The 279,033-nt window shown below is 39.3% G+C and overlaps 6 protein-coding genes across 9 annotated transcripts; 3 read left to right on the forward strand and 3 right to left on the reverse strand.

The window, feature by feature from the left end:
* Window positions 1-1,456: 1,456 nt before the first annotated feature.
* On the reverse strand, window positions 1,457-69,989 carry LOC117315731. Its single transcript, XM_033870081.1, has 10 exons — window positions 69,856-69,989; window positions 21,226-21,449; window positions 15,082-15,186; window positions 11,739-11,994; window positions 9,921-11,510; window positions 7,061-7,369; window positions 6,244-6,756; window positions 5,640-5,725; window positions 5,086-5,291; window positions 1,457-4,899 (listed from the first exon to the last, which is right to left on the reverse strand). Exons 2-10 carry the CDS (start codon window positions 21,397-21,399, stop codon window positions 4,698-4,700), a joined length of 3,441 nt encoding a protein of 1,146 aa, XP_033725972.1. The 5' UTR covers window positions 21,400-21,449; window positions 69,856-69,989; the 3' UTR covers window positions 1,457-4,697.
* Window positions 69,990-81,037: 11,048 nt separating this feature from the next.
* LOC117315996 (nucleoprotein TPR-like) lies at window positions 81,038-155,155 on the forward strand. 2 transcript variants are annotated; one of them, XM_033870480.1, is made up of 27 exons: window positions 81,038-81,082; window positions 89,028-89,193; window positions 102,928-103,055; window positions 104,149-105,320; window positions 106,730-106,891; window positions 107,748-107,887; window positions 110,815-111,015; window positions 111,477-111,624; window positions 113,929-114,020; window positions 114,984-115,159; window positions 116,326-116,533; window positions 116,698-116,823; window positions 117,441-117,571; window positions 130,908-131,036; window positions 132,515-132,650; window positions 133,295-133,432; window positions 138,002-138,149; window positions 138,491-139,110; window positions 139,530-139,826; window positions 140,231-140,338; window positions 140,557-140,793; window positions 141,115-141,210; window positions 144,422-145,761; window positions 150,069-150,276; window positions 150,662-150,737; window positions 151,384-151,534; window positions 151,827-155,155. In XM_033870480.1, the coding sequence occupies exons 2-27, from the start codon at window positions 89,077-89,079 to the stop codon at window positions 152,599-152,601; spliced, it is 7,260 nt and encodes a 2,419-aa protein (XP_033726371.1). In that variant the 5' UTR covers window positions 81,038-81,082; window positions 89,028-89,076; the 3' UTR covers window positions 152,602-155,155. The 2 variants fall into 2 exon arrangements, with proteins under 2 accessions (XP_033726371.1, XP_033726372.1); XM_033870481.1 differs by lacking the exon at window positions 81,038-81,082 and adding an exon at window positions 81,292-81,467.
* LOC117315997 lies at window positions 141,290-143,707 on the forward strand. The gene is made up of 2 exons (XM_033870482.1): window positions 141,290-141,552; window positions 142,656-143,707. The coding sequence occupies exon 2, from the start codon at window positions 142,823-142,825 to the stop codon at window positions 143,396-143,398; it is 576 nt and encodes a 191-aa protein (XP_033726373.1). The 5' UTR covers window positions 141,290-141,552; window positions 142,656-142,822; the 3' UTR covers window positions 143,399-143,707.
* LOC117315892 lies at window positions 152,603-155,556 on the forward strand (the record flags this gene model as incomplete). The annotated part of the gene is made up of 1 exon (XM_033870307.1): window positions 152,603-155,556. A coding segment is annotated over one exon (492 nt), but the record flags the coding sequence as incomplete, so codon positions are not given.
* Window positions 155,557-165,285: 9,729 nt separating this feature from the next.
* LOC117315760 (hydroxysteroid 11-beta-dehydrogenase 1-like protein) lies at window positions 165,286-258,575 on the reverse strand. 3 transcript variants are annotated; one of them, XM_033870113.1, is made up of 10 exons: window positions 258,447-258,575; window positions 231,773-231,849; window positions 221,540-221,658; window positions 181,748-181,854; window positions 171,756-171,849; window positions 170,871-171,001; window positions 169,061-169,159; window positions 168,361-168,574; window positions 167,732-167,869; window positions 165,286-165,886 (listed from the first exon to the last, which is right to left on the reverse strand). In XM_033870113.1, the coding sequence occupies exons 4-10, from the start codon at window positions 181,826-181,828 to the stop codon at window positions 165,654-165,656; spliced, it is 990 nt and encodes a 329-aa protein (XP_033726004.1). In that variant the 5' UTR covers window positions 181,829-181,854; window positions 221,540-221,658; window positions 231,773-231,849; window positions 258,447-258,575; the 3' UTR covers window positions 165,286-165,653. The 3 variants fall into 3 exon arrangements, with proteins under 3 accessions (XP_033726004.1, XP_033726006.1, XP_033726007.1); XM_033870115.1 differs by lacking the exon at window positions 231,773-231,849; XM_033870116.1 differs by lacking the exons at window positions 221,540-221,658; window positions 231,773-231,849.
* On the reverse strand, window positions 203,315-203,950 carry LOC117315893 (RNA-binding protein 25-like). The gene has a single exon (XM_033870308.1). The coding sequence runs from the start codon at window positions 203,948-203,950 to the stop codon at window positions 203,315-203,317; it is 636 nt and encodes a 211-aa protein (XP_033726199.1).
* Window positions 258,576-279,033: the final 20,458 nt, after the last annotated feature.

The raw sequence follows: 279,033 nt of genomic DNA on the forward strand, positions 1-279,033 counted from the left end.
GGTACCACACACCACCAGGTACCACACATTACCAGGTACCACACGTCACCAGGTACCACACATCACCAGGTACATGTACCACACATCACCAGGTACCACACACCACCAGGTACCACACATTACCAGGTACCACACGTCACCAGGTACCACACATTACCAGGTACCACACATTACCAGGTACCACACGTCACCAGGTACGATACATCACCAGGTACCATACATCACCAGGTACCACACGTCACCAGGTACCATACATCACCAGGTACCATACATCACCAGGTACCATACATCACCAGGTACATGTACCACACATCACCGGGTACCACACGTCACCAGGTACCACACATCACCAGGTACCATACATCACCAGGTACCACACATCACCAGGTACCACACAAGGTACCACACATCACCAGGTACCACACATCACCAGGTACCACACGTCACCAGGTACCACACGTTACCAGGTACCACACATCACCAGGTACCACACATCACCAGGTACCACACATTACCAGGTACCACACATCACCAGGTACCACACATCACCAGGTACCACACATTACCAGGTACCATACATCACCAGGTACCACACATCACCAGGTACCACACGTCACTAGGTACCACACATCACCAGGTACCATACATCACCAGGTACATGTACCACACATCACAAGGTACCACACGTCACCAGGTACCACACATCACCAGGTACCACACATTACCAGGTACCATACATCACCAGGTACCATACATCACCAGGTACCACACATCACCAGGTACCACACATTACCAGGTACCACACGTCACTAGGTACCACACATCACCAGGTACCATAAATTATCACAAATTAGCGATAGCACAATAATACAATTTACATGTTTATAATTATTTTCCTCATCTCGACAGAAAACATTTCCTATTCATAATAATTTTTTTTAAACTTGAACAAAATGTCGTTACGTATCAATGAAACCAAACCATCAAATCTTTGCACCCTACATCAACATTTTTTTGATATATTTAATACCGTCTAGCGATGCAGCTTTTAAATAAACTCGCATGTCTGTACATTAAGACTATGACGTCATTCTGTGTATATATATATATTAACATTGTAACGTAACATTCATGGGGTTATGAACACATTTTTGGGCGAATATTGCAAATACGCAGCACACATTCATATAAAACAACCCTTGGGGATTATGAACACATCTTGTGGCGAATTTTGTAAATGCTAAAAATAATTTAATGTTTAACAATTTTTGAGACCATTGAGCACATATAACGTGGTGATTGTTGTAAATACCGTGTATACGTAATTGTATATGAACATCTTTTTTAGGGTGATGAGCACATTATGTGGTGATTGTTGTAAATACCGATTATGATAAAAAAAAAAAAAAAAAAAAAACTTTGGGTGCTGATGAACACATTGCATTGAACAATACAGAAAATAAACGTACTCGTATTAATGATATTTTGAACACTGTAGGTGGTCTCTTGGCAAGTGTAAAATAAATGGAGATGAGTAAGTTTATTCTTTAGGTCTTAATAAGAAAAATAATTTTCATTAACTGATTACTTTTCGAATCAATCACCCAGAGAAAGTTTAAAATGTCTGATGATGCCAGGGAAATATTCGTATGGGTGAAGTTATCAAATATGACGTCAGAGAAAATGGCTACTGGCTCTACAGTAAAATTGAGACAAGTCGGGTAGGTACATAAATAAAATAATAAAATAAATAAAAAATAAAAGATAGAAAACAATGAAAATACATCAAACAATGGTAACTTATTGCTTAAGATCTATGACTTCCAGTGACATGATACGTCACGCGCCGTTGCCATAGTTACTGTAGATCTGCGATAGATGCCAATCATTTGTCGAGATGAACATTACGTGCTACTAATTGCTACACAAACTCTACATTGACATTATAATAGGTGAAATCGTCCACTTTAATAGGACGGGGACGTACTATCTCCTGGATTTGGGGTCTAAGAGTTACACACTGTGTCGGTCTATAATACATTCTGGGGGTGCTAACTCTAGCTTGAAATCATTTGTATAACAATACGATATTGGTAGTTACTGTGTACAAAATACTAGTCATTCAGTCACGGCTTTAAATCTTACTAAATCTAATGGACGTATTGTACTTGAGATATCTCTCGAATCACATTTGTTTATTTAATAACAAAGACATTATTTATATTTACTAAGTAAGAAAATATTTTCATTTATTAACAAATACATTATGTTTATTTAACAACAAGGAGATTTTGTTTATTTACTAAGTAAGACATTATGTTTATTTAATAACAAGGACATTTTGTTTATTTGATAACTAAGTAAGACATTATTGTTATTTACTACATAAGTAAGACATTATTGTTATTTACTACATAAGTAAGAAATTATTGTTATTTACTACCTTAGTAAGACGGATAGTGTGTTGGACGGCGAGAGCTAAGGGCGCCCCGTGAAAAGGACCCGGATGATGCTACAGGACACGGGACGAGGACGGCTATCTCTGGAGGCTGTGGGCGACACCACGGAATAATGTCTGTCAATCATAACATAATATATAATGGATAGTCTTAGAACATAATAATAGTTTTGTGGGGTGATTTGTATACTAAAACAGCATTAGGAATAATATATTCACCCAACGAAGACAGGGTACATATATAAAGGGTTGGTGCTTAGCTGTACATACAGAACTGGGGTATTGTTAAACGGTTTCCACTGCTCAAATTTGTTCTATCATAAAAAGTACGATATTTGGTGTCAATCTTCAATAACAACATTTTATAGTTATAGCCAATATCTGACGTTTGAGAACGTTTCCCGATTATAATTGTCGTCAGAATTAACATTAAATTGTCATTAAATGTCATTACAGGTTTACAAAACATACTTATCTCTCATCTTACAATAATTGTAATTTAAACAAGGACGCTTTCATCTTAAGTTTGAATTAATGATCAGCTCTAAACAAACAATTTCGAGTAAGACATCTTTGACGGCAAAGTGTAATGTGTTAAAAACAAATTTTCCGTCTATAGAACCTTCTCTTGGATGTGTGTGCTTATTTAGCATGTACAGTGTACAACCCCACACAATCATTGAAAAGTAGCAGGTTGGTTGCGTTCGGTTTAAATTATCAATAAATTATATATACAACTTGCTCTGTGTTTTATAACGATATTTCATAAATGTCGCATTAATACTAAATATATTACACACTTCGTTCTTCACAATGATAATGACCGTTTGATAACTTCCTGTAAATGCCTCTCGGCCAATCTAAAATCTAGTATTGAAGTAACTTACATTTTTATTTGAACATTTTAAATGTATTAATTTAGTCTTATGAAGAAGTTATTACAATATTGTTACTAACATCAAACCCTAAACTTCAACGTTAAATTACACTGGTTTAAGCTTTAAGCTTGTTTCCAGATCCTTTTGCGAATCATGAACTGATATTTTGTATTTTTGGATGCAAGTCTATGAATTAAATAAAATACTGTTTAAAGTAAATTTCAACGTTAATTTACACTGGTTAGGTTTTACACTGACAGTGATAAGTGTATCTGCTGTTTCTCTACATTGCATAACGCTAACTTTCCAAAACCTGTATTTTCTTCTTATATAGAAATATATTACTGATTGCTCAATCATTTTCATATCTTAAAAAGGTAAATAAAACATGATTTGGTCCCGATAAAATCAAGAGCTTTATGATTGATTATACCCCAGCCGAAAAAAAAATCTTTGTAGTATATCATACTTGAAAGTACATCGGCCGAGAATGAATGAAAGACCGATTGCAGTTAATAGTTTAGTTTCCAAGAGTTTAAAAACGTTTCTTAATAATGTAGGCCCCGTATTCAAAAGCAATATGTAAGTGGCACGTCCCTTAATCAATTACGATAGAGGATGAGCGAGCAGATGACTTTCTAAAATTGAAAAAATGAAATATGAAAAACTAGTTTAGTGATGTATTGACCTCAAATAATCATGTGTATATAATGAACGTAAAAACTCTAAATTGAATTTTAAACTCCAAAATCCTCCAGGAAAGTTTTCTTAAGATTAAGAGCAGGTAGAAGGATATTTTAGACTTACTTTTCAAAATAATAAGTTTTATACATGATTGGAGCATCGTGACGTCATAATCATTTCACCCAAAACACATGTAGCTTAAATGTCATAGACATTTCAACCCAAACACATCTGTTTCAAAGTTATGTTAAAATTAAGATAATATACAGGTAACATTGTGTTCCTGTACCCGAATCTCAGGTAAAAACTAAACACAATCACTCCAGCTACACATTTGAAGTAGAAAATATACACTGTATGACGCCATTCTCGGTAAAAAAACAAATTATTGTTCACACGTATCTGAGCGTTGTCAATTAGCCAAGGAATGCACATGTATGTTGCTGCCAACAAAAATAATATAAAAAAAAACAACCCAAAAAGTCCGATATGTCAAATATGACTGAAGTGCAAGAATCAGCCCGAAAATAGCCAGTAGAAAACAACGGATCAGATTGCTACAACTAATAATACCCTGATTGACACACAGAGTTCAGAAATTACCAACCCCGATATATTTCATCATATATTTCAAACAGTACACGCACATATGACTTGACATCCGGGCACTACAAATGTCACGTTTCTACATCGTTACTCTTGTCCTTGAAAGGGAAACTTGTTCCATTATTTTTCCGCTTTGGTGAATGTACTTCTGGGTGGACGTTTTCTCGAGGAAATCCTTCCGCGAATGTCTTCCTTTTTGGAGAAGTCTTTGGGGAGAGACTCAATTCGAAATCAAATAACTTCTTCATGGTCGGGGAACAGGATCCCTTGTTTCTGAAAATAAACAGACCAACCATTACTGTACAAGGTGAAGAGATACCTATTCCTCCTGAAATTTCGTAGTCTCTGACGATGTCACTTTAAACCGCAAGAGAATGCTGGTAAAACTTGTCACAATACAAACGTCCAAATGTACGGTCTACTATCAAAACTGTTTAATCAGCAACATAATGTACTTACCGTTCTTGAAATATACGTCGCGATGAAGGTTCGCCGGGAAATGTAAACTTCCGGTCGCCCCCTAGCGGTGACATGGGGGACTTGGGAAGCCATGAAGGACTAGATGCTGGCGATGGTGAATGTGTAACTGGGGCAGACTGACAGCGACTGTGGATAATGCCGAGACGGGAGGCAGACGACAGTACCTTAGCACAGCCAACGTTCTCCTGCAACATAACGTAAAATTGAAACAGACGCCAAAGTTTAGACCTCAATCTCCCTGTTTTTCTGCCGGGGATAAGTCCTACATAAACCGTCCCGTATATACCCAAAGTTCTTCTGTTTCGGTTATCAAATTATGTTTGAATAAGAATTGTGTTCAATCTAGATAATTCAAATATTATGGATCCATGTAACCTTATGTTTATCCGCCCTTTATAAAAATGGTCTTGACAAATCAGACCTAGCTTGAATTATTACCAGATGATTTAACCTAGAGCTAACGTAATTAGAACTGGCTTACAAAAATGTAGGTAGAAATGCTATTATTCAAAACCTATATCTGTATGTGTTACCTTGACAGAATCTCCTGTGATACTTGCTATTTCGGTGTCACTCTTTGATAGGGAACTGTCTAATCTTCCAGGCGACAGTATGGTATCTGTAAACAGAAAAGTAGAATACTTACACTGGACCTTTCTCTACTACAATAGGGATTGATTCAGGTCGCTTTCCACCTGTTCACTTTGAGGTGCACTTTTTGTCAGTTGCTAGTTGCGTTTTGCAACTTGCATTTTGCAACTCACAACTCGCATTTTGCATCTCGGAACTCGCATTTTGTAACTCGCATTTTGTAACTCGCAAATCGCACTTTGCAACTCGCAACTCGCACTTTGCATCTCGCAATTCGCATTTTGTAACTCGCAACTCGCACATTGTAACTCGCAACTCGAAGAAAAGAAACCCTCGTTCACTTTTTATGATAAGTCTATCATCAGATTTGATTTATGCAGAGTCAGGCTAGTAGTCTACATAAAGATGTCTGTGGTAACAGATGTCTAAATTTTTTTTTTTTTTTTTTTTGGCATTTTGAAGTCTTCGAAATTGACGAATTTAACATGCATGTCCACTCAGAACAGTGGATACTTGTATGCCAACGTATAGAGTATGGGTACAAACCTAACTCTCTCCTAGCTCGCCGATACTGCTCCTCAGTAATGGTCACCACCAGACCTATATCCATGTCCGAATACTTCGCCCTGAGGCCATCCGATATAAAATGTCTGTTTATAGTTGAGGTTAATTCGCCAGACTGATAAGAGTTCCAGAGGTCGTCAAGTGCCAATACAGTGGGGCACCGTACCCTAAATATCACACTCCCACTGAACATGTCCACAATGGTTCGTTCATGTTTGCATATCGCTTTAACACCGTTCAGTATGTCAAATGCCTGACTTATCCGAGCTCGAGTTTCCTGGACTTCCTTGCCAAACTGCTCAAACGCTTCACTGGAATCATCTTTCCGGCGAATTTTCCGGAACGCGTCGTGAGCCATTTCAAGAATCTCTTTCTCAACGTTAGCACACTTACAGTTCTGGGAAGCCTCGTCAGCAAACCGGAAGTTGTCCTGAAACTGTTTGGTTTGGTCGGATAGTCGGAAGTCTTCGCACACCATACGAATATCCACCTCACCTAGGGTAATTACATGTATTGGTTTGTTAAACGAAATTAGAATAAGTTGGATTTTTCGTATTCTTTCGTAAAGTGATACTAATCAGCCATACGCATGCAATACAGGTACATTTTGTATTAACAAATGGGACACCGGAATGCCACATCTTAATTTAAATAATGCATAATATTGAGACAGAGTAAATAACCAATTAAACACACAACATTTTAAGTAATAAATATGTCAGTGACAGGGCAGTACTGCCGCCGAAGTCAATCAGAAGCAGCAAAAACAAAAGTTTAAAATGAAAGTTTCGTATTTTACCTCGATTGCGCTTCCGTTGTGGCGGTGAAGGAGCCTGATAGGCCACTTGCTGCGGAGGTACCTGTAGTCTTGAGACATATTCCTCCACAGGCCGGATATTATACTCCTCCTGGGGTCGATAACTTCCGGCCACGTGTCTGGCCATCATCCAATCCCTTGTACGTCTGTAGTCTTGGGCCTCTTGCGGACATGGATTCTCCTTTTCATTGAAACTAAGAATGGCCTCGGGCGTACAGAAGTTAGTCTTAATGAGGTAGGCAGCTATGTCGTCTGGTATTCTGTCTCTAGTTGACTCTCTCGTGACTCGGTCTACAATATACAATAGTCTTTATTACATCTTCATGTGTAGAACTCTCTCCGTTTGTTAATAAACAGAGTTGTTAAACCTAATTGTTTTGAAATGTCATCAGTTGATAAAAGATTAGTCCTAAGAGCAAAGTTTGGATACATTTATGTTTGTTGAAAAATAATAAAATGATGACCATGAAAATATTCCATCCAACTAAAAGTACAATTTTACAGTAAGTGAATAGATTGAATGGTTTATATATGCCGTATGACAGAATGATAGGGTTCTTCTTTATCTAGAGCGCCGACTACAACACCTCACATAAGTTTAACTAGAGCGCCAACCACAACACCTCACATAAGTTTAACTAGAGCGCCAACCACAACACCTCACGTTAGTTTAACTAGAGTGCCAACCACAACACCTCACGTTAGTTTAACTAGAGCGCCGACCACATAACTTTACGTAAGTTTAACTACAGCGCCGGCCACATGACCTGACGTTAGTTTAACTAGAGCGCCGGCTACATAACCTCACGTTAGTTTAAGTAGAGCGCCGGCTACATAACCTCACGTTAGTTTAACTACAGCGCCGGTCACATAACCTCACGTTAGTTTAACTAGAGCGCCGGCCACATAACCTCACGTTAGTTTAACTACAGCGCCGGCTACATAACCTCACGTAAGTTTAACTAGAGCGCCGACTACAACACCTCACATAAGTTTAACTAGAGCGCCAACCACAACACCTCGCATAAGTTTAACTAGAGCGCCAACCACAACACCTCACGTTAGTTTAACTAGAGTGCCAACCACAACACCTCACGTTAGTTTAACTAGAGCGCCGACCACATAACTTTACGTAAGTTTAACTAGAGCGCCGACCACATAACTTTACGTAAGTTTAACTAGAGCGCCGGCTACATAACCTCGCGTAAGTTTAACTAGAGCGTCGGCCACATAACCTGACGTCAGTTTAACTAGAGCGCCGGGTACATCACCTCACATAAGTTTAACTAGAGCGCCGGTCACATAACCTGACGTAAGTTTAACTAGAGCGCCGACTACATAACCTCACGTAAGTTTAACTAGAGCGCCGGTCACATCACCTCACGTAAGTTTAACTAGAGCGCCGGCTACATAACCTCACGTAAGTTTAACTAGAGCGCCGGCCACATAACCTCACGTAAGTTGAACTAGAGCGCCGACTACAACACCTCACGTTAGTTTAACTACAGCGCCGACCACATCACCTCACGTAAGTTTAACTAGAGCGCCGGTCACATAACCTCACGTAAGTTTAACTAGAGCGCCGACTACAACACCTCACGTTAGTTTAACTACAGCGCCAACCACATCACCTCACGTAAGTTTAACTAGAGCGCCGGTCACATGACCTCACGTAAGTTTAAATAGAGCGCCGGCCACATAACCTCACGTAAGTTTTACTAGAGCGCCGGCTACATAACTTCACGTAAGTTTAACTACAGCGCCGACCACATCACCTCACGTAAGTTTAACTAGAGCGCCGACTACAACACCTCACGTTAGTTTAACTAGAGCGCCGGCTACATAACCTCACGTTAGTTTAACTACAGCGCCGGCCACATAACCTGACGTTAGTTTAACTAGAGCGCCGGCTACATAACCTCACGTTAGTTTAACTAGAGCGCCGGCTACATAACCTCACGTTAGTTTAACTACAGCGCCGGTCACATAACCTCACGTTAGTTTAACTAGAGCGCCGCCCACATAACCTCACGTTAGTTTAACTACAGCGCCGGCTACATAACCTCACGTAAATTTAACTACAGCGCCGGCTACATAACCTCACGTTAGTTTAACTACAGCGCCGGCCACATAACGTCACGTTAGTTTAACTAGAGCGCCGGCCACATAACCTCACGTTAGTTTAACTAGAGCGCCGGCTACATAACCTCACGTAAATTTAACTACAGCGCCGGCTACATAACCTCACGTTAGTTTAACTACAGCGCCGGCTACATAACCTCACGTAAGTTTAACTAGAGCGCCGACCACATCACCTCACGTACGTTTAACTAGAGCGCCGGTCACATAACCTCACGTAAGTTTAACTAGAGCGCCGGCTACATAACCTCACGTTAGTTTAACTAGAGCGCCGGCTACATAACCTCACGTTAGTTTAACTAGAGGGCTGGCTACATAACCTCACGTTAGTTTAACTAGAGGGCCGGCTACAACACCTCACGTTAGTTTAACTAGAGCGCCGGTCACATAACCTCACGTAAGTTTAACTAGAGCGCCGGCCACATAACCTCACGTGCGATCAGAGGTTCGTGGTTCGTCGCTTCCTATCCGTGTCGGCTTGTGTTTCTCAGGAAGCTTAGAAACGGAACAGTCTTTGCTGTGGTGGTTGTGTCCATGGAAAAAGACACTTTACACTTATTTTTCCGGATGTCATGGAACAGGCCTCTGGTGTCTTGTACAATAAAGGTAGTCACCAACTACTACAAAGGAGACCCCGCCCTAAATGAACCTGGCTTTTCACAGGGCGATAAACCCATCAAACTTTAACGAAAAAGATACTTACGTTTGTATTGAGGTGGATTAGCGCTGGCCTCCGAGAACAGCTGTCGTCTTGCAGAATCCGTTCCGTGGTACACAGATCCCCCGGGTACTCGATCGCTAGGATGGTACTTGCTCGCTGATTCTGAACCGTGGTACCCGGATGTACCCGGTACTCTGTCACCAGGGTGTAACTGGGGCGAAGGATACTGTCTGTCTTCGTCACTGAAGGGGCGGGACATGTCATCATCGTCATACTGATTTCCTGAAATCAGATACTTGGGTTCCATACGGATAATATCCTCCGTTAACATGTTCTTTTTGGAAGGCGAGAAACAAGACGGATCTGAGATTGTTCTATTGAGGGACTTAAGCTGCTCTATCTCTTGTTTGGATGGAGAATGATCAGTGTCGCTCATACTGTGGAAGAAGCGACGTCGCTGGCTGCTTGTAATCTCTCTTTGGTAATTAGACATATCCCTAGCAAACATTGGCTGTTCTTTTGATGTGGGCGACGGCATTATCTGCCTGCTCAATGACGCACGTGATGATGTCATAGATGGAGGTCGTTGTGACGTCATGGAGACGTTTCTTTGTGTAGAGACAGTGCGGGAAGAAGAATCGCTGGCCGCGGAGAATGGTGGGCGAGTTGAAGTACATACTACTCTCGGACTCATTGGTATGGGGTCTTTGATATTAGCTTCCGGTGGGAAGACGAATCCCTTCGGTGTCACGTGCGACATCTCCGTTGTGGCCGTACCAGTCGTGCGTCCGTCACGGTTCCGTAGACTCGACATCATCATGTGTAGATCTTCACCGAGCTTCTGTTTGCTGTAGTCTACAAGTCTTACTGTATCGGACGAGTTCATGTCCGACGAGTATCCGCCATTAATGTCATTACTTCTTATACTCATACTTGGATCATAGACTCGACTCGTGCTCACCTCGGACGACTTCCTTGGACTTGCTGAAATGCTGAGGCGTTCCTGTTCATTACTTAACTCTTTCGATGTTCTAACCGTACCGCCCTCCGCCCGATACTTGGTATAGTCATTGCTAACCTTATCCACTTCATTGTTACGAGTAAATCCACTGTCGTCTGCTCTGCGGAGACAAGCTGTGGTCGGGACGCGACCTACAGTATCTCCTATAATAGTCTGACGTACAGTGTCATGGCTACTCTGACCAATACTTTGATCTGGACGCTCGACACCTTCCCCGTCACATTTAGAGATTTCATCAGCCACCGATATCTCGGTGAAATCTTCTTCTTTTTTAGGCGACGGGTCTGTCTCGCTGTATATCCATTTGACATTCATTGCGTATGGATGCTGGTTAGCCGACTCCTCCTTCCTACGATCACTGGTTTCGGCCGTCTGGCCTCCTTGAGAGGATGCGTTGGGCTTGTTCCTGGACTGAATGCCAGTCATACCCGTGTAGTCGGGCTCGTCGTAAGCTGACGCCTGGAGCCGTTTTATTGGACTCTTCATCCCAACCTTGATGTCGCTAGGGTCGTTAGACTCTGTAGAGATTTGACGCTTGAATTTAGACTTTGGTTTGGGAGGATCTTTCAGTGGAAAAGGTTTCAGGCTAGCGTCACCGTAGCCCGTGGATACTGGAAAATAACAATAGTCTTATTAACAGTCATTAAGACACTATGGAAACATTGGTTAACAGGAAAGGTGGACGTGTAGTGGTGTGGAGGAGGTGGGGTGGGGTTGTTAGGGTTAAGTGCGCGGAGGAGGTGTGGGAATGGGATAGGTTGGACGGGCGGGTATACAACTAAAAGAATAAAGCATACTTATACTAAGATTAGTTAGAACTAGGTCGCAACAAGGTTTACCCGAGTTAAGGATTCTGTGGCGCTCCATTGTCTCGTACAAGAACCGCTCCATGGCGTGCTTAGTTTGCAGTAAGCTGTTCATGTCGTCATGGAACTTGGTGTGTCGCGGCGACGTCAGAGAACAGGGGTCAGAGTGCACACAGGACGTTGTTGGGGTCGCAGGCTGACCATCAGGTGCCTGCAAGTCAGTCTTAACTGTCAACGGAGAAAACCGCATAGGGGTATCCTCAAGGGCGTTCGGTAGAGGGCGTTGGAGCTGTAAAACAAAGTGTCTAAAATTAGTCTGATCTTCGATAAATCATTTCCTACTGCTGAATGGAAGTGCCATGTCGTCAAGTGATATATATTTCTATCGCAACATTATTGGCTGAGTAGCAAGATTATTGACATCTGACTATTACACTTTACAGACAATACCTGCTGGTAGAGGACAGTGAGAGTTTTGACATCTGACTATTACACTATACAGACAATACCTGCTGGTAGAGGAGAGTAAGAGTTTTGACATTTGACTATTACACTATATAGACAATACCTGCTGGTAGAGGAGAGTGAGAGTTTTGACATCTGACTATTACACTATACAGACAATACCTGCTGGTAGAGGAGAGTAAGAGTTTTGACATTTGACTATTACACTATACAGACAATACCTGTTGGTAGAGGAGAGTGAGAGTTTTGACATCTGACTATTACACTATACAGACAATACCTGTTGGTAGAGGACAGTGAGGGTTTTGACATTTGACTATTACACTATATAGACAATACCTGTTGGTAGAGGAGAGTGAGAGTTTTGACATTTGACTATTACACTATATAGACAATACCTGCTGGTAGAGGAGAGTAAGAGTTTTGACATCTGACTATTACACTATATAGACAATACCTGCCGGTAGAGGAGAGTAAGAGTTTTGTCATCTGACTATTACACTATATAGACAATACCTGCTGGTAGAGGAGAGTAAGAGTTTTGTCATCTGACTATTACACTAAAGACATTACCTGCTGGTAGATGAGAGTAAGAGTTTTGTCATCTGACTATTACACTATATAGACAATACCTGCTGGTAGAGGACAGTAAGAGTTTTGACATCTGACTATTACACTATAGACAATACCTACTGGTAGAGGAGAGTAAGAGTTTTGACATCTGACTATTACACTATAGACAATACCTGCTGGTAGAGGAGAGTGAGAGTTTTGACATCTGACTATTACACTATACAGACAATACCTGCTGGTAGAGGAGAGTAAGAGTTTTGACATCTGACTATTACACTATATAGACAATACCTGTTGGTAGAGGAGAGTAAGAGTTTTGACATCTGACTATTACACTATACAGACAATACCTGTTGGTAGAGGACAGTGAGAGTTTTGACATCTGACTATTACACTATATAGACAATACCTGTTGGTAGAGGAGAGTAAGAGTTTTGACATCTGACTATTACACTATATAGACAATACCTACTGGTAGAGGACAGTGAGAGTTTTGACATTTGACTATTACACTATATAGACAATACCTGTTGGTAGAGGAGAGTAAGAGTTTTGACATCTGACTATTACACTATACAGACAATACCTGCTGGTAGAGGAGAGTAAGAGTTTTGTCATCTGACTATTATATTATACAGACAATACCTGCTGGTAGAGGAGAGTAAGAGTTTTGACATCTGACTATTACACTATAGACAATACCTGCTGGTAGAGGACAGTGAGAGTTTTGACATCTGACTATTACACTATACAGACAATACCTGTTGGTAGAGGAGAGTAAGAGTTTTGACATCTGACTATTACACTATATAGACAATACCTGTTGGTAGAGGAGAGTAAGAGTTTTGACATCTGACTATTACACTATACAGACAATACCTGTTGGTAGAGGAGAGTAAGAGTTTTGACATTTGACTATTACACTATGAAGACAATACCTGTTGGTAGAGGAGAGTAAGAGTTTTGACCTTTGACTATTACACTATATAGACAATACCTGCTGGTAGAGGAGAGTAAGAGTTTTGACATCTGACTATTACACTATATAGACAATACCTGTTGGTAGAGGGCAGTGAGAGTTTTGACATCTGACTATTACACTATATAGACAATACCTGTTGGTAGAGGAGAGTAAGAGTTTTGACATCTGACTATTACACTATACAGACAATACCTGTTGGTATAGAGGACAGTGAGAGTTTTGACATTTGACTATTACAATATATAGACAATACCTGTTGGTAGAGGAGAGTAAGAGTTTTGACATCTGACTATTACACTATAGACAATACCTACTGGTAGAGGACAGTAAGAGTTTTGTCATCTGACTATTACACTATACAGACAATACCTACTGGTAGAGGAGAGTAAGAGTTTTGACATCTGACTATTACACTATATAGACAATACCTACTGGTAGAGGAGAGTAAGAGTTTTGTCATCTGACTATTACACTATATAGACAATACCTGCTGGTAGAGGAGAGTAAGAGTTTTGACATCTGACTATTACACTATAGACAATACCTGCTGGTAGAGGAGAGTAAGAGTTTTGTCATCTGACTATTACACTATAGACAATACCTGCTGGTAGAGGAGAGTAAGAGTTTTGTCATCTGACTATTACACTATAGACAATACCTGTTGGTAGAGGACAGTGAGAGTTTTGTCATCTGACTATTACACTATAGACAATACCTGCTGGTAGAGGAGAGAAAGAGTTTTGTCATCTGACTATTACACTATAGACAATACCTGCTGGTAGAGGAGAGTAAGAGTTTTGTCATCTGACTATTACACTATAGACAATACCTGCTGGTAGAGGAGAGTAAGAGTTTTGTCATCTGACTATTACACTATAGACAATACCTACTGGTAGAGGAGAGGAAGAGTTTTGTCATCTGACTATTACACTATATAGACAATACCTACTGGTAGAGGAGAGTAAGATTATTGACATCTGACTATTACACTATACAGACAATACCTGCTGGTAGAGGAGAGTAAGAGTTTTGTCATCTGACTATTACACTATACAGACAATACCTACTGGTAGAGGAGAGTAAGAGTTTTGTCATCTGACTATTACACTATACAGACAATACCTACTGGTAGAGGAGAGTAAGAGTTTTGTCATCTGACTATTACACTATAGACAATACCTGTTGGTAGAGGAGAGTAAGAGTTTTGACATCTGACTATTACACTATACAGACAATACCTACTGGTAGAGGACAGTGAGAGTTTTGACATTTGACTATTACACTATATAGACAATACCTACTGGTAGAGGACAGTGAGAGTTTTGACATTTGACTATTACACTATACAGACAATACCTGTTGGTATATAGCTGACGATGAATGGTTGGGCGTTCGTGGTGGAGTCGGGGGTGAGTAATCCTCCTCTCTGATTGTCGATACCGGTGTGTGATTTCCTTGATTCTGTATAACGGAGTAAGAGTTATCAAATCACGTGACGAGAATAATAGTCTTTGTTATAATATAGAGCTTTATTATTATTATTAAACCAAAATAGAAAATTACAGCTTTGAGAGAGTTCCTCAAGAGTATTCATGTTCAAGTTGAAATACATACATGTACATAAGTTTTGTTTAATTATAAAATTGTTTGAGTTGAAGACACAACACCACGTGGGTTCTCACGTTGTCTGATATAGCATCATAGCAGGGTAAGTAAAGTTGGTATCGTTCTCGGTACGCCAGGGTGGTCATGAACCGTCTACGGTCCAGTGTAGGGAGCTGATACAATGTTAACACATTCTGAGGTGTACTTCGAGTGCCGTCCGCGATAATGATGTAAATATTCATGTTGAATCTCATTAACATAATGCCATTATACGGGATATACTAACTACACATAACATCATAATTTGAGAAAATTAAATATTTATCAAATGACGATAAAAAGTCAATTTCGGCTTGTATCAACAATATAAGATAATTTAGAGTAACACGCTTCTTGATGAAATTTTCACGAACCATAAAAGAATTAATAAAAATATGTAAATGAAGTGATCATTTGCATATGATTTGAATAGGAGATATGACCCGCGTGATGACCTCTGATATCGAGTAACATATTGAGTTTTAGGTTAGATATCGCGCCATACAGCGCCCTCGTTAACTGCCGTGATAAGCGGTTACATTCTGTCGTAAAGTAAATGGAAACATGTTCTATAAATGGTTGACAATACTGAAATAATTTTGTGTCTACATCGGACAGAAAAACCGGTCGATGGCAGGGTTTTACCGACAGTAAAACTGGTCGTAAGAGGATTTCATGTGGCAGTAAATCTGCTTAGTGGTGGTTGGTGGGTGGGGATGATGATTTAGTGGTGGTGGTGGTGGTGGTGATGGTGGTGTGATGGTGGGTGGTGGTGGTGGTGGTGGTGGGTGGGGATGATGATTTAGTGGTGGTGGTGGTGGTGGTGTGATGGTGGGTGGTGGTGGTGGTGGTGGTAGTGATGGTGGTGGTGTGGTGGCGGTGTGGTGGTGGTGATGGGGGTGGGTGGTCGTGGTTGGTTGGTTGGTTGGTTGGTGGTGCGGTGGTGTGGTGGTGGTGGGTGGTGGTGGTGTGGTGGTGGTGGTGCTGGGGGTGATGGGGGTGGGTGGTCGTGGGTGGGTTGGTTGGTTGGTGGGTGTGGTGGGTGGTGATGGTGGGTGGTGGTGGTGATGGTGATGGTGATGGTGATGGTTGGGTGGGTGGTTGGTTGGTGGTGGTGGTGGTGGGTGGTCGTGGGTGGTTGGTTGGTTGGTGGTGTGGTGGTGGTGATGGTGGGTGGTGGTGGTGATGGTGATGGTGATGGTTGGGTGGGTGGTTGGTTGGTGGTGGTGGTGGTGATGGTGATGGTTGGGTGGGTGGTTGGTTGGTGGTGGTGGTGGTGGTGGTGGTGATGGTGATGGTGATGGTTGGGTGGGTGGGTGGTTGGTTGGTGGTGGTGGTGGTGGTGGTATAGATGTCACGTACCAAAGCCATAATACACATCACAAATGCATAAAATAAGCGGAACAATAGATAAAATGTCCATTGTTTCTTTGTCAACCGACTCTGAACATTGGCTAGAGGAGGGGGGATAGTAATATCCATAAAGACAGAATTGAAGGAATATGGTGATTCCCTTACCGATATAACTAAGTGTATGGAAAGAAATTTAATGTGACCATCGTTTACGAACCCTAATTTGTAGTATATCCTAATGTAGCAACATTTATCTTACTCTAAAATCTCTAGATTTTTCTTTCTTCCTGTCATCCTTCTTTGCTTTTCTTTCTTTATAATCATTATAAGTGTACGCTATCACAATCTTTGTAATATATATTTGTGGAGAGGGCTTTAATAATTTGTTAAAAACTTATGTCGAATCTAATTGGGCCTAAACAATAAAATACGTTCAAATCAACGATAGTAATTTTATTTTTTATGTTATTTCCCGTCAGCGAATAGCAAATATTCACACTAATCATGATATGGATTTATTCGCATGTCAGGCAGACCCAATAAGGCAATTTAGAGACAATGATTATGTAATCTTGTTATAGGAGATTTTAACAGTAGAACTGCCAATCAAGATGATTTTTTTGTATAATGAGTCCTAACGAGGAATCTGCGGATTTGATATCAAGTGTGTGACAATATTACCCAGATACTGTGATCCACAAGCGGTGCAATATGGACGTTTGCCTTCATCAGTTTGGCTGGCTATTATTATAATTATGTAAAACCACCTCGGCGGTGTTCAGATGGCAATATAACTTTTAACAACAGCTGAGGGCCAATCCTGATTATCTACGAAATAAAGAGACAATGTTTTGAAAGATTACGGTTTTAAAACTGTGGAGATTTCAATACTTTCTCGGATTAATGTTTTGAAATAAAAAGAAGTGAAGTCGAACAGCTACCCAATGTTCAAACCCACGAAGAAACCGTTAAAATAGTGAAGTCGAATGGGGATTTATGAAAAACACTGTTAATGATGATATGTTGAAGCTGTTAACCTTGTGCCTCGCTAATGATCTTACTCTTAATAGTATTTATTAATATGTTTTGTCGAAAATTTCACAATTTCCTTGAATGACCGTTTTAAGTACTATAACGCAACTAGCAAAGTAAAGAAGACTAACATTTGTTTAAAGATTTTTTTCTTTTTGTAAAAGACTGTGAAATGCAATTGCTAAATGACAACTTTCGATCTATATGGCAATACAAGTAGTAAATATTTTTGTTAATATATGCTGAGTCGCTGATGATATGGTGATTATTACAAAGACTCCGGACGGCCTATACACACGTTAGATTCTTTGCTGTGGTATACATTATTTGTAGTACCAAATGGGATTCAACAGTTAACACTGAAAAGCCTTAAGTTACAATTTTCATTATGGCAGGGTAGTTAGGGATACTGAACGTTGGGCATACAATGGATGTTGATTAGATATTGTAGATAAGTTAACTACCCCGGAGTGCTGTTAAATACAATGGTAAGATAAGAAAAAACACAGAAAATGGGTTGCTGATGCTGAACAAGGCCGAAAAACATATTTTGCCATCATGAAAGTATGAAGAAAACATTTCTATACTCCGTTGTCAGTAATTGATACATATGCTAACATTATCCTAAATTAAGGATGCGAAATTTGGGGCCACCATAAGGCTCTGGATGTTGAAAAAGTATAGCGGAGCTTTCTGAAATATACCTATGTAGCAAAACCTCAATTGGGCAGATTTCCACTAGTGAGTACAGGATTAAATTGAAAAATACGGATAATAATATATCAAAATTATGCTTTAATGATATAAAAGTTTACGGAGACAGTTGATTGATCAATATAAAACAATAGTTGAATATATAAACCCAAAAATTGAGCACGCAAAAGGCCCACGTGTCTAGAATAGTAAGATATAAAGGGCTCGTGTTTTCAAAGTAGTGAATCTACGGTGATTTGAACCATTTTACCATCACAAACATCTGGATATTTTTTTTCTCTCATCAATCACAATTTGTCATCCGTTTTAACGGTTCAAGATTTCTCTGTCGCCTCCTAAGAATCTATGGCACGTGCTTCCATAAATACAATGTCTTTACGTCGACAATTCAATAACATCACATCAACATTGTGTTGTGCTGCAATATTTGTTTTCAAAATTGGAACAACTGGAATATGCGTTATTAAAACAGTGTGCTGAGAAAAAATAACAATTCCCTACCTTGAGGACGTCATGGAGAAATCTCCCACCCTTGAGTGATTTCATACCCTAGCCAGAGCCTCGGTATGGACAACCATGAATTTCACCAATGGGGTTGTAGATTTCTCGGTCACATCCTCCAGGTAGGAGATGATTCAATTAATTATCTGTTTTCGATTCGGCAATTTATCTAACTGTCCCAGTTATCAAAGTCATCAAACATGTACTTTATAAGATCTCTGATCAATTCCTAGTCTCATACTTGTGTTTCGTTTTTTCGGGGTTTTATGGGTTCTTTTTGGTTCGTTAATTGAATATAACGCGTCTGATCGTTTTGATCATTGCCTGTGTAAATTAAGTTTTTTTTATCTGGATATATCTTCAATATAGAGCATTAAATATTTAACTGTGATTACTGGAGCAGAATAGAATTCAAACCGGATATCGTTTCCAGTAAGCAACATTAACTTGCTATTTTTCAAATCTATTTGTGATGAATTGGTGATAGCAGTGACGATGATTTACTAACGATGTGCAGCGCCATCTATAAATTATCCCGATATGATTTACATGTAATAAAACATAGATATAGCAGATAATAGCCAAAGTTCACGGATCAATGAACATTATGACATGCGTGTGACAATATTTGAACAAAGCGACGCAACGTGCGGGAACAGTTTCGCCTCCCAAGACACAGACATGTATTAATATAAGATTAACAGTGGGCGATTTATACAGCAGAGATTTTTAATGCAGCGCATGATTATTTAAACTTATATAACTAGCTATGCTAGGGATCGAAACGGGACCCTGGCTTACTTACGTCAGTATAATGTGACCAGGATGGGGTGTCCTGCTGGGTGCCTTTGGCAGTATGCTTCAGTGAGGTAGCACTATAAATCGGGAAAAAGGTCAGGCCTATCACAAGGAGACTTAACACGTACATACCGCAGCCTCCCAACCCAAAACACATATCGCAAACACAAGAGGCCGTCCTTAAATGACCTTAGCTGTTAATAGGACGTTAAATAAATAAAACCAAACCAAACCAAATCCCTGGCTTACTAGTCCTATGCTCAACCGATCGCGCTAAAGAGAAGATCTGTTTAACCAAAAGTACCAGGATTACAATAGGAAGCATGTAATTTATTGTGACAAAGCACAAATGACAAATAACACACTTCTGACGTCACCACGCACACAAATGTCTCGAGTTCTGATCGATTCTTCTTCGTCATAAAGGATTTGTTTTTGTTTTTGTTTGTTTGCAATTTTAATTTCACAAACGTTATCGATGCTTTGTTTTCAATACTATCCTGTATCAGAAGAAGTCACGTGACGCATTTGCAGTTGGGGAAGAAATACAAGATGTCTGTTAACTTGGCGTTAACCCGGTTAAAAAATAAATTGTTAGTCGAACTTTGACTTTACTTTTTGTCCGTGTGACGGTGACCTTTGGTCTGTGTGACGATGACCTTTGGTCTGTGTGACGATGACACTGATTCTGTGACGGTGACCTTTGGTCTGTGTGACGGTGACACTGGTTTGTGTGACGGTGACCTTTGGTCTGTGTGACGGTGACCTTTGGTCTGTGTGACGGTGACACTGGTTTGTGTGACGGTGACCTTTGGTCTGTGTGATGATGACCTTTGGTCTGTGTGACGATGACACTGATTCCGTGACGGTGACCTTTGGTCTGTGTGACGATGACCTTTGGTCTGTGTGACGATGACCTTTGGTCTGTGTGACGATGACCTTTGGTCTGTGTGACGTTGACCTTTGGTCTGTGTGACGATGACCTTTGGTCTGTGTGACGATGACCTTTGGTCTGTGTGACGATGACCTTTGGTCTGTGTGACGGTGACTTTGATCTCCTGCTCCTTTTTATTTTTTCGAACCTTTCCTTCATTATCATAAAAAAAAAACAATTACACGGACAATTTTGGATTGCCACAAGAACGCTGCTTTATAAAACAGGAAATCTTGATTCTACGCGTCAGAGTGGTCTTCCTCAACCACAGGGTTTCCATCTGTCATTTCTTTGTCTATCTAAAAGGTTGCCATGACAAATACGTAATATCCGAATACATAATTATGCATACCTATTTCTGACATTGCTTAAGATGTGATTATACTTAGAGAATCAGATTTAGATTACCCCGAATCACCATTTCCAGATTCAATGCTGTGTACTTCAAAAGCGTTCAGACACTTAATAACGAGTACCGCAATTAAAATTCTTAACATTCCGGAAAACGTCTGTTTTGTACTTACAGTGTAGCTGTGGGACGTTCCCGCCAAAACAATAGAGCTGTCCTCGCGACGATCTGTGTTGTTTATATAACTTCTGATGTCATTTCCGGCGAAAGTAAGTAGTTGTTGGTGCGGATACGGAAGTCTGGTTGGGATGACATCTGGCGGTGATCCTCTCATATTGACAGGCTGCATGTTGTTATCACTGTTTAATATATATGAGTTGTGTTGATGAAATCATCGTTCTGGAATGAAATAAGAAATACATTAATATACTAAAATATAGGTCATTCGGTTATGGTATGTGTCGGTAACATGTTGATGGCAACGCCATGGTTTGGTTTGGTTTTGTTTAACGTCCTATTAACAGCCAGGATCATTTAAGGACGTGCCAGGTTTTGGAGGCGGAGGAAAGCCTGAGTACCCGGAGAAAAACCACCGGCCTACAGTCAGTACCTGGCAACTGCTCCACGTAGGTTTCGAACTCCCAACCCAGAGGTGGAGGGCTAGTGATAAAGTGTCAGGACACCTTAACCACTCGGCCACCAACGCCATGGAGTAACAACTGCACGATATGTCGGTCCTCTGTATATCCTTACACGTAAAACGTATATAGTCTAAACATATAAGTAGCAATTAGCTGCTCGACCGTGAGCACGGCGAGGACCGATATTTCGTTTTGCATTTCATTTCACGCCCAAATTCCTCCCGATTGTGTCCTAATATAGACAATCACCGTTCATTTATCTTAAAACAATGCGCGCTGCCCAACCTTAAGACCTTAAAAGCCGAACAGGAGGTGTACCAGTCCGACAATGTTAAAAGTTTTCATCAAAATTTATTACGGGATTTCTTACCAAGAATTAAGCATGCAGATATTTGTAAAAAAAAATACCGTACGTCCGAAGCTAATTGACATTCACGTACACGCTTTAAACCAGCAGCATGTGTTTCAATATGATTGGCCAAAAATCCTTGCACGATACAGACAACTGTCAAAGTATACTACGTATACTCCGAAACGCGGAAAAAAATATATATCCACACCCCCAATCAGGACAGTGTAAGTATATATCAAATCTCGAGATCAGGATAGTATACAATCATTAACTGTCACTTTAACATAGACTTTATTTCATGTTAAATATTCCCCAGTTCCTGGTACAGTTGTACAACAACAGCTCGACTTCTGTTATGCATGTACGATAATGATAATTTTATCTATTGCTTACTCCGTACTCAGCGCGATCTATACAGATCTGTGTCACCTCCTAACTCGGCACCGACTATCGTCTACAATTATCGGGACAACGTTTGTCATCTAGGGCAGAATCCATTACCTTTCACGGATGAAAATTCAAAAATGTTGATTTTCTATTACAGCCATCTTTCTTTTCAGATCAGGGCAGATTACATTGGTTTTTTTTGCAACATTGTTGCATATTTAAATTTAAAAGATATACAATTTCGAACTCGTGAAAAAAAAGCTAGTTGTTATTATGAAATATATCCAATACTCTTTTGAAAAAAATACTGTGCGTCACATATATCCAATATCCTATATATATATATGTTTGAGTGACAATGTATGTGTCCCAGTCACGTTTGTCGGTGTAAACAAAACCTTGCACCTGTAAATCTACCTGTTCGTGCGTTTAATCATGTGAGGTAATCTCGTGGATATGCAAAACAAAATCTGGATATTTATATCGTGATTCGTAAATACTACAATGGGCAATATTAAAATGTTGACGTTATTGCAGTAATTCGGGGCGATTATTAAGACTCATCTAAATAGTCTACCGGTGATAATTACAAGCCAATACATCACTACAGTGGTGAGATGAAACTTTTGTTAGTATGGAGCATGGTTGACCATGCGTCCCGCTGTTAATTCGTTATTTGTGAAGTAGCTTGTTAATTTTGGCAAAACGTGCGTAAAATGCAAGTTTCAGAAAACACAATGAACTCATGCGGATCGCGTATATTTCACAACATAGTGATGCCGTTGTGCTCTCGTGTTTCAGGGGCATTTGTTTGGCTAGATTTGACTTTACAACGGTATAAACATTTATTCTGTTGTGATATTGAAATGCAAATGGCGGTTGTGAATAATACCATACAAATATGGCATACAAGGAAGCATTTTCAAACATCAAAAAACACTCTTATTAGACACTATATAGAACTCTGAAATACAACAAGACTGTTTTAGGAAATATAGTTCATCCGCAGAGCTTGAGGTAAAATATGCAGGTTTATGAAAATAGTCCCAAACCCCACTGTTTAACTAGTTGTCTCGAAAACAATCTTCTTATTGTGCTCAATGTCTCCATAGTATCTAATAGAGGCATTCTGTAACTTATTTTCAATCGAGGAAAATACGCTTGTAGGCATTAAACGGAGCTTATATATGTTTGTCAATAGGTAACAATGAATTTTCGAGGCAATCCGCCCCTTACCAAGACACAGAGAATACCAATACAATCACGTGGTATATAAACAGTACTAGAAGATACAATTAGATACAGTAAGACTAGTATGTTTGGTAGTAGGTGAAATAACAACCATGAACCCTTCGGCTGGCGTGGGCCCAAGGCGGAGGCCAGCGTGACATGTACAAAGCCATGTTCTATGATGGAACGCTATGTGACCAACGGCCAAGACATTTGAAAATATCTCGCGCAAATGCCGAAGCAACGTCTATTAAGGTAACATCAGTGAAACGTCTTCACAGTGAAGATTTACGAGAAGACACGGTCTACGGAATACAGTGACCAATGTCCGAGGTAAACTGGACACTACTGCCATGAGCATTAGTAGTCCTAAACCCAGTGATATCCGGGACAGAGATGTGTCTAATGGGACGGAGTATAAGTCGGTGATTAATTCAAATGACATTATATTAAACAAGCTCAGAAAAGGAACCCGACACAGGGCTGACAATTCCAGCCGTTTAATAATCACAAATGTGTTGGAATTAAAGCAGAACTTGCAAGAAAACAGTGACAGCATTATAAGCAGACTAAATAGTGTGGAAAAAAACCAGTGAATTCCTATCTAAAATGTATGAAACGGGCCCTTGAAGAGAAAAATATTGAAATCGGTTATTTTAAATTTCATTTGGAAGGAAATGAGAAGGAAAAGTGATTTCTGAACGGGTAGGAGCATTCATAATAGCGAAAAGAGCGACACTGGTGTTAAGACTATTGCTCCCAGTAAAGGAGAACAAATCACATATGGATTGCCAAAATGGAAAAAAAGCAACTACCTTACAACTTGGCTTATATTCAAAGGAATTTGAAGAATCGCTAAAAAGTCTAAATTTAGATTCGCATTCATTTAAATGTAGTCCGTCATCTTAAGACAACCATCTTGAAAAGTAATAAAGATTATGAAGAGAGCATCTGAAGAGGGCATTCCTATAACGGAACAATCAGAATGTATTTAAACCGTTAAGACAATTTTCCGTATTGCCAAACAAGTTCTATCAACTTAAAAATTACCCCTATCGGCCTGGATTGAAGCGCGTGAGGAATCTCATCGCAATGTGGGAGGAAACCGGAGTACCCGCGGGGGAAACCCACGTGACCGAGCAGGTGGCCAAAAATACCTTTTCGAGGAATCGAAACCCGGCCAACTCGGTGAAAGTGTGTTACCATTGTGCCACCCGACCACCCCTAAAACTGATATACATATTATAACGAAATAATGACATTTTTATCAATGTATGTATGACTATAATATTCATATAATGTTCAATCAATCTCCATCTGTTGGAGGAAATAAAGATATTTAACCATGTCCGTCTGATATATCCGATCTCCTATATACATGTAACCAACGCTCAAGATAAAAAGGAGGAGAATGACATTCAATATAAAGACATTCGATATAAAGACATTCCATAAAAGGACATTCCATATAAGGACATTCCATATAAGGACTTTCCATATAAGGACATTCCATATAAGGACTTTCCATATCAGGACATTCCATATCAGGAAATTCCATATAAGGACATTCCATATAAGGACATTCCACATATGGGCACATTCACCAGTACATGAAATAATCTCGATAATACGAATTTCACCAGTACGTGAAATAATCTCGATAATACGAATTATGTGAGATGTGTTTTCAACTTGACGATTAACTTGTAGCGTGGCCCCCACATGTCTCGTAAACTACTTACATGAAATGATTTTATGATGATATGATCTTCAGTTTTTGTTGTCGGTTACATCCCCATCCATCAATGACTGTCATATACTATAGTACTACACACTTAATACAGATATACCACGAACCACCGTTACAACAACAAATCGCTGTTAATATTGCCTCTATTGAGTGATGGACCTCGCGTCTAACAAACCGTGAAAGTCTGTTTGTCACTGAAGTGGAACGGATTCAAATTTATACCAGGATATGGCTTACTTTACTTCCTAATCTCTTTAACAAGTGCCACAGTGAGCTTCAAGTCGAAATGCACACGTCTGTGCAGGAAAATAGCTCTGATGGTGCGTGACACCCTTCAGTTTTGGTTCCGTTTCACCTCCTGTATTTCTTGTTGTCAGTGGAAATAAACAGTTAGCGCAAAGCGTTCTAAAGATTAATGTTTTATAAATGGTCGATCATATTGGTAAGGTAAATGTAAACTTCATTTATAACTTGTCTACGTCACTCTTGTTGGCCGGATGGAAGCACTGTGGGAGGAAACCGGAGTTCCCGGAATCAGCCAAGGCGGAAGGCAAGTCTATGTTACCAATGTGCCAGCCGACCACCCTTGGTAAGGTATTGTTTCCATAAGCTGGTTGTCCCATTGTTACTTAACACAACTTAGTAACAGATCAGAAGACCGGATTTACGTCATTAAAACTCTCTAGAATTTCTCTCTGGGAAAGCCGAGTTTTTCTATCACTTCCTTATCGTCCATAATCACACAATTCCATATCTGAGTATACGTCATCCTTGGAGTCCTGTTAGAATGTGCAGTTTTTGAAATGAAAAAAACATTTGTTTCAGAGCTGGTCCCTGAACTCTGATAAAATCTCGAATTACCACGCTAAAGCATAGGACTTAATCCCGGAAGTCTTAGATCCACATAACACACATATTTACATGTTCAAATTTTAATTGGAGATCATGTCTTAAAAATCGCGTACCGTATCATTTAGACAAACTTTATACGTACAAATTGACCTCTGTCTTTTTTGTGAACATGCGTAAAGTATAACATTACAATCACAGCCTCTCACATCCTCCATGTAGACGCACTAGCTGCGTGACCGACCCACCTCTCAAACACCCGAAATAAAACAAGTTAGACTGAAATGTGGACTCAAATTACGGCGTTCTCGTTCCAGATACGCCATCTGTTGCTTCATTCATTTACTTCCCTAATTCGGCGCCTGAATTCGAATTATTAAGACTATATTTCTGTGTTTACTCAGCCTTCGGCTTGATGCAGGCATAACCGGTGATAAACAAAGCCGGTGGTCTTACCTGGGCAAAGCTCCACGCTAGATATGGGTATTTTGGACCAATCCCTAACATTTCTGCGGAATGAGCGACACATTTTGAAAGAAAAACCCGTAAATGTAAACAAAACCGTTTCCTTTTTTTTTCTTTTCAAAATATTGTAGGGCTGTGGGCACAAACATCACATTGTTTAAAAACGGGTGTCATTGGGGGTGGGGGGTATTACTGACAATGAAGATAAATATTAGGATATTTTGATCATTCAATATGAACACGCCTCAATGCAGGGTTCAACAAGTTAAAAAGAAACAGAAAGTTGTTGCAATATAATTTTAACTTTTTCTGAGTTAGAATTTGCACTTGTCTCGGTCAGAGTTTACTTATAAATGAGTGATTTTGCAGCTTAAAGCGCACAGTCAGTTTTTGCATTAGTGTTGGTCCGCCATCTTGAAAAGGCCATTCCCTCACAGAAACACGACAGCTCAAACATGATGTTAACTAGTTCCTCCTTGAGGCTAAATTCATCTGAAGATAACTTATGTCCAGGACACCAGACTTTGGTTTATTTGGTTTATTTTGTTTAACGTCCTATTAAAACCAGGATCATTTAAGGACGTGCTGGTTTTGGATATGGAGGAAAGCCGGAGTACCCGGAGAAAAACCACCGGCCTACGGTCAGTACCTGGCAACTGCCCCACGTAGGTTTCGAACTCGCAACCCAGAGGTGGAGGGTTAGTGATAAAGTGTCGGAACACCTTGACCACTCGGCCACCGCGGCCCCCTATCTCAAATACTGCTATAACAAAGTTTATACACGAATATGATAATATTTTTAGTTTTTTTTTAAAGGTAAAACGCGAAAAGTGTTTATATTTAAAATAAATTATACTTATAAAAGAGATAAAGCAAAAACCAAAACCAAAAAATAAACCGAAACTTAAATAAAAAAGAACGCAATATATCAATAAAAATGTCAAGAAAAATAAAACCAGGCGCTTCATAAGAGAAGGCGTCATCAAATATACACATTTTTGTCAGGCAAAGTGGCGTTACAATATGAATTTAAGTGTTTTTTACGTGGAAGGACAAAAACCTATGGCCTTCCTATCACGGACATAAGTGAAAAACCAAGGTCAAAATGAGTCATTTCATCAGGAATAAGATAGTATCCAAAATGTGAAAAATGAGACATGTCACTGGAGATTTGAACAATTATCTTCGGACACTATAAATTTATTAAGATACAGTCAAACCTCGATGATTCGAACTTCGTTGATTCGAATTTCTCGCTGTATCGAACTTTTTGCTTGGTCCCGAATTTCCTTACTACATAACGCTACTAACGAACCTATGCATGATTCGAATTTTTACAAATCGAAGTTTTCGATGTATCGAACTTTTTTTATTGCCCGTTAGCTATGATATTATAGGTAATTGACATCTCATGATTCGAACAAAAAAAATTACCTGTACTGACCACTGGACAGGTGTTTGTCGTGACCCCGCGGCAAGATTTCACACCTCTCCCCCAAATGCCCTGACTGACAATAGGGATAACGATAGCGTGTGTTGTCACTCTCGATCATGGGGTTAATTAATAATCGGACCGAATTGATAGATACATGGTGTATTACGAAATGACATTAAATCACTCTGGTGAAACATTTCGGTACTCGTCTCTGATGTATTAGGATTCAACTGTAGAACTACATGTAGGCGGATACTATACGGGCTTCTCACCCTGTTTAGGGTTCAGCTGTGTGAGTGACCAGTGACGTATCACAGCCTCCAATGTCAGACTCACTAGTGACGTATCACAGCCTCCAATGTCAGACTCACTAGTGACGTATCACAGCCTCCAATGTCAGACTCACTAGTGACGTATCACAGCCTCCAATGTCAGACTCACTAGTGACGTATCACAGCCTCCAATGTCAGACTCACTAGTGACGTATCACAGCCTCCAATGTCAGACTCACTAGTGACGTATCACAGCCTCCAATGTCAGACTCACTATCTTCTGACCACACTTCGTGAAATGAAACTTTTCAATAGAAATTAATAATAATTATCTTTAAAAAAGATAAACGGCAAATTTTAATGCTGGTAGGTATAATGTAAAACTGCTGGTGAAATAAATCAACGAACTAATGCGTTTCAGCACGGATAACAAAATTATATCAGTTTGAATAATTTTTGGTGTAATAAGACTGCATTTCAATCAGGAATATAATTTTATCAGTTTGTCATTTGAAAAGATACATCCACTTATTCAGCTTGCATTCAATCTTAACTTTGTTTCGTTTTTAACTGCATATCTGCATTTTGCATCTACCGCTACATTGACCAATCACATACTTCATCTTGACCAGTAACGCCACCTGTCGCGTCATATCCGGGGCCAAAAGAATATAATACGGCTATGCCGAAAAACTTACAAACTTAATGAAGCTCTATAGAGTTAATGGACCAAACGAGAGACAGATTGTTGATGGGGCAATGGAAAGACGCCAACATCCGGGCAGTCATGTGGGTTAACATCAATCCTAAACAACTAGCAAAGTTTCACAAAAGGGAAAACATTAAAATGTGTTTGCAAAATTAGAGTTCATGTGGTTATTCCAATATCCAAAACCAGCCAAAGGAGAAGTCGCCATCCTGTCACGGGTCATTCTCGGTGGTCAAGGGAAAAAATGCGTGAATTCGAAGTTATGAGGCCTTGGCTAGCGAAGATGGACAAAGGTATACTTCAGTGAACTCGGAACAAAAGACAGTGCTCTATTCACTTCATTGGGCCTATTAATGGTCTTTTGCAATATATACTCTCTAATTTAATTTGGGGAAAAACATTGCTGAAGTAAAAATGAAAGACATTTCCATTACTGATCAACGAGCGGCCATCTTTCAAATTCCCCGCGCACCAGTCACCGTCAATACGGGCATTTCTTCGTTAAAAAAATGTCGACGGCTATAGTAATGCTTTGTGCCAGACGAGAACTTATTGACGCTATGTTCTCGTGAGTTAATTGTTTATAGAGAGTAAAAAAGCACGATGATTGAGATAAATTGCTAACGATTTTATCTAAAGAACCGAGAACAAATGTAAGGTCTACGGAGAAAACGCTCACAAGAACCAATCTGACTATATCTTATTTGTTCAAAACATAACTGACGTGTTTCTACATTTTTCGACATTGCAGCAATACGCAATTTCAGCGAAGACGACTCGTTAAATAACTATAAACAACTAGTAGGGGTACATCATAAATCAGTCACAATTTACTATGATGGTGGATTTGCAGGGAAGTCAACTAAACGATTTTGGATAATAAAGTCATTGAGCCAGTCGGCCAGACACGGTGAGACAGAGGAATGAGTTTTCTTTGTTAGATGTTATAACCCAGACTACAACCGAGACCATGTTGGGGTTTTCTGGTACAATGGCTATGAATATCCCTGATGTATTCCCCTCGATCACTGAAGGATAAAATGAGGAATTATCACAAGACACGGTTGATGGAGTAGCTACATAAACGCATATTTTATTGTGTATCCAAGGATTTAACGGACCGTACTCACTGTGCACAATTCCATGGAAACTAGGCAGGTGCAAAAACACCAGACATTATTCAGAACATTGCTGATACTGATTTGGCTTGATTTACATTACATATATCTACTTATACGGTAACATTATGTAAACAGATATAACAAGAGGCCTAACGGGCCTGAATCGCTCACCTGCTTCTAGAGCCACTGTGAAGGCGATCTACCACTTTATAAGATTGTCAGAGTATGCTAGCTAGGTTTATTCATGATTGTGGATTTTGTAAGCCTTCATTCCAACATACTTTTGTAAGCCTTCATTCCAACACACTTTTGTAAGCCTTCATTCCGACACACTTTTGTAAGCCTTCATTCCAACATACTTTTGTAAGCCTTCATTCCAACATACTTTTGTAAGCCTTCATTCCAACATACTTTTGTAAGCCTTCACTCCAACATACTTTTGTAAGCCTTCACTCCAACATACTTTTGTAAGCCTTCATTCCAACATACTTTTGTAAGCCTTCATTCCAACATACTTTTGTAAGCCTTCATTCCAACATACTTTTGGCCAAACATCTGGTCTCAGGACTCTTTTGGATATCGCAAAATCATTGTTTAAAGATTTTAGCCAATTTAACCCCTGTGACCTTGAATATTAGTCAATGATATTCACTTGAACACATTTGTAGCCCTTCATCCTAATATGCAATATGCGATAAGCGCAATATCACCTCCATGGAACTCTTGGTTATTGAGAAGAAGCCGTTAAAATATTGTTTGAACATATTTTACCTCTGTGACCTTGAATGGGAGTCAACGTCATGCATTTGAACAAATTTAGTAGCTCTTCACACAAACATCCTGCAGGCCCAATATCAAGTCTATGAGCTTCTTGGTTATTAAGAAGAAGTCTTTCTTAAATTGCCTATTTGACCCCTGTGACCTTGACTGAATGTACCTTGACTGAATGTCAAGGTCATTTATTTGAACAAAGTTGGTAGCCCACCAACCATTTCGTGCTTCAGGCACAATAACATCTCCCTGGATATCTTGGTTATTGAGAAGTCCTTTAAAGGTTTAGCCTATTTGACTCCTGTGACATTGAATGTAGGTCAAGGTCATGCATTTGAACAAACTTGCCATAGCATGCTACATACCAAATCAAAACTCCCTGAGACTATTAAGAGGAAGTCATTTAAAGATTTTAGCCCATTTGACCCCTGTGACCTTGACTTTCAGACAATGTCATTTATTTGAACAAGAAAGAGAATGTCTACATGTTACTGAGTCACTCTAGACAGGGAATATAAACATGTTACTTAGACATTGTAATTAGCATTAAAAGAGTCTAAATTCGTCGGGGTGTTTTAAACTATTCTTTGCCCTGTATTTCATAATTTCTATTAGTCTGCTCAACATTGTTACATACTGTAATGTGTAATGATTAAGTTTAACTTACCAATCAACAGGGAGAATTCCTACACTGCAAAACACTACGGTGAACACCAACCTCACACACAGCCGACAGAACACGTGGGTCATACCCAGCCGACAGAACAAGTGGGTCGTACAGTCACAGAACACGTGGGTCGTACACAGCTGACAGAACACGTGGATCATACCCAGCCGACAGAACACGTGGGTCGTACACAGCCGACAGAACAAGTGGGTCGTACAGTCACAGAACACGTGGGTCGTACACAGCTGACAGAACACGTGGATCATACCCAGCCGACAGAACACGTGGGTCGTACACAGCCGACAGAACACGTGGGTCGTACAGTCACTGATCACGTGGGTCGTACACAGCCGACAGATCACGTGGGTTGTACACAGCCGACAAAACACATGGGTCATACCCAGACGACAGAACACGTGAGCCGTACACAACCGACAGAACACGTGGGACGAACACAGCCGACAGAACACGTGGGACGAACAGAGCCGACAGAACACGTGGGACGAACACAGCCGACAGATCACGTGGGTCGTACACAGCCGACAGAAAACGTTAGTCGTACACAGTCGACAGAACACGTGGGTCGTACACAGCCACAGATCACGTGGGTCGTACACAGCCGACAGAACACGTGAGTCGTACACAGCCGACAGAACACGTGGGTCGTTCACAACCGACAGAACACGTGGGTCGTACACAACCGACAGAACACGTGGGTCGTATACAGCCGACAGAACCCTTGGGTCGTACACAGCCGACAAATCACGTGGGTTGTACACAGCCGACAGAACACGTAGGACGTACACAGCCACAGAACACATAGGCCGTACACAGCCAACAGAACAGGTAGGTCGTTCCCAACCGACAGAACACGTGGGTCGTACACAACCGACAGAACACGTGGGACGAACACAGCCGACAGAACACGTGGGACGAACACAGCCGACAAAAAACGTTAGTCGTACACAGTCGACAGAACACGTCGGTCGTACACAGCCGACAGAACACGTGGGACGAACACAGCCGACAGATCACATGGGTCGTACACAGCCGACAGAAAACGTTAGTCGTACACAGTCGACAGAACACGTGGGTCGTACACAGCCACAGATCACGTGGGTCGTACACAGCCCAGGAGAACGCATGTAACGTGCTCACTGCCAAGGAGAACGCATGTATCGTGTTCACAGTCCAGGAGAACACATGTATCGTGCTCAAAGTCCAGGAGAACACATGTACCGTGCACGCAGCCCAGGAAAACACATGTACCGTGCACGCAGCCCAGGAGAACACGTGCTGGGAGCAAAACACATAATTGATTGTTATACTTACATCATACTTATCTCGATCCTGTCTGATGTTACATTTTCAAAAGACAGGTCAAGGACGAACTGCGAAGCTGAATTGAGGAATAGCGACATTGGCGGTAATGTGTGATTGAAGTTACCTTTAATCGTTTATAATGGAGTTGACATATTCATCACGGGTAATAATGGGTTGTCGTACCGACTGGGGCGAGGCAAATCTATTATGTTTCCTTTTTAAAGGCCCAACATGCCCCACACATAAGCCTGGCAGCACACGCCACGGACGGGGTAGGATACTTATGCTAATAACGACAACTTTGAAATTATAAAAAAAACATGCATTACACATGTGTATGTTGTCTGGAACAAGATATGAATAATAATAAAATACTAACGCTATTCTACAACCGCATATTCAATTAGGTCAATCTATGACGATTAAAAATCTCGAGGTACGTGGGAAAAGTGATAATCAGTCAAAAAGGCAATTTTTAAAAGGTGCAAAATTTTGGGAGGTTTGAGTCAATAGCTACATCTTACGAATTTTAATTTGTCTCGCAACATTTCCCGGTAGCAGCAAATACTGGCCAAGTAGATGCTTCCAACAAACACGAAATAGCAACACCCTTGGATTAGGTGTTGATTAACACCATTGGATATAGCACTACGTATGTGAATCAGGGAGATAGTAATTATAGAATATTTGTAGAATTATTAAAACACAGCTGTGATGTCATATATTGTAATTTGCGTACTATATCCAGCAGAAATCCTACCAACACCTTAGTAGTCCAATAAGTTACCTGTAGCTGCACAATAAGTTACCTGTAGCCGTCCAATAAGTTTCCTGTAACCGTCCAATAAGTTACCTGTAGCTGTCCAATAAGTTACCTGTAGCTGCACAATAAGTTACCTGTAGCCGTCCAATAAGTTTCCTGTAACCGTCCAATAAGTTACCTGTCGCCGTCCAATAAGTTACCTGTATCCGTCCAATAAGTTACCTGTGGTTGTCCAATAAGTTACATGTAGTCGTCCAATAAGTTACCTGTATCCGTCCAATAAGTTACCTGTAGCCGTCCAATAAGTTACCTGTGGTTGTCCAATAAGTTACCTGTAGTCGTCTGATAAGTTACCTGTATCCGTCCAATAAGTTACCTGTAGTCGTCCAATAAGTTACCTGTTGTTGTCCAATAAGTTACATGTAGTCGTCTGATAAGTTACCTGTATCCGTCCAATAAGTTACCTGTATCCGTCCAATAAGTTACCTGTAGTCGTCCAATAAGTTACCTGTGGTTGTCCAATAAGTTACATGTAGTCGTCTGATAAGTTACCTGTGGTTGTCCTCCAATAAGTTACCTGTAGTTGTCCAATAAATTACCTGTAGTCGTCTGATAAGTTACCTGTAGTCGTCTGATAAGTTACCTGTGGTTGTCCTCCAATAAGTTACCTGTAGTTGTCCAATAAGTTACCTGTAGTCGTCTGATAAGTTACCTGTGGTTGTCAAATAAGTTACCTGTAGTCGTCTGATAAGTTACCTGTGATTGTCCAATAAGTTACCTGTGGTTGTCCAATAAGTTACCTGTCGCCGTCCAATAAGTTACCTGTCGTCGTCCAATAAGTTACCTGTGGTTGTCCAATAAGTTACCTGTAGCCGTCCAATAAGTTTCCTGTAGTCATCCAATAAGTTATCTGTAGTTGTCCAATAAGTTACCTGTGGTTGTCCAATAAGTTACCTGTAGCTGTCCAATAAGTTTCCTGTAGTCATCCAATAAATTACCTGAAGCTGTCCAATAGGTTTTTTGGACAGCTAAAAGTAAGATTTTGAATTATCACATAATTATGATAGACAATAGAAAACACAGCTCTATCCACGATGTGATGACATTTAAACAAAAGAATGAATATGAATATAGATATCTGTTAAATATCAATATTCTTGAAAGTATTTTTACTGTATACTCCCATAGCCGTCCATGTTTCTTTAATAGGAGATTTGAATCACGAATCATCTATTTACAGGAAGTACATGATGAAAATGTATCTATATATGTATACATAGCAAAAAAAAAAAAATGAACGAGACAAATTTCCAGCATTTATTATATTTCCTTTGAACTCGTAATTTTGGCAATTACATTTTGTAGCTGCAGTTGTAATCTTGCTTTTTTCCACAATTTATGTGCACACATTTTTGTTTGCATCATCCCCAATCTGATTAAAATCATATCTTGATCTGAGCTCCCGTTCTGTAAACTTCCCTCCGCTACTTTTAATAAGATTACTTCATCATGTAAAAAATTCCTGTATAATCCCAGGAAAATAGATTTGATATATCTCTTATGAAAACATTTTAGATGTGGTGTTGAAATCTTGTTTTTTCATACTCTAATGATGTGATTTTCATTTACAGATATATATGCGCATGTATGTACACCAGGAAATATAATGTAATCACTTTCTTTAATAATCATAACCATTTCAATGCTGAATACTGTGGCTTGGCCTGCATCAGGTAATACACCGCACTGTCGGACGGCGTTATTCAAATGAGACAAAATTCTCCTCTGCATATCTCCGCTGTGTACTCATTAGAGAATGGTCTTTTCAAGATGGCGGACCAAGATAACCTCTAAATGTGACTATGCACTTTAAGCTGCAGATCATTTATTTATAGATACACTCTCAGTTTAAATCCCTACTTTGGTGAAATTTAACAGAAGCAACTTGGTCAATTTTTTGTATGTGTCATAGCAAACCACGGGACTTGCTGTTAACATGTAAATTGCTAAGCTGTTTATAATTTTCAACAAAACATGCGAAAAATGGTGGTTATGAATAATATCACACAGATATGGTATATAGGAAGGGATTTCAAACATCAAACATGCTCTTATTAGACACTATCATTAAGAACTCTGGACATGGCAAGAAGACTGTTTTTAGGAAAAAATGTTCAACTGTGAATTTGGGGTAAAAGGATGAATACTTCTGAAAAATCCCCCAAACTCACCTGTTAAAAACGTCCTTCTTACTATGATCAGATGCATTTAAAGTAAGATTGTAGGGGTATTTGTATTGATTGAAATGCCTGCTTTATGTCGTATTGGTGTTATGGTAGCAGTGTACAGTAAAAATGCCAAATTCTGAAAAATATGGCACATGCTTTAGATATGTAAACATTGCCAGTTAACCTTACATATAACCTCTAATAAAGTATATATATTTGAAATCTGTACAACATTTGCAATTTTAATAGAGCTCTGAAGGATAAGTAAACTGATATTTTCTGTGATTTTTAGAGCTGTGAATACCATGGTAACAGCTTAAAAAATTCTCAAAAATTGCAAAATATTATGATATTTGACCCAAAAATTGCCCATGGCCAGGCTGTCTTACTGTGGTGTGCTACCTATACAGTATGTGTCTTTATTTTGCATTAGGCAATAATGCCTTTGAGCAGATACAAAACAATTACAATTTATGATTCACAGCCGCCATTTGCATTTCAAGGTCAAAACAAAAAAGTGTGTATACGTACATGAAGTCGAATCCGGTCAAACATCGTGTGTTATAGACACTTGTGAGCATAACAGCTTGGCTATTTTTCGGGTTTGATTATTTGCGTGACTAAGAATTATTCGATGCTACATCTTACCACTAAGTAACTCTACAGAAGAAACTGTTAGGATCTACAGAAAAATTATTGGTGACAATCCCGAGAAACCACATGTCCAAAAACGCATTTTTGTATATTACACTACTAGTTTTGTGCAATTTTGTAAATATTTATTCGTGTTTAAAATTCAACATTATTCTCCTATAAAGATGACACAAAGCTATAAAAGACTGAATGTGTCTTATGCTGCTTTAAAATCACCCTAATGTTTTTTGAGGGAGAACGTGCGATAATCCACGCGACTTGTGTCATTAGCATATTTAACGGTTAGTCTGTGTTAAGATGCTCGTGTCCGTTACCTGCTTGTGTATCATGACTGAGCATCGTATTCCCTGGCAGATAGCCAGGTACATCGGAACATCGGAGGCGGGAGAACCGAGTACACCAGCCGTGTCAAATCAGACATCATCGCAACAATTATGTATTTAATGTGTCGATGGAGAATTTTTCTGGCGATGATATGTTGACAGGAGATCTGTCCTGGGACCTGGGACCTGTACAGGTAGTAAGGGGACAACAGCTCTGTCCTGGGACCTGTACAGGTAGTAAGGGACAACAGGTCTGTCCTGGGACCAGTACAGGTAGTAAGGGACAACAGGTCTGTCCTGGGACCTGGGACCTGTACAGGTAGTAAGGGACAACAAATCTGACCTGGGACCTGTACAGGTAGTAAGGGACAACAGGTCTGTCCTGGGATCTGTACAGGTAGTAAGGGACAACAGGTCTGTTCTGGGACCTGTACAGGTAGTAAGGGACAATATGTCTGTCCTGGGACCTGTACGGGTAGTAAGGGGACAACAGATCTGTCCTTGGACCTGTACAGGTGGTAAGGGGACAACAGATCTGTCCTGGGACCTGTACAGGTAGTAAGGGACAATATGTCTGTCCTGGGACCTGTACAGGTGGTAAGGGGACAACAGATCTGTCCTGGGACCTGTACAGGTAGTAAGGGACAATATGTCTGTCCTGGGACCTGTACAGGTAGTAAGGGACAACAGGTCTGACCTGGGACCTGTACAGGTAGTAAGGGACAACAGGTCTGTCCTGGGACCTGTACAGGTAGTAAGGGACAACAGGTCTGTCCTGGGACCTGGGACCTGTACAGGTAGTAAGGGACAACATGTCTGTCCTGGGACCTGGGACCTGTACAGGTAGTAAGGGACAACAGGTCTGACCTGGGACCTGTACAGGTAGTAAGGGGACAACAGGTCTGTCCTGGGACCTGTACAGGTAGTAAGGGACAACAGGTCTGTTCTGGGCCCTGGGCCCTGTACAGGTAGTAAGGGACAACAGGTCTGACCTGGGACCTGTACAGGTAGTAAGGGACAACAGGTCTGTCCTGGGACCTGGGACCTGCACAGGTAGTAAGGGGACAACATATCTGTCCTGGGACCTGGGACCTGTACAGGTAGTAAGGGACAACATATCTGTCCTGGGACCTGGGACCTGTACAGGTAGTAAGGGACAACATATCTGTCCTGGGACCTGTACAGGTAGTAAGGGGACAATAGATCTGTCCTGGGACCTGGGACCTGCACAGGTAGTAAGGGACAACAGGTCTGTCCTGGGACCTGTACAGGTAGTAAGGGGACAACAGGTCTGTCCTGGGACATGTACAGGTAGTAAGGGGACAACAGATCTGTCCTGGGACCTGGGACCTGCACAGGTAGTAAGGGACAACAGGTCTGTCCTGGGACCTTTACAGGTAGTAAGGGACAACAGGTCTGCCCTGGGACCTGTACAGGTAGTAAGGGGACAACAGCTCTGTCCTGGGACCTGTACAGGTAGTAAGGGGACAACAGATCTGTCCTGGGACCTGTACAGGTAGTAAGGGGACAACAGCTCTGTCCTGGGACCTGTACAGGTGGTAAGGGGACAACAGATCTGTCCTGGGACCTGGGACCTGTAACAGGTAGTAAGGGGGACAACAGCTCTGTCCTGGGACCTGTACAGGTAGTAAGGGACAACAGCTCTGTCCTGGGACCTGTACAGGTAGTAAGGGACAACGGGTCTGTGCTGGGACCTGGGACCTGTACAGGTAGTAAGGGACAACAGGTCTGTCCTGGGACCTGGGACCTGCACAGGTAGTAAGGGGACAACATGTCTGTCCTGGGACCTGGGACCTGTACAGGTAGTAAGGGACAACAGATCTGTCCTGGGACATGTACAGGTAGTAAGGGACAACATATCTGTCCTGGGACCTGTACAGGTAGTAAGGGGACAACAGATCTGTCCTGGGACCTGGGACCTGTACAGGTAGTAAGGGACAAACAGGTCTGTCCTGGGACCTGTACAGGTAGTAAGGGGACAACAGGTCTGTCCTGGACATGTACAGGTAGTAAGGGGACAACAGATCTGTCCTGGGACCTGGGACCTGCACAGGTAGTAATGGACAACAGGTCTGTCCTGGGACCTTTACAGGTAGTAAGGGACAACAGGGTCTGCCCTGGGACCTGTACAGGTAGTAAGGGGACAACAGCTCTGTCCTGGGACCTGTACAGGTAGTAAGGGGACAACAGATCTGTCCTGGGACCTGTACAGGTAGTAAGGGGACAACAGCTCTGTCCTGGGACCTGTACAGGTGGTAAGGGGACAACAGCTCTGTCCTGGGACCTTGGACCTGTACAGGTAGTAAGGGGACAACAGATCTGTCCTGGGACCTGTACAGGTAGTAAGGGGACAACAGCTCTGTCCTGGGACCTGTACAGGTGGTAAGGGGACAACAGCTCTGTCCTGGGACCTGTACAGGTGGTAAGGGGACAACAGGTCTGTCCTGGGACCTGGGACCTGTACAGGTAGTAAGGGGACAACAGGTCTGACCTGGGACCTGGGACATGTACAGGTAGTAAGGGGACAACAGATCTGTCCTGGGACCTGGGACCTGTACAGGTAGTAAGGGGACAACAGCTCTGTCCTGGGACCTGTACAGGTAGTAAGGGACAACAGCTCTGTCCTGGGACCTGTACAGGTAGTAAGGGACAACAGGTCTGTTCTGGGACCTGGGACCTGTACAGGTAGTAAGGGACAACAGGTCTGTCCTGGGACCTGGGACCTGCACAGGTAGTAAGGGGACAACATATCTGTCCTGGGACCTGGGACCTGTACAGGTAGTAAGGGACAACATATCTGTCCTGGGACCTGGGACCTGTACAGGTAGTAAGGGACAACATATCTGTCCTGGGACCTGTACAGGTAGTAAGGGGACAATATATCTGTCCTGGGACCTGGGACCTGCACAGGTAGTAAGGGACAACAGGTCTGTCCTGGGACCTGTACAGGTAGTAAGGGGACAACAGGTCTGTCCTGGGACATGTACAGGTAGTAAGGGGACAACAGATCTGTCCTGGGACCTGGGACCTGCACAGGTAGTAAGGGACAACAGGTCTGTCCTGGGACCTTTACAGGTAGTAAGGGACAACAGGTCTGCCCTGGGACCTGTACAGGTAGTAAGGGGACAACAGCTCTGTCCTGGGACCTGTACAGGTAGTAAGGGGACAACAGATCTGTCCTGGGACCTGTACAGGTAGTAAGGGGACAACAGCTCTGTCCTGGGACCTGTACAGGTGGTAAGGGGACAACAGCTCTGTCCTGGGACCTTGGACCTGTACAGGTAGTAAGGGGACAACAGATCTGTCCTGGGACCTGTACAGGTAGTAAGGGGACAACAGCTCTGTCCTGGGACCTGTACAGGTGGTAAGGGGACAACAGGTCTGTCCTGGGACCTGGGACCTGTACAGGTAGTAAGGGGACAACAGGTCTGACCTTGGACCTGGGACATGTACAGGTAGTAAGGGGACAACATATCTGTCCTGGGACCTGGGACCTGTACAGGTAGTAAGGGGACAACAGCTCTGTCCTGGGACCTGTACAGGTAGTAAGGGACAACAGCTCTGTCCTGGGACCTGTACAGGTAGTAAGGGACAACAGGTCTGTTCTGGGACCTGGGCCCTGTACAGGTAGTAAGGGGACAACAGATCTGTCCTTGGACCTGAACAGGCAACATGTCTAGATTTTATTTCCAATAAACTGTCTACTACCCATCAGTAAACATAGAAGATGCTGATGCTGAACGTAAGAAACGCCACATAAATACTACTATTCTGACTTTTACGATCCCTCGGAGGAAAATGATCACAGCAGTACGTAATATCACCGTTAAGAGTCGAGTTTCCAAACAGATGTCAGAAGAAATCACAGCCGAAATGAAATATTTTATTTCAATGCGAAGTCACAAACAGGTACCTTGTATAACACACCACGTCCCATCCCCACACATCAGATATATATGGCCACAGGTTTATCTGCATATTTTAATTAAACCTTCGATACTGGACACCATTTTTATTAGGTAAGAATAGCGGGTTGTAATTCTACGTTACGGGATGATTAAGTGTTATTTGTACGGGTAAAGTAGATCTAACGGCACTATATTAGTACTGTTATAAAACGCCGAACATGATCCCGCGGAATGTGAGTGATGCGGCTGCTAGTCACGTGACACGGGTACAGCCGGATGTTCTGAAACAGTTAGCAATGTCATTGTTACATTTTATGCAGTGTGATATTGCGCGCCAAGACTGTCTGTATTGATACTGAAGGTGTGCATAATCGTACACTAGTCTGTAATTATACGTGTGGTTTAGCGGTATTAAACGTGTCTGGTGTTACAAAAGTTAACGATATGAGGTGCTCATTTCACGCCGTGACTTAATTGAAGGTAGAAGTAAGATACAATTTCTACCGTTAACCTATCAAGTTAGGGCTTATCATATACATCTTATCTTATTGCAAATTTGTATCGTAATTTGGCTTTTCTTATTACAAAAACTGACCGTTTCTATTAAAAACATTTACGTTTATCATTGAAAACATTGACATTTCTCTTAAAACATCGGTGTGTTTCATTGAATCTTTTACGTTTATCGTTGAAAACATTGACGTTTATCATCGAAAATATTTACTTTTTCAGGAGAACACTGACTTTTTTCTTAAAAATATTCTCATTGAAAACAGTAACATATATCATTAAAAAGCATTGGTTTCCCTTTGAAAACATTGATGTTTTTCATTAAAACATTGATTTTTCTAAACGAAAACAGTAATGACTATAACTGAAAACGTTGACGTTTTTCATTAAAACATTAAAACATCTTTTTTACGTCATTTGGGTCAGACAAACGTTTGTTTTACACGATAGTACAAGAATAATCTATCTTTTTACATCGTTTGGGTCAGATAAACGTTTGTTTTACACGATAGTACTGGAATAATCTATCTTTTTACGTCATTTGGGTCAGACAAACGTTTGTTTTACACGATAGTACAAGAATAATCTATCTTTTTACGTCATTTGGGTCAGACAAACGTTTGTTTTACACGATAGTACAAGAATAATCTATCTTTTTACGTCATTTGGGTCAGACAAACGTTTGTTTTACACGATAGTACAAGAATAATCTATCTTTTTACATCATTTGGGCCAGACAAACGTTTGTTTTACACGATAGTACAAACTTTACTCTAATCTTTAATCAGTCCAGTAGTCGGACAGGTTGTCCAGACTCTTGTCATATTCAGAGTGTCAAAAACATCAATTCGCCTCGCATCAGAGGTGACACTTTGTTTCCTATAACACATAAGGAGGTTTTTAAGCAAATAAAGTGTATTCCTATAGTGTGAGGTAAATGGAGGCTGGTATTTATAGAAGTATGACATAAAAGTCTGATGGATCCGCGTCAACTTACAGTCGTTGTCATAGTTATTTAAATCTTTCGCTGGCTGAAGGTAATGTGTCCTTTTCAAGTTCATATCCCGTTAACGGTTTTGTGTATTGTGTCAATTACAGATTTAGGATAACATTTTAAAAATGAATTAACAAAACTGTTAAAACTCCAATTTTTCATCTTGAAGGGTGAAGCTCGTATTACTGGGAGACGCTGACAAAATGTTACAATAACGGCTACCACGACGACAGGTAGAGTGTCACGTACTCGGCAAAGTATGGCGGCTGTTACGGGCCAATTAGGAGTCGTGTTTTAACGAGCCAATCAGCATTGGGATTACAAATGTGCCACACGGGTTTAACATCAGCAATTACCATAGCCAGGATTACCTTTCGGAAGCTACCAAATACAGATTGTACGTGCGATTGGCCGGACAACCTGGTGTCAGACTAATTGAAATCTGACCATTTCCCGATATTTCCTAAACTTCTCAATTGAAACCATTTCCATTGTCACTGAGATTTCCGCTGATCTTGAAAGGGTTATCGACAATCACAATCTTCCAGAAATTGGGTCGCTTATCTAGGGCAATGACATGAGTTGCGAATCTTGATTATAAGTTAGAATTTTCAGACAAGGCAAGTACCCGTGGTTATTGCTTATAAGAAGTTTCATTATAAGCTGATATGAAATAACGTATCCTCATCTGATAACGACACGAGGTCGGCTCCCTAATTATGATGTCATGTCTTTATCTAACAACGACATGAGGTCGGCTCCCTAATTATGACGTCATGTCTTTATCTAACAACGACACGAGGTCGGCTCCCTAATTATGACGTCATGTCTTTATCTAAAAACGACATGAGGTCGGCTTCTTAATTATGACGTCACATCCTTATTAAGCAACGACATAAGGTCGGCTTCTTAATTATGACGTCACATCCTTATTAAACAACGACACGAGGTTAGTTCCTTAATTTTGACGTCGTATCCTCGTCTTACAAGGACAAGAGGTCGGCTCTTTAATTATGACGGCATGTCCTTATCTAACAATGACAGGAGATCGGCTCCCAAACTATGACTTCGTGTCGTGTCTTCCTTTAATTAAGTGTTGACTTAGACTTGATTTTTGAGACGGTATGAAATGACTGTCGTCACCCCAACTGCGCGTGTGTACCACACGAGGACTTTATCACAAAGCCCAGTCGTCATCAATACCATAAAACCGGGTACGGAAGACCCCGCGGCATCACCTATGTCCTCGCGCGGTCATTCGATACAGTCTACACGCTCCAAACACGTGCCGAGAACGTGAAAAAAACACCCTATAAACCACAAAAGGTATCCTTAAGACGTAAGCCCTAATTACACAGGGTAACCCTGTGATCTATTGTCATAACTTCAAGTGTCCGGTTATATTGCCAACCTTTGTCATATGATCGCCTTCACAGATATACAGTAAAACGATAGTCAATCCTAATTTAAAATAACAGATACTTGTCGGTATTGTTTACAATAGTTTTGTTATTCTATCTCAATTCGACTCCATATTTCCCCGACCTTATGTTACATCTGGATATGTACAAATCCTTAGTTCTAATGAACGTTTCATACCTACATATTATTTTTTTTATTATTCTAGAAGATACTGCAGATGAAATCCGGATCATTGAACGTGTACGTTTCCAATTTAGACAGTAATGGAAATGTCTAGACGCCATAACAGTTGACCAATGATGGCGCTGGCTACACCAGCTGTCTTGCGTCTATAAGTAATTCACCTTTAAGTTTTTTCCTCCGTATCGAATGTCAAGTATTTCATTTCAATTTAGATTTTGTTCAACAAACCTTACGGATTGACAATTGGGTTGTAAATCCAAGGTTACGACTCGCATCTTTTAAAACGTCATTCATTTCATTTGATGTTTTTTTCTGTTTTAAACAGACAGCGATTGTGAAATTTGTTGGAAAAATCTAGAATCTTCACGTAGATATAACATAACAACTCAGCTTTATTAATTCATATTTTTGAAAAAAACATTTAATTTGTTTCCCTTTGGAAAAAAAAATTATTTCTATTTTTCTTGAAAATGGTCCTGTAATCTGGTACAGTAAGATTGGTCAATGACGTCATTAATCAACCAATGACAAAGAGTCTTATATGAGCTTTCGGTTGCGTCCCCTTAGTATTTAATACCCAATTCAGCGCTTGATTTGAAATACGTAAAATTTTACAAACACTATCGGTAGACTATCTTAATGGGCACCGGTAATAAAAAAAAGTTGATAATCCTCTGGAGGTTGCATTGAAAGGAAAACAGAAAATGATTACACAATATCTCGTTGACAGGACGAATTGTGTTGCCAACTGGATTTCGTGATGATAAAAGCCCATACTAAGTATCCCGGAAGTCATTTAATTCCTACAGATAGTTGGCAACTGGCAAAATCAGTCCTGCTGAATTAGGATACATGATTCAAACATATTTTATTGTCAAATCGTACAAAGGGGTTTTTGCAACTTATCAACGCCCTTTGCCAAAACAAATACAAAATTACAATATTTGACAAAATTAGGAAACTCAAATATCAAGCGGACTAACAATCAACGTGACAAAAATAACGAAGGCAGCTCTGAGGTGGGAGCAAGTCTGGCAAATGGTTTGTTAGCGACATGCAGGATTTGACAAAGAACGACTGAAAATAGTATCTTTGGTATCGATCGTGAGAACAATGACATAGATTAAAGATTTATAGGAAGGACACACAAGGACGAACTGCAAGTCTCCTTTCAGGGGGCCGCGGTGGCAGAGTGGTTAAGGTGTCCCGACACTTTATCACTAGCCCTCCACCTCTGGGTTGCGAGCTCGAGTTCGCAACCTACGTGGGGCAGTTGCCAGGTACTGACCGTAGGCCGGTGGTTTTTCTCCGGGTACTCCGGCTTTCCTCCACCTCTAAACCTGGCACGTCCTTAAATGACCCTGGCTGTTAATAGGACGTTAAATAAAAACAAACCAAAAAAATAAACCTTTCTGGGCATTGTGCGAATATTGTTCAGCCCATGACAAGGGGTTGAAAAACATTTGTATTGAGCCAAAGACAAGGGGTTGAAGAACATTTTTATTCCGTCCATGGCAACGTCAAGGGGTTGAAGAACATTTGTATTCCGTCCATGACAACGTCAAGGGGTTGGAAAACATTTGTGTACAGCCCGTGACAAGGGATTGAAAATATTTGTGTCCAGCCCGTGACAAGGGATTGAAAACATTTGTGTTCAACCCATGAGGAGTTGCAAAACAGTTTTTGTTCAGCCCACAAGGGATTGAAAAACATTTGGATATCCGAATGGGGAAAGTGTTGAGGATGAAAATGGTTGAAAATGACAAAAAAGAGACGGTCATACACAGAGACAGGAAAGTTCAGATGTCCGGACCCATCCAAAGGATCCCGGCCACTCGATAAAGCGAAATACCTCCGGAATGGAAACTTCATACGGATAAAACATAATAACCGCGTCCCAGATCACCTTCGGGGGTTCGTCATGGACTCTTCATAACAGCAGCACAGATACAACCCTTATTATTGGTCGCGATAATATGCAGACTTTTGGTTTGTTAACGTCCTATTAACAGCCAAGGTCATTTAAGGACGTGCCAGGTTTCGGAGGTGGATGAAAGCCGGAGTACCCGGAGAAAAACCACGTAGGTTTCGAACTCGCAACCCAGAGGTACAGGGCTAGTGATAAAGTGTCGGGACACCTTAACCACTCGGCCACCGCGGCCCGGCAGACACTGATCCCGATAGAGCCCATGATATAACATACAACACATTGATGTATATAAAGTGATATCTCTATTTCCTGGAAATCATGGTTTTAATTTCAGGATTCCATGGAAGTCACGCAAGAGTAAACATCACTTTTGGATACGAGTTTAACAAAAGATGCTGTAAATACCGATGTCTGTCTGATACAACAACAGTTTTATCTAATTTTGAAAGTGATGGCAAAATGGCGTCTTTTTAACACAACATGGAGAAGAAGGTCCATTGGTCTCGGTGTTTATTCATCACATATCGCTTCTTCAATGTTCTAGGTACATTTACAGGGACCTACCAACCAATTGTTTTTCCATAGACTTAAGTGTTAACGTTTTGGAGTGTATCATTAAAATTCTTGAATTCAATATGATAATTATGGTTTATAACAAAAGTTTAGGTCTCTCAAATTACACGTAACCAAAAAAAAAATTCAATTTTTTTCCAGGGTAGCCATTTTGAAAATGGGTGAATTTCGCAGTAAAAATTCTCAACATTCAGAAACGTTTACCTATTAATTACTATTACCTGAACTGTTGGGAAAAATTAAATCGGACTTACGAAATTTATATCAACATTTCCTATGGAAGTTACCTATCAGGCTACATATTTATTTTCTCACTTCATAACATACTGGCCAATCGGTGGCTGCCAGATATTTTATCCCTGGCTCAACTTTCTATACACAGGGGATGTTTCAAAAGTCTATTTTTTCAATTGGTTTGTTGTTCCCAACATCATATTTATACAATTAATTGGGGTGTTGGAATACGACTGTAGTTAAGAGTTATGTAACCATAGTAATCTGTTCGTGCCAAAAAGTCAGGGAAAAACGAAAACAGCATTTAAAAGTTTCATGTACTTTTCAAATTACTTTTTAAAAAGTTAGCATTTAAAATTATTCCTTTGACAGGATTTGATGTACCTTAAAGTTTCAAGGTTTAAACTCTAAAATACGTTTTATCGTTGACGAAATTTTATGGAACAATGGCACCTGCCGTCTTTGTGCTGTTCATGTGAGAAGTAGAAATTCTTCATATGAGATATTCGTAATCGTAAAACCTTTTGTGCATATGCATTAAATTCAAATTAATTAGCATAAACAAACTGCAAACTAAGTCACCTTGGGCGCCCACGTTAGCCGTTATATACACCTCAATGAGTCGCCATAAAATAGGGTCATACGGAGTCCGCAATTACCCTACCATCAGACAGTATTATAGCCAGCTCCGGTATCATGTCACGAGGATAATTGGATGATTCGACAGTAACCTGGTTATATACCATAGACCGGTGTGTGTAGTAACCTGGGTTATACACCATAGACCAGTGTGTGTGTGTGTGTGTGTGTTAACCTGGGTTATATACCATAGACTGGTGTGTGTAGGTAGTAACCTGGGTTATATACCATAGACCGGTGTGTGTGGTAACCTGGGTTATATACCATAGACCGGTGTGTGTAGGTATTAACCTGGGTTATATACCATAGACTGGTGTGTGTGTAGTAACCTGGGTTATATACCATAGACCGGTGTGTGTGGTAACCTGGGTTATATACCATAGACCGGTGTGTGTAGGTATTAACCTGGGTTATATACCATAGACCGGTGTGTGTAGTAACCTGAGTTATACACCATATACCGGTGTGTGTAGTAACCTGGGTTATATACCATAGACCGGTGTGTGTGTGTGTAGTAACCTGGGTTATATACCATAGACCGGTGTGTGTGTGTAGTAACCTGGGTTATATACCATAGACCGGTGTGTGTAGTAACGTGGGTTATACACCATAGACCGGTGTGTGTAGTAACCTGGGTTATATACCATAGACCGGTGTGTGTAGTAACCTGGGTTATATAACATAGACCGGTGTGTGAAGTAACCTGGGTTATATACCATAGACCGGTGTGTGTAGTAACCTGGGTTATATACCATAGACCGGTGTGTGTAGTAACCTGGGTTATATACCATAGACCGGTGTGTGTAGTAACCTGGTTATATACCATAGACCGGTGTGTGTAGTAACCTGGGTTATACACCATAGACCGGTGTGTGTAGTAACCTGGGTTATATACCATAGACCGGTGTGTGTAGTAACCTGGTTATATACCATAGACCGGTGTGTGTAGTAACCTGGGTTATATACCATAGACCGGTGTGTGTAGTAACCTGGGTTATATACCATAGACCGGTGTGTGTAGTAACCTGGGTTATATACCATAGACCGGTGTGTGTAGTAACCTGGGTTATATACCATAGACCGGTGTGTGTAGTAACCTGGTTATATACCATAGACCGGTGTGTGTAGTAACCTGGGTGATATACCATAGACCGGTGTGTGTAGTAACCTGGGTTATACACCATAGACCGGTGTGTGTAGTAACCTGGGTTATATAACATAGACCGGTGTGTGTAGTAACCTGGGTTATATACCATAGACCGGTGTGTGTGTAGTAACCTGGGTTATATACCATAGACCGGTGTGTGTAGTAACCTGGGTTATATAACATAGACCGGTGTGTGTAGGTATTAACCTGGGTTATATACCATAGACCGGTGTGTGTAGTAACCTGGGTTATATACCATAGACCGGTGTGTGTAGTAACCTGGGTTATATACCATAGACTGGTGTGTGTGTAGTAACCTGGGTTATATACCATAGACCGGTGTGTGTAGTAACCTGGGTTATATACCATAGACCAGTGTGTGTAGTAACCTGGGTTATATACCATAGATCGGTGGGTAGGTAGTAACCTGGGTTATATAACATAGACCGGTGTGTGTAGTAACCTGGGTTATATACCATAGACCGGTGGGTAGGTAGTAACCTGGGTTATATACCATACATCTAGAGCATGCGCAGTGAACATATGGCGGGAACTGGGACGTGCCACAGCAATATGTCTTCCAGACATAGTCATGAGAATATAGTTGTCGGTTATTGATGCGGAGAATACAATTTGTTATTAAAAAACCCAACGATGCACGGCGTATTGTTATATTTGTTTTACATAGCATTCTTAAAAATTCATTTTCGTCATTATATCAAGTACCTCGAATATTGCAATGTTTCGATGATTGTGTATCATTTTTTCCTGATTTGACATTTCATGAATCAGGGCCTAGGCACTATACTTTCAATACATATTAACACTTGGCACGTTCTATGAATGATTTTTGAGGAATGTTAGAATCGTGGAAAGAACAAATGATATCTTATCCAAATATGTGACGGTATTTGACGCAAACCACGCCTCTCAGCACCATAGACATTGAACATAATCAAGAAAGATAGGATGCGATCATTGGAGAACGACTTTAATGAAATACACTGTACAAGAATCGGTGAGTTTTTGAGGCGGAAATACGATCGCTCATTTTGTAGAGTGTCGATGTGTTCCTCTATTGTGGTCAGTTATCAGAAAGTCGATATGACTGACCATCGTGTACTGTATATCTGAGGACTACACTCGATCTAATTTCATTGGGCAGACATCCAGTATGCTTTTCATTGAGGCAGCCACCAAATATCTCTTAAATGTTGATGAGAAATTAAGCAATTCAATTAAATTACAAGGTGATCCTGCTTCAAAATGACCCTATCGGAGCGATGAAATCAGGAAACATTGACCAGATATATCAGACTTTGAGGATAAACAACGAAAAACAACGTAGTCTAGATACAATGTGACCCAAACCACACAGTCTAGACACAATGTGACCCAAACCACACAGTCTAGATACAATGTGACACAAACGACACAGTCTAGATACAATGTGACACCAAACGACACAGTCTAGATACAATGTGACCCAAACGACACAGTCTAGATACAATGTGACACAAACCACACAGTCTAGATACAATGTGACCCAAACCACACAGTCTAGATACAATGTGACCCTAACCACACAGTCTAGATACAATGTGACCCAAACCACACAGTCTAGATACAATGTGACCCAAACGACAGTCTAGATACAATGTGACCCAAACCACACTGTCTAGATACAATGTGACACAAACCACACAGTCTAGATACAATGTGACCCAACCGACACAGTCTAGATACAATGTGACCCAAACCACACAGTCTAGATACAATGTGACACAAACAACACTGTCTAGATACAATGTGACCCAAACAACACAGTCTAGATACAATGTGACCCAAACGACACAGTCTAGATACAATGTGACCCAAACAACACAGTCTAGATACCATGTGACCCAAACCACACAGTCTAGATACAATGTGACACAAACAACACTGTCTAGATACAATGTGACCCAACCGACACAGTCTAGATACAATGTGACCCAAACCACACAGTTTAGATACAATGTGACACAAACAACACTGTCTAGATACAATGTGACCCAAACCACACAGTCTAGATACAATGTGACACAAACGACACAGTCTAGATACAATGTGACACAAACCACACAGTCTAGATACAATGTGACCCAACCGACACAGTCTAGATACAATGTGACCCAAACAACAGTCTAGATACAATGTGACCCAAACCACACAGTCTAGATACAATGTGACCCAAACGACACAGTCTAGATACAATGTGACACAAACAACACTGTCTAGATACAATGTGACACAAACCACACAGTCTAGATACAATGTGACCCAAACAACACTGTCTAGATACAATGTGACACAAACCACACAGTCTAGATACAATGTGACCCTAACCACACAGTCTAGATACAATGTGACCCTAACCACACAGTCTAGATACAATGTGACCCAAACAACACTGTCTAGATACAATGTGACCCTAACCACACAGTCTAGATACAATGTGACACAAACCACACAGTCTAGATACAATGTGACACAAACCACACAGTCTAGATACAATGTGACACAGACGACGGAGTCTAGATACAATGTGACCCAAACCACACAGTCTAGATACAATGTGACACAAACCACACAGTCTAGATACAATGTGACACAAAACACACAGTCTAGATACAATGTGACACAAACCACACAGTCTAGATACAATGTGACACAAACAACACAGTCTAGATACAATGTGACCCAAACGACACAGTCTAGATACAATGTGACACAAACGACACAGTCTAGATACAATGTGACACAAACCACACAGTCTAGATACAATGTGACACAGACGACGGAGTCTAGATACAATGTGACCCAAACCACACAGTCTAGATACAATGTGACCCAAACCACACAGTCTAGATACAATGTGACCCAAACGACACAGTCTAGATACAATGTGACCCAATCGACACTGTCTAGATACAATGTGACCCAAACGACGGAGTCTAGATACAATGTGACCTAAACCACACAGTCTAGATACAATGTGACCCAAACAACACAGTCTAGATACAATGTGACCCAAACGACACAGTCTAGATACAATGTGACCCAAACCACACAGTCTAGATACAATGTGACCCAAACGACGGAGTCTAGATACAATGTGACACAAACGACGGAGTCTAGTTACAATTTGACACCAAACGACGGAGTCTAGTTACAATTTGACGCCAAACGAAGGAGTCCAGATATGATATTAAGAGCGGAATAGCTTTAACGTTTTCGCCAAATCATTTATTTGACAACTTTGGTAGTGTTTCGTGTTAGATTGGGGCTGCAATTCTGTTGTTGTTCACACTGTGGTAGATCTTTTGTTCCCTGTTCACGTGACAATATAGACTAAAATATTATTCAGGAACTCACTAACAACATAACTATATATCTACCATCAACAGGTGTTCTCAGACCCGGAAGTACCCGATTTGACAGAGACTAAAGAGAGGCCTTGTGATGTAAATGACTGCCCTTTATATCTCCAGATTCGTTAACGATAACAGCAACAATTACTTACACACTGCACAATAAACAATTTATTTCCCGTGAAATTGATTCAAATAAGACATCTTTCGAGAAATGACACCAAGACATTGTAAAACCATACAATTTGTGGCTTTAAAAAGTGATAACTTCGAATTGAAAGTTAGGTACGGTGAATCCTTAAATCGGGTAAATTGATTTATATAGATGTTCGTCATTCCAAGACTCGTCAGGACTTAAGCTAAGGTGTTAAAGTGTAAAAACTTTATAGACATTTGATTAAAAATGCATATGTCAAAGACGGAAAGTAAATGAACAATGCCAATTTTTATATTTGTGGTGTTATACAGAACAATGCCGGGTGTTCATTGTTTTATATTTGAGGTGTTATACAGAACAACGCCGGGTGTTCATTGTTTTATATTTGTGGTGTTATACAGAACAACGCCGGGTGTTCATTGTTTTATATTTGTGGTGTTATACAGAACAACGCCGGGTGTTCATTGTTTTATATTTGAGGTGTTATACAGAACAACGCCGGGTGTTCATTGTTTTATATTTGTGGTGTTATACAGAACAACGCCGGGTGTTATTGTTTTATATTTGTGGTGTTATACAGAACAATGCCGGGTGTTCATTGTTTTATATTTGAGGTGTTATACAGAACAACGCCAGGTGTTCATTGTTTTATATTTGTGGTGTTATACAGAACAACGCCGGGTGTTATTGTTTTATATTTGTGGTGTTATACAGAACAACGCCGGGTGTTCATTGTTTTATATTTGTGGTGTTATACAGAACAACGCCGGGTGTTCATTGTTTTATATTTGTGGTGTTATACAGAACAACGCCGGGTGTTCATTGTTTTATATTTGTGGTGTTATACAGAACAATGCCGGGTGTTCATTGTTTTATATTTGTGGTGTTATACAGAACAACGCCGGGTGTTCATTGTTTTATATTTGTGGTGTTATACAGAACAATGCCGGGTGTTCATTGTTTTATATTTGAGGTGTTATACAGAACAACGCCAGGTGTTCATTGTTTTATATTTGAGGTGTTATACAGAACACGACGGCGAAGGAGCGAAGGAGCGAAGGACCGAAAATACGATGGCGAAAGAGCGAGAACACGATGGCGAAGAAGCGATGGAACTTCGCTCCCTCGCTCCTTCGCCATCGTGTTTTCGCTCCTTCGCCATCGTATTTTCGCTTCTTCGCCATCTTGTTTTCGCTTCTTCGCCATAGTGTTTTCGCTCCTTCGCGTTTAGGTCGAAGGAGCGAAAGAGCGATACTGGAAATTTGGCCCTAACGGAACACCACAGTTTTTTAGATTTGGTTCCTGAGATGTTGAGATGTTGCGTTTTTGATATTGTGTTGACAATGGGATATTTTGTATAGTTTTATATTTTGTGCAGGTGTGTAGAATACTGTATTCTTATTCCTATTATCCGACACATACACAAAATACAAATTGACTGAATGATCCACATATGTTGAGGTCTTTTTTTTTTTATTTTCTTCACTTCTTGAGTCAAAATTGTATTCCTTATCTTCTCTGACGAGGACCGAATAGATGTAGGACAGACTTCTATATTTTCTTCTTCGCATTCTCTTTTAAGAATGTTGCAACCTTTAATGTATTTGGTTTGTTTGGTTTGTTTTTGTTTAACGTCCTATTAACAGCCAGTGTCATTTAAGGACGTGCCAGGTTTTGGAGGTGGAGGAAAGCCGGAGTACCCGGAGAAAAACCACCTTTAATGTAATGACATCGCTTAATGTAATGACAACTCTTAATGTAAGGACAACTCTTAATGTAATGACACCGCTTAATGTAATGACATCGCTTAATGTAATGATAACGCTTAATGTAATGACAACTCTTAATGTAATGACATCGCTTAATGTAATGACACCGCTTAATGTAATGACAACTTTTAATGTAATGACAACTCTTAATGTAATGACAACTCTTAATGTAATGACATCGCTTAATGTAATGACAACTTTTAATGTAATGATAACGCTTAATGTAATGACAACTCTTAATGTGATGACAACTCTTAATGTAATGACAACGCTTAATGTAATGACAACTCTTAATGTGATGACAACTCTTAATGTAATGATAACTCTTAATGTAATGGCATCGCTTAATGTGATGACAACTCTTAATGTAATGATAACGCTTAATGTAATGACAACTCTTAATGTGATGACAACTCTTAATGTAATGACATCGCTTAATGTAATGACAACTCTTAATGTAATGACATCGCTTAATGTAATGACAACTCTTAATGTAATGACAACGCTTAATGTAATGACAACGCTTAATGTAATGACAACTCTTAATGTAATGACATCGCTTAATGTAATGACACCGCTTAATGTGATGACAACTCTTAATGTAATGATAACGCTTAATGTAATGACAACTCTTAATGTAATGACAACGCTTAATGTAATGACAACTCTTAATGTAATGACAACTCTTAATGTAATGACAACGCTTAATGTAATGACAACTCTTAATGTAATGACAACGCTTAATGTAATGACAACGCTTAATGTAATGACAACTCTTAATGTAATGACAACGCTTAATGTAATGATAACGCTTAATGTAATGACACCGCTTAATGTAATGATATAGCTTAATGTAATGACACCGCTTAATGTAATGACAACTCTTAATGTAATGACACCGCTTAATGTAATGACACCGCTTAATGTAATGATATAGCTTAATGTAATTTTATGAGCGTTGGTATTAAAATAAGAGTTGCAATAGAGAATCCTCACCGCTCGTCTTGACCACTTGACTGACTGTTTGGTCAAGTGTGGGATGACCAGGGGCGGTCACACTGTTTACACAGACCGATTAGCTTTTAAAGCGACAACAATGGCCACATACTTGTGGTTGACATCCCGGCCCCGATCATTAAAGGTCATCACCAGATAACTCGGTATTTCAGGGTAGGCTTTAACATTCTGTGTGAATATCGTACCTTTTTTATTCTCTATTGTGTTGACCAGGGCTTGCTATAGCGGTAGTGTCTGAAATATCTGAGTATTCAGAATCGCCTATATTTTTGGAATATATGACTTCTCAACAATTGCTGAATTTATTTGTATAAAATGTTATATTTTTTTCTTAAGTTTGATATATTTTTTATATTTTATTATTTTTATTTTCATTTTTTGTACGGCGGTGTATTAGGGCCACTGCAAAAAAAAATATCAAAAAAATCTACAGGTTAAGCGCCCGCTATGACGGCCTTGCAATGAACGAGTTTACAACTGATTGGTTGATTGACGGGGCTTAACGTCCTCGTTCTGGTTCGAGCCTAAGACACCTGAGTATACAAATGTTGGATTGTTACAAAATGTATAAACTCTCACACTCTTTCAATCACGATGGTGCATATAGATTAGCATAAAATTACAATTGCATATTTTCGACACTCCAGCAACATCACTGATAATACTGATCATACTCCCAATCAACATCACTGATAATACTGATCATACTCCCAATCAACATCACTGATAATACTGATCATACTCCCAATCAACATCACTGATAATACTGATCATACTCCCAATCAACATCACTGATAATACTGATCATACTCCCAATCAACATCACTGATAATACTGATCATACTCCCAATCAACATCACTGATAATACTGATAATACTCCCAATCAACATCACTGATAATACTGATCATACTCCCAATCAACATCACTGATAATACTGATCATACTCCCAATCAACATCACTGATAATACTGATCATACTCCCAATCAACATCACTGATAATACTGATCATACTCCCAATCAACATCACTGATAATACTGATCATACTCCCAATCAACATCACTGATAATACTCCCAATCAACATCACTGATAATACTGATCATACTCCCAATCAACATCACTGATAATACTGATCATACTCCCAATCAACATCACTGATAATACTGATCATACTCCCAATCAACATCACTGATAATACTGATCATACTCCAAATCAACATCACTGATAATTCCCAAACTACAAAGTTTACATGGTACATTAATCTTACATCATTGACACATAAAATGCAACTGAGCATCAACAGTTTCTTTTGAATTTCATAAAATATTTTCATAAATGAAAAAAAAAAAATCTACCGAAGGGATACAACTCTCAAAATCCAATACTGTTGCATGTAAATTGCATGTATTAACCTGTATGGCTTGAACCTCTTATTATAAAATTTAAGCGTTCACTTTAATATGTGAATATGCGATTTGGAAATAGGCAATATGAGTAAGTTGGTCGGATTGAACATGAAATTCCAATACCTGTATAGAACGTTTGGGCGAAATTCCTCTATGGGTCAACGATGGTCTACCATTGGTACCTCCACACTGGAGAGTTCCAGGCAATTGGTGTATAAATACTTTCTTAAAAGTACAAGACCATAATTTGTCTGTACAAAAAAACAAAGCGGTAAGTACAAGATAACTAGTTTTGCAGTGATTGATACGCCGCCTTACAAACAAGACAAAAGTGAAAAATAATTATTTGAATCCCATCGGAAATCCGTCGTACTCCGTATTTATATCTGGTGAGTAGTAAGTGACGTCTGGGATGTTATTATTTAGTGTTGTTTTATTCAATGGTGTCGATTAGAATGGCCATAGCGATTAATACTGAACAGGGAGTTGAGCTCTTGGTAAAGTTAGATTGTAACATTTGGACTGAGCAAATCGTCCGAGATACTGTACTAGTCAGAGTTGATGTTAACTGTATATTTCCAGGTCCGGGAGCCCACGCGATTTTACTGGTTGTTGTTGAGAACGTCATTGGGCGAGAGCTGGTGAACAGTGTTGACAGAGAGGATCAGTCAGCCAATTTACCGCAACACAATTATCAACAGCGGCCCATGCTTCTCGTGCCATCGCTACTTGACGGTTGGCCGTGGGTAGCTCATCCGCTAAATCGTTTTATTAAAGGGCACCTCCCCGTGCTACAAACATCGAGGGAAAATATAATCAACTTGTAAAACCCATAATTAGAATGATATAATCATCATTACAATATTACAGTAACCTGTCTACACTTGTTACCTAGTAACACTAGTCTGTCTACACTTGTTACCTAGTGACACTAATCTGTTTACACTTGTTACCTAGTAACACTAGTCTGTCTACACTTGTTACCTAGTGACACTAATCTGTCCACACTTGTTACCTAGTGACACTAGTCTGTCTACACTTGTTACCTAGTGACACTAGTCTGTCTACACTTGTTACCTAGTGACACTAATCTGTTTACACTTGTTACCTAGTGACACTAGTCTGTCTACACTTGTTACCTAGTAACACTAGTCTGTCTACACTTGTTACCTAGTGACACTAATCTGTTTACACTTGTTACCTAGTGACACTAGTCTGTCTACACTTGTTACCTAGTGACACTAATCTGTTTACACTTGTTACCTAGTGACACTAGTCTGTCTACACTTGTTACCTAGTAACACTAGTCTGTCTACACTTGTTACCTAGTAACACTAGTCTGTCTACACTTGTTACCTAGTAACACTAGTCTGTCTACACTTGTTACCTAGTGACACTAATCTGTCTACACTTGTTACCTAGTGACACTGGTCTGTCTACACTTGTTACCTAGTGACACTAATCTGTCTACACTTGTTACCTAGTGACACTAGTCTGTCTACACTTGTTACCTAGTAACACTAGTCTGTCTACACTTGTTACCTAGTGACACTTGTCTGTCTACACTTGTTACCTAGTGACACTAGTCTGTCTACACTTGTTACCTAGTGACATTAGTCTGTCTACACTTGTTACCTAGTGACACTAATCTGTCCACACTTGTTACCTAGTGACACTAGTCTGTCTACACTTGTTACCTAGTGACACTAATCTGTTTACACTTGTTACCTAGTGACACTAGTCTGTCTACACTTGTTACCTAGTAACACTAGTCTGTCTACACTTGTTACCTAGTGACACTAATCTGTTTACACTTGTTACCTAGTGACACTAGTCTGTCTACACTTGTTACCTAGTGACACTAATCTGTTTACACTTGTTACCTAGTGACACTAGTCTGTCTACACTTGTTACCTAGTAACACTAATCTGTCTACACTTGTTACCTAGTGACACTAGTCTGTTTACACTTGTTACCTAGTGACACTAGTCTGTTTACACTTGTTACCTAGTGACACTAGTCTGTCTACACTTGTTACCTAGTGACACTAGTCTGTCTCCACTTGTTACCTAGTGACACTAGTCTGTCTACACTTGTTACCTAGTGACACTAGTCTGTCTACACTTGTTACCTAGTGACACTAGTCTGTCTACACTTGTTACCTAGTGACACTAGTCTGTCTACACTTGTTACCTAGTGACACTAGTCTGTCTACACTCGTTACCTAGTGACACTAGTCTGTCTACACTTGTTACCTAGTAACACTAGTCTGTCTACACTTGTTACCTAGTGACACTAGTCTGTCTACACTTGTTACCTAGTAACACTAGTCTGTCTACACTTGTTACCTACATTGTAGAGACACAAGGCGGGTTACCCTTGTAACTTGTAATCTAGTCACAGTGACGTCGCGCAATTTTTTTCTTCTTCTTCTCCGTACAAGATTGTAAGGATAAAGAAAATCGCGTTATTATACAATAGCTGTGTATGTATTACATGATAATGGAATCCTCGTTACATTAAAATACAGCTGTCACCATCTAAAATACAAGTGAACAGTATCCCAAATAGTCAGCTTCCAAACTGTGATCAGCAAAACCCAAAATGTCAATGTCTGTAGTCTTAACACATTGGTACAGATTTCAAACTTCGGTCGCTTCTTCATCAAATATCTTAAATGATTTAGATAAATATGAAAACAATGTCTACTCCATTTGTGTAACAAAGTTCATTGTAATTTAAGCTGACTATACTTCATTCTCATCACTTGTACCTTTCCTCGCACTAACATGGGAATGTGATTTCAATTAACCCTCATGTTCACTTTTCAAAATATTTTGATGAATAATTTCGTTCTAAATGCGATAGTATTTGAATAGCGTCTTAAAGTAACAATTTTATCTTATCCGATAAAAACATGAGGCTACCGTTGGGGAAATTTGACCACACAAATCCCTTTCTCCGGTAAAACATCTGACACCGGGACATACATATATAAAAATTTATCAGAGATGATGGCCAACGTCATACGTTTGAGACTGTACATGGATACTGGCCGTCATACGTTTGAGACATGGATACTGACCGTCATACGTTTGAGACTGTACATGGATACTGGCCGCCATACGTTTGAGACTGTACATGGATACTGGCCGTCATACGTTTGAGACATGGATACTGACCGTCATACGTTTGAGACTGTACATGGATACTGGCCGCCATACGTTTGAGACTGTACATGGATACTGGCCGTCATACGTTTGAGACATGGATACTGGCCGTCATACGTTTGAGACTGTACATGGATACTGGCCGTCATACGTTTGAGACTGTACATGGATACTGGCCGCCATACGTTTGAGACTGTACATGGATACCGGCCGTCATACGTTTGAGACATGGATACTGGCCGTCATACGTTTGAGACATGGATACTGACCGTCATACGTTTGAGACTGTACATGGATACCGGCCGTCATACGTTTGAGACATGGATACTGACCGTCATACGTTTGAGACTGTACATGGATACTGGCCGTCATACGTTTGAGACTGTACATGGATACTGGCCGTCATACGTTTGAGACTGTACATGGATACTGGCCGTCATACGTTTGAGACATGGATACTGGCCGCCATACGTTTAAGATTGTATATTGATACTGGCCAACACTGAAAACTTGTACGGAAGCTCATAGAAAAATACATTTCTTTCGTAAAAGTACGTGTCCAATGTCCACAGTGTCATTTAATGTCCAATCCAGATCACTTCTCAATACGAGCACCATGTCTGACAGCGACAACGAAACTATCGGACATATGTACTTCAAACCAGTAATAGTAACACTGGCCAACTTCGCCCATTGTTTACATAAACCTGCATCTCATGAACTCTGATAAGTATTTGGACCCAGCTCTGGAAAGAAAGCAAGGTCCCTAGTATGAAAGAGCACATTTAACCAGGTACATGTACCGCGAACAGTTCAAAGGTAAATAAAAAAGAGGTTACGAGTATGGCAACAGATCATATCATTGCTGATCACGAAGAGCTAACGGTATCATATGTAAAACACCGAGAAGTAACGAGTATCAGATGAATACCGAGCTAACTGTCGGTGTTCCCGGGTGCTTGAAGAGCCTCTTGAGAACGGGTGTTTATGATGGTCGGCGATAAATAACGGATTTCCTTATCTCAACACGGGTGGGAGATTATGGGAAACTGTAAAACGATTAGGGCCAGTGGTTCAGTAATCTGTATACAGATAAGTCTGACAGGTTTATTGTCAGGATAACGGGATGATCACATGTACCTAGCACCTCCAGGGCGGGCTCCGTAGCGGAATTGTCTAAATACAATCATAAATTTTATTTCCTAAGTAATAGCAACTTATATCAATCACTCGCGTTTGTCCCGATGGAAGCGCGCGAGGAGACTTCCTGTGGGAGTAAACCGGAGTACCTGGGAACACACGGACAGATTTTGTTGTGGTTTGTCTAAATATATATTTTTTCAACAATCGCAAAATGAGTTAAGCCAACTAAGATACATGTTAAAATCACAATAGATGGCACACGTCTTACTTTGTATGGAAACTGATGTACCCGGAAAAAGTCCACGTTGTCGGACAAGTGACTCCATACCTATTCACGTTCGATCGGGGAATCGAAACCCGGTCGCATAGGTGAAAGACGTGTGTTTTCATTGCTCAAATCGATCAACCAAGTCTTGCTCGTATGTGGTGATCGTTGTTTTATTTCATTTCTAAAGGTCGTCAACTTTCGAAGACTAGTCATTATTGGGAAGAGAATACCAACACTTTAGTCGTACTAATATACCCACACTGTAGTCATACTAATATACCCACACTTTAGTCGTACTAATATACCCACACTTTAGTCGTACTAATATACCCACACTTTAGTCGTACTAATATACCAACACTATAGTCATACTAATATACCCACACTATAGTCATACTAATATACCCACACTTTAGTCGTACTAATATACCCACACTTTAGTCGTACACTAATATACCCACACTTTAGTCGTACTAATATACCCACACTTTAGTCGTACACTAATATACCCACACTTTAGTCGTACTAATATACCCACACTTTAGTCGTACTAATATACCCACACTTTAGTCGTACACTAATATACCCACACTTTAGTCGTACTAATATACCCACACTATAGTCGTACTAATATACCCACACTTTAGTCGTACTAATATACCCACACTTTAGTCATACTAATATACCCACACTATAGTCGTACACTAATATACCAACACTATAGTCATACTAATATACCCACACTTTAGTCGTACTAATATACCCACACTTTAGTCGTACTAATATACCCACACTTTAGTCGTACTAATATACCCACACTTTAGTCGTACTAATATACCCACACTTTAGTCGTACTAATATACCCACACTTTAGTCGTACTAATATACCCACACTTTAGTCGTACTAATATACCCACACTTTAGTCGTACTAATATACCCACACTTTAGTCGTACTAATATACCCACACTTTAGTCGTACTAATATACCCACACTTTAGTCGTACTAATATACCCACACTATAGTCATACTAATATACCCACACTTTAGTCGTACTAATATACCCACACTATAGTCATACTAATATACCCACACTTTAGTCGTACTAATATACCCACACTTAGTCGTACTAATATACCCACACTTTAGTCGTACTAATATACCCACACTATAGTCATACTAATATACCCACACTTTAGTCGTACTAATATACCAACACTATAGTCATACTAATATACCCACACTTTAGTCGTACTAATATACCCACACTTTAGTCGTACTAATATACCCACACTTTAGTCGTACTAATATACCCACACTATAGTCGTACTAATATACCCACACTTTAGTCTGACTAATATACCCACACTATAGTCGTACTAATATACCCACACTTTAGTCGTACTAATATACCCACACTTTAGTCGTACTAATATACCCACACTTTAGTCGTACTAATATACCCACACATTAGTCGTACTAATATACCCACACTTTAGTCGTACTAATATACCCACACTATAGTCGTACTAATATACCCACACTTTAGTCGTACTAATATACCCACACTATAGTCGTACTAATATACCCACACTTTAGTCGTACTAATATACCCACACTTTAGTCGTACTAATATACCCACACTTTAGTCGTACTAATATACCCACACTTAGTCGTACTAATATACCCACACTTTAGTCGTACTAATATACCCACACTTTAGTCGTACTAATATACCCACACTTTAGTCGTACTAATATACCCACACTTTAGTCGTACTAATACCCACACTTTAGTCGTACTAATATACCCACACTATAGTCGTACTAATATACCCACACTTTAGTCGTACTAATATACCCACACTTTAGTCTTACTAATATACCCACACTTAGTCGTACTAATATACCCACACTTTAGTCGTACTAATATACCCACACTTTAGTCGTCTAATATAACCCACACTTTAGTCGTACTAATATACCCACACTATAGTCATACTAATATACCCACACTTTAGTCGTACTAATATACCCACACTATAGTCATACTAATATACCCACACTTTAGTCGTACTAATATACCCACACTTTAGTCGTACTAATATACCCACACTTTAGTCGTACTAATATACCCACACTATAGTCATACTAATATACCCACACTATAGTCGTACTAATATACCCACACTTTAGTCGTACTAATATACCCACACTATAGTCGTACTAATATACCCACACTTTAGTCGTACTAATATACCCACACTTTAGTCGTACTAATATACCCACACTATAGTCGTACTAATATACCCACACTTTAGTCGTACTAATATACCCACACTTTAGTCTGACTAATATACCCACACTTTAGTCGTACTAATATACCCACATTTTAGTCGTACTAATATACCCACACTTTAGTCGTACTAATATACCCGCACTTTAGTCGTACTAATATACCCACACTTTAGTCGTACTGATATACCCACACTTTAGTCGTACTAATATACCCACACTTTAGTCGTACTAATATACCCACACTTTAGTCGTACTAATATACCCACACTTTAGTCGTACTAATATACCCGCACTTTAGTCGTACTAATATACCCACACTTTAGTCGTACTGATATACCCACACTATAGTCGTACTAATATACCCACACTTTAGTCGTACTAATATACCCACACTTTAGTCGTACTGATATACCCACACTATAGTCGTACTAATATACCCACACTTTAGTCGTACTAATATACCCACACTTTAGTCGTACTAATATACCCACACTTTAGTCGTACTAATATACCCACACTTAAGTCGTACTAATATACCCACATTTCAGTTGTCTCGGTATATATTGCTTTAACAATAATTGATAATTTCTCAATATTACACAACTGATTTGTTAGATAGTATTCATTGAGAAAATTCAGACAGTACCGTTTATTTAAACACTCCTTATCCTTTTAATTGCTTTTAATCACTTGTGCAATTTAAACCGGAAAAGAGCAATTATCAAATCTGAAGTGAAGGTTTATAATGAAGTCTGAACTAAGTAACCCTCCTCATGCAGGTAAAGGGTGTATTCAACATTCTGTCAATAATGTCACGAGTCTTGGCCGAGCGTGATCTATTTCTACTGCAGTCTAAGGATGAGGTCAAATGTCAGTGTTTACGAATAGAAATTAATTGGGTTACTTCCGGGTGTCACGTGACTTTCACTGGTAAAAGTATCATTACACGCGGGTAATGGGAAAACCGATAATCATTTTAAAATCACCACCCATGGGTCTGTTGTATAACTTTTAATGGAATCCCTTACAGATATAATGATTAAACGTCTAAATCGGCACTCTTATCAATGTCATGTGTATTGTACAGCTGTCAGCGGTGAACCTCCGACTAAAAACATGGTATAATGTCCCTTTATAGGGACATCATTTAGTAACCAAGGTCCAGTCTGTTATACTCGAAACAGTTGTCGTGTTCAATAAGTCAATGACGTGTCCCATCCTTCAGGGTGACGTGTAGTACAATTGAATTTCTTGTTTAAAACAATATTTTCATTTTGCGTTACGGTCTGCCTTTGTATCTGTAAGTGAAAAGTAGCGTCATTTTTGCGCCACAAATCTATGTCACGCAAACGCTTTGCAAGTTGTCACAAATACCATACGCGTGTATTTTAGCATCAATCATATAGACGATCATGATTTTAAGCTTATAAGTAAAATAAACATACAGGCTTGAATTCAAGTATAAATTGATTTCTTATTGAATTAACAGTGACCTTCACCTTTGACCTTCGAGTCTGTAAAGTGATTTCAACCACGTGTTTCTTTGAGGAATCATGATCACTGCATGGATAAAGTGATAAAGTTGGTCTGAGGGCATCCGACCTAGCAGTACTCCAGAGATTGTGTAGAAACCAAAATAGGGAAAGATGGTCCCCAGGGTGGGCGGAAACCCCGATTACCCTGGGCACCGCATATCACGCTGCACGCCCCAATGACACGATGTACATTTAAACATTGAATTTTTTTCACTTCGAAGTTATGGGCTGATGAATGCCAACTGGACAACGGCAAATTCAACATTAAGCGATAGTATTTTCATTTGACAACGACTTTTAAAGACTATATCCAGGATTTTTTCTCTTATGATGAATGAACAAATTATTATCGTCAAAGACGGAAAAGCCTCTTCAACAGCCATCTTTCGTTATCGCCGACAATTATGACGTCGATCACAATAATAATGACGCCATAATAAAGGTTTGGGAGTTATGGACTCATAACCTTCAAGTGGGGTTGCAGTGTAAATGCAAACATCAGAATAATGACAACGTACACCAGCATAATTATGACGTTACCAGAATACTGATTACGTAACCAGCTTTATAAGAACTCAACCATAATATTTATGACGTAATCAGTCTAATGATGACGTAACCAGGATACTTATTATGTAACCAGCACTTAATGATGACGTTACCAGAATACTGATTACGTAACTAGTTTTATGATGACTTAACCATAATATTGATGACGTAATCAGTCTAATGATGACGTTACCAGAATGTTAATGACGTTACCAGCATCATGATGACGTAATCAGCATATCCATGACGTAACCAGGAAAAGTATGATGTACACAAAGCGAGATGACTATGAAAGGAGTATATATCAAAAAACTCTACTGTCTATCTTGATAAAGTCTGAAGCTTGCCATGCGCGCTACACAAACGAATATACCATTTACTTTTCCGCTTTGTACTCAAGATTATCTACCCACATCAGCGTGGTAACTCATCTGTGAAATACGGCACACTTAAATTCAAAATTTGAAGGAATTAATTTGAATTGATGTGAGTTTAAGATAATCGTCGAGTAAGTTGCATACATTGTGTCAGGTAACATGGAAAATTACTCGAGCAGCAAACCGCTCAATATCATACATCCATATATCACACGTCCAAATAAGAGTTCACAAACCGCTCCATGTCATACATCACACACCACACGTCCAAATACGAGTTCACAAACCGCTCCATGTCATACAAGTTCACAAACCGCTCCATGTCATACGAGTTCACACATCACACGTCCAAATACGAGTTCCGAATACGTTCTCGGGTGTCTAGTTACAGCGAGGCAACGCCAAGAGGACAGACAGTGTTGTCGGGTGTCTAGTTACAGAGAGACATCGTCAAGAGGAAAGACAATGTTGTCGGATTTCTAGAAATAGAAAGACAATGCTAAGAGGAAAGACAATGTTGTCGGATGTCTAGTTACAGAGAGACATCGTCAAGAGGACAGACAAAGATGTCAGATGTCTAGTTACAGAGAGACATCGTCAAGAGGACAGACAGTGTTGCCGGGTGTCTAGTTACAGAGAGACATCGTCAAGAGGACAGACAGTGATGTCAGATGTCTAGTTACAGAGAGACATCGTCAAGAGGACAGACAGTGTTGCCGGGTGTCTAGTTACAGAGAGACATCGTCAAGAGGACAGACAGTGATGTCAGATGTCTAGTTACAGAGAAACATCGCCAAGAGGACAGACAGTGATGTCGGGTGTCTAGTTACAGAGAGACATCGTCAAGAGGACAGACAGTGATGTCAGATGTCTAGTTACAGAGAGACAACGCCAAGAGGACAGACAGTGATGTCGGGTGTCTAGTTACAGAGAGACATCGTCAACAGGACAGACAGTGATGTCAGATGTCTAGTTACAGAGAGACATCGTCAAGAGGACAGACAGTGATGTCAGATGTCTAGTTACAGAGAGACAACGCCAAGAGGACAGACAGTGATGTCGGGTGTCTAGTTACAGAGAGACATCGTCAACAGGACAGACAGTGATGTCAGATGTCTAGTTACAGAGAGACATCGTCAAGAGGAAAGACAGTGATGTCAGATGTCTAGTTACAGAGAGACAACGCCAAGAGGACAGACAGTGATGTCGGGTGTCTAGTTACAGAGAGACATCGTCAACAGGACAGACAGTGATGTTAGATGTCTAGTTACAGAGAGACATCGTCAAGAGGAAAGACAGTGATGTCAGATGTCTAGTTACAGAGAGACATCGTCAACAGGACAGACAGTGATGTCAGATGTCTAGTTACAGAGAGACATCGTCAAGAAGACAGACAGTGATGTCGGGTGTCTAGTTACAGAGAGACATCGTCAAGAGGACAGATAGTGATGTCAGATGTCTAGTTACAGAGAGACATCGTCAAGAAGACAGACAGTGATGTCAGATGTCTAGTTACAGAGAGACAACGCCAAGAGGACAGACAGTGATGTCAGATGTCTAGTCACGGAGAGACATCGCCAATGTCAGATGTCGGTTGTCTATAGTTAAATAGATACATCTCCAAAGGAAAGGCAAGACACGCGATGACATTTCTCGATTGGTACTAAAGAAACTCTTAGAGAATGTGCCGTCCCTGTAAACTTGGTATACATGTCAACTGGTGCTGAAGATAGCACTGCTATGACGATAAAATAAAAACAAAGATAAGTAGGTTTCTATTGTAAGATAAATAAATAAAAACAAAGATAAGTAGGTTTCTATTGTAAGATAAATAAATAAAAACAAAGATAAGTAGGTTTCTATTGTAAGATAAATAAATAAAAACAAAGATAAGTAGGTTTCTATTGTAAGATAAATAAATAAAAACAAAGATAAGTAGGTTTCTATTGTAAGATAAATAAATAAAAACAAAGATAAGTAGGTTTCTATTGTAAGATAAATAAATAAAAACAAAGATAAGTAGGTTTCTATTGTAAGATAAATGATTCTGGTGATGTTACCGTAATTTGAGGACCATCTGTTCCTATTCACTTTATCTTTGTTCCTGGAACATGTTCTAAGCACACAACAACAACAACAACAAAAAAAACAAAAAAAAAACAAAAAACAAAACAAAAACAAAAACAAACAAAAAACACACACACACACAAAATGCTGGATAACAGACGGCATACAAAAAATGACGTGTTTCAATTCACATTGAAAACAATTCTGAACATTTAATACAATACCACCGAGAGCTATGATTCACAGTTTTTGTTTCAAAATAAAGTTAAACCACTGGACATAGACAATCAGATCAGTATAATCACACAAACTGTAATTTAAAATGAGATCCAAAACACAATAAGAATTTGTAAAACAATCGAGGATGGGTATGACTTTTGAAAAGGAAGCTCGAAAATTTCACCTCTATTTTTTTTTTTTTTTTTTACACTTTGTTGAAAACTAACTCGCTTCATATCCAATGCCCTTTAATACACCACGAGTGTCCATAAGCGGCGAAGTTCATCATTCAACGACAGAGAGCTAACAGCTTTACTTAAAGTCCATTAGTCATTATAACTTAGGACAGTCCTTTATAATTAGTAGGGACAAAATCCTACCCGTCACTGAGGTCACCGCTGTGACCTTCATAGGACTGTTCTCCCTGTGTAGGTAGTTAACACAGTATTCTGGTTATAGCGAGACATGGGGGAACTGAAATCATTTTATTTACAGGATTAGAGGGGTACACTTCTCCACCACAAACTTCCTGTGCTGGTTTGACATATACGAGATAACAGAATCTGTTATTGAATTTAAAATCAGATGCACGTCCCGATCCCGATCGATGTTTACCGTGACATAACGGTTTGACTATGTAAACAGCGCGCCAGGTTTAAACAGAGGTATACCGGGCACATGTACAGGATCTCAATCGTTTGTTATGAAATAGAAAGCGTGGTTATATGCATCATGTAACCGAGTACAGCTGTAGTTTTTGTAGTAATGCTTACTTACTAAAGTTAGCTGAAATGCTACACCATAGGTATTTATTCCCAGGTACAATATTTACACCATATCCATGGCAATAAGTGTTGGTTGAGTATATTTACTCGAGGATTATGTGTAATCTATGGCCAGTCACGGTCAGAATCTCTCACCTCACACGCAATACTAGCATTATATAAAATACATCTGATAATACTTTACACACCTCGGGGGTAGGACAAAAATAACGGCATAGTATTGGTGATACACGAGTATTGGGGATACACGAGTATTGGGGATACATGAGTATTGGGGATACACGAGTATTGGGGATACACGAGTATAGAGGATACACGAGTATTGGGATACACGAGTATTGGGGATACACGAGTATTGAGGATACACGAGTATAGAGGATACACAAGTATTGAGGGTACACGAGTATAGATGGTACACGAGTATAGAGGGTACACGAGTATTGGGGATACACGGGTATTGGGGATACACGAGTATTGGTGATACACGAGTATTGGTGATACACGTGTATAGAGGATACACGAGTATTGGGGATACACGAGTATAGAGGATACACGGGTATTGAGGATACACGAGTATTGGTGATACACTAGTATTGAGGGTACACGAGTATTGGGATACACGGGTATAGAGGATACACGGGTATTGAGGATACACGAGTATTGAGGGTACACGAGTATTAGAATACAGGGGTGTCTAGATACACGAGTAGTGGGGATATATATATGAGTATAGGGGATATATATGAGTATAGGGGATATATATGAGTATAGGGGTAGACTAGTAGTTGTACACTTGTAGACGAGGGATTTGTATAAATTGTTGCACTGCAATAAAAATAATATCCGGATAAAACTGACATACGTGTATCTGTATAATATATATGATATATATATACTCGACACAAACTAAGGTGATCAAATTGGATTATAAGCGTAAAATCTATAGGTGTTGTTTTTCACCAAACATCGTTCTAACACACTGTTGTAGTCGTTCCCTGCCATGTTATTGATGTTACTAACACTAATTGACTAAACGTACATCACACCTGTCCCACACCTGTGTGACAGAGTTTAAATCCTCTAGTGTCTCAGCCCCGTAACACATCACAATAATATGTATTAGAACTTACCTGTCGCTGTACCTCACATCCCAGTATTTATCCCTCGGACACTTTGGCACTTTGTCTATCCGTCCACGTGGTATAATGGTCAGTGTGTAATATCAGCTGACCGTGTCAGTGACGCGAGCGCGTGTACAAGTTGATTGAGGTATACCGGTGTAAGTAACGGTTCACACACCTGTACAGCCCTTACTGGGTCCGGACGGATTACCCCGTTCCGGTCGGCGTCCACGCGCTTGACACAAGCGCTTTAGGGATTTTGTCTTTGAGACGTTCCCTGTGTTTTATAAACAGTATATATCTATATCGGATGTAATCCTACAGGAGTGAATGGACAAAGGCATCCATGGACGTTCTTACTAACACATTTTAGTGAAACGTACATTAATCCACTGATATAATAGGTAACCTGGTTGTTTGGTATCAAGACAGGATATGTTTTACGAACTGAAAACTGAAGATGAAAAATCAAAATTGGCCATACACCGTTATAAAAATGTCTACCTTACAATTATGCGGAATTGCGAGTACACGGGTCATGTGCTAGTTTATCACACGATACATTTTCGTTTGTGTAATATTTTTGCGTAAACATACATTTGTACATGTCACTTGTGTAATATACACTGGAGCAGTTTTCATTGGTTGCGCCAGTCAGAAATCAATTTTGACGTTACGTCATGAATTGAATATGACGCAAAAAAAATGGCTGCCTCCGTTTAATTGTGTCCTCCACATTTTGACTTTAAACATTATCAAAATGCATGTTTTTTTTTTAGTTATTTGATTAAAACTATCTTCAATTTATTATCATTTCATTAGGAGATTTTACGAAACTCTTCTCGAATTTTGAATTTTTGCTCGTCATGGGTCGCGAAAATAAAAACTTCTTCAACTCGTTTCATAAAATCTAATTATGAAATGAGAATTCCTTTAAGACAATATACATAACCGATGTCCGTGATCAACATCGTATACTAGAAAGGTATTTTTCAGTACTGTAAAACATTTTTTAGAATGAAATGTATTGAATATATTTTTGAAAATTAAAAAAGTGCCATTAAAAAACTGAAAAATACGAATACCGTTAGATAAATGCAGTTGAGCCATGATAAGCTAGGAAGGTTACTTGTTAAATGAATTGACCTTTAAAATCCTTTAATTCTGATAACATCCATGGATAGAAACCGCTATGAGACGAACAGGTCGAGCCTTTGTTTTAAATAGTACTTTTGGCTTAATACGACCCAGAACATGCCTCTCGCTATAAAATAGAGTGCTATTTCAAGGCAGAATTGATTATTTGACAAATGGGTTGCTGTCTCGTGCTCTCTGGGTTATGTACAGGTATGGCTCGGCCTGGATATAACAGTACCGTTACCTATAAATAGATCGAGTTTAAAAACCCACAACGTGTACAGATGAGCAATAAAGGTCGATTTTGAATGAGTGTTATTGATAAAGCCCAGGTATTAGGTCACGTGACAGTCTTTACCGCTACTCGGACATGCGTGGTCTAACTGCTGACACGTATTGCCCTCCTCAAAAGGTATTGTTTTCTTTATTTATGAATGGAGTGTAGTGTTACGAAGCATGACGTGTGTATTTGTTCACAAGTTCAAATTCCCAAGGATATTATACCACTACTGAATGCGCGCCTAACATACCTTTCCACATTTGACGTATTGATGTTTTTTTTTACTTTATACGATTCCATATTTCATAATGTTAAATAAAATTTCAAATAAATACACACTGGTATCATTTTGTTTGTCTGTACGACAAATCTCACTTTATGTAAGTCAATCAAAATACAATACATAAAATATGTCCATGTCGATTACGGCATCTTGATAGTCAATACTTGTTTACGTTAGGGAGAAATGAGGATTAAGGTGACTCGAAATGATTGTTTGTTTTTTGTTTGTTTTTGTTTAACGTCCTATTAACAGCCAGGGTCATTTAAGGACGTACCAGGTTTTGGAGGTGGATGAAAGCCGGAGTACCCAGAGAAAAACCACCAGCCTACGGTCAGTACCTGGCAACTGCCCCACGTAGGTTTCGAACTCGCAACCCAGAGGTGGAGGGCTAGTGTTAAAGTGTCGGGACACCTTAACCACTCGGCCACCGCGGCTCCTGACTCGAAATGAGTCAACAGGGATCGGCGTTAGCTTCACCACAGATAGCTTATTAGTGATTACACCTATAGAAAATTCATATTAATATGGAAGTGACTCCCAATTATCTTCAATTGTATTTGTCAAATAGCGCACGAAGTACTTTAACGGTTACTCCACGTCATCATTAACATAATTACATGTAATATAACAATTACTCCACGTCATCATTGACATAATTACATGTAATATAACAATTACTCCACGTCATCATTGACATAATTACATGTAATATAACAATTACTCCACGTCATCATTAACATAATTACATGTAATATAACAATTACTCCACGTCATCATTGACATAATTACATGTAATATAACAATTACTCCACGTCATCATTGACATAATTACATGTAATATAACAATTACTCAACGTCATCATTTAACATAATTACATGTAATATAACAATTATACCACGTCATCATTAACATAATTACATGTAATATAACAATTACTCCACGTCATCATTAACATAATTACATGTAATATAACGAGTACTCCACGTCATCATTTAACATAATTACATGTAATATAACAATTACTCCACGACATCATTTAACATAATTACATGTAATATAACAATTATACTACGTCATCATTAACATAATTACATGTAATATAACGAGTACTCCACGTCATCATTAACGTAATTACATGTAATATAACAATTACTCCACGTCATCATTAACATAATTACATGTAATATAACAATTACTCCACGTCATCATTAACGTAATTACATGTAATATAACAATTACTCCACGTCATCATTAACATAATTACATGTAATATAACAATTACTCCCCGTCATCATTAACATAATTACATGTAATATAACAATTACTCCCCGTCATCATTAACATAATTACATGTTATATAACAATTACTCCACGTCATCATTAACATAATTACATGTAATATAACAATTACTCCACATCATCATTTATATGTATGATAAAAACATAATCAAACGAAATTATTGCAGTTTCACACTAAACTTACATGGGGGAAGATGTATATAAAACATATATAATGTAAAAACATCATCAACAGGAATTAGTGCAATGAAAAAAGATTAATTGAAAATGTGCTGTAGAGAGTAAATAGTGTAAGTGTTGAATCTCAATGTAACCGTACTCTGTAACAATGAAACAAAACACACACAATGCATATTTATTAGGTTTCTTTCTTCTTCTGATAAGGAGATGGATTTACATAAGTACAACCGTTTACGTGCGACACTCAAGGAGCTACGTTCACATGTACGACTCACCTCAGCGTGTGTGTGTGTGTGTGTGCGTGTGTGTGTGTGAGGGGGGGGGGGGGGGGGGGGGGGGGGGGGGGGGGGGGTGGGTGGGGGCATGATGTATATAAAACATATATAATGTAAAAAAATCATCAAAAGAAATTATTGCAATTAAAACATGATTAATTGAGAATTTGCTGTGAAGAGTACATCCCCTAAGTATGGTATCTCAATGTTTGTATACTCTGTAACTACCAAACATTAACACACAATGCATTTCATGATTTACAAGACACAGGAGTATAAATCTTCTGATTAGGAGGCGGATTTACATAACTACTAATGTACTCTAGTTTCTTTTAATAACGTATGTAATATAACAATTTACAACTGTTTAATAAACTTTAAACTAACTTTCTGGTACTTCAATTTAAATTTTCTTTGTGAAAATGTCGTTAAGAAAGCCTATTAATGTGACAATCCTATACAAGCATTGATGTACTGCTCCAGTGCTTACCAAAGGATGCCGCAGAAGATCCTAGTTAAGTGTCTCCTCTAAAACGATATGCACTGTTAATAATCAGATACAAAATCGCAGACAGGTATGCAATGGGTCTCGTTCGTAACACAATGGGTAACACCGATTGTATATATATACATGTATATATCCCATAGTTTGGCTGTTAGCATATTTCAACGATGTTTTAGGGAGACCATTGCACACTATTAAAGAGTGATTCGTCACTCCGACATACTAGTAATATCCAAGGTCGGGGTTACTGACCACGGTACGCTATACTAGAGACCGTCTGTTATACTGACCACAGGTCTGGGTTACTGACCTCGGTACACTGTACTAGAGACCGCCCGTTATACTGACCACAGGTCTGGGTTACTGATCTCGGTACACGGTACTAGAGACCGCCCGTTATACTGACCACAGGTCTGGGTTACTGATCTCGGTACACTGTACTAGAGACCGCCCGTTATACTGATCACAGGTCTGAGTTACTGACCACAGGTCTGGGTTACTGATCTCGGTACACGGTACTAGAGACCGCCTGTTATACTGACCACAGGTCTGGGTTACTGATCTCGGTACACGGTACTAGAGACCGTCTGTTATACTGACCACAGGTCTGGGTTACTTATCTCGGTACACTGTACTAGAGACCGCCCGTTATACTGACCACAGGTCTGGGTTACTGATCTCGGTACACTGTACTAGAGACCGCCCGTTATACTGACCACAGGTCTGGGTTACTGATCTCGGTACACTGTACTAGAGACCGCCCGTTATACTGACCACAGGTCTGGGTTACTGATCTCGGTACACTGTACTAGAGACCGCCCGTTATACTGACCACAGGTCTGGGTTACTGATCTCGGTACACGGTACTAGAGACCGCCTGTTATACTGACCACAGGTCTGGGTTACTGATCTCGGTACACTGTACTAGAGACCGCCCGTTATACTGACCACAGGTCTGGGTTACTGATCTCGGTACACGGTACTAGAGACCGCCCGTTATACTGACCACAGGTCTGGGTTACTGATCTCGGTACACGGTACTAGAGACCGCCCGTTATACTGACCACAGGTCTGGGTTACTGATCTCGGTACACTGTACTAGAGACCGCCCGTTATACTGACCACAGGTCTGAGTTACTGACCACAGGTCTGGGTTACTGATCTCGGTACACTGTACTAGAGACCGCCCGTTATACTGACCACAGGTCTGAGTTACTGACCACAGGTCTGGGTTACTGATCTCGGTACACGGTACTAGAGACCGCCTGTTATACTGACCACAGGTCTGGGTTACTGATCTCGGTACACTATACTAGAGACCGTCTGTTATACTGACCACAGGTCTGGGTTACTGATCTCGGTACACTGTACTAAAGACCGCCTGTTATACTGACCACAGGTCTGGGTTACTGATCTCGGTACACGGTACTAGAGACCGCCCGTTATACTGACCACAGGTCTGGGTTACTGATCTCGGTACATTGTACTAGAGACCGCCTATTATACTGACCACAGGTCTGGGTTACTGACCTCGGTACACTGTACTAGAGACCGTCTGTTATACTGACCACAGGTCTGGGTTACTGATCTCGTTACACGGTACTAGAGACCGTCTGTTATACCGACCACAGGTCTGAGTTACTGACCACAGGTCTGGGTTACTGACCACGGTACGCTATACTAGAGACCGTCTGTTATACTGACCACAGGTCTGAGTTACTGATCTCGGTACACGGTACTAGAGACCGTCTGTTATACCGACCACAGGTCTGAGTTACTGACCACAGGTCTGAGTTACTGATCTCGGTACACTGTAATAGAGACCGCCCGTTATACTGACCACAGGTCTGAGTTACTGACCACAGGTCTGGGTTACTGATCTCGGTACACGGTACTAGAGACCGCCTGTTATACTGACCACAGGTCTGGGTTACTGATCTCGGTACACTGTACTAGAGACCGCCTGTTATACTGACCACAGGTCTGGGTTACTGACCTCGGTACACTGTACTAGAGACCGTCTGTTATACTGACCACAGGTCTGGGTTACTGATCTCGGTACACGGTACTAGAGACCGTCTGTTATACCGACCACAGGTCTGAGTTACTGACCACAGGTCTGGGTTACTGACCACGGTACGCTATACTAGAGACCGTCTGTTATACTGACCACAGGTCTGAGTTACTGATCTCGGTACACGGTACTAGAGACCGTCTGTTATACCGACCACAGGTCTGAGTTACTGACCACAGGTCTGGGTTACTGACCACGGTACGCTATACTAGAGACCGTCTGTTATACTGACCACAGGTCTGAGTTACTGATCTCGGTACACGGTACTAGAGACCGTCTGTTATACTGACCACAGGTTTGAGTTACTGACCACAGGTCTGGGTTACTGATCTCGGTACACTGTACTAGAGACCGTCTGTTATACTGACCACAGGTCTGGGTTACTGACCACGGTACACTATACTAGAGACCGTCTGTTATACTGACTACAGGTCTGGGTTACTGACCTCGGTACACTGTACTAGAGACCGCCTGTTATACTGACCACAGGTCTGGGTTACTGACCACGGTACACTATACTAGAGACCGCCTGTTATACTGACCACAGGTCTGGGTTACTGACCTCGGTACGCTATACTAGAGACCGTCTGTTATACTGACCACAGGTCTGGGTTACTGACCACGGTACAATATACTAGAGACCGTCTGTCATACTGACCACAGGTATGGGTTACTGACCACAGGTATGGGTTACTGACCACGGTACACTATACTAGAGACCGTCTGTCTTACTGACCACAGGTCTGGGTTACACTATTACTAAATACTGGAGACTGCCCAAAAACTCTGACCGTGACAGTTCAAGCGAGATAACTCTTGGTAGATACATAGTAGAAGTCTAGTCCACATCGGCATGCGCGGACAACGTCACAAAAAATTGTTAGATGTCATACAACAGTCTGGTCCATCATACAACAGTCTGGTCCATCATACAACAGTCTGGTCCATCATACAACAGTCTGGTCCGTCATACAACAGTCTGGTCCATCATACAACAGTCTGGTCCGTCATACAACAGCCTGGTCCATCATATAACAGTCTGGTCCATCATACAACAGTCTGGTCCGTCATACAACAGTCTGACCCTTCATACAACAGTCTGGTCCATCATATAACAGTCTGGTCCATCATACAACAGTCTGGTCCATCCTACAACAGTCTGGTCCATCATACAACAGTCTGGTCCATCATACAACAGTCTGGTCCATCATACAACAGTCTGGTCCATCATACAACAGTGTGGTCCATCATACAACAGTCTGGTCCTTCCTACAACAGTCTGGTCGATCATACAACAGTCTGGTCCATCATACAACAGCCTGGTCCGTCATACAGCAGTCTGGTCCATCATATAACAGCCTGGTCCATCATATAACAGTCTGGTCCATCATACAACAGTCTGGTCCGTCATACAACAGCCTGGTCCATCATATAACAGTCTGGTCCATCATACAACAGTCTGGTCCGTCATACAACAGTCTGACCCTTCATACAACAGTCTGGTCCATCATATAACAGTCTGGTCCATCATACAACAGTCTGGTCCATCATACAACAGTCTGGTCCATCCTACAACAGTCTGGTCCATCATACAACAGTCTGGTCCATCATACAACAGTCTGGTCCATCATACAACAGTCTGGTCCATCATACAACAGTCTGGTCCTTCCTACAACAGTCTGGTCGATCATACAACAGTCTGGTCCATCATACAACAGCCTGGTCCGTCATACAGCAGTCTGGTCCATCATATAACAGTCTGGTCCGTCATACAACAATCTGGTCCATCATACAACAATCTGGTCCATCATATAACAGTCTGGTCCATCATACAACAGTGTGGTCCGTCATACAACAGTCTGGTCCGTCATACAACAGTCTGGTCCATCATATAACAGTCTGGTCCATCATACAACAGTCTGGTCCATCATACAACAGTCTGGTCCATCATATAACAGTCTGGTCCATCATATAACAGTCTGGTCCATCATACAACAGTCTGGTCCATCATACAACAGTCTGGTCCATCATATAACAGTCTGGTCCATCATACAACAGTCTGGTCCATACAACAGTCTAGTCCGTCATACAACAGTCTGGTCCATCATACAACAGTCTGGTCCGTCATACAACAGTCTGGTCCGTCATACAACAGTCTGGTCCATCATACAACAGTCTGGTCCGTCATACAACAGTCTGGTCCATACAACAGTCTGGTCCATACAACAGTCTGACCCTTCATACAACAGTCTGGTCCGTCATACAACAGCCTGGTCCGTCATACAACAGTCTGGTCCATCATACAACAGTCTGGTCCATCATACAACAGTCTGGTCCGTCATACAACAGTCTGGTCCATCATACAACAGCCTGGTCCATCATACAACAGTCCTGTCCATACAACAGTCTGGTCCATCATATAACAGTCTGGTCCATACAACAGTCTGGTCCGTCATACAACAGTCTGGTCCATCATACAACAGTCTGGTCCATCATACAACAGTCTGGTCCATCATACAACAGTCTGGTCCATACAACAGTCTGGTCCATCATACAACAGTCTGGTCCATCCTACAACAGTCTGGTCCATCATACAACAGTCTGGTCCATCATACAACAGTCTGGTCCGTCATACAACAGTCTGGTCCGTCATACAACAGTCTGGTCCGTCATACAACAGTCTGGTCCGTCATACAACAGTCTGGTCCATCATACAACAGTCTGGTCCATCATACAACAGTCTGGTCCATCATACAACAATCTGGTCCATCCTACAACAGCCTGACCCTTCATACAACAGTCTGGCCTTTAGAAATCGTGTGGAAATCCATTTACTAGCGGGTGGTAAAGTATAGTCTAAGTGACGTTGGAATCTTGGTAACTTTCGCAAAATGACTGCATGCGCGTGAAAGGGTGAGTTACTCTTATATTGGAAAAGAAATCTGGACACTGATCCATTAGCCGCTGTTATTTATTTATTTATTTATTTATTTATTTATTTGTTTGTTTGTTTGTTTGTTTGTTTGTTTGTTTGTTTGTTTGTTTATTTATTTGTTTGTTTGTTTGTTTGTTTGTTTGTTTATTGATTGATTGATTTATTTCTTATTTTGAAATAAATTTAATTGGATATTGATCGTTCGCTCTATCAATTAATTTATTCATTTTTGGCCTTTTTGTAGAATTGGCTCTTTCAGTTTTAAAGAACCCCATTCAAAGATGAAAAGAAAGAAAGAAAGAAAGAAAGAAAGAAAGAAAGAAAGAAAGAAAGAAAGAAAGAAAGAAAGAAAATCGTGCATATAAGCCACCCGAGCATTCGCTACCAATTCGTTATGTGAAAAAGAAAGGCTTTAAAAAACATTTCTTGGAACTATGCTTTGTTGAATCTAGTTTTTATATACAGAACTGTATCATATAAGACATTTCATATAATTAAAAGCATAAACTGTATCTTAAAAAGATTTTTTTTATTTTAATTTTAATAAATCTTTCAGAAAAAGTACACTTTTTTGTGACAACTGATTGTTTGCTTTCAGAGGAGCAATGTTTAAACAATTTCAATAAATTTTCTTTCATTCCATATTTTTCCAGTTTCAAAATTAAGCCTCTGTGCAAGACACGATCGAATAGGACCAATGAAAACAATAAACTTAATTGGTATCATTAAAAAAATAATAAAAAATCTCGTATATACGAGTTTATTTCTCTTATGTATATCATTTTTTATTTATTATTTCGTATACATATATATATCAATCTACGGAAGCGAGATATTTTATTTTTAATGATACCAACTAAGTTTAATGTTTTCATTGGTCCTATTCGGCTTCCGTACATAAGATATAAGATTGGTTTGGTTTGTTTGGTTTGTTTTTGTTTAACGTCCTATTAACAGCCAGGGTCATTTAAGGACGTGCTAGGTTTGGAGGTGGAGGAAAGCCGGAATACCGGGAGAAAAACCACCGGCCTACGGCCAGTACCTGGCAACTGCCCCACGTAGGTTTCGAACTCGCAACCTAGAGGTGGAAGGCTAGCGTTAAAGTGTCAGGACACCTTAACCATAAGATTGTTCAAAAACTTTAAATAAGATATCTTATAAAAAGTAAGATATCTTATATAATTGATAAAATATCTTATATGATTAATAAGATGTCTTATGCAACAGATAATATATCTGATAAAAATATTATGAAATGAGATTTTATACTTTTTTATATACATAATGTATATGATATATCGTATCTTTTTAAGATATTTTATAAAAGCTTTAACATCTCATCACAAGCGATATAAACCAGATATGTATATTCTTATTCATGTTTTTATATTAAATGTGTTTAAAGATTAAGAGATAAATCGAAACTGAGTTTCCGCCGACACAAAGGAATAATACCTAGATGAGTTTACGTTAGAGAAAGATCAATGTATATGAGCATTTATACATGGACAGTTTGAACAGAAATTAGCTGGTGTGTAGCTAGTATGTACCAGGCGATATATTATATCATATATTCATTATGCAATAGATTGTTGTAAATGATAAAATCTACTTTATGGTATCATCGCCGCATTTCCAATCCGTCTTTTCTTTCACTCCAATGATTTCCAAATTAGTTTCATTGTATATTATGTAAATATATGTCTATTGTTGCTGTGACATTACTCAAATAAATTGTGGAGGAGAGCGCTTCTATAAGTTGTTATTTTATTTTTTTCAACTTGTTTGTTTTAAAGAAGCAATGAAATATGTTTAAACTAAAAGGTTTAAGCTATTTCACAAACTTTAAATTAGATATTTAACTTATAACATATCTTATATAATGAAGAAACTATCTGATATCATTAAGTTAATTAGAAAGACATTTTATATAATAGATTAGATATTGATCAAATGACAACTTGGCTTGTCATTTCAGTTATGTTTATTTACATGTAATGTTTTATTTTTTCTCTTGATAATACATGTACTTATTTATTAAAGGAACACCTCCCTTTTTGTGTGATATAATATACGCCAAATGCCCTGCAGGTCCGACAAACTGTATGCCTGAAAATAAATGTTGGGAAAAAACGAAGAAGAGAGATTACTGAGTATTCCGGAGGAAAGTTATTTGTTTCGAATAATAGTCAATCCATAGACGGAAACTGAATTGCATTGTGGGATTGTATACAGAAATGGCGGCTGCTTCAAAGCCAAGAAAGCAGGTGAATGAAATCAAGTTGTTAGAAGCGCTATAATCACATATCACTCAAGAAACAGCTTTTAGAAAAATAGATACAAACACCATCTAAATAATAACGTCGGAAATGTCCCTCCATGTACTCACTTTTCCCTGTTGGCGGGGTCATTCCATGAGGCTTTGACCTGACGTTTGTTTCCAAAACAAGTTTGCACATGTGTGTGATCTGTGTATTGGCAAGCGTAACAGGTGTTTTTCTCTGTATGGTATAATATCGGTACTACTGGTAGCAGGCTTGGATGATCTCCCAGTATTTGTGTCAGACTGCAATGACAAACATTTGAAATATTCCTTCTGCTTTTGGAGTTTCTGTGAGGAAATGGGAGGGTGAAACGGATAGAAACGAGAAGGTACCCATTGTAACACGTTCATGTTGTAACCAATGTACTGGAATGAATTGGTATAATTGATAATTTATTTGTTTCTTAAGCTATCCACAGGGTCTTGTAAAAATCACTGTAAACATAAAACTCTCTCTTTGATGGTTTTTGTTACAAACCCCTGTAGTCGGCCAGATAATCCTCTGGTCGTTGGTCCTGACTGTGACATAAGACTTGAACATTCTGACAGTTAGATGTCAAATGTCCAAGTCTGGTGTACATGTCAGGGCCAGAATATTTTACATTCTTGGAACATGACTGAGGCTGAAATTATCTTGAAACAGGCATTTTATATATTTCCGTAAAATTTCTGCACATCCTTTGATTTAATGATGCATTTATATTTATAACAAAACATAGTGTATAATAGATCTATAACTGATGCTGTACATTGAGGTCACATTGCCCAATTATAGTACCTCTTCAAGCACAAATATTTTATAATCGTAACTTAATTACTCTATCTTCTCAAAATTATGTAGGATAGTCAATATATATATATAGCTAACAGAAATTTCTATTGAGATGACTTTTAAATTCTGGTGAATTGAGAGTTTCACCTGAAATATCATCAACATGAAAAGTAAGTAGTCTACATTGTATTTGGGTAAAAATGTTTCCTTCTTGTATTTAACAAACTGCTTTATCATATTTTTATAATAAATTAGGCCTAAAAATACCAAATTTCTGCTAAACCCTGTACTTACCCTGTATTATTGTACCTACATGTACCATGCCCTGATTTTTTGTTGTCAAGAAAACACTCTAACGCCATCAATCCACATATATATATTAAACTTTTGTAAAAATCTTTAAAAACAAATCCCGACCTATCTAACCTATTTTTTTCTGTCACTTTATACTAATGTTGTTTTGATGATCGATTGTAATCGATAGCTAATCAAAAGATAATTAACCGATCCCGACAATCGAATATGAGATGTCAACATCGATGATATGGTTGTTTTCAAAACCTGAAGTGTGAGTTCTACTTTCATTTTCACTAAAAGAGAACAGAACTCAAAAGTTCTTGCCAGTCATGCTATTTAAACATAATTAAAAGCAAAAATGACATCAAAGATTATTACTGTACGTTGAAATGTCATGATAAAAAATAATGATACGAAACTATGTGGAGTTAAGCTACAGTGAATTAGACCTATTTAATTCCAGGGTAAAAGAAAAGGTAATGTATTATAAGGATTATGTAACAAAAGACTAATTATTAAAAAAAATTGATTGGTTCACACTAACAGATTATATCCGATCATCGATGTTGAAATCTCGATCGATTGATCATTCCCAACACTATTTTTAACATAAACAAAATGACATGTATTATGTTGTAACCCTTACAAGTATATATAGAATAAAACTTGTAGACCTGTACTTTGTGTATTGATAAAATAGTTAAAAACACTGTTGTGTTTCGCTAACATTTTTAGGCCTAACAGCCATCAATATCTTTAGGCGATTAAATAAATGAATCTCCAGAAGATAGCCGTTAGGCCTGAAAACGCTAGCGAAAAACAACAGTTGTCATGTAACTGTTGAATTGGTATGTTTTTATATATGATAACTATATACTGTATATATATATATATATATGAAGGAGATAGAAGGTATCACAATAAAATTTAAGTATATATGCTTCACTGTCAGTTTGTCTAACTTCTACAAAGTTCATATGATTGCCACCGTACTTCAGAAGCCCTCCTAAGACTTAAAGGGATCACTTTATATTATTACTTTGATACGATTGGATCTGATTGTTTAGTATTGTAGCTGTCTGTGTCTCTGTGGATCTAATACTCACATATTATAGCTATATATAGATGCTACTATAATCCACAGCTGTACGCTCACTCTCATCACACAGATATAACACAAGGTGTCTTCCTAATACTAGACTTAAATCTTCACAAAACAATCTTGTCTAAGATTTGTTTCTTCCTTTATTAAATTCCTTTACAGAATTTCCAACTTTTATTGCCCCATCGGTACCCTTTTAAAGTGTTCCTTACATTGTATTCCCAATTTAAGAATCAATACAAACAGGCCTAGGGTTGACCGAAGAACCAGCAGTTAAAAACATGCCATGTATTCATACTGATTTCACTTGATTCTTGAAAATCGGACAATGTATCAATTGTGGAATATTTAATGCAAGAAAATAGTTAGTATTGTTTACAGAGCTGTCGACCAATCAAATTGCCTGTTGCAAAACTGCTCTAAAATAGATAACATACTTCATCGTCTGCTCGCACGCCCATTTTTGGTCCATTTTTCATCTCTAAATCATTGTCATATACAACAAAAGAATAACATGAATTGATATTTAAGAATAACCAAGGTACTACCTTACTGAAGTTTGCGTGCATTTGATATTTTAGTTGGTTTAACTGAAATTCAAACTTAATCAAAGCTCACCTTCCCATTCCGACTTTTTGAATGGTACACCTTGTTGATACGGTAGGAGTAGGGGGTTATATTTTTTTATGAATATTTACGTGTGCTGATTTCCACTTCAAGTTCTCCATCAAGGAATTGCATAAAACATCCAAAGTCAGACGAATCTTTGATCTTGGCCCATTTACCAAATTATATATCGCGTACATGTGATTGCGTATAATTTATATATAATCTATACAACTACATATCATATCTTAATAGATACATAACAGTGGCGTAGGAAGTCGTCAAAAAGTGGGGGGGCAAAATTTTTTTTAACCTTAAATTTTACGCACTTCACAAATCGCATGCCATCTCCGCAAAATTAGGCAATAATTATCATTTCAACATCCCATGATAATTTTGATAATTTATGTAGTACAAATTAAGTTATTAACGCAAATCAGGATATACTATTTTTGGTAAAACATGAATCACCAGGCCCGGCCAGGATTTTCGAAATGGCGGGTGGTCCAGTAATTTAGTAATAATGCTCGCGCCGTAGGCGCGAGCCGATTTTTTTTGCTTTTTTTTTTTTTTTTACGAGGGGTCTGAGGGGCCGCCCAGCGGGTCCAGGGCAGCGCCCTGATAGGGGGTTCAAGGGGGTCTAAGCCCTCCGCGGAAAATGAAAAGCACATTTCCAATAATTCGGGATCAGGCGCGGATCCAGGAGTTTTCGAAAGGGGGTTTCAGTAATTAAGCGATTTTTTTTCCCTTTTTGCGAGAGGTCTGGGGGCCGCCCAGCGGGTCCCAGGGTGGCGAAGCCCCCCTGTGGATCTGCAATCGAAAGGGGGGCAGAAATTTAGTGATAAAGCGAGCGCCGTAGGCGCGAGCCGAATTTTTTTTTGTATTTCCTCGTACCTGTCGGTAATTAATATCACTCTATTCACGTTAAAACCGCGCATTCTTATTCATGTTGTGTTTCTGTCTTGTTCTCATTATGAACTCAATTAACTTCACAAATTATCATCAACTTATTGAATCTATGTGATGAAAATTTCGTATTAAGATATAAATATTGACTTACCAGGCTATTGCAGACGACCGACACACAGGTCTGAGGATTGATATACTAGTATAAAAGTCGGAATGTTCCGGATGTACAAGATACAGTTTTTATCGTTGCCTTCAAGAAAACATTATCGGTTCGAAAATATACAGATATTTATCGAAATGAATATATAAATTCGTGTTTTTTCCCCTTTTTTAGATTTTGGATGTCAAAAAGTGGGGGGGGCAAAAAGATATGTTTGCCCCCCCACTGAAAAAAGTGGGGGGGCAATTGCCCCCCCTGCCCCCCCGCTTCCTACGCCACTGCATAATATCTGTGTAACTTGTTGTTTGTTTATCTTTCAGCACTTACAATTAATGTGTGTGTATTTATGTGTATAATTAAAAGATCTAGAGCTACGTATATATCTATTGAGTCATTATGATTGACTGAAGACAAAACCAGGCTGTTGTATAATACTAAAGTTGCACTTTCTCTTTTTATCTTTCAAATTGAAAGTGAATAAATTATTTGTTTGCATCCCGAAGATGCTCTGTGTTTATTTTGTACAGACTGTTGACCAATCTAATTAAAATCTAGATAGTCATTCTCACTACGTTACATGAACATCTAACAACATCCCATAAAGGGGTCATGATGATCACGTCGCGGTGACCTTTTGGATTAGCCAATCAAATGACGTCTTCCACAATCTTGGAAGTGATTTTTTAGGTCACCTGAGACAAAGTCTCAAGTGACCTATTCTAATCCCCTTTTGTCCGTCGTCGTGCGTCGTCCGTCGTGCGTCGTCCGTCGTGCGTCCGTAAACAATTTACATTTTCGACTTCTTCTCCAAAACCCATAAACCAAATTCTATGAAATTTGGCAGGAAGCTTCTATGGCTAAAGGTCAACCAAAATTGTAAATTATATGGTCCCCACCCCCCAGGGGCCTGAGGGGCGGGGCCAAAAAGGGTCAAATTGACTAAAACTTCAAAAATCTTCTTCTCTACTCTCAGATATGCTGGAATCAAACATTCTTCATAGATGGAAGGGTCTTAAGGTGTTTTACCAAAATTGTAAATTTCATGACCCAGGGGTTTCACGTTTGCCCCTGGGGAGGGGCTAAACTTTACTATAGTTTATATAGGGAAATCACATTTTTGACTTTAATTTGTTTTATTTCTATTGGAATTCATTCTAATTTTGTAAACATTGTCAGCATGGGATGACAATTTGATGGCATGCACATGTTGGCCCTGACTGACCCCCAGGGGCTGATGGGCGGGGCTAAAAAGGGCCAAATTGACTGAAATTTCACAAATCTTCTTCTCTACTCTCAGATATGATAGAATCAGATACACTTCATAGATGGCTGGGTTTGAAGGTTCTTTACCAAAATTGTGAATTTCATGACCCTGGGGTCTCAAGTTTGCCCCTGGGGCGGGGCTAAACTTTACTATAGTTTATATTGGGAAATAACATTTTTAACTTTTATTGGTTTTGGAATTCATTCTTATTTTGTAAACATTGTCAGCGTGGGATGACAGTTTGATGGCATGCACATGTTGGCCCTGACTGACCCCCCCGGGGCTGATGGACGGGGCTAAAAAGGTTCAAATTGACTGAAATTTCAAAAATCTTCTTCTCAAGACTGAAATAAGGTGGAATCAAATACTCTTTATAGTTTGCAGGGTCTTATGGTTCTTTATTGAAATTTTAAATTTCATGACCCTGGGGTCACAAGTTTGCCCCTAGTTTATATAGGGAAATCACATTTTTGACTGATTTGTTTTGATTTCTATTGGAATTCATTCTGGTTAACATTTTCAGCATGGAATGAAAGTTTGATAATATGCATATGTTGGCTCAGCTGAAAGGGTATCACAATAAAATTTAAGTATATATGCTTCACTGTCAGTTTGTCTAACTTCTACAAAGTTCATATGATTGCCACCGTACTTCAGAAGCCCTCCTAAGACTTAATGGGATCACTTTATTTAATTACTTTGATACGATGGATCTGATTGTTTAGTATTGTAGCTGTCTGTGTCTCTGTGGATCTAATACTCACATATTATAGCTATATATAGATGCTACTATAATCCACAGATGTACGCTCACTCTCTCACACAGATACACAAGATGCCTTCCTGAGATACTAGACTTAAATCTTCACAAAACAATCTTGTCTAAGATTTGTTTCTTCTTCCTTTATTAAATTCCTTACAGAATTTCCAACTTTTATTGCCCCATCAGTACCCTTTTAAAGTGTTCTATTTCCTTACATTGTATTCCCAATTTAAGAATCAATACAAACAGGCCTAGGGTTGACCGAAGAACCAGCAATTAAAACATGCCATGTATTCATACTGATTTTCACGTGATTCTTGAAAATCGGACAATGGTATCAATTGTGGAATATTTAATGCAAGAAAAATTATAGTTAGTATTGTTACAGAGCTGTCGACCAATCAAATTGCCTGGTGCAAAACTGCTCTAAAATAGATAGCATACTTCATCGTCTGCTCGCACGCCCATTTTTGGTCCATTTTTCTTCCATTTTTCATCTCTAAATCATTGTCATATACAACAAAAAGAATAACATGAATTGATATTTAAGAATAACAAAGGTACTACCTACTGAAGTTTGCGTGCATTTGAATATTTAGTTGGATTGAAACTGAAATTCAAACTTGATCAAAGCTCACCTTCCATCCGACTTTTTGAGTGGTACACCCTTGTTGATACTGTAGGAGTAGGGGGTTATATTTTTTTATGAATATTTACGTGTGCTGATTTCCACTTCAAGTTCTCCATCAAGGAATTGCATAAAACATCCCAAGTCAGACGAATCTTTGATCTTGGCCCATTTACCAAATTATATATCGTGTACATGTGATTGCGTATAATTTATATATAATCTATACTACTACATATCATATCTTAATAGATACCATAATATCTGTGTAACTTGTTGTTGGTTTATCTTTCAGCACTTACAATTAATGTGTGTGTGTATTATGTGTATAATTAAAAGAGCTACATATATCTATTGAGTCATTATGATTGACTGAAGACAAAACCAGGCTGTTGTATAATACTAAGTTGCACATTCTCTTTTTATCTTTCAAATTGAAAGTGAATAAATTATTTGTTTGCATCCCGAAGATGCTCGTGTTTATTTGTTACAGACTGTTGACCAATCTAATTAAAATCTAGATAGTCATTCTCACTACGTTACATGAACATCTAACAACATCCCATAAGGGGTCACGTCGTGGTGACCTTTGGATTAGCCAATCAAATGACTTCTTCCACAATCTTGGAAGTGATTTTTTTATATCCGAATTAGCATGCCTAGAGTGCATAGCTTGCATAATCTGTCAATTTGTTTCAAGTTATTTCATCCCACAAAGCGTATAAATGAACATGCTGTAACGAAATGGATTGCTTCAGATGCATGCTGTGACGAAATGGTTTGCTTCGATGACATCGACAAATTGGCAATTCGTCATGAAAGTGAAATACACACATATCAAAGGTCATCAGTACAATGCCGTGATATGATAATGGCGCCCTCTACCAGATATTTTATTAACTCATGTTTTCGTTGGCTGTAGATTGGGCTGTACAGTGCCGTGATAAGATGATGGCGCCCCCTACCGGATATTTTATTAACTCATGTTTCGTTGGCTGTAGATTGGGCTGTACGTATACAGTGCCGTGATATGATAATGGCGCCCTCTACAGGATATTTTATTAACTCATGTTTTCGTTGGCTGTAGATTGGGCTGTACAGTGCCGTGATATGATAATGGCGCCCTCTACAGGATATTTTATTAACTCATGTTTTCGTTGGCTGTAGATTGGGCTGTACAGTGCCGTGATATGATGATGGCGCCCTCTACCTGGTATTTTATTAACTCATGTTTTCGTTGGCTGTAGATTGATGGCGCCCTCTACCGGATGTTCTATTAACTTGTGTTTTCGTTGGCTGTAGATTGGGCTGTACAGTGCCGTGATATGATGATGGCGCCCCCTACCAGATGTTTTAAATTTATTAACTCATGTTTTCGTTGGCTGTAGATTGGGCTGTACAGTGCCGTGATATGATGATGGCGGCCCCTTTGGTACGATGAGTACAAACCTGAGTCTGATGAATCCAGGTACCTCCCTAAACTTTGACGGACAGGTGCTGCAGAATGCTCAGGAGGAGGAATACCGACAGGAGGAGGAACAGCAGCACAATGAGGTTAGTACACATGGGGACGGTCAAAACATAGGGGGAGCGGTCAGTACATGGGGGGACGGTCAAAACATAGGGATAGCGGTCAGTACACTGGGGGACGGTCAAAACATGGGGGGGGCGGTCAGTACACGGGGGGACGGTCAGCTACACGGGGGGGGGGGGGGGGGGGGGGGGGGGTCGGTCAGTACACGGGGGGACGGTCAAAACATGGGGGGGGGGTCGGTCAGTACACTGGGGGACGGTCAAAACATGGGGGGGGTCGGTCAGTACACGGGGGGACGGTCAAAACATGGGGGGGGGGTCGGTCAGTACACGGGGGGACGGTCAAAACATGGGGGGGGGTCGGTCAGTACACGGGGGGACGGTCAAAACATGGGGGGGGGGGTCGGTCAGTACACGGGGGGACGGTCAAAACATGGGGGGGGGTCGGTCAGTACACTGGGGGTCGGATAGTACACAGGGTCCGTAATTAAGGGGGGGTTGGTCAGTACACAGGGGGTCAGATAGTACACAGGGTTGGTCATTAAGGGGGTTGGTCAGTACACAGAAGGGTCGGTCAGTACGCAGGGGGGGGTCGGTTAATACACAGGGGTTTGACACGAAAATGGAAATTTTGGTATAGTTTAGAAGGGAGGGACCACAATATATATTCGATACAACCGCAGTATTAGATTCATCAGTGTTCGAATCATCTGTGTTTAATTTACTAAGATAAAGAAGGGAAAAAATCAGGACTGATTAAAACATTGGACTCATTCGATGTATTTGATTCAAGCGTGTTCGACACAAGTGAGAGTTTTACTGTATTTATATGTCGGGGGTACAGTACACCAGCTGTGATACCCCCTTATATATATATGTCGGGGGGGTACAGTACACCAGCTGTGATACCCTCTTATATATATATGTCGGGGGGGTACAGTACACCAGCTGTGATACCCCCTTATATATATATGTCGGGAGGGTACAGTACACCAGCTGCGATACTCCCTTATATATATATGTCGGGGGGTACAGTACACCAGCTGTGATACCCCCTTATATATATATGTCGGGAGGGTACAGTACACCAGCTGCGATACCCCCTTATATATATATGTCGGGGGGGTACAGTACACCAGCTGTGATACCCCCTTATATATATATGTCGGGGGTACAGTACACCAGCTGTGATACCCCCTTATATATATATGTCGGGGGGGTACAGTACACCAGCTGTGATACCCCCTTATATATATATGTCGGGGGGGTACAGTACACCAGCTGTGATACCCCCTTATATATATATGTCGGGGGGTACAGTACACCAGCTGTGATACCCCTTATATATATATGTCGGGGGGTACAGTACACCAGCTGTGATACCCCCTTATATATATATGTCGGGGGGTACAGTACACCAGCTGTGATACCCCCTTATATATATATGTCGGGGGTACCAGCTGTGATACCCCCTTATGTCGGGGGTACAGTACCAGCTGTGATACCCCCTTATATATATATGTCGGGGAGTACTGTACACCAGCTGTGATACCCCCTTATATATATATGTCGGGGGGTACAGTACACCAGCTGTGATACCCTCGACATATATATATGTCGGGGGGTACAGTACACCAGCTGTGATACCCCCTTATATATATATGTCGGGGGGTACAGTACACCAGCTGTGATACCCCTCTATATATATATATGTCGGGGGGTACAGTACACCAGCTGTGATACCCTCGACATATATATATGTCGGGGGGTACAGTACACCAGCTGTGATACCCTCGACATATATATATGTCGGGATATAGTACACCAGCTGAGAGTCACGGGGTGGTAGACAAAATTAAGTGGGGCCGGTACAAAGTTTACTATATTGTTTACATTATAAAGTTGATCTTGTTTATAATTAGTTGGCAGTCTGACAGCTTGTGTGGTTAAGATGGCAGAGCATTTAGTATGTTTGTAGTAAATACTTTATAATGAGGGAAGGTATATTGTGGCCGATTGTAAGCTTGTTTGATTTATATATTGGTGTATAATTCTTTACCCCTCTTTTTAAATGATCATTTCATAAATAAACCTCAATTTGTTCTATATAAGGTGTTATTTTTATACCCCAAGTGAAGAAATTTAAGGCTTTGAATTTGAATTAATCAGAGATGTATGCCGGAGAAAATTAAACTACCTTGATAAAACACCGAATTTTTTTCACTGCAGCCATGTTTCGTCGTGTTTGTGTTAATTGACAGGACATACATTTGGAGGTAATCTGCCCATTTATCAAAACACAACAAATAAATACATACAAAATGAACAATATATAACAATATATAACAATATCAAACGTCTCTAGTGTGTTGGTGATTCACGGATGGTTAAAATCCATAGATACAGCTCTGTACAATTCTCCGTTATTGGGGAGAGTGCGAGTGATTTCTCGATTTTTAATTGTTAAATACACAGTACGATATAGAGGTGTTTTAATAATTCATTCTCCTATCAATGGTCGTGGGGATATGGTCATGTTTTATCAATATAACTTGTACATTTGTCATCCTGGTAATTGTTTAGTCTCATGGACATTGAAGACTCACAGTGGTGTATTTCAGGGAGGACTGATCATGATCATGGTGCTGTATTTCAGGGTGACATCTATATAAGAGATAGCAGGACTTTTTCTGGGGGCTTTTTGGGGCCGTTAATGGGCCCCATTCGAATTATTTCATATTTAAGCCAAATTCCCAAAATTTGCAGATTACTCCTGAAAAAATCTTTCCCAATTCGCAAATTTTCTTCCCAAAATGAGACAAAAGGTCCTTTCCCAAACCAGCGAGAAAAAGCCCTGGATGGACACTTTGCTGTAAGAGAATCCGATGGTCAAATATACAAATGGATGTAATGTCGTTCATCCAGACATAATAGAATGTCTAGACCGATCAATATTGATCAATAAATTTAACCAATTTAAGTGTTTATATATATTTGTCCTGTGTAGATAAGGACAAGGAGTGTGATTTACACCTGGACAGTTTAATTACACCTGGAGTTTCCTGGGTCATTCTGACGATTTATTGATCTAATGTTACAGCATTACTGTGGTAGATAGCTGCTAGGTTATATAGGGGAGGACTGTCTGGGGGAGCTGTGTCCCCTCAGGTCATACAGGAACACTTTACACTGGTAATATATTCTGAAAATTAAAGTTCAGTACTTGATGTAAACCAGGTAATGTTAGAGTATATAAATCTGCGAAGCTTTGGTTTACTGGGTTTTTATCCTGTCTCCACGACCAGGGACTGCATGAGAGTAGTTGATTTAAACACGGATGTCTACCACAAATCTTGGCATCCTTGGACATGTAGAATTTTATATCTATATGGATGGCAAGGTTTTTTTCTGGGGGCTTTTTGAGGCTGTAAATGGGCCCCATTCCCAATTGAAATTATTTCATGATCATATTTAAGCCAAATTCCCAAAATTTGCAGTTTACTCCTGAAAATTTCTTTCCGAATTTACCAATTTTCTTCCCTAAATGAGACAAAAAGGCCCTTTCCCAAATTAGTGAGAAAAAGCCCTGGATGGCATTCTGTGGGCTCAAGGGTATAAATATGGATGGCATTCTGTGGGCTCAAGGGTATAAATATGGATGGCATTCTGTGGGCTCAAGGGTATAAATATGGATGGCATTCTGTGGGCTCAAGGGTATAAATATGGATTGGATACTATCATCTGTGGTCTCAAGGGTATAAATATGGATTGGATACTATCATCTGTATTTATCTGTATCAATTAATTATAAGCGTTGATGTCAATTATTTTTTAGTTTCATCGGGGTATGAAACAAATTTTGTTTGCAAACTTCTGTAAGAATCCGCTATGCGGATTCATACAGTTTGCAAACAAAATTTGTTTCATTACCCCAATGAAACTAAAAAAAAATGACATCAATGCTTAAATACATAACCAAGGAACTAGATTCCAGGAGAGTGGGGTTGATATCTGTAGAGCCACTACAAGTAAAAACTGCAGAAAATATTAGGAACATGGTCTGATGCGTATATCCTAGATTTACATGCAGATAATTTTATATATATATCTGAAATAGGTGTGTATGTACAGTAATATATTGCAAGTTTGAGGATGTTATTTTTTTTTTATCTATTTGACAAAGCAGGAGATGATACTGTGAATACCTGTATATTTCCAGATAAGATATATTTGCAGGGGTAGCCTTCATTTACACTATTTCTGTCTTACTGGGGGTACCAACGCCTTAAATCTCTCATCAAATTGTGAAAGGCTGTAGAATTGTTAATGTAAATAAAGTGCTATTTACCTGAATTTTTATTAAATTGTTTTAGGCATTATAGTTCAAAGGTGAGCAAACACTGAGTTGGCAGTCTGAATGTTTCCACTGTACAATGGAGCTGTCAGTTTTGTTTTGTACCTTGTTATACAAACAAAGCTATTGGCCTGGATTTTTACCTACATGAAATGCTGGTACTTGACAATGTCACAATAGGAATAATGTAAATAGCCATGTGTTGCTGGGGTCTATGACCAGGTAATAGCTATATAGGAACAAATTAGAGGAGCAGCAATCTGTTGTCATAACAACCAATCAGGAAAGGGGAGACAACACATGTTACTGGGTCTATGGCTTTAAAGGATAAAAAAAATGGGAGCAACAATCTGTTGTCATAACAACCGATCAGGAAAGGGGAGACAACACATGTTACTGGGGTCTATGGCTTTAAAGGATAAAAAAAATGGGAGCAACAATCTGTTGTCATAACAACCGATCAGGAAAGGGGAGACAACACATGTTACTGGGGTCCGCAACCAGGCTATAGACTTTATAGGAACAAAACAGGGGAGCAACAATCTGTTGTCATAACAACCGATCTGGAAAGGGGAGGCAACACATGTTACTGGGGTCTATGACCAGGTAATAGCTATATAGGAACAAAACAGGGGAGCAACAATCTGTTGTCATAACAACCGATCTGGAAAGGGGAGATAACAACTATTAATGTGACGAGAGTTTGTGTTCCCTGTGTTAAAAACTCCCGTGGTTAATCATAAAGTAAATTCCTTATCATTGTAAGTCGTTAGACTGATGATCTCATGATCTGTGGAATTTTAAAGTCTTTTACACAGTAAATTACCCGCATACAACACGACGGCTTGTTAATGAGGACATTTAAACCCCAGTTAGCTCGTGTAATTATGTATTAAAACTGTGAATAGCTTGATTTCATTTTTAAATTGGCTAATTTGATATGTATTGAAACCCCATACAGACTGCCTTGTCCATAGAAAATACCCTTTTACTCATGATCAGGCCTGACATATAATGGTTGAAGTATTTAAATTATTTGTAAAAAACCAGGCGCCTGACATGGAAAAAATAAACAGGATTCATAGCAGTATTATCAAAACATTGTCGGACCTGTAAGTCATCTTTCGACCTTAGTTCGGGTTGATTGTGGTAGCTAATGGTTTAACATCAGTACAGGTAATTTCAGATAAGTTTCCATTATGATGGTACAGAGTTCTCATTGTACTTGGACTTTAATCCGATAGCACAGTATATAATATATACATGTACACTAGCTGGGTATGTCTTGACTTTATGCAGGAGGTAAAATAAGATGAAATGATATCAATTTGGGCTCTGAGAGCCAAGTCTATTCATGAACATCAATTCCGCTTAAGGAAGTTAATATTCGGAGTGATGACCCCGGTACCCCTGATATAAGTGGCTTGATTATAGATTAGAGGAACTTAAATTATCAGCTAACCTGATCTACACATGAATACTTAACAAGTGGTAACGACTTAAATGTTATATGAATTATTGCATTCTTGAAAAAAGAAAAACAAGTAAAGGTTTGAAATGAAAAATAATCTTTATTAACAAAATACAGAAATCTTCATTTGAAAAAAAATATGGTTAAAATGTGTTATGTCTCCTGAGAAGAAGCCTTTTATCCGTCATTGTGCGTCTGTTGATCAGTATTTATCCGTCATTGTGCGTCTGTTGATCAGTAAACAGTTCACATTTTCGGCTTCTCAAAAAATCCTGAACCGCTTTCAAAGAAATCCTATTTTTGAGCATCATTTGTTGAATTGCCAATAGAAATAATTCAAACTTGGTTAGTAGAGTTATGAGTACATGACGGTAGTTTCATGGTATGTGCATTTTGGCCCTTGCTAATCCGGAGCTAATCCTTAATGGGTCAAACTCAAATTTGAGGCCCAATTGGGCCTCTTGTCATGTAGCTATAGCTTCCGCATTATGTCCGTTTTCGACGCACTGTGCCTCTACTCTCAGGTGGCGATTATTATTCAATGCGAGTGTGGTAATTCTGTTTGAAACGCTCATTAGTACTACTCTGTCAGATGATCGATTCAGAACAATATTTTCATCACGGAAAATCATAGAAACAGCTGTACATATTTCTCAAATATACATTTTAAAATTCTCTGTGGTAATAATCAAGCCGATGAAGACCAAACACTTCTAACGCACATGTATGCCTATGTATCACATGCTATGCCCTTGGCCTCTATATATATATTAACTGGTCGGAAAACTAATCCTAAAGTTTAATTTCTTGGTCAGACACAAGAATTACCTAAATATCCAATGGAATATCATTTGTTTGGGACGTATTTTGGTCTGCTCGAGCTCTGAACAAGCAAATAAATGTCCATACATGGCACATTGCAACCGGTCAGTTTTTAAGTTGGATGCTTTTTGTTTTTAGTGGAGAAGGAGTTCAATGTGTGTTGGGTTTTGTTTTTAGTGGAGAAGGAGTTCAATGTGTGTTGGGTTTTGTTTTTAGTGGAGAAGGAGTTCAATGTGTGTTGGGTTTTGTTTTTAGTGGAGAAGGGAGTTCAATGTCTGTTGGGTTTTGGTCACACCAATTTTCCAAATTGCACATTTATCATAATTTTATGATTTGATTTTTTTTATGAAAAGGGGATACCCAAGGTTGGTGAGATTATATAACTTGGGTATATTATGTAACTTGGGTATATTATATAACTTGGGTATATTATATAACTTGGGTATATTATATAACTTGGGTATATTATATAACTTGGGTATATTATATAACTTGGGTATATTATAAGTCACGCCATTTGCTCATTAGGTCTGACGTCCTAGGTTTATGTGTGTATCACAATATACTAAGTCCTATATCGCCGCACCAGTTAACATTGTTTATTACAAATGCCTAGATAGGGCGCGATTAATGCAGATTTCACATACATGTAAATGAAGGACGCCCCTGCTTAGGTGGAAACACAAGTAGATCCCTCCCCATCCCCCGGGGCCAGCCCCTGTAGGTCTTCCTACTTAGCCAATATATCCTATTGTTATAACAGGATGAGAACAATAGGAGGTTCTAATTAGAGTTAAAGGTATAGCCTGTTTTGGAAAAGTGGCGGATTCTTAGGTGATCATTTTAACTGTGTAAACTAGCTGTACTGTATTTTATGTATCACTTTGGTTTGTTTTTTTTGTTTTTGTTTAACGTCCTATTAACATTGTACAGCCAGGGTCATTTACATGTACGTATCACAGCAAAAAAGTTTTTACTTGAAATAACTAACACTATCAGTATATATAGCTCCTGATATTAATAAAATATTGAATTAGATAAGATATTTAATACTCGGAAAATTGTTATCAATAAGAAATATCATATTCACCATGAAAACTATATTTTTCACCTTGGTGACACAATTAATGGTATGTTTCATATAGACAATATTAAATTGTTTACTCGTTAGCAATAAGAGAAGTAACGTCATTCACGACAAACAAATATGTCATGCTGATGCAGATTTTGCTGCTGTGCTGAATATTATATTTGTATTACGGCTGTTGCTGTCTCCTAAAGCACTTATATCGATGACCTGTATAATTCCTTATCACCGACACAGGTCTTTTCCAAATTTTAACCGACACTGATGTTTTTTACTCTGCATACGTCCATAAATTACCATCAGTAATCATTTCTCACCCTGCTTAAAAGGTTGTTAATGGTTCTAAAAGGACAATCATATGCATATCGCGGCATGAATGCATACCTCTAATACAAAATGTAACAAAAAATGGCAGTCGCTGCGTTGAGCCTTAACATAATGTACTTTTTTACAGTTTTGTTTGAATGAGATATTAAACTTATAGATAGTCCCTCATGGGATATTTTATTATTTTTACACTAATTCTGTATGTTTAGCTCAACTTCACACACCATGACGGCTATTCCCACCAAACACGGAACATAAGTACATTGGTACATTGTAGTACATCTCAATGCTGCAACTAGATTGAATTTGAATTTTATTTTTTTGTGGATATTTACTGGGATTTTGGGGTCAATGCTGGAAAAGTGCTGTAATTTTGGGGTCAAAGCTGGAAAAGTGCTCAAATTTGGGGTCAGTGTTGGAAATTGCTGGAATGTGGGGTCACTGCTGGAATTTGGGGTCAGTGCAGGAAAATTAATTAAATCGAATTAAAATAAATATTTTGATATTTGACGTTTAAAAAAGAAAAGTGCATTATACATGTAGATAGACTTACACGTATATCTGGTACCCTTATAACGACCTAAAGGAGCTGGTCGTTATACGGATAGCCTTAACGACATACAGGAGCTGGTCGTTATACAGATAGCCTTAACGACATACAGGAGCTGGTCATTATACTGATGGCCTTAACGACATACAGGAGCTGGTCATTAAACCAATAGACATATACCCTTAACGACCTACAGGTGCTCATCATTATACAGGTAGATTAACCCTTAACGTCCTACAGAAGCTGATAGACTTGACCAGCAGACGGTCAATACTAGTGATGAGGACATCCCATCATATTTGTTACCTGTCAGTGGGGACAGAAATCATCCTCTTGTGTATTGATCAGGTGTAAAACCCTTGTTAGAATTGGTAGTATGTATTGATGGGGGTGGATTAGGCCAAGGCAATCTAATTGTGAGTGTTATAGTTTGTGTCCCAACAGTGCTACCTCAGCACCGTGATCCACAAGCAAGTTCATTTCCTCATGGTCATTGTGTGGTGTTGTCTTAATTTGTATGTTGTTGTTCTTATAGTATTGTTTGTATGTTGTTGTTTGTATGTTGTTGTTTGTATGTCGTTGTTTGTATAGTATTGTTTGTATGTTGTTTGTATGTTGTTGTTTGTATGGTGTTGTTGTAATTTGTGTGTTGTTTGTATGGTGTTGTCTGTATGTTGTTGTTTGTGTTGTTTGTACATCATTGTTTGTATGTTGTATGTCGTTGTTTGTATGGTGTTGTTTATATGGTGTTGTTTGTATGTCGTTGTTTGTATGTCGTTTGTATGGTGTTGTTGTAATTTGTGTGTTGTTTGTATGGTGTTGTTGTAATTTGTGTGTTGTTTGTATGGTGTTGTCTGTATGTTGTTGTTTGTGTTGTTTGTACATCATTGTTTGTATGTCGTTGTTTGTATGTCGTTGTTTGTATGTTGTTGTTGTAATTTGTGTGTTGTTTGTATGTTGTTTGTGTTGTTTGTACATCATTGTTTGTATGTTGTTGTTTGTGTTGTTTGTACATCATTGTTTGTATGTCGTTGTTTGTATGGTGCTGTATGTCGTTGTTTGTATGGTGTTCGTATGTCGTTGTTTGTATGGTGTTGTTTGTAAATTTTCAGTTTATCTTTCAATTCAATAAGAGGAGAAATACATTGTACTTTGTTTAAAATATACAATAGACTCCTTTTGTATGCAGGAAATACATTTTTAAACAAATCCAAAGTAATTCAGTATATTATAGCATGTAATATGCCATCTTTAATCTGGGCCTGAAAGCATTGCAGGATGTTGATCTGGGTAATTTTAACTATAGTCTGGGCCTGAAAGCATTGCAGGATGTTGATTTGGGTCATTTTCATGAAGTTTCCTCCAGATAAGGATATGTACAAAACCATCAAATTAATGGGCAATCGTAAGGAAGTAGATTGTGAATTATCACAAGATGTCTAGATTTTGTTTTACGGCAATATTGATTTAGGAGAAAGCAGTAATTAAATGAGATTCTTGTGAATGAATGATTATAATCATACAAAGCCTTAACTTTACATTCACCATGCATGAAGTACATGTAACCTCATAAACTCCGACTTAATTAAAGCTTTATAGTCCATTTTGGAAAATTGTCATGATCTGAAAATAAACAAGTTTCGTTGAAGTAATTCTTCTCATCAACATGACTTCTAATAGGCTTGGCCTACATTTTCCAGAGGATTTCTCCCCATCAACATAACTTCTTGGCTTGGCCTACATTTTCAAGAGTATTTCACCCCATCAACATAACTTCTTGGCTTGGCCTACATTTATAGAGTATTTCTCCCTCATCAACATGACTTCTTGGCTTGGCCTACATTTTCAAGAGTATTTCTCCCCATCAACATAACTTCTTGGCTTGGCCTACATTTATGGGTATTTCTCCCCATCAACATGACTTCTTGGCTTGGCCTACATTTACAAGAGTATTTCTCCCCATCAACATGACTTCTTGGCTTGGCCTACATTTATAGAGTATTTCTGCCCATCAACATAACTTCTTGGCTTGGCCTACATTTATAGAGTATTTCTCCCCATCATCATGACTTCTTGGCTTGGCCTACATTTATAGAGTATTTCTCCCCATCAACATAACTTCTTGGCTTGGCCTACATTTATAGAGTATTTCTCCCTCATCAACATAACTTCTTGGCTTGGCCTACATTTTCTAGAGTATCTCTCCCCATCAACATAACTTCTTGGCTTGGCCTACATTTTCAAGAGTATTTCTCCCCATCAACATAACTTCCTGGCTTGGCCTACATTTATAGAGTATTTCTCCCTCATCAACATAACTTCTTGGCTTGGCCTACATTTATAGAGTATTTCTCCCCATCAACATGACTTCTTGGCTTGGCCTACATTTATAGAGTATTTCTCCCCATCAACATGACTTCTTGGCTTGGCCTACATTTATAGAGTATTTCTCCCTCATCAACATAACTTCTTGGCTTGGCCTACATTTATAGAGTATTTCTCCCCATCAACATAACTTCTTGGCTTGGCCTACATTTATAGAGTATTTCTCCCCATCAACATAACTTCCTGGCTTGGCCTACATTTATAGAGTATTTCTCCCTCATCAACATGACTTCTTGGCTTGGCCTACATTTTAAAGAGTATCTCTCCCCATCAACATGACTTCTTGGCTTAAAATTGGCCTACATTTCCCCTATCTACATCTTATTGGTTTGGTCTTATTTCTAATCCTCTTTGATTCTGTGATTGTAATTTTGTAATGGTTGCCCAAAGCAGGTTTCCTGGGGTCAAGGTCAGAGGTTTTGAGAATGTGCCTGCGGGTGTGGTGATGGTGTGTGTGGGGGGTATATTGTGACTGTAAGTGTAGTGATGGGGTGTGGAATATTGTGGTTTTGGAGGTATAGCCACTCTATGGACTGAACATGTGGTGATTGTATAATGTTGTCTGTGTATGGATGTATTGTGATGTGTGGATCTAATGGAAGATGATGCTACTTTGTGACTTGATTCCTTCATGAATGAAAAGTTGGTATTGACCCTGCAGTGATCGTGTCACATCAGTCAGAAGTACTCTGATTCTTTAGTTAAGGCCGTTTTATTCATTATATGATTTACAATTTTAGCTGCCTGACATAACTTGCTTGAGCCTGTTCTTGGCAAACCTTTATAGGTACTAATAGTAATTATTTACTATATACTTGTAATACAAGGTCCAAAGTCATATTGGATACTATAATTGTCATAACATGATTGATATAATCTTACACTTCATTTGGGATGAGACCAGGACTGCCAGTCAGCTGTTTGTAAATAATGGTCATGTGATCACTGCTATTTGTAAATAATGGTCATGTGATCACTGCTGTGTGTAAAGATTGGTCATGTGATCACTGCTGTGTGTAAAGATTGGTCATGTGATCACTGCTATTTGTAAATAATGGTCATGTGATCACTGCTGTGTGTAAAGATTGGTCATGTGATCACTGCTGTGTGTAAAGATGTGATCGTCATTATTGGTCATGAAACATTGTGTGACGTGACAGAACTGGATGCTATTTTTAGTAACAGAAAATGTGATGAGAAATGAGTGTAAATAGCCAGATGGAAGGGTTGGATTCAGTCGTGGATGTGGTGGAGTCGGTCGTGGGGGTGGATACCCTGGTAGACCTACAGGGCATAGCTCATTTATTAGGCCAGGTAACATGTAAATCAGGACTTCAAGATAATGAGAGATTACGTTAGTGGTTGTAGGTTACGGTATTTATTTTACTCAAGTTAGTTGATTTTTATAAGTGAAAAAAATACACGAACTTCAGCGGGTGTCATTTACCTTTTGAAAATTTACTAACAAGAGTGAAATAATTAATAGTCCGTATGTACGTAGCTGCTGAGTGGTGGGTTTATGACCTGGTTTGAGTTCATGTGTTTGTTGACATATATAAATAAAAGGTAGTGATATTAACATAATTACTATGTAAAAAATCACAAATTAATTTTCAAAAATTAAATTTGTTTTTCACCATTTTCAATTTTTGTTTAGGCATGTAAGACCAACTTAATTATGACTACAATGAATTAAACCCAATTGATAGCTACAAGCTTAAGCATCTCAAACTTTTGTTTCGGCAGTTCTTTTATTCATATAGACTATAGCTATATGTGCATGTAAGTTTGTGGCGCAGTGCCATCTACTTCCTGCCAGTAAAGTCAGCTAATCACTGTCACTATCAGAATTCAAGATCCTTGGTCTGGGATGTTCTGTGAGTCACTGGTGTGTTATTTTAAATGCATGTATGTGCTGCCGTATATAGACCTTTAAACATTAACGGAAATGTATTCTGTATTACAGATATTGTATTGTGGTAGAGACATACTTTATCAATTGTTATGATATGCTTACATCTGGGATGATGTCCTTGTGAGTTTATAATGAAAGAAGGAAAAACTGATTTTATATACAAACTCAGAAATTAAAAAAAGGTTTTAAAGTGAGATAAGGATGTCTGGACAGAGATATTGTAGTTGTTTATGATAGCTCACCGTAACTCACAGTAACTCACCGTAACTCAGAGTTACTCACAGTAACTCACCGTAACTCAGAGTTACTCACCATAACTCACCGTAACTCACAGTAACTCAGAGTTACTCACAGTAACTCACCGTAAATCACCGTAACTCACCGTAACTCACCGTAACTCAGTTACTCAGAGTTACTCACTGTAACTCACTGTAACTCACCGTAACTCACCGTAACTCACTGTAACTCACTGTAACTCAGAGTTACTCACAGTAACTCACCGTAACTCACCGTAACTCAGAGTTGTTGACGTCACTGTTATACTTCGACTACTATCGACACATCTACATTAATGACTGTTGTTGACTTCCGGTCATTTCCTGCCATATATCATCCTGGGATAAATTTCCCAAGGTGATGTCTCCAAGTTCGGTTTAGGCCTAATATAAAGGTATTTAAAGTTGGTGCAATTCGGTTCGAAAAGCGCATTCTCGTATTCTGGTTCGTGTTTTCTTCTTGAAACTAGCACTAGTACTGTTACTTGGAATGTAGTGTAGGGCTTGAGTCTACTATCCAGTAGAGAATCACCCATACCCACACTGATTTACGATTATTATTGTTTCAGTTGAAGCAGCTGCTGACAAATGCGTTTGATGACTTGATTGACGATGATGAGTTCTCCATCACATCAGATGAAGGTGGTCCGTCGACGAATGCCAGCCTCCATCTTGGCACCAAGAATGAAAGCCCTGGGTAATTATTCTGTAGTGTTCCATATAAATAATAGTCAAACATCTTGTGTGCTCGATCATATGTTTATCTGAAAAGCTGTGTCATTTAGTTCAAGTGTGAATATGACATCAAGTTCAATGTGTGTGATCTTAACATTTCCTGCATATTGACCTTCATTCAAGGTCACATGGGTCAAATAGGCTATAATCTTCAAACAACTCCTTCTCAATAATCAAGATGCCCAAGGACTTGATATTGGGCCTGTAGCATGCTGGGGTGAAAGGCTACCAAGTTTGTTCAAATAAATGACCCTGACCTCCATTCAAGGTCACATGGGTCAAATAGGCTATAATCTTCAAACAACTTCTCCTTAATAACCAAGATGCCCAGGGACTTGATATTGGGTCTGTAGCATGCTTGGGTGAAGGGCTACTAAGTTTGTTCAAATGAATGACCTTGACCTTCATTCAAGGTCACATGGGTGAAATAAGTTATAATCTTCGAACGACTTCTTCTCAATAACCAAGAGGCCCAGGGACTTGATATTGGGCCTGTAGCATGCTGGGGTGAAGGTCTATGAAGTTTGTTCAAATAAATGACCTTGACCTACATTCATGGTCACAGGGGTGAAATCGACTTAAATCTACTCAACAATAATTTTGCGATAGCCAAGAGCCTCTGAAACCTGATATTAGGCAAATATTATGCTGGAATGAAGGACTAGAAAATTTATTGATATGAAAAACCAAGCATACACTGATATTTGAATAAAGAGGTAATCAGCATAGTATGTGTAGAAATGACCTCAATCAACTTCAGAGTTGGTGTAGAGCCAGGTAAACGATACAGGCTCATTGGGCCTCTTGTATCAATTCTTATTCAATTAAAGCCAAAAAATATTTGATTTATTAAAACGGTGTAATCCTTTGGATCAAAAATGCATTTTGAATGTGTAATGATGCTGTCACTAAGGGTATACTTACTCACAGCCGAGCCTGGCTACAGGTGAAAAGTGATTTATCTACAGAACAACCTGTAGTTTGTCCTGACACACTGGCTGATTTGGGACCTGGGAATCCCCTCTAGCTAATACATACCTTTGATTATTTCACAGAGATGGAGCCGAGTCGGAGAACGGCCCTTTCCTGGATGCGAGGGGTCAGTGGACCCCTGTTGCATACCAAGGTCTGCCTGCCACCGCCCCTGTTCATCCCTCCCCAGTCCCTGGCCACCATCTACGAGGCCTCGTCTGTAAGGAGCTCCCAGGAAAATCCACTTCGAAGCTCCCAGGAGATGTCTGTCCGTGGCTCACAGGACCTCCTTCGGAGCTCGCAGGAAGACTTCTCTGTAAGAAACTCACGAGGGATCAGCCTCTACGAAGCTCACAAGAGTATAGGGAGCAGGCTTTGAGGAGCTCACAGGAGTATAGGGAACAAGCTTTGAGGAGCTCACAGGAGTACAGCAACAGGGACCAAGCATTGAGGAGCTCACAGGAGTACAGGGACCAGGCCCTACGGGGGTCACAGGATTACCAACAGGGCTTCCAAGATTACATCCAAGCAGGAGCCAGTGCTGGTGAAGAGTTCCAAAGTGATGGATACCATAGCAACAGTGAACAAGAAAGTGCTACACCTAGTTATAACATAAATCCTCAGGCTTTTGATTGGATAAGCCAGGCAACACAGGACAGTCATGTGGTCCAGCCACAGCCAATGGGAATGCAGGGTGGATATGGGGGTTACCAGAGTGGGGTAATGGACGACCATGTCCCGACTAGGTACCCTGACCTTCCAATACGACAGGAGACCGAGGGTGGAAATAATACAGGGATCTCCAAAGACCGCCAGACGTACCTCCAGAACCAGCCCCCAGGTATGTACAGCGACACGTACACGGAGGACCAGCCAAGAGGAGGAGGCTTTCAGCCATACCCAAGTTTACCTCATTCCCAAGGTTTCCAGTCTGCAGAGGTCCCACCTCATTCTCAAGGGTACCAGGCAGCAGGGGTCACACAGGACTTCTATGGCCAATCAGCTGTCAGTGACGACAGAAACTATCGCACTAACAGTGCTGACCCCTATGTAACCCATGACGAGGGACAAAGTCACGACCCGTATGGGTCATATGACCAAAGTGGAGGTCCTGGAAAGTTACATGGGTCTAAAGAATACCAGGAGGACTACAGAGTACAATACCAGAGAAGGCATGGTCCATCTGGGGAGGGGAGAGAGGAAGACACAGGGTCCCCCAGACGAGAGAAACCTAAGGCCCTCGAGGAAAAGTCTGGTACGTTAACATAGCAACACAGGTTGTAAGCTCCAGCCCACCAATAAGATCTTGCTACATTTTTGCAGAATTATTGATTTTGAAATAGTAGACTAAATTTGGTTCAAAAATAAGCTATCCTCCATTTATGATATTAAACTTTCCCTAGAGGAAGGGTTTATTTGAGGATAAATATGGTGCTAAACATTTAAACTATGGGAGGGTGCTTGTTTGAGGACAAATTTAGTACTAAGCTTTAAACCATTGGAGCCTTGGAGGGGGTTATTTGAGGATAAATAGGGTACTTAATGTTTACACTAGGGGAAGGGGTTATTTGAGGATAAATAGGGTACTAAATGTTTACACTAGGGGGAGGGGGTTATTTGAGGATAAATACAGTACTAAATTTGTACACTAGGGGAGGGGGTTATTTGAGGATAAATAGGGTACTAAATGTTCACTAGGGGAGGGGGTTATTTGAGGATAAATAGGGTACTAAATGTTTACACTAGGGGAGGGGGTTAGTTGAGGATAAATAGGGTACTAAATGTTTACACTAGGGGAGGGGGTTATTTGAGGATAGATATAAGACTAAATGTTTACACTAGGGGAGGGGTTATTTAAGGATAAATAGGGTACTAAATGTTTACACTAGGGGAGGGGGTTATTTGAGGATAAATAGGGTACTAAATGTTCACTAGGGGAGGGGGTTATTTGAGGATAAATAGGGTACTAAATGTTTACACTAGGGGAGGGGGTTATTTGAGGATAAATAGGGTACTAAATGTTTACACTAGGGGAGGGGGTTATTTGAGGATAAATACAATACTAATTTTGTACACTAGGGGATGAAGCTTTTTTGAGGATAGATATAAGACTAAATGTTTACACTAGGGGAGGGGTTATTTAAGGATAAATAGGGTACTAAATGTTTACACTAGGGGAGGGGGGGGGGGGGGGGGGGGTTATTTGAGGATAAATACAATACTAAACTTTTACACTAAGGCTTCTTTGAGGATAAATACAGTACCAAATTTTTCACTGGAGGAGGGGGCTTGTTTGAGGATAAATTGAGTACTAAACTTTTTTCACTAAGGGTGGAGGCTTTATATTGGGGACATTTCTGTTTTCAAATTGATGTTTAATGTACAATAGGAAAACTAGGTGTTATTCCCTCTGGCCATTATAACTGTGCACATCCAAAGGTCATTTTTTGCTTCATTTTTAATTTCTTAAATTTTTAAGATAACGACAAACATTGAGCAAATTTTATGAGTTAATCAAAATGTATTTTGGTTAAATTTCATTGTCATCTTTGTTACATTGGTATGGTGTGGCTGTTAGGGCTGACTGAGACTAAAGTTTTACCAAATGTAGTGTGTTGTGTATATCCCAGAAATGTCCCTAAACAATTGTATCCTGTCCCACAGAGGAGACTGCAGGCTTGGACCCACGGCAGTACTCCCAGTTACAGGTGCTGTACAAGGCGCGGGGACGTAAGCTGGAGGAAATTACCAACGAGTACGAAATTCTCAAACAGGAGACGGGACGGGAGATACGCATACTCAAACATCAAGTGTCAGTGGCGAAAGGTACGCTCCAAACTTTATCTCTCACCTGTAGAACTGTGTTGTAGAATAAACCAGAGTATGTAAGATAAAAAAAGCTTAATCCATCTAGTTTCAATCACAACATACCCAAGCGTCACCAGTAAGTGGGTAATTTATTGACCGACTAGTTTCGCTTGTATTTGTGAGGCTACATGTACATCAGGTCCTAATGAAGCCTTGCATATAGAGGTGAAACTAGTTGGCCAATAAATTAGTCCTGATGGTTTGGTTTGTTTGTTTGTTTTTGTTTAACGTCCTATTAACAGCCAGGGTCATTTAAGGACGTGCCAGGTTTTGGAGGTGGAGGAAAGCCGGAGTACCTGGAGAAAAACCACCGGCCTACGGTCAGTACCTGGCAACTGCCCCACGTAGGTTTCGAACTCGCAACCCAGAGGTGGAGGGCTAGTGTTAAAGTGTCGGGACACCTTAACCAATCGGCCACCACGGCCCCTAGTCCTGATGGAGCCTCGCATATAGAGGTGAAACTAGTCGACCAATAAATTCGTCCTAATGGAGCCTCGCATATAGAGGTGAAACTAGTCGGCCAATAAATTACCAACAAACTGGTGATGCTTGAGTATGTTTTACTACTTGGATTAATTCCTATTTCTTATTTTGTCGCCCTGCATACATGTACCTTTCAGGATCGATACCCCACACACAGCACCCCACTGATAAACCAATTGATTTGGAGCTGACATTGGCTCAACCTCTGGAGTTAAAATAGTTAAAACTTGTCATATCAATAAGAATGGTAAATTGATTTGATGATCAAATCATATTGAATGTTGATCTGTTGAATGATAAGAACTTTAAACAGAAGAATTTGTGTTACCAGGTGAACAGGAGGCAGCAACAACCAGCCTGAAGCAGGTCCAGGATCTACTAAGGGAGAGTAAGGGAGATAACTCCCAACTCCTGGGCCGTAATAAAGCCATAGAGACAGAAATCGATGTCATCAAAAAAAGCAAGGATGAGGTAAGCTTACTCAATGTCTGTTTATCAGGCTACATTTAACTCTTTACGTACTCATTCAAATTTCGCGGCCGCTACCGGAAGTGAATTCTGGGTAGGTCCTTTGTGTATTGGAGCATATGGCTATCACATCAGAAGTCGATAAAACGATCTTTTACTGTTGTGTGATGCTTAATATTAAATGAAGTTTATCGTATGGAACGAGTACTGAGTACGGAAACTCTTTTACCCAATTTTCCCTTTGAATACTGCGAAATCACCAGACAGAATCGTGGGAAATGACATGTTGATTGGCACATGTGTCACACGTGTGCAAGTAATCATGCAGCCAAAACATCGTTTTTTCGTTGTGTAAAAAGTATTTCTTACTTATTTTGATGATAAACGAGTATTGTATTTAACACCTCCACAATCTCGCAGAAAATGAAAGTAAATTTGAGGCCGCCATTTTGTAGCTATATGTAAGCAACACGGCATGAACTGGCGGAATTCTTTGAAATAGACAATCTAAACAAATGAATGTGCTTCGGGTGTGTAAAAAATTCATCTATACAATATTTACATTACTTATTATTTCTTAAAAAACATCATTTCCGTGTCAATTCCTTCGCATGACTATGCTGAACCAGCAAGTAATATCAACATTTTTCACAATGTTTTCCGACGATTTGAGTCGTCACAAAGGATGGAAGGCATGTTAATTGCGACGTGTGTAGTCGTCATGAAGGATACAAGAACATGTTTTTGTGACGTGTGTAGTCGTCGTGAGTACGGAAAGAATTAATGGGGAATATATAGCTGTCATCAGTTATTAGACCCCTACATGTGAAAACAGGGGGACTACTGGTTTCCTCCCCGTCCGTCTTTCCATCTGTTTGTCTGTCCTTTTGTCAGACCGTCCACTCATTTTTCCGCACTTTTTTCAGTCATGCTTCAGGGTATGTTGGTGAAAGTTGGTATGTAACTTCAGTATGAGTATAGCTACAAGTTCAAGTTTCAGGGTTTTGGGGTCAAGGTCTCTGTTACTATTTTTAGCAGGGGCCAGGAGGGGACATATATTGTATTAGCAATACCCAGCATGCTTGTTTATAATCTGTCTACTACAGTACAGTGTTCGTAAACCTGACTTCTGCCATCTTAATCTGCCGTCAGAGAGGGCTTGATGTTACAATCTGCCATCTTAATCTGTCGTCAGAGAGGGCTTGATGTTACAATCTGTCGTCAGAGAGGTCTGGATGTTACAATCTGCCATCTTAATCTGCTGTCAGAGAGGTCTTGATGTTACAATCTGCCATCTTAATCTGCTGTCAGAGAGGGCTTGATGTTACAATCTGCCATCTTAATCTGTCGTCAGAGAGGGCTTGATGTTACAATCTGCCATCTTATCTGCTGTCAGAGAGGGCTTGATGTTACAATCTGCCATCTTAATCTGTCGTCAGAGAGGTCTGGATGTTACAATCTGCCATCTTAATCTGTCATCAGAGAGGGCTTGATGTTACAATCTGCCATCTTAATCTGTCATCAGAGAGGTCTTGATGTTACAATCTGCCATCTTAATCTGTCTGTCAGAGAGGGCTTGATGTTACAATCTGCCATCTTAATCTGCTGTCAGAGAGGTCTTGATGTTACAATCTGCCATCTTAATCTGTCGTCAGAGAGGTCTGGATGTTACAATCTGCCATCTTAATCTGCTGTCAGAGAGGGCTTGATGTTACAATCTGCCATCTTAATCTGTCGTCAGAGAGGGCTGATTTACAATCTGTCCAGTCTTGGATGTTACAATCTGCTGTCAGAGAGGTCTTGATGTTACAATCTGCCATCTTAATCTGCTGTCAGAGAGGTCTGGATGTTACAATCTGCCATCTTAATCTGTCATCAGAGAGGTCTGGATGTTACAATCTGCCATCTTAATCTGTCATCAGAGAGGTCTGGATGTTATAATCTGCCATCTTAATCTGTCATCAGAGAGGTCTGGATGTTACAACCTGCCATCTTAATCAGCTGTCAGAGAGGTCTGGATGTTACAATCTGCCATCTTAATCTGTCATCAGAGAGGTCTGGATGTTATAATCTTCCATCTTAATCTGTCATCAGAGAGGTCTGGATGTTACAACCTGCCATCTTAATCAGCTGTCAGAGAGGTCTGGATGTTACAATCTGCCATCTTAATCTGTCATCAGAGAGGTCTGGATGTTACAATCTGCCATCTTAATCTGTACTGTCGTCAGAGAGGTCTTGATGTTACAATCTCAATCCTACTTATAAAAACTGTCAAGCGTTAAGAAACACTTGTTGTCTTTTTCTTGAGTCTTTGTCATCGAATATGAATTGGTCTTTTTTTTTTTCAAATTCCCAACCTTGATTTTCCCAGATTGTGGGTGAGGGTGAAGCAGTCTTAATTAAAACATTTGTCATTGGTGGTAGTTGTTTTCTTCTAGCTTAGTACTCATACAGATCTCAAAGTTGTTAAGTGAGCATCAAGATGAGGGGACCTGGGGTTACTCTTAGTATTGTGGCCTGTAAAATCATAATACGTATGATTATGTTACCTGTATGTACCTGTATGATTATGTTACCTGTATGTACCTGTATGATTATGTTACCTGTATGAACCTGTATGATTATGTTACCTGTATGTACCTGTATGATTATGTTACCTGTGTGTACCTGTATGATTATGTTACCTGTGTGTACCTGTATGATTATGTTACCTGTGTGTACCTGTATGATTATGTTACCTGTATGTACCTGTATGATTATGTTACCTGTGTGTACCTGTATGTACCTATATAATTATGTTACCTGTATGTACCTATATAATTATGTTACCTGTATGTACCTGTATGTACGTGTATGTACCTGTATGATTATATTACCTGTATGTACACCTGTATGATTAAGTTACCTGTATGATTTGTATGTCTGTTCAGGTGCTGAGGAAGCTACACGTGGCCGAGTCTAACATTGAGAGTCTAAATCAGCAGCTTCTTGACCTTGGCAACAGTGAAAGTCTCGCCCGTGCACGCCATGACCACGAGGTTGTCATAGCAGGCATACAGCGTAAACACCAGCAAGAGGTCAAGGTCGCCAACGAGAAAATTCAGGAGCTGAACACCCGTATCTCTGATCTGGTAAATATTAGCCATGTTAGTGATTGTGTTTAGTGACTGGGTAGGAGAAATGAGGACACTCTGGCTAACTTGTCCCATACTAATTTCTGTTCCAGATTGATTTAAAGTAACATATATTATTGCCTGAAATAAACAAAAGGATTGAGCAGAAGTTGTAACGGCATAAAGATGCCTTGTTTTCAACTATACTGTAACAACTGATACAGTATCAATTATAATCATGTCGCAATACAAATTATTTTTAAAAAGAAAACAATAAACATTGTAAAAATAAGAGAGAGAAATTTGAACGACAAAAAGGAGATACTGTATGGGTAGCTATAGGGTGTAATTCGATTGAAACAAATGGTTCATTTAAGGTATAATTAAACAGACATATACTTATTAGGCTGTATGGCATAGTCCCTAGCTACACATTTAATAGACGTCATATTTATCAGATGACTTCATTTATTCTGCAGAGTGGCGAGAACAAGACATTGCGCAAGAAATTGGAGGAAAGCTACCAGACAGCAGAGAAGGCACAGATCTCTCGTGCCGAGACCATCAACCGACTGACTCGTAGTCTGGAGGACTCGCAGAAACAGTGTCAAACTCTGCTGGAGTCAAGTGAGTATAGAGATTATTGGTGGATATAAATAAGTATAGAGTTCTTATTGGTGGATATGAATAAATACAGAGTTCTTATTGGTGGATATAAATAAGTATAGAGTTCTTATTGGTGGATATAAATAAAAAAAGATTTTTTATTGGTGGATATAAATAAGTATAGAGTTCTTATTGGTGGATATAGATAAGTACAGATTCTTATTGGTAGATATAAATAAATACAGATTTCTTATTGGTGGATATAAATAAGTACAGAGTTCTTATAGGTGGATATGAATAAATACAGAGTTCTTATTGGTGGATATAAATAAGTATAGAGTTCTTATTGGTGGATATAAATAAAAAAAGATTTTTTATTGGTGGATATAAATAAGTATAGAGTTCTTATTGGTGGATATAGATAAGTACAGATTCTTATTGGTAGATATAAATAAATACAGATTTCTTATTGGTGGATATAGATAAATACAGATTTCTTATTGGTGGATATAAATAAATACAGATTCTTATTGGTAGATATAAATAACTGTTAGTGAGTATAGCATTCTAACTGGATGAATATATTGTCATATATCTGGCTTTGTGCTTTTGTTCTACATGTGTAAACCTCCTGTATTTTAGTTCCACCTGTCGGTATAGAACACCTGTATTTTAGTTCCACCTGTCGGTATAGAACACCTGTATTTTAGTTCCACCTGTTGTTATAGAACACCTGTATTTTAGTTCCACCTGTCGTTATAGACCACCTGTATTTTAGTTCCACCTGTCGTTATATACCACCTGTATTTTAGTTCCACCTGTCGGTATAGACCACCTGTATTTTAGTTCCACCTGTCGGTATAGACCACCTGTATTTTAGTTCCACCTGTCGGTATAGACCACCTGTATTTTAGTTCCACCTGTCGGTATAGACCACCTGTATTTTAGTTCCACCTGTCGGTATAGAACACCTGCATTTTAGTTCCACCTGTCGGTATAGACCACCTGTATTTTAGTTCCACCTGTCGGTATAGACCACCTGTATTTTAGTTCCACCTGTTGGTATAGACCAGCTGTATTTTAGTTCCACCTGTCGGTATAGACCAGCTGTATTTTAGTTCCACCTGTCGGTATAGACCACCTATATTTTAGTTCCACCTGTTGGTATAGACCAGCTGTATTTTAGTTCCACCTGTCGGTATAGACCACCTGTATTTTAGTTCCCCCTGTCGGTATAGACCAGCTGTATTTTAGTTCCACCTGTCAATATAGACCACCTATATTTTAGTTCCACCTGTTGGTATAGACCAGCTGTATTTTAGTTCCACCTGTCGGTATAGACCAGCTGTATTTTAGTTCCACCTGTCAATATAGACCACCTATATTTTAGTTCCACCTGTCAATATAGACCACCTGTATTTTAGTTCCACCTGTCGGTATAGACCACCTGTATTTTAGTTCCACCTGTCGGTATAGACCACCTGTATTTTAGTTCCACCTGTCGGTATAGACCACCTATATTTTAGTTCCACCTGTTGGTAAAGACCAGCTGTATTTTAGTTCCACCTGTCGGTATAGACCACCTGTATTTTAGTTCCACCTGTCGGTATAGACCACCTGTATTTTAGTTCCACCTGTCGGTATAGACCACCTGTATTTTAGTTCCACCTGTCGGTATAGACCACCTGTATTTTAGTTCCACCTGTCGGTATAGACTACCTGTATTTTAGTTCCACCTGTCAATATAGACCACCTGTATTTTAGTTCCACCTGTCGGTATAGACCACCTGTATTTTAGTTCCACCTATCGGTATAGACCACCTGTATTTTAGTTCCACCTGTCGGTATAGACTACCTGTATTTTAGTTCCACCTGTCAATATAGACCACCTGTATTTTAGTTCCACCTGTCGGTATAGACCACCTGTATTTTAGTTCCACCTATCGGTATAGACCACCTGTATTTTAGTTCCACCTGTTGGTATAGACCACCTGTATTTTAGTTCCACCTGTCGGTATAGACCACCTGTATTTCAGTTCCACCAGTCGGTATAGACCACCTGTATTTTAGTTCCACCTGTGGGTATAGACCACCTGTATTTTAGTTCCACCTGTCGGTATAAACCTCCTGTATTTTAGTTCCACCTGTCGGTATAAACCTCCTGTATTTTAGTTCCACCTGTCGGTATAGACCACCTGTATTTTAGTTCCACCTGTCCCTATTTAGTTCCACCTGTCGGTATAGACCACCTGTATTTTAGTTCCACCTGTCCCTATGAAGCTCCTGTGTGTTTGTGTGATAGAGAATATTAACTTTATGTTTTAGCGTCGTCACATGAACTAAGTCAGATAAAGATCCAGCTGCAGCAGACGATTGCCTCCAGGAAAATCGCTGACGACATGTGTCACACCTATCAGGTATGTCACCTATTACATATGGAGGTTCTTAACACTGATAAAGAGAATATAAAAATCTGCCAAAATCATTAAAAAAAAAAAAAAAAAATAGACAAATATAGCACCAAAATTTACATTGTAATACATTGCTTCTACCACAATACGCCGTGTTATTCCACTCTCAAGGCATTTGTAGAGGTTTCAAAACGAGTGGTTGTTGGATAGGGAGCTTTGACCCAGCTGCAATTGTAATTAACGTCATCAATAATCGTCACCGGTACACTTTATTTGCATATGCAAAATTGTACTTGGCCACGCTTCCCTTTGATTCAAGCCGATATTATTGTAATAGAAACAAGTCACACGACTTGTGATTGTTGGATCTAGAATTATTTCACAACTCGTAAGTTGTTTTTTGAAAGTAAGCGGTTAATAGAGCCAACACTGGTGTAGAGATGGGTTGGGTAGATCCTGGGTTCCGGGTTCCTCGTCTGGATACCTTCAGGTATGCAGGGTGATTGAGGTAGGAAAACACTAGGTGAGTAAGGATCAATCACAACAGGTGAGGAGACCTCAAGGGTTCATCAATTGATTCATCGACCGGTTTCGCCCGTTTAGGGCTTCATCAGGCCTCAAGGGTTCATCAATTGATTCATCGACCGGTTTTGCCCGTTTAGGGCTTCATCAGGCCTCAAGGGTTCATCAATTTATTCATCGACCGGTTTCACACGTTTAGGGCTTCATCAGGCCTTGAGGTCTCCTTGTCTGTTGTGATTGATCCTTACTCACCTAGTGTTTTTTGAAAGTTACAAAAGACACTCTCTAAAGCTTGTGTCTTTTGTAACTTTAAAAAATTAACTTACTAGAGTGCAATAAATCCATATCCAACAGCCACTCGTTTTGTAACCTCTATATCTCAAAGACTGTTAAAATTGTATATACATATTTACATACTGTGATTGTAACACACTTATGTTTGACCAGGAGGAAATCCAGGACCTAAAAGAACAGCTCTCCATGTTCGAGTCGGCATCAGGGCTGGGTGTGTTGACATCTGGTCAATCAACCTCTGATGGGAGGCGGGCCATGCATGACGACTCCCTCCTTGACCTTGGTATCAAGAAAACTTTGGACTTTGACACCCCAGAATCTGTGTCAAGGTGAGAGGCCTTATACTTGTTGGAAACTACGAAACATTTAAGAATTTTTTTATTTTCCATTTGACAAATGACACACCGAATATGCAAAGCCTCTATGTATTGTCTATTTGTCAATTTGAGGTCTTAACAGGCAAGACTTTAGTTAACAATTATCCATCGAAATTGGTGGCTCAATAACAGATTATTTTTTGACAAAACCAAAGTCCTGCTTTTGTAAAAAATAATTTGCTGAATGAATTTCCCATATGCTACGGTTAGGCATACTCCACTCCTATATCACATTGAGCAATAACTGAAGGAAATCATTGAAGATTTCCAATAGCCTTTCACCCAGACAAGCTGCAGGCCAGACTGTAGAAGGTAAGGCCAAAATAAAAATATATTTGGTTTGGCGTAATCGCCCGACCCAGAAAAAATTTATGCCCAGAAGTTGCTGTGCAAGTTTGAAAATACGTCTCGTAAACCCAAATAAGCTTTGTGTGCGTTTCTTTTGTTCAAGATCACATAATAAATAATGATTCCCAAACAATTTATATTATGGTTTGTTTTTGTATTGAAGGTTGAAAATCTGTTTTCAGAACTAAATAAAAAAATGTTTAGCACTACCTACCTACCATATGTAAAAACCCCTGGTCGGGTTACAGCAAACCAAGATATTTTTAAGGGTGGCCTAAACTCATCCCAGTTTATGGCTGTGACTTCATAATTCCATTGTCACCATTCCTGTGTTGGTTTGTCATCCAGACAAACTACAGGCCAGACTGTCACCATTTCTGTATTGTTTGTCATTCAGATCAACTACAGGCCAGACTAGTAAGCTAACTTGTCCCAGTTCATGGCTCTCAGTTGTATGTCGTTGTCACCATCTCTGTCTGGTATTTTTCATCTCTTCATCGTTTATCATTTTCCTGGTGGCTATATATTGTATCATTCTTACAATTTCTCTCAATGAACACTTAAATCCCTCATTAGCTTATAAAATCCTTGTTGAATTTAACTTTAATTATGACGTCCCATTTAATTCTAAATAGCCTGAAGAAGTCCAGTTAGTATCTCTAGTAAGGTGTGAGGGATCTTTTTGATGGCTCCAATTCTCATTCACGTGTATCAATATTTGGTGTGAAGGATCGTTTCTCATACACCTGTATCAATGTTTCTCTTTACAGTTCTGGTGTGAAGGGCCGTTTTGATGGCTCCGCCTCTGATGACATGGTGACAAGTCTGAAAGCGGAGCTAGAACGCTGTCTCCTTAGCAACAAGCAGAAACGCCAACAGGTGGCTCAGATACAGGAGGAGCTGCGCGCAGCCAAGAAGGAAATCGGTGAGCTGAAACAAAGATGTGAGCGAGCCGAACTCTCCTCCGAGGACTACAAGGTACGGAAAATGATGATTCATTTATAAAATGTTGTTACGGAATTTGGGTTGAAGAGGAGGTGGGGGCCTGATTTATGTGTGGCTTTCTGAAATATTTCCGCACAAATTTATCAATAAGATTTTAAAGATTCTATGGTACTGATCTAGGCTGTTACTGGTTGTAGAAACGTGTGGATGAGTGGGAGGAGCTAACTAAGTCAGGTGACAGGAAGAGTGCTGTTGAGGGACGACTGAAGAAGGATATCGACAACCTACAGCGAGAGAAGACAATTCTACTGGAGGATATAGAGGTACGATGTGTGTTACTGGTGGTACCCGCTCTCCAGGTATTCGGGTAGATATATGTGTACCATTAACTGGTCCTGATGTGTGTGATTTTTATCCAATTTGAGGTCAAGATCACTGTTACTATTTATAGAAAATCTTTCACTCTTGCTTATTTTAACAAAATTTGGTCAGACAACAAAAAAAAATCAATCAATCAATCAATTTGTTTATCTAAGTATCATATATCACAATCACATTGTACAAGCAGGGTTTGCACTGGGGATTTCATAAATGGGGTCCTTTTCAGATGGCATGGGGTCCCTTTGAATAATTTGAATGGAGCTTCCAGAAAAAAAGGGGTCCTTTCAATTTTCTATGCTTCAAAAGACTATTGGGATGACTTCAACGAAAACCCTGTACAAGTTTATAGTTACAAAGTATAAAACGTAATTTAATATCAGGGATCAGTCTTCTTAACCATGATCAAATATAAATTGAAATTCTAAAAAGAACTGTTACAATAATAATTTTTTTTTATTGGTCATCCTATGAAAATATCTTTAACGATTTTGTGTGGTCACGTGATCATGATGACCTGTTTACCTGTCCGATTCTGTAATTTCTAACGTTGTACCCACAGGACCTGAAGAAGAGGCTGGAGGAAGTCGGAAGTAGCGAGGAAAAGTTAACAGAGATGAATAGAGAACTCAACCAGCAGATTTCCCAGATGGTACAGGACTTCGATAACGATAAACGCGACGCTCTGGACAGGTAGGAAAAACTGCTTCCTCAGTTAACATTCCGCGGTCAGTAGGCAGCCATCTTGGCTTTTGATAATTGAAGTTTGTTATCGCTATAACTTGAATAGTACTAGAGGGATATGCCCCAAACTTCAGGTGTAGGTTCCCGTTGGTCCCTAGTTGTGCCTGCTGTTGAATTAAGATTTTGTTCAGATAAAAAATGGCCAACAGACAGCCATCTTGGATTTTGAGAAATTTAGTTTCTTATAGCTATTTCTTGAAAAGTGCTGGAGAGATGTTTCTTTAACTTAACATGTAGGTTCCACTTGTTCATGTTGTCAGATTATTAAGAGGAAAAATTGAAAGAAGCGAAAAGTAGAAAGAAGATCAGTGTGACATAGAACCAATTAAGATCATTCATTGGTTGGCCCCAAGATCCCTCTGGGACCATTTGTTGACTGGTAGCTTGTTTTCATCGGTGTACAGTCGAATCCGTATTAAGCGACCACTCAAGGGAAGTTGAAAAACGGTCTCTTAATGGAGAGTGGTCTCTTAATAGAGATGGTATCTTAAATTTGATAAATGTTCATAAGCTTTTTATTCACTTTATAAATTGGCAATAATGATTTATGATATATATGAAAATTGAACCATCACTTTGAATAAAGCAAAACAAAAATATCTGTTTTAATGTCTCAAAAAAGATAACAAATCACGATTTAACAGTAAGTTAACTGTTTATGCATTCCTTCATTGTTATATTTCGCATGCAAGTTGATATATCGTATATAAAACGTCTGAAAATCGTCAGAATTCTAGACCGTCTCTTCGCCTCCTCTCCCGTCCTTTTGCACGAAAAGTAAAACTACTTGGGTGTTATCAAGGCGAAAATGGTAATTGAAGGCATTTTTGAGACTTCTGGTCGCTTATTGGAGAGTTATTGTTATCACAGGAATAAAAAATTGTGGTCGCTGCTCGCGTAAACAGAGGGTCGCTTAATAGAGTTCAAATATATAGTGAAAACGCTCGGGAGGAATTGAAATGGTCGCTTAGAACAGAGGGTCGCTAAATAGAGATGGTCGTTTGGACAGATTTGACCGTACAGTATTCATGTAATGACTGGTATACATATCCCGCTCCGGTGTCAGAAGTTAGAAAATATTTATGCAATGACAGCTATTATTTCTAGTTTTTAGACAGCTTTAGTGATATGGCCTGTGTTATTCCCGTGAATTATTTCCACTTTCCATTGATTTCCATTTTCATTGCCAAGCACAATAATGATGAACATGTACTTGAAAACAGCGGTATCCTGTGTTTACATGTGAATTCAACACTGGCTGAGACCAAAAAATCAAAAATTTCTCTCTCTATGAGCTGTGACTACATTATCATACAACTCCTATTGTTACCTGATTCTCTATGTAAATGTATATCCACATCCGCACACGCCCAAACACCAACAGAATTATGATGAAGTGTCTTTCTGATCGAGATTTGTTAACAGTATATCTAGCAACGCCTAGATTCGAAGTCAGAAAGGTTCAATGAAATCTCCAATCAGGGTTTGTTGTATCAAATTTAAATCAGGGATCATTCGGCTACCATGTAAAATGTCATAAAAAGGGTCTGTATTTTGAATTCTTTCAGCGTAGGTTCTACTGCGAGGCCAAGGGAACGTCAACTTTGGAGTTTAAATATGCACCAAAGCCAGACTTACTATAACTGTCCACTGAAGAATTTTTACATGTTTCTTAGCCTAATAAAATATCCTATATGTGAAATCTTGTGGACTATTCAGGTAACAAAACAGTTGTTTCATGCCGGACAACTCAGGGCTTTTTGGGGCCGTTAATGGGCCCCTTTCCCAATTAAAATTATTTCATATTTAAGCCAAATTCCCAAAATTTTCAGTTTACTCTTGAAAAAATCTTTCCCAATTTACCAATTTTCTTCCCAAAATCAGACAAAAAGGCCCTTTCCCAAATCAGTGAGAAAAACCCCTGCAACTGTATACTGTTTTAAATCAAAATGTTGTGAAACTCTTTGGATGGTCATCACACACTGAAGTTGTGTACCTTAGCCTATTCGTCCTCCACAGGGATCCCTGGGGGCTACAGGATTGCATTGTGTCCATCTTATTTAGCTTGTCTGAGCTTTATCTTATCAGTACTTGTCACTGGAACTTCATACATGTGGCTCACCCAGGTGAAGTGGTGTGTCATATACCAAAAGTAGGTCACTCTGACCGACATTGTAGGTCACCTACATTTTGACCTTTGACCTACATCTAATTGGGGACTGTAATTTTCACAATTGTCTTGTTCTTTATAACTCTTTTGTCTATTTTTATGGCAGTTGTTCCCTTTTCCCTATGTCTAGGCAGTATCTTGCTAATTAATCACCTATTTATCTTAAAATGGGGGCCGCGCTGGCCAAGTGGATAAGATGTCCCAACACTTTATCACTAGCCCTCCATTTTTGGGTCGCAAGTTCGAAACCCACGTGGGGCAGTTGCCTGATATTGACCATAGGCCGGTGGTTTTTGCCCAATCTCCATCTCCAAAACCTGGCACGTCCTTTAATGACCCTGGCTGTTAATAGGACTTTAAACAAAATAAACCAAACAAAATGTTATCTTAATAGATTTTAATAGGCAGAGTGGGAATCTGGTGAAAATTTAGCTGAATCTGCCTGTTAAAATGGCAGTATATAAATGCCCCTATTCCTACCTTTGTAAACAGAATATTGTTATGACACTTTTCAATATATTTGTAAAGTTGTGTACCTGTTCTGACTGATTTGATCTCCTACTTTGAAGTTGGGGGAATATTCTGGAATCAGGTTGTCCGTCCGTCTGTAGACACAACGATGTACCGGCTACTCCTTCCAAACTACCGAGGGAATTTCAACGAAACTTTATGGCAATAACCCTTATACATTGTAGATGTGCGTAATCTATATCATGTTGTAATTTTGTGGTTACCATGGTAACCAGGTCACTATACTTCGTTTTTTGGGTGAGGGGGAATGTTGTCCAGTCAACTCCTCATAAACCTATGAACTGCTTCAGGTCAAACTACACAGGAGTGAAAGGGACCATGTGTAAATGGCATGCATGATATTTCTCTACAGAATGTTTGGTTTCCATGGTTACCAGGTTTCAGTTCCCCCTATTCTTGTGGAAAACTTTGTCAAGACAACTCGGACAACTCCTATATAGCTATCAACAGATTTCATTTGAAATCCACAGGAATGTTAGGGACTCATAATGTGTACATATGCATGCAGGTTTTCCCCCACAAATTTAGGTTGCCGTGGTAACCTGTTCACTAAAAACAGGTTTTTGTAGGAAAATCTTCACCAGAGGGGTGTTGGAGGGGCAGGGGGTATGAGGTTGCCCTCTGGACGACAGTTCTAGTTGATCTTAATCAATCAGTTCTTGTCTTAATCAACAAGTGTTTATGGTAAAGTCAAGGAATTGGGGTGGATTGGGGAGTTGGGGACTTGTCAGCCATCCTGGAGAAAGTTCTAGTGTTAATCAAAAATAGTTTGAGGTGGAGATGGAATCAGGGTGGATTGGGGAGTGGGGATCTGGAACTAGTCAGCCTGCCTGGTGATAGTTATAGTCTAGTTGGGAATTAGTCATCCTAACAACAGTAAGATGTTATATTTGTGCCATTGATTTTAATGCTCTCAACTCTACATGTGTTGATGAATTTTATTCTTTATATGAAACAGATATATAGTATAGTGATGATATCCTGATAGAGTTTGAAAGGAGTGGTCTCGAATAAATTTTGTGGGAGTTACACTACCTTTGACTTTTGTTGATGGATTTTAAACAAACTTATATGGAAGGAATATATTGACAAAACCTTCATCAAATTTGAAAACAATGTTCTCACTTAATTTTTGTGGGAGTTACTGCCCTTGACTTCGTTTTTTCCCCATCGACTTCTTATTAAGCACTAATACCAGTACCAGCTTATATAATCTTCCTTTATTTAATGGTTCACTTCTTGCACGCAAATAATAAACTTGGTCCAATACAGTATGTAGGGCATGTTATCCCAGGTTACATGTGCATCCATACATTTATAGTAAAGATAATACTTCTATAATGCTTTTCGAAATGCCAATAGCAACATGGGACTCTTTGACCTCACTGTGGCAATTCTGCTTGATCATAGAAAGCCTGTGTAAAAAGAAGCAAAATAGTGTGACTTTGGAAATACGCAATTGTATGTTTTTGACACAAACGTAAGTTTGAGTCTATGTCAGCGCTTTTGAGGTGTAGCTGACAAAATCTACGATGCCCTCTGGTGGATACTGCCTTGGCCAATCTAACCGTTGCTTTACAGTAACTCCGTAATGCTATGCAGTAAATATTTGTAAATATCGTAAATATTCACGCTAAAAAATGACATACAGTGAAGTTCAGCTATTAAAAAAAATCACCTTTTGTTTTGTTGTATTTTAGAAGCTGACAGGACAATGTGGTTTTTTTTTGGCATTTTCGTTCGCTCTGACACAACTTCCACTGCCACTTCACAATCATATTCTATCGCAAAAAAAAATAGTCCCGTGACTTACGGAGTCAAATGCAACACTGCAGTTTCGTTAGATATATGACAAAACAACAGAACCTCACAAATAGATAGTTTTCAAAGTATTTAATTTAAGTATGTTCTGTCGATGATACGTAAGAATATTTTTCCGCGTTGAACGCATTAGATTTCACGCGGAATGATACAATCGACTTTTCGCTGGCGCCATATTGCTGCTTACCTGTGACCCGGAAGAAAAATCTACTAACATCACGCGGAATTTTCATCATCGACATCTAGCCTATGTGTTTTTTTTCTTTGGTGGCATGTTACTGAATGGGTTATAATATTGATAAAGTTTCGTCGGAATATCGTTGTTATTTTGTACATTGAAAATCACTCACCCAGCATCCGATTTTATCCGCCATCTTTCAGTAATGTAAACAATAATAAAAGCAAGAGTAGGTGATCAAACCCAACTTTGACTGTCATTTTCTCACTGAAATATTAACTTGCATGTGATTGATGTAGTCTGCAGATGGTTAGATTATATAGATGTTTTTTTACGAAAGAAAAAAAGTTGTCTATTCATCATGACAATATCACAACAACGGCAGTCGAGTACCATACGCATGTTTGCAAATAAAAAGTTAAATAAATTCTCACTGAATAGGGTTTCGAAATGTCAAATGGACTTGTGAATATTAATATTGACTTCGGATCTATTGATTATATCCTACGTAATGCACATGAAGTTTTTCGTTTGCAGAACGCGTACCGCATTAACGTGGCTGTCTGCATGCATATGTAGACGTCACTGAAAATTTCATCTCTAATTATAGCGACTGATTCTTTTTTTCTAATATTCGTGATGGTTTAAAAAAAAAATAGAAAATGATCTATCATTATCATTTGAAATATTACATAACAGTCGAAGCATATTATAAAAAAGAAAGGGGTCTACGATGTACATCTACATAGACCTTTATTATGTTTGGTGGAGTTTTGAACGCTTCAGGGACGGTTAAAGGGCAGTAACTCTTTAGAAAACACAATGGAAATGTACTGATTGCTAAATTTAACCAGAGATATTTAAAGGCAGTGGAAATGTTATATTCCTACATCTGCGGTTTTTTCTGTCTTAAATCATTTCAGCTTCTGAATTAAATTAACCTTTAAACTAATGCACAGTAAAGTATTGATAAATCAATGCAAATAATTCATTATAACTTAGATTTATTATTATTATTTAATCTTTTTTTCTTTACAACACTAGTACATGTACATATTATTTGAGAAGAACAGCAAAAATTACTAAGTTCATTATTCTTCTAAACAACAAAAATTTGTAAAACTTTTTTGTGTTGTGCATATATCCTATTGTGAAATAATTTGGCATGACTAAAGATAATAGTATTGTCTTGATGGCTGTTACATACTATATCATAGGTTGAGTTAAATAATTATTTTCTTCTTATCAATTATGGTCAATGGTGAAAACACATTTTTTTCATTTAAATTGTTAAGTCGGTTTAATGTTCAAATTCAGATTAATTTAATTAAAACTATTAATAATGTATATATGTGTTAACTTTTCTGACAAAGTCTTCAAGTAACCTGATTATATTTGACAGAGAATCAAAATAAGTAATTTTGTTGTTAAGAATAGTGGGCTTAGCCATTTACAACTGTTTAGATTCTACTTAATAAGGTTTGATTTTTAACATTTTGGCAAATTTATCTTATCAATATCCAATATAGTTTTAAAGATAAGCAGTACTTTATGAAAATAAAAATTACTTCAGTGTTCTAATAATTTAAACACATGAACAATTGAAAGAAATACATTTGTATGAAAAGCATTCATAATGGACTTTGAAGAATGCTGCTACATGTACAGTTCATCCAGTTTGGGCATTCGAACTACATTTTCATCTGACAGATGCTGCAGATTAAAAAAAAACCTCTGATTTTGAAATCGATGATATCAATACATATAGCTACATTCACATCTCACTAACATTAATTAACATGATATATATACCATACATATATATATGTATCATGCAGTTACAGTTATGTATGTGGTACATATACTATTGCGGAGAATATTTGATGCAATGTACATAAGTGAAAAACAAAATTCCACTTCAAATTGATTTGAACTGTACATGTGAATGAATGTGTTTTTGTTGTATAGATTATTTGTAGCTACACAGTATGGAGTGTAAACATATAACGTAGAGTGCTATATGAAAATCATGTTCACTCTAATGAGCGATTAAGAAACTGTCTCAAGTCTGAGCTGATATGAGCATGTAATTCTAAGTTTTGAATATAGTGCTTAGTTTAATGTGCCCGTCGTGATGGTATACCCTGCCCTGTCTACATCCGCATTCTACGCCTCCAGAGTCTGTTTATCAGACCCAGGTGTTTTTAACCCACCATCATCAGATGGTGGGCTATTCAAATCGCCTGCGTCCGTGGTCCGTCCGTCCCTCCATCCGTAAACAATTCTTGTTATTGCTATTTCTCAAAGTACTGAAGGGATCTTCTAAAATTTCATATATAGGTTTCTCTTGGTTTCTAGTTATGCATATTGCATTTTGAGACCAATCGGAAAACAATATGGCCGACAGGCAGCCATCTTAGGTTTTGACAATTGATGTTTGTTATTGCTATTTCTCAGAAAGCACTGAATTGATCTTTCTCAAATTTCATATGTAGGTTCCTCTTGGTGCTAACATTAGTTATGCATATTGCATTTTGAGACCAATCGGAAAACAATAAGGCCGACAGGCAGCCATCTTGGATTTTGTCAATTGAAGTTTGTTATCACCATTTCTCAGAAAGTTTTGACGGGATCTTTTTCAAATTTCATAAGTAGGTTCCCCTTGGTGCCTGGTTATGCATATTGCATTTTGAGACTAATCGGAAAACAACATGGCCGACAGGCAGCCATCTTGGATTTGGACAATTGAAGTTTGTTATCGCTATTTCTCAGAAAGTGCTGAAGGGATCTTACTCAAATTTGATATGTAGGTTCCCCTTGGTGGGTGGTTATGCATATTGCATTTTGAGACCAATCGGAAAACAATATGGCCGACAGGCAGCCATCTTAGGTTTTGACAATTGAAGTTTGTTATTGCTATTTCTCAGAAAGCACTGAATTGATCTTTCTCAAATTTCATATGTAGGTTCCTCTTGGTGCTAACATTAGTTATGCATATTGCATTTTGAGACCAATCGGAAAACAATAAGGCCGACAGGCAGCCATCTTGGATTTTGTCAATTGAAGTTTGTTATCACTATTTCTCAGAAAGTTTTGACGGGATCTTTTTCAAATTTCATAAGTAGGTTCCCCTCGGTGCCTAGTTATACATATTGCATTTTGAGACTAATCGGAAAACAACATGGCCGACAGGCAGCCATCTTGGATTTGGACAATTGAAGTTTGTTATCGCTATTTCTCAGAAAGTGCTGAAGGGATCTTTCTCAAATTTGATATGTAGGTTCCCCCTTGGTGGGTGGTTATGCATATTGCATTTTGAGACCAATCGGAAAACAATATGGCCGACAGGCAGCCATCTTAGGTTTTGACAATTGAAGTTTGTTATTGCTATTTCTCAGAAAGCACTGAATTGATCTTTCTCAAATTTCATATGTAGGTTCCTCTTGGTGCTTACATTAGTTATGCATATTGCATTTTGAGACCAATCGGAAAACAATATGGCCGACAGGCAGCCATCTTGGATTTGGACAATTGAAGTATGTTATCGCTATTTCTCAGAAAGTGCTGAAGGGATCTTTCTCAAATTTTATATGTAGGTTCCCCTCGGTGCCTAGTTATGGATATTGCATTTTGAGACTAATCGGAAAACAACATGGCCGACAGGCAGCCATATTGTATTTTGACAATTGAAGTTTGTTATCGCTATTTTACAGAAGGTACTGAAGGGATAGAACAATCTGCCACAAAATATCATTCAAAACCTTGACATAACATCATTCAAACCAGGGCTCACACACACGATAAAATCCTAAAACAATCACACAAGTGTTTTTAACCTGAGCTCTCTCTTATCTAAAAGCTAGTAGCTAGATGGGGCGCTACATCAAATGTATAAATATCTTTTCAATGGCTAATGATAATGATAATTTGTGAAGCGCTTATAGGCATGGGATCCTCAAAAGTTTGAAAAGAAAGGCCTCATTAATTTTACAGGTAATCTAGGACCTTCATATTACATCTACAACTACGTATACATTAACCCATTGAAGATGTCAAATAAGATTACCTGAGTACCTATTCTGACAATTAGCTGCCAAGACGCACTTGCAATCAAAAGTAGATATGAATTTCTTTTCTTGCCAATATTTTGTCCTAGTCCTAATCAGGTATTGGTGATGTTCCATACAAAGTTGACCATGTCCCCACTAAACAAAAGCAGTTAAAATAATTTGTTTTCGTTTGTGTCTTCAGTACTTTCAGTACTTTGATTAGAATTTGAAAGTAAAATGCATAGACCTGCAACACATTACTGTGAAGAAGGCTTTGCTCTCGATAGCTGAGGTAGCTAAGTCGGTTAGACCGCAGGCCAGGTAACCTTAGGTGAAGATACGAGGTGCGTGGTTCAACGATCCCTACCTGTGTCGGTTTGTGTGTCTCGGGAAGCTGAGAAACGGGTCAATCTGTTCTGTCATGGTTGTGTCCTTGGGTACATGTAAGACACTTTACCCTAATTGCTCTAGATGGCATGCGATGCCTACCGTATGTTGTTCAGTGAGGTGAGTCACCAACTACTACAAGGAGACCCCACCTAAAAATTACCTTGGCTGTTCATGGGAGACAAACCCAGCAAACAAACAAACAAAGGTTTTATACTCAGTGGATGCTTGAAAAGGTGTTTTTTCTTTTAGAACTAATGTAACAGGACCAGACAGTTTTTACAATTCTCCACCAGAATCATCGGAATGTCAGATAGTGTCCAATAGCTGTGGTAGGGCAGTTTTAATTACACCTGGAACCTTCAAGGATTTATAAGTTTATAGATTTATATATTTCAAGAGTTTTAATGTATCATTTTGAATTCTAAATGTTCCTTAGTAGTCTAGGAGTGATGTTTGTTCTGTATGCATTATGATTGACTGTCGAATTTTAAAGAAATCTAAATAAATTATTGCAAATACTATTTCTGTTTCTGCAACTTAAAAGTAAATATCACTGATTTCTATCATCAAAATAGTTAAATCATTATCCAGCCTTTATTTATGGTAATACAATAAAATTAATGAAACAAGTTTTAATCACATTTTATGTGATTGTGCTGAATTAGCAATGTTGCCACTGTACCCTATAGTCCATCCCTGTCACAATGTATGGGTCAGAGCTAGGCCCTAGTCCATCCCTGTCACAATGTATGGGTCAGAGCTAGGCCCTAGTCCATCCCTGTCACAATGTATGGGTCAGAGCTAGGCCCTAGTCCATCCCTGTCACAATGTATGGGTCAGAGCTAGGCCCTAGTCCATCCCTGTCACAATGTATGGGTCAGAGCTAGGCCCTAGTCCATCCCTGTCACAATGTATGGGTCAGAGCTAGGCCCTAGTCCATCCCTGTCACATTGTATGGGTCAGAGCTAGGCCCTAGTCCATCCCTGTCACATTGTATGGGTCAGAGCTAGGCCCTAGTCCATCCCTGTCACAATGTATGGGTCAGAGCTAGGCCCTAGTCCATCCCTGTCACAATGTATGGGTCAGAGCTAGGCCCAGTCCATCCCTGTCACAATGTATGGGTCAGAGCTAGGCCCTAGTCCATCCCTGTCACAATGATGGTCAGAGCTAGGCCCTAGTCCATCCCTGTCACAATGTATGGGTCAGAGCTAGGCTCTAGTCCATCCCTGTCACAATGTATGGGTCAGAGCTAGGCCCTAGTCCATCCCTGTCACAATGTATGGGTCAGAGCTAGGCCCTAGTCCATCCCTGTCACAATGTATGGGTCAGAGCTAGGCCCTAGTCCATCCCTGTCACAATGTATGGGTCAGAGCTAGGCCCTAGTCCATCCCTGTCACAATGTATGGGTCAGAGCTAGGCCCTAGTCCATCCCTGTCACAATGTATGGGTCAGAGCTAGGCCCTAGTCCATCCCTGTCACAATGTATGGGTCAGAGCTAGGCCCTAGTCCATCCCTGTCACAATGTATGGGTCAGAGCTAGGCCCTAGTCCATCCCTGTCACAATGTATGGGTCAGAGCTAGGCTCTAGTCCAACCCTGTCACATTGTATGGGTCAGAGCTAGGCCCTAGTCCATCCCTGTCACAATGTATGGGTCAGAGCTAGGCCCTAGTCCATCCCTGTCACAATGTATGGGTCAGAGCTAGGCCCTAGTCCATCCCTGTCACAATGTATGGGTCAGAGCTAGGCCCTAGTCCATCCCTGTCACAATGTATGGGTCAGAGCTAGGCCCTAGTCCATCCCTGTCACAATGTATGGGTCAGAGCTAGGCCCTAGTCCATCCCTGTCACAATGTATGGGTCAGAGCTAGGCCCTAGTCCATCCCTGTCACAATGTATGGGTCAGAGCTAGGCCCTAGTCCATCCCTGTCACAATGTATGGGTCAGAGCTAGGCCCTAGTCCATCCCTGTCACAATGTATGGGTCAGAGCTAGGCCCTAGTCCATCCCTGTCACAATGTATGGGTCAGAGCTAGGCCCTAGTCCATCCCTGTCACAATGTATGGGTCAGAGCTAGGCCCTAGTCCATCCCTGTCACAATGTATGGGTCAGAGCTAGGCTCTAGTCCATCCCTGTCACAATGTATGGGTCAGAGCTAGGCCCTAGTCCATCCCTGTCACAATGTATGGGTCAGAGCTAGGCCCTAGTCCATCCCTGTCACAATGTATGGGTCAGAGCTAAAGATTCTGATCCGTATAGATGTGTGTAGCTATCAGATTAGGATAGGTTTGGGCTGATACGTGTATTGGCAGTTGTGTATTGATTCAGATAATTACGGAATGCTCCATTTTTAATGCTTCTTGATAGCTGTAGATGTTAGGACATGATATATGGTAGTAGAGTATGTACGTGTTGTTATGGAATGGTAACGTGTCCGGAGGGTCGGGTATCACAACAATGTCAGGGTACACTGGTCACATGGTTATATAATGTATCAGGTATCACCACTACCTATAGGTACACCATTGTCTGGGGGTTCCTCGTTAGGCATTACACACCTGGCAGCCAGGTAAGTCAGATCGTACTGTCCAATGTTTTAGACAAACAGTGAAGAAACTTTATTGAGGAAAAGTAAACTCATGATCATCACTACTGCTATCATAAGGAAAATTGTGAACTTGTCTTTTCCAATAGAGCAAGAGAAAAATTTTGAATTCAACAGTATCAATATCATGCGATGTTAGGAAAACTGTTAATTCAGAAATATTGATTAAGATATTTAAGGCTGTAATTCCAGAAGTATTGATTAAGATAATTAAGGTATTGATTAAGATATTTAAGGCTGTAATTCCAGAAGTATTGATTAAGATAATTAAGGAAGGATTAATTTCTTGCGAACCGTAATAATTACAAATGATTTATTTTTGTTATGCATAACATCATTGATGTTGGTAGAACAAGAGGATGACTTGTACATGTACAATAGTACTGCTTTGAGGGATTGTATATTTCTGGACTAATGACTCTAGAAAACCTAAATCTAAATTGCCCGGTACGGAGTGATGAAGGTGACATCAGGGTTGTTAGCTGTATTCTGATTGGCTGGGTGTAATTGATGAGGAGGTATAACTGTAATACTTAAGGAAATTTTGTGTCAGATATCTGTCCATACATACACATGGTGACTGGTCGGATGTCTGTCCATACATACACATGGTGACTGGTCGGATGTCCGTCCATACATACACATGGTGACTGGTCAGATGTCCGTCCGTACATACACATGGTGACTGGTCAGATGTCTGTCTGTACATACACATGGTGACTGGTCGGATGTCTGTCCATACATACACGTGGTGACTGGTCGGATGTCTGTCCATACATACACATGGTGACTGGTCAGATGTCTGTCCGTACATACACATGGTGACTGGTCGGATGTCTGTCCGTACATACACATGGTGACTGGTCGGATGTCTGTCCATACATACACATGGTGACTGGTCGGATGTCTGTCCATACATACACATGGTGACTGGTCGGATGTCTGTCCATACATACACATGGTGACTGGTCGGATGTCCGTCCATACATACACATGGTGACTGGTCGGATGTCCGTCCATACATACACATGGTGACTGGTCCATTGGTACAAAATCTGTCACTGCAGGTTTACTAAACTATTCCATAGACACATTTAACAAGTATAAATATGTGATCTATTCCCAGGATGCTAGAATACAGAATATTCTAAATATAAATATCAACTTTGAAGACCTGAGTGTGGCGCTTTTCAAGAACTGATTTCTATTTAATTGTGATGAATCCCTAATTAACTCAGATATCAACTCATGTAGTAGGTAGCTATACATCAGTGCATTATCTGACATATTTAACAAGAATAAATTGCTGTGTGTATGTTTATTATCTTCAAGTTCCTAACGGGAATTTCCATCGTTTTCCAAAGATGGCTGACATTGAGAATTGACGGTCTTTTTTTCTGTAAAAAAAATTTGAAAACGTCTCTACCTGTATAATTTGCGCACCCCCAACTTTAAACTTTATTTCAGTACAAAAAAACTGCGCAAATTACACGAGTTTTTACGGTAAGCTAAAACCACAGTGCTAATATAAATCTCTCTCTACAGGTGTCAGCGCACACTGGAATCTGTACATGAGGTGGCCAAGTCTCAGCTCCGACAGGAAATGGAGGCAAAGTTTGCTGAGGACCAGGCCAGTCTAGTCAATAAATATGAGGAGGACAGTAAAAATCTCAGGTAGGAACTTCTATCCAGACCAAACTATTTCCTCCATCTTATAACATAATGATAGTTTTATATACCGCTATATCACAGTAACAAAGTGGTTCACTAATTATCATCTTATAACGTAATGATAGTTTTATATACCGCTATATCACAGTAACAAAGTGGTTCACTAATTATCATCTTATAACGTAATGATAGTTTTATATACCGCTATATCACAGTAACAAAGTGGTTCACTAATTATCATCTTATAACATAATGATAGTTTTATATACCGCTATATCACAGTAACAAAGTGGTTCACTAATTATCATCTTATAACATAATGATAGTTTTATATACCGCTATATCACAGTAACAAAGTGGTTCACTAATTATCATCCGTGATTATTGGGCCTTTAGCAACCAGCCAATTGTCTTTCTCGAATCCCTGCATGTGCAGGGTTAGCACGGGCCTTGAGAAAGCCTTGAATTTCACCTTGGGTCTTGAAAAGCCTTTAATTTCATTCTGGGCCTTGAAAATTGGTTAACAGCCTTGAAAAATCCTTGAATATTAAGGTTTCATTAGGATAAATGAAACCCTGGCCACTGATCATTTGGATTCAACTTTGTCTTTGCCGTTTCCCCTACAAATGTTAATAGTTACCATGTCAAGTTGTATTTTGATCAAGTGGATAGTTATAAGTTGCCTTTTTGTTCTCTTGTTCCCTCTCAAGATGATTTAGATGACGGGTAAAATGGGCCTTGGATATTTAATTAAGACATTGAAAAAGCCTTGAAATGGCGTTGAATTTGGTTTGACATAATCCGTATGAACCCTGCTGCGGAGCATACTGTACCACCGGAGCTCCCATTTCACCATTAACAGGTTATACACAACATTTCTTGCCCTGCCGTACCACATACTTATTTACAGCTGAGTCAACTGGAACACAACAGAGTAAAGTATCTTGTTCAAGGATACAACAGAGTGCACATGCCAGGACCCATACTAGCAACCCTTCGGTCACATATCCCCGTGTCCTTCCACTAGGTCACATATCCCCGTGTCCTTCCACGAGACACTTTGCCTCTGAATCTACATTATTTTAGATGTTTCTGATTTTCATGGTTTTAGACCTTTTTCACAATAGATTATTTTTCAGTAATCAGTAGTGCGTTCTACCCTCCTATATTTTTTGTTTACTGTCAACAACACTCACAGTGTGTCTGACAATCTACATAGACTCTTTACCACAGCCTTTTATAGTTTACTAGTACTTATATATTATTCATTTGGCAGCAAATCAATCACAGAATTGTGAGTGGCATTCAATTGAATTCAGCAGTCCAGAATTTTATGAATATTGTAATGAACAAGGCTTGACTTTGACTCTTGGAAGTAAATATTTTATCAGTTTGTCCAGGCCCTGTCAGTGATGAACTTTTTTACTGGTTCTCATTATGATTGTACAAATATACACACAATGAAATACATCATGTTGAAGGAACGACCTTGACTCGACCTTACGTGAGCTGGATGAGGTGAAGGAGATGTATGTACGCGTGTGTACGCAGAAGGACAACCTGGAACAGGAAGTGCGTGCTCAGACTGAGGCTGACATGACGCGCAAACTAGAACAGGTAATAGCTGTCTCTAGCCACTCATCTCTTGATTCAATGGCAGATGTTCTCATAAAAACAAAAAATTTGGTAACAAATTTTTTTAGTAATGACATCGTTTATTTGTATACATATCAGTGGAACCCCGAAGATAAAAGGGATCAAAATAACATAAAGGAATCACAAAAAACATTGACTCCTGTACAGTGGGCAGTCCAGATATTGATATTTACTTAGGAACAGTATTTTTGAATGCAATCTGGGGTGGCCTATTTGGCTACTAATTAAGTCATAAAATCTAGGCACCAATTGGAAAAGTTAAGTCGCCTGGGCAGGTTGTCTTACATTTAAAAAATATCTTTTAATTCCTTAGTACAGTATAACATCTCTCAATAACTTTTTCAATTGTGAACCCCATTTTAGCATTGACTACAACCTTTGAAAATTAACCAAATCACAAATTTACACAACTTTTTAGTGGCCATGCAGGCGCCTTATAGGTCAATAACTGGTCGCCAATGGTGAATTTAAGGTGTCCATGGCCACTAAAATAGGCGCCACTTTGAGCCCTGATGAAACGAATAAAATTAATTAATACCCTGGCTATTAATAGTTTAATACCTAATTAAATTCAGTGTTGTGATGATACTCATATTTATATATAGATCAAGTCAGAGCTACAAAAAGAGAAGAAAGAGGAGATGGAACGAGTGAGAGAGGAGGGGTCTGAACGCGAGACGAGTATAAAGGAACAAGTGAAGAAGGAATTTGACGAGGAAACGCGCCGTACAGTTGATACCAAGGTAAGCACAGGGGAAAAAAGGAAATGTGGGTTAAGTTTGATAAGGATTTTTAGGTCACCTGAGATGACTTCTCAATAATCAAGAGGCCAAGGTCATGACATTGGGCCAGTAGCATGCTGGGATAAAAGGCTGAAGGGCTGCGAAGTTTGTTCAGATGAATGACCTTGATGTGTTTTCAAGGTCACATGGGTCAAATGTGTTAAAATCTTTTAAACAACTTCTCCTCCATAACCAATCGGCCTAGGGTCACAGTATTGAGTAAGTTGCCTGCTGGTATGAAGGACTACCAAGTTTGTTCAGATGAATGACCTTGATGTGTTTTCAAGGTCACAAGGGACAATGTGTTAAAATATTTAAACAACTTCTTCGTAGGGTCACAATATTGGGTCAGTATCAATATAGTATGCTCGGAGTACTGTCAAGGTCACAGCTATATATGGAAGGTCACAGCTATATAGGGAAGAGATGTAGTAAATCATAGTTTTGAAAGCAAAAGATCCTTTATTCGTGAGTAAACATATCATAACTCAGGTGACTGATAAGGCCGATGGACCTCTTGTCTTTGTGTTATGAAATTGAAAATGTGAAAGTTAACACCAACATTTCAAATCAAAGCATCCAACTGACTCAGAATTAAGAGAGAATGGTTACTTCAAATATTGGAATTTTCAGTAAATTTTGAAATTTGTGAATTTGTGGTCAAACTACAACAGACATATGAACAAAATAATCTTAGGGATTTTCAGCTGTGTCCATGCAGTCAAAATTCCAAAATTCCACCTTCTGAGCAGGTTAATTTTAACATTTATATTTACTGGTATATGTTTACTAATCAGAAGGCAGTATGTAATTTAGCATTGATTCCATACCCACACTGGAGAGTTCTACTTTGATTTGTTACTGTGATGTGTAGAGTTGTCTCCCCTTGACCTGTATGGAGTTATGGCTGGAGGTATTAGATCTATTCATTGACTAGTTTTCTACACATTGGTTATGTCTGTAAAATATTATAGAGCCGACCTTTCAAAATGGCACAGTGACTTGTTATCAAGTATAAAATCGTTAGAGGAACACAAAGTCATAGATTATGTTATATTAATTCCTGTGAGTTCTTTTATTTTATTTGTTTATTTATCTTCTTTTTTGGGGGGGGGGGGGGGGGGGGGGGGGGGTAATAACTCCAATTTAAAGGTTTCCTTTTGAATTTTCAGTAAGTTACAAATATTAAAAAAATATACTGATATACTGCTGGATCACATATTTGGTTGGTAGCTGGAACATGGTAAGGCCATTTACAGAAGTGATTTTAGGTATATTTTAACCAGTCTGTACACAAAAATGGTTCAGTATTTAGATTTCATGGATCGGTATTGTGAAATATTTATAATTATAATAAAGAAAGATCAATTATTTTGATCTGTATCAAGATGCGATCAATTTGATCAAATTTTGGTTTTGATCAATTGCACTGTATGCATGCTCATGAAGAAATATTGAAATATTGTCATGCTTATAAAATGAATAGGACAATCAACAGGAAACTTTTATCCCAATTTACCTTGTATGTGTGTGATATGAAATCATACGTCAAATGATAACATTGTTAAATTAATCTGTTAAAAGGCAAATATTAGTTATGTATATAATATCCTTATAGCAACATACAAATTGACATAAATCAGGTCATGGTGGCTTAAAAAGTTGTGTCCAGGGGTCAAAATTAACTTTTTTCATCACTAGCAATGAAAGTGTCTTAAATTTCCACTAGCAAAATGAAATATTGAACAAGCAAAATTTATAGCAGTGTTTTATCAATTTTAATACAAAATAAAGTAGAGAAAATACAGAATCACATACATCACTTATTGGAAAAGATTTCATTTGTTGTAAAATCATAATTTCTAATGTTTCTATCTATTTTCCACTTATATTTTCACTATTTAAGCTTGTGTACAGGGCTTTTTCTGAGGGATTTTTGGGGCCGTTAATGGGCCCCATTCCCAATTGGAATTAATTATGAAAGCCAAATTCCCAAAATTTGCAATCTACTCCTGAACAAATCTTTCCTAATTCACCAATTCTTCCCAAAATGAGACAAAGGCCCCATCCCAAACCAGTGAGAAGAAGACCTGGTGTATCACTTGCATGAGCAGATTGTCTTGGAAAACAAACTAGGAAAAATTTGCGAGTAGACAAAATTTTATCTAGCATTTCCTGCAATTTAGCTGGCATTTTGCTAGTTATAAAAAAGTTAATTTCGAACCCTGGACTGTCTAAGCAATATTTTGATGAAATTATGATTATGTATTAAGACAGCTAATATACGCTTGTTTAGGATTAAAGTACTTATATGCTGTAATAAATAATACTTTGAAAATGTTTCCATATCCAATATAATTGCTGACTCGGGTCTGGAATGTCACTATGATCAGTACGCTGATGACTGATGTTTTTAGATATTAAGATTCTATATTGACGCAGTGTTAAATGTTTCGCATATGTGTATTGTAGTTTTTTTTTTTTTAATATTGCACGCCTGTACGTGCTGTCCATTCAGTTAGGGACCTATGGTACACCATTGTCTCGTATTGTACTCTGACAGCTTTATAATTACATACCAAACTGTAAATTAACAGGGGTCATACTCGTTAAGTGGGGTCATACTCATTAAGTGGGACATACTCGCTATACACGGCCACAACATCAGTATTTCCATACTATAACAGTTAGATTTAGAAATATAGAAAAAAAAAAAAGATTCATTTTCATTTAGCGTACAAAGATTTAATAATGTTTGTACCAGTAATTATTAATAAAATATGTACCCCTCCGGATGTATAAAGTAATTAAGTTAATTGACTAATGTTTGAACACAATGTGTTATCGGTAGATACGGGTGGCTACTCACCACTGCTTCTATTGAATCCCAGTTATTTATTAGTTAGATATATCAACTTTATAACATGTTGTATAGACTGACCTGTCGAATCTCTGAGCTAGCTCCAATTATTGTGTGACCTGGACTGAAATATCTGTGTCCCTAATAATATTCACACATTGCTGCAGAACATCTTGATGTTTCTGAATATGTTTCCTGAACTCGGTATTATATAACTACCCTAAGTCCTTGTTACAGACATACAAATCTTATTTTTTTCCTTTCAGCTCCAATTGAAAGATAAAAAAACATGACCTTCATTTTTTGACATAATGTAGTTCTTAACAATACAACATACCCTAAGTCTTTGTTGAGACATTAAAATCTTTTTTTTTCTTCCAGCTAAGATTCAAAGATGAAATTCTCCATTTTTTGGCATAATGTAGTTCTGAAAAAAAAAAAAAAAAATATTGAGTGTATATTATACAAGTATAATACTTAAGTATTCAATATTAATGAATTTTGAATTCATGGTAAATAATTTGTGTTTGGTATATACCGACCGCCTCTGATGTTCAGATAGCGTCTACATGTACCTGAGTGGGGTGTAAATACCTGAGAGATTAGATCTGAGCCACACACAATGGAAATGGTGACAATAGTTGATATAAGTTTGTTGTTGTTCTTTCAGGTTTAATGACACGGGGCGGTCTGTGTGTAATTTAAACAACCCTATCCCAATATACACAACCAAAGTATGCTATCAAGCTTAACGGACAATTTCAAAACTATGTTTATTTTCCAATCAACTGAAAATTGTGCCATTTCATAGTCAGTACTTTATTGTAATGATGTTAAATCAAGACCTGGATTTTAATATTTTACATTTTAATGAATTACTAAAACATTACTGTTAATACAGTATGAAGCTGATTGGTTTGATGATCATGTCCAACAGGTAGTTCTGTCATGTCTAACAGGTAGTTCTGTCTTACGAACTGAAACACACCACATTTACCAACACTCCATATTTCTATGGATATTATGTTGCTGTAATTATGATATTCGACAGGTCTGGGCAAAAATATTGAATTCTAAAAATAAAGTGTTAAAACCTGCTGGTGTCCAGCGATTAAATCCCGAGTATGTGTACACTGTCTATGTGATATCAGGCGTAGTATTGTGTTCGGGGGAGACGGACGTACTGGGCTAACACCTCAGGTAACATATTTTATCTATTTCTGACAAAAAATGTAGTAGAGTCAATAGGAATCAGGTTTTTGAAACAAAAATTAGGAATTTCAATATTTTTAGTACAATTTTAAACATAATTGGACGGAATATTTTTTGCGCTTGACTTTAAAATCATGGACTGCACTGTTTTGTTTCTAAAAGTTTGTGGAGAAGACAGATATAGTGTTGTAGGGTTTGATGTGTGTGATTTGAGTTACCGATTTGTGTCTGATATCTTTGTGTCTTAGACATGTTCAGTGTGAAGTTATGGGTGATATTATACCAGTATAGATTTCAGCTATAATATTCTCCAGGAACTCACAAATACTGATGTGTGAGACCTGAAATTATGCTTACAGATATATTTCCCAAGTGTCAGGGGCCATGACACCTGTCCCCCATCTCTCACCCGTACTAATTTAAGATAAAAGTTTTGAGGAATTCAAATTCTGTGACAGGTTGCCCTAGCTAAGGTGGCCTGGTTTGAGGAGCAGAGAAGTGCCAAACAAACTGCCGTGGAGAAAGCTGTGAAGCTTACGGAGACGGAGTGGAAAATCAAGTTAGAGAATTCTGTACAGGCAGAGGTTGCCTCTCGCATGCAACAAGGTACAATTAAATAAGTCTTAAGACTAGATTATGATTTTGCGATTTTGGGTTAAAATTTTTATCATTCCCTCATCTGTCATTTGAGAAAGTTTTTGAGTCCCTAGCTATTTTCTGGCTGTTATTTTTTATTTATTTATTTATTTTTTTTTTTTTGAGAAATGTTTTTGATTATAAGAAGTCCCAAGCTATTTGTGTGTGATATTTTCTTGATATTATTAATTGCTTCTAGAAACATTTGAGTTGATTTTCCTTTAAAGATGAAATAAGATAATGGATGCGATTACCAGAGCTATTGAACCTATACACTGACTTCATCAAACCATGTCTCTTGTATATTACAGCAAAGGAAGATTGGTCAGCACAACGCCGTTTGTCTTTTGAGAGTGAACTCAAAAAACAGCTGCAAACAGAGCGGGAGGCTCTGGAATCGAAGCTTGCTGCGGAATACACAAAACGTCTGGAAACAGAACGGGCCAAGTGGCTCGAGGACAACCAATCAGAGATGAGGCGGTCAATGGAGCGTGAGAAATCGCGGGCAAAGACAAAAACAGAGCTTGATGTGGAGACAGCTGTGAAAAAGGAATCGGAGAAGTGGAAAAAGAAAATGGACGATGAAGTTAAAAAGAAAGTAGATGAACAATTGTTGAAAAGAGTTGAGGACGAAATGGTAAAGAAAGTTGATGAACTAAAGACAAAGATGGACAAAGAGGTAGAAGAGAGGGTAGAAAATGGGGTCAAGTTAAAGTTAGAGGAGGTCAAGGTCGGACTGAAGGAGGAAATCAAAGCTACACTAGAGGAAGAGGTCAAGGTCAGGTTAGAAGAAGAGGTCAAGGTTAAGCTGGAGGATGCAAGGAAAGACTGGGAGGAAAACTATGAGCAAGAGACACAGAAAAAAATTCACAACGAGAAAGAGAAATGGAACCGAAGAAAAAGTAACGAGATCCAGGAGAGATTGGAGGAGGTGAGTGTTGTGATGAAAATTGATATCAAATTGGGTGGCCTGTATAATGGTCATCAGTGAACAATACCCAACTACAAGCTTGAGGAGTACTTAGATTGACGATAGGTTTCATAGGAAATGGAAACAAATGGAAGATTCTGTTTATCACATATCTATAAAATATTTTGGGAATATTTATCAACATACATTTTCTCGGATAATGGGAAGTCTTAAATAATCATATTTTACTCTGAATTTCTTTCTTTGTCTGGGACACCATGAAGTTATGACATAGCTACAATTATTGATGTTATAGCACTGTGGTACTCAGAGATGTCAGGCCTAGAGGTACACCGTCTAATGTTAACAGGGTGGAGTAATTAAGGTGACAGGGTTGTCTGGGTTGTGACCATCTAACATCCCATATTTATTGTTTACAGGAGAGACTGTCTCTACAAGGGGAACAAGAGAAGCACCTGAGGGAGAAACTTGATAAGGAACGAACAAAATGGGAGAGTACTTATGAGGAACGAGTCACGGAGGAGAAAGGCAAGTGGGAAAATACTTACCAGGAACTAGTCATGGAGGAGAAAGTCAAATGGACGAAGGAACAGGAACAGTCAAATAAACGGGTACTGGAGCAGGCCAAACAGGCCTGGGAGGAATCACATGAGCTGAGTGTGCAAAAGATACAGGAGTCCATGGAGGAACAGATACAGGGGAGGATTTCTGCTGAGGTATATTACAGGAATACAGACTGATCAACTTTACCACTTACATCTCAATTTAATTATTTAAAAAGTGGGAGTTTTAGTGAAGAAATGAGATACGGTGGCTGTGGAATGTTTTGTTGGGTAGGAATTACAGGGCTTTGTGAAATTTACATATGGCAACTGTCAGCTTACTAGTTTCTTCAAACATCCATTCTGGTTGTAGATTGGCTATAATGCTACTGTCATAAAGGTGATTCCATTAGATCCTTTAAACTTCTTGATTTTTTTTTTTCAAATTTCAAACATTTGGTCCCTTGTTGAATTAATCATAGCTGAGATATCCTGTATTGTTAGGCAATCCAGGACGTGGAAATATCTAAGATGTGATGATTTATATTGACGGAAATAAACATATGACTATGTTTCAGGTGTCTCTGGCTATAGAGGAGGCCCGCACAGACTGGAGTCGGGAGAAGGATCTCGAGGTGACGGCAAATATTACCTCCTCCGAACTCTCCAATAGTGTTCTAAAAGAGGTACGTTTTACTTTGAATCGTTCATATCGCGTAATGTGATCTCTGTATCGTGTAGTGTGATCTCTGTATCGTGTAATGTGATCTCTGTATCGTGTAATGTGATCTCTGTATCATGTAATGTGATCTCTGTATCGTGTAATGTGATCTCTGTATCGTGTAATGTGATCTCTGTATTGTGTAATGTGATCTCTGTATCGTGTAATGTGATCTCTGTACAGGAGATGGAGGTGCACAAGTCCCAGATTGCTCGACTCCAGCAAGAGATGAAGCAAAAAGAGGAGACCTGGCAGTCGGACCGAGCTGAACTGACTCGCCTTAAAGATGGTGAACGAAAGAGGGCTATGGAGGAGATTCAGGACCAGTGTGAAAGAGATTACAAAAATTTTACAGCTGAACACCATGATACTCTAACACAGGCACTGAGAGCTGCCCGCGAACAACACACACGGGAAAAGGTAGGTCAGGACGACACTCTAACACAGGCACTGAGTATGGTTTAAAGATTTTAAATATGTTTAAGAAACAGTTGTAAGACGGGGAACTGACCTATGACCCAACCTCATCTGATATATTTTGACTATCTGTTGATTGATAACGTCTCATTTTCTGAGAAATGTAGTACAATGTGGTTTACAAATGCAGCAAAAGAGGCAGAATTGGCCGTGTAAACATTCTGTCCTGAGAAACGATAAGTTGTAAGTAAGTTGATAAGAGTTATCTCCCCTTTCTCATTTCATCACATACCAAACTGTGCTATTGTTGTGACCATGTTGTAGACTGATCTTGAGCGGCGTTACTTAGAGGAGATAGAATCTCTGAAGCTGAAGGAATCACGTTTACAGGAAAATCTACAGAGTCTGGGGATGGAGGAGGTAAGATATCAGATAGGTTTGGAAATATTAAGTCTAGATCTAATGTATCGTATTTAACTACGGCTAAGGCCATATCAAATTAATTAGTTTAAATAAGGAAGGTAGAGCCAACGTCAGTTCAGGTGGGTGGGTCCTTCAGCGGGGTGCTTCACTTGAACTTGGATACACAAGGTATGCAGGGCGATTAACAGAGTTTATAAATATAAAGAGGGGGGAGGTTAACCGCAACAAGGACAAGTGTCACCAGGTAAGTGGGTTACTTATAATTTATTTGTCGACTAGTTTCGCCTCTATATGCGAGGCTTCATCAGGACAAATTATAATACAAATTTTCCCCCTGAAGTACATTTTTCGGGGTTCAGAATCTATTGTGACGTAGTTCATAGACAATAGATATGGGCAGATAAGCCGTTATTAGTATTTTTCTCGTTCAAATGTTCGAGCTCCATATGAGAATACATGTATATATTAAATGTTCGCTACTCCATGTTAATAAAAAATTATTCTGTGTTATAAAAAGTTTGTTCTTGTTATTTCCGGTTTCTATATTCACTGTCTCTCATCTAGGCAGATCGTGGCGTCAGATACAGATTTGTACGCCAGTTTCTTATAGTCTACGATCTTATCTGGTAAGTTCATAATACTACTGGTTTTCGTGGAGGTGTTTTCGCTGGAATCATCGCTAAGTTGTAGGTCATCTTTCAGCATTTCCAACGTGTTCTGTACGTATACACAATAAGCCTACAAATGCATTCCAATACCTACACTATAGGAGTAGCCACCCCAAGCACCAGAAGGACAATATACCTTACGCTCAAGCGCTCAGAATCAGGAAAATATGCAGTGCCGAAACGGACTTCGAACTTGAATGCTCGAAACTCCGCGATAGATTTGTGACCAGAGGATATCCACTGGTATTAATCACGAAATCCATTGAGAAAGCCAGAAACACCACGAGAGCTAGCCTCCTAGTTAAAACAGATACTAGAAAAACAACAGAGGTTCTACCGTTTGTACTCCCATTTAATCCGTACAACCCAGACATTACAAAGATTCTGAAGGATAATGAACACATACTCAAATACGACCCGGAAACAATGAAAATACTAACATCTAGAATGTTAGTAGCCTATACCAAGCCGCCTACGCTAAGGAACGTTCTAGTCCGTAGCGACATCTCATATGAACGCAAACCCACGGGCAGTGGACCGTGTGGTAAGAAATGTAAAATCTGTAAACATATGAATACCACCGAATCATTCACAAGCCATACTACGAAAAAAACATACAAGGTAAAAGGGAACATAGACTGCCAAACCACTGATGCAATCTATCTCATCAGTTGCAAACGATGTCAGTCTCAATATGTGGGACAAACATCAACCACGATCAACACTCGTATCAGAAACCACATCTATGATATAGTCCGCGAAGATGAAAGGAAGCTGGTCGCGGTACATTTCAGTAAACAAGGACACAACATTGATGACGTCATGGTTACCGGCATTGTGTCCGGTAAACATGACGTCAATACGCGATTACGCACAGAAGAAAGTTGGATTCATATACTCCGCACACGAAGGCCGTGGGGCATGAACATTATAACGTAATTATGGCAAAAACAAAGAGAACTCCGATGAACAACACAACAGTCAGCACCAAGATCGCATGTATATTATGCGGCAAGAAACTAGCGAATTTAAGCTCATTAAGAAGACATGTAAGCAGAATACACGGGAACCCAACCAACACCCGTTATATGTGCAAGATATGTAAGCGCACATATGGACGGAGGGATTTATATGATCGTCATATCACGGAAAAACATCCATTTTATAAGATAGAACCAGAGATTTTCAAAGACGAAGTAAGGAAGGAAGCTGCCATTCCAAATAAGTGGCAAAGACCGGCCGAAGCTTCAACAAAACAAGATTGGACAAGAGTTAAATTCAAAGTCAAACCGGCAACGAACGGCAACAGCCCGGGACCACCTGTGATAACACCGGAACCCGTACAGAACACGTTGGAAATGCTGAAAGATGACCTACAACTTAGCGATGATTCCAGCGAAAACACCTCCACGAAAACCAGTAGTATTATGAACTTACCAGATAAGATCGTAGACTATAAGAAACTGGCGTACAAATCTGTATCTGACGCCACGATCTGCCTAGATGAGAGACAGTGAATATAGAAACCGGAAATAACAAGAACAAACTTTTTATAACACAGAATAATTTTTTATTAACATGGAGTAGCGAACATTTAATATATACATGTATTCTCATATGGAGCTCGAACATTTGAACGAGAAAAATACTAATAACGGCTTATCTGCCCATATCTATTGTCTATGAACTACGTCACAATAGATTCTGAACCCCGAAAAATGTACTTCAGGGGGAAAATTTGTATTATAATTTGTCCTGATGAAGCCTCGCATATAGAGGCGAAACTAGTCGACAAATAAATTATAAGTAACCCACTTACCTGGTGACACTTGTCCTTGTTGCGGTTAACCTCCCCCCTCTTTAAATTAATTAGTTGGTTCAAAGGCCAGTTTTTGAAAAAATAAATGAGGGAGTGCAGCATTTTATTTTGTAGTTTTATTGGATAAAAAACAGATGTGGGCGATTTTATTTAGCCCACCATCATCAGATCAACAGATGTATACCAGTATATAGAGGTTACCTACGATGACTGGTTACCTACGATGACCGGTTACCTATGATGACCGGTTACCTGCAATGACCAGTTACCTACAATGACCGGTTAAATATGATGACCGGTTACCTGCGATGACCGGTTACCTACGATGACCGGTTACCTATGATGACCGGTTACCTACAATGACCGGTTACCTATGATGACCGGTTACCTACGATGACCGGTTACCTACGATGACCGGTTACCTACGATGACCGGTTACCTATGATGACTGGTTACCTATGATGACCGGTTACCTACAATGACCGGTTACCTATGATGACCGGTTACCTGCAATGAGCAGTTACCTATGATGACTGGTTACCTACGGTGACAGGTTATCTACGATGACCGGTTACATACGATGACTGGTTACCTATGCTGACTGGTTACCTGTGATGGCCGGTTACCTCTAATGGTCGGTTACCTACAGTAACCAATAGCATAAATCAGGCTTTATGTGATTGACTTAATACGATCCTAAAGGTAGCTCTGTATTTTTCAGCCCACATACCAACGAGCTATGGAAAAAGAATGTGACATGTTTGAAAAGGAAAAATGGCGGCTACAACAGGAAGTGCAGGAGAGAGATGCATTGTTGGAAAAAGCTGATTTTCATCTATCTCAGGAAGTAGACAAATTGCGTGCAGAGCTTGAGTCTGCATACCAGCGGAGGTTGGAAGCGGAGACTGCCAGTCTGAAACAAAAGTTTGACCTGGAGTCGAATCGTCCAGAGCAACGGGAGAAAGTGGTGGATAAAACAGCTGTGTTAGAAACAGAAATCAAAAAGCTTAAAGACGAAAATAATAGAATCTGTAAAGAAAACCAAAACCTTGTCTTAGAACTAGAAACCTTAAAAAATGAAAATCAAAAGAAATTAGTAGAATTACAGGCGCTTAAAACTGAAAAAGAAATCAGTAATGAAGAAAATAAGAATGTAAAGGTCGAAGTTCAAAAGGTCAAGGCTCAAATGTTTGAAGAAACCAAGCGGTATGTGAAAGAAGTACAGGATCTGAATGCAAAGATGGCTGAACAGTCTCAAGTACTGAGTGAATTTCAGGCTCACAAGGAGGAACTGGCCTCGGCCAAGGTTGTGTGTCAGACACTGGTGAGTAAAAATGAGTCGCTCCTGGAGGAGAGACAGTCTCTCATGGAGGAGAGAGAAAAAATTCTTGTTGAACTTGACAGTGTAAAAAGTGAGAACACCGACCTAAGTAAGCTAAAGTTTGAGATTGAAAAGCTTCACATTGAGGCTGAAGTGTTCACTAAGCTTCGCGCTGAAGTAGAACGTCTGGAGACTGAGAATGAACAGATTAGCCATCTCAGGGCAAACGTGAAGCAACTTGAGGCTGAAAATGCAGGTATGAACAAGCTGAGGGCAAAGGTGGCTAGACTGGAAGCAGAGACGGACACAATCAGCCATCTTAAAGTAGAAGTGGCCCGACTCCAGGCAGAGAACACTAATATCACAGCCTTGAAGGCCGAGATGGATCGACTTCAGACCGAGGTTGAGGAAGTTAGTAAACTCAGGGCAGAAATCCAAAGGTTAGAAAAGGAAAACCAAGGCCTGGCTGGTCTGGAGGCTGAGATAGGACGACTGACCTCCGAGGTGGAGAATGTTGGTAAGCTGAGGTCAGAGGTCGAAAGGTTACAGTTGGAGATGACAAGGCACCAGGACAAGGTCACAAAGGTCGAAGGTGAGAAAAGTCGTCTGGTGGAGAATATCCGGGACATGGAATCAGCATATCGCCGAGACATGGTCAGTCAAAAACAGCGACAAGAGGACACTACCAACAGACTGAGGCAGGCAGAAAAACACCTGGTGGACGCCAAACAGCACTACAGGTACATATATCCCCTCAACTTACACACGTGTTACACTCGTACATCGCCTCAACCTTACACACATGTTACACACGTACATCCCCTCAACCTTACACACACGTTACACTCGTACATCCCCTCAACCTTACACACGTGTTACACTCGTACATCCCCTCAACCTTACACACATTTTACACTCGTACATCCCCTCAACCTTACACACACGTTACACTCGTACATCCCCTCAACCTTACACACGTGTTACACTCGTACATCCCCTCAACCTTACACACATTTTACACTCGTACATCCCCTCAACCTTACACACGTGTTACACACGTATATCCCCTCAACCTTACACAGGTGTTACACTCGTACATCCCCTCAACCTTACACACGTGTTACACTCGTACATCCCCTCAACCTTACACATGTGTTACACTGGTACATCCCCTCAACCTAACACACGTGTTACACACGTATATCCCCTCAACCTTACACAGGTGTTACACTCGTACATCCCCTCAACCTTACACACGTGTTACACTCGTACATCCGCTCAACCTTACACAGGTGTTACACTCGTACATCCCCTCAATCTTAAACACGTGTTACACTCGTACATCCCCTCAACCTTACACACGTGTTACACTCGTACATCCCCTCAACCTTACACACGTGTTACACTCGTACATCCCCTCAACATCCCCTCAACATCCCCTCAACCTTACACACATTTTACACTCGTACATCCCCTCAACCTTACATACATGTTACACACGTATATCCCCTCAACCTTACACACGTGTTACATTCGTACAACCCCTCAACCTTACACACGTGTTACACTCGTACATCCCCTCAACCTTACACATGTTACACTCGTACATCCCCTCAACCTTACACACGTGTTACACTCGTACATCCCCTCAACCTTACACACGTGTTACACTCATACATCTCCACAACCTTACACACGTGTTACACTGGTACATCCCCTCAACCTTACACACATGTTACACTCGTACATCCCCTCAACCTTACACACGTGTTACACTCGTAAATCCCCTCAACCTTACACACACGTTACACTCGTACATCCCCTCCACCTTACACACGTGTTACACTGGTACATCCCCTCAACCTTACACAGGTGTTACACTCGTACATCCCCCCAACCTTACACACGTGTTACACTCGTACATCCCCTCAACCTTACATACATGTTACACACGTTTATCCCCTCAACCTTACACACGTTACACTCGTACATCCCCTCAACCTTACACACGTGTTACACTCGTACATCCCCTCAACCTTACACACGTGTTACACTCATACATCTCCACAACCTTACACACGTGTTACACGTACATCCCCTCAACCTTACACACACTTTACACTCGTACATCCCCTCAACCTTACACGTGTTACACTCGTACATCCCCTCCACCTTACACACGTGTTACCCTCGTATATCCCCTCAACCTTACACACGTGTTACACTCGTACATCCCCTCAACCTTACACACACGTTACACTCGTACATCCCCTCAACCTTACACACGTGTTACACTCGTACATCCCCTCCACTTTACACACGTGTTACACTGGTACATGCCCTCAACCTTACACACGTGTTACACTCGTACATCCCCTCAACCTTACACACATGTTACACTCATACATCCCCTCAACCTTACACACGTGTTACACTCGTACATCCCCTCAACATCCCCTCAACCTTACACACGCGTTACACTCGTACATCCCTTCAACCTTACACACGTGTTACACTCGTACATCCCCTCAACCTTACACACGCGTTACACTCGTACATCCCTTCAACCTTACACACGTGTTACACTCGTACATCCCTTCAACCTTACACACGTTACACATGTACATCCCCTCAACCTTACACACACGTGTTACACTCGTACATCCCCTCAACCTTACACACGTGTTACACTCGTACATCCCCTCAACCTTACACACGTGTTACACTCGTACATCCCCTCAACCTTACACACACGTGTTACACATGTACATCCCCTCAACCTTACACACGTGTTACACTCGTACATCCCCTCAACCTTACACACGTGTTACACTGGTACATCCCCTCAACCTTACACACACGTGTTACACTCGTACATCCCCTCAACCTTACACACGTGTTACACTCGTACATCCCCTCAACCTTACACACGTGTTACACTCGTACATCCCCTCAACCTTACACACGTTACACATGTACATCCCCTCAACCTTACACACACGTGTTACACTCGTACATCCCCTCAACCTTACACACGTGTTACACTCGTACATCCGCTCAACCTTACACAGGTGTTACACTCGTACATCCCCTCAATCTTAAAAACGTGTTACACTCGTACATCCCCTCAACCTTACACACGTGTTACACTCGTACATCCCCTCAACCTTACACACGTGTTACACTCGTACATCCCCTCAACATCCCCTCAACCTTACACACATTTTACACTCGTACATCCCCTCAACCTTACATACATGTTACACACGTATATCCCCTCAACCTTACACACGTGTTACATTCGTACAACCCCTCAACCTTACACACGTGTTACACTCGTACATCCCCTCAACCTTACACATGTTACACTCGTACATCCCCTCAACCTTACACACGTGTTACACTCGTACATCCCCTCAACCTTACACACGTGTTACACTCGTACATCCTCTCAACCTTACACACGTGTTACACTGGTACATCCCCTCAACCTTACACACATGTTACACTCGTACATCCCCTCAACCTTACACACGTGTTACACTCGTACATCCCCTCAACCTTACACACCCATGTACACTCGTACATCCCCTCAACCTTACACACGTGTTACACTCGTACATCCCCTCAACCTTACACAGGTGTTACACTCGTACATCCCCTCAACCTTACACACGTGTTACACTCGTACATCCCCTCAACCTTACATACATGTTACACACGTATATCCCCTCAACCTTACACACGTTACACTCGTACATCCCCTCAACCTTACACACGTGTTACACTCGTACATCCTCTCAACCTTACACACGTGTTACACTCATACATCTCCATCAACCTTACACACGTGTTACACTCGTACATCCCCTCAACCTTACACACACGTTTACACTCGTACATCCCCTCAACCTTACACGTGTTACACTCGTACATCCCCTCCACCTTACACACGTGTTACCCTCGTATATCCCCTCAACCTTACACACGTGTTACACTCGTACATCCCCTCAACCTTACACACACGTTACACTCGTACATCCCCTCAACCTTACACACGTGTTACACTCGTACATCCCCTCCACTTTACACACGTGTTACACTGGTACATGCCCTCAACCTTACACACGTGTTACACTCGTACATCCCCTCAACCTTACACACATGTTACACTCATACATCCCCTCAACCTTACACACGTGTTACACTCGTACATCCCCTCAACATCCCCTCAACCTTACACACGCGTTACACTCGTACATCCCTTCAACCTTACACACGTGTTACACTCGTACATCCCCTCAACCTTACACACGCGTTACACTCGTACATCCCTTCAACCTTACACACGTGTTACACTCGTACATCCCTTCAACCTTACACACGTTACACATGTACATCCCCTCAACCTTACACACACGTGTTACACTCGTACATCCCCTCAACCTTACACACGTGTTACACTCGTACATCCCCTCAACCTTACACACGTGTTACACTCGTACATCCCCTCAACCTTACACACACGTGTTACACATGTACATCCCCTCAACCTTACACACGTGTTACACTCGTACATCCCCTCAACCTTACACACGTGTTACACTGGTACATCCCCTCAACCTTACACACACGTGTTACACTCGTACATCCCCTCAACCTTACACACGTGTTACACTCGTACATCCCCTCAACCTTACACACGTGTTACACTCGTACATCCCCTCAACCTTACACACGTGTTACACTCGTACATCCCCTCAACCTTACACACGTTACACATGTACATCCCCTCAACCTTACACACACGTGTTACACTCGTACATCCCCTCAACCTTACACACGTGTTACACTCGTACATCCCCTCAACCTTACACACCCATGTACACTCGTACGACAACACATACACACAGACTCATTGAGTGATCTGTTAACATTATATAATTCCTGATATAGAAATACATGGTGACTGATTTACAGGAATTTCCTCTTTGGGCTAGATTATCCCATTCTTGGAGACTGATTTTATCATTAAAATCTTGTTTAGGTCTCAGATTGAAAAGCTGAAGAAGTCCTTAGAGACAGAGAATAACATGGCTATGGAGACGATGAAAAACAAAATGGTTGAGATGCAGAAGGCACATCTGGTAGCTCTGGACACGATGAAGAAACAGTTCAGGTCAGACATGGAGGGCATGCGAGACAGGGTGAAGGACCAACGAGCTCAGAAGGACCTCAACTCCATAGAAGTACAGGTAAATCTCCTTCAACAGAAGTATGAGAACTTGTGGTACAGTCTCCATCAGAAGTCTGGCATTATGAATTCCCATCATACTCATAAGTACCCTCAGATATTTTAATAACTGTCCCAACAGAATTATGATGTATGGAGGAAATTCCTTGAACATAAGTATAAGGTTAAGAGGAAATTCCTCCGGTACAAAAACTGAATAGTTTAGGGGGAATGCCCAAACATACAGGAAATGACCTAGATACGCTTCTGATTTTTTTTTACAGTTATCAGGTTGTTTTCTTATGAAGTTGGGAAGTGTCACATGGAAAATTTTCCTGTAATACAGATGTGGAATTTATGTAAAATTAATTATTTCATTTAAATGGTATATTTTATTGTATCTACAGACTGACTCGGAGGATGACGAGCAGGGAGTGATGGAATTGCGGGAGCAGTATCTGGATACCGTCAATAAGATAAAAGGTACATATCTGGATACCGTCAATAAGATAAAAGGTACATATCTGGATACCGTCAATAAGATAAAAGGTACATAACTGGATACCATCAATAAGATAAAAGGTACATATCTGGATACCGTCAATAAGATAAAAGGTACATACATATGTATCTCCGCACAAATAACACATTTTTACAGCTTCTTTCTTTTATAATATGTTTTTCCTATACATAAAAGAGATTCCGGTAAACTTTAGCATTTAGGACTTCATTTCAGTTTTATTAGTGCCCTATAGGTGAAACCTAGGGGACTGTTGGTTTCTTTTCCGTCAGTCTTGTACGTATGTCACGCCAAAGTTTGTCAGCGCTCTAGCGGCTTCATTCCTTGAAGGATTTTGATCAAACTTCACACAATGATGAAGGACCATAATATCTTGGACAAGTTTTAGTTTCAGTGTTTTTAGGTCAAGATCAAGGTCACTGTTACTATTTTTAGCGGGGTCGGTAGAGGACATTTAATGCTTTAGCAATACCCAGCATGCTTGTTTCAAAATAAAAATGCCCTCTAATTAATATGAATATAAAGCTTTCACCAACTGATTCAACAAAATAGTGGGTGTTTATAAAGCTATGACTTTGAGGATTGAGTTCAATCATTATTTTGTTGTAGATGACGTAATGCGACACATCACGGAGACCAACATGCGAGCAGCTGAAACAGTCAGGTGTGAGATGGCTCAGGAACGCAACACCACACTTACCGAACTTAAGCGCATTTACATGGAAAATGTTCGCAAAATTCTTCAAAATGAAATCATGGGGTAGGTGTACAAACGATAGAAAGTTTCTAATCAACCAGTCACAAATAAACAGGTCTTTACCCTGGATATTAGAACAAACTTAAGCTGTATCCCCCATTTCTGATAAAACGGTTCAACAGAGAATTGGATATTACAGAGATGAATCAATACTTTAATATGTAGAGGGTTTAATCTTGATGGCTTGATGGATATGTTCTATATTGGAGTTTTGGGTTTTTTTAATACTCTAATGTAAAAAGATTTTGTTTTAGATCAGGATTATAAATATTTTTTGTCATTTTGTACTTTTCAGTGCCAATATTGAAGCCAAGCTAGCTGATATTGAACAGGCTTTGGATGTTATCTCCTTTGATAAACCACTGTCAAGGTCAGTGAGTCCAGGTTCATCAAGGTCATCCACACCTACCCCAACAAGAGAGGTTGAGGGTTCACGCATCATTGAGTCAAAGGGGTCAGGGGTCAGTAATGGTGTGTATGGGGGACCGGAACAAAAAAGGAATCCGAGGAATGTGCAGGTGGATCGTTACAATGGCTACAGTCCATCAAGCACGAATTCTGAGGAATTGTATGGCAGCCAGCGTGGGGACAGTCGCAACAACCGAACACCAACTGAACGAAGTGAACACCCATCAGAACGTCCTCATAACGGCCGGTCTTCACAACGTCCTCAGAGTGGTCGCACCACAGACCACCACAGCAACGGTTCTATGCTTCCTCCTAAAACCAGGGTGCCTCGCCAGGCCAAGGAAGTGAAGTTTAGTCGGTCGGTGGAGGAACGTCACAATCGCACTAAAAGTTTACCAGGGTCACGTTTAAACAGTAAAGACAAGCTTGTTAGCTTCCGTACTGTCTCGCCCATATCCTCCAGCGATAACTCCGATCCAGAGACATTCATCACGACACGTCGTCGACACAATGACCATAGTGACCACCATAAAAAATTGCCGAGCAGATTTTTATCTCCATCCAACGAACCCAGACTGTCATCGTCATCCAACTCCTCTTTTGTGGCTGTTGATCCGCGTCCCCAGAATGCATCTCTTCACGGTGCTCTATTCCCTGTATAAGACAGTCTCTGAGCCAGAACTAGGTACAGACCAGCCGCGGACAGACTACCGTTTCAGTAACTATAAATACACATCCCTCAGAGATGGCCTCGCTAAGTTCCGCTCCCCGTCCCCCACCAAAGACAGCACTAGTGTGTCACATGACGACCTGCGAGTTTATAACGATCCGGAGCTGGACGCATTGGATCGTAAGTCTTACAGTATTGATGTTGGTCTGAACACGTTAGGTCTGGACCGGACATCACCTCGCAAGTTTAATCCCTCTCCGGAACGCCTCAACAACAGCAACCGCGATGCTGGCGAGTCTCCGGTAGGCACACCAAGGAGAGGTCAAAAGGTCGCAGAAAAGAGGTCACAAAGTTCAGGTCCACGAAGTCGAGAGGTCACTAAATCTGCACCCTGGGATATTGAAAAGCGTTACTATAGTTACCGGTACCAACAGCCTGTGAAAAACCTAGTGGAGAAGTACCAAGGCTTGAATCTGAAAAACTAGACTTTGTCAGGACTTCAGTGGGAAGAAAAACAATTTTAAGTTTTTATGTACAGAACTTAAGATCTGTTTTGTACATCAACGTCTTCCTGATTTGATTCAGCATTACATGTTCTAGTTATCAGCCAGTTGATATTCAGTAGGTTATTCGTTAGCTAAGATTGAATTAACATTTTGACAAACACATCAGTACAAAATAGCATTGCAGGGCTATTTCTGAGAGCTTTTTTGGGGGCTGATAATGGGCCCTGTTACCAATAGAAATTACGTTATTTTTAAGTCAATTTTCAAAAACTTTTTACTGTTTGCTTCAGGATCCAAGCCAATCTAGTTTCCTCTGAAAATGAGACAATTAAATGGCCTCTCCCAAACCAAAGAAGAAAGCCCTGCATTGTAAGGTGTCAGATTTTTTAGTTGTCGGAAGAAATAGCTGAGTAGTCATACAAATAAGTTCGAATCTTAAGTTTTAATGAATGTCTGCTACAACCCTCCATCTAAACATGGAAAAACATTAGATATACAAAAGTCCACGATAGAGGGAAGGTCGTGTGTATGACAAAAATCTGTTGCGATAGAATTGAGCGAGACGGTGTAAATAGAAAAAATTATCTGTGATATATACATAGTAGTTTCTGAAGACCAGGACTTATATTTTCATCTCTGATACATAGTCAGAATTTAACTTTCCATTTTCCTTTTCATACTTATAAATGCTTGTAGAATTAAAACACTTGATCATTTCTCACTGGTGTGTTCACCCTTTTCCATTTTAGAACTTTTCTGGTGGCTTTGTCCTCGAGAAGAGGAAAATGAAGTTTTGAGAAATAGTCTTCGTGTGTTTAGTTGGCCATGGTTATAGGATATAGGTAATTACTTCTATCTACTTACTTTAAAGCCCTGTGTCTTCCCTACGCTTTAGGTTGTCTAGTAACATCTGTGTTTCCAGTCAGTCAACACTTCAGTGTTGATTTTGTTGACTTTCGTTATAACATCACAAAAATTGGATCATACAGAATAGAATTCTCATCTAGATATTCACACGAGTTAATATTTAGATTAAAATTAAATTGTTGAATTACTTAAGAATCAGATAGGAGGCAGCTACTGCAGGTTAAGGATGGATACATCAACCCTAAACCGGTATTTTGGTATAACAGTACATGTATTCTACTATTAATATTCGATCTATTCAGTCCACTTAGATGATAAAATTTTTCACTCTTACCTCAGAAATATTCATTTAGATTTGTTTTTTACGATTACATGCAAACTGGGTCATTTGTAAGTTATCTAATTTCTTGCAATTTTCTTTTTCTTTTTTTTTTCAAAAATGATCAATTTGTATGATGTTTTACTACAACACTGTAACACGGGTTTGCAGTCTTGCCTTACAAATTAAATGAGGTGTGTAGTAAAAATTGTAGGTACCTTTTTATACCGTGTTAATATCATGTCAAATGGTGCAGCATTTATATATACATTGTGTGTATAACACTGGTGCAGAAATTAATACTTCAAGGGAGGTAACTCCTATCCCAATGGTGTGTCATTACTCAAGTTGTCTCCCCTGAATGTTACTGTAGAATTCTTGTTTAGTGTTAGTATGGCGGGAGTGAACACGGTACATTAGTGTGAAGTTTTACAGGAATTACAGCAGTTACAGGATTAGGGAAAGACACATACCTGGTATGTTGTCTGTATCATAACTCGCAATGATAGAATATTTCATTATTTCTTTGCTATTACGACACTGTTGAGTCAACAGAGAAACTTACTTTTGTTATTTTGACAGAACAGGAATACAAGAGAATGATTTTACGCACACTGCTGAGAAATCCCTAAAAGTATCATGTAATACGAATGTAAAACCTTAGATTTGTGGTAAAAAATATTTTTACTGAAGACTGGAGTTAAGTCTTAACCTTCAACAAGTCAGCTAGGCTTGTTGTCTGTGCCAGTTTTCACACTCTCCATAAAATTCATCAATCCTGTACATACAGACCCTGATACAAACAGAAAAGAGACAACATTATATAAGCCTGCTGCCTGTAATAACAAGCCTTGTATAATCTCGGGTATATTACCATACGTTTCCGTCCATTTAGCCCTGTGATTGTACAGTTGTTATTTCCCATTTTGCATGTGTCTGTTGCTTCCTTCTCTGTAATTACTTGACAAACAAATTATGTTGATCAATAAATTGTTGGGAATATTTGATTACACAAAACATTCCAGATCTCTCATATTCCTGCCATTTTGAACAAGTCCTTCTTATGCTGCCAGACTTTGGCGTTATATAGGTCAGTACTACAATGTTTTCCCTCAGGCTGTTTTATCCAGTTATAACCAGTTTTTACCAGTTATAACAGTAGTCTTTGTGAGTTATGTGTATAGAAAACAAACATTATGTTAACAGTTTATCTACATGCTAGTCATACCTTGGTTTTGTTGAGTTGGTGTTTTTTTTTAATACATCTCAGTTATCTCCCTTAGATTAATTTGTATTAAGGCTCATAACAGACAGGTTGGTGTGATGAGGGACATTTATAGGACACTTGAACACTCCAGTCAGCCCAGCTACTGGAGGGCTGAGTACTCCATAAACCTGGAGAGCAATCCATTGATGGAGAGAATGTCTGGGAACACTTTTCGAAGGGGAGGTAACTACACTAGCCAGAAATGCCTCCCTGGTAATTTTCGACTGTTGATGGCTAGAAAACCAGTAGTGCCAGGAACACTGGTACAGTGGTACTACTGTGTAGGTCTATATATCTATATAGCATTTTTACCGTGCTAAGCACGTCTAAAGTGGTAGATGGTGATGCTACCATTTACAAGAGAAGGCAATCTCAGGTTGCCTCATATTGTGGGATAATTTACCTATGTCAAATAGGGAAGTAAAGGTGCATTAGTTACGCTAGAGTCACAGGGCCTTTACATAGAGTCACGGGGGCTTTACATAGTCACAGGGGGATTGACATGCTCCATTGACCCAGAATGAAATATTTATCCCCAGGGTCCTACCCCCCAAATCACTTATAATTGTCAAGCTTATTTGGCTAGAGTAAGCTGATCGGCTAATCGCTCGTGAGTTTCTCTAGAGTAGGCTGATTGGCTTATCACTCGAGAGTTTCTCTACAGGAGGCTGATTGGCTAATTGCTCGAGAGTTTCTCTAGAGTAGGCTGATTGGCTAATCACTGGTGAGTTACATAAGTGATTTTCTGTTACAGACTCGCAAGGAGTCAAGCATGGGAACCGTATTACTGAGCTCAGTTGGTAGAGGAGAATCTCAATGAACTTACTGTCTATAGGAGTAGGGGAAGTTAATTAACTAGATGTATAAACAATAGCACCAACTCAAGATTGCCGTGGTCTGACTCTGTATACACTGTATTTCATTCATGACTCGAAAAGTATCTGATAATGTTAGGACATTTTATTGTTCCAGTATTTGGTTACTGAGTAACACATATAAACACATTATTGAGGCACACAGCCACAAACATAACAATTTGTTTTATTTATCTGTAAATTATTTATTTGTATATTTATATAGATTACGTCAACTAGAGATATACATTGAAATAAAACTGTATACATGAAACTGTGTTGCTGTTTTTAGTTCACCTGTACCGAAAGACAGATTAGCTTAGGCCATGGCACAGGGTTCTTAAATGAGGATTAATCACAAATGAAATTTGAGAAAGATCCATCCAGTAATCAAGAAATAGCAATCAGACAAATTGTTCAAGGACAGATGATGGACCATGGTCACGGGGCGATTTGAATGGCCCACCATCTGATGGTGGTGGATTTGAAACCTTGTAATTCATGGTCAGTCATACACTTTTATTTCGGTCTGTTTCAACAAAAATCTTATCTAGTCAACCAGGGAAAGCTATATGTAACCTCGAGCATTCCCTGACAGGAAGGATGTACAGAAAACAAGCTCAGAAAACAGAAAACAAGCTCAGTTCTGATCTTCAACATTTTTAATATTAATCTATAATGACAATACAAATGAATAAATTATTTTTATTTGCATTCACATTAAAACATTTTAAAACATGCATGAACATGATGGACTAAATTAAATGAGTATTGCTTATATAAGGTATAAAAAGTAAATTCCCTGTTTATAAATACTGGAGAGTGATCAGCTTTGTAAATGGAATAGTCTAAATTGCCCCTTAGGTAGGCTTAAATTTAGCCAACAATTCATTACAAATGTGACAAAATTAAAAAGAATCATATTACGGTACTTGCATTTTAGACCCATTTGTATATACCCTGATCTGTAACAAGGTTAAATCTAACATATTTACAACAATATCTAAATTCACAATATAACATGTACAACAACAAAACAACAGGTTTTCCAGCTATTTCTAAAATAGGACATTTTAATGTTAAGTGTGAACAACTCCTTGAGGTAATGACAGTTTTGAACAATGATTGTTATCTTACATATAAGTCTCCTTGACAACAGGTGCTTGCCCCACCCACACTACCCTTCTGATCTGCTATAATGCTACTTGCTACAGTAATGACCAGAGATCTAACAACCTGCCACCAAATAAAACAAAGGAGAATCTGATAAAGGACTGCAGATGTCTGATACTACTAGTCTAACATGAAACAAATTATAGTTAGTCATTCAGCCCAGGTCATCGACACAGGACCAAGTAACTGAAACAGTGTTATTTTTTAATCGGGATTTTCACTATATGTAAGTCTAAAGGAATTCATGTTAAAACCTCTAGATGTATTCAGCAGTATAATGATTTATGAAATTTAGTTGAGCGATTACAAAATTTATTCTTTAGTTATAAAGACATTTACCAAATCTTTATAAGAATCATTACATAGTTGCCTCCCCTAGTTATACACCACCTCAGAATTATCTCCCCTAGTAACATACCTTTACAGAGTTATGTCCCTTGACCTTTACAGTGTTATGTCCCTTGGTTACAAACTCCTTTAAATAATTGCCTCCCCTAGTTATATTTCATTACAGAGTTAACTCCCCTGGTTAAATACCATTACAGAGTTCCCTCCCTTGGAGACTGAGTTGTCTCCCTTAGTTAGAGACATGAAGTTCATGTATAGGATTGTATCCCACCATGTGGGACTTTATATTGGGACTTTCTGAGTTCCATACATGTCTAATCGTTAAGTGACATCACTTAGAAAAATAACTTGATTAGCTTCTGAATTGGCATAATTAAATATTTTCTGTTCCATTATTTAAAACAAAATTACACGCATCTAGTGGAAAACATTCTCTATAAAAGTAACAATGTAATGCTGTATGAAAAGTTAAAGTTTTAGGATAAATGAGGTAAAGAAAGAACACTGCGAGGTAAAGACACCGAAACAAAACAGTAAGCAACACAAGTTGTATTTTATATTTCATAATAGTAACTGTATAGAAGGGAATTTCAGCAGTTTATTGATCTTACAAATTCACTCCCTTTAGAAAATTCCCAGAGGATAAAAGATTTATATACTATCTAAAGTGTTCTGTAACTCCATATACATTTCAGGTACATTTGGACAACACTAATCATGTTTTAAAATTCTTCAAAATGTATACATGTAAGAAAGGACACACAAAATGTTAGCACCTCTCAATTCAAATTTAGAGATGGGGACATTGTACAGCTGTTCTGTCCTTCTAGGACTCGCCAGTGATGGCAGGAACATCATACAGCTGTTTTGTCCTTCGAGGACTCGTCTTGATGCTAGGGACATTATACAGATGTTTTGTCCTGCTAGGACTCGTCAGTGATGGTAGGAACATTATACAGCTGTTTTGTCCTTCTAGGACTCGTCTGTGATGCTAGAGACATCGTACAGCTGTTTTGTCCTTCTAGGACTCGCCAGTGATGCTAGGGGTCAAATAATAGACAGAAACTCAAGGAGATGGGGATCAAGGTTTAAAAGCTCCATAATTCAGTAGACTATATGATTTCCAAGATTGGATTTCAAAAATATGCAAAAGTACATAGTGTATATTTTGAACCATGCCATATTTCAGTTAAAACATGGTGGGCAGGTTATGGCAATCCTCTGGGATTAAAGTTAACCACCAGCACACTTGAATCCCAATTATTGATAAAGATAAAATATATTTACTGTTTATATAAGCAGGATCTGGATAAATAGATGTATTTTATCAGGATTCATACTACTCAATACGTAAAGATGCAGTTTATATTAAATCAAATCTATATGAAATTTATCAATCTGTAGAAATATCTTTGTATAAGATAGAAAAAAAAATCATTTTAGATATAACTGTGCGTAGTCGCGAGTATGACAACCCTTATGTTGTAACGCAGGGTATAACGACCCTGATGTAACCAGGGTATAACGACCCTGATGTAACCAGGGTGTAACGACCCTGATGTAACCAGGGTATAACGACCCTGATGTAACCAGGGTGTAACGACCCTGATGTAACCAGGGTGTAACGACCCTGATGTAACCAGGGTGTAACGACCCTGATGTAACCAGGGTATAACGACCCTGATGTAACCAGTGTGTAACGACCCTGATGTAACCAGGGTGTAACAACCCTGATGTAACCAGGGTGTAACGACCCTGATGTAACCAGGGTGTAACGACCCTGATGTTACTAGGGTGTAACGACCCTGATGTAACCAGGGTGTAACGACCCTGATGTAACCAGGGTGTAACAACCCTGATGTAACCAGGGTGTAACGACCCTGATGTAACCAGAGTAACCAGGGTGTAACGACCCTGATGTAACCAGAGTAACCAGGGTATAACGACCCTGATGTAACCAGGGTGTAACGACCCTGATGTAACCAGGTGTAACGACCCTGATGTAACTAGGGTATAACGACCCTGATGTAACCAGAGTAACCAGGGTATAACGACCCTGATGTAACTAGAGTGTAACGACCCTGATGTAACCAGGGTGTAACGATCCTAATGTAACCAGGGTGTAACGACCCTGGTGTAACTAGGGTATAACGACCCTGATGTAACCATGTAGATATTTTATCAGGGTACTGTGTAGAGATTTATCATGGTACTGTGTAGAGATTTTATGGTGCTGTGTAGAGATTTATTATGGTACTATGTAGAGATTTATCACGGTACTGTGTAGAGATTTTACTGTGTAGAGATTTTATCATGGTACTGTGTAGAGATTTTACTGTGAAGAGATTTTATCATAGTACTGTGTAGAGATTTTATCATGGTACTGTGTAGAGATTTTATCATGGTACTGTGTAGAGATTTTATGGTGCTGTGTAGAGATTTATTATGGTACTGTGTAGAGATTTATCACGGTACTGTGTAGAGATTTATTATGGTATGGTGTAGAGATTTTATCATGGTACTGTGTAGAGATTTATCACGGTACTGTGTAGAGATTTTATCATGGTACTGTGTAGAGATTTATTATGGGACTGTGTAGAGATTTTACTGTGTAGAGATTTATTATGGTACGGTGTAGAGATTTTATCATGGTACTGTGTAGAGATTTTATCATGGTACTGTGTAGAGATTTTATCATGGTAATGTGTAGAGATTTATCACGGTACTGTGTAGAGATTTTACTGTGTAGAGATTTTATCACGGTATTGTGTAGAGATTTTATCATGGTACTGTGTAGAGATTTTATCATGGTACTGTGTAGAGATTTTATCACGGTATTGTGTAGAGATTTTATCATGGTACTGTGTAGAGATTTTATCATGGTACTGTGTAGAGATTTTATCATGGTGCTGTGTAGAGATTTTATCATGGTACTGTGTAGAGATTTTATTATGGTACTGTGTAGAGATTTTATTATGGTACTGTGTAGAGATTTTATCATGGTGCTGTGTAGAGATTTTATCATGGTGCTGTGTAGAGATTTTATCATGGTACTGTGTAGAGATTTTATTATGGTACTGTGTAGAGATTTTATTATGGTACTGTGTAGAGATTTTATCATGGTACTGTGTAGAGATTTCATCATGGTACTGTGTAGAGATTTTATTATGGTACTGTGTAGAGATTTTACTGTGTAGAGATTTTATCATGGTACTGTGTAGAGATTTTATCATGGTGCTGTGTAGAGATTTATTATGGTACTGTGTAGAGATTTTATCATGGTACTGTGTAGAGATTTATTATGGTACTGTGTAGAGATTTTATCATGGTGCTGTGTAGAGATTTTACTGTGTAGAGATTTTATCATGGTACTGTGTAGAGATTTTATCATGGTACTGTGTAGAGATTTTATTATGGTACTGTGTAGAGATTTTATCATGGTACTGTGTAGAGATTTTATTATGGTACTGTGTAGAGATTTTATTATGGTGCTGTGTAGAGATTTTATCATGGTACTGTGTAGAGATTTTATCATGGTACTGTGTAGAGATTTTATCATGGTGCTGTGTAGAGATTTATTATGGTACTGTGTAGAGATTTTATCATGGTACTGTGTAGAGATTTTATCATGGTGCTGTGTAGAGATTTATTATGGTACTGTGTAGAGATTTTATCATGGTGCTGTGTAGAGATTTTACTGTGTAGAGATTTTATCATGGTACTGTGTAGATATTTTATCATGGTACTGTGTAGAGATTTATTATGGTGCTGTGTAGAGATTTTATCGTGGTACTGTGTAGAGATTTTATCATGGTACTGTGTAGAGATTTTACTGTGTAGATATTTTATCATGGTACTGTGTAGAGATTTTATCATGGTACTGTGTAGAGATTTTATCATGGTACTGTGTAGAGATTTTATCATGGTACTGTGTAGAGATTTTATCATGGTACTGTGTAGAGATTTTATTATGGTACTGTGTAGAGATTTTATCATGGTGCTGTGTAGAGATTTTACTGTGTAGAGATTTTATCATGGTACTGTGTAGAGATTTTATCATGGTACTGTGTAGAGATTTAATCACGGTACTGTGTAGAGATTTTACTGTGTAGAGATTTTATCATGGTACTGTGTAGAGATTTTATTATGGTACTGTGTAGAGATTTTATCATGGTACTGTGTAGAGATTTTATCATGGTACTGTGTAGAGATTTTATCATGGTACTGTGTAGAGATTTTATCATGGTACTGTGTAGAGATTTTATCATGGTACTGTGTAGAGATTTTATTATGGTGCTGTGTAGAGATTTTATTATGGTGCTGTGTAGAGATTTTATTATGGTGCTGTGTAGAGATTTTATCATGGTACTGTGTAGAGATTTTATCATGGTACTGTGTAGAGATTTTATCATGGTACTGTGTAGAGATTTTATCATGGTACTGTGTAGAGATTTTACTGTGTAGAGATTTTATCATGGTACTGTGTAGAGATTTTATCATGGTACTGTGTAGAGATTTTATCATGGTACTGTGTAGAGATTTTATCATGGTACTGTGTAGAGATTTTATCATGGTACTGTGTAGAGATTTTATTATGGTACTGTGTAGAGATTTTATTATGGTGCTGTGTAGAGATTTTATCATGGTACTGTGTAGAGATTTTATCATGGTACTGTGTAGAGATTTTATCATGGTACTGTGTAGAGATTTTATCATGGTACTGTGTAGAGATTTTATTATGGTACTGTGTAGAGATTTTATCATGGTACTGTGTAGAGATTTTATTATGGTACTGTGTAGAGATTTTATCATGGTGCTGTGTAGAGATTTTATTATGGTACTGTGTAGAGATTTTATCATGGTACTGTGTAGAGATTTTATCATGGTACTGTGTAGAGATTTTATTATGGTACTGTGTAGAGATTTTATCATGGTGCTGTGTAGAGATTTTATTATGGTACTGTGTAGAGATTTTATCATGGTACTGTGTAGAGATTTTATCATGGTACTGTGTAGAGATTTTATCATGGTGCTGTGTAGAGATTTTATCATGGTGCTGTGTAGAGATTTTATTATGGTACTGTGTAGAGATTTTACTGTGTGGAGATTTATTATGGTACTGTGTAGAGATTTTATTATGGTACTGTGTAGAGATTTTACTGTGTAGAGATTTATTATGGTATTGTGTAGAGATTTTATTATGGTACTGTGTAGAGATTTTACTGTGTGGAGATTTATTATGGTACTGTGTAGAGATTTTATTATGGTACTGTGTAGAGATTTTACTGTGTAGAGATTTATTATGGTATTGTGTAGAGATTTTATTATGGTACTGTGTAGAGATTTTATTATGGTACTGTGTAGAGATTTTATCATGGTGCTGTGTAGAGATTTTATCATGGTACTGTGTAGAGATTTTATCATGGTACTGTGTAGAGATTTTATCATGGTACTGTGTAGAGATTTTATCATGGTACTGTGTAGAGATTTTATCATGGTACTGTGTAGAGATTTTATTATGGTACTGTGTAGAGATTTTATCATGGTACTGTGTAGAGATTTTATTATGGTACTGTGTAGAGATTTTATCATGGTGCTGTGTAGAGATTTTATTATGGTACTGTGTAGAGATTTTATCATGGTACTGTGTAGAGATTTTATCATGGTACTGTGTAGAGATTTTATTATGGTACTGTGTAGAGATTTTATCATGGTGCTGTGTAGAGATTTTATTATGGTACTGTGTAGAGATTTTATCATGGTACTGTGTAGAGATTTTATCATGGTACTGTGTAGAGATTTTATCATGGTGCTGTGTAGAGATTTTATCATGGTGCTGTGTAGAGATTTTATTATGGTACTGTGTAGAGATTTTACTGTGTGGAGATTTATTATGGTACTGTGTAGAGATTTTATTATGGTACTGTGTAGAGATTTTACTGTGTAGAGATTTATTATGGTATTGTGTAGAGATTTTATTATGGTACTGTGTAGAGATTTTACTGTGTGGAGATTTATTATGGTACTGTGTAGAGATTTTATTATGGTACTGTGTAGAGATTTTACTGTGTAGAGATTTATTATGGTATTGTGTAGAGATTTTATTATGGTACTGTGTAGAGATTTTATTATGGTACTGTGTAGAGATTTTATCATGGTGCTGTGTAGAGATTTTATCATGGTACTGTGTAGAGATTTTATCATGGTACTGTGTAGAGATTTTATCATGGTACTGTGTAGAGATTTTATCATGGTACTGTGTAGAGATTTTATTATGGTACTGTGTAGAGATTTTATCATGGTACTGTGTAGAGATTTTATCATGGTACTGTGTAGAGATTTTATCATGGTACTGTGTAGAGATTTTATCATGGTACTGTGTAGAGATTTTATCATGGTACTGTGTAGAGATTTTATCATGGTACTGTGTAGAGATTTTATCATGGTATTGTGTAGAGATTTTATCATGGTACTGTGTAGAGATTTTATCATGGTACTGTGTAGAGATTTTATCATGGTGCTGTGTAGAGATTTATCATGGTGCTGTGTAGAGATTTTATCATGGTACTGTGTAGAGATTTTATCATGGTACTGTGTAGAGATTTTATCATGGTACTGTGTAGAGATTTTATCATGGTACTGTGTAGAGATTTTATTATGGTGCTGTGTAGAGATTTTATCATGGTACTGTGTAGAGATTTTATCATGGTACTGTGTAGAGATTTTATTATGGTACTGTGTAGAGATTTTATCATGGTGCTGTGTAGAGATTTTATTATGGTACTGTGTAGAGATTTTATCATGGTACTGTGTAGAGATTTTATCATGGTACTGTGTAGAGATTTTATCATGGTGCTGTGTAGAGATTTTATCATGGTGCTGTGTAGAGATTTTATTATGGTACTGTGTAGAGATTTTACTGTGTGGAGATTTATTATGGTGCTGTGTAGAGATTTTATCATGGTGCTGTGTAGAGATTTTATTATGGTACTGTGTAGAGATTTTATCATGGTACTGTGTAGAGATTTTATCATGGTACTGTGTAGAGATTTTATTATGGTACTGTGTAGAGATTTTATCATGGTGCTGTGTAGAGATTTTATCATGGTACTGTGTAGAGATTTTATCATGGTACTGTGTAGAGATTTTATCATGGTACTGTGTAGAGATTTTATCATGGTACTGTGTAGAGATTTTATTATGGTACTGTGTAGAGATTTTATCATGGTACTGTGTAGAGATTTTATCATGGTACTGTGTAGAGATTTTATCATGGTACTGTGTAGAGATTTTATCATGGTACTGTGTAGAGATTTTATCATGGTACTGTGTAGAGATTTTATCATGGTACTGTGTAGAGATTTTATCATGGTATTGTGTAGAGATTTTATCATGGTACTGTGTAGAGATTTTATCATGGTACTGTGTAGAGATTTTATCATGGTGCTGTGTAGAGATTTATCATGGTGCTGTGTAGAGATTTTATCATGGTACTGTGTAGAGATTTTATCATGGTACTGTGTAGAGATTTTATCATGGTACTGTGTAGAGATTTTATCATGGTACTGTGTAGAGATTTTATTATGGTGCTGTGTAGAGATTTTATCATGGTACTGTGTAGAGATTTTATCATGGTGCTGTGTAGAGAATCATATAACAGTTGTTAACATGGATTGCACTGTACCAGGAAATCAACAAAGAAACAAGACGCTAGGAGTTTAACTGGTAAACCTGTCTGAAAAACATCTCGACCGTTTGTGGTACAATGTCCCTGAGTAACGTTACTATCTTCATTGAAAAGTACGGGAAATGTAGCTCCCTCACACCTGTAGCCCCGCCCTTTATCACGGCCAGGGCTGCTTCTGATGGATCCTCTGGCGGAACACTTTTCAATAAAAAGTCTTGGTGAAAATTTTCCAATTCCCGAACAGCATTCTCTGTACCTGAAAATAAAGGCGTTACTACAGACTTGCCCATTATTTTATCATCAACACAATCATAACACTGTAAGCCATACAACACCTTAGGGTATGAACATTAGGCAGGTAGGCTTTTATGATCATTTAAAAAAAGTGTTTATCGCGAGAAAAATATTTACAGTACTTAAAACTGCTAAATCCATTTCTAGGGTGGGGTGAGGGGATACCAAGGGAGATAATCACTGTACAGGGAAGTAATCAGTGTACAGGGATGATAATCCCTATAATCTCTGTACAGGGGAGATAATCTATATAATCTCTGTACAGGGGAGATAATCCCTATAATCTCTGTACAGGGGGGATAATCTATATAATCTCTGTACAGGGGAGATAATCTTTATAATCTCTGTACAGGGGAGATAATCTCTATAATCTCTGTAAAGGGATGATAATCTATATAATCTCTGTACAGGGGAGATAATCTCTATAATCTCTGTACAGGGGAGATAATCTCTATAATCTCTGTACAGGGGAGATAATCTCTGTATAGGGAAGATAATCTCTGTACAGGGGAGATAATCTATATAATCTCTGTACAGGGGAGATTATCTTTATAATCTCTGTACAGGGGAGATAATCTCTATAATCTCTGTACAGGGGAGATAATCTATATAATCTCTGTACAGGAGAGATAATCTTCATAATCTCTGTACAGGGGAGATAATCTATATAATCTCTGTACAGGGGAGATAATCTATATAATCTCTGTACAGGGGAGATAATCTTTATAATCTCTGTACAGGGGAGATAATCTCTATAATCTCTGTACAGGGGAGATAATCTATATAATCTCTGTACAGGGGAGATAATCTTCATAATCTCTGTACAGGGGAGATAATCTATATAATCTCTGTACAGGGGAGATAATCTATATAATCTCTGTACAGGGGAGATAATCTCTATAATCTCTGTACAGGGGAGATAATCTATATAATCTCTGTACAGGGGAGATAATCTCTATAATCTCTGTACAGGGGAGATAATCTATATAATCGCTGTACAGGGGAGATAATCTATATAATCTCTGTACAGGGGAGATAATCTATATAATCACTGTACAGGGGAGATAATCTCTATAATCTCTGTACAGGGGAGATAATCTCTATAATCTCTGTACAGGGGAGATAATCTATATAATCTCTGTACAGGGGAGATAATCTCTATAATCTCTGTACAGGGGAGATAATCTTTATAATCTCTGTACAGGGGAGATAATCTATATAATCACTGTACAGGGGAGATAATCTATATAATCTCTGTACAGGGGAGATAATCTTTATAATCTCTGTACAGGGGAGATAACCTCTATAATCTCTGTAAAGGGGAGATAATCTATATAATCTCTGTACAGGGGAGATAATCTATATAATCTCTGTACAGGGGAGATAATCTCTATAATCTCTGTACAGGGGAGATAATCTCTATAATCTCTGCACAGGGGAGATAATCTATATAATCTCTGTACAGGGGAGATAATCTATATAATCTCTGTACAGGGGAGATAACCTCTATAATCTCTGTACAGGGGAGATAATCTCTATAATCTTTGTACAGGGGAGATAATCAGTGTACAGGGGAGATAATCTCTGTACAGGGGAGATAATCTCTATAATCTCTGTACAGGGGAGATTATCTATATAATCTCTGTACAGGGGAGATAATCCCTATAATCTCTGTACAGGGGAGATAATCTCTATAATATCTGTACAGGGGAGATAATCTATATAATCTCTGTACAGGGGAGATAATCTCTTTTTCAGGAATTTCGTAAGTCTGATATTTGTGAGACTCCAGTACAAGGATACTCACCCACAAATCCTATAACACAAAGTGTAATAGAGATATCACTATTCTTCATCTTCAGCTCCTGTCGTAGACCACTGAAGAACCCGTTAAGGGCAAATTTAGATGCTGAGTATGCTATGGTGAAAGGCTGAGCTATTTTTCCTGATAAAATAAAAATAACATAATTAGTGCCATTAAAACAACAGAAACAAATCCAGACCAAGTTCACACCATTTCTTGGTATACCCTCAACAGTGGGAAGACTCTAGAACTCAACTCTCAAAGACAGGTTTATCATTAGGCAGAATTTTAAAAAGATTATTTTGTTGTTAATATAATTCTTTAAGGAACTGTGTACTTTGTAAAAACTTGTACTAGGACCAATGGCAAACAACAAGTTGTATTCATAAAGTTTTCACCAGAAGTTCACATAAAATAAATTTCACTAAGGTAAAAAGTCTAGCCTCATTGGTATAAGAAACAGTTTCACTGTAGAAATGACAAATGATCTGTTATTTTTTAGCCACAAATTCAGAATAGTTCAATGAACTAATTTATTATATGTGGTCTGAAGCAAAGTAACAGGACTGATTACTCCCCAATGAGACAATTCTCAGTAAGAGACAACCCCTAAGTAAGGGGAGACAACTCACCTGACAGCGAGGACATGACTATGATATGGCCATTGCTCTGTGAAAGTAAAGGAAGTGCATGTGATGTTAGGTGGACGTAGGCCTTGAAGTTAACATCAAACAGGCGGTCGAGGTGGGTAAGGTTTTCTGTACTGCCGACCCAGAGGCCTAGTGGGGCACTGATGATGTGGTTTAATACCAAGTAATCTAGTCCTCCAAGGCGAGACCGCACCTCCTGTACATAAAGAGCAGGTAAATTAGGTAAATCCTGGTAAAACAAACAAATCAGGTAAATTCAGGTAAAACAATAAATCAGGTAAATTCAGGTAAAAAAATAAATCAGGAAATTCCAGGTAAAAAAATAAATCAGGAAAATCCAGATAAAACCAACAAAAAATCAGGTAAAATATACAAATCAGGTAGTCATTCAGATAAAACAAACAATTTAGGTAAATCCAAGGAAAACAGAAATATAGAAATGACAAACTATATCGTGAAACGCCATCTTTTGATGTTATTGCTAATAAACATCTTATTATAATTCCCTCGAATGACAAAATTAATTACTATTTCAATGACCAATACTTATTCTCAAAAACATCTTTGTCAGGAGAATACCTCCGATAAATCAGAATGCATATTTATGGCACTGGTATGATCTTCCCTGATGTATGTATGGTTTGGTTCAGTAACAAACGACTGTGATTATAGAGACTCGTACATTGATGACTCGGTCTGTGTCCGTCAGATTGGACATATCTGCAGAGATGTAGTCAAATATGGCTGACTTGTCTCCGAGCTCACGACACCGGGCTACGACCTGGATAACAAAAATAAATGGTTGAATTGGTATCAAACAACAAGAGGCTCATGGGCCTTAACAGTCACCTGAGATTTGCAATATTTCCGTCAATCTATTTGACCCTTTTTGGCCCCACACATCAGTCCAAGGGGTCAGTCAGGGCCAACATGTGCATATCATTAAGCTTTCATCCCATGCTGATAATTTTAAGAAAGTTGGAATGAATTCTAATGGAAATCAAACAAATAATAGTCAAAAATGTGATTTCCCTATATAAACTATAGTAAAGTTTACGCTCTCCCCAGGGGCAAACATGAGATCCCAGGGTCATGAAATTCACCATAAGACCCTTCCATCTATGAAAAGTATATGATTCTATCTTACATTAGTATTGAGAAGAAGATTTTTGAAATTTCAGTCAATTTGACCATTTTTAGCCCCGCCCATCAGCCCCTGGGGGTCAGCTAGGGCCAACATGTGCAAAGCATCAAACTGTCACCCCATGCTGATAATGTTAATCAGGTTAGAATGAGTTCCAATACAAATCCAACAAATAATAGTAAAAAATGTGATTTCCCTATATAAACTATAGTAAGGTTTACGCCCTCCCCAGGGGCAAACGTGAGACCCCAGGGTCATGAAATTAACAATTTTGGTAAAGCACCATAAGACCCTGCCATCTATGAAGAGTGTTTGATTCCACCATATCTGAGAGTAGAGAAGAAGATTTTTGAAGTTTTAGTGAATTTGACCCTTTTTGGCCCCACCTCTCAGGCCCCTGGGGGTGGGGACCATATAATTCACCATATAATTTTGGTTGACCTTCAGCCATAGAAGCTTTCTGCAAAATTTCATTGAATTTGGTTAAGCGGTTTTGGAGAAGAAGTCGAAAATGTAAATTGTTTACGGACGGACGACGCACGACGACGCACAAAAGGCGATTAGAGTGTAGGTCACTTGAGACTTTGTCTCAGGTGACCTTAAAATGTTCAAAACGTTTCAATCATTAGAGGATCCTACACCAGTGACTTTGTCATATGGAATTCATTAACCTGCACATGTCAGATTTTGTTTATCACAAAACTCATATTAAAGACAATATAAATGAAAATTCTACAATTGATTTCTACATAATACAGGTGAATTATGACTTGGATGATATGTTTTCGACTACAAAGACATAAATTATCAATCATTATAGTGTTATTACACATGTGTCTATCTATAACACACGTGTCTATCTGTATTACATGTGTCTATCTATATCACACACATGTCTATCTGTATTACATGTGTCTATCTATATCACACACATGTCTATCTATATCACACATGTGTCTATCTATATTACATGTGTCTATCTATATCACACATGTGTCTATCTATATTACATGTGTCTATCTATATCACACACATGTCTATCTATATTACATGTGTCTATCTATATCACACACATGTGTCTATCTATATTACATGTGTCTATCTATATCACACATGTGTCTATCTATATTACATGTGTCTATCTATATCACACATGTGTCTATCTATATCACACGTGTCTATCTATATTACATGTGTCTATCTATATCACACATGTGTCTATCTATATCACACATGTGTCTATCTATATCACACATGTGTCTATCTATATTACATGTGTCTATCTATATTACATGTGTCTATCTATATTACATGTGTCTATCTATATTACATGGGACGACTAACACACCTCCTGAAGGCGCTGCTCCCGGCGTGCAGTAACTATGACACTGGCTCCCATACGTGCGAAGTGGTAGGCCATCTGTTCTCCGATCCCTGCGGAAGCTCCCGTAATAAGCACACGTTTTCCTTGGACAACATCTGTAGGATACCACAACACAATACAGGATATATGTCACATTAATCATTAGTGTAATTTCACTAATTTTAAGACAGCTCCACACTTAGAAACCATATTTGTTTTTGTTAAAACTACAAGGAGGAAATTTAAATACTACACTCAAGTGTTAAAATCATCAAATAAAAATTACATATACATCCAGGGTACATGATCCAAAACCAACCTGTTTCCATTTCATTTCTTTTCACTTTGCTCTGTTTGTTTTACAATTTATTTGAGTTGATTTTCCCCAGTGTACTGAATCCGGTCACTTGGCAATTACAAATTTACACATTTTAATGGGTACTCATCTACTAATTGGTAATTTAATGGGTAATTTAATGGTTAATGGGTAATTTAATGGGTATTTTGATGGGTAGTTAATGAAAATAAAATTGTGGGACTTCACAATAAGCACATGATGTTTGCACAGGGTATACTTGAAGTAAATTCACCATATCCACATGACAGTTTCATATCTTTTCACACAATGGACAAACAACTTGTGAATCTATCATGGCTCAGATATAATGAAAATGACTAAAAGTCTGGAAAAGTTTTCTAAACATAAAAGAAAACAACATTTTTGTTACCACAAAGTGCCTGAAACACCTTCAGCATCTGTGTTGTTAGGCAATCAACAAACTAATCCAAGGGGAGTAACTCTTTTGGCATTACTACAATAAAGTTTTGGTGAAGGGAAATAACTCTTACTACCTTATGACAAAAACTCACCTGGATTAAAGTCATCAATGAGCCAGTATCCAACTATAACGCCGAGAAGAATGGCCAGGACCTTCTTCCACATAGCAGCCAGCCACCGTGGAGTCTGAAACAGCAGACATGAAACCTGTGTACCAACATATTTTACACTTGGAATAATAACCACGGCAGATAAATGAAATATACATGTATATCTGATGATAACCACGACTGATAAATAAATATACATGTATATCTGATGATAACCACGACAGATAAATAAATATACATGTATATCTGATGATAACTACGACAGATAAATGAAATATACATGTATATCTGATGATAACCACGACTGATAAATAAATATACATGTATATCTGATGATAACCACGACTGATAAATAAATATACATGTATAATCTCGGTTAAAACTTCAGTAGATGGACCACTGAAGATTACCTGATACAGATCTTATCTATAAACACTGAGATTTGAAGTCTTCCTTAAAAAATACCCTTTTTTTTCTAAATATACAAGTTTATCATAATGTTCATTATGACCATGTAAAATGAAACATTATCATAATGGTACCCACAAACCAAACAGTTGTAGATGAATAAGATTAGGGATTTACTATGTAGGTTGTTAGTAGTTGATGATTTTTTTAAATGTTCAGTTTCAACCCAGAAAACATGGATACAATTAACATATTAACGACCTTCAACCAGAAATATTTAAATACAGACTTATGTTTAATCAATCTGTTGACCCTGATTGATGCGGGGGGGTCTTACTATAGGAGGAAACTGGAGTTCCCAGAGAAAACCTACAGGGTCAGGCAGGTGACCCAATACCTTTTCATGTCCGATCCGGAAATCAAGTCCCGGAAAACTTGGTGAAAAGCAAAATATGTTACCACAGTGTCACCGACCATTTATCACACCAGAAATAGCATAGAACTTATGGTCAAGGACAAATGTCAAGCATAGATCACAGTGACCGAATTTTGAAATGTTACATAAAATATGATGTTCTATAATGTTGTATAATGTTGTATATACTTTGCAAACACAAGAACATCCATAGTAATGAAATCTTCCCACACCGAATTTATATAAACATTTATTTATGATTCATAAAAAAAATTACCAATAAAAAAAATAGAAACTTTGTCAACATCATCAGAACGAGAATGTTAATATGTTTTGAAAGAAATGTCACACAAAATATGAAAGTACTGGGAAAAACTGGGAAAAAAACTAAGTATAAATCCTGATTTCTCTGTACAGTGATGGACATTCACTAGCTAGAGACAGCTGGACGTTTCTCTAATCTACAGGACCACATACAGTAATATAAATAAGAGTGTACAATCAGTTCCTCTGATCTCCACACCATGTATCAGGAACATTAAAGTAAAGACCTATGGCTCAAACTAAAAAAAACAGAAACACGGTGGCTGTGTCTAATCTCCATGTGGTGATACAGATGAAGAAATACTGCCATATAAACAGGACCATTTTGTTTCCCCAATGTCGTTTTGGCCATCAGATTTATGGTAAATTCATTTTAAAGCAGAGATCAGTTGTCAGACAAAAAGCCTGTATTTTGAACAGCAGACCCCTAACACGCCCCAACCCATTCATATCCATTCATCTACTAACCCCACACCACCCCCACACCCTACTACCCAACACCAACCCCACACCCTACTAACCCTAACACCAACCCCACACCCTACTAACCCTAACACCAACCCCACACCCTACTAACCCCTAACACCAACCCCACACCCTACTAACCCTAACACCAACCCCACACCTACTAACCCTAACACCAACCCCACACCCTACTAACCCTAACACCACCCCCACACCCTACTAACCCTAACACCAACCCCACACACCCCCTAACCCTAACACCACCCCCACACCCTACTAACCCTACACCCACCACACCCCAACCCCACCAACCCCACACCCTACTACCCCAACACCAACCCCCACCCTACTAACCCCACACCAACCCCACCCTACTAACCCCACACCACCCACACCCCTCACACCACCCACCAACCCACACACCCCACCCCCAACCAACCCCCACCCCTACACCCCTCACACCACCCCCCCCCACCAACCCTAACACCAACCCCACACCCCTACCCCACCCCCCCACACCTACACCCCAACCCCACAACCCTACAACCCACCAACCCCCACCCACACCCAAACCCTCCACCCCCAAAACCCTCCCACCCCACCCTCCCCCACCAACCCCCACCCCAACCCTACACACCCCCCCCACCCCACACCCTAACACCAACACCCAACCCACCCACCCGCCCACCCTACAACCTACACCACCCCCACCTACTAACCCTACCCACCCCCCCCTACTAACCCTAACTACCCCCACACCAACCCCACCACCCACTCTACACCTACCCCACCCCCCCCACTCCCTAACCACCCCCCCTACCCCCTCCCCCCACCCTACTCCTACCCCCCCCAACCCCCCCCTACTACCCCTCAAACCCCCACCAAACCCACCCCCTCGCCCTAGCAACCCCACGACCCACCCCACACCCCCTAACCCAACACCACCCCCACCCCTAAACCCTAACACCAACCCCACACCCTACCACCCTAACCACCCACCCCCCCCCTCTACCCTCCCCCCCCCCCCCCCCTACACCCACCCCCCCCCCCCCCACCCCCCCCACTCCCACCCCTACCCCCACACCCCCCCACCCTCCTCCCCTCCCCCCCCCCCGCCCTCCCCCCCACCCCCCCCCCACCCCCCCTCCCCCCCCCCCCCACACCCCACCGACCCCCCCCTCCCCCCCCCCACCCCTCCTCCCCCTCACACCACCCCCCCCCTCCCCCCCCCCCCCACCCCCCCCACCCCCCCCCTCCCCCCCCCCCACCCCCTCCCCCCCCCCCCCCCCCCCCCCCCCCCTCCCGCCCCCCCTCCCCCCCCCCCCCTCCCCCCCCGCCCCCCCCCCCGCTCACCCTCCCTACCCCCCCCACCCCCCCCTCACTCCCCCCCCACCCCCCACCCCCCCCCTCCCCCCCCTCCCCCCCCCCCCCCCCCTCCCCGCACCCCCCCCTCCTCCCCTCCCCCCCCCCCACCCCACCGCTCCTGCTGACCGAGCCCCCCCCCCCCCCCTCCTCCCCTCCCCACCCCCCCCACCCTCCTCCCCCCCCACCCCCCCCCCCCCCCCCTCCCCTCCCCCCCCCCCCCCACCCCCCCCCCCCCCCCCCCCCCCCCCCCCCCACCCCCCCCCCCCCCCCCGCCCCCCCACTCACCCCCCCGCACCCCCCACCCACCCCTCCCCCTCACCAACCCCACCCACCCCCACCCCTACTAACCCCCCCCCCCCCACACCCTCCCCACGCCCCCCCCCCCCCCACCCCACCCCCACTCCTACAACCCTACCCCCACCCCCACCACCCCCTAACACCACTACCCCCCCCCACCCCAACCCCCCCACCCACTACCCTACACCACCCCACACCCTACCCCGACCCCACCCCCACCTCACCCCGCACCCCCACCCTCTCACCCTAACACCACCCACGCACCAACCCCCACACCTCACCGCTACACACCCCCCACCCCCTACCCACCACCCTAACCCCCACCCCTCCTACCAACCCCACCCCACCCCAACCCCACCCCCCCACCCTACTAACCCTCACACCACCCCCACCCCCTACTAACCCTAACACCAACCCCACACCCTACTAACCCTAACACCAACCCCACACCCTACTAACCCTAACACCAACCCCACACCCTACTAACCCTAACACCAACCCCACACCCTACTAACCCACAGCCTAGTTTCTACCCCCACACTATTTCAATTTTGATATTTTTAAATCTTCACTTTCTTGGGTTTTTTTTAAATGATAACATTAATGAATGTTTAGTGTAAAGTAAATCTCTATTTCTACTGATGACTTTTATTATATTATCAGCCTGTTGTTGTAATTACCTACCTTATCACAACCATACAGAGGTATCAACACAGGAAAAGTCTTGTTGAACTTACAGTACAACAATATACTTGTGTTAAGTAGTACCTCCTTATAAACATTTCACACTCTGACATGAGACACAATAACTATGTGTACACATCAGTGATACAATGTCCCATCAGGCCCTGTAGAGAAAAGTATGTCATTGACCTTCATACCCTGTAGACAGCTGTGTGTCCTTGACCTTCAGTAACTGAAGTTAATCTTCTGGCCTTCACCTTCATACATTGAAGTGAATCTTCTGACCTTGACCTTTAGACCCTGTAGTGGCTCACTGTCCTTGGCTTTCAGATCATGTAGAGAATCGTCTGTCCTTGACCCTCAGACTTTATAGTGAATCTGCTGGCCTTCACCTTCATACCTTGTAGTGAATCTTCTGACCTTGACCTTCAGACCCTGTAGTGGCTCTACTGTCCTTGGATTTCAGACCCTTTAGAGAATTGCCTGTCTTTGAACCTCAGACTCTGTAGTTAATGTGCTGTTCTTGACCTTCAGATCCTGTATAGAATCATCTGTCATTGAAATTCAGGCCTCATAATGACTTTGACCTTGACCTTGATACACTGAAGAGACTCTTCTGATCTTTACCTGCAGTGAATCTACCATCCTTGACATTCAGATACAGTAGAGAATCATCTGTCCTTGACCTTCAGATCCTGTAGAAACTTTTCTTATCTTAACTTTCAGACACTTTAGTCTCTCTTCCAAGGAACATTGTAGGACCATGTCAGGTGTCCTGCAGCTGTATCATGGGACTTAGTGATATGCTAACTAAGTCTTCTTTTCCTGATGGTGATAGTATATATGGAACCCTCTAGAAGTATAGATATTTCCTGATGGTGATGGTATGGAACTCTTCAGAAGATTTAGATATTTCCTGATGGTGATGGTATGGAACTCTCTAGAAGGTTAATATGTTTCCTGATGGTGATGGTATATAATTCTCCAGAAGATTTAGATATTTCCTGATGGTGATGGTATGAAATTCTCCAGAAGATTTAGATATTTTCTGATAGTTTAACTTGTAATCCAATTACCTTTAGCAATTTTTATCCACAAAAAGCCAACATTAATGGACGTCTCAGCTTTACCTTTCAAATATTTTTCTTTAATGCAAATATGAAAGTTTTATATAGATATGATGTGATTTGAGATAGTTTTGTATATTACAGATGTAATAGAAATATTTATGTGAACAATTTAATTGCTAGATCTTATCAACTGATTTTTTCATTTTATATGTGTTTTCCCTCTAAAAATGTCCATTTTCGATTTCAAATTACCCCTTGTATCTATTCTTGTAGTCGTGGAAATTGAACATGCATCTATATTTATGACAGATGTCAGTGGGTTATGAAGATTTAACTATAATTTGCCCCATCATAGCAGTTAACTGTTATCAGTTGGACGTCCCCAACCAGAAAATTAGGCTAAATTATCATAATGTACGCGATAAAAAGTACATAAAGCTTACACAAAGCCTGTCCTGTCCTGGAGGAGGTGTGGATATTACAGGGAGAAAGTGACTACTGTTAGAGTGAATAAAGGCGTGACAACTCATCCCAATACTTCTTCACTGTGCTATTTCAAACTTCTGCATCCCCTCTCTGTTTCAATCCCCTCTGCAAGCACGGACAACCTTCTGACGGTACAACTATCTGTTTCACCCTTTCTATTCTTTAGTTTTGAAGTCTCCCAAATTCTTATCTTCTTTTTTAGTTTTTGTGTCTCCCCAGTTCAACTTCTTTCCATTTGTTGTCTCAAATTCCAATTTTCTTCCCTTTGTTTTTGTCTCTCTTGATCCGTTTCTCCTGGTATTTCTTTTTTAGGCTTTTGCTTTTGTTGTCTAACAATAAGGATATCTTTTTCGTAGTTTATGTAATGACAATTCCAAACCAGCTCCACAAAGTTTGTTTTTGTTTAACGTCCTATTTACAGCCAGGGTCATTTAAGGACGTGCATGGTTTAGGAGGTGGAGGAAAGTGGGAGTACCCGGAGAACAAGAGGCCCAAAGGGCCTTAACGGTCACCTGAGATTTGAAATATTTCAGTTAATTTAATTGACCCTTTTTGGCTCCACCCATCAGTCCTAATGGGGTCAGTCAGGGCCAACATGTACATATTAAGCTGTCATCCCTTGCTGATAATTTTAAGAAAGTTAAAATGAATTCCAATAGATATAAAACAAATGATTGTCAAAAATATGAATTCCCTATATAAACTATTGCAAAGTTTAACCTCTTCCAAGGGGCAAATGTGAAACCCCAGGGTCATGAAATTCACAATTTATGTAAAACACCATAAAACCATTCCTTCTATGAAAAGTTTTTGATCCTATTTATATAGAATAAGATTTTGAAATTTCAGTCAATTTGACCCTTTTTAGCCCCGCCCATCAGCCCCTGGGGGTCAGTCAGGGCCAACATCTGTGTACTATCAAACAGTTATCCAACGCTGATAATGTTAACCAGGTTTGAATAAATTCAAATACAATTCCAATAAATAATAGTCAAAAATGTGATTTCTCTATATAAACTATAGTAAAGTTTACCCCCTCCCCAGGGGCAAACGTGAGACCCCAGGGTCATGAAATTCACAGTTATGGTAAAGCACCACAAGACCCTTTCATCTATAAAGAGTGTTTGACTCCACCATATCTGAGAGTAGAGGAGAAGATTTTTGAAGTTTTAGTCAATTTGACCCTTTTTGGCCCCACCCCTCAGGCCCCTGGGGGGTGGGGACCATATAATTCACAATTTTGGTTGACCTTCAGCCATAGTAACTTTCTGCCAAATTTCATTGAATTTTGTTCAGTGGTTTTGGAGAAGAAGTCAAAAATGTAAAAAGTTTACGGACGCACGACGACGACGGATGACGACGAACAAAAGGCGATTAGAATAGGTCACTTGAGACTTCGTCTCAGGTGACCTAAAAACCACAGGCCTACGGTCAGTACCTGGCAACTGCCCCACGTAGGTTTCGAACTCGCAACCCAGAGGTGGAGGGCTAGTGATAAAGTGTCGGGACACCTTAACCACTCGGCCCACCGCAGCTCCTACACTAAAGAACCACTTTTAGATGAATTATGGTTTGGAGATTGTATAATGATATCAATATGAGAAGGATGAAGCCTTCAAGCTGGGTTCATCAAAGCATATCTAACGTGAAAACTGATTTTTATCTGCGATATCACATCTCAGTGGACTAATGTGATGTCAATTTGTCCTCATTAAGTTGTGCACTGACGGGAATAGAATCCCATTCAACACGGCCTGATACATGGTGAATCCGATCTGGTTCTTATACATTCACACTTATTACACAGAAACTGTATCAGCTACATAACAATGTCTTCAGGAAATACCATAAAGAGACAATTTGTTATCTCATAAATTTATTTTTAGTTTAAGAAAACGTGAAGAAGACGTCTATTTATAACTAGAATTATCCTATATTATAAGTGTTATCATATACACAGAGTACAAATTGGGGTTACGGAGAGCGTTCTCTGTCAATTACTGTCACAGAGAATCATTCAACTCACAGAAGTATCCATCCTGTCATTAACTAATTCGCTTCCTCAGATCAGTAACACCCTACGAACCTACAGTGACATCTACGATCACCAAGTTTATTCTACCATAATCATCAAGATTCTCAATTATATTACATCTCCAGTTTCTACTACGGAGAAAAATTAATTAATCACCAGGATAATTTTGAAACGGGATTTAGGGATGTTTTATTTTTCATCCATTTTTTTGCTTCAGTTTTCAGTACTGAAATCCTTAATGCCATTTTTATAGAAAAATATTCCATTCACTTTCTTCAAAACCATGAAATTTGGATAGATGGTTAATAAAGTGTTTATAAGCATTCACTCTAATTTCAATTAGTTTCTATAAACACAAAAAGTATATTTTTTCCCTTATTTTAGTACATTAAAAAAAACAACCTGTGTTTGACTAAAATCTACTGCAGTATAGACAGTTTGCCAGTAACATTTTATCTCTCAAACACAAGAAGAGCAAACATTCTAGGCCAGTCTGTCTACACAGTAAAACGAACAATAGTTGGCACCACATGACAATCTGAAGTCCTGATAGTCTTAGTCACTGAAACGTTTGATCTGAATACCGTGAAATTATTATCATTAAAGGAAGTGTTCATCAACTCCAGAAATATTAACTACTGAATCGTTTGGAGTTATAGCCAGAACCTATTGGACTGTAAATAACTCTGAACCAATTTAGGATAAAGTACATGATTATTATAAACTCCAGTAAACACTTTTATCTCAGACATCTATGTTTAGGGTTCAACCACACAAATATATAAAATATAACATTCACACTTAAGACACCAGAACAACACACATATAACTTCAATAGTTTGACAAGGGACTTTACACCAATAAATGGCAATGCTGCATATTTGCATGTGCGGAGGGTGCAAGTACATGTGTACCTGTGGTGGTAGGTTATCTCGACTTGTCATTCAGGGAACAAAGGTAGTCAGTGTTATTCAGGCAATTTGTAATATTTCATTTATTGATTGACTTTCTTCATTAAGTGTTAACTGTTTTGGAAGAGTTAAGTTTTATTTCATGAAACAAACTGATAATTACTTCATTTAGAAATTTTCATGGTATCAATAATGCAGTAAAATAGCATCCTTACATTACTACTTAGCACCAGACTATAAGAGTTATCTCCCTTGGTTAATAACCTTACATTACTACTCAGCACCAAACTATCATAGTTATCTCCCCTGGTTGATATCCTTACATTACTACTCAGCACCAAACTATCACAGTTATCTCCCCTGGTTGATATCCTTACATTACTACTTAGCACCAGACTATAAGAGTTATCTCCCTTGGTTAATAACCTTACATTACTACTCAGCACCAAACTATCATAGTTATCTCCCTTGGTTGATATCCTTACATTACTACTGAGTACCAAACTATCACAGTTATCTCCCCTGGTTAATATCCTTATATCGCCACTGAGCACCAAACTATCACAGTTATCTCCCCTGGTTAATATCCTTATATCGCCACTGAGCACCAAACTATCATAGTTATCTCCCCTGGTTAATATCTTTCCATTACTACTAAGCACCAGACTATCACAGTTATCTCCCTCGGTTAATATCCTTACATTACTACTGAGCACTGGACTATCATAGTTATCTCCCTTGGTTAATATCCTTACATTACTACTGAGCACCAAACTATCACAGTTATCTCCCCTGGTTAATATCCTTATATCGCCACTGAGCACCAAACTATCACAGTTATCTCCCCTGGTTAATATCCTTATATCGCCACTGAGCACCAAACTATCATAGTTATCTCCCCTGGTTAATATCTTTCCATTACTACTAAGCACCAGACTATCACAGTTATCTCCCTCGGTTAATATCTTTACATTACTAGTGAGCACCAAACTATCATAGTTATCTCCCCTGGTTGATATCCTTACATTACTACTGAGCACTGGACTATCATAGTTATCTCCCTCGGTTAATATCTTTACATTACTACTAAGCACCAGACTATCATAGTTATCTTCCCTGGTTAATATCTTTACATTACTACTGAGCACCAGACTATCACAGTTATTTCCCCTGGTTAATATCTTTACATTACTAGTAAGCACCAAACTATCACAGTTATCTCCCCTTGTTAATGGGTAAACACATGTCAGAGTGATAGTAAACAAAAAACACAACTGAATAAACAGCAATATATCTTATCCACCTAATTAAAAAAGAGTTATCTCCCACTGTCAATTTAATATTAATTGGTATACAGCCTCCAAGTCAGCCAAAAATAAAGCAATTAATATGAGCGGGGTATAATGTACGTGAATCCAAACAATGCATATTGTCTTATGTGAGTAAGCTCCCCTGGCAGTTTCAGGTTAATCAGACCATACAGGTGTTAGTATAGACACACAGACATTACTCACCTGGAGTCGAGGGACTTTAGCAGGGTTGGGACTTTCAAACGAGGGTGAAAGCACACAGGAATTTTTAAATGTCTCTGTCATGTTTGTACAGTAAACATCAACGCTATCTGAAGATACAAAAGGTAGAATAGTCCTGTTAGTATGTAGGTAGAAACTTCACAGCTTACTGTTGATACTGGACATACTTAAGAACATGATCAGTCAAAGGTCAAGGTCACTGTTCTTTAGATGTGAAAGTTGGAGATCACCATACACTACAAAGCTTCATCTCTCTAACGGTCATACTTTTTTTCTGACAGATTTGAGATGAAATTTTTTTATTGAACATACAAGCTTTGAATATCTGCATGATTTGTCAAAGGTCAAGGTCACTTTTATAAAAAAATAAAAACATTAAGACTTTCCAAGACCTTTCAATTCCTAGTGCATGACCTGTCAAAGTTCAACATCTTATTTTATCAAAACAATAACTTTATTTCTATACTTCAAACATGTCTGTCATATATATAGACAGATTCTGATGCAAATATTGAATATTGGCAGATACTAAAAATAGAGTTTCCCTGAAACTTTATTTGTATATTATTTGTACTTTGTAAAGCCATCTTGAGAGCGTTATTCCATTTGCATCAAATATCATATGACAAAAATAATAGTTTTACAAAATTTTTCTCAACCAATCCAGCTAATGAGCAATATTGCTTCTTTAAGGTGGATTGCAGCACAGGTTGTCATGGTTTCTGTTGACACTTCTGGTTTTAAACTTCTGAACTTGTGCCAGTTTTTGTATAGACTTGGCATGCAGGTTTATGAGAAATCTTGGGGGCTAGAGAATCCACCAGTCGAGTGCACCATGTATTAACAAAACCCTCTCCACTTTTCTGTATGCTTTCTGCTTTGTTGTTAAACAAGACAAATAAACATGGCACTGAAGAAAATCAATTCATAAGCTGTAAGATAACACTTTGAGATTTTATCTTGTATAATCAAATCTCCCAGCCGGTCAACACGTGATACCTATATACTATACTGTTTTATTTTTAACTTACAACAATACCCGACACCAATTTAAGTGAGAGTCAGTCTGACAATGTGGACAATAACTGTTGTAAAATCTTTAAACAATTAACTTTACATTACAAAGACACAAAATCTTAAGCTGACACCAACATTAAGAATACCCTTTTCTATCAACTGATAATACAGATGAATTGATAAAATACAGGATTCCAAAACAAGTCAAGATGTTGTGAAGCTATCAGACAGTTAATATAAACACATCTGTATTAGGCAGCTACACACAGCTGTATCAGGAGCTATACAAAGCTGTATCAGGAGCTATACAAAGCTGTATCAGACAGCTACACACAACTGTATCAGACAGCTACACACAGCTGTATCAGACAGCTACACACAGCTGTATCAGACAGCTACACACAGCTGTATCAGACAGCTACTATACACACAGCTGTATTAGGCAGCTACACACAGCTGTATCAGACAGCTACACACAGCTGTATCAGACAGCTACACACGGCTGTATCGGTCAGCTACACACGGCTGTATCGGGCAGCTACACACAGCTGTATCAGACAGCTACACACAGCTGTATCAGGCAGCTACACACAGCTGTATCAGGCAGCTACACACAGCTGTATCAGACAGCTTCACACGGCTGTATCGGACAGCTACACACAGCTGTATTAGGCAGCTACACACAGCTGTATCAGACAGCTACACACAGCTGTATCAGGCAGCTACACACGGCTGTATCAGACAGCTTCACACGGCTGTATCGGACAGCTACACACGGCTGTATCGGGCAGCTACACACGGCTGTATCAGACAGCTACACACAGCTGTATCAGGCAGCTACACACGGCTGTATCAGACAGCTACACACAGCTGTATCAGACAGCTACACACGGCTGTATCAGACAGCTACACACGGCTGTATCGGGCAGCTACACACAGCTGTATCAGACAGCTGCTATACACACAGCTGTATTAGGCAGCTACACACAGCTGTATCAGACAGCTACACACAGCTGTATCAGACAGCTACACACAGCTGTATCAGACAGCTACACACGACTGTATTGGGCAGCTACACACGGCTGTATCGGGCAGCTACACACAGCTGTATCGGGCAGATACAAACAGCAGGAATACAATAGCAGATGAATTGATAAAATACAGGATTCCAAAACAAGTCAAGATGTTGTGAAGCTATCAGGCAGTTAATATAAACACATCTGTATTAGCTGTATCAGACAGCTACACACAGCTGTATCAGGCAGCTACACACAGCTGTATCAGACAGCTTCACACGGCTGTATCGGACAGCTACACACAGCTGTATCAGACAGCTACACACAGCTGTATCAGGCAGCTACACACAGCTGTATCAGACAGCTTCACACGGCTGTATCGGACAGCTACACACGGCTGTATCGGGCAGCTACACACGGCTGTATCAGACAGCTACACACAGCTGTATCAGACAGCTACACACAGCTGTATCAGACAGCTACACACAGCTGTATCAGACAGCTACACACGGCTGTATCGGGCAGCTACACACGGCTGTATCGGGCAGCTACACACGGCTGTATCGGGCAGCTACACACAGCTGTATCGGGCAGTTACATACAGCTGTATCGGGCAGTTACACACAGCTGTATCAGGCAGCTACACACGGCTGTATCGGGCAGCTACACACAGCTGTATCGGGCAGATACAAACAGCAGGAATACAATAGCAAGGAGATCTCAATTGAGGAATACTTAATTGTGAAGTACACAATCGTGAAGTACACAATCGTGAAGTACACAATCAAGGAATACACAATCGTGAAGTACACAATTGTGAAGTACACAATCGAGGAGTACACAATCGAGGAATACACAATCGAGAAGTACACAATCGAGGGGTACAAAATCGATGAGCACACAATCGTTAGCGCTATATATAATATGGAGATATGTATCCCATTGGAGTCATACCACCGTAAACGCAATGAAAACATGTATCATTCAATCCCCAAGCTAAATTACAAGAAGAGATCCTAGAGGGATCTTGGCGCAAACCTTTGAATGATCTTTAATGGTTCTGTATGTTAGACTGATCTTTTCTCTTCCTTTCCCTTCTTTCTTCTTAATAACCTGATACAAGAACAAGTAGAACCTATATATGAAGTTTGATAAACACCCCTCCAGTTCTTTTCAAGAAATAGTGATAACAAACTTCAATTCTCAAAATCCAAGATGGCAGCCCGGGCTGGCGGCTAGTTTGTTTCTCTGATCAAAAATCAAAACTGAATTGTTACAACTTGGGACCAAATGGAACCAACACATGAAGTTTGGGGAATATCCTTGCAATAATTTTCAAGAAATAGCGATAACACGGATTGTTAACAGATGGACAAACAGACAGACGCACCATAGACCATGGACCACGGACACAGGGCGACTATGGTGGGCTAAAATATAATTTAAACTTACCTTCAATTGTTTTCCTTCCAACTTTAGATACAAGACATCAAAATAAGTCACCTGCTATACCATATACTCTACCCTGTTATGATATAACCTACAGGTACTGGTTGACGGTATCTAGAGAAAGTGTTAATCAGAAATCAATATACGTACCAATTTCCAGCTGTCGTACTGATGACAGAAAACAACGAAAATCCAAATGACCTTAAAATGTTACAGCTGACTAAAAACACTGAGAAAATTATTTCTACGCATCACTTTTACATAAAACAGGTAAAATCCATGATTGTGAGCCCATTGGCAAGCTCAAAGTATTTACTAGTAATATACATTCAAACTTCTACTACATTTAACATTACACAACTAAAATTCACTCCATCACCAGTCACAGTCAAATAAACAACTAGAAAACACTCAGGAAGCATCCAGGCTAATGATTCCACTCCACTGACAATAGTTGTTCATGGGTGAGTGATTTCACATGACAACATTTTATAGCGTGATATGTGACAATAGGACTTTGGCTAGGAATATTTTACACAGGTAAACCTACACGATTAGCTAATCTTACTATAATCATGAAAAAAAAATAAAAATTTAAAAATGTTCGGCACAATTCTTTTTCTAAATAATACAGGTGTATTAGGTTTCAGTAAACAACTAAGCTTGTTACCTATACCTCATTGTGAATGTTCTTTAAATAGATCATGCCATATTAGGTAAAGTTTGATGATAACTATGTAGAAATGTAAGACATCATAATCATATATCCTTATCATTCAAATCACTTTCCTAAAGCTTATTGGGACAGATTCCGGAGCTCAGACAGAGGATATGTAAGTCAACAACACACTTAAATTATTCTTGTTAGGGGTGACTTTGTCGTGTTCTCTGTAGGACGATTAATACAGAAATGTCCATAATATAACAAACAAACTTAATGCAGGTAAACAAACAGACCAAGTCAATAAACAAACCAGATTAACAATGAGTAATTATACTGTTTCTGATGGTAAATAAACAATTCAATAAAACAACTACATGTATAATAACATTGTTTGTTATTGTGTTGTTTCTGATTGTGTTGTTTCTGATTGTGTTGTTTCTTTTTGTGTTGTTTCTGATTGCGTTGTTTCTTTTTGTGTTGTTTCTGATTGTGTTGTTTCTGATTGCGTTGTTTCTGATTGTGTTGTTTCTGATTGCATTGTTTCTGATTGCATTGTTTCTGATTGTGTTGTTTCTGATTGTGTTGTTTCTTATTGTGTTGTTTCTGATTGTGTTGTTTCTGATTGTATTGTTTGCTTATTGCGTTGTTTCTGATTGTGTTGTTTCTGATTGTATTGTTTCTGATTGTGTTGTTTCTGATTGTGTTGTTTATTATTGTGTTGTTTCTGATTGTGTTGTTTCTGATTGCGTTGTTTGCTTATTGCGTTGTTTCTGATTGTGTTGTTTCTGATTGTGTTGTTTATTATTGTGTTGTTTCTGATTGTGTTGTTTCTGATTGCGTTGTTTGCTTATTGCGTTGTTTCTGATTGTGTTGTTTCTGATTGTGTTGTTTATTATTGTGTTGTTTCTGATTGTATTGTTTCTGATTGCGTAGTTTCTGATTGTGTTGTTTCTGATTGCGCTGCTTCTGATTGCGTTGTTTGTTATTGTGTTGTTTTTTATTCTGTTGTTTCTGATTGTGTTGTTTCTGATTGTGTTGTTTCTGATTGTGTTGTTTCTGATTGCGTTGTTTCTGATTGTGTTGTTCTGATTGTGTTGTTTCTGATTGTGTTGTTTGTTATTCTGTTGTTTATTTTTGTGTTGTTTCTGATTGCGTTGTTTCTGATTGCGTTGTTTCTGATTGTGTTGTTTCTGATTGCGTTGTTTCTGATTGCGTTGTTTCTGATTGTATTGTTTCTGATTGTGTTGTTTCTGATTGTGTTGTTTCTGATTGCGTTGTTTCTGATTGTGTTGTTTCTGATTGTGTTGTTTGTTATTCTGTTGTTTATTTTTGTGTTGTTTCTGATTGTGTTGTTTCTGATTGCGTTGTTTCTGATTGTGTTGTTTCTTTTAGTGTTGTTTCTTTTAGTGTTGTTTCTGATTGTGTTGTTTTCTGATTATGTTGTTTCTGATTGTGTTGTTTCTGATTGTGTTGTTTCTGATTGTGTTGTTTCTTTGAAGATGATTTGGTTACGTGCCCTATGGTGCTCATTGAAATTAGATTTTTTTTGTAACCATTTGTATTTTATGTTTTGTAATGAAAAACACAATGAAGCTCGTCCAGTACATCCTGAATTAGTATATTTCTCCTGTGACATCACAGCTATAGTGTCTGATGTCACTAAAGAAATAACTATATGACTATGGACGTAAATGTGATAATAAATAAGGTTTTTTCAGAAATTTAATTGTTTTGTAACCCTGTATTTGATGGGCAGATTGTGCAGTACATTTTAAATAAGAGTTGGGGTATAAACTGGTCCAGGTGACAATATGAGAGAGTATAATCATATCACAGGATACTTTGTCAGTGGACATATCAGCTGTCATCAACCTAATGAAACAGAGATGGGCGTATACACATGAAGTATCTGTTTGAGGGTTGGTTGTAATACAACTGGTACAGTGAATGAAGACTGGTATCATCTTTCAGGGATACACCCTATACAAAGTAGAAAATATACCCAAACTGATAGAATAACTTCAATATCTACCCGAGTGTAGGTCTGTCGACTTATTACTCCTATATCTACCCGAGTGTAGGTCTGTCGACTTATTACTCCTATATCTACCCGAGTGTAGCTGTGTTGACTTATTACTCCTATATCTACCCGAGTGTAGGTCTGTCGACTTATTACTCCTATATCTACCTGAGTGTAGGTCTGTCGACTTATTACTCCTATATCTACCCGAGTGTAGGTCTGTCGACTTATTACTCCTATATCTACCCGAGTGTAGGTCTGTCGACTTATTACTCCTATATCTACCCGAGTGTAGCTGTGTTGACTTATTACTCCTATATCTACCCGAGTGTAGGTCTGTTGACTTATTACTCCTATATCTACCCGAGTGTAGGTCTGTCGACTTATTACTCCTATATCTACCCGAGTGTAGGTCTGTCGACTTATTACTCCTATATCTACCCGAGTGTAGCTGTGTTGACTTATTACTCCTATATCTACCCGAGTGTAGGTCTGTCGACTTATTACTCCTATATCTACCCGAGTGTAGCTGTGTTGACTTATTACTCCTATATCTACCTGAGTGTAGGTCTGTCGACTTATTACTCCTATATCTACCCGAGTGTAGGTCTGTCGACTTATTACTCCTATATCTACCCGAGTGTAGGTCTGTCGACTTATTACTCCTATATCTACCCGAGTGTAGCTGTGTTGACTTATTACTCCTATATCTACCCGAGTGTAGGTCTGTCGACTTATTACTCCTATATCTACACGAGTGTAGGTCTGTCGACTTATTACTCCTATATCTACCCGAGTGTAGCTGTGTTGACTTATTACTCCTATATCTACCCGAGTGTAGGTCTGTCGACTTATTACTCCTATATCTACCCGAGTGTAGGTCTGTCGACTTATTACTCCTATATCTACCCGAGTGTAGCTGTGTTGACTTATTACTCCTATATCTACCCGAGTGTAGGTCTGTCGACTTATTACTCCTATATCTACCCGAGTGTAGCTGTGTTGACTTATTACTCCTATATCTACCCCAGTGTAGGTCTGTCGACTTATTACTCCTATATTTACCCGAGTGTAGGTCTGTTGACTTATTACTCCTATATCTACCCGAGTGTAGCTGTGTCGACTTATTACTCCTATATCTACCCGAGTGTAGGTCTGTCGACTTATTACTCCTATATCTACCCTAGTGTAGCTGTGTCGACTTATTACTCCTATATCTACCCGAGTGTAGCTGTGTTGACTTATTACTCCTATATCTACCCGAGTGTAGGTCTGTCGACTTATTACTCCTATATCTACCCGAGTGTAGGTCTGTCGACTTATTACTCCTATATCTACCCGAGTGTAGCTGTGTTGACTTATTACTCCTATATCTACCCGAGTGTAGGTCTGTCGACTTATTACTCCTATATCTACCCGAGTGTAGCTGTGTTGACTTATTACTCCTATATCTACCCCAGTGTAGGTCTGTCGACTTATTACTCCTATATTTACCCGAGTGTAGGTCTGTTGACTTATTACTCCTATATCTACCCGAGTGTAGGTCTGTCGACTTATTACTCCTATATCTACCCGAGTGTAGCTGTGTTGACTTATTACTCCTATATCTACCCGAGTGTAGCTGTGTTGGCTTATTACTCCTATATCTACCCGAGTGTAGGTCTGTTGACTTATTACTCCTATATCTACCCGAGTGTAGCTGTGTTGGCTTATTACTCCTATATCTACCCGAGTGTAGCTGTGTTGGCTTATTACTTCTATATCTACCCGAGTGTAGCTGTGTTGGCTTATTACTCCTATATCTACCCGAGTGTAGGTCTGTCGACTTATTACTCCTATATCTACCCGAGTGTAGGTCTGTCGACTTATTACTCCTATATTCACCCGAGTGTAGGCCTGTCGACTTATTACTCCTATATCTACCCCAGTGTAGGTCTGTCGACTTATTACTCCTATATCTACCCGAGTGTAGCTGTGTTGACTTATTACTCCTATATCTACCCGCGTGTAGGTCTGTCGACTTATTACTCCTATATCTACCCGAGTGTAGGTCTGTCGACTTATTACTCCTATATCTACCCGAGTGTAGCTGTGTTGACTTATTACTCCTATATCTACCCGAGTGTAGGTCTGTCGACTTATTACTCCTATATCTACCCGAGTGTACGTCTGTTGACTTATTACTCCTATATCTACCCGCATGTAGCTGTGTCGACTTATTACTCCTATATCTACCCGAGTGTAGGTCTGTCGACTTATTACTCCTATATCTACCCGAGTGTAGCTGTGTTGACTTATCACTCCTATATCTACCCGAGTGTAGCTGTGTTGACTTATTACTCCTATATCTACCCGAGTGTAGGTCTGTCGACTTATTACTCCTATATCTACCCGAGTGTAGGTCTGTCGACTTATTACTCCTATATCTACCCGAGTGTAGGTCTGTTGACTTATTACTCCTATATCTACCCGAGTGTAGCTGTGTTGACTTATTACTCCTATATCTACCCGAGTGTAGGTCTGTCGACTTATTACTCCTATATCTACCCGAGTGTAGGTCTGTCGACTTATTACTCCTATATCTACCCGAGTGTAGGTCTGTCGACTTATTACTCCTATATCTACCCGAGTGTAGCTGTGTTGACTTATTACTCCTATATCTACCCGAGTGTAGGTCTGTCGACTTATTACTCCTATATCTACCCGAGTGTAGGTCTGTCGACTTATTACTCCTATATCTACCCGAGTGTAGGTCTGTCGACTTATTACTCCTATATCTACCCGAGTGTAGCTGTGTTGACTTATTACTCCTATATCTACCCGAGTGTAGCTGTGTTGACTTATTACTCCTATATCTACACGAGTGTAGGTCTGTCGACTTATTACTCCTATATCTACCCGAGTGTAGCTGTGTCAACTTATTACTCCTATATCTACCCGAGTGTAGGTCTGTCGACTTATTACTCCTATATCTACCCGAGTGTAGGTCTGTCGACTTATTACTCCTATATCTACCCGACTGTAGCTATGTTGACTTATTACTCCTATATCTACCCGAGTGTAGATCTGTTGACTTATTACTCCTATATCTACCTGAGTGTAGATCTGTCGACTTATTACTCCTATATCTACCCGAGTGTAGCTGTGTTGACTTATTACTCCTATATCTACCCGAGTGTAGGTCTGTCGACTTATTACTCCTATATCTACCCGAGTGTAGGTCTGTCGACTTATTACTCCTATATCTACCCGAGTGTAGCTGTGTTGACTTATTACTCCTATATCTACCCGAGTGTAGGTCTGTCGACTTATTACTCCTATATCTACCCGAGTGTAGGTCTGTTGACTTATTACTCCTATATCTACCCGAGTGTAGCTGTGTTGACTTATTACTCCTATATCTACCCGAGTGTAGCTGTGTTGACTTATTACTTCTATATCTACCCGAGTGTAGCTGTGTCGACTTATTACTCCTATATCTACCCGAGTGTAGGTCTGTTCACTTATTACTCCTATATATATCTGAGTGTAGGTCTGTCGACTTATTACTCCTATATCTACCCGAGTGTAGCTGTGTTGACTTATTACTCCTATATCTACCCGAGTGTAGGTCTGTTGAGTTATTACTCCTATATCTACCCGAGTGTAGGTCTGTCGACTTATTACTCCTATATCTACCTGAGTGTAGCTGTGTTGACTTATTACTCCTATATCTACCCGAGTGTAGCTGTGTTGACTTATTACTCCTATATCTACCCGAGTGTAGGTCTGTCGACTTATTACTCCTATATCTACCCGAGTGTAGCTGTGTTGACTTATTACTCCTATATCTACCCGAGTGTAGATCTGTCGACTTATTACTCCTATATCTACCTGAGTGTAGCTGTGTTGACTTATTACTCCTATATCTACCCGAGTGTAGATCTGTCGACTTATTACTCCTATATCTACCCGAGTGTAGCTGTGTTGACTTATTACTCCTATATCTACCCGAGTGTAGGTCTGTCGACTTATTACTCCTATATCTACCCGAATGTAGCTGTGTTGACTTATTACTCCTATATCTACCCGAGTGTAGGTCTGTCGACTTATTACTCCTATATCTACCCGAGTGTAGCTGTGTTGACTTATTACTCCTATATCTACCCCAGTGTAGCTGTGTCGACTTATTACTCCTATATCTACCCGAGTGTAGGTCTGTTCACTTATTACTCCTATATATATCTGAGTGTAGGTCTGTCGACTTATTACTCCTATATCTACCCGAGTGTAGCTGTGTTGACTTATTACTCCTATATCTACCCGAGTGTAGGTTTGTCGACTTATTACTCCTATATCTACCCGAGTGTAGGTCTGTTGACTTATTACTCCTATATCTACCGGAGTGTAGGTCTGTCGACTTATTACTCCTATATCTACCCGAGTGTAGCTGTGTTGACTTATTACTCCTATATCTACCCGAGTGTAGGTCTGTCGACTTATTACTCCTATATCTACCCGAGTGTAGCTGTGTTGACTTATTACTCCTATATCTACCGGAGTGTAGGTCTGTCAACTTATTACTCCTATATCTACCCGAGTGTAGCTGTGTTGACTTATTACTCCTATATCTACCCGAGTGTAGGTCTGTTGACTTATTACTCCTATATCTACCCGAGTGTAGCTGTGTTGACTTATTACTCCTATATCTACCCGAGTGTAGCTGTGTTGACTTATTACTCCTATATCTACCCGAGTGTAGGTCTGTCGACTTATTACTCCTATATCTACCCGAGTGTTGGTCTGTCGACTTATTACTCCTATATCTACCCGAGTGTAGCTGTGTTGACTTATTACTCCTATATCTACCCGAGTGTAGGTCTGTCGACTTATTACTCCTATATCTACCCGAGTGTTGGTCTGTCGACTTATTACTCCTATATCTACCCGAGTGTAGCTGTGTTGACTTATTACTCCTATATCTACCCGAGTGTAGGTCTGTCGACTTATTACTCCTATATCTACCCGAGTGTAGCTGTGTTGACTTATTACTCCTATATCTACCCGAGTGTAGGTCTGTCGACTTATTACTCCTATATCTACCCGAGTGTAGCTGTGTTGACTTATTACTCCTATATCTACCCGAGTGTAGGTCTGTTGACTTATTACTCCTATATCTACCCGAGTGTAGGTCTGTCGACTTATTACTCCTATATCTACCCAAGTGTAGCTGTGTTGACTTATTCCTCCTATATCTACCCGAGTGTAGCTGTGTTGACTTATTACTCCTATATCTACCTGAGTGTAGGTCTGTCGACTTATTACTCCTATATCTACCCGAGTGTAGGTCTGTTGACTTATTACTCCTATATCTACCCGAGTGTAGGTCTGTCGACTTATTACTCCTATATCTACCCGAGTGTAGGTCTGTCAACTTATTACTCCTATATCTACCCGAGTGTAGGTCTGTCGACTTTAATATTACTCCTATATCTACCCGAGTGTAGCTGTGTTGACTTATTACTCCTATATCTACCCGAGTGTAGCTGTGTTGACTTATTACTCCTATATCTACCCGAGTGTAGCTGTGTTGACTTATTACTCCTATATCTACCCGAGTGTAGGTCTGTCAACTTATTACTCCTATATCTACCCGAGTGTAGGTCTGTCGACTTTAATATTACTCCTATATCTACCCGAGTGTAGCTGTGTCGACTTATTACTCCTATATCTACCCGAGTGTAGGTCTGTTGACTTATTACTCCTATATCTACCCGAGTGTAGCTGTGTTGACTTATTACTCCTATATCTACCGGAGTGTAGGTCTGTCGACTTATTACTCCTATATCTACCCGAGTGTAGCTGTGTTGACTTATTACTCCTATATCTACCCGAGTGTAGGTCTGTCGACTTATTACTCCTATATCTACCCGAGTGTAGGTCTGTCGACTTATTACTCCTATATCTACCTGAGTGTAGGTCTGTCGACTTATTACTCCTATATCTACCCCAGTGTAGGTCTGTCGACTTATTACTCTTATATCTACCCCAGTGTAGGTCTGTTGACTTATTACTCCTATATCTACCCGAGTGTAGGTCTGTTGACTTATTACTCCTATATCTACCCGAGTGTAGGTCTGTCGACCTATTACTCCTTAATCTACCCGAGTGTAGGTCTGTTGACTTATTACTCCTATATCTACCCGAGTGTAGGTCTGTCGACTTATTACTCCTATATCTACCCGAGTGTAGGTCTGTCGACTTATTACTCCTATATCTACCCGACTGTAGCTATGTCGACTTATTACTCCTATATCTACCCGAGTGTAGCTGTGTTGACTTATTACTCCTATATCTACCCGAGTGTAGGTCTGTCGACTTATTACTCCTATATCTACCCGAGTGTAGCTGTGTTGACTTATTACTCCTATATCTACCCGAGTGTAGCTGTGTTGACTTATTACTCCTATATCTACCCGAGTGTAGCTGTGTTGACTTATTACTCCTATATCTACCCGAGTGTAGCTGTGTTGACTTATTACTCCTATATCTACCCGAGTGTAGGTCTGTCGACTTATTACTCCTATATCTACCCGAGTGTAGCTGTGTTGACTTATTACTCCTATATCTACCCGAGTGTAGCTGTGTTGACTTATTACTCCTATATCTACCCGAGTGTAGGTCTGTCGACTTAATTATTACTCCTATATCTACCCGAGTGTAGGTCTGTCGACTTATTACTCCTATATCTACCCGAGTGTAGGTCTGTCGACTTATTACTCCTATATCTACCCGAGTGTAGGTCTGTCGACTTATTACTCCTATATCTACCCGAGTGTAGCTGTGTCGACTTATTACTCCTATATCTACCCCAGTGTAGCTGTGTTGACTTATTACTCCTATATCTACCCGAGTGTAGGTCTGTTGACTTATTACTCCTATATCTACCCGAGTGTAGCCGTGTCGACTTATTACTCCTATATCTACCCGAGTGTAGGTCTGTCGACTTATTACTCCTATATCTACCCGAGTGTAGCTGTGTTGACTTATTACTCCTATATCTACCCGAGTGTAGGTCTGTCGACTTATTACTCCTATATCTACCCGAGTGTAGGTCTGTCGACTTATTACTCCTATATCTACCCGAGTGTAGCTGTGTTGACTTATTACTCCTATATCTACCCGAGTGTAGGTCTGTTGACTTATTACTCCTATATCTACCCGAGTGTAGGTCTGTCGACTTATTACTCCTATATCTACCCGAGTGTAGGTCTGTTGACTTATTACTCCTATTTCTACCCGAGTGTAGGTCTGTCAACTTATTACTCCTATATCTACCCGAGTGTAGCTGTGTTGACTTATTACTCCTATATCTACCCGAGTGTAGGTCTGTCGACTTTAATATTACTCCTATATCTACCCGAGTGTAGCTGTGTTGACTTATTACTCCTATATCTACCCGAGTGTAGGTCTTTCGACTTATTACTCCTATATCTACCCGAGTGTAGGTCTGTCAACTTATTACTCCTATATCTACCCGAGTGTAGCTGTGTTGACTTATTACTCCTATATCTACCCGAGTGTAGGTCTGTCGACTTTAATATTACTCCTATATCTACCCGAGTGTAGCTGTGTTGACTTATTACTCCTATATCTACCCGAGTGTAGGTCTTTCGACTTATTACTCCTATATCTACCCGAGTGTAGCTGTGTCGACTTATTACTCCTATATCTACCCGAGTGTAGCTGTGTCGACTTATTACTCCTATATCTACCCGAGTGTAGGTCTGTCGACTTATTACTCCTATATCTACCCGAGTGTAGCTGTGTTGACTTATTACTCCTATATCTACCCGAGTGTAGGTCTGTCGACTAATTACTCCTATATCTACCCAAGTGTAGCTGTGTTGACTTATTACTCCTATATCTACCCGAGTGTAGCTGTGTTGGCTTATTACTCCTATATCTACCCCTACCCGAGTGTAGGTCTGTCGACTTATTACTCCTATATCTACCCCAGTGTAGGTCTGTCGACTTATTACTCCTATATCTACCCGAGTGTAGCTGTGTTGACTTATTACTCCTATATCTACCCGAGTGTAGGTCTGTCGACTTATTACTCCTATATCTACCCGAGTGTAGCTGTTGACTTATTACTCCTATATCTACCCCAGTGTAGGTCTGTCGACTTAATTATTACTCCTATATCTACCCGAGTGTAGCTGTGTTGGCTTATCACTTCTATATCTACCCGAGTGTAGCTGTGTTGACTTATTACTCCTATATCTACCCGAGTGTAGGTCTGTTGACTTATTACTCCTATATCTACCCGAGTGTAGGTCTTTCGACTTATTACTCCTATATCTACCCGAGTGTAGCTGTGTTGACTTATTACTCCTATATCTACCCGAGTGTAGGTCTGTCGACTTATTACTCCTATATCTACCCGAGTGTAGGTCTGTTGACTTATTACTCCTATATCTACCCGAGTGTAGCTGTGTTGACTTATTACTCCTATATCTACCCGAGTGTAGCTGTGTCGACTTATTACTCCTATATCTACCCGAGTGTAGGTCTGTCGACTTATTACTCCTATATCTACCCGAGTGTAGCTGTGTTGACTTATTACTCCTATATCTACCCGAGTGTAGCTGTGTTGACTTATTACTCCTATATCTACCCGAGTGTAGGTCTGTCGACTTATTACTCCTATATCTACCCGAGTGTAGCTGTGTCGACTTATTACTCCTATATCTACCCGAGTGTAGCTGTGTTGACTTATTACTCCTATATCTACCGGAGTGTAGGTCTGTCGACTTATTACTACTATATCTACCCCAGTGTAGGTCTGGCGACTTATTAATCCTATATCTACCCGAGTGTAGGTCTGTCGACTTATTACTCCTATATCTACCCGAGTGTAGGTCTGTCGACTTATTACTCCTATATCTACCCCAGTGTAGGTCTGTCGACTTATTACTACTATATCTACCCCAGTGTAGGTCTGTCGACTTATTACTCCTATATCTACCCGAGTGTAGGTCTGGCGACTTATTAATCCTATATCTACCCGAGTGTAGGTCTGTCGACTTATTACTCCTATATCTACCCGAGTGTAGGTCTGTCGACTTATTACTCCTATATCTACCCGAGTGTAGGTCTGTCGACTTATTACTCCTATATCTACCCCAGTGTAGGTCTGTCGACTTATTACTACTATATCTACCCCAGTGTAGGTCTGTCGACTTATTACTCCTATATCTACCCGAGTGTAGGTCTGGCGACTTATTAATCCTATATCTACCCGAGTGTAGCTGTGTCGACTTATTACTCCTATATCTACCCGAGTGTAGGTCTGTCGACTTATTACTCCTATATCTACCTGAGTGTAGGTCTGTCGACTTATTACTCCTATATCTACCCAAGTGTAGCTGTGTTGACTTATTACTCCTATATCTACCCGAGTGTAGGTCTGTCGACTTATTACTCCTATATCTACCCGAGTGTAGCTGTGTTGACTTATTACTCCTATATCTACCCGAGTGTAGGTCTGTCGACTTATTACTCCTATATCTACCCGAGTGTAGCTGTGTTGACTTATTACTCCTATATCTACCCGAGTGTAGGTCTGTCGACTTATTACTCCTATATCTACCCGAGTGTAGGTCTGTCGACTTATTACTCCTATATCTACCCGAGTGTAGCTGTGTTGACTTATTACTCCTATATCTACCCGAGTGTAGGTCTGTCGACTTATTACTCCTATATCTACCCGAGTGTAGGTCTGTCGACTTATTACTCCTATATCTACCCGAGTGTAGCTGTGTTGACTTATTACTCCTATATCTACCCGAGTGTAGCTGTGTTGACTTATTACTCCTATATCTACCCGAGTGTAGGTCTGTTGACTTATTACTCCTATATCTACCCGAGTGTAGGTCTGTCGACTTATTACTCCTATATCTACCCGAGTGTAGCTGTGTCGACTTATTACTCCTATATCTACCCGAGTGTAGGTCTGTTGACTTATTACTCCTATATCTACCCGAGTGTAGGTCTGTTGACTTATTACTCCTATATCTACCCGAGTGTAGCTGTGTTGACTTATTACTCCTATATCTACCCGAGTGTAGGTCTGTCGACTTATTACTCCTATATCTACCCCAGTGTAGGTCTGTCGACTTATTACTCCTATATCTACCCGAGTGTAGCTGTGTTGACTTATTACTCCTATATCTACCCAAGTGTAGCTGTGATGACTTATTACTCCTATATCTACCCGAGTGTAGGTCTGTCGACTTATAACTCCTATATCGAACCGAGCGTGGCTGTGACGGCTTACTGTCTGCCAATATCACACAATTGTTAACAGATTTTATGACTATATCAAAACCGCCTCTCATAATGTGTGATTAATGCTAAAAACTGTCATAAACTTGATCACAGGGACTTGTTCAAATTCTGATCTCACCATCCGTAATATAATACTAGTATTAAATACTGCCTATATATGGTTTGGGAATTTGGTGTCAGGTTTGTTGTTTTGAAGTTAGGTTTAGTCATTTATTTTTTTAATCTTGAGTTGATTCCATCTGTTCATTTTTCTATTTACGTCTGTTCATACAACTTGTATCAGTAACCTAACCATTGTACCTGAATTCAATTGCCACCATGAACAACTACCAAACATGTACTTCAGGATTCAATGTCACTATTGAGTTACATCCCTTTAATACCAATTTTCAGTAATACAATAATTCAAATTTTCCGCATGTTATGACTAAATTCTTTGGCATTTAAATACCTGTCATCAATAAAAGAAAATTACAGTCATATATAAGATTGTACAGGTGTGAAACTCGTTTGTCTTTAAGCTTACAGATGATACAGACTATATCCGACCGCCAGTGTCACTTTACATGGTAGCATGCTCAGTCTGACGGCTCTTCCTTTAGCTTTTTATGAAAATGATAAAAAAAGAGTATTATTTGAAACAAAAACCCCGGAAACTCAATCCATCATAACCAAGGTATACCAGTAGATATCAGACACTATACCGGTGTCACATGACAGATGTCACATGACTCCGTCAGCCACAGGTATTTCAACAATGACCTTTAACATTCCAATCAAGGACAAATAACGAATCTTCATATCATGTTCACCTAAAAGGAGTCAAAAGAATGCTGGCAGTCAGATTTCTCATAAATCTAGTATGGAATGGAAACAAACTGCAGAGAAATCTTTTTAACACTAAAATTTTAAGAAATTTTGAAATTTGAAACATTGTTATATATATATATATTTTTTTTTTTTTTTTTTTCAGATATTGCAGAAAATTCTCATTTCTATCTTATTTATTGAGTGTGTAGGATATATATACTATCATTATCAGGTGATCTAACAATAGCTATGTGAATAGACTTACATATATCATAACCAGTAATGCAGAAAATCCTATCATAGCTGTGAAGCAATCTAGTCATGTCGGGCATATGGTTCATGTGTAAAAATTGACGCCTACATTCAGTGAAAATCCACTAATAAAGATTCCAAATAAATACAAAAATCATTATCAATGATAAAATTATATACACGACTTTATATGGATCTCAACTGTCAGAATAACTTGTCCGAATCTTAGCTGCTCGATGTTACTTCCTGGTTTGCCACTGGTGTTTTTCTCATAAATTCTCTGAGAAACGGACAGTGCTTCCTAGCCATTCACACAAACAGCACAAAAACCTGAGGAAGTTAATCTCATACTTCATCTTTAGCATAAGAACACAAGTTTTCTTCACAGTTTTCATGTAGTGAATTACATTTCACAGTCTTCTGTGAGAAACCATTTAATTAACAACTTTCTAGCTCAGCTTGCCTACCTAGTGAAAATGCCTAATGGTTAAGGGTGTATGGTACACTACTCCCACCTATTGGCTAAGGGTGTATGGTACACTACTCCCCACCTATTGGTTAAGGGTGTATGGTACACTACTCCCCACCTATTGGTTAAGGGTGTATGGTACACTACTCCCACCAATTGGTTAAGGGTGTATGGTACACTACTCCCACCTATTGGTTAAGGGTGTATGGTACACTTCTCCCCACCTATTGGTTAAGGGTGTATGGTACACTATTCCCACTTAATTGGTTAAGGGTGTATGGTACACTACTCCCCACCTATTGGTTAAGGGTGTATAATACACTACCTCCCACCTATTGGTTAAGGGTGTATGGTACACTACTCCCCCACTTATTGGTTAAGGGTGTATGGTACACTACTCCCACCTATTGGTTAAGGGTGTATGGTACACTACTCCCCACCTATTGGTTAAGGGTGTATAATACACTACCTCCCACCTATTGGTTAAGGGTGTATGGTACACTACTCCCCACTTATTGGTTAAGGGTGTATGGTACACTACTCCCACCTATTGGTTAAGGGTGTATGGTACACTACTCCCCACCTATTGGTTAAGGGTGTATGGTACACTACTTCCCACCTATTGGTTAAGGGTGTATGGTACACTACTCCCCACCTATTCGTTAAGGGTGTATGGTACACTACTCCCCACCTATTGGTTAAGGGTGTATGGTACACTACTCCCACCTATTGGTTAAGGGTGTATGGTACACTACTCCCCACCTATTGGTTAAGGGTGTATGGTACACTACTCCCCACCTATTGGTTAAGGGTGTATGGTACACTACTCCCCACCTATTGGTTAAGGGTGTATGATACACATATGTAAATCTTCCCTGTAATAGTTCTTTACCTCTGTTACCATTGTCTTCAAAACTAGAATGATGAAACAGAAACAAAGTGTACTGGAATGATAAACAATTGCCATAATATGACTACAGTTGTAAAGACATGACACACTTTTAATCTAAAATTTGATTTAAACATATTTAGTGTAAAATTTTGACTGATTACTAACACGTAAAATATAAGTTAGTGACATTTTAAACTTGATCCAAGTATGTATTAAAATCAAAATCTGAGGTTCCGATGGTGGTACTGATTTATTTCAATACGATTCTTATATTTAAAATGATCCTTGTCCTTGTCATCAAGGTGTTTGTTGATCTGTATCCAGGAATATATAAATCTCAAAATCACAAGTTAAAACCTTATTGGCAATGAAGATCAGACATACTGATGTAATGATCTGTGAGCCAATTCATTTTTTTTTTGTTTTTATTATTTTTGTTTTTTTTTTATTTCAAATGTGATAATTTTCAGTTTTAGATGTTGATTAAGTACTTGCATTGACTTAACATTGATACAACTGGGCAGTGTGTTTTGGTATATGATATCATAAAATAGTGCAACATCTGTACCCTATACCCCACACTATGGGATCTGATAGGTTCAATTAACCATTTACAGGAGTAACACCATCAACTCCACACCATGGGATCTGATAGGCTTACTTAACCATTTACAGGAGTAACACCATCAACATCTGTATACTAAAGTCCACACCATGGGATCTGATAGGCTTACTTAACCATTTGCAGGAGTAACACCATCAACATCTGTATACTAAACTCCACACCATGGGATCTGATAGGCTTACTTAACCATTTACAGGAGTAACACCATCAACATCTGTATACTAAAGTCCACACCATGGGATCTGATAGGCTTACTTAACCATTAACAGGAGTAACACCATCAACATCTATATACTAAAGTCCACACCATGGGATCTGATAGGCTTACTTAACCATTTACAGGAGTAACACCATCAACATCTATATACTAAAGTCCACACCATGGGATCTGATAGGCTCAGTTAACAATTTACAGGAGTAACACCATCAACATCTGTACACTAAAGTCCACACCATGGGATCTGATAGGCTTTGTTAACAATTTATAGGAGTAACAACATCAGCATCTATATACTAAACTCCACACCATGGGATCTGATAGGCTTACTTAACCATTTACAGGAGTAACACCATCAACATCTGTATACTACAGTCCACACCATGGGATCTGATAGGCTCAGTTAACTATTTACAGGAGTAACACCATCAACATCTATACATTATACTCCACACCATGGGATCTGATAGGCTCAGTTAACTATTTACAGGAGTAACACCAGCTAGTCTTAGCAAGATTTACAGCTTGTATGAATATTTCTGTTTTAGCTATTGGAGTCAAGCCTCAGTTACTTGAAGCTGTCAGAGACACAAACTCGGTGCAAGAAAGTGAATATTTACAGAAATATAATGTACATAGGTGTTGATCTGTGTTGAGAGATATCTATGATATAACACATCTGAAGCATTCCTAGTCAGTTCTGGTAAAGCTTTGAGATACTGCAGTCATGGTACAGACATGGTAGGGATCTCATCATCATCCTACAGATCACAGGTATCAGTCTCAATATAAAGACATCTTACATATTACAACAAATTCTCCAATCTTGGTACAGAATTTATCTCCAAATGTTCAAACACATTCCACAAGTATATAAGGTCTCTTCTGGAGTTCACACAGATTTCCAAAGTGTATGGTGGAATTCCAAAAATATCACTTCTGGATTTATACAAATAAAGATGTCTGACACCATTTCTGAAAACTTCTCCCCTCAAATTAAATCTGTCCTTCTCTCTCTCAGGCCTCCCACTCTACCCATTCTTCCCTCTCTCTCCTCCCACTCAACCCCATCTTTCTCTCTCCTCCCACTCAACCCCATCTTTCTCTCTCCTCCCACTCAACCCCATCTTTCTCTCTCCTCCCACTCAACCCCATCCTTCTCTCTCTCCTCCCACTCAACCCCATCCTTCTCTCTCTCCTCCCATTCTACCATGTCTTTCTCTCTCTCCTCCTCCCACTCAACCCCATCTTTCTCTCTCCTCCCACTCTACCCATTCTTCCCTCTCTCTCCTCCCACTGTACCCCATCCTTCTCTCTCTCCTCCTCCCACTCAACCCCATCCTTCTCTCTCTCCTCCCATTCTACCATGTCTCTCTCTCCTCCTCCCACTCTACCCAATCCTTCTCTCTCTCCTCCCACTCTACCCCACTCTTCTCTCTCTCCTCCCATTCTACCATGTCTTTCTCTCTCTCTCCTTCCAATCTCCCCGTCCTTCTTTCTCCTTTCACTCTATATATAGCTACCTCATCCTTCTCTGTCTCCTCCCATTTTACCTCATCCTCTCTCTCCCCTGTCCATTTCTCTCTTCCTCCACTTTACCCAATCCTTCTCTCTTTCCTATCACTTACGTCATCCTTCTCTCTCTCCTCAAATTCTACCTGTCCTTCTCTCTTCCCTGTCCTTCTCTCTCTCCCCTGTCCTTCTCTCTCCCCTGTCCTCTCTCCCCTGTTGTTCTCTCTCCCCTGTCCTTCTCTCTCTCCCCATCCTTCTCTCTCTCCCCGTCCTTCTATCTCTCCCTTGTCCTTCTCTCTCTTCCCTGTCCTTCTCTCTTTCCCCTGTCCTTCTCTCTCTCCCCTGCCCTTCTCTCTCCCCTGTCCTTCTCTTTCTCTTCCATGTCCTCTCTTTTCCCTGTCCTTCTCTCTTCCCTGTCCTTCTCTCTCTCTCCCCTGTCCTTCTCTCTCTCCTGTCCTTCTCTCTCTTCCCTGTCCTTCTCTCTCTCCCCTGTCCTTCTCTCTCCCTGTCCTTCTCTCTCTCCTCTGTCCTTCTCTCTCTCCCCTGTCCTTCTCTCTCTTCTCCTGTCCCTTCTCTCTTCCCTGTCCTTCTCTCTCTCCCCTGTCCTTCTCTCTCTCCCCTGTCCTTCTCTCTCTCTTCCCTGTCCTTCTCTCTCTTCCCTGTCTTTCTCTCTCTCCTCTGTCCTTCTCTCTTCCCCTGTCCTTCTCTCTCTCCCTGTCCTTCTCTCTCTCCCCCTTCCCTTCTCTCTCCCCTGTCCCTTCTCTTTCTCTTCCATGTCCTCTCTTTTCCCTGTCCTTCTCTCTTCCCTGTCCTTCTCTCTCTCCTGTCCTTCTTTCTTCCCTGTCCTTCTCTCTCTCCTCTTCCGTCGCTCTCTCATTACTGCTCTCTCCCCTGCATTCTCTCTCCGCATGTCCTTCTCTCTTCCTTTCTCTTCTCTTCTCTCTCTCTCTCTCCCCTGTCCTTCTCTCTCCCCTGTCCTTCTCTCTCTCTTCCCTGTCCTTCTCTCTCTTCCCTGTCTTTCTCTCTCTCCCCTGTCCTTCTCTCTCTCTCCCCTGTCCTTCTCTCTCTCTCCCCTGTCCTTCTCTCTCCCCTGTCCTTCTCTCTCCCCTGTCCTTCTCTCTCTCCCCTGTCCTTCTCTTTTCCCTGTCCTTCTCTCTTCCCTGTCCTTCTCTCTCTCCCTCTCTCCTCTTTCTTCCCTGTCCTCTCTCTCTCTTCCCTATCCTTCTCTCTCTCCCCATCCTTCTCTCTCTCCCCTGTCCTTCTCTCTCTCTTCCCTGTCCTTCTCTCTCTCCTCTGTCCTTCTCTCTCTCTTCCCTGTCCTTCTCTCTCTCTCCTGTCCTTTGCTATCTCCTCCCACTTTACTCCATCCTACTCTCTCTCTCCTCCCACTTTACCCTATGACTTCTCCACTCCCTTCTTGCCCCATCTTTCTCCCCCTCCCCTCTTGCTGCATCTTTCTCCCCCTCCCCTCTTGCTCCATCCTTCCAGATAACCTTTAGGTCATGTAGAGCTGCCATTTTCTACCAGAAAAACATACATACATGTATATATAATTATCAGAGAAAACTCCCAGAATTTCCTGCTATTACAAAATCTGCATGTCGCCATCTCCTTATGGCATGTAAACTGTGTCTGGACCCAGAGCTACACCATCGAAACTCCCAAAAACAGGACAGATTGCCATGTGGTGATATTCTATAATGAAAGCATTTTCCACATACATTTCCCTTTCATAAGAAATTACAACCAGTTCACTGTTGTCTAAATTATGTAAATTATGACTTAAATATTTATGATGATTCATAAGAGATATCACATACTGGAACTACAGGACTCTTTCTTGGGTCTTTTGGGATCAATAGTGGGCCCCATTCCCAATTGAAATAAATTAATATTTAAGCTGTAAATGTCTTTGGCTTTCACAATTCACTAAGTTTCTTTCCTCAATGAGGTAAAAAAAAATCCTGAATCAAATATACCAGGTAGTCAAATATGGAGGAAAATTTGGAAGGGACAGAAAAGGGAGCAGGAAAAAAGAGGGATAAAGGGAGAGAGAGAATGGAAGAGGGAGAGGGAAGAACAAGTGAACTTATGCTGTAGTGTGGCATCCATTGTCGTCTTAATAACCAAGAGGCCAAGGTTCATCATATTGGCAATCGGCCAGTAGCATTTTCATTTTCTGCAATTATCTGTTTTACGATTTTACAATAAGTCTATAAATAAACTTAATGCTTAATGTTTAATATCCATATTGTTAAGTTATACTGCTATATCTAAAGAGATAACTCGAAGAAAATTATATTTCCAAACAATCATTTTCTGCAATTATCTGATTTTACATTTTTTTTTCTTTTTTAAATCACAATCAGGTAAAATAAAATTTTAAGGTTTTTGGTGTTTTTTAATCAGGTAATACATTTGTATGCTTTTATGTTTTATTTATTTTTTATTTATTTTATTTTGTATTTGTGCACGTCTTTTACTGTTGGAGTCTGTTTTAATAGCTCATTAGAGCTAATGTTGATTTTTTATAATATGTACCGACTACAAATAAAGTTTGAATTGAACTGAATTGAATTGAATGCTGGGATGAAGGGCATGAAGTTTGTACAAATGAACGACCTTGACCATCTTTCAAGGCAACAGGGGTCAAATGTGTTAAAATCTTTACCCAACTTCTCAATAACCAAGAGGACCAGGATCTTGATAAAGGGTCCAGGGTGGCGTGCTGGGATAAAGGGTTATCAAGTATGTTGAAACAAATCACATTGACCTACTTTCAAGGTCACAGGGGTCATGCATATATTTGAATAAAGAGGGAATCTTAGCTTATTATCCTCTACATACATGATGTAAATTATCTAGCTCAACTTTAAAGTTGCTTCCCTAATACTAGCAGGTGAGTGATACAGGCTCATTTGGCCTTTTGTTAAATTTTTATCAAACTTCTTACTAGTATGCAGGGAAAAAGTTTGTGTTTCATATTTTGCCAAGGTCCCTATTTCTAATACCATCTAAAGATAATCGTCTGTCATCCAAGAAGAAGCAACTTCATTTTTAAACAGATTTTTTAGCAAACTTGATATATCAGTATAAGCATGAGAATACTGGTACCTGGAAAGAATTGGCCTCATGGCTTATTACAAGATATTTTGGTAGGTATGCTTGGCACGCAAGAGGATTTGTATCACTTGCATTGCCTGGTTAACATATGGTAGGCCTGTTACATGCTATCCTTGACAGCACGGGACATATTCTGTGATCTTCCTGAGAAACACAAACTGACTATGAGGGATTGAATTGTCGTTAGTGAAATACTCCCACTAAGTGGGGGCTCCATGCAGTGGAAAAGGTCATCCACGTAAACTTGTAATCCTACAACTAACGTAAAGTTGTAATCCTACAACTTATCGCTTTTATCATTTAATATGTTAAAGGGATCAATATCCCACACTACCAAATAAAAACAATCATTGTGAAAAAAAAACATCAAATATCTGCTGATGAAAATGCATTAATGCAACATAAAAATCATATAATCCCACTTTTGTGTTTTTTTTCATTTGTTTATATAACCCTATATCAACATCTTATGTGATATGTAATGTTCCAGTACTACTGAGCCCTGTTAAAGACCAGGTAACACAGTCTCAGTGTATGGTATGGGAGGTGTTCCGGTGCAGCAGGTGAAAATATCAACATTAAAGCGGAATTATAAACACACACAGCTGTGACCTCACAAAGGTGTACTCTCACATACACCGTTAATGCAATTCAAATGAAATTCTTTAGTGGAAAAATAAACTTGTTGAGTATATAACAAATGTATCACGATTAACAAACATGAATGGCATTTTGATAACAGATTATATAGGGTCAGATAATACACATCAATTCTCTAAACAAATTCTAATAGAATATTTCAAAACAAATTGTTCATTCGTCCCAACTCAAAATGTTGAGAACAATTATTTGTAGTAATTTAATAACTAATCATGTGAGATTCCAGATTCCATCTCACATGTTGTGAGTAAGGTGGAGATTCCATCTCACATGGTGTGAGTAAGGTGGAGATTCCATCTCACATAGTGTGAGTAAGGTGGAGATTCCATCTCACATGGTGTGAGTAAGGTGGAGATTCCATCTCACATGGTGTGAGTAAGGTGGAGATTCCATCTCACATGGTGTGAGTAAGGTGGAGATTCTATCTCACATGGTGTGAGTAAGGTGGAGATTCCATCTCACATGTTGTGAGTAAGGTGGAGATTCCATCTCACATGGTGTGAGTAAGGTGGAGATTCCATCTCACATGGTGTGAGTAAGGTGGAGATTCCATCTCACATGGTGTGAGTAAGGTGGAGATTCCATCTCACATGGTGTGAGTAAGGTGGAGATTCCATCTCACATAGTGTGAGTAAGGTGGAGATTCCATCTCACATGGTGTGAGTAAGGTGGAGATTCCATCTCACATGGTGTGAGTAAGGTGGAGATTCCATCTCACATGGTGTGAGTAAGGTGGAGATTCCATCTCACATGGTGTGAGTAAGGTGGAGATTCCATCTCACATGTTGTGAGTAAGGTGGAGATTCCATCTCACATGGTGTGAGTAAGGTGGAGATTCCATCTCACATAGTGTGAGTAAGGTGGAGATTCCATCTCACATGGTGTGAGTAAGGTGGAGATTCCATCTCACATGGTGTGAGTAAGGTGGAGATTCCATCTCACATGGTGTGAGTAAGGTGGAGATTCCATCTCACATGGTGTGAGTAAGGTGGAGATTCCATCTCACATGGTGTGAGTAAGGTCGAGATTCCATCTCACATGGTGTGAGTAAGGTGGAGATTCCATCTCACATGTTGTGAGTAAGATGGAGATTCCATCTCACATGTTGTGAGTAAGGTGGAGATTCCATCTCACATGGTGTGAGTAAGGTGGAGATTCCATCTCACATGGTGTGAGTAAGGTGGAGATTCCATCTCACATGGTGTGAGTAAGGTGGAGATTCCATCTCACATGGTGTGAGTAAGGTCGAGATTCCATCTCACATGGTGTGAGTAAGGTCGAGATTCCATCTCACATGGTGTGAGTAAGGTGGAGATTCTATCTCACATGGTGTGAGTAAGGTGGAGATTCCATCTCACATGGTGTGAGTAAGGTGGAGATTCCATCTCACATGGTGTGAGTAAGGTGGAGATTCCATCTCACATGGTGTGAGTAAGGTGGAGATTCTATCTCACATGGTGTGAGTAAGGTGGAGATTCCATCTCACATGGTGTGAGTAAGGTGGAGATTCATCTCACATGGTGTGAGTAAGGTGGAGATTCCATCTCACATGGTGTAAGTAAGGTGGAGATTCCATCTCACATGGTGTGAGTAAGGTGGAGATTCCATCTCACATGTTGTGAGTAAGGTGGAGATTCCATCTCACATGGTGTGAGTAAGGTGGAGATTCCATCTCACATGGTGTGAGTAAGGTGGAGATTCCATCTCACATGGTGTGAGTAAGGTCGAGATTCCATCTCACATGGTGTGAGTAAGGTGGAGATTCTATCTCACATGGTGTGAGTAAGGTGGAGATTCCATCTCACATGGTGTGAGTAAGGTGGAGATTCCATCTCACATGGTGTGAGTAAGGTGGAGATTCCATCTCACATGGTGTGAGTAAGGTGGAGATTCTATCTCACATGGTGTGAGTAAGGTGGAGATTCCATCTCACATGGTGTGAGTAAGGTGGAGATTCATCTCACATGGTGTGAGTAAGGTGGAGATTCCATCTCACATGGTGTAAGTAAGGTGGAGATTCCATCTCACATGTTGTGAGTAAGGTGGAGATTCCATCTCACATGGTGTGAGTAAGGTGGAGATTCCATCTCACATGGTGTGAGTAAGGTGGAGATTCCATCTCACATGGTGTGAGTAAGGTGGAGATTCCATCTCACATGGTGTGAGTAAGGTGGAGATTCATCATACATGTTGTGAGTAAGGTGGAGATTCCATCTCACATGGTGTAAGTAAGGTGGAGATTCCATCTCACATAGTGTGAGTAAGGTGGAGATTCCATCTCACATGGTGTGAGTAAGGTGGAGATTCCATCTCACATGGTGTAAGTAAGGTGGAGATTCCATCTCACATAATGTGAGTAAGGTGGAGATTCCATCTCACATGGTGTGAGTAAGGTGGAGATTCTATCTCACATGGTGTGAGTAAGGTGGAGATTCCATCTCACATGGTGTGAGTAAGGTGGAGATTTCATCCCACATGGTGTGAGTAAGGTGGAGATTCCATCTCACATGGTGTGAGTAAGGTGGAGATTCCATCTCAAATGGTGTGAGTAAGGTGGAGATTCCATCTCACATGGTGTGAGTAAGGTGGAGATTCCATCTCACATGGTGTGAGTAAGGTGGAGATTCCATCTCACATGTTGTGAGTAAGATGGAGATTCCATCTCACATGTTGTGAGTAAGGTGGAGATTCCATCTCACATGGTGTGAGTAAGGTGGAGATTCCATCTCACATGGTGTGAGTAAGGTGGAGATTCCATCTCACATGGTGTGAGTAAGGTGGAGATTCCATCTCACATGGTGTGAGTAAGGTCGAGATTCCATCTCACATGGTGTGAGTAAGGTCGAGATTCCATCTCACATGGTGTGAGTAAGGTGGAGATTCTATCTCACATGGTGTGAGTAAGGTGGAGATTCCATCTCACATGGTGTGAGTAAGGTGGAGATTCCATCTCACATGGTGTGAGTAAGGTGGAGATTCCATCTCACATGGTGTGAGTAAGGTGGAGATTCTATCTCACATGGTGTGAGTAAGGTGGAGATTCCATCTCACATGGTGTGAGTAAGGTGGAGATTCATCTCACATGGTGTGAGTAAGGTGGAGATTCCATCTCACATGGTGTAAGTAAGGTGGAGATTCCATCTCACATGGTGTGAGTAAGGTGGAGATTCCATCTCACATGTTGTGAGTAAGGTGGAGATTCCATCTCACATGGTGTGAGTAAGGTGGAGATTCCATCTCACATGGTGTGAGTAAGGTGGAGATTCCATCTCACATGGTGTGAGTAAGGTCGAGATTCCATCTCACATGGTGTGAGTAAGGTGGAGATTCTATCTCACATGGTGTGAGTAAGGTGGAGATTCCATCTCACATGGTGTGAGTAAGGTGGAGATTCCATCTCACATGGTGTGAGTAAGGTGGAGATTCCATCTCACATGGTGTGAGTAAGGTGGAGATTCTATCTCACATGGTGTGAGTAAGGTGGAGATTCCATCTCACATGGTGTGAGTAAGGTGGAGATTCATCTCACATGGTGTGAGTAAGGTGGAGATTCCATCTCACATGGTGTAAGTAAGGTGGAGATTCCATCTCACATGGTGTGAGTAAGGTGGAGATTCCATCTCACATGGTGTGAGTAAGGTGGAGATTCCATCTCACATGGTGTGAGTAAGGTGGAGATTCCATCTCACATGGTGTGAGTAAGGTGGAGATTCATCTCACATGGTGTGAGTAAGGTGGAGATTCATCATACATGTTGTGAGTAAGGTGGAGATTCCATCTCACATGGTGTAAGTAAGGTGGAGATTCCATCTCACATAGTGTGAGTAAGGTGGAGATTCCATCTCACATGGTGTGAGTAAGGTGGAGATTCCATCTCACATGGTGTAAGTAAGGTGGAGATTCCATCTCACATAATGTGAGTAAGGTGGAGATTCCATCTCACATGGTGTGAGTAAGGTGGAGATTCTATCTCACATGGTGTGAGTAAGGTGGAGATTCCATCTCACATGGTGTGAGTAAGGTGGAGATTTCATCCCACATGGTGTGAGTAAGGTGGAGATTCCATCTCACATGGTGTGAGTAAGGTGGAGATTCCATCTCACATGGTGTGAGTAAGGTGGAGATTCCATCTCACATGGTGTGAGTAAGGTGGAGATTCCATCTCACATGGTGTGAGTAAGGTGGAGATTCCATCTCACATGTTGTGAGTAAGGTGGAGATTCCATCTCACATGGTGTGAGTAAGGTGGAGATTCCATCTCACATGTTGTGAGTAAGGTGGAGATTCCATCTCACATGGTGTGAGTAAGGTGGAGATTCCATCTCACATGTTGTGAGTAAGGTGGAGATTCCATCTCACATGGTGTGAGTAAGGTGGAGATTCCATCTCACATGTTGTGAGTAAGGTGGAGATTCCATCTCACATGGTGTGAGTAAGGTGGAGATTCCATCTCACATGGTGTAAGTAAGGTGGAGATTCCATCTCACATGGTGTGAGTAAGGTGGAGATTCCATCTCACATGGTGTGAGTAAGGTGGAGATTCATCTCACATGGTGTGAGTAAGGTGGAGATTCCATCTCACATGGTGTGAGTAAGGTGGAGATTCCATCTCACATGGTGTGAGTAAGGTGGAGATTCCATCTCACATGGTGTGAGTAAGGTGGAGATTCCATCTCACATGGTGTGAGTAAGGTGGAGATTCCATCTCACATGGTGTGAGTAAGGTGGATATTCCATCTCACATAGTGTGAGTAAGGTGGAGATTCCATCTCACATGGTGTGAGAAGGGTGGAGATTCCATCTCACATGTTGTGAGTAAGGTGGAGATTCCATCTCACATAGTGTGAGTAAGGTGGAGATTCCACCTCACATGTTGTGAGTAAGGTGGAGATTCTATCTCACATGGTGTGAGTAAGGTGGAGATTCCATCTCACATGGTGTGAGTAAGGTGGAGATTCTATCTCACATGGTGTGAGTAAGGTGGAGATTCCATCTCACATGGTGTGAGTAAGGTGGAGATTCCATCTCACATGGTGTGAGTAAGGTGGAGATTCATCTCACATGGTGTGAGTAAGGTGGAGATTCCATCTCACATGGTGTGAGTAAGGTGGAGATTCTATCTCACATGGTGTGAGTAAGGTGGAGATTCCATCTCACATGTTGTGAGTAAGGTGGAGATTCCATCTCACATGGTGTGAGTAAGGTGGAGATTCCATCTCATATGGTGTAAGTAAGGTGGAGATTCCATCTCACATGGTGTGAGTAAGGTGGAGATTCCATCTCACATGGTGTGAGTAAGGTGGAGATTCATCTCACATGGTGTGAGTAAGGTGGAGATTCCATCTCACATGGTGTGAGTAAGGTGGAGATTCCATCTCACATGGTGTGAGTAAGGTGGAGATTCCATCTCACATGGTGTGAGTAAGGTGGAGATTCCATCTCACATGGTGTGAGTAAGGTGGAGATTCCATCTCACATAGTGTGAGTAAGGTGGAGATTCCATCTCACATGGTGTGAGAAGGGTGGAGATTCCATCTCACATAGTGTGAGTAAGGTGGAGATTCCATCTCACATGTTGTGAGTAAGGTGGAGATTCCATCTCACATGTTGTGAGTAAGGTGGAGATTCCATCTCACATGGTGTGAGTAAGGTGGAGATTCCATCTCACATGGTGTAAGTAAGGTGGAGATTCCATCTCACATGGTGTGAGTAAGGTGGAGATTCCATCTCACATGTTGTGAGTAAGGTGGAGATTCCATCTCACATGTTGTGAGTAAGGTGGAGATTCCATCTCACATGGTGTGAGTAAGGTGGAGATTCCATCTCACATGGTGTAAGTAAGGTGGAGATTCCATCTCACATGGTGTGAGTAAGGTGGAGATTCCATCTCACATGGTGTGAGTAAGGTGGAGATTCATCTCACATGGTGTGAGTAAGGTGGAGATTCCATCTCACATGGTGTGAGTAAGGTGGAGATTCCATCTCACATGGTGTGAGTAAGGTGGAGATTCCATCTCACATGGTGTGAGTAAGGTGGAGATTCCATCTCACATGGTGTGAGTAAGGTGGAGATTCCATCTCACATGGTGTGAGTAAGGTGGAGATTCCATCTCACATGGTGTGAGTAAGGTGGAGATTCCATCTCACATGGTGTGAGAAGGGTGGAGATTCCATCTCACATAGTGTGAGTAAGGTGGAGATTCCATCTCACATGTTGTGAGTAAGGTGGAGATTCCATCTCACATAGTGTGAGTAAGGTGGAGATTCCATCTCACATGTTGTGAGTAAGGTGGAGATTCTATCTCACATGGTGTGAGTAAGGTGGAGATTCCATCTCACATGGTGTGAGTAAGATGGAGATTCTATCTCACATGGTGTGAGTAAGGTGGAGATTCCATCTCACATGGTGTGAGTAAGGTGGAGATTCCATCTCACATGGTGTGAGTAAGGTGGAGATTCTATCTCACATGGTGTGAGTAAGGTGGAGATTCCATCTCACATGGTGTGAGTAAGGTGGAGATTCCATCTCACATGGTGTGAGTAAGGTGGAGATTCTATCTCACATGGTGTGAGTAAGGTGGAGATTCTATCTCACATGGTGTGAGTAAGGTGGAGATTCCATCTCACATGGTGTGAGTAAGGTGGAGATTCCATCTCACATGGTGTGAGTAAGGTGGAGATTCCATCTCACATGTTGTGAGTAAGGTGGAGATTCTATCTCACATGGTGTGAGTAAGGTGGAGATTCCATCTCACATGGTGTGAGTAAGGTGGAGATTCCATCTCACATGGTGTGAGTAAGGTGGAGATTCCATCTCACATGGTGTGAGTAAGGTGGAGATTCCATCTCACATGGTGTGAGTAAGGTGGAGATTCCATCTCACATGTTGTGAGTAAGGTGGAGATTCCATCTCACATGGTGTGAGTAAGGTGGAGATTCATCTCACATGTTGTGAGTAAGGTGGAGATTCCATCTCACATGTTGTGAGTAAGGTGGAGATTCCATCTCACATGGTGTGAGTAAGGTGGAGATTCCATCTCACATGTTGAGAGTAAGGTGGAGATTCATCTCACATGTTGTGAGTAAGGTGGAGATTCATCTCACATGTTGTGAGTAAGGTGGAGATTCATCTCACATGTTGTGAGTAAGGTGGAGATTCATCTCACATGTTGTGAGTAAGGTGGAGATTCCATCTCACATGTTGTGAGTAAGGTGGAGATTCCATCTCACATGTTGTGAGTAAGGTGGAGATTCCATCTCACATAGTGTGAGTAAGGTGGAGATTCCATCTCACATGGTGTGAGTAAGGTGGAGATTCCATCTCACATAGTGTGAGTAAGGTGGAGATTCCATCTCACATGGTGTGAGTAAGGTGGAGATTCCATCTCACATGGTATGAGTAAGGTGGAGATTCCATCTCACATGGTGTGAGTAAGGTGGAGATTCCATCTCACATAGTGTGAGTAAGGTGGAGATTCCATCTCACATGGTGTGAGTAAGGTGGAGATTCCATCTCACATGTTGTGAGTAAGGTGGAGATTCCATCTCACATGTTGTGAGTAAGGTGGAGATTCCATCTCACATGGTGTGAGTAAGGTGGAGATTCCATCTCACATGGTGTGAGTAAGGTGGAGATTCTATCTCACATGGTGTGAGTAAGGTGGAGATTCTATCTCACATGGTGTGAGTAAGGTGGAGATTCCATCTCACATGGTGTGAGTAAGGTGGAGATTCCATCTCACATGGTGTGAGTAAGGTGGAGATTCCATCTCACATGGTGTGAGTAAGGTGGAGATTCCATCTCACATGTTGTGAGTAAGGTGGAGATTCTATCTCACATGGTGTGAGTAAGGTGGAGATTCCATCTCACATGGTGTGAGTAAGGTGGAGATTCCATCTCACATGGTGTGAGTAAGGTGGAGATTCCATCTCACATGGTGTGAGTAAGGTGGAGATTCCATCTCACATGTTGTGAGTAAGGTGGAGATTCCATCTCACATGGTGTGAGTAAGGTGGAGATTCCATCTCACATGGTGTGAGTAAGGTGGAGATTCATCTCACATGTTGTGAGTAAGGTGGAGATTCCATCTCACATGTTGTGAGTAAGGTGGAGATTCCATCTCACATGGTGTGAGTAAGGTGGCGATTCCATCTCACATGTTGAGAGTAAGGTGGAGATTCATCTCACATGTTGTGAGTAAGGTGGAGATTCATCTCACATGTTGTGAGTAAGGTGGAGATTCATCTCACATGTTGTGAGTAAGGTGGAGATTCATCTCACATGTTGTGAGTAAGGTGGAGATTCCATCTCACATGTTGTGAGTAAGGTGGAGATTCCATCTCACATGTTGTGAGTAAGGTGGAGATTCCATCTCACATAGTGTGAGTAAGGTGGAGATTCCATCTCACATGGTGTGAGTAAGGTGGAGATTCCATCTCACATAGTGTGAGTAAGGTGGAGATTCCATCTCACATGGTGTGAGTAAGGTGGAGATTCCATCTCACATGGTATGAGTAAGGTGGAGATTCCATCTCACATGGTGTGAGTAAGGTGGAGATTCCATCTCACATAGTGTGAGTAAGGTGGAGATTCCATCTCACATGGTGTGAGTAAGGTGGAGATTCCATCTCACATGTTGTGAGTAAGGTGGAGATTCCATCTCACATGTTGTGAGTAAGGTGGAGATTCCATCTCACATGGTGTGAGTAAGGTGGAGATTCCATCTCACATAGTGTGAGTAAGGTGGAGATTCCATCTCACATGTTGTGAGTAAGGTGGAGATTCCATCTCACATGGTGTGAGTAAGGTGGAGATTCCATCTCACATGGTGTGAGTAAGGTGGAGATTCCATCATTCCATCTCACATGGTGTGAGTAAGGTGGAGATTCCATCTCACATGTTGTGAGTAAGGTGGAGATTCCATCTCACATGGTGTGAGTAAGGTGGAGATTCTATCTCACATGGTGTGAGTAAGGTGGAGATTCCATCTCACATGGTGTGAGTAAGGTGGATATTCAATCTCACATGTTGTGAGTAAGGTGGAGATTCCATCTCACATGTTGTGAGTAAGGTGGATATTCCATCTCACATGTTGTGAGTAAGGTGGAGATTCCATCTCACATGGTGTGAGTAAGGTGGAGATTCCATCTCACATGGTGTGAGTAAGGTGGAGATTCCATCTCACATGGTGTGAGTAAGGTGGAGATTCCATCTCACATGGTGTGAGTAAGGTGGAGATTCCATCTCACATGGTGTGAGTAAGGTGGAGATTCCATCTCACATGGTGTGAGTAAGGTGGAGATTCTATCTCACATGGTGTGTGAGTAAGGTGGAGATTCCATCTCACATGGTGTGAGTAAGGTGGATATTCCATCTCACATGGTGTGAGTAAGGTGGAGATTCCATCTCACATGGTGTGAGAAGGGTAGATATTCCATCTCACATGGTGTGAGTAAGGTGGAGATTCCATCTCACATGTTGTGAGTAAGGTGGAGATTCCATCTCACATAGTGTGAGTAAGGTGGAGATTTCATCTCACATGTTGTGAGTAAGGTGGAGATTCCATCTCATATGGTGTGAGTAAGGTGGAGATTCCATCTCATATGGTGTGAGTAAGGTGGAGATTCTATCTCACATGTTGTGAGTAAGGTGGAGATTCCATCTCACATGTTGTGAGTAAGGTGTAGATTCCATCTCACATGGTGTGAGTAAGGTGTAGATTCCATCTCACATGTTTTGAGAAGGGTGCAGTGAGATACACAAGTCTCCCTTCCTGAATACCAGGCAACACTGTGTGAACACAATTGGTTAGTGTGTAGTACCCCAGTAATGTAGTCAGTATATAGTACCTCCGGTGATCTACAGGTGATATAAACACAGGTGATATAAACACAGGTGATCCAAACACAGGTGATATAAACACAGGTGATCCAAACACAGGTGACCCAAACACAGGTTATCCACAGGTGATCCAAACACAGGTGATTCAAACACAGGTGATCCAAACACAGGTGATATAAACACAGGTGATATAAACACAGGTGATCCAAACACAGGTGATATAAACACAGGTGATCCAAACACAGGTGACCCAAACACAGGTTATAACACAGGTGATCCAAACACAGGTGATCCAAACACAGGTGATCCAAACACAGGTGATCCAAACACAGGTGATTGTGTGTATGGTAATTAATTAATGTTTACACCAGTCACAGTGTCATGTATGAACACCAATTAAATAGCATGACCCTTCAAACCTAAATACAGAATTGGACCTTCGGTGAAACAGTACAGAGAAACTTTGAGACAACCAATTTCACCCTACCCCCTCCCCAAACTCCAATTGAAAAATAAACAAAAATTTATATTAATAATTGATTGCAATTTGGGATGCTATATTCCCTAACAAATAATTATTTCTTAGAGCCCGAATAATTATATCTGACCTCATAAATGATGGATAACAGGAGGGGGATCAACATTAACCCTAGAGATGACCCCTTACAAGGGTGGGAAATGACCTTGGAGATGACCCCTAGCTAAGGAGGAGGATCAACCTTGGAGATGACCCCTAAGATTATAAGGAAGTGCTGAAGTTATCTGATATGTCTTATAATGTGAGAAAAGAAACACAACACTAAACTCAGAAATTGGTTCCATGTGTCTGGTACCATGTCTGGGAAGTAACAGGAGGATAATTCGGTCATCCAAAACATATTGGTTTATAATTACACCTAGAACCTGATGTTATAATGGACAGCAATGTTCGTAATGCTGTATAGATATACAGTTGTCTACTATAGTATTGTTAGCATTTCTGAGGTATCCAACTTTCCTCAATTTTATTTCTTATAAAATTTTCATATCAAATGATTTCCCTTCCAGTTGATATGATTCAGTAATTAATTAACATTTCACAAACATATGAATTTTATCAAAAAATGTTGACAAGTTGATGACTTGTTGGTAGAGGGAAGGGTTTATCAAATCTCCATTAGAGAAATTAACGGGAGAAATGACTCCTACATTTATCAGGGGGAGTTACCCTCCATTAGTACACAACACACCCTCTATTAACACAGCAGTCCGGTTACACACTAGTCACATTATAACTGAACACTTGGGAAACAGGAATTTCTGCCCAGGTTCCAATTAAAGTAATGATTAAGCTTCAACTGCTTCATACCATATTATGTCAATTTTTAAATTTAATTCATATAAAATAATCAAGTAATTTTGAAAACATTATCTTTTTAACACTCATCTGGAAACACAGGATGTGGAAATTTTGAATTAAATTACTTTAATTATGGAAATACTGTAGTTTTAAATGGGATATTAATGTAAGGGTAATAAGCTGAGCTCTTTACCCTACACTGATGTTCCCATAACCTGCTGTGATTTCATTCCAGATAATTTGATGATTTTTTTTACTAATTACTCCCTCAAATAATTTTTTTTTTTAAATAATTTCAACCTGAATGTGGGGCATGAAGCATCGACATGAGGCTACAGCAGTCAGCCATTTCTCACTGACTTGTAGCTAAACCTGTCAGCCATTTCTCACCGAATTGTAGCTAAACCTGTTAGCCATTTCTCATTGACTTGTCGCTAAACCTGTCAGCCATTTCTCATCCACTTGTAGCCAAACCTGTCAGCCATTTCTCACCGAATTGTAGCTAAACTTGTCAGCCATTTCTCATTGACTTGTAGCTAAACCTGTCAGCCATTTCTCACCGAATTGTAGCTAAACTTGTCAGCCATTTCTCATTGACTTGTAGCTAAACCTGTCAGCCATTTCCCATTGACTTGTAACTATAAACCTGTCAGCCATTTCTCATCGAATTGTAGCTAAACCTGTCAGCCATTTCTCACTGAATTGTAGCTAAACCTGTCAGCCATTTCTCACCGAATTGTAGCTAAACCTGTCAGCCATTTTTCATTGAATTGTAGCTAAACCTGTTAGCCATTTCTCATTGACTTGTAGCTAAACCTGTCAGCCATTTCTCATCCACTTGTAGCCAAACCTGTCAGCCATTTCTCACCGAATTGTAGCTAAACTTGTCAGCCATTTCTCATTGACTTGTAGCTAAACCTGTCAGCCATTTCTCACCGAATTGTAGCTAAACTTGTCAGCCATTTCTCATTGACTTGTAGCTAAACCTGTCAGCCATTTCCCATTGACTTGTAACTATAAACCTGTCAGCCATTTCTCATCGAATTGTAGCTAAACCTGTCAGCCATTTCTCACTGAATTGTAGCTAAACCTGTCAGCCATTTCTCATTGACTTGTAGCTAAACTTGTCAGCCATTTCTCATTGAATTGTAGCTAAACTTGTCAGCCATTTCTCATCCACTTGTAGCCAAACCTGTCAGCCATTTCTCATTGAATTGTAGCTAAACTTGTCAGCCATTTCTCATCCACTTGTAGCAAAATCTGTCAGCCATTTCTCATTGAATTGTAGCTAAACCTGTCAGCCATTTCTCACAGACTTGTAGCTAAACCTGTCAGCCCTTTTTCATTGACTTGTAGCTAAACTTGTCAGCCATTTCTCATCCACTTGTAGCCAAACCTGTCAGCCAATTCTCATTGAATTGTAGCTAAACTTGTCAGCCATTTCTCATCCACTTGTAGCAAAATCTGTCAGCCATTTCTCATTGAATTGTAGCTAAACCTGTCAGCCATTTCTCACAGACTTGTAGCTAAACCTGTCAGCCCTTTTTCATTGACTTGTAGCTAAACTTGTCAGCCATTTCTCATCCACTTGTAGCCAAACCTGTCAGCCAATTCTCATTGAATTGTAGCTAAACTTGTCAGCCATTTCTCATCCACTTGTAGCAAAATCTGTCAGCCATTTCTCATTGAATTGTAGCTAAACCTGTCAGCCATTTCTCACAGACTTGTAGCTAAACCTGTCAGCCATTTCTCATTGAATTGTAGCTAAACCTGTCAGCCATTTCTCACAGACTTGTAGCTAAACCTGTCAGCCCTTTTTCATTGACTTGTAGCTAAACTTGTCAGCCATTTTTCATCCACTTGTAGCTAAACCTGTCAGCCATATCTCATCAACTTGTAGCTAAACCTGTCAGCCATTTCTCAGTGACTTGTAGCTAAACCTGTCAGCCATATCTCATCAACTTGTAGCTAAACCTGTCAGCCATTTCTCAGTGACTTGTAGCTAAACCTGTCAGCCATTTCTCATCAACTTGTAGTTAAATGGATGGATTAACCCTAGTTGCCTATTAAATTAGGGCAGATGGCAATGTGCTAAGGCACTTCCCTAGAGACAATCAAAGTCGTTAAAAGAGAACTCTTGAATAAGATTGGGGTCAATATGCTTCATAGATGTTACTTAAATATCTTCATTTTTTACAGATAATGGAAAATGAATTTCTTGCAAAGGAAAATATCAAAAACAATTATGACTTGTATTTGTTTGTTTATTCTTTTTTATTTATTATTATTAATTATTTTAAATCAATTGGTTTTGCAAAATCAAATGTTTTGAGTTTTATTTTAGACCATCAGAGCTGGTAGGAGAAGCTGCCACTAGTCCCTGGTCCGAATACCTAACTGGCTGGCAGTGACCAGATAACTCCATCTGAAGTTTGTAGTTACATAGTGAAGAGAAGCCCCTGTGTCTGTTTGTCAATACCTGGACTTTGAAGTTAGGAGATAGCGACCAACCCCTATGTCTGTTTAAAAACACCTGGAGTTTGAAGTTAGGAGATAGCGACCAACCCCTATGTCTGTTTGTCAACACCTGGAGTTTGAAGTTAGGAGATAGCGACCAACCCCTATGTCTGTTTGTCAATACCTGGAGTCTGAAGTTAGGAGATAGCCACCAACCCCTGTGTCTGTTTAAAAACACCTGGAGTTTGAAGTTAGGAGATAGCGACCAACCCCTGTGTCTGTTTGTCAATACCTGGACTTTGAAGTTAGGAGATAGCGACCAACCCCTATGTCTGTTTGTCAACACCTGGAGTTTGAAGTTAGGAGATAGCGACCAACTCCTATGTCTGTTTGTCAACACCTGGAGTTTGAAGTTAGGAGATAGCGACCAACCCCTATGTCTGTTTGTCAACACCTGGAGTTTGAAGTTAGGAGATAGCCACCAACCCCTGTGTCTGTTTAAAAACACCTGGAGTTTGAAGTTAGGAGATAGCGACCAACCCCTGTGTCTGTTTGTCAATACCTGGACTTTGAAGTTAGGAGATAGCGACCAACCCCTATGTCTGTTTGTCAACACCTGGAGTTTAAAGTTAGGAGATAGCGACCAACCCCTGTGTCTGTTTAAAAACACCTGGAGTTTGAAGTTAGGAGATAGCGACCAACCCCTGTGTCTGTTTGTCAACACCTGGAGTTTGAAGTTAGGAGATAGCGACCAACCCCTATGTCTGTTTAAAAACACCTGGAGTTTGAAGTTAGGAGATAGTGACCAACCCCTGTGTCTGTTTGTCAATACCTGGAGTTTGAAGTTACTCTTTAGGGGTCATGAACAAGACTTATAGAATTAATGATATTATTGGTAAGCTTGAGTGAATAAATAATTTCAAAAACTTCACCTGAAAAGTTAAGGGAAATAAATAATTAAAATAGACAATCTCATAACTATTGCAGAATTACACTACCAACACATTCATATAGTGTCACTATAATAACTGCTGAGAAATTTATATTTTCTTATATAAATGTATATAAGGTGTACATACAATTTTGGACGTATCTGGCTCCTACAGAAGGCTCCAAGTCACAGATAGGAAATGTAGCTAAAGAGGCTGGGAGCCTGTCCTATCAGAGGACAACAGTTTGACCTGTAACACAGCATCCACTGTAGTGGACAGATAGCACGTTAATTCATTTGTAGGAGTAAAGAAATCTACATCACATTGTCACTGCAGGGGACTTATAGCATGAAACCACATTGAATTATCACTGCAGGGGACAGATAGCACATTCATTTATTTGTGAGGAGCAAAGAAGCCTACATCACATTTCACTGCAGGGGACAGGTAGCACGTCAATTCATTTTTAAGGAGAGAAAAAAACCTAGCATCACATTGCACTGTTGGGAACATAAAGCACAACCTTCATTACTGCATGGGACAGATAGCACAGTAACACGTAGTGGCCAGGTGACTTAACTGTTCTATATGATCTATACGGGTCAAATGTTACCAGTTGTGTAATAGATAACTTGGTCCTTGAAACATAAATATGGACCGAGAATCTGTAGCTAATGGAATGTACATAATATTGTCATTCAAATGTAAACTGACATTCATATGTGACATTTACTCTATCTCCATTAGAATGAAGATTTTTTTCAAATTATCACACTGTAGAAAGAGTTAGTTTTTTAGTTTCCTTATTAACGATACAATATTACATTATATGTAAGCTTTAGACAACATTATACTTCATTCAATAGCAGAAACACTGAAGTGTTTTATTTCAAAACATTAACATCAGGTATTTAAACTGCAGTATTTCATTTAGATATTATGGAATTTCACGGTGAATAATTTAGTGTTGTTTTTACATATCAATGAAGCTTTGACCCTAATCCAAGACAATATCTTTCCTGGGATAAAAGGTCAATCATTAGTGGTCAAGGGGTTTTATGTCCTAGTACGGTCTTTAACTTGCCAATCACTACAAAATCTTGTCTCAGCCACTCAAAATATCATTACACTAAAGTCCTTACTCATCAATAATTAATAAGGTTACATCACTGTCTGGGAGATGTGCATCTAAAACAACTGTATACACCACACATTTAGTAAATATCACCGTGTGGGAACTGTATACACCACACATTTAGTAAATATCACCGTGTGGGAACTGTATACTCCACACATTTAGTAAATATCACCGTGTGGGAACTGTATACACCACACATTTAGTAAATATCACTGTGTGAGAACTGTATACACCACACATTTAGTAAATATCACCGTGTGGGAACTGTATACTCCACACATTTAGTAAATATCACTGTGTGGGAACTGTATACTCCACACATTTAGTAAATATCACTGTGTGAGAACTGTATACACCACACATTTAGTAAATATCACCGTGTGGGAACTGTATACACCACACATTTAGTAAATATCACCGTGTGGGAACTGTATACTCCACACATTTAGTAAATATCACTGTGTGGGAACTGTATACACCACACATTTAGTAAATATCACCGTGTGGGAACTGTATACTCCACACATTTAGTAAATATCACTGTGTGGGAACTGTATACTCCACACATTTAGTAAATATCACCGTGTGGGAACTGTATACACCACACATTTAGTAAATATCACCGTGTGGGAACTGTATACACCACATATTTAGTAAATATCACCGTGTGGGAACTGTATACACCACACATTTAGTAACTGTATACACCAAACATTTAGTAAATATCACCGTGTGGGAACTGTATACACCACACATTTAGTAAATATCACCGTGTGGGAACTGTATACACCACACATTTAGTAACTGTATACACCAAACATTTAGTAAATATCACCGTGTGGGAACTGTATACACCACACATTTAGTAAATATCACCGTGTGGGAACTGTATACTCCACACATTTAGTAAATATCACTGTGTGGGAACTGTATACACCACACATTTAGTAAATATCACCGTGTGGGAACTGTATACTCCACACATTTATAAATATCACCGTGTGGGAACTGTATACTCCACACATTTAGTAAATATCACCGTGTGGGAACTGTATACTCCACACATTTAGTAAATATCACTGTGTGGGAACTGTATACACCACACATTTAGTAAATATCACCGTGTGGGAACTGTATACACCACACATTTAGTAAATATCACCGTGTGGGAACTGTATACACCACACATTTAGTAAATATCACCGTGTGGGAACTGTATACACCACACATTTAGTAAATATCACCGTGTGGGAACTGTATACACCACACATTTAGTAAATATCACCGTGTGGGAACTGTATACACCACACATTTAGTAAATATCACTGTGTGGGAACTGTATACTCCACACATTTAGTAAATATCACCGTGTGGGAACTGTATACTCCACACATTTATAAATATCACCGTGTGGGAACTGTATACTCCACACATTTAGTAAATATCACTGTGTGGGAACTGTATACACCACACATTTAGTAAATATCACCGTGTGGGAACTGTATACACCACATATTTAGTAAATATCACCGTGTGGGAACTGTATACACCACACATTTAGTAAATATCACCGTGTGGGAACTGTATACTCCACACATTTAGTAAATATCACTGTGTGGGAACTGTATACACCACACATTTAGTAAATATCACTGTGTGGGAACAGTATACACCACACATTTAGTAAATATCACTGTGTAGGAACTGTATACTCCACACATTTAGTAAATATCACCGTGTGGGAACTGTATACTCCACACATTTAGTAAATATCACCGTGTGGGAACTGTATACTCCACACATTTAGTAAATATCACCGTGTGGGACATGTATACTCCACACATTTAGTAAATATCACCGTGTGGGAACTGTATACTCCACACATTTAGTAAATATCACCGTGTGGGAACTGTATACACCACACATTTAGTAAATATCACCGTGTGGGAACTGTATACACCACACATTTAGTAAATATCACCGTGTGGGAACTGTATACTCCACACATTTAGTAAATATCACCGTGTGGGAACTGTATACTCCACACATTTAGTAAATATCACCGTGTGGGAACTGTATACACCACACATTTAGTAAATATCACCGTGTGGGAACTGTATACACCACACATTTAGTAAATATCACCGTGTGGGAACTGTATTCTCCACACATTTAGTAAATATCACCGTGTGGGAACTGTATACACCACACATTTAGTAAATATCACTGTGTGGGAACTGTATACACCACACATTTAGTAAATATCACCGTGTGGGAACTGTATACACCACACATTTAGTAAATATCACCGTGTGGGAACTGTATACTCCACACATTTAGTAAATATCACCGTGTGGGAACTGTATACACCACACATTTAGTAAATATCACCGTGTGGGAACTGTATACTCCACACATTTATAAATATCACCGTGTGGGAACTGTATACTCCACACATTTAGTAAATATCACCGTGTGGGAACTGTATACACCACACATTTAGTAAATATCACCGTGTGGGAACTGTATACACCACACATTTAGTAAATATCACCGTGTGGGAACTGTATACTCCACACATTTATAAATATCACCGTGTGGGAACTGTATACACCACACATTTAGTAAATATCACCGTGTGGGAACTGTATACTCCACACATTTAGTAAATATCACTGTGTGGGAACTGTATACACCACACATTTAGTAAATATCACCGTGTGGGAACTGTATACACCACAAATTTAGTAAATATCACCGTGTGGGAACTGTATACACCACACATTTAGTAAATATCACCGTGTGGGAACTGTATACTCCACACATTTAGTAAATATCACCGTGTGGGAACTGTATACACCACACATTTAGTAAATATCACCGTGTGGGAACTGTATACTCCACACATTTATAAATATCACCGTGTGGGAACTGTATACTCCACACATTTAGTAAATATCACTGTGTGGGAACTGTATACTCCACACATTTAGTAAATATCACCGTGTGGGAACTGTATACTCCACACATTTAGTAAATATCACTGTGTGGGAACTGTATACACCACACATTTAGTAAATATCACCGTGTGGGAACTGTATACACCACACATTTAGTAAATATCACCGTGTGGGAACTGTATACACCACACATTTAGTAAATATCACCGTGTGGGAACTGTATACACCACACATTTAGTAAATATCACTGTGTGGGAACTGTATACTCCACACATTTAGTAAATATCACCGTGTGGGAACTGTATACACCACACATTTAGTAAATATCACCGTGTGGGAACTGTATACTCCACACATTTATAAATATCACCGTGTGGGAACTGTATACTCCACACATTTAGTAAATATCACTGTGTGGGAACTGTATACACCACACATTTAGTAAATATCACCGTGTGGGAACTGTATACACCACATATTTAGTAAATATCACCGTGTGGGAACTGTATACACCACACATTTAGTAAATATCACCGTGTGGGAACTGTATACTCCACACATTTAGTAAATATCACTGTGTGGGAACTGTATACACCACACATTTAGTAAATATCACTGTGTGGGAACAGTATACACCACACATTTAGTAAATATCACTGTGTAGGAACTGTATACTCCACACATTTAGTAAATATCACCGTGTGGGAACTGTATACTCCACACATTTAGTAAATATCACCGTGTGGGAACTGTATACTCCACACATTTAGTAAATATCACCGTGTGGGAACTGTATACTCCACACATTTAGTAAATATCACCGTGTGGGAACTGTATACTCCACACATTTAGTAAATATCACCGTGTGGGAACTGTATACACCACACATTTAGTAAATATCACCGTGTGGGAACTGTATACACCACACATTTAGTAAATATCACCGTGTGGGAACTGTATACACCACACATTTAGTAAATATCACCGTGTGGGAACTGTATACTCCACACATTTAGTAAATATCACCGTGTGGGAACTGTATACTCCACACATTTAGTAAATATCACCGTGTGGGAACTGTATACACCACACATTTAGTAAATATCACCGTGTGGGAACTGTATACACCACACATTTAGTAAATATCACCGTGTGGGAACTGTATACTCCACACATTTAGTAAATATCACTGTGTGGGAACTGTATACACCACACATTTAGTAAATATCACTGTGTGGGAACTGTATACACCACACATTTAGTAAATATCACCGTGTGGGAACTGTATACACCACACATTTAGTAAATATCACTGTGTGGGAACTGTATACTCCACACATTTAGTAAATATCACCGTGTGGGAACTGTATACACCACACATTTAGTAAATATCACCGTGTGGGAACTGTATACTCCACACATTTATAAATATCACCGTGTGGGAACTGTATACTCCACACATTTAGTAAATATCACTGTGTGGGAACTGTATACACCACACATTTAGTAAATATCACCGTGTGGGAACTGTATACTCCACACATTTAGTAAATATCACTGTGTGGGAACTGTATACACCACACATTTAGTAAATATCACCGTGTGGGAACTGTATACTCCACACATTTAGTAAATATCACCGTGTGGGAACTGTATACACCACACATTTAGTAACTGTATACACCAAACATTTAGTAAATATCACCGTGTGGGAACTGTATACTCCACACATTTATAAATATCACCGTGTGGGAACTGTATACACCACACATTTAGTAAATATCACCGTGTGGGAACTGTATACTCCACACATTTAGTAAATATCACTGTGTGGGAACTGTATACACCACACATTTAGTAAATATCACCGTGTGGGAACTGTATACACCACAAATTTAGTAAATATCACCGTGTGGGAACTGTATACACCACACATTTAGTAAATATCACCGTGTGGGAACTGTATACTCCACACATTTAGTAAATATCACCGTGTGGGAACTGTATACACCACACATTTAGTAAATATCACCGTGTGGGAACTGTATACTCCACACATTTATAAATATCACCGTGTGGGAACTGTATACTCCACACATTTAGTAAATATCACTGTGTGGGAACTGTATACTCCACACATTTAGTAAATATCACCGTGTGGGAACTGTATACTCCACACATTTAGTAAATATCACTGTGTGGGAACTGTATACACCACACATTTAGTAAATATCACCGTGTGGGAACTGTATACACCACACATTTAGTAAATATCACCGTGTGGGAACTGTATACACCACACATTTAGTAAATATCACCGTGTGGGAACTGTATACACCACACATTTAGTAAATATCACTGTGTGGGAACTGTATACTCCACACATTTAGTAAATATCACCGTGTGGGAACTGTATACACCACACATTTAGTAAATATCACCGTGTGGGAACTGTATACTCCACACATTTATAAATATCACCGTGTGGGAACTGTATACTCCACACATTTAGTAAATATCACTGTGTGGGAACTGTATACACCACACATTTAGTAAATATCACCGTGTGGGAACTGTATACACCACATATTTAGTAAATATCACCGTGTGGGAACTGTATACACCACACATTTAGTAAATATCACCGTGTGGGAACTGTATACTCCACACATTTAGTAAATATCACTGTGTGGGAACTGTATACACCACACATTTAGTAAATATCACTGTGTGGGAACAGTATACACCACACATTTAGTAAATATCACTGTGTAGGAACTGTATACTCCACACATTTAGTAAATATCACCGTGTGGGAACTGTATACTCCACACATTTAGTAAATATCACCGTGTGGGAACTGTATACTCCACACATTTAGTAAATATCACCGTGTGGGAACTGTATACTCCACACATTTAGTAAATATCACCGTGTGGGAACTGTATACTCCACACATTTAGTAAATATCACCGTGTGGGAACTGTATACACCACACATTTAGTAAATATCACCGTGTGGGAACTGTATACACCACACATTGAGTAAATATCACCGTGTGGGAACTGTATACACCACACATTTAGTAAATATCACCGTGTGGGAACTGTATACTCCACACATTTAGTAAATATCACCGTGTGGGAACTGTATACTCCACACATTTAGTAAATATCACCGTGTGGGAACTGTATACACCACACATTTAGTAAATATCACCGTGTGGGAACTGTATACACCACACATTTAGTAAATATCACCGTGTGGGAACTGTATACTCCACACATTTAGTAAATATCACTGTGTGGGAACTGTATACACCACACATTTAGTAAATATCACTGTGTGGGAACTGTATACACCACACATTTAGTAAATATCACCGTGTGGGAACTGTATACACCACACATTTAGTAAATATCACTGTGTGGGAACTGTATACTCCACACATTTAGTAAATATCACCGTGTGGGAACTGTATACACCACACATTTAGTAAATATCACCGTGTGGGAACTGTATACTCCACACATTTATAAATATCACCGTGTGGGAACTGTATACTCCACACATTTAGTAAATATCACTGTGTGGGAACTGTATACACCACACATTTAGTAAATATCACCGTGTGGGAACTGTATACTCCACACATTTAGTAAATATCACTGTGTGGGAACTGTATACACCACACATTTAGTAAATATCACCGTGTGGGAACTGTATACTCCACACATTTAGTAAATATCACCGTGTGGGAACTGTATACACCACACATTTAGTAACTGTATACACCAAACATTTAGTAAATATCACCGTGTGGGAACTGTATACACCACACATTTAGTAAATATCACTGTGTGGGAACTGTATACACCACACATTTAGTAAATATCACCGTGTGGGAACTGTATACACCACACATTTAGTAAATATCACTGTGTGGGAACTGTATACACCACACATTTAGTAAATATCACCGTGTGGGAACTGTATACACCACACATTTAGTAAATATCACTGTGTGGGAACTGTATACTCCACACATTTAGTAAATATCACCGTGTGGGAACTGTATACTCCACACATTTAGTAAATATCACCGTGTGGGAACTGTATACTCCACACATTTATAAATATCACCGTGTGGGAACTGTATACACCACACATTTAGTAAATATCACTGTGTGGGAACTGTATACTCCACACATTTAGTAAATATCACTGTGTGGGAACTGTATACACCACACATTTAGTAAATATCACTGTGTGGGAACTGTATACTCCACACATTTAGTAAATATCACCGTGTGGGAACTGTATACTCCACACATTTAGTAAATATCACTGTGTGGGAACTGTATACACCACACATTTAGTAAATATCACTGTGTGGGAACTGTATACTCCACACATTTAGTAAATATCACCGTGTGGGAACTGTATACACCACACATTTAGTAAATATCACCGTGTGGGAACTGTATACTCCACACATTTATAAATATCACCGTGTGGGAACTGTATACTCCACACATTTAGTAAATATCACTGTGTGGGAACTGTATACACCACACATTTAGTAAATATCACCGTGTGGGAACTGTATACTCCACACATTTAGTAAATATCACTGTGTGGGAACTGTATACACCACACATTTAGTAAATATCACCGTGTGGGAACTGTATACTCCACACATTTAGTAAATATCACCGTGTGGGAACTGTATACACCACACATTTAGTAACTGTATACACCAAACATTTAGTAAATATCACCGTGTGGGAACTGTATACACCACACATTTAGTAAATATCACTGTGTGGGAACTGTATACACCACACATTTAGTAAATATCACCGTGTGGGAACTGTATACACCACACATTTAGTAAATATCACTGTGTGGGAACTGTATACACCACACATTTAGTAAATATCACCGTGTGGGAAGTGTATACACCACACATTTAGTAAATATCACTGTGTGGGAACTGTATACTCCACACATTTAGTAAATATCACCGTGTGGGAACTGTATACTCCACACATTTAGTAAATATCACCGTGTGGGAACTGTATACTCCACACATTTATAAATATCACCGTGTGGGAACTGTATACACCACACATTTAGTAAATATCACTGTGTGGGAACTGTATACACCACACATTTAGTAAATATCACCGTGTGGGAACTGTATACTCCACACATTTAGTAAATATCACCGTGTGGGAACTGTATACACCACACATTTAGTAAATATCACCGTGTGGGAACTGTATACACCACACATTTAGTAAATATCACCGTGTGGGAACTGTATACACCACACATTTAGTAAATATCACCGTGTTGGAACTGTATACACCACACATTTAGTAAATATCACCGTGTAGGAACTTTACACATCATGCAGGAAACAATTACCAGGACGAAAAAGAATGAAAATTAAAAAAAGAAAAACCATAAACTTGTCTTAGTTAACTTGCTTTTAAATATTATTTCTGACAAAGAGTAATGACTGATCACAAAAAGGAGATCAGGCTGTTTCATATTTTTATACAACACAAAATGTTACATACTTTATGCTATTAACACCCTCCAAAAGTATGTGCTTTCCTTTTTATATTTTATCTTTTAAATCTAAACTAATTAAAGAATTAATTGCATTCAGAAATATTCCAATTTTTTCCCATATCTATTTTCCTTATGTAATATTTGGTCTTATAAGCCATCAATTCAGGATGCTACCATCATTTTTCTATTTGTTGGTGTGAATAACATATTTCTATTCCTTGGATGCCATTTTTTTTTTTTTTTTTTTTGACAAGTAGTGTATATGCTGTTGCCCAGTCGTATCTTAAAATGTTTTAGGCATCTAATTAGTTTTACAAGAAAATAAAAGCTTTTTATATATGCTTCAAGCATTTAAAGGACAAAAACCAAATTACAAGTATGAGTCAAAAATAACATTATCACACAAATTACATAGGTTTTATCATAAATCATATCTTAAATACTTATATATATTTCAAGGTCTGATCTAAAAAAAGTCTTTCTAAATTTTCTGTCAATCTTGAATCCAATTTCCTACATGACCTCCATTTTTTGGTATTTGACAAAATGAAAAATGTGATTCCTACCCATCAACATATTTTGGAATCATCTGCCCAATAAAATCACACTGTTCCATTGTATTTTTCAGGGTTTCTGTGATCTGAATTTCTTCTGTCACTTGTGTAGAATAATAGAACCCTGGTGTACAATGATAAATACCTTGGGTCTCTGAAGTCACAGTGAAACAGCTATCAACTGATAAGTCTTCACGTTCAAGTTAAAGTGATATTTCCATTCTGTAAAGAGAGGTCAGATAGTCTCATTAAAACCCAGCGAAACCTTTGATATGCCGTGATTGGCAACACAAACTTGCTATATTAGAAAGGTGACACAAACAACATGTCCTTTCTATATATCTCAGTGGCTAATTACCAGAATTATACCAGCTTTTTGTGCCTGTACACAAATCAACAGGCAATATCACATGACCAGAAGTCGTAAAACACCCGAGGAATGACAGCCAACAAGTGTCAAAGCTCCTCGGTACTAAGAGCTCTGTACCAACGCTAAGTCCGACGATTCCTGACACCTACTACCTGGTCTATCGGTAATGAGTCAGAAACAAAAACCTTGATAATGGTTATCAAATTACAAATGAATGTTTTACATGTTTGAGTAACATTGACATGCCTATTTCACTATGGCTTAACCAGATTTCTGAGAAATAGTGATTTGACTTCTGAAATTGCTTTAAATCAAGAGTAAACTGGATGCCAGCCCTACAGATGTACAATACAGATGTGATCTATAGGCAGATGAACGCCATTACATAGTTAGTAGTTATTATCGTCATGATTCAGTTGTTATTCATATGATCTTATTTATGATTTCAAAGAGAAATTGCAACCCTCGATTTAAAATAGTCCTTCTTCGGTAGATGTCTATATATGTAGTAGGAGTGGATGGCCAGACCGGGGTTCGAACCCGGGACCTCCGAACACTAGCCAGATGCTCTACCAATTGAGCTACCTGGTCACGGACGATCGACCCAGTCCAGTTCAGTTACATATATATGTAATAGGAAGGAGTAATGAAAAATACCCTGCCCATGTGGGGCTTTGCACTAGCGACCTTTGGACGGGGCTTTTTCTAACTGGTTTGGGAAAGGGGCTTTTTGTCTCATTTTGGGAAGAAAATTGATGAATTGGGAATGATTTTTTCAGGAGTAAACTTCAAATTTTGGGAATTTGGCTTAAATATGAAATAATTTTAATTGGGAATGGGCCTATTAACGGACCCAAAAAGCCCCCAGAAAAAGCTCTGTTTGCTCTCAAGGCAAACATTATAACACTAGGCTAGAGGGAAATCCCCACTAGTCTGAGCTAGTAAGGTGACCTTATACTCTCTACATCCTACCACTAGGCTAGAGGGAAATTCCCACTAGTCTGAGCCAGTAAGGTGACCTTATACTCTACACATCCTACCACTAGGCTAAAGAGAAATTCCCACTAGTCTGAGCTAGTAAGGTGACCTTATACTCTCTACTTTTACACTACTCCTGCCTACACAAAGTCTTTGCCCCCCCCCCCCCCCCCCCCCCCCCCAGGACAACCACAACCCAGGTTATTTATCTCCAAGGAAGCCTCTCAATCTCCCATAGCTTTCACTTAAGAGTGGTCAATGGCACCGAATCTGTAATAGGAAGGAGTAATGAAAATACTCTGCCGAGCTGGGCTCGAACTAGCAACGTCTCGCTCTCAAGGCAAACATCCTACCACTGGGCTTAAGGGGAAATCCCCCTAGTCTGAGCTAGTAAGGTCACGACCTTGTGCTCTCTACTCTTGTATCAGGGTAACAGTATTCAAAATAACTACAACTCAACAACATTTTATTCTTACGGAAATTCTAAAACAATAAAAATTCTTTTTACTGCAGTTTAGGAGTTTATAAAAGGTGAAACTTCAGCAAAAATATATAAAATATTACCAGACTTGAGTCTAGAGGTGCCACACATCAGATTTTCTGACTTCATGACTTCATACTCAGCATCAGTCTTAATTTACTGCTAATTCGACCCCAACAAACCTGATAGGAACACCCAAAATAGAATAAAGAATGCTAATAATTTTGACCTGTAAACTCAAACCGAGAAGCTGTAGAGCGGCTTCATTAAGTGATATCTGTGGCTCGTATTTTATGGGGTATTATCTACAGGTGGTTGTTAAATGGACGCATGTTACACCAGTATACAAATTATCTTCTTGGATAGTTTCATTAAAAGGGACTTTATCAAAATTTTCATTCTTCTACTTCAAATTACTGTAATCTCTTAACGAAAATCATGCCAACAGGTGGCAAAACCCCCAATTTAATACATCTTACTCTCAGTATGTCAAATAGCAAGTAGAGTGGTCTCCCCTCACAGGGTAACATCTATCAGTCAGGTGGTCTCTCCTTACAGGGTAACATCTGTCCAGTCAGGTGGTCTCTCCTCACAGGGTAACATCTGTCCTGTCAGGTGGTCTCTCCTTACAGGGTAACATCTGTCCTGTCATGTGGTCTCTCCTTACAGGGTAACATCTATCAGTCAGGTGGTCTCTCCTTACAGGGTAACATCTGTCCAGTCAGGTGGTCTCTCCTCACAGGGTAACATCTGTCCTGTCAGGTGGTCTCTCCTTACAGAGTTACATCTGTCTGTCAGGTGGTCTCCCCTCACAGGGTAATATCTGTCAGTCAGGTGGTCTCTCCTCACAGGGTAATATCTGTCAGTCAGGTGGTCTCTCCTTACAGGGTAACATCTGTCCTGTCAGGTGGTCTCTCCTTACAGGGTAACATCTGTCCTGTCAGGTGGTCTCTACTTACAGGGTAACATCTGTCCAGTCAGGTGGTCTCCCCTCACAGGGTAACATCTGTCAGTCAGGTGGTCTCTCCTTACAGGGTAACATCTGTCCTGTCAGGTGGTCTCTCCTTACAGGGTAACATCTGTCCTGTCAGGTGGTCTCTCCTCACAGGGTAACATCTGTCAGTCAGGTGGTCTCTCCTTACAGGGTAACATCTGTCCAGTCAGGTGGTCTCTCCTTACAGGGTAACATCTGTCAGTCAGGTGGTCTCTCCTCACAGGGTAACATCTGTCCAGTCAGGTGGTCTCTCCTTACAGGGTAACATGTCAGTCAGGTGGTCTCCCCTCACAGGGTAACATCTGTCAGTCAGGTGGTCTCTCCTTACTGGGTAACATCTGTCAGTCAGGTGGTCTCTCCTCACAGGGTAACATCTGTCAGTCAGGTGGTCTCTCCTTACAGGGTAACATCTGTCAGTCAGGTGGTATCTCCTCACAGGGTAACATCTGTCAGTCAGGTGGTCTCTCCTTACAGGGTAACATCTGTCCAGTCAGGTGGTCTCCCCTCACAGGGTAACATCTGTCAGTCAGGTGGTCTCTCCTTACAGGGTAACATCTGTCAGTCAGGTGGTCTCCCCTCACAGGGTAACATCTGTCCTGTCATGTGGTCTCTCCTTACAGGGTAACATCTGTCCTGTCAGGTGGTCTCTCCTCACAGGGTAACATCTATCCTGTCAGGTGGTCTCTCCTCACAGGGTAACATCTGTCCTGTCAGATGGTCTCTCCTCACAGGGTACATCTGTCCTGTCAGGTGGTCTCTCCTTACAGGGTAACATCTATCCTGTCAGGTGGTCTCTCCTTACAGGGTAACATCTGTCCTGTCAGGTGGTCTCTCCTCACAGTGGAACATCTGTCCAGTCAGGTGGTCTCTACTTACAGGGTAACATCTGTCCAGTCAGGTAATGTCTCCTTACAATTAGCTTTATCTGTCTCAAAGTCATTCATCGGTTATGTGATATTACTCCAAATACTTTAAAGCTTCGTTCAATTAAGATCCCTAAATCACTACCAGCCCCTTGGGTTTTTTTTTCAGTAGCATTCTTCTACCTTTTTCCCACTCTACTTTGGAAGTCTGCCATATCAAAGAGATCCAAATCATGTCTCCTTTATAATTTCACAAATCTACGGGCATGGCCATATGCAGTCTATTGGGGCCAATGAAAACAATGACACACAGTAACTGGGTGAAATTGTGGGTGCGGCAGGATAAACACAGAGACATTGTTTCTACTGCATGACAGAAGTACTTAACACAAACTTTACATTTCTGTTCTTCACTCTCTAAATAAACTTACAAACTCACAATTTTGTTATGAAAGTGTAAGATCAGGACTCGTTTTGCTATCTGACAATCAGGCTACATCCAGGGTTTCCCTCATGCTGTCAGACCAGGGATTTCATTCGACTACTGGGAGGACTCCCCAGAATTTGTTTTGACAATGAAATTTGAAAGGAAATGTATATCTGTGATATGTATAAAAATTCAGATTTGTGACTTGACCTTCAGATTTGTGATTTGACCTTCAGATTTGAGATTTGACCTTCAGATTTGTGACTTGACCTTCATATTTGTGACTTGACCTTCATATTTGTGACTTGACCTTCATATTTGTGGCTTGACCTTCAGATTTGAGAATTGACATCCAGATTTGTGACTTGACATTCAGATTTGTGACTTGACCTTCAGATTTGTGACTTGACCTTCAGATTTGTGATTTGACCTTCAGATTTTTTATTTGACTTCTGAAAATAGCTGGATACCAAAGGATTAACAGTATTCTAGCTGTTACTCCCATCTTTAATGCTTAGTACTGATCTTCAATTGTGCTTGGTGATCTAGGCCTTTAAGTCAATAAGCTACATAATGTGCTGTCATGCACCTTGTTTTTGAATGTAACAGGAGAGGAGAAATGTAGCAGCCAGACCGGGGTTCGAACCCGGGACCTCCGAACTGAGCTACCTTGTCACCAATGATCGACCCAGTCTAGTCCAGCTACACACCTCCCTCCTTTTTTCCAAGTCTACAACCTCGAAGCCACACGAGACCCTTATACCACCACCTTGGGTATTTCAGTTGGGCGCCATACTGTAATAGGAGAGGAAAAATGCACAGCCAGACCGGGGTTCAAACCCGGGACCTCCGAACACTTGCCGGATTCTCTACCAATTGAGCTACCTGGTCACTGATGATCGACCCAGTCCAGTCCCGCTACATAAATGTAACATCTGTTACCTCCATTGTATGATTTGTAAGAGGAAACTAAATTTTGGATAATGTCTTTCCTCTTCTTTCTAATCCATTTTCTTCTTCCTTATGTCTCCCTTGACACTGTCTCACATTTGGCCTATGGTTGAGGTCTCACACAACTAATTGTTTCACTATATGTTATTACCAATGATTCCATCCCCTCAATCACTCATTTGAAGTTCAAATGTTGTAAAATTAATATCAAATTTAAGTTTGAACATTTCTCTACCAGAAAAACAATGTTATTGGATAGGTTTAATAGCATATAAGAGCCCACCAGTTCTTGGAAGACAGTAACCCTGATTTTTATAATGGACTGGGGAATTCCCTCCTTTTTACACCTGGAATCCTACGTCATTCTATTTATACCAGAAGTGTATATTTTTGATTTTCAAAATCTCAAGACCCTACTCTTTATTCTCATATATAGAAAGTACCCATTTCATGTGTTGTTTACCCAGGAAATAGCTACAAACCTAAGAAACATATTTCCTTCAGGGACTTGGTTCAGGTGAAACCCAAGCTAATTGGCTGCATTAGTTGTGTGAGACCTTGAGCTTTCCCCCTGTGAGGAAGCCTTTGGGTTGTGTCCCCTGGCCGAGACATTCCGAGTCTATAAAAATGGCAGTTGCTGCTCCTGCTTTGAATTGATGCTCTGCAATTTGGGAGAGGAACGACTGGTTCACCTGTTATCAATATACATTTAATATGACCAGGTGGTGTGTCCTGCTGGGTGTCTTCAGCTTCAGTGAGGTAGCAATATAAAGTTGGCATGAGTTCTACACAAACACAAGGAGACAAACACCAACATACCCCAGCCTCACAAAACACATGCATGCATTGTGCATACACACAGGTGGTCATCAGTCAAGGTCAAAGGTCAAATGTTGCACTTGACCCCTTTAATTAGAAAAAGTTTTTGTACAAGATATCAGTCCCAGCAGGACCTACTTTATTGATGAGAGGGTATATCGATGTGAACCCCCCTGTTTTGGCTTTTATCCTCAAACTACAGTATATGACAACAGCCTCGACTGAAACTCTGTCAACTGAAGTACCATTGTGTCACCATGGTTACATCAGGAATTTTGACACATCATGATCTAATTGCTAATGATTAAATCGTGAAATATGCTGCAACTTTTTAAAATATAATGAAAGATTTTATTCATACTCAGAACACACTGATTCCATATTCTCCATAGATAGAGGATATCTAACAGTGTTTTCAGTAATACCAAATATATTTCACGAGTGGGGCTAATATTTTGATATTTTTCACGAGTGCGCAGCACGAGTGAAAAATATCTAAATATTAGCCACATGAGTGAAATATAATTGGTATTACTGAAGACACTGTTAGATATTCTGTTTATTACATTTTTTATTAACGAAAAACCTACCCCGTATACTGACTAGGCCTACAGCGATAATTTGTAAACAAAATATGTAGATCCCTCTGTCCAGGTGCTGAGATATATGTCGGGCTTTCTGATTGGTCAATTATTTTTGGTATTTTCTAATCATTAATTTGATTGGTCAAATCAGCAAAAGTGATATTTTTCACTAGTGATAAATATGATATTTTTCACTAGTGACAAATATCACTTTTATAGAATGAATAATTTTTGATATTTTACTGGTAAAAAAATAACAATATCAAATATTTCGACCATTAGATAATATTTTACACCTTCCTATCAATCTTTCTCATTTTCTCATGTAAGAAGGTGTCCATTATGATAAACAGCTCTGTGTCAAGGTAATATGTATAGGAAAATATAGTATCGGATATTTCTACACAGAATTTATTGATAAATAAGTATTATCAATTACAACATGACATATGTTGATCATTCTAAACATAAAGCTACATGTATACCATGTTACTGAGGTAACACAGGTAAACAGCTACATGTATATCATGTTACTGATGGAACACAGGTAAACAGCTACATGTATACCATGTTACTGAGGTAACACAGGTAAACAGCTACATGTATATCATGTTACTGAGGTAACACAGGTAAACAGCTACATGTATATCATGCTACTGAGGTAACACAGGTAAACAGCTACATGTATATCATGTTACTGAGGTAACACAGGTAAACAGCTACATGTATACCATGTTACTGAGGTAACACAGGTAAACAGCTACATGTATATCATGTTACTGAGGTAACACAGGTAAACAGCTACATGTATACCATGTTACTGATGGAACACAGGTAAACAGCTACATGTATATCATGTTACTGAGGTAACACAGGTAAACAGCTACATGTATACCATGCTACTGATGGAACACAGGTAAACAGCTACATGTATATCATGTTACTGATGGAACACAGGTAAACAGCTACATGTATATCATGTTACTGAGGGAACACAGGTAAACAGCTACATGTATACCATGCTACTGATGGAACACAGGTAAACAGCTACATGTATACCATGCTACTGATGGAACACAGGTAAACAGCTACATGTATATCATGTTACTGATGGAACACAGGTAAACAGCTACATGTATATCATGTTACTGATGGAACACAGGTAAACAGCTACATGTATATCATGTTACTGGGACAACACAGGTAAACAGCTACATGTATATCATGTTACTGAGGTAACACAGGTAAACAGCTACATGTATACCATGTTACTGGGACAACACAGGTAAACAGCTACATGTATATCATGTTACTGATGGAACACAGGTAAACAGCTACATGTATATCATGTTACTGAGGTAACACAGGTAAACAGCTACATTTATACCATGTTACTGAGGTAACACAGGTAAACAGCTACATGTATATCATGTTACTGATGGAACACAGGTAAACAGCTACATGTATACCATGCTACTGAGGGAACACATTTTTTATGTTATTTATCAAAACTTACTTTTTTTTAATTTAAATCCTTACCTTACATTTGTAAAATTATTACAATTGAAATATGTTATCAGAACTGAATCATTTGAATACAATGTGAACTAAAGTAGAAAATAAACAGCTAAACATTCATTTACAACACAAGACATTGTCTCCAAAATACACCACATGATTGAAAAAAAGAAAGAAAAGAAACAGAGACCTTTATATGATACATACACAGAGGTCTTTCAATATACATGTAGTAAGAAAACAACATAAAAGTTTTGACATCAAATTTGAGTAAACATAAATTTGATGAAGAAAATCAATACCAAATGTAGCAAATAGTTTGAAAAATATATTGAGATTAGTTTGAAAATGAATGTTGACTTACAGTTAGGTGTAAATTGCAGCTCATTTGTGTTAATTCCAACGATAGCAAGTCACACGTGCCATCAAGATGGTGTCAAATCAATTTAAATCCAGCCCCAAGTTTCACTCTTGTTTTCCTTTAGAAATCCTGATACATTATCGGTAGTAAAGTTCAACGAATTGTTATAATTTCTTTTCAGTCAACGAGCGCAAACACTGGCCAAGTCAATTTAATAAAGAGAGTTTTCCTCACGCATACAATGTGTTTTACAAGCTTGAAGAATGAAAAAGAAAACGTACCTTTAGCAGATTTCGTGTATGAGTTTCTAAACACATTTTTTTATGTTAGGAGTTGTTTAATAATTCTGGGGCCGACTTGGCGATTCTAAGTTGTAAATGTATTAATATGGCTGGTAATTGGGTTTTCAAGAATGTGTAAAACCGCCCCTTGTACCGAATGACCCCATCACACATTGGAGGTCACAGAGCCATGGTTGACCGGCTATCGACTTTTTGCGATTATAGAGATCGTAGTTTTTCAGTTATCATTAGACCCGACCAGCCGTCAGATGTTCGGTAGTGATAAGGTATTGTATCGGGAAAATTGACGGCTTTCATACCCATATAAAATACAGTAACTGTTCGCCTTGACTCGAAAGCTCCCTGTACAAGTGTACGCTGTGTTGTATTGATGGTAGATAAGCAATATATGAAAGAAAAGAAGAAAAAACTTCCGTAAAACACCATGTTTCTTTTATCTTATCTTCAAAAATCAATCACTTTAGCCTTCAGATACCAGGAGCATTAGGAGTCAACGATAAATGAGATATTTACACTGTTTTTTTGCTGTAAAACTTCTGTGAAGGAGCTCAACTATGAGCCTGGTATTCAAGATAAAACGGTACACAGCCTCTAATTATAATAACACTGCGGATCTTAGATTGTTTGGGTATAAACATTACCCAATATCTTAACACTGTAATTACCTACCCAACGAATTTTAAACTCATCACTATTACATTTTCACATGAATGAAACACTGGTATCATTATTAAAAATATACAACTACTATGAAATATTGAACATATATACGAATACAATGAAATATTAAACATAATGAATTATATACAAATACAATGAAATATAAAACATACATACAAATACAATGAAATATTAAACATATATACAAATAATTAATTTTTCTTTGTTTTCATGGTAAATATTTCAAATGTGATTGGTCGAAAAATTCTTTTCATTCTTCTATGAAAGAAATTCCGAGAATGGCGCGAAAAATGTGACGTCACAATACGACAATTGACGTTGCGTATTGATTTGAGAAAAAGAATCCCATTTAAAACCAGTAAAATTGTACATCAAACATGTTTTGAATTAGAAAATCATTTTCAAAAATTAATTATAAATGTTGATGTCAATTTTTTTTTAGTTTCATCAGGGTATGAAAGAATCCGCTAAGCGGATTCATATAGTTTGCAAACAAAATTTGTTTCATACCCCGATGAAAATTTTTAAAAAATGACAGTAATGCTTAAATACAATGAAACATTAAACATATATATACGAATACAATGAGATATTAGTCGTATTCAAATACAATGAAGTATTAGTCATATATAAATACAATGAAATATCTTTATTAACCATAGATAAAATAAATTGACATGTGATTTAACAGGGTGATAAGTCAATTTTGTTCTGTGCTCCCTCTTATGAGATTTTGATTATGTCTCACTTTAAACTTCTGATCATATTTCAAGAGGGTACGAAGAAAAGCTAACAAGATTTAATCTGTTGCTAATTTGACCATCATACAAAGATGATCTTTGATCAGACAAGTATATGCTGTCTGCAAAAGTATGAAGAGCTAGATTGTATGTAATGTGTTAGGCAAATATTCATATCTCAAATTCTTTCAACCAAATGTTTAAAAGAAAACTATTTAGTGATTTTTCCCTAATGGTTACTACATTGTATTTTTAAAATCTTAATGCTCAAATCATACTTCATAAAGAAAATCACAAAGTCTATTGAGGCAATGCAACCGATTCATTTAAAGGCAAGGCAGTCCTATCTGAGAGAATGTTAGGGCTACATGTAAGACAAGCAGTCCTATCTGAGAGACTGTTAGGACTAAGACAAACAGTCCTATCTGAGAGACTGTTAGGACTAAGACAAACAGTCCTATCTGAGAGACTGTTAGGACTAAGACAAGTAGTCCTATCTGAGAGACTGTTAAGCAGTCCTATCTGAGAGACTGTTAGGACTAAGACAAGTAGTCCTATCTGAGAGACTGTTAGGACTAAGACAAACAGTCCTATCTGAGAGACTGTTAGGACTAAGACAAGCAGTCCTATCTGAGAGACTGTTAGGACTAAGACAAGCAGTCCTATCTGAGACAGGTAGTCCTATCTGAGAGACTGTTAGGACTAAGACAAACAGTCCTATCTGAGAGACTGTTAGGACTAAGACAGACAGTCCTATCTGAGAGACTGTTAGGACTAAGTCAAGCAGTCCTATCTGAGAGAATGTTAGGACTAAGACAGGCAGTCCTATCTGAGAGACTGTTAGGACTAAGACAAGCAGTCCTATCTGAGAGACTGTTAGGACTAAGACAAGTAGTCCTATCTGAGAGACTGTTAGGACTAAGACAAGTAGTCCTATCTGAGAGACTGTTAGGACTAAGACAAGCAGTCCTATCTGAGACAGGTAGTCCTATCTGAGAGACTGTTAGGACTAAGACAAACAGTCCTATCTGAGAGACTGTTAGGACTAAGACAGACAGTCCTATCTGAGAGACTGTTAGGACTAAGTCAAGCAGTCCTATCTGAGAGAATGTTAGGACTAAGACAGGCAGTCCTATCTGAGAGACTGTTAGGACTAAGACAAGCAGTCCTATCTGAGAGACTGTTAGGACTAAGACAAGTAGTCCTATCTGAGAGACTGTTAGGACTAAGACAAGTAGTCCTATCTGAGAGACTGTTAGGACTAAGACAAGCAGTCCTATCTGAGACTGTTAGGACAAAGACAAGTAGTCCTATCTGAGAGACTGTTAGGACTAAGACAAGCAGTCCTATCTGAGAGACTGTTAGGACTAAGACAAGCAGTCCTATCTGTGACTGTTAGGACTAAGACAAGCAGTCCTATCTGAGAGACTGTTAGGACTAAGACAAGTAGTCCTATCTGAGAGACTGTTAGGACTAAGACAAGTAGTCCTATCTGAGAGACTGTTAGGACTAAGACGGGCAGTCCTATCTGAGAGACTGTTAGGACTAAGACAAACAGTCCTATCTGAGAGACTGTTAGGACTAAGACAAGCAGTCCTATCTGAGAGACTGTTAGGACTGAGTCAAGCAGTCCTATCTGAGAGACTGTTAGGACTAAGACAAGCAGTCCTATCTGAGAGACTGTTAGGACTAAGACAAGCAGTCCTATCTGAGAGACTGTTAGGACTAAGACAAGCAGTCCTATCTGAGAGACTGTTAGGACTAAGACAAGTAGTCCTATCTGAGAGACTGTTAGGACTAAGACAAACAGTCCTATCTGAGAGACTGTTAGGACTAAGACAAACAGTCCTATCTGAGAGACTGTTAGGACTAAGACAAGTAGTCCTATCTGAGAGACTGTTAGGACTAAGACAAGTAGTCCTATCTGAGAGACTGTTAGAACTAAGACAAGCAGTCCTATCTGAGAGACTGTTAGGACTGAGACAAACAGTCCTATCTGAGAGACTGTTAGGACTAAGACAAACAGTCCTATCTGAGAGACTGTTAGGACTAAGATAAACAGTCCTATCTGAGAGACTGTTAGGACTAAGACAGGTAGTCCTATCTGAGAGACTGTTAGGACTAAGACAAGTAGTCCTATCTGTGACTGTTAGGACTAAGACAAGTAGTCCTATCTGAGAGACTGTTAGGACTAAGACAAGTAGTCCTATCTGAGAGACTGTTAGGACTAAGACAAGTAGTCCTATCTGAGAGACTGTTAGGACTAAGACAAGTAGTCATATCTGAGAGACTGTTAGGACTAAGACAAGTAGTCCTATCTGAGAGACTGTTAGGACTAAGACAAGTAGTCCTATCTGAGAGACTGTTACGACTAAGACAAGTAGTCCTATCTGAGAGACTGTTACGACTAAGACAAGCAGTCCTATCTGAGAGACTGTTAGGACTAAGACAAGTAGTCCTATCTGAGAGACTGTTAGGACTAAGACAAACAGTCCTATCTGAGAGACTGTTAGGACTAAGACAAACAGTCCTATCTGAGAGACTGTTAGGACTAAGACAAGTAGTCCTATCTGAGAGACTGTTAGGACTAAGACAAGCAGTCCTATCTGAGAGACTGTTAGGACTAAGACAAGTAGTCCTATCTGAGACTGTAAGGACTAAGACAAACAGTCCTATCTGAGAGACTGTTAGGACTAAGATACAGCTATCTTATGTAGTTTCCTTTGATGCTAACCTTCACCACTTCACAAAATAGCCAAGTCATTCTAACAAAGCCCAGATTCATTTCTTAAAGCAATTTGATGGCAAATTAATGAGGCTGTAATAGTCAATGATAAGTGTCCTATCAATCAGGGGAGACAACCTAGGTTGACTGACCTTGTCAACTGAGGTGATCATATAAGTGACAGGTTTATGGTGACAGTCACAGACTACATCACTATGGCTAAATAACAATGTTTATAATTATGTATGTACAGTGAACACTTCATAAACAGTACCTCTCTATAGTATACACCTGTCTATAGTATACACCTGTCTATAGTATATACCTCTCTATAGTATACACCTATATATAGTATACACCTGTCTATAGTATACACCTATCTATAGTATACACCTGTCTAAAGTATACACCTGTCTATAATATACACATGTCTATAGTATACACCTGTCTATAGTATACACCTCTCTATAGTATACACCTGTCTATAGTATACACATCTCTATAGTATATACCTGTCTAAAGTATACACCTGTCTATAGTATACACCTGTCTATAGTATACACCTGTCTATAGTATACACCTGTCTAAAGTATACACCTGTCTATAATATACACCTGTCTATAGTATACACCTGTCTATAGTATACACCTCTCTATAGTATACACCTCTCTATAGTATATACCTCTCTATAGTATACACCTGTCTATAGTATACACCTGTCGAAAGTATACACCTGTCTATAGTATACACCTGTCTATAGTATACACCTCTCTATAGTATACACCTCTCTATAGTATACACCTGTCTATAGTATACACCTGTCTAAAGTATACACCTGTCTATAGTATACACCTGTATATAGTATACACCTGTCTATAGTATACACCTGTCTGTAGTATACACCTGTCTATAGTATACACCTGTCTAAATTATACACCTCTCTATAGTATACACCTGTCTATAGTATACACCTGTCTAAAGTATACACCTGTCTATAGTATACACCTGTCTATAGTATACACCTCTCTATAGTATACACATCTCTATAGTATATATAACTGTCTATAGTATATACCTGTCTATAGTATACACCTGTCTATAGTGAACACCTGTCTATAGTGAACATCTCTCTATAGTGAACAACTGTATATAGTGAACAACTGTCTATAGTGATCACCTGTCTATAGTGAACAACTGTCTATAGTGAACAACTGTCTATAGTGACCAGCTGTCTATAGTGAACAACTGTCTATAGTGAACAACTGTCTATAATGAACAACTGTCTATAGTGACCAGCTGTCTATAGTGAACAACTGTCTATAGTGAACAACTGTCTATAGTGAACAACTGTCTATAGTGGACAACTGTCTATAATGAACAACTGTCTATAGTGAACATCTGGCTTTATTTTACCATATGACTACAATGACCACCAAATCCATAAAGCTAAAAAATCTGTTTTAACATACATGTATCATACATTGTTTGAAAAATTTATTTAAAAGAATTACAGGCACCAAAAATCTGTTTTACCATACATGCATCGATTCATACATTGCTTGAGAAGTTTATTTAAAAGAATTATTGTCATCACAAATCTGTTTTAACATACACAGATCATATATTGGAGAGTTTATAATAAGACATATATCTATAGCTCAACTTGATATAACAAGTAAAATATAGTGATGGGACATCGGTTGAAAATCTGTTTCGATTATCGGATCGCATCAGATAGGACAACCGATGTAGTCAACCGATTAATAATCGGTTAAATCACAAGTGTTTTGTTTCAGTTATTAATCATCATTTTGTTATGTAATGTGTATCAATAATTATCTTTTGTAAGTGTAATTATTCCTATTTCTTAGTTGATGGTGCACATGAATGTATGATTGAATGATTAAGAAAGTTACAACTGTACTTTTGGTCAACAGCTATGACTTAAAAAATAGATATTAATGATCCAAGAAGAATGAAGTCCAGTAAAAGTATCTGGATTTCACAGATTTGTTTATAAAACATGAAATTGTCCATGATTATATACTTTTGTTAATAAAGTGACATTTTCATTTTCTACATGGTCTTTGTAACTTTTGTTCGTTGAATTCTAGATGCAAAAGTAGTAGAATACAATATGAGCAGGTACACATATAAAATCAAGAATTACAAAAGAGCAATGATGCGATGCCATAGAGCTTATATCCCATTGAATATTCATTGATGGATATTGCCATTATTTGGATTGGATATTTACATTGTAATTGTACCAGACTACCAGTGTTGTTTTTGTTTTTTGTTTTTTTATTAATCATGCATGAAAATGCAATTATTAGCGCTTTTAATTTGTCTACCAATGGCCAAATAGTTGGGACTTCCAAAACTGACGAAGAAAGTTTCAGAAACCTATTTATGAGAAAAAATATTATAACTAGCAAAGTTTTATTCAACAGATTAAGTAACAACTAATTAACAAATCCACTTTCTTTGATTTAACAAAAATATAAATTGGAAACATAACTTAACAGTTCAGTGAATAAATGTTAATTTCAAATATTGTGGTAAACCATAAATTTATCTATTAATATTACAGTATGCAATTACAAAATATAAATAAAAATGTGCTTCTTTGTAGAATAAAGATTGTGTATTGCCTATTGCGAGATTATATAAGTATGCAGGGATTGAGCAATGTGGCTGGACTGTTTCCCTTATACCTAGCAGAAACATACCTCATTACTCAGCTAATATATATAAAATATGCTAAAACTTATCATTAAGAAACCAAATGATTCCTCCAGCGCTACTTATTATCGAAAATAATAAACAGATGGAGTCATTTAATAAGTCTTTCACTATCTAATACTATCAAATACCGAAATGTAGCAACTTGTATTTTTGTAACATTTCTTACAAAGGCGGCAAACAGCGACCGTCATGTCAAGGTTTTTTCTAGAAGGACCCCATTCTTTTTTTTATTTTGCGGAATGCATATATATTCCATACTTTTGACTTTGCCTTTCCAACCCCGGGTGGTCGAATTATAAGCTCTGTATCAGTATCCGTTGTAGTGGCAATTGCAACGGAGTCGTCGACGACGAGGCAGCCGTCCGCCATCTTTATTCTAAGGTTATAACATTAGAGTGACTTCCCTTGATTCGGGCGCATTCGATGATCGATTCTTGAAAAACGGAAATCGATGGTCGAAATCGAAGGTGCATTCGATTCGTCAATCGATTATAATCGATGATCGGCGCACCACTAGTAAAATACCACCAAGGAAGGGAACCGTTAGCGAGATAGAGTATACATCTCAAGGCACTTAAGAGCCTGTTAAGTTTGTAAGGTTATTTCTATAAATGTCCTTCATATGATCCACTTAGAGAAATCTCAATTAAATTAAATTTGTCTGAAGATGAAAAACTTATTACCATTTGGTAAACTAATAACTCTGATTATACAAAGAATGTGTCAACTCATAAAACGGCCATTATAACTGAGAAGAGAGGCTGCATCCAGTATAATCTAATACTTCACTTACATTGTTGAACCATAATGGATGTTTGTATTGCCATAAAATTACTTATGTAATTAAAATTGGGCAATAAACATTTTAATTGAATATAGTCTTAAGGGAAATTACTCTTCTACATTGTATATTCGATGGTTTGCGGGGTTTATTGCCAAATAAACAACCAGGGTCATTGTGTGGTGTGGTGAGTCCCCTTGTAGTAGTTGGTGACTACTTCACTTAACAACATACGGGAGGCCTGTTGCATATCATACAGGGCAATTAGGGTGAAGTATCGACAAAACCACAAGAGCACAGACTGGCCCGTTTCTCAGTTTCTCGACTAACACAAACAGTATACACCTGTCTATAGTATACACCTGTCTATAGTATACACCTGTCTATAGTATACACCTCTCTATAGTATACACCTCTCTATAGTATACACCTCTCTATAGTATACACCTGTCTAAAGTATACACCTGTCTATAGTATACACCTGTCTATAGTATATACCTGTCTATAGTATACACCTCTCTATAGTATACACCTGTCTATAGTATACACCTCTCTATAGTATACACATCTCTATAGTATATACCTGTCTATAGTATATACCTCTCTATAGTATACACATCTCTATAGTATACACCTGTCTATAGTATATACCTGTCTATAGTATACACCTGTCTATAGTATACACCTGTCTATAGTATACACCTGTCTATAGTATACACCTGTCTATAGTATACACCTGTCTATAGTATACACCTGTCTATAGTATACACCTCTCTATAGTATACACCTGTCTGTAGTATACACCTGTCTATAGTATACACCTGTCTATAGTATACACCTCTCTATAGTATATACCTCTCTATAGTATATACCTCTCTATAGTATATACCTGTCTATAGTATACACCTCTCTATAGTATATACCTGTCTATAGTATATACCTGTCTATAGTATAAACCTGTCTATAGTGAACATCTGTCTATAGTGAACACCTGTCTATAGTGAACATCTGTCTATAGTGAACAACTGTATATAGTGAACAACTGTCTATAGTGATCACCTGTCTATAGTGAACATCTGTCTATAGTGAACAACTGTCTATAGTGACCAGCTGTCTATAGTGAACAACTGTCTATAGTGAACAACTGTCTATAGTGAACATCTGTCTATAGTGAACAACTGTATATAGTGAACAACTGTCTATAGTGATCACCTGTCTATAGTGAACAACTGTCTATAGTGACCAGCTGTATATAGTGACCAGCTGTCTATAGTGAACAACTGTCTATAGTGAACAACTGTCTATAGTGAACACCTGTCTATAGTGAACATCTGTCTATAGTGAACAACTGTATATAGTGAACAACTGTCTATAGTGATCACCTGTCTATAGTGAACACCTGTTTATAGTGAACAACTGTCTATAGTGACCAGCTGTCTATAGTGAACAACTATCTATAGTGACCAGCTGTCTATAGTGAACATCTGGCTTTATTTTACCATATGACTACAATGACCACCAAATCCATAAAGCTAAAAAATCTGTTTTAACATACATGTATCATACATTGTTTGAAAAATTTATTTAAAAGAATTACAGGCACCAAAAATCTGTTTTACCATACATGCATCGATTCATACATTGCTTGAGAAGTTTATTTAAAAGAATTATTGTCATCACAAATCTGTTTTAACATACAAAGATCATATATTGGAGAGTTTATAATAAGACATATATCTATAGCTCAACTTGATATAACAAGTAAAATACCACCAAGGAAGGGAACCGTTAGCGAGATAGAGTATACATCTCAAGGCACTTAAGAGCCTGTTAAGTTTGTAAGGTTATTTCTATAAATGTCCTTCATATGATCCACTTAGAGAAATCTCAATTAAATTAAATTTGTCTGAAGATGAAAAACTTATTACCATTTGGTAAACTAATAACTCTGATTATACAAAGAATGTGTCAACTCATAAAACGGCCATTATAACTGAAAAGAGAGGCTGCATCCAGTATAATCTAATACTTCACTTACATTGTTGAACCATAATGGATGTTTGTATTGCCATAAAATTACTTATGTTAATTAAAATTGGGCAATAAACATTTTAATTGAATATAGTCTTAAGGGAAATTACTCTTCTACATTGTATATTCGATGGTTTGCGGGGTTTATTGCCAAATAAACAACCAGGGTCATTGTGTGGTGTGGTGAGTCCCCTTGTAGTAGTTGGTGACTACTTCACTTAACAACATACGGGAGGCCTGTTGCATATCATACAGGGCAATTAGGGTGAAGTATCGACAAAACCACAAGAGCACAGACTGGCCCGTTTCTCAGTTTCTCGACTAACACAAACTGACACTGGCAGAGAGCGTTGAACCAGGTACCTGAAGATAGTGGCCTGCACTATAACCAAATGAACTATCATGGCCAATTAACTCTTTTGCAAAATACAAGTAATATGTGTGTATTATGTACTAACTGACATGAATTAAGGTATAGTATCTACTGCAGAAGCCACAATAGTTCAGCCACGTAACCTCAGGTGAAGATCGGAGGTGACTGGTTTCGACGCTCCCTACCCATGTCAGTTTGTGGTTCGACGCCCCCTACCCATGTCAGTTTGTGGTTCGACGCTCCCTACCCATGTCAGTTTGTGGTTCGACACTCCCTACCCATGTCAGTTTGTGGTTCGACACTCCCTACCCATGTCAGTTTGTGGTTCGACACTCCCTACCCATGTCAGTTTGTGGTTCGACGCTCCCTACCCGTGTCAGTTTGTGGTTCGACACTCCCTACCCATGTCAGTTTGTGTTTCTCGGGAAGCTGAGAAACTGGCCGGTCTGTGCTGTCATGGTTGTGTCCTTTGACAAGACACTTTACCCTAATTCCTCTGGATGACATGTGACAGGCCTCCAGTACATTGTTCAGTGAGGTAGTCACCAACTACTACAAGGAGACATGACTCAAAATGACCCTGGATGTTCATGGGCGATAAATCCAGACAAACAAATAAAGTATATACGGCAGAGTTTCGATTTGTCAACATAAATAATGCATGGGAAACTCATTTCTAAAGAACCAACCTTTACCCAGATTCAACTATTTCATTTTTTTTTGTCTCCACAAGCCCTGCCAGTCAGTGGATAAAGACCTTGGCCAGGTGGAGGTGAACTACCTCAAACACTGGAATATATATTCAAGCAGGCCCTGGGAAAACTGTGCGTCCCTATCAAATCATCGTCAAATTAAAGGGTTCTCACTAAGATCCGAGTAGATCTTCAACTATCATGTATACAGAACATAGAATGGACATTTTGGTTAAACCACCAAATTAATTGTTGTGAAGATGAGGAGCACTTGGACAGACAGCTTTGAAAGACACCCAGGTTGCTGATGTAGAAAATTTCGAACCACTAAGCTCAACTTAAAATCATCAGGAACAAGACAGTTAAATATAAATAGCTAGGCCAAACTGTGCCGAAATATTGTGATTTTTAAGACATACTTACTACAGATTCCTGTACTAAATGACCTTACAGAAACACGAAATACCTGACATTACTATTTCTAAAACACCTGCACAGCCCCGAAAAAAAACAATCAATTCGCACTCCCAGTATCATCTGTGATGGTGAACTCGTACAGGTCGCACTAGGTAACCTAAGTTTACAGTCACATCTAATGGTCTCCCATGTAATCTGTATGTAAACAAAACTTAATAATATTGAATTAAACTTCAAAACAATACCAATGCAAACTCATCTTTGTTAAATTTTCAAGAAATATTTAATTTAATTCTCTATTGTAATAATTGAAGGGACACGCAAAGTTACGTAACCATCGAAAATACAATAAGATTAAAATTTACATTTTAGCTGGAGGTTCGGGGTTCGAGACCTAGCGGGCTTATCGAAATAGATGTAATTGATCATGCTGTCTGTTAAATCATGTAGATACAAATATCCATCTCTAACATTTAAGGAGCACAGTGATGCTTTTTAGATACGTACGATGTATGTCAATAAATATATGTGTATGAATTCATATCCAACCTGCAAACATGCGTCATCATACAAATGAATGACAAACATACATTACCATGGTTATAGGTATAGTATGGTATGGCTGTACGTCTCATGGTTCTGAAGAAGATTTTTATGAAAATTTTACGATGATTGACAGAGGTTTTGGCAAATATGTGCGGTTTTGGCAAATATGTGTGCTTTTTCGCAAATATGTGCCGATTCTTTTTGCCAAGCATTGCTGAACTAAAGCATTTTCCTCTGAGACATTTAGGTCTATGACCTGCTCAACAAAAATCTCAACAATCTGAAAGCTTCCGACTCCTATCAAGCAGGATACGTCTAATAAATACTTGAGAGAAAACCCCGCTAATCTTTCAGTAAACACTGTATATACCTAACAGTGTAACTTACAGATAATACAGGATAGATCATAGGGTTCTGATATAGGTATCTCGTAACTAGGCCGTCTTTGTCATTTTTTACCTAAAAAGGACAGTGTACTTTGAACCCCTTTAATCATTAGAGCTTGCATTAGGCACACTTAAAAAATAAATATAGTATTCTGGATACACGATACAGTGCCATTGATAATTGTGATATTACCAGGTAAATACGAGATATTACCATAAATCATTATCATAGTCATCACAGATAAAATATCTGTTTATCTAAGAAGTAAAAAATGCATTTTCAGTGTAGCTCCCGACTCTATGTCTCTTGTGTAAATTAAAGTTTGAGAAAAAGTCTAGTTTTCCCAAAATACTGCCAATCCTTGGTCAAAATAATGATCGCAAAGTACTGGTAGAAGGATTATCATGATTGACAGCATATCATTAGTGGCCAAAAGGAAAATGTGGACTACGGGCAAACGACAACGGATTCCAATGGACGCCAGATTAACATCAAACTGACATTCCTGATACACTGTTATTGATATTTTTTTTATTTATTTTTTTATTATTTTTTTTTTTTCTTCATAAATCTAACATATTAATATATGTAACGTCACATAAATTCTATTATAGTCAGGTATCTACAAATTTACCTGTGTAGAAGGTATGTGTGCTCCAGATAACTGATTTATCTGTATATTACAGGTAGTTTTGACAGGTAAGCTACCTACCTGTGTGGATTGTGTAGATGGTAACATTTATCTATACTGTAGACATTTGTGTAAACAAAAACAATACGATTTGACCCCTTAATCACCTGGACATGGTTATCTGTCAAACCGTACCTGTCTTCAATCTGGCAGAAATCACTCATGCAGAACCATACCTTTGTAAATGAGAATGATCTGTTCGACCTTTGTAGCCCTTGTCAAATTGTCGTATTTAAGAAACGATTGTAGCAGGGTTGATACCTGCATATACCTGTGGAATTTTTACCTGTATTGGCAATTGTCAATACCGAATACATCAAAGGCGACACACCGAAACATCCTGTGAGGTTTATTGAAGCACGACTGAGGTCTAATCCTTCTTTATCTACCTACAATTGCTAACAACTTTAGCTGACTTGTAGAGAATACAATGGTAACAGCTTTAGAGTACACCAAAAGTCTAATGTCATCTCAGCCATCGACGACAGTATAATACCACCACACCCCCACCTACTACCACACAATGTCATCTCAGCCACCGACGACAGTATAATACCACACCACCCCCACCTACTACCACAAAATGTCATCCCAGCCACTGACGACAGTATAATACCACACCAACCCCACCTACTACCACAAAATGTCATTCCAGCCACCGACGATAGTATAATACCACACCACTCCCACCTACTACCACAAAATGTCATCCCAGCCACCGACGACCTTATAATACCACACCACCACCTACTACCACACAATGTCATCCCAGCCACCGACGACAGTATAATACCACACCATGTCATCCCAGGCAGCCATCGACAACCTTATAATACCACAAAATGTCATCCCAGCCATAGACAACAGTATAATACCACCACCCCCACCTACTACCACACAATGTCATCCCAGCCATCTACGACAGTATAATACCACACCACCACCTACTACCACACAATGTCATCCCAGCCATCGACGACAGTATAATACCACACCACCACCTACTACCACACAATGTCATCCCAGCCATCGACGACAGTATAATACCACACCCCCACCTACTATCACACAATGTCATCCCAGCCACCGACGACAGTATAATACCACACCCCCACCTACTATCACACAATGTCATCCCAGCCACCGACGACAGTATAATACCACACCACTCCCACCTACTACCACACAATGTCATCCCAGCCATAGACAACCTTATAATACCACAAAATGTCATCCCAGCCATAGACGACCTTATAATACCTCACAATGTCATCCCAGCCATCGACGACCTTATAATACCACACCACCACCTACTACCACACAATGTCATCCCAGCCACCGAGGACAGTATAATACCACACCACCCCCACCTACTACCACAAAATGTCATCCCAGCCATCGACGACCTTATAATATCACATCGCCACCTAGTACCACACAATGTCATCCCAGCCAACGACGACCTTATAATACCACACCACCATCTACTACCACAAAATGTCATCCCAGCCACCGACAACCTTATAATATCACATCGCCACCTAGTACCACACAATGTCATCCCAGCCAACGACGACCTTATAATACCACACCACCATCTACTACCACAAAATGTCATCCCAGCCACCGACAACCTTATAATATCACATCGCCACCTAGTACCACACAATGTCATCCCAGCCATCGACAACAGTATAATACCACACCACCACCTACTACCACAAAATGTCATCCCAGCTAACGACAACCTTATAATACCACATCGCCACCTACTACCACACATCTCCAATAAATGATTTTGTTTTTGTAACCTGGTTAGGACTTTTACATCTAAGGGTCACAGACCTTATACATGATGATTGTTTATTTTAATGATAGGTAAAGAAACTTGACAGTTGTACCTACACGCTGTAAGATTGGTTTTTATCAACAGAATGTGATCATTTCCACAACTAATTGTGGTTTTCAAATCCACAAATAACTTATAGAAAACTAACATTTTAACAGGTTTTGAAGTAAAAATGTGGAAGGCTTTATCAAATGAAGATGTTGTGATAATTTCCACAATTAACTATGGTTATCAAATCCCCAGATGACTTAGAAAACCAACATTTTAACATGTTTTAAAGTGAAAATGTTGAAGGCTTCATCAAATGAAGACACAATCATTTTGTTGCACCATTGACAATGACGTCACATCATTGTCCAAATTATGATGTCACAATTGATTTTTGACAGGTATAGCCGATGAAAAAACGTCCCAGGGTACAGTATATTGATACACAAGAGATATACAAAAATATTACATTTCAAAATCACTGGATAACAACCTGATTATATGATAAATATATTTGTGTTAAATCTACTGGGGCAGTTGAGAAGCTTTTTTCAAATTGAGAATATAATGTAAATATTTTTGATTTTCAATTCAAAAGATGTAATTATCAGGTAAATTAAAATTCTCCAAAGTATATCACATTGCAGGCATTGTCAAGATTTGTCTGCTTGACAAATTTGAACTTCAGTTTCAAATTACCAAACATTAAAAAATATAACTATTTCAGCTGTTTTTTTTTAATTGCTATTCTTGAACCCTAATTTTAAAGTTTAAGTAAAAATTCATTTGAAATATCTGAGATGAAAGTATATCTAATTTTGCTTCAAGTTGATAAGGCTATCATATCAAGGTGGAAATGTTCCATTTTGTAGTTAATTAAGCAGAAATTTATCCTGACCTGAAATAGGCGATGGAATGTAAGTAACAGTGATCCATCATTAAACTGTTTGAAAAAAAACATTGACACAGGTGTACCCTGTTTGTAGCGACATTCAATTAAATAACTAACTTAATCAAGTTCAGTATATCAGGCCAAAATAAAAATATAATTATTTGGTTTTGCGTAACCCTTCCGACCCAGAAAAAAATGTGCCGACTCAAAAAATTTTAATGTGGAAAATAAAACATTGTTTTTTAACGATTTGACCGTTCCGGATATGTATGTCTCGAACTACATATCCCAAACCCAAATAAGGTTGGTGTGTGTTTCTTTTGTTAAAGAACACAAAATAAATAATGATTTCCATATTCTGGTTTGTTTTCCTATTAAAGGTTGAAAATCTGTTTTCAGAACTGAATAAAAAAAATGTTCAGTCCTACCCACCTACCCATATGTAAGACCCCCTGGTCAGGTTACAGCAAACCAAGATATTTTTAAGGTTGGCCTAAGACCATGCTACATCGGACCTTCAGCTGAATGAAACAAGCCAGATGAACATGCAAATCCTAATATTGTTTTAACCGAGGACAAAAAATTCATCACTGTATGTGGTTTTAACACTGACAAAAATAAGCTTAATTGAGACCCCATTTTTGTGATGCATTGATACCACGTACATTTTTTTTCCAAAACTTTAAAACAGGGCCATTGTGTCAGTCAATTCACCTCGAATTACATAATTTGTATAAGTTGGTTAGTGTTGACACTATGTCAAAACTGAAGTTTCTTGTTTACATTGTCCCCAATTAAATGTTTATCAAACCTATCCCATTACATTTCAAACGGTGCCCTCACGTTAATGGAACGCACAATGACATGTTCACCTTGTCAGCTTCACAGGCAAAATGTTAAAATCTAATTTCAAATTAAGGAATCAAATTTAAACCATCTAATCAAACAAATTAGGCATTAAATTACATATAAATGCAGAAAAAAACAGAGTAAGGCGAGGCTGATAGGTAATTTTTCCACTGATAAACAGCAGGATGCCAGGAAGATTGAAGCAGTCGACAAAATAAAATTCATTCATTCAAGATATTTTTTCATTCTATTTCTGTAAACCAGGACCGGAGTCAAGGACATATTTTGCATAATCAAATATTTTAGAAGCTTATTTTTAAATTTACCAATGATAGGAAAAACTTTCTCTAGTTATATGGACTAGTATGTACCAAAAGATGTTCCGGACATAATTATGGTAATATTCATAATATTCTAAAGTTCATATTCATCTAAACCAATGCAAAGGATAAAAAAAACTTTTTAAGATGTTTGGAAAGCCTAAACCTACTTTAAATATCAAGGTATTAAATGAAAACTATATTATTGAGAGATTAGATGCACAAAAATAAGAAGGTTATGTTATTTGGTAATTTTTTTTTCTGCAACCAAATACTGATGCTATAAAAAAATCAATGTTGTTTTGAACCATGCAGTTTTTGTTTCATGGAGTTTGAGCCGTTTAATGTTCATCTTATTTCAAGAAAATTTTCAATTATTTTGTGATTATATGTAAGATGTCTGCTGGCAAGCTTTTGAAATTCATTTTGAGACTGGCATTTTGTGTGTGGAACTTTTATGTAAATTGTTAACATTCTAGCGTTGTGGTCTGATATCAGAAAATTAACGAACACATTTTTATTGAGATTTGACAACTGTTATGTAATTATTTCAAAATGATTTTCTCAGAAATTACATATTACCTTGTTATGCTTATTATATTTTAAATCACATTTGTAACACCACTGAGAAGACAATCAAGCATCATTCACAAAAAAATATCTTTAAATTAAAAAAAAAACAATTTGAGTAATTTCCAAAGAATTTTCCACACCCTCCCTAGCACCATTATCAAACACTACTTTAGACATTTGTAGCGTTAACATGATTCTGGCGACAACTCATTCCCGACCAAAAACTACCAATAATTCATGAATCTGACATGAATCCACAAGCCGAAGGTTAGTTTCGGCAGCTGTTCAGACCAAACCATCAAGTCCGAGTTTTCATCAGCCGCTTCCGAGGAGCAAAGAATTTGAGGTCGCTGCTCACATCCTTAAAATCTCCTGGCTTACAGATTGTTAAATTTAATAGGTATGAGATACGAAGGTACTCGATTGCGATTTAATGGCCAGAAAACACCATTTCAGAAATCAACTATCAGTAACTTTAATTTTCCGATCAGATATCTCTCAAACAGTTTGGATACTAATTTCTCATGGACTCGGATTTCTATCAAATTTTATCATGCGTTTGTTGTTGAGCGCTAAATTGCCTTGCTGTCAAAATAACTTAGATCTTAGTAAGAAGTTAGAACTTCAGAGACTTACGTTTCGCCTGGTGCTTATAAATGGGTCAATGTTTTTTTCTTCTTTTTTTAAACCAACGTAGTTTTTTCTTTCTGCTAAAAACCACAACAACCATTGTCTATATCGGCCTACAGTTCAACGGTTTAGAATATTAAATTCCCTATATATGTTTTACAAACAAATGTGTCGGTACATACCCATGTTTGTGCATTAAAAACTGACCGTAGAGACGTTTTAGTGCTGACCACACGTGCACAGACATACAAAACGTACCTTATTCTCTGAGTATTGTAGACATCACCGGCAGACTTATATATCCAAATAATTAAGGTCACATCTCAGGGCTTCTCGATATCGGGCGACTTTGATAGCAATGACTCCTCATTTAGACAGGACTATAATATGTACACACACACCTACCAGGCTCAAAAGTAAACAAAACTCCGCATGATAGCAGACGTTACCGTAACTCCACACCCTGGGACTGTGACAACGTAAATACCCTTTTTAGGAGTAAATCTTCCGAACGTCTTCCAATGCATAGCGTTAGTCGTGGTCGCCGCTATCCAGGGGGGGGGGGGGGGGGAGTTCCTGGGGGTCAGCCACCCCCCACCCCAACCCCCTTTTTTTCGGGGGAGGATTTTTTGTATAGCCTTAAAAATGCCTTGGCGGCCCCCAGACCCCTCGCAGACCCCAAAAACTATTCGGATCGCGCCTATGGCGCTCGCATTATCACTAAATTACTGGAACACCCCCCACCCCCACCCCCACCACCCTTTCAGAAATCCTGGATCCGCACCTATGGGAAAGATGGTTTTGTCATATTTCTTGAGGATATCTCTGCAGCTGCCTAAACAAGAAAACAAATTGAAAATGGATGCTGTTCATATCTTAATTTCACAGAAAGTAATGAAATTAATTTTCTCTAATGTATGCTCGCGATGATCCCATGTTGTGATTGTCATTTGTGGGTATATCTAAAATCATATATAATTGGGAAATGGCTTCATATCAGTTTGAAAGCTTTTACCAATCCTTTTGTATATATTGACGCAAATAAAATATGTTTTAAATCAAATCGAAAAATAATATGGCCGGAAGTTAAAGCTTAATATATATAAACGGTCACGCACGCGTAACACACTGCGATCTCCGATTTCTGATCCGTTAGCGAAAAAAAAAATGTTTTAAAAGTCTTTTATTTTTGTTTTAGTCCATGTTGACTTTATAAATATGGTGTATTAACGAAAAGTCAATAACTTTCTCTACACGAGCAAGTTACAAACTTTCGATATTATTCTCGCACATGAAAGTCACGTCATGCAGATATAACTTTGAATGCATCGATGAATTCGTGCAACTTACTCTCTAGAAAACGATCCCGAATGATTGCAAATTTGCTATTTTCATTTTCTCCGCTGGCGGCCCCCAGACCCCTCGCCAAAAAAAAATCGGCTCGCGTTATCCGCAATAGTCCTCTGCATCCGCGGACGTCCTCTATATCATTAACATATTCACGTGTCGCGTTAGCTGTGGCCGTCCTCAATATCATTAACATACCCACGTGTCGCGTTATCCGCGGCCACCATCTTATATTATAAACATACCACGTGTCGCGTTATCCGCGGCCACCATCTTATATTATAAACATACCCACGCGTCGCGTTATCCGCGGCCACCATCTTATATTATAAACATACCCACGCGTCGCGTTATCCGCGGCCACCATCTTGTATTATAAACATACCCACGCGTCGCGTTATCCGCGGCCACCATCTTGTATTATAAACATACCCACGTGTCGCGTTATCCGCGCCTGTTCTCTTTGTTATTGACATACCCACCCGTCGTGTTAGCCACGACCGTCCTCTGCATCATTTACGTTAATGTTTTCGGGCTTTTAGTTCGAATATCGAAGATTCGCGTCTTTATAAAACCTGGCCTACTCAGAACACATACTTCTGTACCAAAAAAAAATTATTCCGAAATCAATTGATCAATTTTTTTTGTTGATATTAGCGATTCGAAAAACAAAACGTCATTATATACGCCCAAGGTAATATATATATCTTCAGATCGTATTTACATTATGCAAGGTCATGTTAGCTGTGAAAAAAATCATCAAACACCAAATCAACTAAACTTTTATTGCATGAAATGTGTGATTTCCCTTCATGCCACATGCCTGCTGTGTTACCGCGTGATTTTCCGTAATATTACATGTACGATGTGTCAATGTCTAATTTACCTCAATACGACATGTCCGCTGTGTCAATACGTGATTTACCTTAATCACACATGTCCGCTTAGTCTATGCGTGATTAACCTCAATACTTCATGTCCGATGTGTCAATGCGTGATTTACCTTAATACTACATGTCCGCAGTGTCAATGCGTGATTTACCCAATTACCTTAATACTACATGTCCGCAGTGTCAATGCGTGATTTACCTCAATACTACATGTCCTATGTGTCAATGCGTGATTTACCTTATACCACATGTCCACAGTGTCAATGCGTGATTTACCTTAAAACTACATGTCCGTTATGTCAATGCGTGATTTACCTTAATAGCGTGATTTACCTCAATACCACATGTCCGCAGTGTCAATGCGTGATTTACCTCAATACTACATGTCCGCAGTGTCAACGCGTGATTTACCTCAATACTACATGTCCGCAGTGTCAATGCGTGATTTACCTCAATATTAAATGTCCGATGTATCAGTTGTTGTCGTGAAGACGTTCCGTTATCTTTGTATTAAACAGTTACCTAATGAGAACCTGACTCCCTTATATAACGATACCAGCGTGAAACATTGACCCGTACACAGTGGCCATACACCACACAAAAACATGGAATAGGAGAAATTCAATAATTTCTCTGATTACATCTCGTACCCGGAATCATTTGAAATAATCATTCAAACTTATTTTGAATTCCATGAAGGTGTTTCTGTATATATATGATATGCGTGTTAATAATAATGCTATTCTTATGTAGTGTCTAGGACAGCACGGACATAATGCGTCTCGTTAATCCTGTTATAGAGGTTAACTGTAGTTAACCTCGTAAGTCCTGTTATAGAGGTTAACTGTAGTAAACCTCGTTAGTCGTGTTATAGAGGTTAACTGTAGTAAACCTCGTTAGTCCTGTTATAGAGGTTAACTGTGGTAAACCTCGTTAGTCCTGTTATAGAGGTTAACTGTAGTAGACCTCGTTAGTCATGTTATAGAGGTTAACTGTAGTAAACCTCCTTAGTGTTACAGAGGTTAACTGTAGTAAACCTCGTTAGTCCTGTTATAGAGGTTAACTGTAGTAAACCTCGTTAGTGTTATAGAGGTTAACTGTAGTAAACCTCGTTAGTGTTATAGAGGTAAACTGTAGTAAACCTCGTTAGTCCTGTTATAGAGGTTAACTGTAGTAAACCTCGTTAGTCATATTATAGAGGTTAACTGTAGTAAACCTCGTTAGTCGTGTTATAGAGGTAAACTGTAGTAAACCTCGTTAGTGTTATAGAGGTTAACTGTAGTAAACCTCCTTAGTGTTACAGAGGTTAACTGTAGTAAACCTCGTTAGTCCTGTTATAGAGGTTAACTGTAGTAAACCTCGTTAGTCCTGTTATAGAGGTAAACTGTAGTAAACCTCGTTAGTCCTGTTATAGAGGTTAACTGTAGTAAACCTCGTTAGTCCTGTTATAGAGGTTAACTGTAGTAAACCTCGTTGTCCTGTTATAGAGGTAAACTGTAGTAAACCTCGTTAGTCCTGTTATAGAGGTTAACTGTAGTAAACCTCGTTAGTCCTGTTATAGAGGTTAACTGTAGTAGACCTCGTTAGTCATATTATAGAGGTTAACTGTAGTAAACCTCGTTAGTCATATTATAGAGGTTAACTGTAGTAAACCTTGTTAGTCGTGTTATAGAGGTTAACTGTAGTAAACCTCGTTAGTCCTGGTATAGAGGTTAACTGTAGTAAACCTCCTTAGTGTTACAGAGGTTAACTGTGGTAAACCTCGTTAGTCCTGTTATAGAGGTAAACTGTAGTAAACCTCGTTAGTCCTGTTATAGAGGTTAACTGTAGTAAACCTCGTTAGTCCTGTTATAGAGGTTAACGGTAGTAAACATCGTTAGTCCTGTTATAGAGGTTAACTGTAGTAAACCTCGTTAGTCGTGTTATAGAGGTTAACTGTAGTAAACCTCGTTAGTGTTACAGAGGTTAACTGTAGTAAACCTCGTTAGTCCTGTTATAGAGGTTAACTGTAGTAAACCTCGTTAGTCCTGTTATAGAGGTTAACTGTAGTAAACATCGTTAGTCCTGTTATAGAGGTTAACTGTAGTAAACCTCGTTAGTCATGTTATAGAGGTTAACTGTAGTAAACCTCGTTAGTCATGTTATAGAGGTTAACTGTAGTAAACATCGTTAGTGTTACAGAGGTTAACTGTAGTAAACCTCGTTAGTCCTGTTATAGAGGTAAACTGTAGTTAACCTCGTTAGTCCTGTTATAGAGGTTAACTGTAGTAAACATCGTCATTCCTGTTATAGAGGTTAACTGTAGTTAACCTCCTTAGTGTTATAGAGGTAAACTGTAGTAAACCTCGTTAGTCCTGGTATAGAGGTTAACTGTAGTAAACCTCGTTAGTCCTGTTATAGAGGTTAACTGTAGTAAACCTCGTTAGTCCTGGTATAGAGGTTAACTGTAATAAACCTCGTTAGTCCTGTTATAGAGGTTAACTGTAGTAAACCTCCTTAGTGTTACAGAGGTTAACTGTAGTAAACCTCGTTAGTCCTGGTATAGAGGTTAACTGTAGTAAACCTCGTTAGTCCTGTTATAGAGGTTAACTGTAGTAAACCTCGTTAGTCCTGTTATAGAGGTAAACTGTAGTAAACCTCGTTAGTCCTGTTATAGAGGTTAACTGTAGTAAACCTCGTTAGTCCTGTTATAGAGGTTAACTGTAGTAAACCTCGTTGTCCTGTTATAGAGGTAAACTGTAGTAAACCTCGTTAGTCCTGTTATAGAGGTTAACTGTAGTAAACCTCGTTAGTCCTGTTATAGAGGTTAACTGTAGTAGACCTCGTTAGTCATATTATAGAGGTTAACTGTAGTAAACCTCGTTAGTCATATTATAGAGGTTAACTGTAGTAAACCTTGTTAGTCGTGTTATAGAGGTTAACTGTAGTAAACCTCGTTAGTCCTGGTATAGAGGTTAACTGTAGTAAACCTCCTTAGTGTTACAGAGGTTAACTGTAGTAAACCTCGTTAGTCCTGTTATAGAGGTTAACTGTAGTAAACCTCGTTAGTCCTGTTATAGAGGTTAACTGTAGTAAACATCGTTAGTCCTGTTATAGAGGTTAACTGTAGTAAACCTCGTTAGTCATGTTATAGAGGTTAACTGTAGTAAACCTCGTTAGTCATGTTATAGAGGTTAACTGTAGTAAACATCGTTAGTGTTACAGAGGTTAACTGTAGTAAACCTCGTTAGTCCTGTTATAGAGGTAAACTGTAGTTAACCTCGTTAGTCCTGTTATAGAGGTTAACTGTAGTAAACATCGTCATTCCTGTTATAGAGGTTAACTGTAGTAAACCTCCTTAGTGTTATAGAGGTAAACTGTAGTAAACCTCGTTAGTCCTGGTATAGAGGTTAACTGTAGTAAACCTCGTTAGTCCTGTTATAGAGGTTAACTGTAGTAAACCTCGTTAGTCCTGGTATAGAGGTTAACTGTAATAAACCTCGTTAGTCCTGTTATAGAGGTTAACTGTAGTAAACCTCCTTAGTGTTACAGAGGTTAACTGTAGTAAACCTCGTTAGTCCTGTTATAGAGGTTAACTGTAGTAAACATCGTTAGTCCTGTTATAGAGGTTAACTGTAGTAAACCTCGTTGTCCTGTTATAGAGGTTAACTGTAGTAAACCTCGTTAGTCATGTTATAGAGGTTAACTGTAGTAAACCTCGTTAGTCCTGTTATAGAGGTTAACTGAGTAAACCTCGTAAGTCCTGTTATAGAGGTTAACTGTAGTAAACCTCGTTAGTCATGTTATAGAGGTTAACTGTAGTAAATCTCGTTAGTGTTACAGAGGTTAACTGTGGTAAACCTCGTTAGTGTTATAGAGGTAAACTGTAGTAAACCTCGTTAGTCCTGTTATAGAGGTTAACTGTAGTGAACCTCGTTAGTCATGTTATAGAGGTTAACTGTAGTAAACCTCGTTAGTTATGTTATAGGGGTTAACTGTAGTAAACCTCGTTAGTCCTGTTATAGAGGTTAACTGTAGTGAACCTCGTTAGTCATGTTATAGAGGTTAACTGTAGTAAACCTCGTTAGTCCTGTTATAGAGGTTAACTGTAGTAAACCTCGTCATTCCTGTTATAGAGGTTAACTGTAGTAAACCTCGTTAGTCCTGTTATAGAGTTTAACTGTAGTAAACCTCGTTAGTCCTGTTATAGAGTTTAACTGTAGTAAACCTCGTTAGTCCTGTTATAGAGGTTAACTGTAGTAAACCTCGTTAGTCCTGTTATAGAGGTTAACTGTAGTGAACCTCGTTAGTCCTGTTATAGAGGTTAACTGTAGTAAACCTCGTTAGTCCTGTTATAGAGTTTAACTGTAGTAAACCTCGTTAGTCCTGTTATAGAGGTTAACTGTAGTGAACCTCGTTAGTCATGTTATAGAGGTTAACTGTAGTAAACCTCGTTAGTCCTGTTATAGAGGTTAACTGTAGTAAACCTCGTTAGTCCTGTTATAGAGGTTAACTGTAGTGAACCTCGTTAGTCCTGTTATAGAGGTTAACTGTAGTAAACCTCGTTAGTCCTGTTATAGAGGTTAACTGTAGTAAACCTCGTCATTCCTGTTATAGAGGTTAACTGTAGTAAACCTCGTTAGTCCTGTTATAGAGGTTAACTGTAGTAAACCTCGTTAGTCCTGTTATAGAGGTAAACTGTAGTTAACCTCGTTAGTCATGTTATAGAGGTTAACTGTGGTAAACATCGTTAGTTCTGTTATAGAGGTTAACTGTAGTAAACCTCCTTAGTGTTATAGAGGTTAACTGTAGTAAACCTCGTTAGTCGTGTTATAGAGGTTAACTGTAGTAAACATCGTTAGTCCTGTTATAGGGGTTAACTGTAGTAAACCTCGTTAGTCCTGTTATAGAGGTTAACTGTAGTAAACCTCCTTAGTGTTACAGAGGTTAACTGTAGTAAACCTCCTTAGTGTTATAGAGGTTAACTGTAGTAAACCTCGTTAGTCATGTTATAGAGGTAAACTGTAGTAAACCTCGTTAGTCCTGTTATAGAGGTTAACTGTAGTAAACCTCCTTAGTGTTATAGAGGTTAACTGTAGTAAACCTCGTTAGTCCTGTTATAGAGGTAAACTGTAGTAAACCTCGTTAGTCCTGTTATAGAGGTTAACTGTAGTAAACCTCGTAAGTCCTGTTATAGAGGTTAACTGTAGTAAACCTCGTTGTCCTGTTATAGAGGTTAACTGTAGTAAACCTCGTTAGTCCTGTTATAGAGGTTAACAGCAGTAAACCTCGTTAGTCCTGTTATAGAGGTTAACTGTAGTAAACCTCGTAAGTCCTGTTATAGAGGTTAACTGTAGTAAACCTCGTTGTCCTGTTATAGAGGTTAACTGTATTAAACCTCGTTAGTCCTGTTATAGAGGTTAACTGTAGTAAACCTCCTTAGTCTTACAGAGGTTAACTGTAGTAAACATCGTTAGTTCTGTTATAGAGGTTAACTGTAGTAAACCTCCTTAGTGTTACAGAGGTTAACTGTAGTAAACCTCGTCATTCCTGTTATAGAGGTTAACTGTAGTAAACCTCCTTAGTGTTACAGAGGTTAACTGTGGTAAACCTCGTTAGTCCTGTTATAGAGGTAAACTGTAGTAAACCTCGTTAGTCCTGTTATAGAGGTTAACTGTAGTAAACCTCGTTGTCCTGTTATAGAGGTTAACTGTAGTAAACCTCGTTAGTCCTGTTATAGAGGTTAACAGCAGTAAACCTCGTTAGTCCTGTTATAGAGGTTAACTGTAGTAAACCTCGTAAGTCCTGTTATAGAGGTTAACTGTAGTAAACCTCGTTGTCCTGTTATAGAGGTTAACTGTATTAAACCTCGTTAGTCCTGTTATAGAGGTTAACTGTAGTAAACCTCCTTAGTCTTACAGAGGTTAACTGTAGTAAACATCGTTAGTTCTGTTATAGAGGTTAACTGTAGTAAACCTCCTTAGTGTTACAGAGGTTAACTGTAGTAAACCTCGTCATTCCTGTTATAGAGGTTAACTGTAGTAAACCTCCTTAGTGTTACAGAGGTTAACTGTGGTAAACCTCGTTAGTCCTGTTATAGAGGTAAACTGTAGTAAACCTCGTTAGTCCTGTTATAGAGGTTAACTGTAGTAAACTTCGTTAGTCCTGTTATAGAGGTAAACTGTAGTAAATCTCGTTAGTGTTATAGAGGTTAACTGTAGTAAACCTCGTTAGTCGTGTCATAGAGGTTAACTGTAGTAAACATCGTTAGTCGTGTTATAGAGGTTAACTGTAGTAAACCTCGTTAGTCATGTTATAGAGGTTAACTGTAGTAAACATCGTTAGTCGTGTTATAGAGGTAAACTGTAGTAAACCTCGTCATTCTTGTTATAGAGGTTAACTGTAGTAAACCTTGTTAGTCCTGTTATAGAGGTAAACTGTAGTAAACCTCGTTAGTCCTGTTATAGAGGTTAACTGTAGTAAACCTCGTTAGTCCTGTTATAGAGGTTAACTGTAGTAAACCTCCTTAGTGTTACAGAGGTTAACTGTAGTAAACCTCGTCATTCCTGTTATAGAGGTTAACTGTAGTAAACCTCGTCATTCCTGTTATAGAGGTTAACTGTGGTAAACCTCGTTAGTCCTGTTATAGAGGTTAACTGTAGTGAACCTCGTTAGTGTTACAGAGGTTAACTGTAGTAAACCTCCTTAGTGTTACAGAGGTTAACTGTAGTAAACCTCGTTAGTCCTGTTATAGAGGTTAACTGTAGTAAACCTCCTTAGTGTTACAGAGGTTAACTGTAGTTAACCTCGTAAGTCCTGTTATAGAGGTTAACTGTAGTAAACCTCCTTAGTGTTACAGAGGTTAACTGTAGTTAACCTCGTAAGTCCTGTTATAGAGGTTAACTGTAGTAAACCTCCTTAGTGTTACAGAGGTTAACTGTAGTAAACCTCGTTAGTCCTGTTATAGAGGTTAACTGTAGTAAACCTCCTTAGTGTTACAGAGGTTAACTGTAGTAAACCTCGTCATTCCTGTTATAGAGGTTAACTGTGGTAAACCTCGTTAGTCCTGTTATAGAGGTTAACTGTAGTGAACCTCGTTAGTGTTACAGAGGTTAACTGTAGTAAACCTCCTTAGTGTTACAGAGGTTAACTGTAGTAAACCTCGTTAGTCCTGTTATAGAGGTTAACTGTAGTAAACCTCCTTAGTGTTACAGAGGTTAACTGTAGTTAACCTCGTAAGTCCTGTTATAGAGGTTAACTGTAGTAAACCTCCTTAGTGTTACAGAGGTTAACTGTAGTTAACCTCGTAAGTCCTGTTATAGAGGTTAACTGTAGTAAACCTCCTTAGTGTTACAGAGGTTAACTGTAGTAAACCTCGTTAGTCCTGTCATAGAGGTAAACTGTAGTTAACCTCGTAAGTCCTGTTATAGAGGTTAACTGTAGTAAACCTCGTTAGTCCTGTTATAGAGGTTAACTGTAGTGAACCTCGTTAGTTATGTTATAGAGGTTAAATGTAGTAAACATCGTTAGTGTTATAGAGGTTAACTTTAGTAAACCTCGTTAGTCACAATTTTTTCAATCTTTGACAATGAATTGGTTTTCCGGTGTCCACTCCGGATCCATTATCTCAATAACTGCGGTCCGGCTAGCATAAAAAAAAACTGGGAGAGATCATGGTAGCCTAAGTGTGATATACTTTGCTAGTAGATACAGACTTTGTATGGATCATCTGTTTCTAACCAGTAAACTAATTTATTTCACTTAAGCCATCAATAGTGTATCTGTAAAATCTGGTAATTCCATCAACATCTTCTGTCAAGGTTGAAAATTGTATGCTCGGCTGTAGGCCATTTTGTTTCATTAACTATACGACCTTTCCACGAATGAGAACAGACCTACGTGTATATCAAATACACAATGTCGTGCATTCTATTTTAATTAAGATTTCATTTGGGGCATTCTAGTGCAAATCCCGATCACCACCTGTTGGTAGCCACACTACGCCGTCCCTAACGAGGTTTGATGGAAGATTCACATCCGGGTTACATAACTCGCACTCCGGAAAATTGGAGCAGGTCGAAAGGAAGGCTATAGGGCAGAAATCATAATTAAAAGATAAATTAATTATATTTTTGTGTGGCTTGTTATAAAGTTTCTGTTAGACAATGCTTCACGACCCAGTAACATCAAAATAAAATCGGACAAGTAAGAGGGTTTTAACAGAAAAATATTATATCAAACTTCATTTTCCGCTATCGTTCATAGTAATAGACTTATCTCACAAATCTAAACAATTATCCTTAATGTAATAATCTCTGTTTTTCTGTAAGTTGATGAATTATCCCCAATGTAATAATCTCTGTTTTTCCGTCAGTTGATGAATTATCCTCAATATAAAAATCTCTGTTTTTCCGTGATTTGATGAATTATTATCAATATAAACATATCTGTTTTTCATTGAGTTTCTGTAATACTGTCACTTTTTCAATGTATACTGTAATATTTTCTCTTTTCCCGTAGGTTGATAATAGTTAAACGCAAGATGCAATTTGTCAATAGTCCAGTACAAAACACATTATTCTAAAAATATTTAAGAAATATTATGCTTAGTGCTAACTCCTCACTCGTCAGAGTTGGGATAACGTTAAAGATTCTAGTCAAATAAAAAAAATAAAAATTATTATATACCTCTATATCGTACAAATATTGTGAAAGAGAAACCGTTTGTTTAAATAACCTGTTTTTGTTTTCGACTTGAATGTATGTATTTCTAAGTTTGTGAGAAATAATACCCCCTGATTAAAATATTAAGATAATGACAGAAGATCTCGCCTCTTATGACATAAAATTAATTTATATTTAAATTTCTAAAAAAAAAAGTCATTGGGAATTATTTTTTTATTGTTTATTTGTTTGTTTGTTTGTATGTTTTTTGTTTTGTTTTATGTGCATATAACTCTCTGTATACAGAGTGCTGGAATATTATCATTTTAATAACCTGTGAGGTTTTTGTTAGATCTGAGGGGAAAATGTGTGAATTTGATTGGTTCTGAACTTTGTAAAACTAACTGATGATTCGAGCCTGATTCTAGCCTTATCTTAAAACCGCTAAAGAAAGAATCAATGAAAATTGAACATTTTGAAGAAAATCCAAACTGAACCTGTTTTATGTAATTCTACCATTTGTTTAACGTAAGGGGCATATCTGGATTGGAATTGTTTGTATGCACATTTCATTTAACCACGTATTTACTTGCACTTAAAACTTGTACAATTGAACTTCAAAGTATCTTCTTACATTAAACAGTTCAATGCCTGATTCTATCTGCTGTTCTGATGTTATTTGGCGCCCTTTCTGTATCTATGCAGCCACTGAAGCCAGGAGAGAGGGCGTGTATATAGCCAATCAGAAACTGTTTATAGGGGTATATGAATGCCATACAGGAAGTGTTTACATGGTGTCATTGTTGTATACCGTAAATTGGCACCTGTTTGACCAGACTCCATGCAGATGAGCGATTACTGTGGTATACCTACCCTCATTAAGTAAATACAACCTAAGTTTTCCCGCTTTTTCACCGTACAGGAAACCTATATACAATTTATATATACATGTAGCTCCGCAAAACAGGTGTTGTACCTTACACCGAGAACTACGGATCATTTCAATTGGATTACTGATACAGACATAAACAAGTGTTTCTAGGTCCTATGGTAAAGATTATGTGATTTCAAACTTCTTTAATGCATTGTGTATGACGGCGGCGGCGGCGGCCGCGAGGAGGAGGAGGAGGAGGAGGAGGAGGAGGATTGACGAATGAATAATTCTGCAATTTATTTCAATTGTCAAAAATGTGGGGTTTTTTAACCTCTCTCGTCACAGTTGTGCTAACTTCTCGTCACAGTTGTGCTAACTTCTCGTCACAGTTGTACTAACTTCTCGTCACAGTTGTGCTAACTTCTCGTCACAGTTGTACTAACTTCTCGTCACAGTTGTACTAACTTCTCGTCACAGTTGTGCTAACTTCTCGTCACAGTTGTGCTAACTTCTCGTCACAGTTGTACTAACTTCTCGTCACAGTTGTACTAACTTCTCGTCACAGTTGTACTAACTTCTCGTCACAGTTGTACTAACTTCTCGTCACAGTTGTACTAACTTCTCGTCACAGTTGTACTAACTTCTCGTCACAGTTGTGCTAACTTCTCGTCACAGTTGTACTAACTTCTCGTCACAGTTGTGCTAACTTCTCGTCACAGTTGTACTAACTTCTCGTCACAGTTGTACTAACTTCTCGTCACAGTTGTACTAACTTCTCGTCACAGTTGTGCTAACTTCTCGTCAAAGATTCGTGTTGACCTCTCTTTCTTGTCACATATTTTTTTTTTTTTACAGAAAAATAATAAAATGATACCATCATTAATTGGTAATCATTATATATAACACAATGTAAATAAAACAAAGATGACTTCCGTCGATTATTTCTTATTATAACCCTGGTATTAATGGGGACCGTGAATACAAAACCAACAAGAAATATCTTTTAAAAAAAGATAAACGGCATAGTTTTAATGCTGGTGGTTATAATGTAAAACTGCTGGTGAAATAAATTAACAAACTAATGCGTTTCAGTACGGATAACAAAATTATATCAGTTTGAATCATTTTTGGTGATAATAAGACTGCATTTGAATCAGGAATATGATTTTAATAATGTGTCATTTGAAAAGATACATCCACTTATTCAGCTTGCATTCTATCTTAACTTTGTTTCGTTTTTAACTGCATATCTACATCTTGCACTGACCGCTACATACATTGACCAATCACATACTTCATCTTGACCAGTAACGCAATCTATCGCGTCATATCCGGGGCAAAAAGATTATCGTCCTGCGTATCACAATCTACAGGTTAATTTAAAGACATTTTCAACTCGGCGGAAGACCTTTAAATATATCATGTTTAGAAATATTTTTTTTTAAAAACACGCCATTAAAATAAAAATAGCGACGTGCCACCCAAGTAATGAGTTTTGCTTGGGCCCGGTACTCGTCAGAGAGGCTGATGAAAACACCAAGGCAAGTCGTACCATCGCACGTTACTCTCAACTAGCACATTACGTATGATATATGTTACCAAATAAAATCCGCCTTTACTATTTATAGCAGCTAACACTTGGCAGCGCTGCACTAAGCAAGAGTGATAAGTGATCTCCCTTTGTGAAGCTCTTATCTGTCATCAGGTGCGTGTCTTCGACTCCCTGGCAAGCTGTCAGTCATCCCCATCTACCCCTACTCCTAATGGATACGTCTTGCCTTTCACTTATTATTTTGATATGATTTCAATATGATTGTATAATGCACTGCATGGCCCTGTAAAATGCACCACGTGACCTTGCATAATCAACCATGAATGCCGATAAAAAAAGTTCTTTGGTTGCATGTCCCGCTATAAAATAGGAGGCGGGGCATATGGTGTTGTCCGTCCCGTCGGGTCGCACCCCGTCCTGTCATTATGCATCGCGTCGCGTCGCACCCCGTCCTGTCACTATGCATCGCGTCGCGTCCCGTCGCGTCAAATCCCTTCCTGTTACTTTGCCCGTCGCATTCCGTCCCGTCGCGTCGCGTCCGGGCTTATCATTTATGTCGCGTCCCGTCGCGTCCCGAATAACGCTTAGCAACTTATTTCTTTTATAGATTTCGGTCAAACTTTCAACAAAGGTCAAGTATGAGTATACTTCAGACATCGTTGTGTTTCAGGGTTCCAAGGCCATATCCAAGGTCACACTTTCCAAATATTGAAGATCATCAACTGATTCAATTTATACACTTAACAATGTCATTCTTTCATGGATCTTTGAGGTTTTTTTTGTACAAATCGAACGTTGATCCTCGTACAATGTGATCTTTTTACCTTTGAATCATTTAAGAGTGGTCTCCCTTTTCCTTTAACATTCTAATACATTGTATATGTATTAAGATTCAGTGTTTTTTTAAAAACGATGATGCCGGGGAGGGTGACACGTGGTCCAGGCTATATAAGGTGAACACGTGGTCCAGGCTATATAAGGTGAACACGTGGTCCAGGCTATATAAGGTGAACACGTGGTGTCAGGCTATATAAGGTGAACACGTGGTGTCAGGCTATATAAGGTGAACACGTGGTCCAGGCTATATAAGGTGAACACGTCAGGCTATATAAGGTGAACATATGGTGTCAGGCTATATAAGGTGAACACGTGGTGTCAGACTATATAAGGTGAACACGCGGTGTCAGGCTATATAAGGTGAACACGTGGTGTCAGACTATATAAGGTGAACATGTGGTCCAGGCTATATAAGGTGAACACGTGGTGTCAGGCTATATAAAGTGAACACGTGGTCCAGGCTATAAAAGGTGAACACGTGTATTCTTAGGTGTTAGTCGTTATAAAATACACCAGCGATAAATGTGACGTAATTTTAGTTGATTATCACGACAATTCAAAATTGATACATTTGTGGGAGCCAGCCTTCAAATGCATCAACACGAACCTAGCCCAAATACCACGTCGTGTAAATAGAGGATATCTAGCAGTGTCTTCAGTAATACCAAGTGTATCACGAGTGTGGCTAATATTTTGATATTTTCCTTGAATGCGTAGCACGAATGAAAAATATCAAGATATTAGCCACACGGAGAGCTATATGCAAATCTTAATCCTCCCCATTGTCGTTTGTAAGCAGTGCTCTGATTGGTCAAATAAGAATTGTGTAAAATGTAATAAAAAGATATCCCTTGTGTTAAAATATAGCAGAATGAACGAAAAAAAGTTGACTGCATCTACAATAAGGTAACATACCACCTTAACGTAAAACTGTACACTATATCTACAGTAAGGTAACATACCACCTTAACGTAAAACTGTACACTATATCTACAGTAAGGTAACATACCACCTTAATGTAAAACTGTGCATTATATCTACAGTAAGGTAACATACCACCTTAACGTAAAACTGTACACTATATCTACAGTAAGGTAGCATACCACCTTACCGTAAAACTGTACACTATGTCTACAGTAAGGTAACATACCACCTTAATGTAAAACTGTGCATTATATCTACAGTAAGGTAACATACCACCTTAATGTAAACTGTACACTATATCTACAGTAAGGTAACATACCACCTTAATGTAAAACTGTACACTATATCTACAGTAAGGTAACATACCACCTTAATGTAAAACTGTACACTATATCTACAGTAAGGTAACATACCACCTTAACGTAAAACTGTACACTATATCTACAGTAAGGTAGCATACCACCTTAATGTAAAACTGTACACTATATCTACAGTAAGGTAACACACAGCCTTAACGTAAAACTGTACACTATATCTACAGTAAGGTAGCATACCACCTTAATGTAAAACTGTACACTATATCTACAGTAAGGTAACATACCACCTTAATGTAAAACTGTACACTATATCTACAGTAAGGTAACATACCACCTTAACGTAAAACTGTACACTATATCTACAGTAAGGTAGCATACCACCTTAATGTAAAACGGTGCACTATATCTACAGTAAGGTAACATACAACCCTAACGTAAAACTGTACACTATATCTACAGAAAGGTAACATACCACCTTAACGTAAAACTGTACACTATATCTACAGTAAGGTAACACACAGCCTTAACGTAAAACTGTACACTATATCTACAGTAAGGTAGCATACCACCTTAATGTAAAACGGTGCACTATATCTACAGTAAGGTAACATACAACCCTAACGTAAAACTGTACACTATATCTACAGAAAGGTAACATACCACCTTAACGTAAAACTGTACACTATATCTACAGTAAGGTAACACACAGCCTTAACGTAAAACTGTACACTATATCTACAGTAAGGTAACATACCACCTTAATATAAAACTGTACACTATATCTACAGTAAGGTAACATACCACCTTAATGTAAAACTGTACACTATATCTACAGTAAGGTAACATACCACCTTAACATAAAACTGTATACTATGTCTACAGTAAGGTAACATACCACCTTAACGTAAAACTGTACACTATATCTACAGTAAGGTACCATACCACCTTAACGTAAAACTGTACACTATATCTACAGTAAGGTAGCATACCACCTTAACGTAAAACTGTACACTTTATCTACAGTAAGGTAACATACCACCTTAACGTAAAACTGTACACTATATCTACAGTAAGGTAGCATTCAGCCTTAACGTAAAACTGTACACTTTATCTACAGTCAGGTAACATACCACCTTAACGTAAAACTGTACACTATATCTACAGTAAGGTACCATACCACCTTAACGTAAAACTGTACACTTTATCTACAGTAAGATAACATACCACCTTAATGTAAAACTGTACACTATATCTACAGTAAGGTAGCATACCACCTTAACGTAACGTGAGAGGGGGGGGGGGGGGAGGTGTATACAGTAACGACTTGTTAAAACGAGTTAGAAAATTCAGCATGACGACTGTCACGTGGTCACTCATTATAACAGGAACAATGATAGACATTAGATACTCATTATCCACGACACACACCAGGACAGCAAATCATGGTCCTCCACGATCACCCCTCAAATCAAACGTGGAACCGCCCTAGATAAAAGACCGCTCGGACCGCTGTGGGGACGAACAGGACAAAGCGGATCTCAATCAAAGTCGCATCACTCTTCCTGAGGTGATAGATTTTTCCTCAAAAAGGAAATTGCTATGGTTTGTAACCCCCGTACACAATTACTCCTGGATACAGGAGCTGAGACCTAGAATCAACGTTTCCGTCTTGGCAGGCCCGTGTCCCTGTCTCGCGCGAGTCTGACAGGCGGTTATCTAAGCCCGAATCAAAAGCCTGCGGATTTTACTGCCACTAAGGGGAAATAGTTTATCATTTATCTTGTAATGGGTATTCCAAAAAACGAGCAATCCATGAATGTTCTCACATTTTCCTAATTTAAATGCTAACCGCGATTCGCCTGAGCTTGCATACATTATCATACACTATTTTGCTAAGTACGTAAAATTATCTTTAAATATGAAGCATAAATGGAAGATTAAATTCTTTGTTTTTTTTTTAATTTGAAATTGAAAAAACCCAGACAATACATCAAACAAAAGACAATTACTCTTAATAGTTGTTACCTTACTCAACGACAGTCCTAAGGTTACTCACGATTTCACATCGCTTTCCTCTGTTCGTCATAATCCCCAGTCTCTGTATGACAGTATTGTGTTGTTGGACCGTTAAGAATACCGTGTGGCCCTGTATGACGTTATTGTGTTGATGGACCGTTAAGACTACCGTGTGGCCCTGTATGACAGTATTGTGTTGATGGACCGTTAAGACTACCGTGTGGCCCTGTATGACGTTATTGTGTTGTTGGACCGTTAAGAATACCGTGTGGCCCTGTATGACGTTATTGTGTTGATGGACCGTTCAGACTACCGTGTGGCCCTGTATGACGTTATTGTGTTGATGGACCGTTAAGACTACCGTGTGGCCCTGTATGACAGTATTGTGTTGTTGGACCGTTAAGAATACCGTGTGGCCCTGTATGACGTTATTGTGTTGTTGGACCGTTAAGACTACCGTGTGGCCCTGTATGACGTTATTGTGTTGTTGGACCGTTAAGAATACCGTGTGGCCCTGTATGACGTTATTGTGTTGATGGACCGTTAAGACTACCGTGTGGCCCTGTATGACAGTATTGTGTTGATGGACTGTTAAGACTACCGTGTGGCCCTGTATGACAGTATTGTGTTGATGGAACGTTAAGACTACCGTGTGACCCTGTATGACATTAAGACTACCGTGTGGCCCTGTATGACGTTATTGTGTTGATGGACCGTTAAGACTACCGTGTGACCCTGTATGACGTTATTGTGTTGATGGACCGTTAAGACTACCGTGTGGCCCTGTATGACATTAAGGCTACCGTGTGGCCCTGTATGACATTAAGACTACCGTGTGGCCCTGTATGACAGTATTGTGTTGATGGACTGTTAAGACTACCGTGTGGCCCTGTATGACAGTATTGTGTTGATGGACTGGTAAGACTACCGCGTGGTCTGTATGACAGAAATATCCTCTTGTTTCTCATACTTCATTAATTCTGTCTGTTTCTGATTTTATGGGTCATGTGACACAACACTTAGACACATGATCAGGAGGAGATGAAGCAGGGCGTACTACACCCCATAAGTCTCGTGCGCGCGTGACGAGGCCAGCCTGATAACGCGTGAATGCATGTCTGCCAGCTCTCCACATCCCAGGGGTTGATGTTATGGTTTTATCTAAAATTATGGATTAGGAAAACATGTTATCGGGAGAAAGTCATGCCAATAAACTCAATCTGGCGAAGTTTGGTTAGTTTAAATAACGCAATTATAGTTCGCATGAGTTAAATGGTTCGCAGCAAAAGCCTCAATAAGCCTCATTAAAAAACATTGTTGATAACAAGGATCTCCGTGTGTACAATAACCTCGTTACCAGGCTGAAAGGAACCTCTGTATGCCGACAACCTGGGCGACGATTTACCGGCCGAACTGGCCGTAGACATTTTCCATTCACTGAACCATGAACACTAGTAGTGTTCAAGGTCCAATGAATGGAAAGTGCTGTCTAAAGTCCGAGTGGGTGACCGGACACATATGGGTTACGGATAAATAAATAGTTTCTTTCCAAATGCATTTTGTTGCCATTGAGCCATGACCACTAACACTAGTAGTGTTCGAGGTCCTATGAATGGAAAGTACTGTCTAAATTCGGAGTGTGTGACCGAACACATTTTTGTTACGGATAAATAAATACATGTATTTTCTTTCCAAATGAATTTTTGCCATAAACTTTTCGAGTTCAAAGCAATCAAACAACGAATGATGATTACGTATCAATTATATTATATCATATATTGTACGACCAGAAAAGAACCGTGAACATTATAAATCTCCCCCTCTCATGACGAGTTGTCTGCCCGTGTGAGTGTTGTCTGTTCCCTAGCGACCGATCCGCTCGAATATCTCCGTCATTATCAGGGAATCCCAGAGAACATTAAAATGAAACTCAAGATGGATATTTTCTGTCATGAGGAAAAATTACAATTATAGTTAGAGTACATTGTACAGAAGATTCAATTAAGATGGAAGATGTGTAAAAAGCACGAAAATTAACTGGCGGCACAGCAGGGTCAGCAGAGTGCTTGGCAGCAATATGTTTAAGCACCATTGTGACCAAGGCGTAAGATGAAAGTATCAAGAAGGGAATTTGGATCCATGGTTACCATAGTTTCCATTATCTAAACATCACATCAGTTACAACTGCCGAGACTAAATGTTTCAAAATGCACCAGGACGACCCCGTCAAGTGAAACAAGTGATTTCGGTCTAATTTATGTATTTTCACTTTTTAGAGGGCGGCCCGCGTCACGAGGCCTGATACTAATATCGGCGACTCTGCTATGAATCGGAAAGGTGTTAAAGGGACATTAGACTATATATATACTAATTTCTCGATTTGAACTAATCATTATAATGACTGAATATGCATAGATCAGCTTATAAACCGCAAAGCTAACCTTATTAAGCTATACATTCGATCTATGTTTTGTTTCGGAATGTTCTATAGCCGCCCTTACCGCGATCAGTACTTTTAAGTCTCGGGCATGCGCATTATATGTACTTGTACCAACAGGTACTTGCAATATTTGCCCTTAATTACACATCTTTATATAGACCATCAATTTCATAGTAAGGCAGTAAGGCATCTATATATAGACCATCAAATGTTATAGTAGGTCAGTACATGCAATTCATCTATAAATAGACCATATTTTTTTTAAAGCAGGGCATGTAATTCATCTATATAAAGACCATTAATTTTTATAGTAGGGCAGTTATTCATCTATATAAAGACCATTAAATGTTATAGTAGGGCAGCGATTCATCTATATATAGACCATATCAATATGTACCGTCGTCGTCAATCGAGTGAAAACATGGTCAAGGATTTCACTTCCGGTGTATGCCGTCGTCAAACTAGTGAAACATGGTCAAGGAATTCACTTCCGGTGTATGCCGTCGTCAAACCAGTAAAACATGGTCAAGGATTTCACTTCCGGTGTGTACCGTCGTCAAACCAGTAAAACATGGTCAAGGATTTCACTTCCGATGTATGCCGTCGTTAAACCAGTAAAACATGGTCAAGGAATTCACTTCCGGTCTGTACCGTCGTCAAACCAGTAAAACATGGTCAAGGAATTCACTTCCGGTGTATGCCGTCGTCAAACCAGTAAAACATGGTCAAGGATTTCACTTCCGGTGTGTACCGTCGTCAAACCAGTAAAACATGGTCAAGGAATTCACTTCCGGTGTATGCCGTCGTTAAACCAGTAAAACATGGTCAAGGATTTCACTTCCGGTGTGTGCCGTCGTCAAACCAGTAAAACATGGTCAAGGAATTCACTTCCGGTGTATGCCGTCGTCAAACCAGTAAAACATGGTCAAGGAATTCACTTCCGGTGTGTACCGTCGTCAAACCAGTAAAACATGGTCAAGGAATTCACTTCCGGTGTATGCCGTC

The sequence above is a fragment of the Pecten maximus genome, chromosome 17, assembly GCF_902652985.1.
Source record: "Pecten maximus chromosome 17, xPecMax1.1, whole genome shotgun sequence".
Taxonomy (NCBI): Eukaryota; Metazoa; Mollusca; class Bivalvia; order Pectinida; family Pectinidae; genus Pecten; species Pecten maximus.

What these genes read in the sequence shown, in the direction of transcription:
- LOC117315731 (XM_033870081.1), bottom strand. Translation starts at nt 21,399, where the DNA reads ATGCAGCCTGTCAATATGAGAGGATCACCGCCAGATGTCATCCCAACC. An exon ending in GCGAGCTAGGAGAGAGTTAG is followed by an intron (nt 5,726 to 6,243) that starts GTTTGTACCCAT and finishes TTCTGTTTACAG; the next exon opens with ATACCATACTGTCGCCTGGA. An exon ending in CGACGTATATTTCAAGAACG is followed by an intron (nt 4,900 to 5,085) that starts GTAAGTACATTA and finishes GTTTATTTTCAG; the next exon opens with AAACAAGGGATCCTGTTCCC.
- LOC117315996 (XM_033870480.1), top strand. Translation starts at nt 89,077, where the DNA reads ATGAGTACAAACCTGAGTCTGATGAATCCAGGTACCTCCCTAAACTTT. An exon ending in TCAAACTCTGCTGGAGTCAA is followed by an intron (nt 111,625 to 113,928) that starts GTGAGTATAGAG and finishes TTTATGTTTTAG; the next exon opens with CGTCGTCACATGAACTAAGT. An exon ending in TTCTACTGGAGGATATAGAG is followed by an intron (nt 116,824 to 117,440) that starts GTACGATGTGTG and finishes TTGTACCCACAG; the next exon opens with GACCTGAAGAAGAGGCTGGA.
- LOC117315997 (XM_033870482.1), top strand. Translation starts at nt 142,823, where the DNA reads ATGGCAAAAACAAAGAGAACTCCGATGAACAACACAACAGTCAGCACC.
- LOC117315760 (XM_033870116.1), bottom strand. Translation starts at nt 181,828, where the DNA reads ATGACAGAGACATTTAAAAATTCCTGTGTGCTTTCACCCTCGTTTGAA. An exon ending in GGGAGCAGCGCCTTCAGGAG is followed by an intron (nt 169,160 to 170,870) that starts GTGTGTTAGTCG and finishes TTTGTTATCCAG; the next exon opens with GTCGTAGCCCGGTGTCGTGA. An exon ending in TTGTGTTATAGGATTTGTGG is followed by an intron (nt 165,887 to 167,731) that starts GTGAGTATCCTT and finishes CTTTATTTTCAG; the next exon opens with GTACAGAGAATGCTGTTCGG.
- LOC117315893 (XM_033870308.1), bottom strand. Translation starts at nt 203,950, where the DNA reads ATGCGGAGAGAGAATGCAGGGGAGAGAGCAGTAATGAGAGAGCGACGG.